At 39.9% G+C, this 232,177-nt stretch overlaps 3 protein-coding genes and 1 long non-coding RNA gene across 14 annotated transcripts; 3 read left to right on the top strand and 1 right to left on the bottom strand.

Annotated features, from left to right (window-relative positions):
- Window positions 1-35,886: 35,886 nt before the first annotated feature.
- LOC309693456 (contactin-associated protein-like 4) lies at window positions 35,887-198,348 on the bottom strand. Of its 9 annotated transcripts, XM_082512663.1 has the most exons (25): window positions 198,320-198,348; window positions 136,002-136,112; window positions 135,369-135,445; window positions 114,424-114,617; window positions 109,419-109,566; window positions 107,629-107,835; window positions 103,320-103,495; window positions 103,037-103,183; window positions 100,149-100,416; window positions 98,679-98,828; window positions 98,215-98,386; window positions 82,292-82,398; window positions 79,913-80,032; window positions 70,867-71,067; window positions 69,357-69,519; window positions 67,818-67,945; window positions 66,947-67,117; window positions 63,633-63,851; window positions 58,623-58,862; window positions 56,518-56,742; window positions 51,106-51,239; window positions 47,044-47,131; window positions 40,532-40,750; window positions 39,625-39,696; window positions 35,887-38,591 (listed from the first exon to the last, which is right to left on the bottom strand). In XM_082512663.1, exons 3-25 carry the CDS (start codon window positions 135,421-135,423, stop codon window positions 38,395-38,397), a joined length of 3,801 nt encoding a protein of 1,266 aa, XP_082368789.1. In that variant the 5' UTR covers window positions 135,424-135,445; window positions 136,002-136,112; window positions 198,320-198,348; the 3' UTR covers window positions 35,887-38,394. The 9 variants fall into 9 exon arrangements, with proteins under 9 accessions (XP_082368789.1, XP_082368785.1, XP_082368784.1 ...); XM_082512659.1 differs by lacking the exons at window positions 135,369-135,445; window positions 198,320-198,348 and adding an exon at window positions 189,271-189,383; XM_082512658.1 differs by lacking the exons at window positions 135,369-135,445; window positions 198,320-198,348 and adding an exon at window positions 174,108-174,317.
- Window positions 83,463-89,294, top strand: LOC309693465 (uncharacterized protein). 2 transcript variants are annotated; one of them, XM_082512687.1, is made up of 6 exons: window positions 83,463-83,710; window positions 84,611-84,671; window positions 84,783-84,827; window positions 86,415-86,570; window positions 86,774-86,866; window positions 87,793-89,294. In XM_082512687.1, the coding sequence occupies exons 4-6, from the start codon at window positions 86,499-86,501 to the stop codon at window positions 88,105-88,107; spliced, it is 480 nt and encodes a 159-aa protein (XP_082368813.1). In that variant the 5' UTR covers window positions 83,463-83,710; window positions 84,611-84,671; window positions 84,783-84,827; window positions 86,415-86,498; the 3' UTR covers window positions 88,108-89,294. The 2 variants fall into 2 exon arrangements, with proteins under 2 accessions (XP_082368813.1, XP_082368812.1); XM_082512686.1 differs by having other exon boundaries at window positions 84,783-84,831.
- LOC309693467 lies at window positions 116,707-119,336 on the top strand. The gene is made up of 2 exons (XR_014272654.1): window positions 116,707-116,767; window positions 118,920-119,336. It is a non-coding gene; the product is annotated as an uncharacterized lncRNA (long non-coding RNA).
- LOC309693463 (uncharacterized protein) lies at window positions 121,703-124,572 on the top strand. 2 transcript variants are annotated; one of them, XM_082512683.1, is made up of 4 exons: window positions 121,703-122,076; window positions 123,129-123,336; window positions 123,697-123,786; window positions 123,875-124,572. In XM_082512683.1, the coding sequence occupies exons 1-4, from the start codon at window positions 121,997-121,999 to the stop codon at window positions 124,094-124,096; spliced, it is 600 nt and encodes a 199-aa protein (XP_082368809.1). In that variant the 5' UTR covers window positions 121,703-121,996; the 3' UTR covers window positions 124,097-124,572. The 2 variants fall into 2 exon arrangements, 1 of the variants encoding a protein (XP_082368809.1); XR_014272653.1 differs by lacking the exons at window positions 123,697-123,786; window positions 123,875-124,572 and having other exon boundaries at window positions 121,703-122,085; window positions 123,129-123,690.
- Window positions 198,349-232,177: the final 33,829 nt, after the last annotated feature.

Genomic DNA, 232,177 nt, shown 5'->3' with positions numbered 1-232,177 from the left:
TATTCACATACCGCTGTAATCAATCACATGTAACTGGGATAATAAGTAAGCCACTTATACAAGTGTGGATGCTTTAAACGTCACTGTCATCTAACCTAAAAGTGGTAGTAGAAGACATCCTGTAACTTTTGAATCGAGCTATCTGCAAAGAGATGTTTTAATGTATAACGTATGTTAAAACAAAAAAAGTAATGTAATAGTTTTTGGCACCGATTCAAAACAGAGTAAAATACTAAAAATGAGAGAGTTTTTTCCGTTTTGTTTGGATATCCTAAATCTAAATGAAGACGTATCACCAGGTGGCGCTGTGAGACCAGGAAACATTTTTACAATGCCAGAAAGCCCACAGGGCTGCAGACCACAATATCTCCTGAGATCAGCCATTCATAAACTATTGAGTTATGAGCCATTATTATTAAAAATCATCATGTGTCCTTTGAGTGGTAAGAAGAATTGCAATCTATAAGTATGAATCCATGCAATCTAGCAATTATCTTACTCACCCATGAGCAAATGACAGATTATATGCATGGCTGGTTCCAGCTTTAATGTGCAATTAGAGGGGAAATATGCAGTGGGGATTATGAGGACGCAAAGCAACAAAAAGAGTTTTCTAACAGCATTTTGAAAGCTTGAAGAGGATGATTAGACAGCATATAAGCAGCTGTTATTAGACAAACCTCCCCCAGTATCCAGGTTATTATGAAAATAAACACTAATAATAGACTTTTACTCCAAGTGTGCACTTTTAGTTATAAATGGAGTTAATCAAGCTTTTATAAATATTCGTGACACAGCCGATTGTTGCTCTTACTGTTGTTCAGTTGCTGTGTGGATCATGAGGGGAGTCAAAACTAAGCAGCAGTTGTTCTATATTCAGAGTCCATTTTTTGTAGGAACTAGTGATTTCACATCAGACATGACATAACAACAGAGAGTGGGGGGTGCAAGATGGAAGTTGATGTGGTGAAGCAACCTTGTGATTAAATCTGATGCTTGCTTTTTGCTTTGTGGGGTTTTTTTTGTAAGCTTGTTTGCAAATGGAAACATAATCAGCCTGACATATAGACGAGTTTCCTGGGTTTGGGTTGTTGTCAGGATTTGGAAACACATACATTGTTTACATACACATACATACACATACCTTATTATTACCAAGGATTTCAGCAGTTTAGTGAACCAGAGGTTTGATTTGGTACCCTATGCCAGGGGTGTCTAATCCAGGCCTCAAAGGCCAGTGTCCTGCAGGTTTTAGACGTGTCCTCGATCCAACACAGCTGATTTAAATGGCTAAATTACCTCCTCAAAATGTTTTGCAGTTCTTCAGAGGCCTGGTAATGAACTAATTATTTGATTCAGGTGTGTTGACCCAGGGTGATATCTAACACCTGCAGGACACCGGCCCTTGAGGTAGACACCCCTGTCCTATTTCTCTTTCTTTGTGCTCATTAATGCATGTCTGATTTAGTTTAATTAATTTTTATTAAGACTTTGCCTTTTTTTTTGTTGTTGTTGTTGTTGTTGTTTCTTCTTCAATCATTTTGTATCTCTGGTTTTATTCATTTCCAACAGTTAGCATGAAGCATTTCAGATCTCTCTGAAGCCGTTTTTCATCCTTTTGTCGTTATTTTCCTCAGTTTTTTGTTGATTCACACCTTTTCTTTTTTAGGTTGTTTGTGCATTAGCATCACTTTTTTAGCGTGTCTGTGTGTGTTTCTCTCTTTGGTTAAGTCCATCACTTTTTGTCTTTGTAGTTTTGCATCTTGTTGTGGTTATTTTATGTCACTTTTGGTTGCTTTCTGCAATTTTATAAACATTTTGAAATGTCTTTACAAGCCCAAATTCAGATAAGCGGCACACATCCATCCACCAATCACAGAAGGCATTTTGTATTTGTCAGAGGTAACAGCTGCCGTTACATTAAATTACAACCAGTAGGTGGCAGTAGAGGACTTGCCTGCCGTGGTTGGTTTATAGTTCTGGTTTGTTAAAAATCAGTGAGGGCAATAGCGGAACAAAAGCTAAAATGTTTTTCATGTTAAGGGACAATTGCTGCCTTAGAGGTCAATGAGGTAAGCCTGATACTTGTATATGTTTAATCTCATGTCAGACTGAGCCTTTTAGCTCCTATTAGGATAGATGAGTATTAAATCTTGAGGGCTAAAAATTATTTAAATTTTTTGTGCAACAATCTTCTTCTTCTTCCTCACTCTACTTCCACCAGGCTGTTTATTTTAAAACCAAACAAAATGTTTACTGATATCTTTTTTTCATGTGTGCACACTTTTCTTTCTTCAGTGTTGCTTTGTCACATGCAGACAGATATTTTTTTCTTCCAATTTTTATCAACAAGCACTGAAAATAATGAGAATCCTATTTAAAACTCTTGAGTCACTCCTCATTTCTTTGGATTTTGCTCTAAAAACAGACTTTAAGTTATCATGGGCTATAGTTTAATTGAATGATGAATGTTTATTAAGCTGCTTAACAATTTTACTTTTAGCAAACCATAAAAGAGCCACTTAACATACAGCTTAGCAAAAAAAAACAAAAAACAATTCTAATTATGTCTTTAGGCGCTGCTACTTGCAGCCTGCCACCAAAACATCCAATATATTCCCATTTCTTTGGCTGAATCTGCAACAAATGCCAAAGATAACAGTTTGACAGGCATGAAATAATATATTTGCACAAACAAGGTGATTCCCACCCAGCTATTAGCTGAAAATGTGTCATCTCTCAGAATGTGCAGTGTATCCCTCTAAAAAAAAAAAAAAGAAGAAGAAACCAAACAAGTGAAGGAAAAAGGAAGAAATGGTGGCTCTAAAAACTCCCTACAATCGATGAAGATTACCTGAGAGTCATGTCCCAAAGTAACAAGACGAAATAAAAGCAAATTCCTGACAAATCCATCTCTAGTTTATCCATCTGCTGTTCACTGAAGCTTCTTCAGAAATGTCTCAGTGGAAGAGTGGCTGTCAAAAAGCCACTCTTCAGGAAGGGAAACTGGGGAGAAAAGGCTGAGGTATGCCAGATTACACAAGAACTGGACTGATTTTCAGTAATTAATCCAAATTTAAAATGTTTGATCAGATTCTCATCAATGTTTATGTAGGAGATCAGGAGAGAGGTACAACAGTGAGGGTCTACAGTCACTGGTAAAACACAGTGGAGTCTCAAAGTCATGGTTTGGAGCGGTGTTGCCTGTGATGTTGGGGAAAATGTATGTGATTCTGAAAGTAGAAAAGCTTTGTCAGATTTTGATCGACCATGCAATACCATCTGAAAAATGTCTGACTGATAACTGCTTTACTTTTAAGCATGCCAATGATCTCAGACACACTGTGAAAAGGCATAGTTAGATACAAAAACACACAATGGAACACTATCAGTCATGGATTGGCCTCCCCAAAGCCCAGATTTCGACATAATTGAAGCAGTGTGGGATCATTTTGACAGAGAACAGAACAAAAGAAGGCCAACATTCAAAGAAGAGCTTTGAATATCCTTCAACAAGCCTAATGCACTATTCTTGAAGACTACTTGGATAAATTGCAAGAAAGCTTGCCTAAGAGAGCTCAGGCTGAGTTGAAGAATAAAGGCGGTCATACCAAATACTCACTTTCATCCTTTTACAAATTGTTTTTGTCTTATATGTATTGTATTTCCATGAATGTTTCCATATGTTTTAAATAAATTGCTGCACATCTGCACATATTTTCCATTTTCTTAGCAAAATATTAGGTAATTAATGACTTTAGCGCAGTATTATATATATATATATATATATATATATATATATATATATATATATATATATATATATATATATATATATATATATATATTAGGGGTGCAACAATATTCGTATCGATATTGAACCGTTCGATACAGTGCTTTCGGTTCGGTACACATATGTATCGAACAATACAACATTTGTAATTTCTTTTATCAATTTTCCTTCTGACGATGCTGTCTGTGTTGAGCGCTCAGTGAATCTGTGTTCGACTACTCCGCCTAGGCTGCACTGTCCAGCGCAGATTCACTGAGCGCTCAACACAGACAGCATAGTCAGAAGGAAGAGCGCAGGGCACCTCCCCCACCCTCATTCAGATCTGGCGTTTGGAATTATTTTGGTTTTCATGTGACGTATGACCCTGAAGGTAAGCGAGTCATGGACTAAAGTAAAACAGTATGTTGGATGTGCCACGCAATGCTCAATTACATTGGTGTGAACTAGTGTGTTAGTGCAGTTAGCTCGTTAACGTGTTGGCCGTCTAGCCCCATGCACGGAGCGATCGGCAGTAGCTCGTTAACGGAGATTTGCCGTGTTGTGGCGTTAAGGTCATTTCAACGAGATTAACCTGAAAGCACTAGTGGGAACACAACGAATATGACTGCACATTTACGCCGACATCATCCTAGTGCAAAGACAAGTGGAAGCAGACAAAAAAAAGCAAGCATGCTACTAACTTTAGCCGAGTCATTTAGACAGCTGTTAGCACATGATTCTCCTTATGCTGCTGAGAATATAGCCCAGAAGAAGCGGATAGTATAGCTTTTATTTTGGAAAGAGCCATCTCTCTGTAATAAACTCTCTTTTCCAAAGATGAGTGATTCCTCAATCAGATACAGGGCTTGCAATATCGCTAGCCCAACGTCCCGGGGCTAGCGATTTTTTCAGTCGGGCTACCAAAATCTATCTCTGCCCTGCCCGTCGGGCTATTGTAGGAAAAATATATGTCAATGCTTTTGCATTCTTTCAGAAATGTAGCTGGGTAATTATGTCATTGGCATCGGTGAGCCACTGTCAATATGTGACATATTGAAGTCGCGTTTGAATTTGCGCTTGTTTTTTTGCTTTCACTTTGCAATCGTGTGAACTGTGTATAGAGAGCGACAGTACTGATCTGTGAGTGATGATAATTTGTGCACCAATTCCTCTGACATAGTCTTATTAATCGTTAGCTTACTATGCAAACATGACAAGTGAAATCTCCCGCAGCTTAAACATGTGAGAGGTTGATCGCGCAGAGAATCGCTGAGCTTATGTGAGTGCGTGTGTAAAAGCATTTCAGTTCTGCTGAGCCAAATAAGACAGGTCAGGGTGAAGAAGTGACAGCCAAAGAAAAGCTTACCACAAAACGGAGAAGTTATGACAAATCAGACTATAAGGCAAAAAGAAAGTGCAGCTTTATGGTTTCATGGACAAAAGAATTTCTGTGGCTGCGATATGACGAGCTAAATAACCAGGGCTGCACATAAGTGGTCCGCAGGTGCGCATTCGCTGTCAAAATAAAAAACACGCACAAGGGTTAGTGTTAAATTTAAAAACTGTACTTTTGAGTTAAAATATATATTTATAATTTTAATAAATGACAAATTAAAAAGGCATGAACATTTTTTTTGTATCGAAAAAATATCGAACCGTGACACCAAAGTATCGAACCGAACCGTGAATTTTGTGTATCGTTGCACCCCTAATAAATAAATATATGTGTGTGTGTGTGTGTGTGTGTGTGTGTGTGTGTGTGTGTGTGTGTGTGTGTGTGTGTGTGTGTGTGTGTGTGTGTGTGTGTTACCTCTTGAGATGCGTCTTTGCCATCACCTTCTTACTCAGGAGGTCTGACTTTAGGTCCCGAGTGATTAAATGCCAGCAGCTTTTATGCTGGCTTAATGTTAGAGAATACCAAATGAAGCCAGTTCTGGTTAATATCACATAAAGGTAAAACATTTGGGGTCGTTATTGTGGTATGTGTTGTTAGTAGCTTGTATGGTTACCATCAGCATAATGTTTACTTGTATGAAAACACACAACCACTGAACAAAGTATAAACACAGTTTTAGCATTTGTAACAAGCTGCTTGAAAGTCAAATGAAAATTCATAAAGTTTTGATGGTTTTGTGCACAGACCTCTGCTGCCAGAGACATGTTGCCCCTGAGCAATATGGTAGTGATATCATTGCAGTGACGAGCATCGACCAGTGTGCTATCTACGTGTTTATCACTGAGGGAAGAAGATCAAAATGCACTCACGGCCCAAAAACTAATGTTCCCTGCTGCACGTCTACACTGCAAATGAAATTTCTGAATGTCTTGACCCTGTAAGGTATTCTGTGAAATTTCAATTTTTATTCATAGAAAATGTGGTTGGCAGGCAAAAAGTAAAAGTAAAAGTTAAGTTTAGGAAAAAAAAAAAAGGGTGAGCTGAGAGTGCAGTGCTTCAGTACGCATGCGCGATCGCTAATAGTTTTTAATTAGCTCTCCTTCAACTTTGTGCTCTTAGAACTGAATTATGCTTGTGTATTGGACGCTGCTGTGCAGGTCCACCACATACTGTAATAAATAATCAGATATTTTAATGGGATAATGGTGACATACAACTGTAGGTTACTCAGCGCTTTAAGCGTCGTTGAATATCGATAATCTATGAAGTAAAAGAGATTAATTTGTCTTCGGGCATTTGTTGTGCAGTAAGTAACACATCTCTTCTCACACAGATGTTCAGCAGCAACAACATATTCAGCTCATCTACAAACCAAACGAGTCGGTGGCTGCCGGAGCGCAACAAAGCCCAAACAACGTCAGAGCTGTAATAACCGGTAGTAATTAAAGCTCATTTCACGCTGCTGCAGTTTGTGATGCTGTGCACACCGGGCTATTTGTCAAAATTAGCTCAAAAGCAGAGAAGCACATCACACCTGTCAATCAATGAGCAACCTTTCTGGCTGCCCTGATGCTGACGAAGGCTGTGGTGCTGAAATAAGTTGATGACTGATGGAGCTGTCTTTTAATGACAAACCTGACGCACTCCACTTTAAAAACACTCCACCTTGAGAATTAAATCCACGAAGAATACAGGAACTATTAAAAGATTAAAGGAAAAATACAAGTGCAGGCGCGTTTCCAGCATTTCCAACCTCTTCTTCAGTTACTTTCTCAAAAAAAGATCAGTAGCATGTGCTGAATACAGGAACTTCATTTAGCGGACTGCATGCTCAGTGCTTTCATGATTGAACAGCTGGGAACTTTAAGCTAAATTTTTTAGTCTTTGAGTTGGTCATGATCGGTACTCTAAACAACTGTTAAATGTGTAAAAATGAATGGGATCAAGCAATTTCCTGCACTGATGCGAATAAAACCAGAGCTTATAGCTGTTCTATAGAAATTAAAACTCTTATTTTGTCCTTGTGTTTTCATTTCAATACAAAACCATAATTGCTCCAACCAATCCATAAAAATGGAAAATTGGAATTTTAACAGAACGACAGTGAAGAGATCGTGCATTCCAGAGCAGCTGCTTTTCGTTTCAGTCATTCTTTTCATTTAACAAAAAAATGAAAAGGAAGATACTATATTTTTGTCACCATCAGAAATCCTGTTATTCAGCTTTTAACTCTTGTTATAATACAAACTGCAATAAAGACTTGATGGATGATTGATGAAGTGAAATATGACTAATTGCTGCATGGCTTTCAAATGAAAGTCTTTAAATTGGTGAAATTATTCACGGTGATGAATGCAGATGCGGTTTCAGTCTCGGGAGGTGACGGAAGACAGATGGAGGAGAATCCATCAGAAGTAAATGAAAGCTATTCATGCGGCAAGCTCATATGAGTGGGAGATCTGCAACCTTTATGTTTCTTACAATATAATACATAACGGGGGGAGGCTTAAAAAAAGGCGAAAGCTTGAAATTCGCGGAGTACATACTCTACATCTCATCATTTTGCGTTCATTTATGTTCAGAGCAGTCTCTCGCCCACAGCTCAGTGTTGGAAATGTGTCATTTTCTTTTCAGCTTTTGAGGGCGTCATTGGAACTGTGAAGATTTGCAGCCATTTGAATTGGATTAGATTATATGCAGCACAGAATAACAAAAATGTCCTTTTTTGCAGTGTATTGGCGCATCAATGGTGGTAACAGTGGTCATTTGTAGTTTGTTTTAAATTCACAAATAAATAAGTCTACATTTAACAACAATTTTTGAATATTAAGGTCAACCGGTCCATATTCACCCTGTGCTTGCGTGGGTTCTTTAGGTACAGTAGAAAAACCTCCTTGTTAGGTTAACTGGTGAGTCTAACTTGGTAGTAGGCGTGTTAGCCCTGTGACAGACTGGTAACAAATCAAGAACCCGCCTCTTGTCCTATTACAGCTTGGATGGGCTCCAGGATGAGTTTAGAATTTTTAAAGAAGCGGTTCTTGTGCCTTCTATCGTACATTTATCAGCGTTAACATCTAAAAAGGCAAGTTCAAAATGCAGTTTTGATCCAAATTTCCAATAAAACCAGAGGTTCGTTGCCTTTTAAACCTGCAATCTTTCAGCTTAACCCCACATGCTTCTTTTAACCAGCTGACATACCGGGGGTTTTGAAGCAATATCATCTCTCACCTAGCATAAATCATTAAATCAATCTCTGGTGGGTTTTTTCAGGCGCATAATTTATTTATTTGAGACTTCTTGACACCACAATAAAAAAAAAAAAAAGGGACAGAGTCTGTATGTGAGGACCCCATGTTATCAGTAGAGCTGACTATCATTCCTGATATGGAACTTTATTTTGATTTGCTGGTCAAAACCATATGCCGTTCAATAAACCATAAAAGCTGAATTTCATCACTGAGTGGGAAAACTGTAACAGCCACACAAAGTGGATGGACATTTGGCTTATCTTTATATTCTCTTGTGGCTTTGTCTTATAGTTTTTCTTTATGGGTTTTTATTAAAAACGTTTTCTGCACAAATGAACCACCCTGTGCAGTTTCATTTCTAATAAAGACCCCAGAAGAGTAACAGGTTTTCGAGCAGGGAACAGTGTTGGTAGTTGTTCGTGTGCGATGGCAGATGCCTGCAGAGCTCTGTCTTGCTGAATGACTTTGTTCCCGGCCATAAAAGCAACCAAGCAAGGAGAATCTGTGTCTGCCACGAGCCCCTTTGCAGCTGCACTGTGTCTAGCTTTTTCCCAGCTTGCTTTCTCTCCAATTGAATCTCTCTGTGCTGCAGACACCACCTCTACTTTTAACTGTAGGTGTCTAATCGATGCCCACGCAACACACTCAGGTGGGACGGTACAATAGAAGATCTTAAATCTTGAAAGCAACAAGCAGACAACGGTGCATGGAGAGCAAACAACAAATAGAAAAATATTATTCTCTATTCTGCAAGAACACAGGGTCAGAGGAAGACTTTGTGGTTTCTGTCTACAGTACAAACAAAATGTACTTCTCAGCAAGATTATAAGCATAAAAAATGTAGAGACTTACAATAAATGTTCCATAAGATTCATGAAAGTTTGTGACCACAGGTACTTCAGGTTGATTAAAAATAGCTGAGGAAGACTGGATTCATTCAAAACTGTACCACAAATCTGAAGTACAAGTACTCACAGAGCTGATATGGGAGACTAGGATCAGTAATCTTCACGGGCGAATGGTTCTAGAAATTGTTGTTGTTGTTGTTTTTTAACAATATCAATGTTTACAATTTGTGGGGAAAAACATGAGAAATATCAAAACTTATTTTGGTTTTTATAAAGTTTAATAATTAAAATGATTGAATTTCCATTCCATATCAATTGAAGACCTTATCACGAGGAATGACTCTGCATGGTGTTGTCAAGGGCTGTAGCTGATAATATCACAGGGTAAAATTGTCCCCAAATTAATGCTATGAGTGCCAGAGATGAAGAAATGCAACACAGGCAGGTCATTTCAGGTATTATTCCATATGAGACTCCAAAACATTGCACAGAGCTTTGGAAAATATGAAATTCTAATGTTCTTCTGTTCAAATATGTCGCTCATGAAAATAATCTGACAGGGTGTACCCCACCTCTCGCCCTATGACAGCTGGGATAGGCTCCAGCGCCCCCTGCAACCCTAAGGATAAGCAGAAGCAAATGGATGGAGAGATATATGTATGTATGTATGTAGAAATATAGCCTTTCTCTGAGCATCACAGCTCTTCAGGCATTTCTTTTACACTCTATATGGATCATAGACAGATTCGTCTACTTTAAATGTGTTTATTCCAGCCAGCTCTCTGAATAATCTCAGCTTCAGACGTGGATATCGGCTTTTCTTTGGTACATTTTTAAATGAATAAGATTAGATGTTAAAGTCAGTCTACTGAGGTATAAGGAAACCATAAATTTGCAACTAGATTGCATTTTGCCTCTTTTAGTTCACCATGTTGGTTTCGCATCATATTCTTTAATGGTCTGCTCTGTATTTAGTGTCTCCTCTGTCCCCATGTCTTTCCCCATGTTTCTTTTTAGTATCTTTGTTCTAGCTAATGTCTTGTGTTTGTTGTAGTCACACTTGTTTTAATTGGTAATCATTTTTCCTTATATGCAGTTTGTGTCATTGTATTTTGTCTTTGGGCATTTTTGAATTATCCCTTTTTCCAGGGACTCATTAATCCACTGTATAGTGTTTGTTACTGTGCCAAGACATAATTTGTGAACAGTCCCTTCATAATTTGTCTGTGTGTAGAACACAATAAATATTACATTATGGTTCAAACATGAAAGCCTTTCTTGAAATGTGAGGGTCTGGCAACAGATGTTAATTGATTGAGGATTAAAACAACCATGAGCTAATACTACAAATGAATGCTAATTGAAAGATGCACTGTCAAGAATTTAATGTTCTGCATGAAATTCTAGGTCACAAAAAAAAGTTAAGTCAGGAATCTGTCCATATGTAGTTGAAACAGGAAAGAACGATGAGGGGACGAACAGACTTGGCAGATATTTACTGTGACTTTCTGAGTGTCATCCTGTGTGTGATCCTTTGAAAGCAAATCGCTGCTTTTAGCACCAAGAGGAAAGTGAGCCACCAAAAGTCCAGTATCTGATAACGGCACACTTGTCAGCGATCAGAATAGGGAGAGAGAGACAGAAATACATGCTGATAAAGACTCAGCGGCTTCAACTAAGATACATTTAGCCAAATAAAAGGCAGGAGAATGAGACAGATATCCACATACACCTGAAAGTCAGCTGGATGACCTCCTCAACCTTTTATTTAATGTGCATTATGCACACAGAGTACAACCAAGAACAGAAAAATATAACCACTAAGAGAGACAAGTGTAGAAATCCAATTAAAGACTGTATTTTTCACATAGGCTTTTGTCCAGCTGAAACAGGACTGGGGCAGTTTAACATCTCAGGTCATTACACACAGTTACAGCATGTCCTCGGGGAAGAAGGTGCACACCGCCCTATTTCAGCTTCCTCTTATTCCACGATGGACATAGAACTCAGAGTTTACATTAAATTAAGACAAGCCGAGAACAGGTAATAAACATTGCTTTACGTCTAAAGTATACACAAATTTAAGTGTATAAAGACTATTAAAAAACATCCTGCACATAGGGATTCTACTCAGGTACAAAAACCAATTGCAATAAAGCATCTTGTCCTGTCCCTGTTGCTAATTAGCATAGGCTAATCATGGTTCATTTCCAAAAATAGTTTTTTAAAATAGTTGTCTTACTGCATTGTGTTTTATTAGCGCTCTCAACACTTAATCAGACACTTCTGAAATTTTATTTTTAATATGCAGTATATGCATGTTCATGTTCAAAGCAAAGTAATACCTCTATCATCAGTTATGACACTGTGCAGCCCCATGCAGCTCCACAGCCAATAACAATATGCAGAGTGTGAGGGCAGGGCTCCATGAAAACCTATCTGCCAGACTGCTTTATTGTCTTCATCTCTTTTCTCTGCTCTGCGTCATGAATGTATGAACAGCTGCAGATCTCTCTACCTCAAACAAACACACACAGTAAACAATATCTCCATTTGCACAAAATCCAGTGATGTGGCAACAATCTTTAAGATTCTGGAGGTGAGAGTCTGGGCATGTTTGTAATTTCTGCAAGTAACTGCGTTGAAACAGTCAGAAACAGTGTTTTGCATCTTTATTTTTTTGAATTTGTTCATGCTGAAGCTGATCCTTGTGAACATTAACTGCCTGGTTCATTCAAACATTACTGCTCTGGGGAAAAGGGGGAAAAAAAAAAAAAAAGGAGGTCCAGTTTTGTGTTTAGTAACCCCAGTAATTAAAGAGATTTTAATTTTAATTGCTAATGAAAACAGTGTTTTTGAAAAAAAAAAAAATCTATTCACCAACCACTTCCCTAGGTTTATATTTTCAGTTGCTCAGATATCTAATGAGCCGACCACATGGCAGCAAATGCTGAAGTTCAAACGGAGCGTCAGAATGAGGAATAAAGGTGATTTGAGTGATTTTGAACATTGCATGGTTGCTGGTGCCAGGCTGGTCTGAGTATTTCAGAAATTGCTGATCAACTTGGGCCCACACAACCATTTCCGGTTTACAGAGAATGGTCCAAAAAAGAGAAAATATCCAGTGAAAATGCTTTGTTGATGCCAGAGGCCATAGGAGAATGACCAAAATGCTTCAAGCTGATATGAGGCAACGGTAACTGAGGCTAAAATTCATATAATTGGGCAATAAAATGTTGGAAAAGCCTTGCCTGCTCTGATGAGTCTGCTGTGACATTTAGATGGTCGGGTCAGAATTTGGTGTAAACAACACGAAAACGTGTATCCATCTCACCTTTTGTCATAGTCCTGGACGGGTCAGGTTTTTACTGTTTAGTTCTTTTCTACTGACCTGTTGATTCCTGAAGTGATGGGTAGGTCCTGTTGGGCCCCACACATTAGTCCATTCATCTGTTACTCAATTGCATGTCAGCCTGACAGTGTTTCAGGAGCAGCTCGAGCCATTTCTCTACACTAGATTGTCATCACTGGTTGCAGAGCCAGTCTAGGTTATCTGAAGCTGTTGGTCCCTCCCTGTGGCAAATTTCCTTGTTGTCTCCAAGCTGGTCTGCATTTCTTCTGTTAAATTTACTTTCTTGTCAACTGTGATGGAATCAGCCACACATGAGTAAAATCAGTCTATTCATTCACTTCATTAGTTTGGTTTGCAGTTATTTCAGTAATGTAATTCATTAACGACTTTACTTAAACCTAACAGTGATGTTATGAATCTCACACACATAGTAGCATTGTGTGGTTTTCAAAAAAATGTTTTCTGTTATACTATTTATGTTTCTCTTTCTTTGAGTTACCTGGTTTTGGGAGGTGGATGTTTCCTGTCTGGGCAAAAGACGTGCCCAAGAGCTGAGGACTTTGCAAACACAGCAGGACCAACCAAGTGTGTTTTATGTTTACTTATGTTATGTTGTGCTTAGTTAGTATTGGTGTTTGTTTTTGTTCCCCCCTTTTGTGTGTAAATGGTTTGGCCAAACCACTATAAAGGTTACCCTCCTATGTCTTTGTTTTTAGGTCAGTTTGTGAGTTAATTTGTATCTGCTTTGTTTGGTTAAGTTTCTGGAAGTTACTGTTTGAGTAGAGTTATATTTAGTTGACCTCTTTTATGGGCCTGCTATCTAGAACAATTAAAATATATTTTTAACTTTGTCCTTTTGAACTTTTTAGGGGATTAAAATAAAAAATAAAAAAAGCTAATTTTTGAAGACATTTTTCCTGTGTCCTCTATGCCTTTGCTGCTTGGTCCCTCACATTCACCCCCCAGTTCAGTTTTATGTATATAGTGCCAGATCACACCAACAGTTCCCTCAAGGCACTTTATATTGTAAGGTACAACCTGATTGGTCTCCCTCCCATTCTACTTTTAAATATGGGAAGCACAAGTATGCCTGCAGTGTGACAGTAAAATGCTTTGTTGGATATGATACAATGAGGTCTTCAAGATAACATGGGTCCTTATTATGCAACACCTTTTGAGGAGAAGAATTTTTAATGTGATTCTGAATTTAAAAGGGTGCCACTAAAGAGAAGCCAGTACAGGAGAAATATGCTCTCTTTTTAGTCCCTGTCAGTATTCTTGTGGCAGGATTTTGGATCAATTGAAGGCTTTTCACTGAGTTTTTAGGACATCCTGATAATAATGAATTACAAAAGTCCAACCTAGCAGTATTAAATACATGAACTAATTTTTGCAGCATCACTCTGACACATGATGTTTCTCATTTTAAATATATTGCACGAATACAAGAAAGAAATATTTTATTATTATGTGCACTCAAGGCCTTAAATGACTCCAAGATTCCTCACAGTGTTATTGCAGTCCAAGGTGGTGCCATGCAGACTAAGCATCTGGTTAAATACCATATTTCTAAGATTTTGGGGGCCAAGCACAATAACCTCAGTTTTATCTAAATTTAGAGCTCTCTGCCCAAGGAGCCTTATTGGATCTCAACTGTCTGTCTCAAAGTGGTTTCTTGAACATGACAGTGAGTTCACTGTTCTCAAATGGCCTGCACAGTCATCAGATCTCAGTCCAGTAGAGCACCTTTGGAATGTGGTGGAATGTGGGATTGCCATCATGGATGTGCAGATGACAAATCTGCAGAAGCTGTGTGAGACTATCATACGAATAAGGAACAAAATCTCTGAGGAATCTTTGAATCTATGCCACAAATAAAGTTCAACCTTGTACTAGCAAGTTTTATCTAAAAGTGTCCAGTGAGTGTATATATCAGAGCTAAACAGCACTTTGCAGTTCTTTCAAACAATCATTAATATATGTGTGTGAGTCATTAATGGAAACCTTTTTGGAAGTTGTAGTCTTTAAAACATTTTAGTCTTTAAGTCATTAGAGTAGAATGTACAGGTCTTTTCCTGCTGACGCACCACCTCATTAGTCCTCACTTTTCTCCTTCAGTTCTTTCCTTTAATATTTTCATTTGACCACCAACTCTTTGCTTTAACCTGCATCCTCTGATCTCTTGTTTACTTCTTGTTGACTTAATGTCCAGTGTTATCTCCAAATTTTCTTCCACATCTGTAGTCGTCAGGTAGTCATAGTGGAAAGCAACTGGGCATCACAGTATAATCTCTGCTGACAGTGCTCGCTGTCACAGTTCATCTGATACTCAGAGGGAAAGTCCAGTCCTTGGAGGAAGGTGGAGTTAAGTGTTTTGTGTCTCAATCTGTCCTGTAAATGGAGTTAAGGTCAGGACAGGAAGTAATAAATTTCAGTTGTGAAAGTTGACAGAAATGCTGTCACTTGGGAAAAGTTTGAAATTAAACTGAAATCAATCCATAAACTAGTAATGAAGTGAAATGCATTTAAGTGAATAAATGCTTATGTCTGAAAGTCATTAAATAAATTTAACCTTGTGTGATGATTGTTTTTGAGCAGTTTTATCCATTTTTTAAGCACAGATTTGGTTTAGATTTTTCTCCTAAACAGAATTACAAACTGTATTAATAAGTATACTTAATGTTTCCAGCACCCTTTGCACAGTGAGCAACTTATGGATTGGATTAAAAAAAAAAAAAAAAAAAAAAAAAAAAACGGATAAGAGAAGCAGAAAAGTATGACTGAAATTTACAAAATAGATTCATCTTTTACTTTTCTTTTTCCTGTAGGACCCAGAACGAGTGAATGACAACATAAAATCACGAAAGCCTTCTTCCTGTAGACCTTTACAAAACCTTTTTGCAGCCACAGCGATTGTCATCATACAACCTTCTGATAGAATGCAGGTTTAACCTTTTAAAACCTGAACCATGAAATAACTGGCAGAAATCTTTAATATTTTGATAATTCAGTGTTTGTTGAACCTTTAGACAAAATATTTAAAAATATATCAAATTTTAATCTGCATATATGAGTTTGAGTCATTAAAAATGTGTCATGCAATTTATATCATTTTTTGAAGGGTAAAACAGTCCCACTGATGATGTAGAAGTCTCAAAAACTCACCAAATACATGTACAAAATACGATACGCTTATTTTTAAAGGGTTAAAGCACCTTCGCATTATTTCATTTTTCCAACCAAGAGAAGCTACGTCCATCTTTTATACCGATTTATTAATCTCACTGAAACACTACAGTCTTCAGAGGAGTGGACCACAGCACTAATTTCCCATTCAGTCTACTACCAATACCTTGACTGTGGGTTTGTGCTGATAATGCTGATACCAGCTTTAAATTAATAAGCTTTAATCCTCACTAAGAAGAAGAAAATTTTCATTATTTTCTGTGCAAGAAAACATCAGGCTCACTTTAAACAGTTTTTAGCTCCACGATAAATCCAATAAAAATCTGAGTCATTTATGTAATTTATTTGCACTAGTCTCATTTTGGTTAAAAGTAATAAACAGTTACTTTAGTTTTATTGCTTTACAATTTTTCTTCCTCACACACTTAAATGTTTGGAGGTGTTTGTAATTATGTTACTAAAAGTATAATAAAATCTTCCCAACATTCCTCTAACGTCTGCCTTATGTAACACCTCTGAGTGAGGGAGAAGGCGTCTTTTCACTTCTGTCAGTTCACTCTGTCCTTAGTTAAGTTAAAAAAAAATGTGAAAAAAAAACTTTTGCAAAACTCTGCCCAGAAGCTGATGTTGTAACAGACATGAAATATCTCTAAACTATCGCTGCTTTGCTTAGGCTAGCTTCCTTCGTGCTATCTAGGTCTGCTGTTGGCTGCTGCTGTCGCATGGCAAAGTAAACACAGCACAACAGAACTGAATGTATCGGACCGAGGTTCGATTCATATTCCTCGAGGTCCAGCGAACCTCTTTGGGTTCATATCAGGGCGTTATCGAATCCAAACATCGATCTATAATCCACAGACATCTGCATTTACACACACACACACACACACACACACACACACACACACACACACACGATGAAAATAAAGCTTCTTTGTCGTAGCTGCTAATAAGCCACTTCTGATGTAAAGTAATGGGGCTTGTGTGTCTGACTCCCTCTGTACATGTTATCAGCATGTCTGAATCCACCATGCTGCCTTTCTGAGATGCATAAACCCTTAAACCAGTGAGAAGAAATGAGCGAAGCCGCTGAAGCATGAAGTGCCCGCAGAGCTGACAGCACTGCAGACTCCTCTACATTTTAAACAGGAAGATGACAAAGTCCTTACGCAGGCTAAACATGCTGGAAAAGGTAAAGTTCTCATACCAGCTGAAAGTCATTCTAATATCTTATTGAGAGTCCCATCAAGTGGAGAGTGTTTCTTAAGGCTCTATCAAACAGCTCTCAACCTTGGGCTATATTTGTCTTCTGACCTTTCTGCCCAGCTCCAGGCTAGATTCTGTGTCCAGTCCCTCTTCACTGAATGTCATCATCCCAACTTCAGAGAGCAGCTCTCAGTGGGACAGAAAAATCTAGTGGAAAATGACCTTGAAGTTTTAGGATATTCAAAATATCTCAAATTATGAACATGACGTGGCCGTCTCTTTTCAGAGACTTCTCTTCTTTCTCTAAGAGCTCTTGTGTGTGATTTATGAGAGCCTGTGACAGAGACAATATTTTCTTTGCAATATAGGCATGAAAAATGGGAGACTGAGGTTTGTTGCTGCTTTAGGCTGCACATTTAACTGTTTTCACCAGACCATTTACTGTGATTTAAAAAAAAACAAAAACAAAGAAATAACCAAAAAGAGAAAAATGAAAATAACTTTGGTAGGGAAAATTGTGCTGTTGGGCCCACAAAAATTTTTCTATGTTGCCAATTAGTTACATTTAAAATACAACTTTACAACAGCCCATGTTAAAAATTAGTCATCTAGGTCCACCAATACTCCTTTTATGAGCTCATACTCACAGCTAATAAAGAGATCACAACCACCGTTTTCTGATGGGAATGCAGTGATCCTGGTCATCAAACCAACCTTACAGTCATTCCAGGTTTCTGCTTCAGTCTCATCACCATCTCTTACCCTGTAAAACTGTCAGTCAGCTTCATCTGCAAGCGTGGATAAAGCTCGTCAGTAGTTACGTTTTCCATCTCAGGGAACAAAACCAATTAGTGTGACAGTTGGGCGCAGAGCTATGCCTCAAGTTTCAAAACTCTTTGTTTTGCAGTCATGTTAAGAAAAATATAATCTCACCCACTGACCCATGTCAGCTCAGGTCAGACGGAGAGGAATCTTTACAGGACGCTACACAGTTGTTGAGATTAATTTCTCCCCAGGCTCTACAAATCAGAACGTGCACCGCCTTGATTGTGTTTCCAGAAGTGTTGTTTGCTGGTTTATCTCAGTGCATGAAGCATGAATTTTTTAGGTTTTACTGGCAATTTTCAAACAGAAAGAGTCCCAGAGAGAGAATGTAAAAATCACAGCAGAATGACCGGCAGAGAGACCAGACACAAATGACTCTTGTGAAACTGTTAATTTCCTTTAGCAGCATGTGTCTGCTATTTGAATATGAAATCAGTTGTATTGTTCTCTGATGAGGTATTTAGCTCTGTAGCATTTAGAAAGCACACGTTTCCACTTTTGATTCCATTTGGCAAATACATGCATGTTTGCAAAGCAGTGCAAACATGCAGATCAGAAAACTGAAGTATGGCAGTGTTACGGCCCTAGCTGGGCCTCCTGATACTGCCCTTGTGTGGGCGTGGTGTTTCTCTCCGCCTCCTCCTCTTTTGCTCCACCCCTCTGTCTCTCTCTTGCTCTCTCTCTCCCCAGGACACAGCTGCTGCTCATTGGACTCACTTACCACCTGGGCCCAGTCAGCAATCACCTCTCTGAGGTCATATAAGCTGGGGATGAGCTGTGAGCAGGGTGTGGGGTGTTCTCTGGTGTCTCTGCCTTGTGTGTGGTTAGCCTGCTTGAAGTATGGAGTTAGCATCGCTGCTTTACGTGATTAGTGTGGGCTTGTGGGCCTTGGCAGCAGTAAAGCCAGCTGCTGTTAGTGACAGGGTGAGTTTGTGGGCCCCTGGAAGTGCCTCCTCATGGTGTGGAGTTTTTGTTTGGTTGTTGTGTTCTTTGTTGTTGCAACCTTTTTTCTCTTTTTCTGAGTGTTATTGGTAAAACGGCGTTGCTGGCTCTTTATGTTAAGATGATCTATAATAAAGACTCTTTTATTTACTAAAAACACTGGTCTGTTTTCCTTTCATTCTGTTCTGGACTCATTTGTTACTGGTCCCCTCACTCGCATGCCTAGACCCCTTCGGGTGGGACGTAACAGGCAGCCACTGTCTTTGAATCATTTCATCAGTGCTTATTGTCAAACAAAAACAAAATCTCTCAAATTACAAAATTCCAAGAGCCCTCAAAGGATATCCAGCATTCGAAACAGCGGATGGTTAATGGAGCATGAAGCCTTTATGCGTTTACCGTTTAACACACAGCAACGTTTGAGATCAGCAACTTACCTAAGTTTAAACTACCTGAGAGATTTTTGCATTTCTGCTGTAGGTGCTATCGTTACATTGTAACATCACTGAATGAAAGGACAAGTGTCATGATTAGGCTGTGTGCAGGCAGGATGAGGACCCAAACGCAAACTCATGGGAAAACAGGACTGAACTCAAAATACAGCTTTATTGCTGACAGAAGATAAAGGCGATACAAAATAATATGAAACCAAACTGGGACGTTCTAAAGGAACTTACTCGCGAGGAAACACATGCAGGGGCATACGGTCATGAGGGAGACGCGGACATAAATACACAGAGGGTCAACGAGGGAAGTGGGAGCACACGGGGAACACAGCTGACACAGATAATCGTAACGAGACAGGGCAGGCGTGACGCATACTGACGACACACACACACGGGTAATTGTCTGTTAGAGGTTTGGCAAAGATCCCAAGCTGCACTGGGTCAATACATGCACACACACCCACCAAGCAAACTAGCTGCGGTTTTGTCACAGTGTGATGTTTTGCTCACACATCTTTCTTTAGTCTGGACTTTTTTAAAATGATTTTTTTTTTTTTCATTCATCCCCATTAGTACTTGCTCAGCTGGAGTCTTTAGTCTTTAGTCATGTGTTGACAATAATGAGTAATATATTAGTATTCAACTTAAATATATGCCAAGACACATTGATTCATTTGTTTAGCTACGGGAAGATCTAAAGACGGAGTGGGTCAGTCAGTTTATGACTGACCCACGGAGGGGAGACGAGGGGGTAAAAGTCACAAGGCCTAAATAAAGATGCTGGGCCAACATGGCCCAGGATCATGACAACAAGAGAACGAACAAAAAAAAGAAAAAAGAAAAAGTGGCCAGATGAAAAAGATAGCAGAACAAAAAGATAAATGCAGACACAAACTTCTGAAGAAATCCTTGGGTATAAAACAAAAGTTCACCAATTGAAGAAAAATTAAAGAAGAGACATAGCTGGAGAGAAGAGGGGGAAAAAAAAAAATAAAATCAAGATTATTTCACCTTGAGTGCCTTTCAAAGGCTTTCTCAGCACATAATGCTTTCTTCTCCTCATCCAGAAATTTTTCACCCATGTTTTCACTTTACTTTTGTCACTGTAGAAGGGCCATTAAATGGATGAGATTGCTTCTTGATTTATTGTCTCCATTGCTTACAAAATGACAGCGTTTCAAATTCTTCACTGTAACACTGCCATTTGGAGCACACTTTTGACAAAGCATATTTATTAAACAACAGTAAATTAATATATTGCCTATGCTTTTCAGGGTTAAAATAAATACTCATTGATCTCATGCATTTATTCACACCATCTTTGTCAGGCTAATTACTTTTATTGTAAAAACATAATGGCTTTATAAATGTCAAGGTTTGGCACAAGCAGGACACAAATGCAGTACTTTATGGACAAGACCGTGCATTTATTTACAGCAAGAATAACAACACAGATGACAATAACCCATAGTTCCCTCTTTGGTGTCTATGTACATTTCTGCCCAGCTCTCTCCACATGTTTCCACAATACTCCTGGAAACAAGAGACACTACAGTAAGTACATTCCTAAGACAATCGGCCGACAGAAACCCTTTCACTTCAGGAGCAGGGGAACCGAGTGTGTTCATCATACAATGTTCTCACACCAACAACCGCTCAGCTACTCTCTTAAGTAGTGCTTGTTTGATGAGGCTCACTTGATGAGGCTGATCAGCATCAGGTGACTGTGATTACTCCAGGTGTGGCTGGCTCCAAGGTGGGAAAATCTCCAGGCCTGGTGTAGCAGCCTCCCCGCCCACACACACACACACCAACATGTACAACCTGTACACAGGGAAACGAGGGACCAGGAGCAGACAACACCAAACAATCAACGCCAGAAAATCCCAAGAATCTAATTGAACTGAGAATATCCTCTAAACCGAAAACACATTCTAAAACCTAAACACCCAGGGCCCTGACAATAAATTAATCTAAGGACGGTTTCCTCATTGTTCAGATATGAGGTTTCTGAGTTTGTCTGTTAATAATAAATAAATAAATATATCACATGCCTGCTTCGGAGCTCCTTTGACAACATAACATTTGCAGACTGAAATGAAGACTGAACACACGTGTGTGTAGAGAACAGAAAAGCAGACTAACACTTAAATGCAGCCAGATGAGTGATTAGAGATCTTGGTTACTGAACTTACACATAAGCTTTGTTTTAATAATAAAAAAAAGATGTAGGCTTGTTTTCCCATAAAAAACACAACTGTGTTTTAATCTGATCCATTTCTTCTTGGAGGGACTGCCTGCACTTGCCTGTTTGTAACAATCACTGCACAGCCCTGCTGAAAAATTAGTCTGCAGTAGATTAAATAAGGAGGATAAAGTATGGTATGTTTTCAGGGCAGGCCTACCTCCATCCACGGGAGCATAAGCATTTTTCATGTTTGAATATCAATTTTTAATATCTGTAATAGCTGTTATCTTTATTGTGTACGCTGCAGTCTGGACAGTGTGAAACTTTATATTGACATGTGTTTTAAATGAGTTGATATTGGGAAACCAAAACAGGGTGTAGACCCCCTCCCCTCCAGTAGGAAAGACACTTTGTCTAACGATCGTGAACCAGCCTCTTCACATACCAGTGACATAGTAGGGATTGTTTTTTTTTTAAGCACATAATGCAAAGTCATGTGGCGCGTTGTTTGATGGGAGGATATCCCAGCTTAGGGACACTGCTGCACTGTTAATTATGTTGTCTTATTTGTATGTTAACAGTAGCTGCTCTTACTTTGGCTTCATCAGGGGAGTGGGCTACAGAGCTTTATTTTCTGATGTTACCATAAAGAACCAAAGCAGGAATATTAGCGTTTACTCTTTATAGAGCATGCTTCATCTTAATTTCCAGGAAGGGAAGGAAATTTGATTTGGCTCAAGAAAAAGGGCTCAAGATGGCTGAGGTCATGTGGTTCTTTGACTGAATGACATCATATTTGTTTGTTTTTGTTTGTTTTTAAAAATGTGCTATATAAATTAATTGAATTAGGATTTGCTTTATACATGCGCAAATTCTTGAAAGACAACCAACAGGCCTCAGGCTACCCGTTACATATCAGAGACTACAAGACTAACAAGTGATTTGATTAGACCCTCAAAAGATTAAATTACAAAGTTGCCAAGCTTTGTTTAAATAGTTTTTTGGGGAAGTTTGATCAGAGAAATAAACACAAAGCAAACTAGTCTGTGAGCCTGATGAAATTTGCAAGTTAATGTTTTCTGAGAAATATGAAGTCAAATATTTATCCTTATCAGATTTGGATGTGGTATGCAGAGCACCTCTGAATGAGAGCAGCTTGATCACTGACAGAGTGCGTTCATAGCTGCATTTACTGCATATGGCCATCTCAAATTATTAAGCAATCTAGATTAGGGTCAGGGTAGTGTTCTATATCTAGGGGACGTTACAAATGAGTTCACCATGACAGTATAATCGTGGATCCCACTCCAGAATCAGGCCTTCCCGGACCACAAGCCCCTGTTTATCCCAGACCCATAATGCCCAGTCAGCACAACTCTGATTGTTCTGAAGATAACAGCTGGCTCATGAGGGTGCCACAGGAACACTGATGGTATGGGGAGATGCTTGGGATCCAGCAGTTCAATATTTCATGCACTTCTCTGCGGACATAAGGCTGAGATAACAACGCTACCACATGGTTGGGCCCGTATGCTGAGAAAGAGGAGAAAATTATAAAACCCAATGCCAACGTGCCCGCAGGAGCCATGCAAATGAGCAGCGTGCCAACCACATCTTGAGGCAGAGTACCGCGTGGGAGCATGGCAAGAGAGTTGGGCAAAATGAAAGCCCTGAATCCCCGTCACTCAGAAATGCTGCTCTACTTTGTGAATTGGCTCAATTGCAAGACCAGGTGAAGGAGATTGACAGCAACAGAGATTTTGTTAGCCGCAAGGTTGCTGAAAACATGTCAACTAAGGGGACAAAAAGCTCAACTAAACGAGGTTCAGAGGCTCACTGCAGAGAATGTCAGGCTTAAAGTCAACGATGAGAATACAGGATTGGTTGAGAAAGTGGAAGCTGCTGCTGAGTGGCACCTGGACAAGCTGTAGTAACATGGTCTGCCTTACACCATTTTTAATTCACTTATATACTGTGTGGTTTTTACACACACGCACGCACACACACACTCTCATTTTTGATAACTATGAATAATGGAGGTCATGCTAGTGTGTGATTAAAAGGGCTAGTTTTGATGCTCATGAAATTTATGGTTGGTCTAAAATTGCATCTTGCACAGCAACTCCTTGTGAGCTTTATAGGCCATTAAGTGGTGTACAGAGCTTGTTGAGCATATGTTTGTGAAAAAAAAACAGCCTACAGATCAACTGAGGTTTTCACCATTTTTATCTATGGTAATTCTATTAATTCGATTTTCTATAACTAGTAAAAAAAATTGCTAAGAATATTCAAAACTACAACACAAAACTCAAAAACCTGTGATCAAGACTGACGATATTAGAAATGACATGTAATCTGTATTTAGTTTGTGGCTAAAAGCATCAAATCTCAATAAATCACTTTAAGGGGAGAGAGGAGAGCTGTTCAAACTGAAGTGATAGTGAGACCATCAATATAGAGCCTGGCAACTGATGTCACCGTGGCCTCACCATGCAATTTGGAGTGGAGGCCTCAAGCTAAAATGTCATTCTTTGCCACTTCATTTGATCGTGTGTGCTACTTGTGTCAGAATTATACTTGTAACTTTGATAATGGCCTGCACAATGATGGACTGCAGGCTGCAGCATCTATCGATATGCATTTCACACAGAAAAACACATTTACTTTAGGAGTGAAAACATTCATTTACCAGTTATCACTGCCTCCAATTTAAAGTTCATTAAGTCTCAGTGGAAGTAATTTGGGAACAAGGTTGTATCCAACGATAGATTAAGGAACATGTTTTAGACTGGTTCAGGGTTTATACCTGGGATGGACTCCTGTCCCCCTTGACCATGAAGTGAAGTGATGTTTATTTGAATACTGAGTGACAAATTATTTATGAGCTCCTGGGGCCAGGCCAAGGCACGCAGACAGCTGTGGGTGGTCACTGAGTGGACACGGTAACAAGCTGTAAGTCAATGGTTTTCTGGGAAGAGGCAGCGATGACCTAACAGCTGAATGCGAAACCAATTGCTTGAACATTTAAAGTCATGATTAATAGCTGCACTAAAAACACCAGTAATCAGGAAATGGTTCTCTATTTCTTATGCTGCCTTCTTGATTCTGATGAATCAAAGACTGTTATACAATAGAAAAACAGAACTATATAAATAAGAGGTACAAAACCATGTGTTGATCCATGTTTTGATATTGGGGCTGCAGACTAATGAGAAGGTCTGGGATTTGGAACAGAAATATACCAACAAACAGCAAACTTGATGTAAGGTTCCCGGGAAATGAGCAAATTATCACCTGAAAACAAACTACTGGCAAAGGTGGAGCAGATGGGAAAAAAGAAGTGGAAAAACAGAAGTGCCAGTGGTGTTGCAGTCTAAACTACTTCATTGCTTGACAGAGCAAACACATTTGGCCATATGTTGGGTGACGCAAAAAGCACAGTGAAGAGAGCAAACTTACAAGTAACATTCAGTGGAGCATGTAAGGGTCTGGCCATACACCGTCAGCAGCACACCGGCTGATCGAGCAACAAATTGTGCATGCAGTAATATTTAAGGATAAAAAAGTGTTTTAATAGTTGTTTTAAACACAAAAATCAGCTTCCAAAGAAAATAAAGTATTGATACTCAAACATTAGCCATTAACCAAAAGCAAAAGACTGAGTCACATGTTTACTTATTCCCAGGATCCTTTAATGATAACTGTATCTGCATTTGATGTGCGTTTTTGTAATGCTGGAGACTGAGATATTTTGGTTTTTTAAATTCAGTTACTCTAACATGGCAGTTAGTGGTCACATGAAGCTAGTTAAATGTGGTTACTTGGTAAATCAGGGTTTCACCAAACCCGCAGCCAAATGAAAGAGGGGGCAATGGTAGAATCTGACCAGTCAGACATGGGTAAAGGTCAGCACTGTGTTAAATCACTGCAAACTGCAAAAAATGCTTTAAAAAGCATTGTAGCTACAATCTGTATCTGTATTAGCCATATATGGAAGGAACAAGCGGTGCCTCATTTATTGATTGCTAATTGGAACCCACACCTGTAGTTGGTGTTCTGGTCTACAAAGTGTGTCATTTATGTGCCTTTCCAAAGTTAGTTGAAGCTTTAGTGCGGGTTGGCAAACTCATGTAATGAGTAGGTTGTGACAAATCACCGTGTTCAGACTGTTTAGCTGCCTGTACACAAAAAGGCTTGTGCAACAAGTTGTTTCTGTGAACGTATCAAACATTTGCTATTAAAGCACAACAGATACAGGCAGTGAACATTTTATTTTAAGTAAATAATGCAAAGAGGGGCATACAAAGTGTGTGCACTGTTTTACAACTGCTGACCTCATCTAATTGTATCACATGTCTGCAGGGGTGTGCAAATCCAAATATCAGTGATAATGATGCAAAGTAATTATCAAAACCATTATGGCTAACAAAGCTTTTATTTTCCGGTAACCTAGTACTCCAATAGTCTGTCAGTCCATTGCATTGTAAATACTCTTCAAAAGCCTCCACCCTGCTGCTTATTGCTTCTGCACTTGTTTACCATGGAAACATTGCACAAAGAATCTATGCTAAAATCTTTTTCTTTTTTGGGGGGAATGCAAGACACCTGATCTGACATGTCATTCACTTAGCTCAACATTTTAATGCATGCAATACTATCCTGCAGATATGGGTGTGTTTTCTAAAAACTAATTTCAACAGTTCCCAGTGGGGAAATTAAACTGTAGCCGTCAGCTCATTCTTACCTATGCGGCTTCCTATGTGAGCACACAAATGAGCAGGGAGGGGAGCCCTCAGTTTAAATGGTTCGGTTTGCAAATACATTATTCATGTTCATCCAGCAAACACTAATATATTTTACCTGTCGCTATTTTTTTATTTTTTATTTTTTTTTAAAATTCATTATATTGAGACTTTTTCCCCCACTTGCCTTAAACTTGGTGAACGAATTCTGGGATATGTTGTGATATTTCTTAGAGGCAGTTGTCTCCTCACACTACAAGCCCTGAATGTCACTAATGATTCCTCAAGAAATAAAATCACCCTCACTTTAGCAGAGAATATTCCCCGAGGGGTTACCAAACAGGGGAAAATTGCAAATGTCAGTTTGTGGCAAAACTGTTTGACAGGTGAAAAGGCATTCACAGTAATGAGCAGCTTACATCACCCACAGCGCACTCCGCCCCCCCCCCCCATTCAATTTCTGATGGCCAGTATGGTTGCTCTTATAAAATTTTAAGATGACTGAATTTTATAATTCAAAATGTTACTTGTTCTGAAAGGATTACTGAAGTCTCCAAACTTGAAGAGCTTCTTAACGATGTCTTGGCTGCCAACAAATTGGTGCTGTAACACTCATGAACTGGCATGTGAATTCTATCACTTCAACCAAATAGGTGAGGTGTCAAGATCAGTATCCAGCTTATTGGAAGTGATTAAGAACAACTAAAAATTTGTAAATGGGATGCTGCCAGAAAGCGTAAATTGCTGATGGAAAAGCAGAGGGAATGGGAGGGAGCCTGCTAAGCTGTGAATGGCCTTCTCATAGTGAGGTAACAACAAATTAGGATGTCAGGATGTAGGTGTAAACATCCAACACCTTCTGACATTGGTCCCAACACTTTGTGTCTAAAAAAAAAAAAGTGTTTTTAAACACTCTTAAAACAGTCTTCATTGTGTATTCTAAGTTGTTGGAGCATCAGATGTTGTTGTGTTTTCGTTTGGTTTTTTTTTGGGGGGGTCGTCTTGTCTCCAAGTAAGAGAAAGTGATTCACAGTGGATCATTTAAAGGGAGACAAATGTCACTAATGCAAATGATGTGACTCAGCGGGCAAAAAAAAAAAAAAAAAAAGAATAGTAAAAGCAACAAGCCCTCATTTTAATGTTTGAAACGTAGATTACGAACAAGGTATTTTACAGGTGTGATGGGGTTAAAAATTATGGCCCATGGGAACTGGGAGAGCTGGCTCCATGGCTGATCATTAAGTGGGAAGCTAGGGTGAACGCTAATACTGTTAATTCTCTACAGCCTGTCAGCACACATATTTACTTTAAACTATAAATAGCCTCTTTGATACTATTGAAAGTTTGAGACTGGGGGATCCATGACAGGGATGGACAAATATCTCTCACACGTTGAAAGGGATTGTTCAATGAAAATTTGTCCAGAGCTTAAATACATGAGCAACATGTTTTTAAAAAAAGAAAAAGGAAAAAAAATCAAATCAGTAATAACACTAGCTATTTGGCCAGATGGTCACATGCTAGCTTTGTTTTGCTCTTGCGATGAAATTTTTAACAGACAAGTGCAAATACATTCAGAGCACTGAGTTAGTATAGATGATTAACTAGCTAGCTAATTGACAAACAGGAAGAAAAAAAGCTTTGCTTTCAAAACATCCCTCAAAGTTCAAAGTGAGCTTTCTGCCAATTAGGAAAGTAACAGAAAGACGCCTGAAATCATAAAATACTCATTCTATCAGGGTTTCTAACAATTGGGACACAGACTTGAGGCCACGCCCTCCCTGCTGATATCCGGGGAGGGCGTGGCCAGAGAATGCTTCAAATAAATGGCGCCCATTTCTATGAATCACTCTCAATCCTTCCTGTTTGACCCACTCCTGCCGCTTGCCAGAATTTTATTTCTTTTTTTTTTTTTTTTGGGTAGGTACTAGTATCAAATTATGTCTTACACCTCACTTTGTAAACTGTCATTCTTTTATTATAATAAACATGCTACCTATGGCTTACCATTGGACCTCTAATGGTTGTGTGAAGTGAATGTAAAATTTCCAGGGGTGAAATGTAACAAATAATCTGGGGATCTGAGTACCACAGAATACAACAATCAGCCTTCTGAGCCTGCCTGGAACTAACAACTGATATGTCCACTCAGTAGAATATAAACATTGAAACTGGGTATCCCAAAGCTGCTTTTTTCGACTAGGACCCAGGAAATAAAGTACTCATTTAAATGCACATACACTAAATTGTCTAAATGATATAGAGCTATTCACACGAGGGTCCAAATTTTACAGATGCTAACAAGGAGGTGTTTGAATGAAATAAAGTTTCCCTTATTTGTTGGGTATGAGAAATCAGAGTGATGCTGCTTCATGCTCTGGGTGGGCTGATAATGAGAAGGACAAACTCTGCCATCTAATTGCTCACCTGATTGAATTCAAACTCCAGAGTGAGGAACTTTCACACAGAGTCTCAGATTATAAACTGTAGGTGGGCTGGATAATTAACTGTAGAGAGGAGCTCCTTTTCCTCCAGCAGAGCATTATGACAAAACACTAGGGGCTCTACTACTTCTGACTACTGTTTAATGAGACAGCCTCCTCTAAGGTAATGGTCCTGAAGTTTCTAGGGGGAAACATTTAACCAAATAACTAACTAGAGCTCCGCATACTATCTTTTTATGGAGTTTAAGTGGCTCTTACAGCTTTCATGCGTGGCTATAGTTTGCTCTGAGAAGACTCTGTAAAAATCAGCTAAGTGGATCATCATTGGATCCTCTTTCTTTCTGTCTGAACACAAAGAACTAAACTGTCCCAGGCCATCAAAAGGACTAAGTGTGCAAAGAAACTCCACAGACTGAAACCTAAAGCACATGTGGCAAGAAATGCAATGTATTACAGAGTACAAACCAGTACTCCAAGACTGCAGCAGTGATGCCTCATTAGAAGATGTGCTAACCAGCTTCTGCAACTGACAGCGGTGATATTAAGAACATTTTGAAGTTAGCTTAAGAAAACAGCTAGACCAGACAACATGCCTGGCCAGGTGCTCAGATGTTAACTGGCACATGTTTTGACATTTTCAAAACATCCCTGAGCACAATGGCTCGTGTTTGCCTCAGGATCATCCCAGTGTCCAAGAAACCAACTATGTCCTGTCTCAACAACATTGCCACCTGCCCAGGGCTGTGTGCTTGACCCATTGTTCACATCCTTAAGGCGATGAAAATGATTAACTTCAGGAAGAACTCTGCCACCCTACTTTACTCCATATCAACTGTTCTGCCGTCGAGATCGTCAGCAGTGCAAAATTTCTCGGAGTACACCTGATAGTGACACAGGGGGACATTACATTACATTACAATACATATGTGCACATAAAATTGAGGCCGTAAAGGGGTGTATGAGGCCACTTCACCAACCCCTACCCTCCAACCTCTGGATAACCCACATGCCCCATGGCCCTATGTGTATAGTGATGTATCATGAGCCATTAGGATTGTAGTGATAATAAAGAGGAAGGGTGGGTCACTGCACAGCAAGCAACAACCCTACCCACTGTTGCCTATGTGACCACCTGCTTGGCATACAGAGAGTCGAGAATACAGCCGACCACCTCCACTAAATAATTGAATTGATCACTGGGGAGCAGTGATACACTGATTGTACTAAGATAAATCTGAGTGCCTGTAATATCAATCATAATGGAGCTGCTAACTAAAAAGTAGTCTAATGTGAGTGGTGTACTGTTGAATAGGTGTGATCCCTGAGAGTAGAGTGATATGAACACCAATTATCACTGAGACAAACAATACAGCAGTACTTTTGAAGAATGTCTAGACTCACTGCTCACTCAGCCTGTCAATTTCTGGATTAAATACCAGGTTAAAGTCACCTGTTAGTGTTAGAGTGATCCCAAAATGAGGTAGTGAAAGCATGAAAGGAGGGAGGGTCATTTATATATATACAAGCAATATATAATTTATCTATTCAAAATATGAATTTAAGTATCATAAATCTTCTGTATCTGTTACATTGTTGCTACAGTGAAGTTTCTATTTCTGTGAATGTGGCTGCACCTGCTTTGTTTTGAGTTGTAGCAGGCTGAGTAAGAGGGACGTGTGGGGAGTTGAGTGTGCGTGCAAATGTTTTGGACAAACTAAGTTTCCTGTAGAAAGAAAATGTGCCTGTAAGTCATTTAACCCACTAACAAGTGTTAGCCTATTTTCTTGGAACCTGCCCCTCGTACATTCCGTGTGGCAAACCTCAATGCGTTCACTTTTCCTAAATTAACTTGAGTGTGAATGTTCACTAAAGGTGTGTGTGTGTGTGTGTGTGTGTGTGTGTGTGTGTGTGTGTGTGTGTGTGTGTGTCTTGTATAGCTGCGTATGTGTCTGTAAATCACAGCACAGAAGGCAAAGCAAACATAACGCTGAGTGCTGAAAGGTGAAAAGAGATGACAAGTGAAATGAAACCTAGGAACCCTTCCAGAGTGACCTAAAATAAAACAAGAAGAGGAAAAAAAACAACAAACTGTACTATTTAAACGGGACTAATTCATCCATGAGAAAATCAGGAAAAAAGGTACTAGTGTGGATACAGATCACCTGACTTGGGACAGCCATATTGTGTTGATGTAAAGCTTACTGATCGGGGTTACAGCTCAGGAGGCTCCTTGTGGGACAGTTTTGCAGATCAGGAACAGGATCTAGCATCTCTAAGGTTTCATTGGGAAACTGGTAGTTGGCATTAAAGTCTGTTTCTCTCAGCTTCTTCTTTTTTTTTTTTTTTTTTTTACCAGGTTTTTGTGGCCAAATTTTTAAACAATCGGTCTGGATCTGTCTTTGCCAGGTCAGTTTCCTACCAGACCATGGAAGGTGATGGTTTTTATAAACTGTCTCACTGTTGTTTCCAGGTCTTATGCATTTTCAGCAGTTCCTGAAAACACTCATGTTGCACCCCTCATTCCATTGTCTTAGCAGCTCCTCACACCTGGAATCTCTCCTGCTAGACAGCAGCAAAATGCAAAGAGTGCAGATGGAAAGAAATATGAAAAATAATGGTAATATCTGAGTCCTTAATCTTGCAGGGTTTAGATTTCCATTTGTACTATATTGTTGTCAGAATATGGATCATTTTACAATAAATAATACTTAGACAGCAATTTTCAGTTCATATTCAGACTAAGAGGGTTTGGGGTTGTTTTTTTTTTTTTAATAAAATGTTTAAGCTGTAGCCAGATGTTCCGTCTAGTCATGACTGACAATTTAAATTCATCTTATGGAAAGGGGAAAAATGTAACTGTAAGACTTGCAAGACATTTGATAGTTAAAACAATATTACGAAGAGTTATCTGGCCTGCTGTCTCAACTCCCCTTTCAACCTAGCAAGGAGGTTCTGTTCCTCAGCTTGCATTTCTGGGCCATTATCACAGGTGTGGATTTCAGCATGTGAAACTTGTCACAATCATCTAAATCCACCTCAGCCTTACAGTTGCCTTCTAGCGTTTGAATACATTTATGTGAAGTATAAAAAGATTATTTTCAGTTTCCTTGTGGCAGACTCCTGCTCCTAAACAAACCCTGCTCCGGGCCATGTTCAGTTATAGTCTAGTAAATGTCTTTACTATTCAATTCATCAGACATCTTTTTGGTGTCTGGTTTAGGTTCATTTCCCCCCGTTTCCACCATTGGTAACTCCCCAGCTACTTGTCAACTCAGCCCACTTGCCAACCACCAATAATACTTACAAGAAGAAAAGGAGAAGAAGAACTCAGCCCACTGGATCCTAGTCTTGCACGGTGATTTAGAGGCTTGTATATTAGCTGGCGCTTGTAGAAAGTTATCTGACTTTTGTTTAAGATCCTTGTGTTTGCAACATTCCTGGTTTCTTGTGTTCTGCATCTGTATCTTGTTCAGTTGTGATTTTAGGTTTAGCTTTCCTTAAAGGTTCAGAATTCAGAAAATAAGTGTATTTACCTGACATTCAATACCTGTTTTCCAGTGACCTATTGCTGTTGCAGAGCCAGTCCTGCTTTGATACCTTTTCAAGATACAGACTACAACTCAACCTGTGTCAAAATGTGGCCATTATATATACTGCACCACTAAAGATGAGAGAATATTTATCATTTAAATTCCAATTAGGTTTTTTTTATATACCTGTTGAATTTTATTTTCCTTCACTATATCTTTGATGTCAAAACTAGTGCTAAATATTTCAGTTATTAGCTTCACATCTGGTCTCTTATTACAACCACTGATGGTAGATAGAGATTACTGATCTGAGGCAGCAGAATCATCATGTAACTCCAGATGTCTGAGACCTTTAAACAGGCAGAAAGAAGATATGGCTCCTCACAGAGAATCACTTTGGCATGCTCTGCTCCTCGATTCTTCACAGCTTTACATATTTCCCTAAACTCTGGGCTCTAAAATTGCTCATGTTAACAGGAATCAGCCATCAGAGGGATTCTCAAACTACTGAAAGCTAGCCAATGGTTAAAGATTAAGTGCAGTTTAAATGTATTCAGTGCTAAAGAATAAAATAATCTCTGGAAACCGTCAAGGACTGTTTTTACAATGTAATTTTTAATTAACCTTATTAAATATATGTTAAATAAATTCTAATATCACACTCCTGCAATACTACATAAAATAAGATTTTGTTTTCAGGACTTACTTTGTATTTACCGTATTCCATATATTGCCTAATATAATTTTGGGAAATGCATGCAAAATAAATTTGTAATTCTAATTTACATGCTACATCCTAGGAAAACTAGTGAAAATAATTTTTTTGCATTCTCATTGTAGCCTCTTCACCCTCTGTAAACTGCCTAAGTGCTTGGAGGGCACTGCAGGACCCATATTATCTGCAAAAAGCAGAGATGTGATCCTGAGGCCACACTCCAGTACGCCACAATTTACCATGAACTACAGCACATAAATGTATTTCCTTGTTACACCGAATTCAATAAATCTTAAATTAACATTGTAACACCTTGTGCAACTTTAGGTATAATTAATGATAATAGTAATCATACCTATTGTCCAGAATAGTGCAAGAAAAAACAGTTTAAACTCAGAGGAAGTGTTAACCATACGATATCTTTTTGGCCAATATTTTGTTTTCGTTGAACCAAAGTCCTTCTTTTGTTCTGTGAATTTTTCTTTTAGACTTTGAAAAATTAAAAAAAATAAAAACCTGAAGAAAAATGTAATTCTCATAATATTAAATTTTCCTTTCTGTGTGCAGTTTGCATGTTCTGCCCGTTCTTCGTAGGTTATCTGCGGAAACTCCATCTTCCTCCCAGAGTTTAAAGACATGCAATTGGTGCAGTTAGGTTAATTGATGTTTCTAAATTGCCCATAGGTGTGAATGTGAGCGTGAATTGTTGTATGTCTCCCAGTGTTGGCTCTGCAACAGATTGGCAACCTTTCCAAAGTGATATTGATACATCTCCTGTGTAACCCTGATAAAATTTACAGCACTCAGAAAGACACGTTTCTTTGAATGCATTGTAGTTTCTCGTCTAATTTCCAGGCTTGGCCTGGAGGCATCACCTGCAGCTCGGTGTGCGTGAAGGTGTGGCGCAGAGGAAAATGACGGCAAGGAAAAACTCCATGCTGCCTGGAAGCACGGTTTTCCAGTTAAAAGGGGAAAAAGAATTCCATTAACATTTGTGAGAGAGCACATGTGTGTCGAGTGAGGAACTGGTATCGTGGATCTAAGACGCTGTCGCTGCTGTGGAGGCCTTCTGTGTGTCAGGAGGACGCAGGCCTCAGTGCAGGCCTGTGGTCTCCACTCCCTATAGTTTTTCGAACTGGAGGTAAACACAATGGTGTCTTTGATGCGTTCCATCAACCCAAAGTGTTCGGTTTTTGCTGTGTGTTTACTTGTGTAAACATTTGGTTTACTTTTATCAGCTTACACACCAGTTGATTGGAAATGGTCATTTAAGCTGCATCTGCATTAAAATGAAGCTTAGGAGTCACACATCTGCCTGCCTTCCAGGTGTTGGGGGATAAATTAAGCTTGACATCACTTCTACTTTCCCACGCTGTCAAGCTTATTGTGACATCACTGGTGTAGTCCAATTATCTTCTGCCGGTCCTCTTCTGGCCAACCAGCCTTCGCTCCTCTGACTTTAGATCTTACTGCATATCTGTCATTCTTTCTCCACCGTCAGCGTCTAGACTCAAGGATTTGTGCAGGACACCCCAATCACTGCTGGGATGGGCTATCGGAGTCTAACCACTTTACTAGGCTTTGTTGGCCTGAACACATCTCACTTGTACTCCTAAGTGTTAAAAGTGAGTGCAGCAGAAATGATCTGCAGCATGGGGACCACTTATCGACTCCAGCATAAAGTTCATAGTGAGAAGACTGCAATACAGGAGAACGCAGTGTCTGTCATTAGTGTTGACAAAAGTACATTTTAAGACAAAATACACAAGGAGAGTGAGTTTAAAGTTTGAGCAACTTCTCTCATTAAAATCTCATCTGAGGTTTTGGATCTCACAGAGACTGTGGTGTGTATTTGGGAAGCAGCTGCTGTTGAGCTTCCCTCTGTTTCTCATCCTTCTATCAGCAGTCCTCTTTCCACATGAGCTGGATTAACACATGGAAGGATTGGCTTCATTTTCAAGTGTTAATATCAGAATGAGTTTTCATTATAGCCATGAATGCTTGGCAGTGTCTCCCAGATTATCTTTGTCTGATTCTTTTCATCTCCCTCTGCTTTATATCGAATCACAATCCACCTGTCAGCTCAAAGCAGATTAGCATTTCCAAAACACATTAACTGCCTCTGCGTGTACGGAGCGAGGTGACAGACAGACACACTGTTAGAGAGTCGGTGTCGCTGTCGGTGTTAAAAGCTTCACTGTTCAAAGACATTAAGGGAGCTGAGTGAGGAAGCTCCCAGCAGGCAGTATGCAGCAGGGAGGAGAAAACTTTTAAGTGGAGGCAGCAAAGTGAGGAGGATGCAAAGACTTTTTAAGTAAACTGCACATGTGATAGGAGTCTAGCAATGATCAAGGTTTTTATTTGTGTTTCCTCTTAATGCTGTCTTTTTATGATTAAAGGGGCCCTATTATACAAATTTGCAGCTCCTTTTTTAAAATTCTTGGACCTACTAAAGCTTTGCATGATTAACAGTTTGAAATAATTTACCTTTATAAAGACATCCTGTCTGAAATGAGGTGTTTTAACTATTTTAAACCGACTTTCTTTTGATTTCCTCAATCCATCTTATACTACTCCTCCAATTCAAGATCCCAGAGCCTATTTCAGCTGCCATAGTGACCTCACCTCATGACTGTGGGAGGAAGCCAGAGTACCTGAAAAGAATATAAAAGCCTCACACAGAAAAGCCCCAGTCGGGACTCAAACCCAGAGCTTGTGAGGACACAGTGCTAACCACTACACCACCATGCTGCCCACATTTTTGGATTCCTGTTGCTCATAAACAAAAAATTTGATGAGCAGGGCATCTATGCTCATCACTACTGTATGTGATGACCATATAAGGGATTCCCCCCATCTTTGTTGTCACACAGAGCCCAGAGTAGGAAACTGACTCAAAGAGACTCTTTGCAGAAGTCTTAACTGTGAGTTTTTGTCTCTCAGAGACAGAGGTTTCAATCTTTGGCAGCCGTGTTTAATATGAGAATCCATCAAAATAACACCATGTATATGATCATATATGTGAAAATAACTATAAGCCTAAAAATGTTCTTTAAAGAATAAGCTGAAAGTTTAATTGTGGCTTACATCTGTCACACCTTTACTATAACAGATACAAACATATATAAAGGTTTGTATAAATCAATCCAGAAAATTTACAGGGATGAAGTCATAGTATCATGAAGTATCCAGTGAAGTTAGTAAGGCTTCTATTAATGATTTTTCTTTTTTTCATGAGGAATTTCTTGAGCTACACTGAACAAAAGAACTGATTTCCATCCCGTCGTAGAAGGTTAGCTGACTCAGCACATCCGTTTTAAAATTTCTGAATTAAAGTGTCAGACTGAAATTATATAAAAAAAATCATCTGACTTTGATAACTGTTCACATGACATGAACTTACATATCAATTAGAGAATGTATTTTTAGGGTCATAATATTAAGACTTGAAAAAAAACAACACATTTTGGATACCATTGTGCACAGCCTTTCCCAGAGAAAAATGTACTACTGTACTTTAGCTACTGTATTGAGAGTTCGTCATTCCAGCTCTGGTTATATAACCAACCACATCCCAGGACTGCAGCCCTGACACACGGCTGCTCCCCTATCTGTCTCTCTCTTTCGGTGAACAGCCTTATAAATAAACAAACGAGACAGCCAATAGATGACAGCCATACAAACCATGACTGTTTTGCTGAACAAAAGATTTAAAAAATATAATAAAATAAAAAGAGTGGCTGTGTTTTGGACCTTCATATTTCTCAGAATTAATTAGAACCATATTCTGTACCAAGATGTGAATACTGGAGTGGAAAAAATCAAAGCTACTGATCGTACAGTTGGAAAAACTCAGCAAACTACTCAGACACACTGCCATGTATAACATAGCAAATAGTCAGTGTCACAATGTAATTAAAGAAATCTTTAGACTAGCAAACTAGTCAATTTTTATCTCTTGCTTAAATGATAATTGCAAATTGGTGACCAGGCACGTCTGTAGTACACATCCTGTACCGACGGTGTAACAAGTTGGGAAATCTTTTTAGTTCTGGTTTGGTCTCATAAAAAGATATTTGGCTCTTTTGCTGCTCAATGCTCCATTACATTACACACGGAGCCTGATGTTTGAGCCGGTGTCCTGGCAAAACACCCTACCTATCAAGCTGTCCTACTTGTTGTTACTGCGCATGCGCACAACTCAAAACGGCCATATTTTAGGTGTTAATACTACACGCCTATTCTTTGATCCTACCCTTTCGTGCATGCGAAAAAAGGTTATTATTATATATTTTACTTCTTTATTACAGTGGATACTTGTTTTCCTTAAGCTGTTGTCAGTTTGTTAACTTTTCAAGCTAACATGCGTTTTGTTTCTTTGTGCAAAAATACTCCAATTTGGAGTCTCAATTAAAGTCATATTTCAAGTCTTGATTCAGTACTTCTAAACTTCTGTAAACTGGCGTACAGCTTAAACCTTGTCCTACCTAAATAAATAACAGCAGTGTGATTTGGCCATCAGAACGTCCTACCGTCCTATGTACGATGGAGGTATAAACCACGTAAGATAGCATATTCTGATAAGGTAGCACAGACTGATAGACATGACTATAATTTACGTTACAGTAGGATGTCTTGACAAAGTAGGACGTTTTGTCAGAACACCGGTACCACAGTGGGCCTTTTTTGTGAATACAGCTGTCTACTGACACCAAAGATGATGCTTTGAGTGGTGAGCTTGAACACAAAGCTTTGGGCCTAATGGCTGAACAGCGAGTGAAAAAACCTACAACGGACCATCACCTGAATCACTAAGACAATAACAACCTTTGTGGTAACATTGCTTTCTTATTGTCAGGATACACATTTTCCGTCAACAGTGATCAAACTCATAACTTTGGAATGTGTTTGTGTGATGAGGAATAATTTCTACGGATGTAATTCGCATATACTGTATATTTAGACCACTGACCTCACAAACGTTAATGAAAACTCGAGAAGGGGTTAAAAACAGCCAGTTACTGGGAAGAATAGCTGGAAACATGAAAAAGGTAAATATAAAATATCCATGGATGGCTTTTGTTGGATCATTTGAAATGCAGGCAAATGTCTCGCAGGCAGTTTGGAGTTTATCCCCATCTTTCTCCAGGTGAAATCCAAACAGAAGACAGCTTCACACTCTCCCTGCCCATGCACAATAAAAATACTGTTACCTCCATTATTTCCAACATTTCAACATTAGCCAGATTGTTACAAAGACATTATTCAGTGTTTCACATTGCTGAATATTTACAGTTGCTTGAACAAGTATATCAACACCCTTAAAGTCCAACGCTGTTGCATCAGTGTATTCACATTTTACATTAAGCAACAGAAAGACAACACTGTGAAAATTGTTCTTCTTTGTTTTTCACATGCTGCAGAGCCACTTCTGTCATAGAAGTGTCTGAGTGGCTCTCGAGTGCACTGCAAAGTCCCAAGGCGTGTCAAGATGCGTCTGTCTGCAGCTTCGGGTCCAAAAGCCCAGCAGTGCATCAGGTCATCGGGCCTCCAGTTAAATGAAATACTCCTTTGGGTTTTCAGTGGAGAGATTCTGGGAGTCAGCCTGGTTGTTAAAAGGAAAGTCTTGGCTGTCCTCCTGGTTGACTCCCTTCACTTCCTTGTTACGATATGTATCCTTCCTCCGGTAGAGGAATCTGGCCGTTATCGCCAGTGCAGTCACAATCACAAAGATGACTACTGCAATGACACCTGTAAGGTAAAAGGATTTTGTAGCATATCAGATATCACCTTTCAGAGTTCAATGTGGTTGAATGTTCTGACGTTATTGTAGCTGATGTATGGATTGGAAGAAAACTCTTCCCCTCGTAGTACCATCTCTAAATGTTTTGATTATCTTGCTAATCGCACTTTAGAGAACATTAAACACCAGTTTAAATCTTTTGAAGCCATCACGCTCTTCTGCTCTGTTGAGCACATTTGGGAATACGAGAGCCGGTTCCATTTAATTGGCATTCCAGAATCCATCTGAAATCAATTTCATACTACGTTACATTATAAAGTGACCAGAGGTTTTAAGATAAGAGCAGAAAAAGTTTTCCCATCAGCAAATCATCCCTACATTGGTTTAATTAGATGGGCTGCCCTTTGTGTACTGGATGGTTTAATGGACAGTTTTAAATGACTTTTCTCTGAGTCTCACCTTTTCTATCTGCACAATTATAGATTGAACCTTTTCAGTCTTCACTTTGAATCAATCCGTGCTGGCAGAGCAGCAAAGTTTTAAATGAGTTTTAAATGGACTCCTGCCTGGTAGACCACTTTACTCTTTCTTGGAGTTCAACCTCTCTCCACAACCTGATTCGCTTGAACTCATCACTTTTTTAAATAAAAAGGTACCAGAAAAGCACATGAAATTTCATTATTTTTAGTCAAGGGCAATACGATTGACATGATAAAACAACTATTTTCCACTGAAGCAGTGCTGGTGTCCAATTTTCCACCACAAATAACACGGACACCGATGTCAGGAGTTCTATCTTTAAGCCAAGCAATTTTGTTGTTGCTTAAAAAAAATCGCCAACAAATCACAGATGCAGGCCAATTTCTGTTTGCTGTCATTCTCCTCACACAAAAATAACCAAACCTCTGCTGAAAATGTTGCACAAATCTCTTGAAATGTAGGTAACGAGGTGTAACTGCCTGCACACCAGCACTGCACGGGTAGAAAATGGCTATAAGTAAAGTCCAGTGAAGAAGATACAAAGGTAAAGCAGTTTAGTACCTCCAATTAGGGCCGAGTCAATCCTGATGGAATTGACTAAGGGTACACCTGAACCCACTGAACCAGACTGGTCTACAGGAGAGAGAGAGGGAAAGAAAAAGGTGGAGAAAGCTAAGGACAAGAATGTGAAAAACCAAAGGACTCCAAGAATAAAAACAAGGAAGAACAGCCAAAATCATTCACACCAGAAGAAAGAAGCACAACAAGAGGCAAAATTAGAATAAAGAAAGAAATGAGATCAAATCAGAGTCAGAAAATGAAAAGCAGAGACTCAAAAAGAAAAAAAAAAGCCCAACCCATCAGATCAGGGAAGATTACTTGAGCTCTACAAGTGACTGCTGTAAAGCATTGCAAACTGGATTAGAAAGAACCCAAAGGATGGAAATCCCAAACAAATCTCCTGTGTCTCAAACTCATTAAATCATCAGTCATACTGTCGTTAGACTCCCAAAACAAGGAGCATACTTCACGTAATTAACAAGCCGTTTCTGAGCTGCAGCTTTCATTCAGTTTCAGTGCAAAAATGAAAGACAGCAGGAAATATATGCCACCCTAATCACAGAATCAACTCCAAACCCCATTGGCCAGATTGTTTTTTGCATTACGTGGCATCATAGTTTTTGTAATAAATTTGCCTGTGTACTGTTGTAGTGCAATCAATTACACTGGCCTTCAACGTTTGTCCTGAGAAATAAATATTTTGATATTATGATGATGAAATGCATTGTTGACGTAGCTCCTGTGGAGTTGAAGTGCTAGTATAAGCAAAAAAGATGGTAAGTTTTCATTTAAAGGCTTTATATTTGTACATGTAGATGTTCAGCCAAAACTTTTAATAAATGTTACATATTTATATTTTCAAAGATTATAACATAATAACAAGTCAGATGTCTCCTCCTTTTCTCACCTGACAAGTGGTGTGTGTTCTCAGCTGAATAGGAATTGGCAGAAGCTGCGGAGCCGCAGTTGGACTGAGCTAAAGGTCCAGTGATGATGACGGGGCTGGAGTTGGGGCGGAGCAGAGCTTCTTTCAGAGGGCTGATGGTGTTAAAGTGGACAACTGACAGGCAGCCTGTAAAACCGAGGGAAGCCAACCTGGATAGGTCTGCATCCAGGTCATCAGACTCTGGAGAGAGAAAATGAGCAAGATAGAAAATGTGTAGTGAGCAGTGAGGATCCAAAGGCAGGGCACAGGAGTTGGCCTCAAAGAGCAAATAACAAAATGGATAAAGTTAAAAAAAGTAAGTAAATAACCCCCTATTTGTGAAGGAAGAAACACTGTCAATATACACAGTGACTGAACAGAGGTTTGTAGATGGGTATGAAAACAGACTAATGACTTGCATGGGAGAAACAGGATGTAAATAAAACATAAACATAATAAATTACTGACAAGACACAAGAGGAGAAAAAAGGGAGGGGTAAAGAGTTCAGATGTAAAACAAAAGAAGAAAAACCGGAAGAAACTGAGACACAATAAAAATGAAGAGAAGGAAATAAGGAAGAAACAATACAACTTATCGAAGGCAAACAAAACATTATGTACAACAAAACACTGCATATATCAAAACGAACACCAACATTCATGCAAAAACTACAGTAGCTGAGTGGGCCATTAGTAATAATTATATTTATAAAGAAAAAGTAACATTCAGGATGCAGATTTTATAATGAAGTACATTATTTGCTGTATAATCTTCCAATTAAATATTATGAATGCATATACCATTGTTCATTAGTAATAGCGAAGCCAGTTTTCTGAGGGTTAACAGGGACACATTTATTAGTTAAATCTGTGTCTATGGAAACTGCCACACGCTGAATAATTTCAGCATGCAGAAGTGCAGATGCAATGTGATCTGATTATACGTCCAGGCTTGGCTTTTCCAGTCTGGGCAATCACGAGGTGACAGGCGGTGTACAACCTGGACAGGTTGCTAGTGTGTTGCTACGATCATCTGATTATCATCCACACACCATTTTAAAAGGTACAGAAATCTTCTATTTATATACTGGCAGCATGCAGACAGAAGGGCAGATTGCACTTTTCTCCCTGGTTCATTTTAGCAATATGTTAACTTGAACTCTGTTAAGCGAATCAGTTTTGTTGATTGCATTACTGATTATCTGTTGGTGAATTGTATGCTCACTTGGGTGATGGCACCAGCAAGACACAAATTGCTGCTCAATCCTGAAAGTCCCAATTTCCAGGGCTCAACATAAAGTTCCATTCATGTTATAGTGACCGCCTTGTAAAAATGCTCATATTTACATTAACATCTATTTAAAAGGCATGTCTACAACAACAATTTTGGTTGTTACAGCTAGTTGCTCCCTTAGTCAAACCATAGGATGGATCTTTTTGTTGCACTTTTGACAGGTGGATAAGTGGTTGCCTCCTGCATCACTTCCACTAATTAGGGTCACAAAACTGGACTTTTAAAAAACAAAACAAAAACCTTTTAGAGCATTTTTAATGCAAGTATCTGATGAATAATATGCTTTGCAATGTGGTTAGCTTAGCTATGGCCTATTTGCAAGTTCAACCTCTCCCAGTCTGTTGTGGCTCTGACAAAGATGGGGATAGTGTGACATGATCCATTGGATTGATCATGTTTTTAGGTCGGAATTCTTACTTTCCGTTATTCAGGTTTTTATGGTTTAGATTTTTGTATTAGTGTCTTCTTCTTGTGTTCCCTTTTGTATCAAGTTTCTAGTGAGTTTCCTTGTCGGTGTTAATTTGTATTCTTTTGTCATTTCCTGTCTTATTTGGATAATTTTCTTGCATCTTGTTTTGTGTTTCACTATCTCCTCTGACTCGCTGTCTTGACTGTCTTCACCTGTTGCTCGTTACCCTCCTGTATCAAATCCTTAGAATTAATCACAGGAAACTGACTATCTTTGTCGTTGTATTTATTGTGCCATTCTGCTTAGTGTAACTTTCTCTGTTAAAGTCCTGTCTAATCATTATGGCTTAATGGTTTGCTATCCCTTCCATCTTGCCCTGTTTGATTGGATATTTATTGTGGACCTGATCATCAGTATTAAAAGCCTGCTTTTTTTTGTTGTGTACGATGTACACAAACTGCAGTTTATGATGCTGTGAATCTGAAGTTAAAGCACCAAAACTGATTGCGACAAATCAATGGGTGGCATGTCCATCTTTCATATACAATCATATGATCATCAGCATACACCCAGTCACCTCTGTTATAGCAGTCAGTTATTCTGCTTTCAGTCTGCAACCATCACATTATGAGAGACTCTCCAGCATTATCTCTTGATTTTATTGACTTAGATCCCTCCATCATTCACCTCTGCTCCTTCACAGCAGTGTAAACAGCAGCTGTGGAAGCCCACATTAATGCTGGAAGCAGCTGCACCACTATCTGTTCAGATGACTGAGAGGTGACTGTGGTTTTTACCAGCATACATCTGCATGTTGATGAGAGCAGCAGGAGACACTGCCGCAGCCTGTAAGCTCCTCTCAGCTGATACACCCCCCCCCCCCTCTACTTCCAGGTCCATTAGTTAGGCTGATGGATGACAGGGTTGAAGGCGAGTGACAGAGAATCTACTTTCCTGATGTTTTCCTGATCTGACTTTCTGCCTCCTCTAGTTCGACTGCAGGGTAACATTCTGACATGACAGTTTGAAAACTTGGTGTGCTGTACTAAGGTCTATTGCAATATACAGTAGTGGTGCTTTACCTCTTGTTCTTAAATGTAGTTGCTGTAATTGACCGAGATTTTCCTATACACCAACATTAGCTAGATAAATGAAGAAATGAAGTTCACACTCACTACTTACATCCTACTAAAGTGGTTCCTTTGAAAACCAGTTTATTTATATTTTTAAAATTCCTTTTCTTTCATGACATATCTTAAGAGTACTTATGGAAATCTCTGATACATGGAAGGAAAATGTGTATTTTTCTATTTTTGTTCCACTGTTAGTTGTTCTTTTTATGAAAGAGCTGTGACTGCAGCCTGTGGTCTCCCAGACTCTTATTCACAGTTCATATCTTAGTCCATCTTTCATGGAGGCACCGAGGGAAAAAATTACTGGCTTTTTAAAAATTGTAAAAACTGTAATCACACCAACACTGTTTCAAGTCTCTGCCCATGACTGGAGTGGAAGTGGAAAAAGCAACACACTACAGAAATAGTTGATTCCCATTTAAAAGTTTAAAACTTATGTGGAAGAAGCACATTCAAGTAGTCAGAATGAGACCTCCAGGGATGAGCAGTGCTGGAGCAGTCCAAAGGTACACAAGATCTGCACTAGATAGAGATGATATAATTATTATAGTATATAATAATAACTATTATTTTTCTTTTTTTAGTTTATCTAGAAAAAACAGCTGGCTCATTTGGGAGGGACTCAGAGTAGAGCTGCTACTCCTCCACATTGAAAGAGGCCAGCTGTGGTGGTTCAGACATTTGATTAGGAGTCCTCTTGGGGGTGAGGTGTTCCGCTTATGTCCTACAGGAAGGAGGACATGCCAGAGGGATAACTTCTCTCAGCCTGGGAACACTTACGTAGGTCATTTTTATGCTCACTGCATCGCTTGTGTCGCGTGATGCGTATATGTAAGAGACATAAAGACACACAGAGGAAGATGTTGCATCTGTTTGAAAATGTGAGTTTGTGTAAAGAAATTTGCAAAAAAAATGCTGATGCCCCGGCAACATAGCCCCAGATACACAGCAGAAAACGGATGGATGGATGGATGGATTTATCAACACTAGGAACTTAAATCTTAAATTAAGGCAGAAATGTGCCGGTTCCATTTATGATACAGTTCAGATCAATCCAGCTCGATTAAATCCAGTCCTAATCACAGGAAGCTAAAAGCAAAAACTTGCAATTATTTCTTTGTTTCTGCTCTATACATCTGGAAAGACTGTTCCTCTTAGATGATAGCACAGTTTTAAGGAAAATGCATTTATGGGTTGAGCAGCTGAGTTGAGTACATGGTGATGGCACGATAAACTTGCCTTTACTGTTGTGAACAGCAAAGAAAGATTTTCATTGCACAGGCAAACGTCTCTTGCAGGGAAACATGTACTGTGTATAATACAACTTTGAAACTTGAAATGTATTGTGCCAAGCTTGTTTTTTTGTATATACAGCAGTATATTTGCAGATAAGTTTCTTTCTTCCTGTTAAAAATGAACTTTAAGGGTTCTACAGGTGGGGTGTCAAACGTATTTCATATTTTTCGATTATTAATGGCTCGTCAGTATGTGGGAGCCGAATCCTCAACCTGGCTGAGAATCCACACAGGCAGGGGTGGGGCTTTATTTTGATGGGCACACCATGCAGCCACTAACACGCAAAGATAGACTGGAACCATAGCATGGGGGGAAAGGAAGGGGGGCAGACGTTCCAAAGACAGCCAGTGTACAGGTCGGATTTAAACACGAGCATGTTGGGAAAAGTGAAGAAATGAGCGGAAACTTAAAATAAGAAGCATCTGGCTGCATTTCAATGATATTGAGTATCTGAGTGTCTAAATGAGTGTCACAGGCCTGAATGGGTGCTTGAAGCCATTTATAATTCTTGTATAATTCTAATTCTAGAAACACAACAAAAAAGAAATTTTGGACGTTTAACTGTATTTTCAGTTTTAAATTTTTTCAGTTTTTCCCAGTGATAAAAAACTCCCTTTTTCATACTACACAAAGTAATTAAGCAATAAACAATTAACTTGTTGAAACCCAATGCTCACGGTATTGGGGGACAAGAGGGAGAACATCTGGTTTAATGGGATGTACTGCCAGATCTGTTATTTAAATATAGACATGTGTGGGATCCACAGAAACATCAGAATCTCAGCTAAAAGCTCATGTATAGGAATTTCTTTTATTTATGTATTAATCACATTATTTTATTGTATAATGCCTTGGTGACACTGGATTTTAACAAGTCTCACACTCATACATTAAGACAAATGGTGGGGGTGTAGTAAGGAAGTTGGGGGAAGCAGACAGCTCCACAGGAAGAATCTTTTGTCTCTTCGAGGACTCTGGGAGGTAGCAAGGGAGTGTGAACCTTAAGGTGTGAAACAGCTGTGTACTGCCTTTTGTTCCTGGAGAAGGTATTTAACTGAGAGCCATGCTAGGCTCAGAGACTCTGCTGACCGTCTGCCCCGCAGTCATGTAGGCTCTCCACAAGCTTGGTTTTCTGTTCTTTGTGTGTTTGGATTAAAGAATGTTAGCTACCGCTCGTCTGCAGGCTTTATTTAAATGGAAAAACTTCCACAACATTCACAAAATGATTTGAGCGACCACCAAACAGCTAAAATAGCAAATGATTAAAAAGCAGGTAAACAGATTCCCCCCCAGCAAGCAAGCAAGCAAGCAAGCAAGCAAACAAACAAACAAACAAACACAAACAAAAAAAACCTGGACAATCCGAGCAATGAGTTACCAGAACATTTTCTGCCATTTTATACTTTTCTTTTTCAATTTAAGTCCAAAGAGTCATGCTAACAAGTTTCTTTCTTTGTCACAGCAGCGTTTTCTTTATCATGCACACTTCAGACGCAGACTACACCTTTCTTGGCTGCTGCCTCCAAGCACATTGTGCGCTGTCTATCTTGCGTGCTGCACAATAGCGTTTAATATTTAGTATCTACTGTTATCTACTGCTAGCTAGTTTATTGTGATGGTGCTGTATTTATTATGTTGTTGTTTTTTTCTCCGTACAGGTGATCCAGGTGTTTTGTTTGTTTTTCTTTCTTTCTTCTCCCTTTCTCACAGTCTCTTCTCCCCTCTGTTTTTCTTTCTCTCCCTGTCTTTCTTTCATTCTTTCTCCCTGTCCTATCTCCCAGTCATGTCTGTCCCGTTTGCAACCGAAAATAAAATAAATACATAATTATAATAAAGGTCAATCAAATGGACCAATATGGCAAGGCCATGATGCCGCTTGGCATCTTTCTTGGCCTTAAGACAACAATTCTGATGGCTAAAGATCCAAACGAGACAAAAAAAAAGAAAAAGAAAGGGGAGCTTCACTGGCCTGCTTAAGATCAAAGTGGGCTATATGTGGCCTGTGGTGTAAAATGAGTTTGACACCCCTGCTCTACAGTAATCGGCAACTCCGTCCGAATATCAGAAAAAAGTTGTTGCTGCGGTCCAAGATTGTAGAGTGCATCCCCAAAACCCAGAAACTACTTAAAATATCTTTTGTTTACTTCTTGACTCAACATTTCTGAGCACTCAGTACTAAGATGAAAATATCCCTTTGTCCAGCTAACAGCTCTGGCTCCATGTATTACAGTCAGTTTGTCTAAGAAAGCTCACGCTGAGAGTCAGGCACCAAACTTCTCAGAGCTGTTATCAAATAAATGTGAGTCTGAGTGCTCCCTAACTAAAAATACATTCTGTCTTCTTTTACTGTGTCCTCACTCACCGTGCACTCTGCCCAACACCAGCGACTTGATTGCATTAAATTCCCCGTCAGATGTCAGGTTGAAGTCTTCTCTGGCATTTTGGTCAATCTGAAAAAAAGAAATAAATAAATTGGCTTTTGTTCAACCTTTAATTTTTAAAGTAGAATCCAATACAGGATAATTTAAGACAAATAAAAGCACAGAAAATTAAAAGATCTGAATACAAATTAATGATTAAAAAAACAAAAGGAAAGTTTTTGAAATATTAGAACAATTAAGAAAAATGAAAACTGAAAGTTGAAAGTGCATCAACTAGGACATGAACAGCTGGAAGTGGAATAAGATCAAATTAAAATTTTAAAATGCCCTAGGCATAAAAACGAGCAAAGTATTACATTGTTCTGTGAGCTATTCTAGTTATTAGATGCAGTGAGTATTACTTTCGTGCCAGTCATTACTTTTCAGTCAGCGGTGACGTGAATCTGGCACTCCATCCTTTTTAAATTTGATTTTTTTTTTTTTTAATGTTCAGCTTTCCCTTTATCTCAACAGCTCAAAGGGAGGAATGAGCAACAGAGTCCAAACTTGCAGTTAAAAACATTCAGTCATCCAGAATGAAATTCACCACTGGAGATTATTTTAATTAGAGCAGCTCCACAGAGAGTATCTCACCATGTGGCCGTGAAGAAGAAAACCTAGTCAAAATCATAACTGAAGTTTCCATCAAAGGGGGAAAAAAAAGAAAAACTTTTGTAAGTCATTATAAATGCTGATTACTTCAACAAGACATCTACTGTTTGAAGTAACATTTACTTGAGGTCATAGCTACACTTCTTTATCGTAAAGCTGCAGAATGGTGTATTTACAAGACCTATTAGGAGAAATGGAAAAAGCATTCATAATGATCTTTGGTTCAGGCCCAGAACAGCTTCATGAGTGAGGGGAGGATTAACAGATGGCTGTTATTATGGTGAGGAGAGGTGAACGTGAAGCAAATCTGTAAGATTTACCGGTTGATCTACGTTGCTACCCAGACCACGGCCACAAGTTGTCACCAAAAGAATGAGGTCATGGATACAAGTGGTGGAAATGAGCTTTTTCTCATGGGTGACAAGGTTCTTCCTTAGAATGAGCTAAAGAGCTCAGTTATTGAGAAAGGGCTTAGATTAGAGCTGCTACTCCTGCACATCGACAAAGGAGCCAGCTGAGGTGGACCAGGGATTTCTTACTGGGAGGAGGCTCGAGGACAGACCCAAGACACCTACCCAGATGTTCCCCCAGAGAATGGGACGACAGGGCATCTTTGCTTAAACTGCAGACGACCCAGATGCAGACGTGGATAAGCGACTGAAAATAGAGCGCTGAACAGACCAAAAACAAATAAAATACTAGCTCTGACCTTTCACATTTTTATATTGAACTTAGGGCATATACAAGGCTAAAGAAGAGGGGTGATTTATTGCAATGAATCACATATCTTATGCATTTACACCATTCTGCTTGCTTCTTTCTGCTGCTCTCTTATCTGTAAGAGGTCACCACAGCAGGATATTATTTATTTATTTACTTTTACACTCAATGCCCTTCCTAATGCAACCCTCCAAGGGATTTGTGTTTTTTAAAGGTGTGTGAAAATATGATGAGCTGTAGGTGAAACTGTAATTGGGTACTTATGTTAAAGTGTACATAGAAGTTTTTGCCAATCCATTACACACATTGTATAAAAAAAACAAGTTGGTGTGAATGAAAGTGAGTGTACTAGGAATCCAAAATTGCCATTAAAAGATTAACTAGAAAAATAAGAACTGCATTTAACCTTGATATGAGGATAATTTACAAGGTCTAAAATACAACAGATGTGCAGTTCCCTCAAACCACATTTTTAATTCAGTAGATAGACATTCACACAGAATAAAGAAACATACTACGTCCCTGTAGTCGAACTTTAGTGAAAAATAGACACAAATAAACTTTACACTGACTCAAACACCATCTCTCCAACCCAACCTGAAAATTGCTTGCAATAATTGCTTACATTAAATTGTGGAGGCAAGTGAAAAAAATGGCTGAAGTTGCTATTAAACATGCTTAGAATTAAATAATGAAAACTCAAAGACAAGCAGGAAGTCAGAGTTTGTCCACTTTAACTACCTGCTTTGGATACTTATGCAGGGAGAGGCTGATAAAACAATTACTGGTTAAGAAAGGTCCCCCAATTGGGTTTGCAGTTTGCAGTTCTACTGATATGAAATAAGCTCTAGATACATTTTTATAGCCCTAAGCTGATATGATATCACTGAAATTACAGTAGGTTTCCACATATTATAACCTAGATTGGTTCTATTGAACAGGAAGTACCTTTTGCAGTTAGGTCCCTTGTGTTTACACACGGCACCCAAGTCCAGAACTTTATCTTGCTGTCTCTGACAAACTTTGATGTACTATTTTAAGGATCTAATGGAGTGTGTCAGTAAACCTAAAGGAAACGAAACACTGGGCCATCTGATAAGAGTGCAGAAAGAGAGGGCATGATGTATTAGCAGCCCAGGGTGATTTAGTTTTTCATTTTTCATTCGCTCAGGGGGAGAGGATATGACGGTGTCCAATTGTGAGACCACTTTAGAGAGTCTATGCTGCTGGCCATCAAGATGCAGCTGGGTGACAATCGATGAAGGTCACCTGATGTTCCCGAAGCATGTTGTAACAATATAATGACTCAAGGTGATGGAAACCGGTAAGATGAGATGCAACTCATATTTCACTGGAGTCTTGACAAACTGCATCAAGACGAGGTCACCTTATATTTCATCTCAGGGTGTTGATAATTATAGAGACGTCCAGGCTGCTGGCTCCCAGTGAGATTAAGTTTACCTCATATATCATCTGAGGCTGTTGTTAACAAGATGTTAACGCTGTTCATGAGATTTAGATATTTTGAAGTTGATCCATATTTCACCCAGAGCTGTTTTAATGTGTAGTTTATCCCTGCTATCCTTCCATAGCTCTGCAGTAATAACTGGAGCTTCCTCGAACTAAATTAACACAGGGATTATTGAGCCTTCCTGAAGCGACATGATGCGACTGGATCAAATGGAAAATAATTTCGGTTAAAAAGTAAAAAACTTTTTAACAAATGGCAACTCGTTTCAGACAAATCATTTTTAAACTGCCAAATCTGCCACATGTTTGTGGGAAACACCTGTGCTATACATTTTATGTCAGTGGTTTCAGGATTATTTTCCATGTTATGACTGATGGTGAAGGAAGTAAAGAAGGAGCCTATGCACAGCTGTGACGTTATCGTATCTGTGACAAATAGAATCTGTGTGCGTGGCATGTTTGAACAATAACATACAGATAGAAAATATTAAATACAGAAGATGACATTTACGTATTTATATTTTTTTATTTTGGGGTCTTTATCTTGAAACTGAACGGAAATGACTTAATTACAGGGGCTGGAAAAGGGAGCACATTAACTTTTCTGTGGAAGTCTATGGACCATAAACGAAACAACATCCAATGCTCTTTAGTGTATAAGTGTCGGGGTTAATAGACTCAGGTTAATAAAAGCAAAAATAAGTCAGGGTTGCCCGATACTGACGGGTAAGTTGTAATAGGACCTATTCACACTGGGCTAATGGAGTTTGTTTTAAAACAGTGAGAGCACAGTGGCATATCTGGGAATAAATGCTCAAGCAGGAACTGCAAAACATTCAATCATTCTTTAAAATAATTTGATTGATCAGAGCATAGTGCTTTTTGTCCCCATCTGGTGGTGAAAAAAACATTGTAACCTTTTATTTTAAAGTGGAAGTCAGTTGAAATGGCAGAAATTACACTCTTCTGTCACTTCAAAGCTGTTAAAATTGAACAGTGTTGTTATTTTGTGTGTAAGGTGAGATGCTCCTCCCTATTTTCTACTCACTCGTGCAGTCCCTGCTTTTGTAGTCTCTTGAAGATTTAAGGAAGCACATATCACCTTGTCGTATACTGTATGCATGTATAGTATAGTGTATATTGCACACAACCTAAGTAAAACCATAAATGTAATTATACAGTATTTGTGTTCTTTTCCTCACCTGTACAGACACAGAGTCTGTCAGCCTCCTGATGGAGACGGTGTGCAGCTGTCCGTTGGCGAGGCTCCTCACTTTGCTCCTCAGCACTTCGGTGTCTCTGCTGCTGTCCAGCTTGTATCTCACCTCCAGCTTATCTTAATCACACAAACACAAAGTTTTTCCACGTTAAACTTCTTTCTTTCTCTTGACGAAAACATCCGTGTGTTCTATAACCTTTACGAAAAAAACATCCTTAAGAAAAATAACCTTAGATTCGCATCTTTCGGATTCATCACTGAGTTAATAAAGCTTTCCATTTTAAGAGGATTAAGAGGTAATTCCCTATCAATAACAAAACTCTAAATCTAATTAATTTTCCTAATATACAGAGCATTAGGAGCGGATTAATATAAAGCAACGTTATTTCTTTGGGGCTTTTAAGATTAAAATCAAGGATATGAAATTATACATTGTCCTTCAAACGCATCCATGTTATCAGGATAATATTTTTCAATTATAAATAATCCCATAAGAAACACTTCATAATCATGATTCACTGTGTTCATCTTTTAATTAGGTGTATTTACCAAAAGGGAATAATTACTTGATGTATTAAAGCTCATTCCCGTAGCTGCCATCTCTGATAACGTGGTTTATGCATAAGTTCTTGAAAGCAAGACTTAAGTGATTAACAATGAATATCTCTCATTTTGGCTGAAGAATGTTCAAGTGCAGCAAAGGAAATAAGCAGAACAAGAGAGAGCTCTTAAGGATTTCACTGGACACGTTTAAGCACATTTACCTGTCAACTCCCCGGTCAGCATGAGGCCTTAATAACTCAGAGAAAGCCGACAGACAACAGGGCATTAACAGCAGAAAAAAAACAAACATTTATAGCTAACCAAGCAGCATAGTGCCAATTTTATTGCTGGATGCTGAAAATGCCATTCATCATCCAAACTCTTATTCCTGCAGCACTTTTTCAAAGACAAAACAGCTGGACGTGTTAAAAGGCAGGAGAGTAGACAGTAGTAGAGTAGACAGGGATCCAGAGAGAGGATAGATCTGACAGATTCTTATAGATCTTCTGAAGCTGCTAAGTAGAAGAGGAGGAGAAGACTGAGAGAAGCAGGAGAGGGCAGAGCCTGATATGTGGAAAAGATGACGGGAAAGGGGAAAGACTGAGAGGTGAGGAGAACTTTGATAAAAAAAACACCCAGCACGCCCCTGCGGGCGGTTTATCCTTCAAGCTCGGGTCCTCTACCAGAGGCCTGGGAGCTTGAGGGTCCTGCGCAGTATCTTAGCTGTTCCCAGGACTGCGCTCTTCTGGACAGAGATCTCCGATGTTATTCCCGGGATCTGCTGGAGCCACTCGCCTAGCTTGGGAGTCACCGCACCTAGTGCTCCGATTACCACGGGGACCACCGTTACCTTCACCCTCCACATCCTCTCGAGCTCTTCTCTGAGCCCTTGGTATTTCTCCAGCTTCTCGTGTTCCTTCTTCCTAATATTGCTGTCATTCGGAACCGCTACATCGATCACTACGGCCGTCTTCTTCTGTTTGTCTACCACCACTATGTCCGGTTGGTTAGCCACCACCATTTTGTCCGTCTGTATCTGGAAGTCCCACAGGATCTTAGCTCGGTCATTCTCCACCACCCTTGGGGGCATCTCCCATTTTGACCTCGGGACTTCCAGGTTATACTCGGCACAGATGTTCCTGTACACTATGCCGGCCACTTGGTTATGGCGTTCCATGTATGCCTTGCCTGCTAGCATCTTGCACCCTGCTGTTATGTGCTGGATTGTCTCTGGGGCATCTTTACACAGCCTGCACCTGGGGTCTTGCCTGGTGTGATAGACCCCAGCCTCTATGGATCTTGTACTCAGAGCTTGTTCTTGTGCTGCCATGATTAGTGCCTCTGTGCTGTCTTTCAGTCCAGCTTTGTCCAGCCACTGGTAGGATTTCTGGATATCAGCCACCTCCTCTATCTGCCGGTGGTACATACCGTGCAGGGCTCTGTCCTTCCATGATGGTTCCTCGTTTCCCTCCTCTTTCTTGGGTTTCTGCTGCCTGAGGTATTCACTGAGCACTCGGTCAGTTGGGGCCATCTTCCCAATGTATTCTTGGATGTTCCTTGTCTCATCCTGGACTGTGGTGCTGACACTCACCAGTCCCCGGCCCCCTTCCTTCCACTTAGCGTACAGCCTCAGGGTGCTGGACTTGGGGTGAAACCCTCCATGCATGGTAAGGAGCTTTCTTGTCTTTATGTCAGTGGCTTCTATCTCCTCCTTTGGCCAGCCTATTACCCCAGCAGGGTACCTGATCACGGGCAGGGCGTACGTGTTGATGGCCCGGATCTTGTTCTTACCATTCAGCTGACTCCTCAGGACTTGCCTGACCCTCTGCAGGTACTTGGTGGTTGCAGCCTTTCTAGCGGCCTCTTCATGGTTCCCATTTGCCTGCGGGATCCCCAGGTACTTGTAACTGTCCTCTATGTCTGCAATGTTGCCTTCTGGTAGTTCAATCCCCTCAGTTCTGACTACCTTCCCTCTCTTTGATACCATCCGACTACACTTCTCCAGTCCGAACGACATTCCAATGTCATTGCTGTTGTTAAGGTTCAGAAATAATCCCAACACTGTATAGCCTGGTAGTGTGGATCAGTGAATCGATGTCTCGTTCACTCTTGGCATACAGCTTGATGTCATCCATGTACAGGAGGTGGCTGACAACTGCTCCGTTCCGTAGTCGGTATCCGTAGCCAGTCTTGTTAATGATCTCACTGAGGGGGTTCAGGCCTATGCAGAACAGCAGTGGGGACAGAGCATCTCCTTGGTAGATCCCGCACTTGATGGTGACTTGTGCTATGGGCTTGGAGTTGGCCTCTAGTGTTGTACGCCACATCCCCATTGAGTTCCTGATGAAGGCTCTTAGGGTCCCATTGATCTTGTACAATTCTAGGCATTCCAGTATCCAGCTGTGGGGCATTGAGTCATAGGCCTTCTTGTAATCAATCCAGGCAGTGCACAGGTTGGTCAGTCTGGTCTTGCAGTCTCGGCTGATTGTTCTGTCTACCAGTAGCTGGTGTTTTGCGCCTCTGGTATTCTTGCCAATTCCTTTCTGTGTCCCGCTCATGTATTGACCCATGTGCCTGTTCATCTTAGCCGATATGATGCCTGACAGGAGCTTCCATGTAGTACTGAGGCAGGTTATTGGTTGGTAGTTGGAGGGGACCGGTCCCTCCTTGGGGTCCTTGGGGATCAGGACCGTCCGGCCTTCAGTTAGCCATTCCGGGTGTCTCTCGTTAACTAGCAGCTGGTTCATTTGTGCTGCCAGACGCTCGTGGACTGCAGTCAGCTTCTTCAGCCAGTAGGCGTGAACCATGTCGGGCCCTGGTGCTGTCCAACTCTTCATACTGGAGACCCTTTCTTGGATATCTGCCACTGTGATGGTTACTGGACCCTGTTCAGGGAGGTCGCTGTGGTCTGCCCTCAGATCCTCTAGCCACTGAGCATTGCCGTTATGGGTTGCGTCCTTCTCCCATATGCTCTTCCAGTATTGCTCCGTCTCCAGCCTTGGTGGTGCTGTTCTCTTATTATTGTTCCCTTGCCACTGAGAGTACACCTTTGCTGGTTCTGTGGAGAACAGCTGGTTTATTCTCCTGCCTTCTATCTCTCTGGTGTACCTCCTCAAGCGGCTGGCCAAGGCTGTGAGTCTTTGCTTGGCAGTTTCCAAGGCCTCAGGTATGGACAGCTTGCTGTATTTCTTAGGCACCTTATTTGTCGCACCTTGCTGCAACTCCGTTATATATATATATATATATATATATATATATATAAATTTGGATATCTGCCGATACCGATATGAATCCGATATAGTGTTTTTTAATCAACAAAACTGTTTTTTAAATATCTTGCTGCATTTTGTATAAGTTCATACTCAAGTTTAAAACAACAACTACACTAAAGCTATTCTGTTATACCTGTATGCAAAAAAAAATATTTCATATTTCAGCAATACTGATCAATCTAATAAACTTAAACCTACACCATCCTCCCTATTCTGGTATTTTAAAGAGTACTTAGCGTAAATATTAAGCAACCTAACTAATAGGGTTCCAACTCCCAGCAACAACAAAAATAAATAAATTAAAAATAGGGAACCACCCCTCACGCTCCACCTCATGATGCTTAATCAACGTAATCAACCTTAATTTGATGCAGTGTGAAAAAAAATGCACAGAAATCAATTATTTTTCAAGAAATATTAAATAGATTCAACATCTTTCTTCAACAGAATTGCAGACTGCACAGATGGTACCTTCCCAAAGGAAAAAGTACTATAGCTTACTAGGGTATATATATTAGACTTAATAGTCACTATATACAGTAATTGACTTCTATTCATTTTACATCAGATTAAAACTTTGGGTGTAAGATTCGGATAATTATTTATTAAAAGCTAGACATTTTAAATGAGAATAAGAAAGAAAAGTATGTCTTTGTGCCCCCTTTTCCTTGTTAATGCCCTATCGGCCCCCCTGGCTAAACTTTGCTAGATCCGCCCCTGCACAGTTACCAGCGTCAGCTACGTAGAAAAAGATCCTCGAGTAGAAAGTAATATTAAATACATTCTAACAACAGCTGATCAAGCTTAAACGTGCTGCTGTTGTTCAGCCGCTGGTTTCCTCTTTCTGGTGCAAAGTGGGCCAAAAACAAACCAGAGAGACGGACTCGCGACAGAAAAGCCGATCAGCTGATCATTAAGCAGTTTCATGATTGAAGTAGCAGCAAGAAGAGGCAGTCGCTCCATATATCGTTTGGTAAGCTTAAACGCAGGAATGCTTTACAAACATTCAGAGATGGACTTACACACTTGCTTTACTTCTCTCGGGGATAACTTTGTCGGAGATGAAATGCCGGGTTGCTAGCGAAGCTCCACATGCTATCCAGACCACCGACAGGTCCCGCATGCCACAGCCGCTCTATCACGTGATGCATACTGCTCCACGTGCTAACGTTCTGAGGTGAGTTACGGCGTGTTGCAAGTTTTGTGAGGTGCTTTCGTGATATTTAATGGATCGGATTACATTTTTTATTTTTCTCCGATATCCGATCCAGTAATTTAGGTCAGTATCGGACCGATACCGATACGTAATATCGGATCGGTCCATCTCTAATCCATACTGAAGGAAAAGATGGATCATTAACAGGAAAGAATTACAGAAAGATATTTAGAGGGTGAAACAGTTGGTTCATAAATAACAGAAGACATTCAACCTCAAGTATGAAGGACGAAGAGGAGAGAGACCAAACTGAACATGGAGAAGAAGAAATGCAAACAGAAGCCCTCTTAAATTTGTCATCAGGTATAAAAACTTTTGAAAAATTAAAAGTTTTGTCTTACTGTAAGACAGGTGTTCTCCTCACCATGTTTATTGATGAGCACAGCCAGGTATTCTCTGTAGTAGGAGCTGACGTAGAGCAGCAGAGCTGGACTCTGGTTCGTCCTGAAGCTCAGGGAGACGTTTTCTCCTCTGAGCGTCATGTCAGAGTAGATGGAGGATGGCAGAGCGCTGCTGTTCCTGCTCATCTCGTAGGGCTCCTTGAAGGTGTAGCTGACAGATGTTCCTGACTTGAAGCTGGCTGACACCTCTGGAAGAAAGCGGCCACAGAAAGGTTATAGCACCTACCTACCTCTATTATTATTATTGTTATTATCTTTTTTTTAGCCATGTTATCGCTGACATTTTTCATAGATTCAACTAAAAAAGTGGGAACAAATTATACAAGATACAATTTAAAATAGGTTCTCTGCTAAGCTGCTATGTTTAGACACAGCACTGATTAAGCTCTTGAGCTAGCTGCCTTTTATTTATGCCTGTATGATTCGTAGGTTAGTGTGAAGTACCAAAAGAAACAAACAAACAAAAAATTATATATATAAGGACTGGACTAAAAAAAAGTTAAAAAGCAGCCAATGTCCAAAGAAGAACTTTGAAAGATTTTTAGAAAGTCTGGAGAACCTCTGATCATGAACACTTAAAAAAAAACTACAAAAATGTCTGGCTCATTGCAAGCGAGAAGTGAGGGATGGCTCAAGACGTTTGCACACATTTGCATGTACATGAGCAGATCATTGGATTAAATAGATCCTGTGTTGTTTTTCCTCTGATAGAAATGACAAAATGTACAATTCACATATCTAAGGTTGCCTCTCAGTTTCAATATTCAGTTGCTACTGGTTATTCAAAAACTCTTTAAGTTAACAATTTCACATAGCCTAAATAGTTTTTAACACCACAAGAATGTTCTGAAAAAATACTGGAGCAGGAAGAAAAACAAATACTAATCACCTAAAGTTTGGCTTCAACTTTAAATACAGTTGTATCTGTTCTCTATTCAACTAATGAATCAAAGCAATTAAACACACTTGTGGGACATCAGCAGGCTGAAGAGAGTAGGTGCCAGCAGCGGGAATGAAAGAGGGGTGGAGAGTCCTCTTAACCAGCTGAACTCAGTGAAATGTTTGTGCCCAGACATAGAGTTCAATGTGAAGATGCATCATTAATGCAATGAATTTACATCAAACCAAAATACTTTGAGTACTTTTTAACGAGTGTCAACTGCAGAAAAACGATTCTGTGAAACAATATAGATGAATACCTTAACCTTAACATCCACTCTGAATATTCGTATTTATTTTTATTACCATATCCATTTATTTTGAGTTTCATTATTATGATAATTCGTCCTATTATAGTTCACTTTACAAAAATAGAAAACTTTGAATGTCAGTATGTTCTACCTGACTTCACAGGGATGTAAACACAGAGTTGATTCTCGGGCTCGAGGACTCCTCCAGCAGCAACCACAAGCTGACACATAACCACAGCTTTAACCTTGGCTTGTAGGATATAAGAGCTTATGAAATTAAATGTAAAGCCGAGGAAAGATGTCAGACACATTAAGTGGCTCTGTGCAGCATGTGTTTATAACAGGTCTCCTATAGCGACGTCAAGACAGGTGGAACCATTAATGTTGCTCAGTTCAGAAGAAAACACGACCTTTTAATGGCTTCAGCTTTTGAGAATTTTGTCAACAGAATGTAAACGCTTCCTGTCACTTCCTGTTGTCTGACTTGTTGATGTTACTTTTATTTATTTATTTATTTTGAAAACGTCCCTGTTGATGAACTTTTTAACAGAACTTCTGTAAAAAATTCCAAGATGTGCCAGTTTTCTAGTTTACACCATGTAACTCAGCAACCAATCGTTGGCAGATCTCCCTACAGTACTGCTTCTTTTGTATTTTTGCATCATCTGTGAGACATACTCGCTCTCTTCCACGCCACTACACTAAGAACTTCAAGGATTTCTACCACGTACTTCTTTATAGGTATTTGACAACGTTGCAAGTGAAATAATTTCAGGATATTTGTTGGCGCCTGTGACAATGAGCTCCTTCAGCTAAACGACATCTTTACAGCATCCAGACATTTTTAAAGTATGACTCTCGCTACACTGTGTGTGTACCTGTTTGGCAGAAGACTCCGGTGTACGCTGACAGGTTACAGTCACAGTGGAAGCCATTAGCTCTCTCCACACAGCGGCCATGGTTCTGGCAGAGCGAGCCGTAGCTGCTGCAGTGACCCGGGCAGCCGGGTTGAACGCCTGGTGTTATCTTCGCCCTCTCCTCCAGGTCCAGAGTGACGCCGTTCAGCTGCAGAGAGCGGATACAGCCGCGGAAGCCCTTCTGCCTGGATGCTGTGCCTCCTGAAATCACAAAAGTTAAGCGCCATTATCTTTACTTTCCACCCTTCTGTGTAGAGATCTTCCCGAGGGGTTGAAATGGTTATATTGCTGATATCACAAGCAATCAAGGCCAAAGCGTGCTCCCCAAGAACAATGATGCAACATCGATTTCTGTGTCTGTTTTCTTTCAGGCTCAGGCTTTGTTTTATTCTAAGTGTGCTGACAAGCCTGTATGTTTTTTATTTCTCCTCCTCCTGTCATCTGTAGCAGATCCACATGTCGCCTCTGCTTCCCCAGAGGCTTCAAACTGTCAACACTATTTCTATGAAATGACACAATGATGAAAACACAATGAGGCAACAAGCTGTAGGTGGAAGGCTGATTTAAAGGTATAACTTTCATCAGTCTGTCTCTATAACATCCTTCCAGCTGCTGACTGTGTGTTTGGCAGCCTTGATGAATTACTGTCTGAACCAGTGTCTGGTTGTATGTCTGAATTTGTAGGGGGGGAGCAGGAAGGCAGATTTTCTTCCCTATACTAGACTTTGCGTTGCTCATTCTTTCCACACTTACCTTACTTGCACACAAACAGTGGAGAAAAATCAAAAATGCATGTCCACTTTTGCAAACACGCATCCCATCCTTTCAAACGTGATGGCACAGCCAGAGTTCAAACCCGACAACCTCCCACTTCTGCAAAGATCGGGGCTCAATCGTTATTGTCCTCAGAGCACAGACGAGGCAAAGCTTTGCTCTGCGTGTTCAAAGCTGACAGCTTCCTATTGTTTAGCAGCAGGAGCTTTTCACACCAATAAATCAGAGCTCTGCTAGACTCCTCTCTCTCCTCTGATGTAAGCCAACAAACTGTATATGGTTGAAACAGGCAGTTTAGCCAAAGCAACACGAGTGCAGAGGTAAATATTCCCTGAAAGCTTTTCAAAATGACAGTTACTCTAAATGATTTACTAAAATACTTAATCTCTGTGTTGACAGTGATACATTATACTGATACTAGTATAAAGGGCTGAATATATTTCCTGGCGAACATCAGAGATAAAGCAATGATTTGGAGAGAAAATTTTACAGAATGAGAAACATATTTTTTTAATGAGAAATGTAAGAGCATGTAATTAAAATTATGAATGTTGTTTCAAGCATGTTTTGGGTAATTCAAAGGTAACAAGAAACTACACATGATAATGAAAACACGTGTCTGAAAAGCAAAACCATCAGAATTTGGACCCTAACAGAAACTGAAGGCGATGCTTGGTGAGATCATTCCTCAATGAATGATTAGTGAATGACTTGTGGAGCTAAAAAAGACAGATGGAGATAAACGCAAGCATCATCAGTAAGAATATAAAATAACGATTGTGCTCTTTTCACAAGATCATAGTGGCGAGTACATGCTGCAGCTGAAGCAAACAGTATGTGACCACTGGGGAGTAAGTGGGAAAGAATTAGTGGGATCAAAGCAATCATCAAAGGTTGTGTAGGTGGCTCAAACTACAAAGATCCCTCAAGCTGCTGGCTCAGGAATTGTAGTGAGGATGAATTCAAACGCTGTAGCACAGTAAGCTTTATGTGAATGATGTCAGGCTTATAAAATAAATACACTGATGCAATACAGACAAGGCCAGAGACACGCAATACATTTGCAAGGCTCTAAATATTTATTACAGTGCATTTTTTTTTTTACTTAATCATTGGACTTTGGCTTCATATCACATTAGCAGTGATGCTAAATGAATGTCAGTCTTCTACGCAGTTCAAACCCTTAACAAAGCTTTCATTTCTGCATCATATCAACTGGATCCATATAGAATGCATGACTTTTTTTGATTAATGTAATAACTGGATCTTTATTCCAACCCATATCAGCTGATACGATCCTTCATATTGTACTGGCAAATCTCATACTGTATGAAGCATCTTATTGAAGCTGCTTCAACTTGTATACACGTGTTGCTTTTCCACTGTTTTTGCTTCTGCACAAATTTGTGTTTAAGGGCAGGAAGGTCCCAAATTCATACTGTCAGGTTAACAAATATAAAGACGATTTAATTGTGGGGTAATATTTCAGCAAATCAAACTGAGATACACTAAATTTTCTATTAAGCAAAACAGATATACAGATCCTGGTCACGGCACCACTCGCAGCAAGCAAAACACAAATTTACGGACACAGCGCACCAATAAACTATAGCTTATCTATTCAAAGCAGGCAATACAACAAGTGATGTGAAATGTTCCTTGGAATGAATGGAAAAATCTTTCACTTGAAACTGCTGTGCGCAACTATTTTACACCAACAAACGGCAATAAAGAAAAATGGAAAAGCAATCCTATGGCTGACAGGAGGCAATAACATGGGCTATTAATCGAAACAATGTAATTTGCTGCCTTATAAAGCAGTGCAAGGAATAATTAAGGCTCATAAATACACTGTTCATGGAATTATGGGTATGAATTTAAAGAAGACAACTCTGTGTCTTATTAAATCATAGCTAAGTAGATGGGCTAATACATCTGTGCGGTGCACCTGATGAGACTTGATTTATTCAAAAGGCACAAAAGCATTATAAATCCAAACTATAGGGACCTGGCAGGATTATGATTTATTAAAAAGCTGTACACAGGAGTGAGTACAGCATCGTTGTGGCTAATGCTTACACAATTTCTGAGCTGATACGAATAGTTATTATACAGTCGTTTACAGATTTTGAAGAATATGGGTGGAAATTCTTCATGCCTGTTCATCAAATATAAAAAATAAATAAATAAAATCACCTTGTGAAATGACACCAACACGTTTTCATTCAAACACTCCTTCATACTTAGTGCAGTGTACTTTCCTGATAATTTGGAGGTAAACATACACGGCTTTAGGCTGCCGGTGGCGACCCGCTGGCTATTCAGAGTGGATTATCGGCTAAGCACACTGAGCAAATCAATATTCACCTCAATCTCCCTGCTGCTGCAGCTGCTGCCTTCATCCAATCTCATCAGTGTTTGGTAGTTTGTTTTCCTTCCAGTGCGCGTTTACTGATATGAAGTGACATGCATAATATTTACACAATGATAAAACCCGATAATACACAATGGATTTTCAGTTTTTTGTTGGATTTTTTGTCCCTGCAGAGCTACAAACAGACTCTGAGGTCAAACAAATAATTTCAATGGAATGAAGCGATGAAGTTGAGATAACGAGGGCTGAAGTATTGATAAAGTTTGAAGTTAAAGAATTTTAGTGAGCTGGTTGTTGATTTGCACAAACTTCTCACAAATAACTTCAGATTCATTTGTTTATTAAGAATTTGTGCACCACACTCTTTATTATGCCACTGCTCCCTGATGAATGCATATTCAGTGGTCAAAACCATCGCCTCAGCAGACTGATACTCGATAGAGCTGGCATTTAGTCAATAACAGTTTAGCACTTACATAGCTATAGAATATTTCTCTTCCTTTTCCAGCACGTTTCAGGAGTCAGGACCTCCTAATTGTATTGTCTTTTAGATGTCACTAGTTTATGCTGTAGCACTGTGAGTGACGATGTAGTAGAAGACCCAAAGAATAAATGTGCAGATGCTGCACCTTTTATATCCAATACAGCTGAACAAACACAGGGTTCAGCAGCAACAGCAGCAGATTAAGTTACTGCTGCACAATGTTTGACATCCTACATAAAACCACTTTAAGAAAACTGCTTTATACCATCTATAACATCTACACACAAATCAGACTCATGCATTGTGTCTGCAGATGCTGAAAATAAGCACCTGGATTGATTGCTGAGAAAATATTGTTTTGTTTATTTTTTATTCTGAGACGATACAGCAGTATGACTCCAATCTTTCCAGCAAGATTATCAGTGTCAAATCTAACACTACTCATGTTTCCCGACTTCTGTTAAGACACATGACTTCTCTTTCATAGTCAGATTTTTGTTGGTGTTGCTGAACAACTTCCTTCCCACATTTATGGGTTTCTAGACAAATAATATTTAAAGCATACTGTCCGGCATATTGATTTTGTTTAATATTGGTTGCTCTGCTCCCTTTTTTTTTTGTTTACCCTTCTCCCAGTTTCTGATCACTAGCAATATGAAGCTTTTTTTTAAGGATGGATCCAGCCCAAGCATTATGCGTCTTTAATAAAGACTTTTGCAGTAATGTGCTATGGCAGTGAAGTATAAAACTGCAAGGAAACAATGTTGACTTCAAGTTTTCACAAAAATGTAACACTTTTTGTAATTTCATTCAACATATTCAGGGTTTTCTGTGCATTTGAGTGAGAAATCACTGCAAACGTAGCAGTTTTCACCTTTTAATTAGGGTGCTCTTTAATTAATTTTCTTTTTCTTTTCTTTGACTCATCTGTGATACGTGGTAAATAAACATGACCTGAGACATCTGATAGCAGTCTACTCCCAAATGACTGAATCCAGATGGCTCCTGAATTTATTAACTGTTCAGTTCCAAAAGCCTCAATAAACAAGCACTGAACTTGTCAATGTTTCATAGAATCCTGTCTAATGGGAACCTTTTTCTTTAACCCCTGAAAGGCACAAAAAAGACTAATTTGACTAAAATTTCTATAATTATAAAGCTGACAGTTACAGAGAACACTGAGATCCTGGAAGAAATGGCCTTGAATCATCCAGAACTAAGACTAATGAGGTGAAAATTTACACAAAGAAAGAGTCATGTTTATACTTCAGACATAAATCTACAAGTTACATGAAATATTCTTACTTCTTGAGGATCTGAATATTGGATCGCTACTCACCTATGAACAGCTGGCTGTTGAGCTGCAGGTGGAAGTGTCCGTCAGCTGGCGCCTCCTGTGTGGCGACAGGAAGTTCATCCAGTCGAAGCGACGCTTCCTTGACGTTCCGCTCGGCTCGGACTCGATGCCACCGGTTGTCATTCAGTGGGAAGCTCGACTCGACACGAACCTCCAACGGGCCGTTACCAACATCAAAGGAGAAAACCACCTGAGTGGAGGCTTGACAAAGGAGAATGGATAGCATGTGAGGCAAAGGGGTAGTATAAAAATTTATATTGTTTCATAGGAAATGGTTTAATTAGACAACATATTAAGTTATTCTGCTCTCTGGCTAAGCACTGTCAATAAATTGATAATAATCATGACCAAAGTAATCATTAAGATCATGCAGTTTCTTAGCTGTAGCAGTGAAGCAATTTCTTATGCTTAAAATAACCCATTTCTAGTTTATAATCTTAAAAAAAAAAAAAAAAAAGTCTGAAAATAATGAGTTCAACTTTTGTTTCAGGCAATGTCTCTTCACTGCTGTTGCTGCTGTCGAGAAAAGACTGAAGATTTCAGTCATCGCTTCTTGTAAAGACACGACGTGGCAGACCCAACATCAGCATTTAATTTATGCAAACAATGAACATTCACTGCGACTCAATTAATGGGAATTCTACATCTCTGTTGAAACCTCTATTTATTTTGACAACACAGGTGTTCCCTTGCCAAGTGCAGCTATAATCAATCCTTACACGTAGCTGCATGTTTCCACAGAGCTCCAACAGTCAGTCTAAAACCTGCCAATGGCAAGAGTGGGAATAGAGATGGGAGTTTTAACAAGCAGGTTTGACTCGAGTGTCTGAAGACAAAACAAGAAGACATCAGGGAAGCAGAGCTCTACGGAATGAAGTTTAATTACTCCCCCACAACAAAAACAACAAACACCAAAGCCAACAAAGCTCCTAAAGAAGCAAACTGGGAACAGTTCTCACAGGATAACAAACAAGAGAAAGCTAATTCAGGTTGTGTACTGAATACCTGGAAGAAATAGACCACCATCTGATTGTTGAGAGCACCATGAAAAGAAAACAGAGTTAAACAACAGGATTGTTAGGGCAAGTCAGGCTCTTTCAGATTTCCTGCTGTGCTTCTTAGACTTAAGTTCAGCCAGTGATACTTTTAAATAATGATCTGAACAGGTGTCAAATACCAGGACATGGTGTCCCAGCAGGATGTCGTATTAATCACGCTGATCAGAAGTAATTCACTTCACCTGTCAATGGTTTGTGGCTGATTATGCAAGTAAGCTTTAAAACGTCTTTTATGTATTACGATTTATAGTCCTGCTGTATTTTCCACATCAGGCTCCTCATTATGTGTTACTGCTTTTTTTTGTTTTGTTTTAGGACTGACCAGAGGTGGGTGTCTTGCTGCAGCACACTCTGGAGTGCTTGTTACGGCAAAAGCACTGAAGCAAAGGACATTTTGGGGGGCAGAAACCTGAGGCATGCTGCAAGAAACTTGAGCTGTATAGCAAGACAACAACAATATTCACTTTGGGATTTAGGAGCTGCCATGAATAATGAATGAAGCCGTTTAAGGTGTTAAGACCTCCGTGATTATTGCAAATTACCAAAGTAAAAAAAAAAAAAAATCCTTCTATAAAATAAGTCCAGTAAATCAGTAAATCAGATTCATTGCATTCTACTGTGAATTACAAAATCCCAAACATAACACAGCACTTACAGCATGCAGAGAGATATTGTTCATTTTATACCAGAATTAAATGTAGAAAAATGAAACCTTCAAGTGCAAACGTTGTAGCATTTTGCAGGTGTTTTTTGTGATACTGCTGCTTTTAAGGAGGATCTGAGTTTTCCTCAGAGATCCGGAGTCATGACTCAGGACCAGAGCCAGCACCAGCACCAGCACCATGAGGTGCAGCCCTTCTTCAGCACCACAGACAGCGACTCTGTGCTCAACTGGCTGAATACAATTCTGCAGATACTCTGCTCTGTTCTTTTTGTCCTCTCTAACAAAGGGTAATGATTTAGGAGACCACAGATGAAGCAAGCTACCATTCTTCATGTTTTACTGGTGGAAGGTGAGGATGTATCACTATGGGAGCACAAGAGCAAGATGAAGCAGTGTCCCAGCATCCTGCAGTAACCTCATTTAGAAATTGTTCTCTATCTCCAGCTACAGTGTAACCAGGCGATCTGAGGCAGCTGGAAACAGAGCAGCAGTATTCAGAGCTGGAACAACCATGCTGACTATGATTTCCCCGAGGAGAGATGCTGTTGGTTAGCTACCCCGTATTAGATTTCTACGTGTGTCTCTTAAATCCCATTTCTTATACAACTTCCTTTAAAATGCATACACAACATGAGGTCGGCAACAAGCTCTACACGTGAGGTTAAAGAAACCCCAAAAGTACCTACAGATTAGTCTAACAGCTGATTCAAGCCTGTCCAAATGACACACGCATTGAAAGCCATAATCGTATAAAGAAAAGGAGACCTTGTTGAGTAATACAGCTATTCTAAACTGCACAATCTGTGGTAGGCGGTAAGCATACATCCAACACTAAGGAACAATTCCATGGCACCCATAAACTAAATCATACTGTGCTGGTTATTACTGTCATAATATAAATGGCCAACAGTGGTGACCATAAATGTGTGCATTGCATAAGAGACAAGAATTAATGGAGGGTGAGGGTGAAAATGCCCCCGAGAGTTCATAAAACAACTGTAAAATTAAAAGCAATGGTGCACAAAAAAAACAAAAAAGAATTGCAGGGGTAATTATGAGTTCCCTTTTACGGGTTTAGTCTTATTCACATTTATGTTGTGTGGTGAATGCAGTGCCGTGGGTCGGCATTTATCATCGGTGTAGGTGTACGACTGTGAAATGCATTCAACTGCGGCCTGTGGGGGAAGAAAATTTGATCATAAAATAACAAATAATGCAGCTTAAAGCATAATAAAATACTGGAAACACAAAAGCAGCACCGAAAGAAAATGCTAAAGAAATCAGTCTTTTGATGAAAAAACTAAACGAGAATGAAGAGTTCAATGTTGTCACCCTCTTCTGTAGGACCCACAGACTATTTCAAACACTTTGCTCCTAACACAGAAAAATAACGAGGACACGAGCATTTGGTAAGATCCACAAATAGAAATAAAAGATTTAGAACTATGGCACGCAAATATTTTGATACATAAAAATAAAAACTTGTGCTTTCATACTGTAAAAAAAAAAAAGAAAACTCCACTCCTTTTATCTGTTGATTTGGACTCTGTGTTTAGCCTCCAGCTCTTACTCACAGCTCAGTTCAATCCGGATGAAGTCTTTGATGCCCAAGTTTTCCAGAAATACACCGGAGGAGGCCATGGTTTTAAACAGGAAGGAGATATCTGCGCTCAGCTCTCCGTGGAAAGTAGGAAAGTGGAGGTACGATGTCTCCTTGTCGAAAAACGCAGCATTCCAAAAATTCCCTAAAACAATATATAAATAAACAAAAGTCACCTTCAGCATTCAGAAGTCACATCAAAAGAAACAAACCAACCTGTTAAACTATCTTAAGCTAATTGTAAATCTCACATTTGAACTGGAACATGTAATTTAAGAACACCAGAGAACATTTTAATAGTGCAAAGAGAGAATGATGTTCAATTTCACTGCACTGTTATTGAAACAATACTTAAACGGAGTTTGACATCATATAAAGGTAAAAGAATGTGAGTTAACACAGTTATCACTAAGCTTTTCTGTAACATGCTCCAGCTTAATCCTAAACCATGGACAGTATCTCCCATCTAGACTAGCTTTGCATGATCCATGATTAAAAATAAGCTCTGTAGAATGCAGCCCCTCAGTACATCCTCCTTATTTACCCGAAACAACCTGATTAGCTCCCTACCTTTAAGCCATCTTTCTTCAGACTGGCTGGCCCTCATAAAAAGACCTTATCTTTTGAAATGTTGGCCATGTTTAATTTTAGTATCCGCCAAGTAAGCGGTGCTTAACAAATTTATCAGATCACCTGATAAGGTTTATGGCACAGCTGCCCTAAATTAAACAATCTCTTCAATCGAAATGATTGATGATAAAATGAGAGAATAAAGACAAAGTAATATGAGTTTTCATAAATTAAATGTAGGTAAATGGGTAACCAAAACCCATAGGGGGTCTTACGATCGCCGTGACACTGCAGTGGTCCCACCCTGTACACAGCCTCTGATCCTGGCCTCTGTATGTCACCCAACACCAGAGACCTGACAGGTAGGCTCTCCTTATGGGTGAGCAGGCCTGAGTCTTCAGTCCTGGAGAAAAAAAATGCATATGAACAAAACATGAGGGGCAAAGTAGAAAAATCAGGATTAATGTAATAGAAAAGGTGTGAAGACAATAAACAAATACAGGATGACAAACCGTAATCTACATTCACTTAGTATTTATTTATAGATTTATTGGTTTGTGTGTTTTAATGTTACATCTCTCTTGCAATAAGATTACATGATGTGACGGTCTGACGCAAACATTGCAGAGTGTAGGTGCAATCTCTTGGGGACCTATTTATTTCAAAACCAATTTATAGCCCTCCTGCCAGTCAAAACTTTATCCTTGGCAGTTATCCTAACAGCTAGCCCCAAATGAAGAAATCCCCTGTCCATTTATGCTCACATTTTGCTTCCTGCACTTTGGATAATCTGCTGGTTATCCTGCTTCCTCTAGAAATTTGAGTAAAGAAATACATCTGGGACTCAGAGTGGAAAAGCAAAGACAGCACTTTGGGAATCTGATGAAATATTGAGGGGCAGAAGTAACAGCTCCGGTCGGTAAAAATAGAGTTAGATTTGCACAAACAGCTTGGACTGGGAAATGATGGAAGGAAGTGAAGCATGGCAGGATTGGTTACAACAGGAGGAAAGGTTAGAGCCGTTTTTGTTTCTTCCTCTGCTCCATTTATCCCAGCTGATTTAGTGTTTGCTAAACCACCAAAGTTACAAGTCAGGCGGGGCAAGTCAATCATGTTTCATATCCTGAATAAGAGGTTAAAGTTGGAGACATGCACTGTGTGTGTATTTCCTGTAATTACTTACTTCAGCCAAGCTGTCTTTGACTTTTTTCATTTTCACCACTCATCTTGTTGCAGACAGAATGCTTTATGGCTGCTTTTCAGTTGTCAATGGACCTTTTTTTCCTCCACTAATTTTTAACCACATATATTCACCAGGAGCAGAAACAGATGTTTCTTTTTGGCGAATAAAGAGTTGTTACTTTTTTAAATCAGTTTTCTATTTTCTAATAAAATAATTTCTGTAAAATTTTTACTGTCATTTAAAATAAATGAACAATTTTTGTTGCATTTGACAGATCTAAGCACACTCAACTGCTTTGCCCATTAAAAAGGAAGTAGACTGATATGAGCTATTGTCTGACGTAGAAGGGCACTCTAAGAGAAGAGGGTGGCCTCTGTATTTTTTGTAAACAAATGCATATACAGTATCATGGTCTTTTGTTATTCTCTTGGATTTATTTGTGTTTTTCATTTTTCCTGTGTAATTATTACACAGTGCTTACTGGACCGTGGAATAAGGCCTGGCATCACTGATATTCACTTCTTTTTTTTTTTTTTTTTTTTGATGATATTCACTTCACATTAGCTAAAAATGACGGCTCATAGTAGATGCATATGTAGAGAAAAATGTGTGTATTCATTAAGGTCAGTACCACTCCATGCGGTCAGCATCACAGTTGCAGTAGTGTTGTAGATCGACACAGTCGCCCTGCAGACCGCAGGCACACTGCTGGCTGCCCGGTTGAGCTCCACCCCAATAAGTCTGAACTCGACCTGCACCCGGTCCACCGAACCACCAGCTGAGTGGAGAGCCCTCTGAAACACAAATGTACACCAAAACCAACGTGAACAACTTCTGATAAGTCATCTTCATAAATCCGAGTTTTATCTTGAGGGGATATTGTGCTATGAAAAGCTGAAGCTGCAAATATTTAAATTTCCTAAATGTGTGCAACCTAAATTACAGTCAGACATGCAGTAACCTATACATTAGTAGTAGAAACCTGCCAAGTAAAGTCTAAAATGAGAAAAAAATACAGCAAAAGTAAAATCACCTAATCTAAATTGTGTGTTTTCTGTGTGCTTGAGGTCATTAAACTTGTCTAATATGCGTGTAATACAAAAAAACTGTATTCATTTATTTTTAAAAAAATACATCTTATTAAGACTTCTCTCCACTATACCGTGTACATAAATACTACCTAGATAAGCTTGCTCACTGTCGCTCTCACATCACGTACTGCTCTTATCTTGCGATGCTGATGTAGAGAGTGACCTTTTTATTGTAAGTCACTTACAACAAAACTTTTAACTAAATGCCAGAGGGACATAACACAACACCACCACTCACTTAATTCTTGCAGTTCTCTTTCCTCATTTCATGCCCCGTTTTCCCTGAACAGTGTTTTCTAGCTAGATGTCTTCCCTGCCCCCAGACAGGCGATGGACAGAGGATTATAAATGCATAATGAGTACCAAAGGAGCTAATACTAAGCACGCAGTGCTCCACTGCACTTTTTCTCTGTATGCTGCTTGGTTACCAAAAGGATTAAAGATAAATGTTGGCTGACAAACATGAATGGTTTCCAGTTAGATATAAAGGGTGTTCTTTGTAGTTTAGCTCAGTCTAAATGGCTGTGTTTGGGTCAATTAAAGAGTTGCAGGACCGTGAAAAAACATCGAAAAGAAAAACGCAGACAAAATAATTGGGCTTAATTCTCGAATCTAAAAGAAGGAGACATGTAAACACAATCCATTAGTCTGACTCACTGGTAAACAGGAAGAAAATCCTGATGCTGATTAAGTTTGCAGCAATGAGCATAGCAATCATTTTGTTTTCTCTAGTGGAGCGGGGAAGACGTGTGGAGCCGCTGGGTGTTTGATTGCTTTCTTGAGAGCTTTGTTTTTGTACAAAATGATATATGCCTCTTATAACTTAAAAAAAATGATTCAGTGAGTCACTGCTTGAATATTTTACTATCCTAAAGATGATTATTTACTTTGCTGTCATTTTTTGTGAGTAAATCATTTTTTGCTCTTGGTGGTAAACAAATCTAAAAAGGCAAAGTCAGCACACGTTCACATTTTTGTACTTCTTCTCGTTTCATCAGCTGAGCAGTTGCATTGCTTTTGGGTTTGTTTTCTTTTAAACAGGGGTCTCACCTGGGGTGTTGAGGAGACGGGACATTTTGCAGTGATAAGACAGTTCCTGTTCACAGTGCTCCGACTGCTTAATAACGGCCAACAGCTGCTCTTCCTCAGACGAGTAGTCAAAGTGGATTGAATACTGGTTTACGCCTGTAAATGGTCGGAGTCTGGTCAGTTCTGTGTTGTTGTGCTGGATCACCATCCATGTGTTCTCCTCTGCAGACAGAGATATGCAGGCATGATTGATGCCAATTACACCACAAGGTGAAAGAGAATTAAAATAAAGGAAACTTTTTCCTCCATTTCTTCTCCTCTTTTAGGTTCAAAGAGTGGCTTTTTTAAAACAAGCTTTATTTAACCAAGGTAATCCAAAAGACATAAACAACAGGGACACAGTATGAATCAAAAAAGAACAAGCTGAGGTCGGGCACAGTAGAAACACCAGGTTAACAAGGCGTAGCTTAAAATAATTAAGTTGATAACAAATAAGAAAAAATAAGGAAGTAACTAAATGGAGAATCACAGAGACGAGATGAAAAAAGGCACTAGACTAAAGCACAAATAAACTTTCTCACAAAGAAAGTAACAAAAGTCTAGAAACAGTACAAAAACCAAAACCATCCTTCATCCGCTTTGTCCGGGGCCGGGTCGCGGGGGCAGCAGCCTAAGCAGAGAAGCCCAGACCTCCCTCTCCCCAGCCACCTCCTCCAGCTTATCCGGGGGAACACCAAGGCGTTCCCAGGCCAGCCGAGAGATATAATCTCTCCAGCGTGTCCTGGGTCTGCCCCGGGGCCTCCTCCCAGTGGGACATGCCCGGAACACCTCACCCAATAGGTGCCCAGGAGGCATCCTTGTCAGATGCCCGAACCACCTCAGCTGGCTCCTTCTGATGTGGAGGAGCAGCGGCTCTACTCTGAGCCCCTCCCGGATGGCTAAACTTCTCACCCTATCTCTAAGGGAGAGGCCAGTCACCCTTCGGAGGAAGCTCATTTCCGCCGCTTGTATCTGCAATCTCGCTCTTTCAGTCACTACCCACAGCTCGTGGCCATAGGTGAGGGTAGGGACGTAGATCGACCGGTAAATTAAGAGCTTTGCTTTTACACTCAGCTCCCTCTTCACCATATATCTACAGGGAGTGCAGAATTATTAGGCAAATGAGTATTTTGTCCACATCATCCTCTTCATGCATGTTGTCTTACTCCAAGCTGTATAGGCTCGAAAGCTTACTACCAATTAAGCATATTAGGTGATGTGCATCTCTGTAATGAGAAGGGCTGTGGTCTAATGACATCAACACCCTATATCAGGTGTGCATAATTATTAGGCAACGTCCTTTCCTTTGGCAAAATGGGTCAAAAGAAGGACTTGACAGGCTCAGAAAAGTCAAAAATAGTGAGATATCTTGCAGAGGGATGCAGCAGTCTCAAAATTGCAAAGCTTCTGAAGCGTGATCATCGAACAATCAAGCGTTTCATTCAAAATAGTCAACAGGGTCGCAAGAAGCGTGTGGAAAAACCAAGGCGCAAAATAACTGCCCATGAACTGAGAAAAGTCAAGCGTGCAGCTGCCAAGATGCCACTTGCCACCAGTTTGGCCATATTTCAGAGCTGCAACATCACTGGAGTGCCCAAAAGCACAAGGTGTGCAATACTCAGAGACATGGCCAAGGTAAGAAAGGCTGAAAGACGACCACCACTGAACAAGACACACAAGCTGAAACGTCAAGACTGGGCCAAGAAATATCTCAAGACTGATTTTTCTAAGGTTTTATGGACTGATGAAATGAGAGGGAGTCTTGATGGGCCAGATGGATGGGCCCGTGGCTGGATTGGTCAAGGGCAGAGAGCTCCAGTCCGACTCAGACGCCAGCAAGGTGGAGGTGGAGTACTGGTTTGGGCTGGTATCATCAAAGATGAGCTTGTGGGGCCTTTTCGGGTTGAGGATGGAGTCAAGCTCAACTCCCAGTCCTACTGCCAGTTTCTGGAAGACACCTTCTTCAAGCAGTGGTACAGGAAGAAGTCTGCATCCTTCAAGAAAAACATGATTTTCATGCAGGACAATGCTCCATCACACGCGTCCACAGCGTGGCTGGCAGGAAAGGGTATAAAAGAAGAAAAACTAATGACATGGCCACCTTGTTCACCTGATCTGAACCCCATTGAGAACCTGTGGTCCATCATCAAATGTGAGATTTACAAGGAGGGAAAACAGTACACCTCTCTGAACAGTGTCTGGGAGGCTGTGGTTGCTGCTGCACGCAATGTTGATGGTGAACAGATCAAAACACTGACAGAATCCATGGATGGCAGGCTTTTGAGTGTCCTTGCAAAGAAAGGTGGCTATATTGGTCGCTGATTTGTTTTTGTTTTGTTTTTGAATGTCAGAGATGTGTATTTGTGAATGTGGAGATGTTATATTGGTTTCACTGGTAAAAATAAATAATTGAAATGGGTATATATTTGTTTTTTGTTAACCTCTGGGGGGTCCTAGAAAAATGCATACACTATTGGGCTTAGAGCCACAAATCGACCACGCCATGAAAAGTGCCATAAAATATCTATATATTAATATTTTTTTCCACTTTAAATTAGCCAATCTTTTAGACCTACTTCTCCTTGAAATATTCATATCAAGTTTTAATTACATTTCGCGGATTTTAACCCTTTATATCCCGGTTTCGTCACATGGCCGCACTGTTTTTTTAGCCCCAAAAAACAAAGAAATCAAATATTTCCCAAAAGATACAATTCCAAGGCCCGGACTCCCGAGTACCACCAACATTCGGAAGATGGCCCATTATTTGGTTGTAATGACCGTGGAATGGGAAATAGCGTTTATAATGGGTTTCAATGGGGCACAAATCGACCACTAGGACCAATAGTGTAAGTTTATCTGTAGCTCAGCCACTGAAGCTAATTTAAGGGAGTCAGACTGGAATTTTGAAATATATGTAACCAGACTTTTTTTTTGGAAAAGTTGGCTATATTCCGTTCAACACAGTGCAAATGGCGTGTATACGAACAATGAAAAATGGCACAAATCGACCCAAGACCACCCAGAGGTTAAGTTGCCTAATAATTATGCACAGTAATAGTCACCTGCACACACAGATATCCCCCTAAAATAGCTAAAACTAAAAACAAACTAAAAACTACTTCCAAACACATTCAGCTTTGATATTAATGCGTTTTTTGGGTTCATTGAGAACATGGTTGTTGTTCAATAATAAAATTATTCCTCAAAAATACAACTTGCCTAATAATTCTGCACTCCCTGTATATATCTCACACTAGGAACTGCAGTCAGTGTCTGTTACGAGGAATCCCAGCCCCACTGAAAGCCAAAACCCCACTCACGGCACTTGAGTCTGACTTCTCAAATGCTAATATAGATGAATGTGAACATCTATTCTAGCTTGGCTGTTTGCCGTATATGTTTGTAATGTTCAGTTTCCACCTTCTTCTACACTAAAAATCACTAAATAAGTTTTTCTGTAAAATAAAAAGCATGGAATTAAATTAAAGTTATTTAAACAATAGATGGATAGAGAAGAGTCTAGGAGTCTAGACAGAAAAAGTGCTGATAGAGACTGACTGGAATATCTATATTGTTAAGGGTTCCGAAAGAGACTCAGGCGCAGGCCAGGGTTTCCCTTTAAGCGAAGAACAGTGCGTTTATTCACAGTGAACACAATCACCAAGTGGCTATGTACAACGTGCAGGGGAAACGGGTCCGGGTCGCCAGGGTCCGTGGGAAACAGGGTTAGGGGAAAAGGTGCTCCACACTTTCTGTACAAAAGCTCCTCCTCAGTCACTCCTCTCAGAATCCGGTTCCAAAAACGATGCTGATAGTTCAACGATCCAGCGAAGACTAGTGCAGACTCGCCATCTAAGTAGTGCAGTAATCAGCTGGGATCAGCGGCCGGTGTGGTGATGAGCAGGTGTGTGGGCCAGCAGCGGGAGCCCGCAGTGAGCATCGCCGTGGCGAGAGAGAGAGAGAGTGTGAGAGAGAGAGGGCGAGAGAGCAAACAAACCACAAACATATTGCCCAATAGAGGATTGACCAGCAGGGCACAGGGACCATGACAGTACCCCCCCCTCAACGGGAGCCCCCCAGCGACCCACCAGGCTTACCAGGATGAGACAGATGGAAGGCCCGCAGCATACGCTTGTCCAGGACAGCGGCCCGCGGAACCCAGGACCGCTCCTCAATGCCATAGCCCTCCCAGTCCACAAGGTACTGGAAGCCACGCCCGCGGCGGCGAGAGTCCATAATCCGCGTGATGGAATAGGCGGGCAAGCCGTCCACAAGCCGGGCGGGCGGAGGGGGCCCGGAAGGAGGGCACAGGGGGCTATTCTGTACAGGTTTGATTTGGGAGACGTGGAACACATTGTGAATCCTCATGTTGCGCGGCAGCCGGAGTTTCAGAGAGACGGGGTTGATCAGTGCCGAAACCTCAAAGGGACCAATGAAGTTTGGGTTGAGCTTCTTGGACTCAGTCCTGAGAGGAACAAAGCGCGTGGACAGCCATACCTTTTGTCCCACGCTGTATGCTGGAGCTGGTGTGCGGCGGCGATCTGCGGTCTGTTTGGTTCGGTCCTTTGTGCGCAGCAACGCCGTCCGTGCGGCCCGCCAAGCTCATCGGCACCTCCGTAGATGGGCCTGGACAGATGGTACAGAATGCTCACCCTCGACAGAGGGGAAGAGAGGCGGCTGGAAACCCAGTGAGACCTCGAAGGGAGACAGACCAGTGGCGGAGGAAGTCAGACTGTTATGGGCGTACTCAATCCAGGGTAGTTCATCACTCCAGATGGACTGGTTGGAGGACGCTGTGCACCGCAACATTGCCTCGAGCTCCTGGTTAGCTCGCTCACACTGACCGTTGCTTTGGGGATGGTACCCGGAGGTCAGACTGACCTTTGCTCCTAATGAGGAGCAGAATTCCTTCCAGACGCCAGACGTGAACTGGGGGCCTCTGTCAGACACAATGTCTTCCGGGATCCCATGCAAACGAAACACATGACGGGTAAGCAGTCGTGCGGTCTCCATGGCCGTGGGAAGCTTGGGTAGAGCTATGAAGTGGGCAGCTTTAGAAAAACGGTCTACGATGGTAAGTATGACAGTGTTGCCTGCTGATTGCGGCAGTCCGGTTACAAAGTCCAAAGCTATATGGGACCACGGCCTGGACGGAGTCGGCAGGGGATTGAGCTGTCCAGCGGGCGGCTGATGAGATGGTTTATTCCGGGCACAGGTCGCGCAGGCGGAGACGTACTCCCGAGCGTCTTTAGTCAGAGAGGGCCACCAGAAGTAGCGCTGGAGGAAGTTGATAGTGCGGTGGACCCCTGGGTGGCACGTAAAGCGGGCAGTGTGGGCCCATTGAAGTACTTGAGAACGTACTGATTGAGGGACGTAGAGCCGTTGGGCTGGCCCACCTCCCGGATCCGGTTCCGACACCTGAGCCTCCCGAATGGCTGCTTCGATCCCCCAGGAGATGGCGCCCACGACACAGGTGGCGGGGAGAACGGGAGCGGGCTCAGTGGTGTCCTCCGAGACTGAGAACTGACGGGACAGGGCATCGGGTTTGACATTCCGGGAACCGGGTCTGTAAGAGATGGAGAAGTGGAAACGGGTGAAAAACAGGGCCCACCTGGCCTGTCGAGCGTTGAGCCTCTTAGCTGATTGTAGGTATGCCAGGTTCTTGTGGTCTGTCCAGACGAGGAAAGGCTGAGCCGTGCCCTCCAACCAGTGCCGCCACTCCTCCAGGGCTAGTTTTATCGCCAGCAGTTCCCGATCCCCGACGTCATAGTTTCTCTCTGCAGGGGACAGACGGCGGGAGAAGAAGGCACAAGGGTGGAGCTTACCGTCCTTCCGTTGCGACAGAACCGCTCCAACCCCTGAGTCGGACGCGTCGACCTCGACCACAAATGGCTGCGTGAGGTCGGGTTGGATCAGGATGGGGGCTGAGGCGAATCGTTTCTTCAGTTCTTGGAAAGCTGCCTGAGCTTCTTTGTTCAACTGAAAAGGAAGCTTGGGAGAGGTTAGCTGGGTCAGCGGCAAGGCAACTCGGCTGAAGTCCCGAATGAACCGCCGGTAAAAGTTGGCAAATCCAAGGAAACGTTGCAGTTGGTGCCTATTAGGAGGTTCCGGCCACTCAACAACGGCTTTTACCTTCACAGGGTCCGGGCGGAGGTTTCCTTGGTCGATTATGTACCCCAGGAATGCAACGGTGGAGACGTGGAACTCACACTTTTCTCCTTTGACGAACAATCGGTTTTCGAGGAGTCGTTGCAGGACCTGTCTGACATGGGTCTCGTGCTCGGATTGGTTTCTGGAAAAGATCAGGATGTCATCTAGATAGACAAAAACAAAACGGTTAATGAAGTCTCTGAGCACGTCGTTCACCAGGGCTTGGAACACCGCAGGGGCGTTAGTGAGACCAAAGGGCATGACAAGGTACTCGAAGTGGCCGAGGTGGGTGTTGAAGGCGGTCTTCCACTCATCGCCCTCACGGATGCGAACCAGATGGTATGCGTTTCGCAAATCCAGTTTGGTGAAAACAGTAACCCCCTGGAGGAGCTCGAAGGCAGAACTGAGGAGCGGCAGAGGGTATTTATTTTTTACTGTGATGTTGTTTAATCCGCGATAGTCAATGCATGGCCGGAGGGTTTTATCCTTCTTTTCGACAAAGAAGAAGCCTGCCGCGACTGGAGAGGTGGAGGCCCGAATGAGGCCGGCAGCCAGGGATTCCGTGATGTACTTGTCCATAGCCGACTGGTGGGTAAAGGAGCTCCCGGGAGCAGTTCGATAGCACAGTCATAGGGTCTATGCGGAGGGAGTGACTGGGCGCGGGCCTTTTGAAACACCTCAGCTAGGTCGTGATAAACAGAGGGCACATTAGTTAAATCAGCTGATTCCAATACCCCAGAAGAGGGCGTTTCAACGCTTGGAGGCGAGGCTGCTTTAAGGCAGGTCATGTGGCAGTCCTCCCCCCACCCAGTGACACGCCCCTTTAGCCAATCAATGTGAGGGTTGTGCTGTTGTAGCCAAGGATGGCCGAGAACTAGTGGAGTGCGAGTTGCTTTAAACACCAAAAAACAGATTTCTTCAGAATGATTGCCAGAGAGGGTGAGCTCGACAGGCTCCGTCACCAGAGTGATGTCTGGAAGGCGTTGACCTGACAATGCCGTAACACGTAATGCATGAGGCAGGGGCTCCAATAGTAACCCAAGTTGCCGGGCTAACTGACAGTCAATAAAGTTTTGTTCCGCCCCAGAGTCGATTAACACCGATAGGGAGCGGCTCTTAGAGTGAATGGAAAGCGTGGCCGGTAGTGTTAAACGGGGAGGAGCTTCTTCCTGGCTCAGCTCGCCCACCAGTACTCCTACCATCACTGGCGGGCGCGCCCTTTTGCCCGCGAAGGGCAGGTAGCCACAACATGTCCCCTGTGACCACAATAGAGGCACTCACCGGCGGTAATCCGGCGCTGACGCTCCGCCGCGGTGAGATGGGAGCCGCCCAGCTGCATGGGTTCCTCTCCGTCCCCGCTCTCGTGAGTCCGGGAGGGGCCGGCATCTGCCATGGCGCCGGTGCCAGAGACTCCCGCAGCCTCATGGAAGTTGTAGTTCCGCTGCGACCGGCGAGCCCGTAACCGCTCATCCACCTTAATGCACAGGGACATTAGCTCATTAAAGGAGGCAGGGAGATCACGCATGATTAGCTCGTCCCTTAATTCTTCTCTGACATTGTTCAGCAACGTGCTCCATGGCGCCTCCTGATTCCACCCTGCCTCTTCTGCCAGAATCCAGAAGTCGATAGCGTAATCAGACATGCTTCTCCTACCTTGTTTGAAGTTGAGGAGACGGAGAGCAGCGGCCTCTGCCCCGGTGCCTGGGTTAAACACATTCTTAAACTTGGAGAGAAAGTCAGCGTAGGTGATGACAGGATCAGAGTTTAACACAACCTGGGCCCACTTTAGTGCACGGCCCCTCAGAAGTTGAACTAAATAAGTGATCTTCGCCCCATCGTTGCTATGAAAACGCTGCAGCTCGCGAAACGTCAGAGACACCTGAGCCAAAAATCCGGCGCATTTGTCAGACTCACCCGAGAATGGTTCCGGTGTGGGTAAAGGTCCGTCAGACGGCGTACCGACCCGCGGTGAGCTACCTGACGCTACGGCGGGCGGTGCCGCCTGGGGAGCCGGGCTGGGCGGCTGGGGATTCCCTGGTTGCGCATTTCCCTCCAGCGGTATTAACTGCGCCACTGCCAGGGTCAATGCGGCGACATCCTGCCGTAGCTGCCCGAGCATTTGTTCATGGCGGACCAGCGCGGCTTCCTGGGCGGCCAGAGCCCGGCCCACGGGGTCCTGTCCTGCTGAGTCCATAATGGCTGGATCGTTCTGTTAAGGGTTCCGAAAGAGACTCAGGCGCAGGCCAGGGTTTCCCTTTAAGCGAAGAACAGTGCGTTTATTCACAGTGAACACAATCACCAAGTGGCTATGTACAACGTGCAGGGGAAACGGGTCCGGGTCGCCAGGGTCCGTGGGAAACAGGGTTAGGGGAAAAGGTGCTCCACACTTTCTGTACAAAAGCTCCTCCTCAGTCACTCCTCTCAGAATCCGGTTCCAAAAACGATGCTGATAGTTCAACGATCCAGCGAAGACTAGTGCAGACTCGCCATCTAAGTAGTGCAGTAATCAGCTGGGATCAGCGGCCGGTGTGGTGATGAGCAGGTGTGTGGGCCAGCAGCGGGAGCCCGCAGTGAGCATCGCCGTGGCGAGAGAGAGAGAGAGAGTGAGAGAGAGAGGGCGAGAGAGCAAACAAACCACAAACATATTGCCCAATAGAGGATTGACCAGCAGGGCACAGGGACCATGACATATATAATAATGAACAAGAAAAAGTTCTGTAGTATCATAACAGAAATAATACAAACATCAGAAAAAAGGCAAGGGGGTGCATAAGGTGCATTAAAAACAGTTGAGTGTCATTATTTATGTGCAATTATGTAAATGTTAATACAAGCAAATGTTGACTGATGATGGTAGTAAGTGTGGTTGTGTCACCTGTCATGTTGCAGTAGACCAGCTGCGGTTTGATTGGTCCGCTGCCGTCCACGTCGATATAAAAATGTCCCGATGTGTTGCCATTGTGTTTGTATGCCTCACAGGACTGTTCATACACAGCTGGAAGGAAAATAATGAGATCAACAACGTCAACATGCTGGCCCATGGGAGCTGCCAGGGGATGGAGATCAAAACTATGGAGGATTTGTTCTGGGGTTCTGCTTCATACGTACGTATTGCCACTGAATCAATGTCATATGATCAGAGTGAAGAAAATAATCAGAGGTTCTCATGAACTAAAGTTATATCCAGCCGGAGACGATGGTAATGACTAGTGGGAATACACAGTGAATAAATAAACTTCTGCTCCGTCTCCTTCTTTTTATGCTTGAGCCCATAAAGCAACACCCATATCTAAACACTTCACCTGTTTATCTCTTTTCCTCAACTCAAAGAAAATACTTTTATTTATCAGGATTAAAAAAGGCTTTCACAAAAATCTCTTTACAAGTCTTGAGGCTCTAACTTGAGATAACTGACACAGAACTAGAAGCAGGGACCACCTTATGTACATAAATGTATGTATTGATTCAGTATTTGGCAGTGTAGCATCATCGCCCTCTTTCCTTTTAATCATGCACCATGAAAAAGTGAGAAGTTTCCTGGACAGGCATCCCAGGAAGCTCTTAAATCTAAAACGCCGCTTAGTTGTCCAAAGAAAAACTCTTTGTTCTGTCACAAGTACCAATTTGCATCACCACCACCAACAAAAGGAAAAATCCATGTCACTGTAATTGTAGCACCCTCAGAATCACGAGTTTTGTAAACACTGGAGCTGGAGCTACCAGCTCGACAGGTCATTCGATGCTGCTTTAAAACCCCTCACGTGAACGATGGGGAGCAAGATGAGACTATTATGTAGATGAAAGCAGCACAACACACTATTAAGGGTGATCTGTCTTTCAATAAATAATACTGTCATAAAACAATAAAAAGGGAAGAAAAATGAACTGCCTGCAAGTTTTCAGTTATTATACTGTAAGTCATCCCGTTACATTATGTACAAGGTTTAATTATCGGAATTAAAGTTCTTTTTCTCTTACAATTTTTCTTCCAGCTTAATTTAATTAAAGCAAAGTTTCATCTGTCAAAACTATCGCACTGTCTTTTCATTAATATGAAAAATGCTTTTGGTTTTGACGAAATGGGAGTTTAATTATGCCACGTCAAGGCGGCGTTAACGGGGTTGTCACATTTGTGATTTGTGACAACTTGATTTTTTTTACTTTGTCTTCTGTTTGTTGTTTTTTTGTTTTATTTCAAACATGTAAATATATAATAATAAATCACCTTCCATATTTTACACAATCAAAGAGTCCAAAACATTAGGACATTTTGCTTAATAACTAGTTTAACACTAGCCTAAAAGGATGTGCGTCACGTCTCAGACTGAAAGTTTGGACCTTGTTTTTCACCTTTGGCCAAGACTCCCACAAATTGTATTACATGATAAGGTATAGGTAATGCAACAAGATGAAAGGAAACTAAAACAGTGTCGGATTAGGAACAGGTAAAAAAAAAAAGTGGTTATGATGGATAAAAGCATTAATCACATTTGTTCAGTCTCAAGGATGCACACACTCACGTCTTCTGATGAGTAACATGTATTTTTGAATAACTTTATTTAGAAAAGCAAAAGACTCATTTTAGAAGGTGAAAACTACGCATCAAGTCAGAAGTTCACAGTGCGATTAAAAACTAAAAGGATATGTACAGTAGCGAAGCATAAATATGATGACTAAATCCTGAAGCCATGTTTACTTTTAATAGGTTTATTGGTTTCTTATGGTTATTATCTGTTGAGGTGAATTAAACACAAAGAAAGCAGGGAAGCTAGTTAAATTCCTCAGCAGGGGAGTACTGTATGGCACCGGGTAGAGTGGTTACTATTGCCAAAGGTCCCACGTGTCCTTTTTCTTGTGTGTCCATGTTCTCCTTGTGCCTGTGAGTTCTCTGATTGTATTCCTTCCACAGCATACAAAACATGCTCATTAGGTTAACTGGTGATTCTAAGTTGACTGCAGGCATGAATGTATGCATTTTTATGTATTTTATTCATGCAACAGACTAGCAGCCTGTTGCTGGGACAGGATCCTGGATAGGTTTTCCCTATCCATCTATACATGGATGGCATACTGGAGTATGGTTTTCAGGACAAGCTATAAGTGAGACCTTTGTCTCATACATAGATTTACCCGAGATACAGTTTTGAATCAAAAATGAATGCTGTAAAATAAAGATTTATACAGCTATTCTTTTAAATTTTACAAATTCTATTTGTGGCTGTTATGACTTAAATCTGCTTGAAAGGTGACTCACAGCTGTGGCAGGTCGCTCCACTGTAGCCACTGTCAGAGCAGTTGCAGTGAAAGACAGTCCAGGACTGACTGCAGGGACCGCCGTGTTCACAAGGACTGGGAGAACACCTGAAACACACCGAGGGAGAGAAAAGTCGAGAAGATTATGAACTGGCACCCTGCTGGATGTTTGTGTGGGAGACAGTTGAACGTCTCTAAGGTCACAAAGCAAAAAAAAAAAAAAATGTATACATTGTTATATATACATACATACTGTGACAGCAGATTTGAAAACATCCATTTGTTTTTTGGCAGCTTGAACACTAGGAACCAATTTTAACTGCTAAAAACCTTTCAAATGGGACAAAAGCAGTTGATGCCAAAACATACCTTTCATCTGTTATTGTCAAGCGCATCCAACTTTGTTTTGTTTGAAACAGCTGCTGAAGCATCTTTTATGTTTTAGCCGAGTCACTTATCGTACAATGAGCGAGCAGACTCGAGCTATTTATGAACACTTTGACGGGAAAACCGACTGCCAGGATCAACTCTTTGACCTTTTGGAATTACTTAATGGTGCAGATGATACTAGATAATTATGATTGGCCAAAATGCTTTCAAACTCTCAGTATACTCAGTGTACTCTCAAAGCACTTGAAATTATTTTCACAATGACTCTGTTATATAAAGCTCTTTTGTTAAATGGACAGAAAGCATTTCAAATGTTTACTCATACATGTCACTCACTTCATGGTCAAATGTGTGTAGGAGGGTCAGGAAAAAAATGCAGAAAATATTTCACTTCGAATATTTGCAGGAGGTTCTATTTTCAATTTGGGTAACTTATTGTGGGAGGCTGATGAAGTGGGGGAAAAATAATCCGGTGTACAACATCTTTTGTAACATTGCGAAACAATTCAGCTGAAAGCTCATTTAGTAAAAGACAAAATATAATTTCTTTGCTTTTCACATACTTTCCTTCTGAGAGAAAGCATGCGCAACTGAGTTTAATATTTCTTTCCATAGGTTACAACTGGTTTTATAGGAACTGACAGTTATATAGACCTTTTCTAGTAACATATAACAATCAAAGCACTTTACCCTTCAAGCTATATTCACCAATTAACACACACTCAAAAAAGTCAACTAAGGCAGTTGTTTGATTAATTCAATAGACATTTGTCTATTTAACATGAACATATTGAGTTTAGGTTTTTAAATCATTATCAGTTGTTGGTTTAACATAAAATAACAAAAAGTTTAATGAACTAGATTTGCATTCTTCAGTTCAATTAAATGTAATTATTTTAAATCAACAACTCTAAAACCGATGCCTAGTGCGCATGCTCAAACTTCCCAAAAGTGAAGAGGCGGGAACGCGGAGAAGTTATATGTGTTCAGTGGACTGCCATTTCCCTCTGCAGAATCTTCCACAATACAGGTAAGTAATAAATAACTCAAAATATCTTAGTCAAACGAAGTTGTTTTGTCCATTAATTGTTTAACAATGTTTTTAATTCCAAATGTGTAAGTTGTCATTAGACAGCGGGAGTGGAGCAAATACAGTGAAAATCTGGTATTAGACGGTGCCAATCGGTACCGTCTAATACCTGATTTATAATCCGCTCTGGGTATATTTATACTATTATTAGCAAGTCCACTTCATTGTTTTTCTTTTTTTTTTTTTACCCGTTTTTGCAGTTAGTCTTATAGTGTTTTTAGCGGTTATTGATATGTTTAATTCAATATTTAACACGTTTGTAATTCACTTTCAAAGTAAATGAAGTTAGCTAAAGCTAGTATGGTTGTCTCATTGAACTTCTACCTAGCTCTGTTAGCATTCACTTTGGTTTTAAATGACGGTTATTGCAAGACATGGTCTTTGTTCACTTTTTTTATCATCATTTGCATTTTTTCTTTCTTTCTTTCTTTCTCTCTCCTTTTATTTTAAGCATTCGGCCTCTCACAGTAATGCAAGTTAAACTAGCATGCGCGATTTGCTAAATATTAGCTGTGTCCAAATTCAGGGGCTGCATCCTTCGAATTGACTTGATGCTAGTGCATGGGAAAAAGAGCATAAACACGAGGTCAGAGGAAAAGGCAATGGCGGATAGTTATGAAAATTGCCTGTCGGACCTATACCGCAACTACCAGCATCTTTATTGCATAGTGTGAAACACTGCTATTACATTTGGCAACAGATTGGATATTTATCTGTGAATTTTTTATTGCAAGAGGTATTTATATGTATTTGTATTTTTTTTATACATTTGCAACAAAGTAAAAAAAAATCCACTGTGGAATTTTTATAAAATAATTTTTTCTGTTTTCTTTACCATAGTAACACCACAAAGAAAGCTGACCCCTTTTTCTGATTGTTTGTGCCTCCTCTTTAATACATGGTAAGCCTTTTACCATCATATATTTTTTATGATAGTTTTATGATTTAATCAAAGTGAAAAAAAGGTGCCAATAAAACTATCCTTAAAACTGCTTTTCTTTTTTTCTTTCAGTGACTTGTATGTGGCAGTGCAAGCGTTGTTCCATCAGGGAGAGTAGTAGGTACAATTATTGAAACACTGTACAGGGCTCGCAAAATGGCTAGCCCGACGTCCCAGGGCTAGCGATTTTTCCAGTCGGGCTACCAAAATCTATCTCTGCCCTGCCCGTCGGGCTGTCATAAGAAGGAAAAATATATGTCAATGCTTCTGCATTCTTTCGGAAATGTAGCTGGGTAATTATGTCATTGGCATCGGTGAGCCACTGTCAATATGTGACATATTGAAATCGCGTTTGAATTTGCGCTTGTTTTTTTGCTTTCACTTTGCAATCGCGCGACCTGTGTATAGAGAGCGACAGCACTGATCTGTGAGTGATGATAATTTGTGCACCAATTCCTCTGACATCGTCTTATCAATCGTTAGCTTACTATGCAAACATGACAAGTGAAATCTCCCGCAGCAAGCTTAAACATGTGAGAGGTTGATCGCGCAGACAATCGCTGAGTGTTATGTGAGTGCGTGTGTAAAAGCAGCAGGATATTAATTGTAGTTCTGCTTAGCCAAATAAGACAGGTCAGGGTGAAGAAGTGACAGCCAAAGAAAAGCTTACCACAAAACGGAAAAGTTATGACAAATCAGACTATAAGGCAAAAAGAAAGTGCAGCTTTATGGTTTCATGGACAAAAGAATTTCTGTGGCTGCAACATGACGAGCTATATAACCGGGGCTGCACATAAGTGGTCCGCAAGTGCGTATTTGCTGTCAAAATAAAAAACGCGCACAAGATAAGAAGTTGCAACGCGTGTTTGCATACATAAGATTTTCTGGAGGAGGACATATTTGTTTAGAACTCTTAAATATGTCGAAGAAGCTCCTTTAAGCAATTACTTTGGTTTTCCTCCACCTCCAAAGAAATGTCAGAAGGAGTCCGAACCACAAAAGAAGCGCGTATTCTCGCAAAAGTGGTTGCAGGAGGTGAGCTGGCTTCAAACAAATGATGAACACACAGATGTGGTGCAGAATGTGCCGTGAAAATCCCACTCTAGCGGACAAAAACAGTGCCTTTTATATGGATGCAAACGTGCGTTGCAACTTCTTATCTGTTGCGCGTCTTTTATTTTGACAGCGAATGCGCACATGCGGATCACTTATGTGCACCCGTGTAAATAACATAATGTTCTGCCGGGTGTGTTGTTGGTTTTCCCTCGATTTCTGAGTCGACAAGCGCCTTTGTTACTGGGACCAGTCATTTTAAGAAAGGCCCCCATTAGAAATGGATTATTGCTCAGTCTGCAATATCTTTCCCAGAACAAACACCAATTGCAAATAATATACTAAAAATAAACCTGAAAAATCTGTTTAGAACAGCATACTGTGTTGCAAAGAGTGAACTACCACTGGTGCAATTTAGCAGTCTTTGCAAACTTCAAAAAGCAAATGGCCTAGATCTTGGTTCCACTTGCCTCTTACTTGTGACTTTAGTGGAAATTTCAAATTCAGTATCTGACACAGACTGATTCATGTCCTACACAGACAGCACTGATGTCTGCATGGTCTTCTAAAAGCAGCTTTAGTCAGCTTAGATGTGAAGTGAGTGAAATATACAGTTGCGTTTTTAATCAATGTATTTGTTCTCTATTGCAGATTGAGAAGGAGTTTCTGCGAATCACCACAAAGCCTCTGCTATCTACTTTCTTTGCCGAGCTTGACCAATACGCGCCACGCTTAATGGAAATCTTTCTGACCAAAGGAGGGACACGTGGAAAGAAAATAAGAGGTCTCATGCTTGCCATCTCCAAGGTTTGTATTAGGATTGAGTAGACTTTGTCATAGGCAGCAAAAATAACTTTTATTTGGAGATGAAGTTGTCAATTTTGTTTCAGCTTAACAAGTGGTACATGCCAGGTTCTAACCTAAAGAATAATTATGCAAGTTAACTGATTACCCTAGCTTTAAGAAAAACAGACTGGTTTTGGCTCATATTATCTCCTCCTCCTCTCCAGCATGACAACATCCATACCAGACGAGCATGCATCTTGAAGTCTTTGTGCATCCACCTAAACGAAGACTATGAGAAGTTAATAAAGGAGTACTTGGTGAGCCATTGTGACAGCATGTTGTCTGTAACATTCTCATACAAATTGTGACGTTGCCTCAAATGCAAATCATTAAAATTAAAATTTTGAGATTAGCAACAAGACACCTGGTATTGGGGAAAGGATGTCTTGAATACCAAACAGTATTAAGCGTTGCAATAAAGAATTTCTGGAATTTGGTATTGGAAGGAAAGAAATTTATGCCTACTTAAACTTGATACACAAACATACAATGCATTTAACATGCATCAAGACTATATTGCTTTTGAATCTGTACTTGGATTAAAACAAGTCCTGTTGTTTTTTCATTGTTATGGTCATCAGTATTTGTAAATAGAAATGTCTATGAACTTTGAGCTGTTTAGTACTAACACTTCTATACCTGTTTTATTTTAGCAGCTGAGTTAGCCTTTTCTCGAGTCCTGTCCCCCTAAGTTACTCTTGCTACGTCCGACAAACAAATGGTTTCCTCTGCGCACCAATGGGTACCCGAATGTGCGAGCAGACATGCTTCATAATGTTCGGTACATTTACCTGGGAATGGGGCCATACACACTGTTTAATCCATTCACGTTGTTTTTGACTTTGTGAATGGAAAGAACACAACTCCTCCAGACACAATCTCTCGGCGTATCGGTGGGCACACCGCTTCTCCATCTTGCTTGAGGTTAATGTTTGTCAGACACAGTAACGGTTGCTATAATGTGTAATTGGACAATGGCCCGGTGAGAGGTCAATTATGCCACCTCTTTTGACATGAGAGGTGTATTTTATAATTTATGTATTGGAGTAATTACTAACAACTACTTTAGTGGTGTAATTTTCTGTTTATTACTTTGACTACTTGGATTTTATGAACAGCATAGAAACAGTTGTTTAAACAATCTCTTAAATTTTACTTTGTTGTCTTATACTTTTTCATGTAGGATACGGACAGCGAGGCAAAAAGCTGCATGGAGCAAACTGTGATGGGGGTGTACGTCATCCAGAAGGAGGGTGCTGAACCTGAAGATGACCCAGAGGACGTTGGTGTCGTGATTGAGGGTGTGGAGGCTAACACTGATTTGGGTAACATTGCACAAGCATGTGCTCTGTTGTTTGGACTCATATACCGTTTGAACCTGAGCTACCCACCAGAACTTAAATGCACCTTTGAAGTCCTCCAGAAGATACTTTTAAATCTTGATGGACAAAAGCTGTCTTCAAAGGTACAGTTTCTGAAAAACAAGCTTATGGGGTGAGAGCACTTGAAAATGACTGATAGGTCTTGAATGGTTCATTGGTGCAATGGTGATTTCCAATATATAATGTTAATATTTGAGTTGTTTATATTTTTTTTCTTTCATTTAAAACATTTTTTTTTAAGTTTTTGGATTCTCTCTGTTGGGCAATTCACCTTTTATACAGCACTGCAGATGATTTTTGTTTGTCCTTATATAGATGGCTCAAAATGGATCAGAAGTACTGACAGAAGTACTATGTTGTGTTTATGTATCAAGGTCCTGTAAAGTTTAAGACCACTGCCACCTGTTAAGTTCACTGTATTATTGTTTCCATTTTGCTTGCTAGCATGTTTTAAAACACAGCAAAACTATATTGCTAGCTGTGGAGGACTGCAACCAAAATTAAAAAAATAAATACAGAAATATAAAAATTGGTCAAACTAATAATTATTTCAATGAGATACACCAAACAAATATAGATTTTCATCACCTATGGAATTTTTTGTTGTTGTTGTATTGCCCCCAAAATATTTCTAATTATTTTATTTTATTTTTCCAAATTCACACAATTCGATTTTGTCACATGTTTTAACTTGCCAAGTGGGAGATGTAGTTTTATCTTTTAGTTTAATTTTTTAAAATGCAGTCGATATATTGAGCAAATTTTGCATCTGTTTTTAGTTGTGGAAGCTTTGGTTCCAACATATTACCTATGTAAATAAGTATTCTAACATTTTACCTTTTGTAGTGGCATAATGCTTGCAGGTGTACAAAAATGGTAAGCTTTTATATTGTCCACTAAATCCAGTTAATAAAGATAATGTTATCATAATCTGATTGTGACTTTTTTTGTAAAGTAGTGGGTTTCTAAATGTGTAACAAATGTAAACAAATCTAATTGAAATAATTTGGTTGAAATGAGTGAAATCATTGCCTTGATTAACAAAGTAGTTGTTGAAACAACAAGATTTAATTCTGTTTTCCTAAACTTTTTAAATTGTGTAGAATGAATTAAAACAAATTTCACTCTACATACTTAAATAAATCACTTCAAATCAATGTAAGTATAGTATGTTGATCCAACGTAATCTGATTACATTAAACCACCAAATGCTAAATGTGTTGGTTTGACATGATCGAAAAGGGTTTATTGTACTTGGTTAAATTGTGTGCAAAAAGGGTGCCATGATTAAATTGTGTTCATCCAACAACAGATTTTTTTGAGTGCACCCTTGTATGCATCAGTGCAATTTGGGGTGCAGTGTTTTGACTGAGGATAGTATGCATGCAGGATGGATGAGCCAGGAGTCAACTCTCTCTCTGACCTTCCAATTAGAAGAAAACAAGCTCTATCTCTTGAGCCATAACTGCCAAAAATCCTTTAATTCAATCTGCATCCTTAATTTTGCAAAAATAAGTCAAGGCTGGGAAAACATTTCCTCCCAAAAAGTCAAAAAGCAGATACTTTTCTTTCAGACAGATTTTTGTGATTTGGTTACTAAACATGTGTTGACAAGACTATAGTAAGTCCAGCGATGCAGACACTATACTGCTATACTGTGGTAAAGAGGTAATCATTAAGGCATAGCTGGCCCATACACATTCCTTCCCTTACCTACAGTATGGCCACAACTTTGGGTGGAACAAATAAGCTCACAGTGTCAGGGGTTCATGTAGTCTGATCCTTAGGATCCGAATACATGCTGCATTACATTAAATGGAGCCAAATGAGGTGGTTTGAGCATTTAACTAGGATCCCTTTTGGATGCATCTTTGCTGAAGAGTTTCACAGCTGGCTTGAGAAACACCTTAGTGTTCTTCTGGAGGAAATGTAGGTGGTAGCTGGAGAGAGGTGAGTGCTGCCCACAGAAATGACTTTGGACAGAGGGTGATTGTACAAGTGTGTGCATACATACATGCATACACTTGCTATTTTTTTTTTTTTACACAAATAATAAAAGAAACCCCAAAATAAATATTGTAACTACATAAAATCTCAATTGTCCCAAGGGATTCAACTCCACCATCTTGAACTGCAGCTGTTAATGTGCATATGTGAGCTCAGCACCATCTGAGGCAGCTTCTGGTTGGAGGGGCCCTCCAGGTTGCAGCAGATCTACAGAGCAGAGCAAGCAAGCATACCTGTGTGAGGTGGGTGTGAGAAATGCTAACAAATTTTGTTTAAAAAAAATTTAAGCATAAAAACAACAAAATGAAAAAGAAAAAAAGTGTTCAGCCTTTAAAAGAAAGATAAATAACCAAGCCTGGTCAGGTCTTTAATGTTTTGCTTTATCGTGCTTTTGCTGTGGCTGCTCCAAAGTTGTGGAAAGATCTGCGCTTGCACGTTAGACAGGCCTCTTCTCTTTCTGAGTTTAAAACTCTTCTTAAAACATATTTAATCGCTGAAGCCTTTGTTTAAGGGGGTTGACTCAATTTTGTTTTAACATGTTTTATTTTAGTTTAGTTATTTATTTTTTATTTTATTTTTATTTTTACTTTGCTTATGCTATTTCCATATGTACAGCACTTGTGAACTCTGGTTTTATGTTAAAGTGCTTTATAAATAACGATGGTATGGTATGTGGATTTGCACAATTATAATAATTGCACAAATCACTCAAAAGGAAAAATATTCTCTCAGTTGTGTTAGTTTTTTCTTTTTTTCTAATAAACACTCAGCTCCACTCTGACTGGGATAATATATAAAGACATCACGTACACAACTTTGAGTAGAACAAATAAGCTCTCAGGGGTCAGGGGTCCATGTATGCAACAATATAGATAGAATGACAGAAATGTTGGAACAAGGGGCGGGTTTTTCATATAACTAAAGACATGTAGATGCAGATTTCTGCATACTGCCATTTTGTCTTGGAAATTTTTGTTAATGAAGTTTATTTTTGAAGATGTGGGATTAAACATGATGATCATGAAGGTGGTGACAGAGATGAAGACTTAGATGAAATGGAAAAAGTACAGGAAGAAAGAAAGCACAATTTAACTTCTACCCTTCCTAACTGAAATATCCCAAGCATCATTTGGCACTCTTCAAAGAACAGAAAAAGAATGCAGACACAAAACATCCTCTACTCCCCCAGTGCACACAGGCACATGCCTGCCCTGCACATATATTATGACATAACAGCCTCTGGCAAACACTTTCTACACTGAAATGCACTGTCACAGACAGATAATTGCAGATAGATGACCAACAAAGTTGTCTACAGACTGCAAACAACCTTATATAAAACACTTCCATCCTCTGCATTCATACTTAGCCCTAAGGCATTCAGGGATTGTCTTTACTCAGTAAATCAGGGTCCAGGAGCCCACTACCTCACAGAGCCTCGTGAGCCACATGACCATTTTAACATACCAAAACCAAACTCCACAGAGATTCCCATCTTTTCTCAGACTGTGTTTTTATTGGCGGTCAATAAAAACTTTAAAATGTGTTTCAACCAATTCTTGTTTTTAGTCTGGCCCAAAATATGTTTTGCCAGTACTCAGTAAAATGCCTATTTACTAAAGACAGGGATTATTTTTCACTCAATCCAAGTATTTTCACTTATAATGAGGAAAAGAAGAATTTACTGAAAACCCTTTGTCTTTTGTGGCCTCAGAATCTCATCTCTGCTTTTTGTGGATGATGTGATTCTGTTGGCTTCATCAGCTGGTGACCTCTAGTATGCACTGAAGCAGTTCACAGCTGAGTGTGAAGCGGCAGGTATAAGAGGTATCTCCAAGTATCTCTGAGTCTGAGGCCTTGGTTCTCAGCCTGAAAAGGGTGGAGTGCCCACTCTGGGACAGGGATGAGTTGCCCTCATTGAAGAAAGATATTGGGAGCAGGGCATTTACAGACAGATTGGGCTGCATATCCAGTGATGCCAATGCTGTACTGGTCTGTTGTGATGAACAGAAAGCTGAGCATAAAAGCAAAGCTGTCATTTTACCAGTCCATGTCCTTACCCTCACCTCACCTGGTCATGACGTCTGTGTAGTGACTGAAAAAATAAGACTGTGGAAACAAGAAATTAACTTTCTCTAAAGGCCTCTCCCTTAGAGATTGGGTGAGAACTTCAGTCACACATGAGGGACTTGGAGTAAAGCCACTACTCCTCCACATTCAAACGGAGCCAGCTGAGCTGATTCTGGCACCTGGCTAGAATGCCTCCTGGATGCCTCCTGGGTGAGGTGCTCCAGGCATGTCCCACCGGGAGGAGGCCCCAGGGTGGACCCAGGACACATGGCAGAGATTGCTTCTTCTGGCTGGCCTGAGAACGCTTTGGTGTTCTCCCGGATGAGCTGGAGAGGGAGGTTTGGGCTTCTCTGTTCAGGCTGCTGCCCCCAAGACCATGTAAGAAAACGATTAATGTATACACAGCAAATCGCTCTAATATACAATATTTTCCACAATATTAAAAATACTTAGAGGAGAAGTTTACAGTATATTGATCATTTCATTGCAAAGCTAACACTCCCTGGTTTCACTATAACTATCATCACTATGATAATGAAACACACAAGTGCCCTGAAGAAGCACACCATATCTCCTTTCTTATGTGTTAAGCTGAAATTAGCTGGCAGCTCTGGTTTAAAAAAGGTCTTCAGTTGATGTTGAGCTCTTTATGGGCTTTCGTTCCTTTGTACTATTAATAAAGCACTTCCTCACACCTTCCTTAAAATAGTATTATTAGCCACAGCAAACAGCTTTGCTGCTGGCAGAGCTGTTTGCTTTTGACACCAAAACGCACACACATACAATAACACAAAGAGTATACAGTAATAACCTGCTCTGAAGTATGACCACCACATTAAAGCCGTGTTGCCGAGTCCATTTTCCACCTGACTTTACAGTACGATATATCCCACGAGGCCAAAATTCAATCAGCAGGATTACAGTGAGGGAACATATGGTTGATTATTTTCTCCTGTCTTTATTGGAAAACAGATTTTGTTTATAGTTTTGTTCCAGTGAGCAGTCAGATCTGTGGAAGAACTGTATTCTACTGAATAATAATGATAATAATAATAACAATAATACAGGAACAGCACAACATTTAATTAAAATCATCCAAGCAGACGCTCCTTATCTGGCAAGGGTGTGTGGTTTGTACAATATTTGTGGGCAAGCTTTACATTCAGTTCACTGTATTTGCAGGAGGAGTGTTTGTGCTTCTGTGTGTGTGAGCGTGTGTGTGTTTGTTCCTGTTCCCTAGAGGCTTTTATAATTGTTGTAATTGTCTCATTAATTGTACTGCTATTTGGTGTGCCAACAAAACAATAAATGAGTGGTTCTGCTTTCCCTCCTTCCCTCCTTCATCTGAGTCTCTCCTCCTCCGAGGCCCCAACTCTGAATCTAAACTGTCACTGATGACATAAAGCACATGCTTGCACGTAATTGTATCATCTTTCCATCAATTATTGAAAATATGTATCATGAGGTGCAAAATAGCTCTCGGTTCAGTTCTTTTCAGTTTAACTCAAAGTTGCATTAGCCTCGTAATAGGTAATAAATATTCTGATTCTGGTAGTTCATCTCAGCGCTGCAGAAATTTATGGCATCTTTTAGCTCATTATTCTTCCTTAATGTTAGTTCATTCTCAGTGTTCTCATCAGCATTGTTTTAATTACAAGCAGCTTAAACTGAATGGAAATTATCTGTTTTTATTGCTCCCATTCATATTGAACTCAAAGGAAAATTTCAACATATCTTAGGAAATCAAAGGATATCTTATTGTTGTGTACCCACAATAAGATATCCTAGATAGCATGTGAAACTGGTTAACAGGTAATGTTAACATGCAAATTATTTGCTAATTTCAATTTTGGGGCCATTTTCTTGGAGTCAGTGTCAGAAGCTTTTACATCTTCCCTGAGATGATGCAAATGACATGTAGTTCATGTAACTCGACATTTTTACCCGCACTGCATTAATTGCATGGCTCAAGCAAGGATCAATAAACTAAAAGTGGGAAGAAAGCCAGAAACAACCTATTCTGGACAGAAGAACAATAATGCATTCCATAACCGATGGCGTTAACAGCATGCTAATTTCAAATGTAAAAATTCACTTATAGGTACACTACTGAATTTTAATCTCTAAACAGTTTTATATGTAATATAGTTCACTAAAAACAGCTTTAGGCGTGACCTTGATTAAAAAAGAACTTTTTCACATGAGGAGTTTCTGTAAAGTAGATATTATCGCTGGGGTGTCATAATTGACTGGTTAGATGGATCTAATAATGGATGTGTACTGGATGTGCTATCAGCAAGCTGTTGGTCATATATTGAACTTGATTGGTCCACTGCCTAAATTAGTTTAAAGCTCAAGAAAAAAAATTATATTGGCAAGGAAAAAAAATGTCACAGCACCTATTTTACATCACTGGTTTCCACCAATCATTTCCTCTTAATAACTGTGTGAGTGTGAGTGCTTGCTTGGGTTTGCTTGTATGACTTCTGAATGGAGAAATGTCTCTTTCTAAGCAATAAAAAAACAATAAAAATATTAAAAATATATCTAAAAAACAGTCTTCCACACCATTGTGTTTCTTATTTGACACAACATGACTGGAAACTTTTTTTTTTTAGCTTTCCGTCTACGTAATCTATAATTATAATATAAATATTAGGGGTGCAACGATATTCGTATCGATATTGAACCGTTCGATACAGTGCTTTCGGTTCGGTACGCATATGTATCGAACAATACAAAATTTGTAATTTATTTTATCAACTTTCCTTCTGACTATGCTGTCTGTGTTGAGCGCTCAGTGAATCTGCGTTTGACTACTCCGCCTAGGGTCGACAGTGCAGCCTAGGCGGAGTAGTCGAACGCAGATTCACTGAGCGCTCAACACAGACAGCATCGTCAGAAGGAAGAGCGCAGGGCAAGCTAGAGAAACAGAAGTTAAGCTCGCCTTACAACATGGACCTCCCCCACCCTCATTCAGATCTGGCGTTTGGAATTATTTTGGTTTTCATGTGACGTATGACCCTGAAGGTAAGCAGTCATGGACTAAAGTAAAACAGTATGTTGGATGTGCCATGCAATGCTTAATTACATGGGTGGGAACTAGTGTGTTAGCGCAGTTAGCTCGTTAACGTGTTGGCCGTCTAGCCCCATGCACGGGCGATCGGCGGTAGCTCGTTATTAATGGAGATTTGCCGTGTTGTGGCGTTAAGGTCATTTCAACGAGATTAACCTGAAAGCACTAGTGGGAACACAACGAATATGACTGCACATTTACGCCGACATCATCCTAGTGCAAAGACAAGTGGAAGCAGACAAAAAAAAGCACGCATGCTACTAACTTTAGCCGAGTCATTTAGACAGCTGTTTAATATGCTGCTGAGAATATAGCCCAGAAGAAGCGGATAGTATAGCTTTTATTTTGGAAAGAGACATCTCTCTGTAATAAACTCTCTTTTCCAAAGATGAGTGATTCCTCAATCAGATACAGGGCTTGCAATATCGCTAGCCCAACGTCCTGGAGCTAGCGATTTTTTTCAGTCGGGGTACCAAAATCTATCTCTGCCCTGCCCGTCGGGCTATTGTAGGAAGGAAAAATATATGTCAATGCTTTTGCATTCTTTCAGAAATGTAGCTGGGTAATTATGTCATTGGCATCGGTGAGCCACTGTCAATATGTGACATATTGAAATCGCGTTTGAATTTGCGCTTGTTTTTTTGCTTTCACTTTGCAATCGCGCGAACTGTGTATAGAGAGCGACAGCACTGATCTGTGAGTGATGATAATTTGTGCACCAATTCCTCTGACATCGTCTTATTAATTGTTAGCTTACTATGCAAACATGACAAGTGAAATCTCCCGCAGCTTAAACATGTGAGAGGTTGATCGCGCAGAGAATCGCTGAGCTTATGTGAGTACGTGTGTAAAAGCAGCAGGATTTATATTTGACTACGATGACCTGGATGACTGAGAACCTTCACAGACAGATATATATTTTAGTTCTGCTGAGCCAAATAAGACAGGTCAGGGTGAAGAAGTGACAGCCAAAGAAAAGCTTACCACAAAACGGAGAAGTTATGACAAATCAGACTATAAGGCAAAAAGAAAGTGCAGCTTTATGGTTTCATGGACAAAAGAATTTCTGTGGCTGCAATATGACGAGCTAAATAACCAGGGCTGCACATAAGTGGTCCGCAGGTGCGCATTCGCTGTCAAAATAAAAAACACGCACAAGGGTTAGGGTTAAATTTAAAAACTGTTCTTTTGAGTTAAAATATATATATTTATAATTTTAATAAATGACAAATTAAAAAGGCATGAACATTTTTTTTGTATCGAAAAAATATCGAACCGTGACACCAAAGTATCGAACCGAACCGAACCGTGAATTTTGTGTATCGTTGCACCCCTAATAAATATATGATTTTAGCAAGCCCCCTTTTTTTAATAAGAAATTGCTTATTATGTTTCGTGACAACAGCTGCAACCCTGCTAAATGCCATCACATTCTTATTATGCTGTATGAAGTAAATGCCTTAAATTGTTTGCCTTTTATATATTGCATTACTTGCACTAAACTATTATAACTGTTTGCGTTTTCAGCAGATGACACCTGTTGTCACTAGGATGGCCAAGTGATTTAGGTATCGCACTGTTATGAACGTTTCTTCTTGTGGCTCTCGGTCTCACGCCTGGTACAGTAAAGGCCATAAACTAAAGTTCCACTTGATAAATGGTCCTGTCACGTTACTGTAATAGAGAGTTCTGCTTGACAAAGCATGTATGAAGTTCAGTGGGGGCTTTTTTTCAATTAAATTATAAAGAGATGAAACAAGTGGTCTTACAACCTCTGGCAAAATTACAGAATCACCACATGTGGAAGATGTTCATTTAGATTTTTTACTTTGAAGGAAATAAACTAATGACATAGCTGATCATCTATGTATGTCTATGTATGTATGCCTATATATATATATATATATATATATATGCATGCATTAAATGCTATATTGGTATAGATGCTTTTTGGGTGCAGATATAAATCAAATCAACATGCAATCAATTAGGCCTTGTTTACATAGCACTTCTCAGACAAATCAGATGCTATTGAAAGAGCTTTTCAAGTGATTAGGATGCCCTCCTACAACAGTCATGTTTCTGATTCATGTTTTAGATTACATCAGGCTTATAACTGTCCACTTTTCTTCTTAGAGAAGTGAACATATCATGCATTAACAAAACACACAATTCTTTGTGCAATCTGTCTTGGCATTTATTTAATCTCAGTGTTGCTCAGTTGCTCCTACATTCCAACCAAACACTGGCCCAGTCCCATCTCCACCTAAAGTCTAATCACTAAGGCCTAATCACTTAATCCTCACAGACTTAACTGACTCAAGAAGCAATTGACATAAGACCTTGAGGGTTCAAATCACACCTCTGGTATAAGTACAAAATCTCATGCAGTTATACTTATATGTGGTATAGAAAACATAATGTGTTCCTAAGATTTAAATAGGCCAGTGGTACCCATATTATAGTAATACAGATTCCAATTCTTTGAGCCTATCTCAGCTAAACAAACTGCTAAGGAAAAGGTTTGAGTCAGTCTTAGTATTTTTTCTTCTAATCATGCAAGTATGTAAGTACATAATACTTTGAAGTGGAATTTAAAAGAACAATGTGTCATGCCACATTGGTTGTAAAAAAAAAAAAAAAGGGGAGACAGTATTATGTTTTTAAAATACATTTTTACCAAACTACTAAAACTTTCCATGGTTGGCTTTTACCTGATATTCTTGCCAGGAAAGTGGTTATGAAGGCAACACAGTTAAGATGCAATGGACAACAATCTTTGTGGGGTAAAATCAGACAGAATTATTTTGAAATAGAACATTTTGGTCCCTATTCCTACCAGAAAATGTCACTGTCAGCACTGCAATTTTGGACAGCTTGCAATTTGTACACCAAAGCTTCACGATGATTTATTCTATGAATAACTGCTGCACTTGTAACAGACTGCACTCTGACATAAATATTTCCAGATTATCATTTTTCATATCTCTGCTAAATATCAGAGGGCTGCGTCAGAGCTAAGAGAAAACACTAATGTGCCTTAACAAAAGCAGAGTTTTTGAAAACTGACCTGTCAATGATTCCACAAATGTCAATCTGCAGGTTGCTGTAGTTTCCAAGTTGCTTTTCCTGCACCTTAATCAGGTCCAGGTTTTGATTGTCCACAGTAAACAAACGCATGCAGCCCTGGAAGACACTAAACAGGTTTCTGCACTTCTGACTGCCATCTTCAACAGGACAACCTGAACAGAAGAGAATCACAGCAGATGGCAAGAGTTAATAAAATAAAAGTGCACCAAAAAACAAATACAACAGATTTGTAGAGATGAACTGAGATGTGTATTGTATGTGGAAAACCCCCCTAAAACATTGCTGTATTGTGATGCAAACTGTGACTGTAACTGACTAACTAATGCACTGTGGACAGAGAATTCTATATATTTTTTGGTTTATTACAAAGTTTCTACATTTTATGCTCACTGATGCTTGAGTGGGTATAATTGCATGGAATGACACAGCTGAACTGTGTCTTACCGCCGAAGAAGAGGTGACTTTCTACAGTGACAGGAAACGATGGGCTGGCTTGAGAGCTGTCTCTTTCCTCTTTATCCACTGTGATGGTTACACGACCTTGTCTGGAATTCAGCTCCACTGAATGCCACTGACCGTCATTCAGAGAAGCACCTGGAAAGCAAACATCCATTAACACACCGCTGAAAATAAAATCTTTCCCGTGTGCCATGGTTGCACATCGAGCCATTAAAACCTTCGACAGATGTTGGGAACACTTTTTTCCCCCACATGGAAACCAAGCGTGGGTAGCAATGACCAAATTATATATCCTATCATACACCGTCTACTACACAAATACACCTAATTTAGATATATACCACTTTTCTTCTTGGAAACAGCTTGTAAATCATTTCTTTTTATAAAACATAATGTTATAAACTGATTGTTTCCTTGCTCATCACTTCACATGTGCCACAGAGGGGAAGGGCCGTATCTAACACATTGATTGCAGCAAGTGAGCTTCCCACTTCCTACATCCTCTGAGTGATCGACTTGTATCAAGTACAGACGGCACTGTGCCAGCCCTGTGGATCTGTATGTTATTAGGAGTTAAGGGAATAAATCAATATCTCATTATCTCCACTGTTTTCCTTACTTGCACTTCTTTGCTCAAGAAGACATCCTAATCATCCTACAATGCCATTTGCTGTTTGTAACATTGCTGAGTGACCAGAGGTTTAAAAATTAGGACAATGCAGAGCATAAATATTACATCTAAACATTTCAAAGCATGAAATGCAAAAATATTTGTCAGAAAAAGATTGGCTTATGTTTCTACATGAACTGAGATGATCTTTTTTCTCCATGTGCCATTAATAGGTCAGGCTGTTGAAGGATACTTTTGTCTGTCTTAATTGCTTTTCCAAAACCTAAATTAAAACAGCAAACATTTGTATATCAACACTGACGTCTGATCAATGCGACTCACCTTCTGTTCACATTGTTTCCTTTTTCCCTGTAACTTGTTTTGTGTGACTAGTAATGAACAAGATAAATACAGCTAAGCAGTGTCTGGAGACGTTCTGCTACAGTTGTGTCCTTGTGTTGATCACACTGCACATTTGTCACTGTAACCCTAGAAACTACATGCCAGCCATGCATCGCCCACTGATCACAATTACCTACCATTGTTACAGGATATAACAAAATAAATAAATAAATCAGTGTGAAAAACAATGATTGTTATATTTATTGTGCTAGAACTGGGTAGGGATTATTATTCTTCAAGGTATCTGGTCATTTCATGTCTTTTTACTGATATGAAGTTTAAGTCTAAATACTTGAAATTAGATGGACAGAAGTCATAGCTCACTGCTCTTCAAAGTGCAGTGAGTGTGGAAAAATAATGATTTGACATTCGTGTGATCGGTTCTAGCAACTTTACAGTTGATCTGTGGATCTGAAGGTGCTTGGGATTTGCTTTAGACTGACCTGCACTGAGCTCCAGCAGCGCCCTGCCGCTTTTATGGATCTGTAGTTGGAGTCTGGCCTCACTCAGGTACAACCAGGCCACGCCTCCTTGTTGAGGGAGTTCAAAACTAAGCAGAAGCCCCTTCTTATTCCAAGTCCTGAACTGAAAGCCTATAGATACGCCCCCTGATGAAGACATTGTAGTCCCCGGTAACTGAAGGAAGCTCTCAGGCCCAGTGAACGTCACCGCAACAGAAACTGGCTCAGCACACGAAAAGGTGACATTGCCCTGAGAGGGAAACACGCAGAGTGGAGAGAAAGAGGAGGTGTGACAGAAAAAAAGATACTATAGAGATAAAACAACATAAAACATGAATATTAATCAGCTACAGAGGGTGTGCTGATCTGACCTCATGTCTCCGTGATCTCATCAGCAAGTCTCCTTAAAGAGGACATTGGTATTACCATAATGATAACAGCAGAGCTTAGGATAAGATTAGAAAAGCAAACTCTAAAATGCAAAAGTCACCTAGTGTGGAGGTAAAAGAGATTAAAAAAAAAATGGAAATAAAATGAAGAGAGCATAGAGCATGGCCAGTACTGCAATATCTGACATCTCTGTTACAGTCCATTGTTTTGAGTAGTGGTAATGACGCGGGGTTCACCGCTAAAGCTGCGGCAGTAATTTATTATAGTCCTGACTCTCTGCTGGGAATTTCAGTCTGCTATCTTTACAATGCTCTGGAAACACAGATGACATCTAAAAGCCCTTTGTGGTGCAGTTAAAGTGATGTACAATTATTCATGTTGGAGTGGGCTTTGCTGCTGCACAACACAAAGTAAAGTTACCTTAAAAACCCTCAAAAGCCTTCAGCATCGGCACACCATTCTTCCTCCATTTACACTCTTATTTTCTTCTTATTATTGTCTCCTCAAAGAGCTGTAAGAAGACCCATTTAGTGCCTGTAGCAGATTAGACCACAGCTTTGCAGTTAGTACCTTAAGAGCTGCAGGACCACTCAAATCTTCAGCCATGCGTGTAAATCTTTGAACCTGTTTACCAAGAATTCATGTTTCTTTCTGCTGTTTGGCCCTATACTGTAATGAGAGAGCACATATTACTTCATCACAAGCGCTTCACAGCTCCCAGATGAGCTTGATCCACTCATTGCAAATGCAAAAAACTCTAAAGGCCATAACTCCCACAATGACGAGGCATAAGTGAGTCTAACCACACAACACTGCTTTGTCTTGGCTTCATTAACCAGCTTAGTAGGTCCTTAAGAGCAGCACAAGCATATAGTTCAACCAGCACAGCTTACAAAGCTTGAAAATTTAAGGATAACCTAAATTTACAGTTATGGAAAAAAAAAATTCAAATTCAAATTCAATTCAAAAAGAAAGTAAACCCTTTTTAATTTTAAAGGTTTACATATCAGGACATAATTTTAAAAATCTGCTAAACTACTAATCCTTTGTAAGTCTCAAAATCACGTGAAGACAACCTCAGATGAAGAGTGCCCCGCATATTGCAACATGACAGTATTTATTTAACAAAAATGCAAAATGCAGGAATATGTCGTTAGAAGTTCCATAACCATAGATTGCAGCCTAATCAAATTAATGAATTAATTAATCATCATCGAAGGGGACCAAAGGGGAGATGTGTGGCCATAATGCACATTTTGCAAAGACACAACAAAGCATATTAGCACAAACACCTCATACCACCTGTCAAGCATGTTGGTGGAGGTGATGATTTGGGCTTGTTGGATCATAAAGTCAACCATGAACTCTGCTTTCTGGTCATGCACCAAGAAAATGAACCTGAGAACACAATGACCTCAACCTGACTAAAATGTTGTGGTACGACCTTAAGAGAGCTGTGTATAAAGCCTTTCATCATTTTAACAGCAGAAATGAATCTGCTGAACACACTTTGAAAATAAACAGTAAAATGGTATTTGGATGGTCATAATGACATGATAGCAGACACATCGCATAACTGACACTTTTCACCTTAGTTTCAATGAAATGTGATTATATCAATGTATTAAAAAGATAATAAAACGATTCTATTTCTTTAAACATTTCAGCAGGTTTAAATTATTCATAGTTTAAAGAAAGACAAAATTAGGTCAAAGGTAGCTTTTTTTCAGGTGTGCTCTAATTCTTACTTGGCTGGCAGAAGCAACACTGGTGGGCTGAACCTGTGAAAGCCACAGCTGCTGGGAAGGGAGCTGTCATGCAGGGTCCATAGTTCTATGCATAGCTCACTGTTAAAGACTTGGACTAATGTCAGCTGGTTATGGTGCAGACTGATGCAAATGCTCTTAACACTCTAAGTCTTCAGTTTGGTTGGTAGAACTGTTGACGTAATGTCCTTACTTTTATCTTTGATATTTGTCTCTACAGTTGAATAAAGCCACTAAAATGGCCTCAAAAACAGAAACCTGGTGTTCACTACATGATGTATAAACACAAACACTGCAGTGCCTTAAAGGATCATTTAACATACATGCAAATCTTGCAGGCCCCAGTCTGCAGTGTGCCTGTATGAAATTGGTGAAAAACAAGAGCCCGAAATGTTTTTTGGGGGACAACATTTTTTACATTTCCTTTTCTTTCATTACAGTTTTTCTGCAGGTGAGCACCTTTTTTGATTTACTACACAATGCACACTCTACCATGGGCTCTTCAAATGTTTTTATTATAAAAACCTATTCCTTGCTTTTATGGGGAGAAGCCAACATGCATGTTTTCAGTTTTTTCCCCCTTTCTTAAAGTCCTTTTCTTAAAAACAAAATACAGTTTTCACTGAACCATCTGATGAAGGAGAAAAAAACCCCCAAATCATTAAAAAAGTCAGGTTGTGTTTAAATTGTGTTACACAGGTTAAAATTACTTACCGAAATAGTAACTTGTTGTTTTTTGTTTTTAGCTAGTTCTATCAGGTTGTGGCCATTATACAGCAGATTTTCCAGGCACCCGTTGAAGTTCTTCTTGGAGGTTACTGGTTTCTGAGAGACTTCACTCTGAACTGCCCCCAAACTCAGCTGTATGAAAACAATGATACACAAATAAACTGATTATTTTAAAAGAAGGAAACATAATATCTGCAACTCATCTTCTGCACTTTTGTTTGCACAAAAGGTAGAAGCTAAATTTAACCCTTTCTGTATTTGAAAATACCTGTTCAATGCTCCAGTGGCTGAATTCTGCAGGGATTTGAACCCTCTCTGTGTGTTTATCCACAGTGAGGTTTAGGTGAGAGCCACGCCGCTCCACTGCTACATGATGCCAGTGCTGATCATCCAACAGGCTGCCAAGGGAAACAAGGCGCTGGGGTTCAGTGGATGAAGTCCTGCCTGTAAAAGGGGTCAAGGAAAACAAAACAGCACTTAGGAGGACAAGGATTATTTCTGATTTGACCGTTTTACTCAGGATCCCACTGAGAGGTTCATACAAAGGTCTGTATGAACCTCTATTCTCCATGATGTCTCCTGAATATATCTGCATACTAGCGTCTAATGCCAAACTCATAATAATGCCTAATCTAAAAAACCACAGTGGAAACATGGTGAGAAATAAATTAATCATAGAAGAGCACCACCAGGTCTTAATTAGTGGATAGATTTTTTGCATCCCCCAAAGAACTGCGAGAGAAACTTTCTGCTGAGAGGAGAAACATTAGAAAGAGCTGAACACGGTCAGTCATTAAAAATGTATAAGAAACAGTTTAGAGACAGACAATTCCAACTTCAGAGAGAGAAACACAAAGTTTGGAGAAAAAAAGAAGACAAGCTCTGATGCTTTGTCTGTCCTGTTAATGCAACTATTGGAATGAGTCTTTTTATTACAGTCTGGACAAATAGAAAGAGACAGCTCAATCAATATAAGAGGAAGGATGGCACGGCTTAAAGACAAATAGGTTCTCTTTATAGGCATTGATTAATGCAGCCCTTATTATGTTGTGAGCAGCAAGAAGGAGAGGAAGAGGACCTTATGATAGAGTGTGACAGATGATTTGATTGAAGCTTGAATAACAAGAGAAAACTGGCATCACTATGAAAGACGAAAGGGCAAACAAAGAGAAAATAAAGGAATTTTAATAAATACAGTCTTGCCCTCTCTTCCATTATTTGTTACTTTTTCTTCCCTTTTCACTGTGACTCCCATCCCATCCTTATCTCCTCTCCCTTTTTTAGCAGTACAGAGCTCATGAGGGGGAACAAAGTAAGATATATTTTTTCTAAAGCAGCAAAAAGAATGCACAAGTAGATGATGACTACCAATGCGTTGAATTTTTGAAGAAAGTAAGAAAAATCATGCTGCAAAATTCTATGCTATTCTTAAATGTTTTGAGCTCCATTTTTATTTAAACTGTGATGCAGGGGTCATCAGAAATCAATAGGTTACTTCCTGATGGGAGCAAGAATGCACACAGCAAATATTAACAAGGACCAGGTCACCAGATATAAAAAATTCAAAGGGTAGGGTGATGGAGGCAAAGAAGAAAGGTCATGGAGTCTTAAAAAAAAAGTAAACGTCACTATACGCATTATGTTTTATTGTGTGACATATCAACATGAAGCCCAGAAAATCAGGCTGTGGTGATGAATAAGAGCAAGGAAAATCTTTGGATAAATAACTGAAAAAAATGACTATGGCATATTTTATTAATGACTAAGAGGGTCAGACAGGATGTGTTTACCTCTTTTTCACAGCATTTGCTGAACACTTGCTGCAGACTAAGTCTATATGATGTGTTGTTGACTGTACCTTATTATGCAGGAAGATGTTTTTCTTCAGGAGCAGCTGTCAATGTATTTGACTCGAAACATATTTTGCAAACTTTGGGATACCAAATAGTTATCAGCCTGGTAAGGTATTAGGAAACTCTCATGGGGTTTAAAAGTGAGTCGAGAGGACTTGGCCAGTCATTACAGGGTGCAAATGGTCCATACATATTCTAACGTCATCTGCTGGCAGTATTTTGGAGTTTCTGTGAATCTGTCCTTCTGTGTTAAAGGGATTAACAAGTATCCAAACATGTTAAAAAGATGTCTTACAGCTCACATCATGTACTGGAGCTTGAAAAAAGAACAATCACTATGTTTGTTTTCCTAAACTGACAAAAGTAAGAGACAAAGACTGAACTGAGTTCAGTCAAAGCCACATCTTTATATGGTATTTACAGGTTTATAGTAGATAAATATAAAGCAGCAGTAATAATAAATCGTGAACAGCAGTCACAAATGTTAAAATAATCTTTCAAATGCCTGTAAACGGACTCCTAGACTGTATTTATAACTAGAGGCTGAAAACATCTCCGTATATCGGTATGGTATTTATAGATGAAAATTAAAACTGTGAAGAAGAGACAAGGGAAACACCGTTCAACCTTGTTATCAGTGTTGCAGTTGCATCGCTGGCCTGCCAGAGAGTACTTCCCATTTGGCAAATGTTTGGACTGTCACAAACACAACAACAAGCTGATCTGAGTAAAGTGGGAGAGAATCTGGGGAAATCTGTTTCTTTAGTATTTTTTAGGTAAATATGGCCTAATATCTAGAATATTAGTAGTATTTTGATTAAATGTTTTTAAGTCTGTTTAAGAGATAAAAAGTCTGTTTTTAAAAAACAGACTTTTTGATTAATTCAATTTTATCATCATATCATATCATTTTAAATCATGAAATATGCAGAAAAAATAGGATGGGGTGAAGGATCTATTGCTTTATTAAGTATTCAGGTTGTGTATCATGTTTTTAAAAAGTAACTAAGTCATAAAGTAATTACTTTTGAAAATAAGTAATCAGTAAAGTAACAGGATTACTTTCTTGGAGAAGTAATCAGTAATTAGTAACTAATTACTATTTTCAAGTAACTGACCAACACTGGTTATGACAGAAATTTCAATTCTGTTTTCCAGAACAGTGTTGCTGTTTCCTGTGTCGGCTGTTACTTAAGTATGCTGACAGCATACTTGGCTGTGATCTCAAGTAATGATGAATCTGCCTAGTGGGATGAGATCAACCACCTGCCTTTCTGGTGTAAGAAGAACAATCTTGAGCTGAACACCTGTAGGCCGAGGTGATCATTGTGAGAAATATCAGGAAACAGGAGAAACGCTTCCATCGTCATAGCAAAAATGGAGCCCAGGTGGAGGGGCTGGATAACTTTATATAGCTTGGTGTTCTCCCAGGACCTGTCATTAACACCCCAGTGAGGAAAGTCCATCACACGTCTACTTTATTACCTTAGATAATTAAAGGACTGCAAACACCCACCAGGCAGCATGGTGGTGCAGTGGTTAAAACTCTTGTCTCACAGCAAGTTTGAATCCACCTGGCTGGGGTGTTTCTCTCTGTGTTTGTGTGGTTTCTCTCTGAGTACTCTTGTTTGTTTTTAACTCATAGTCCAAAGACATGCACTTAGTAGGGTTAGGTTAACTGATGATTCTAAATTGCCAATAGGTGAGAGTGAGAATTACTGTCCTATCGCAATGGATTACACTTGTGTATGCAAGAAATTTGAGTACACGGTTTTGAAATTATGCTAGTTTTTAATTTAATTGGCTGCAAGGTTATTCCTTTTGTCTGTTAAAAAAAGCGCTGACATATTTAAGGATAAGCTCATGGACACAAAGGTGTATTTAGCTGCTAATGGAAAAGGGAAAGATGTTCAGAGGTTCGTGAAATGGAGCAAGAGACAGAAGACTGATAGATGGATAACGTACTTCAGCAACCAGATGGGCTTCCCGATGAGAGATGTGCCATATGGTGATGATTCAGCATGGCAGCCAGACAAACTCTGCTTTAACCCCATTTACACACACACACACACACACACACACACACACACACACACACACACACACACACACACACACACACGCCGTGCATCAACTCTCGCACAGTCCAGCCCTAACACATGCTACACTGAACGGGAGCCATCCATCATGGCTGTAACTAGACAGAGACGCAAAAGCAGAATTTGGAGCCAAGATTTAAACCAATCAGGTGCCAGTATACATGCCATCGATCTGATCCACCGAAAGCCAATCTTAGTAATTTTAGTGGTTTTTATATTGTCCTCAACCTTTAAACAGATGTTCTGCACTAACACAAACAAGTGACTTACAAATATAAAAATACTTTCTATCTTATTAAATCGTTGTTTAGACATAAGCTGTCAGATTGGAACATATTTTAAATTTAAAGAAATTTAAATGTGAAACATAACAATATAAGGCAGTAAACTTTTCATATAATAAAGGTGTTCTTGGTTTTGATACTTCCAATTCAGTTATATTTCTGTAGCTCTGGTTAACAACTTATCTCAACGTGCTTCTTATTTTAAAGACTTTACAGTATTATTTTCTATCAACTTTTCAGCTGATGAAAATAGCATTCATACTGAAATCTCAGCCATACCCAAGTATATTATTAACGGATGTAAATGTTCTTGATATCAGTTAATAGATCTGTGTGTTTACCTTGTCTCAGCAGCAGTAGTAGCTTTCCTCTCTCTAACTCCAGACTGAGGCTGAGTCCTTCCTGTCCCTCTGCCTGCAGCAGTGTCCCAGAATTCCTCAGGGCTTTAAACTTCAGAGTGACAACATCTCTGGATGTCCGCTTAAGCCCAGAAGTCAACCAGTACAACAGACCGCTGCTGCCACCATCAAAGCTAACCACATCAGAGGCTGAAAATGAACGAAAACATCAGTAGAGAACTCAGGACTTTATGTTCAGAAGTCAGTGCTGTAAAGGAAGGGAGCAATCAGATCGAGACATAAGCTCAACTATAATCATGCACCTGACTTGACCAGCTCAAACTGTGATTGTTCTTTCACTGTTAAGGAATATAGCCCTCACATTTTACTAGCCAATAAGAAATGATGTGTTTTAAATGTATGCATTACACACAATCTTACGAGGGTAACACAAAAATGCAAGTGTATCACTTGCTGACATGTAAAAAAGGCTGAATGCAACTACTTTGTAACAAGATAACTTACAAGAAAATTCACCACCTTGTATTTTTTTTTTAAAAACAGATGTATAAAACAGCCTTTTCCCCAAAAGGTTTGTATACTCTACACATTTAACTGTCAGCATGACTAAAGTAGTTAAGCTGTGAAAGCAGAAGTGACATGTGGTAATTTTTGTTTTCAATGCAAACAGCGGATATATCCACTAAAGAAACTGTGAGATACTTGACGTTTATTCAGAGAAAAAATCTGTGTTTTGAAATGTGAAGCTGCAAAAGTTACACGCATGGCTGAAAACTAAGTTGTGTGATGTGGGCTTGCTATCACTTTAATTCATTCAGTTAATCTGTGAAATCTGCAAAGCGAAAAGTAGAGCCAACTAAATTGTTATCACAGTATGTTTTCTGGCTTGAGGAACGCGTGAAATGGATGGTTGTCGAGGTTGATTACAGAGGTGAAAATTAAAAACATGAGCAAGGGAAACAATAGCTGGCAGGCTTTAGGCGCCATGGTGTATTTAAAAAACACACACACACAACAAAATGTTACAATATCAAGAAGGGTGATAATTGATGTGCTAACATCTTGGTTGTAAAAATAATAAAAACCAAGAACACGACGCGACATAATGAAGCGTGAAACTTAGAAAACAAGAAAAGTTGAAGTATTCAGAGGATACAGAACAACACATACTTAGAGTAATGGTGAAAAAACTTTTTGAAGCCAAATAGAATTTTTTTTCTGTAAACAAAGAATGTTTTTTATTGAAGATACATTATTAAAAATGCCACAATATTTCTTGTTAATTAGAGGCTAGAAAAAACTTTGCATTTCATTTCTTTTGAAAACCTTCTTTTCAGTCATTCCACTAATTTATCTTTGTTACTTTTACTTAAGTTTCTTTTAATAACTGTGATAAATTTATAGCCCTTGGATATGATTAAACATAGCTTTAACACACAGTGAATAAATAACTTAGAATATATCAATAATCTAATAATGCTAAGTGGCTCTGCTAGTGTTTTATAAATGATCCCTATTCTTACAATTCTAATTACATTAGTTTTATATTTCTGCTTTGTACACTTACTCATTTCACTTACTTGGTTATTTGAGTTAAAAACTTTGGACCTGTGTAGTTTTGTTATGTCGTCTTAGAAAGCTTCAATTCTTTAATACAATTAGGAGAGAAAGTATTAAAATGAATGAATAAAGTTATTTGATCTGAATCTGATTTGATCTCCTTACAAATCTGTAAAGATTTTCATTTGTCTAGTAAAGAATATACGACTTACTGTAAGGACATCCATAGGTCTCCAGCCGGAGTCCAATCCGACCGTTTGGATTCCAGTCCAGAGGAATGAGACGGATAAAGCGGGCGATCGCCGGCTGCTGCAGCTTGTAGTGGACCACACTGTCTGCGTTACTGTTACCTGGAAAAGACTAAAATCACAGACAAAAGATCATGTGCTGCACTATTCTTACATGAAAAAGCTGTAATTTACTTTTCAGCATATAGATTGATTGGTCTCTGTGGTTTCTGTTTACATCCCCTTCAGTTTGGCTTATCCTTTTTGTTCATTTTCACGGCAGATTTTTGTAGCATTAACTATTTACTTTCTGCACATATATATATATATATATATATATATATATATAAAAATTATACATATACATATTACTCAACTCCTAAATCTGAGTTACGTCTTTTATTGCATAGTTTTGGCTTTTGCTTTTCCATGCTTTAATGAAAGTTTCTTTTTGGAATTCTAGACTGCATCTTTGCTGCTTGGTTCGCCACAGGGACTCTCTTCTCTCTTCCTGTGTATCAATCTGCTGTGTAAACACTCTTACAATGGATTTTGAATTGCTTTGTGCGATTGGGAGTCAGCTCCCACTTTTACTTTGTTATACAGACCAGCGGTCCCCAACTTTTTTTGCGCCACGGACCGGTTTATGCCCGACATTATTTTCACGGACCGGCCTTTAAGGTGTCGCGGATAAATACAACAAAATAAAACTAGTACCGGTACCGAAAAAAAGAAGATTTATTCATAACACACGTGAAAAGACCCAGGAAAACAGAGTTAACGATAAAAACGATAACAAAATAACGCTGAAAACCGATAAAAACCCTGAAAACCATACATTTCACACCTGAGCCTCAACTCTCGCGGCCCGGTACCAAACGACTCACGGACCGGTACCGGTCCGAGGCCCAGGGGTTGGGGACCGCTGATATAGACCACTAGGTGACTACTTTTACTGTTTTAAATCTGGTATGCAACATTTGCAGTGCATCTCTGGGTATATCTGCATCCATCATCACCAAAGAGCATTAGCATATAATAATACAGGTGTGCAAATACAGTGAATATCAATCATTTTAACAAGACTAAGTCAACAGCCTCCTCTGCTGACACAATTGTGACCATGAACAAAAGGCTAACATCAGCATGCTAACATGCTTACAGTGACAAATGACATAATATCTATCATAATGACAAAACTTCTAGGTGCAACAGATGCATTGAACAAAGTAAGATTCAAACGAAGTATTTCTTTAAGATATGTTTTTGGCCTGAAGTTTTAATAGGTATAGTTAGAAATCAAGACACAAATCACCCACACAGTATGAATCCTAACCTCCAGTCCACCTGACAGCTCAGGCAAGATCACATTTGGTGGAATTTAGGGGGAAATTAAATCCAGGGTCTCTTCCCTGTACCCTGTCTCCCATTGACTTCAGAGCATTTCACCGAGTATAAAGGTTATAAAGGTGGGCTGTATGTAACTAAAAGACACACCGCATTAAGCATCAGGTATCTGATTTAAGTACAAAAATGCATAGTGTTGAAGAGATCCTTAGAACTGCAGTGAAAATATAAACTGTAAAAACTGTAGCCTGGTGCCAAGACCCAATAAATGTTTCTGGAACATCTGAGTCTGAGAACTTGCACCGTCTTTGTGCAATGATGACACTTGTCTCATCAAAATTTCCATAATAGTTCATCACTTCCATAACCACAACTGTCTGTATAAAATTTCATTTCAATCACTCAAATGATGATTGGATTTTTCACACAAAACTGAGGAAATGAACAAATAAAAAAAAAAAGTTAATGGTATTTTGCTCTGATGTTGCTTTGGATTAACAATAAACAGCCTGCCTTTAAAAATGTGAACAGAAAATTGTTTCCTTCTTACTCCGGGCTGGGTGACAAATGGCTTAATTTGGTTTATTTTATTTATTTTATTTTTTTACAGCCATTCCATCTGGCAATCTATCATAATTACATGCATCCTGTGAAGTTGACACGCAGGTTAACTGGCTCCCGCACTACTGAAAAAAAAGCTTATACACCTAATTAACTCATTAACTTAGGAGAGTTGGATCTGCTTATATGGTGAAAAGAAGAATGATGTGTAACTTTAGTAGTGTATATATCTGTATGGTTGTGCCTGGATACTGCTCATGTTTTTAAAATAAAAGCTTCCTCTGTTGTTTCCGCTAAAAGGAACAAATTGGCTGCAGTGCTACACACACACACACACACACACACACACACACACTGATACACGATTCCAGCAAGCACACCATCATATTATAGTATATAAAATTAGCAGCATATGTGAACTGACAGTACTGTTCAGTGGACCCTAGGAGCTGTGTATGCTTGGGTTATGAGGAGGCCTTATTTTTAGACCAAGCAGCTGAACGCAGTTTTTTCATCTCAGCTGATGAACCAGAAGAGCATTCAGCCCAGCAAAGCCCAGACTTCGTGGATTGAGCAGCATCTCATTTACTTTAACAGTCAGAGAAGAGAAAGCCCTGGAAGAGTCCTTGGACACAAACACTCAGTTTTCTGTCTTGCATTGTTCATTCACTTGACATGGACAGGTGCACTAAGACTGCCCCTATGTTAGGCAACTGTAAATATCTGTTAGGTGTACAATTATATATTATTATTATTATTATTATTATTAACTTATATGAATGGGCTTTCTATCATTTACTCAAGACAGCTTAAAACTCTTGATTCATATAATTTTATTTATACAAAAGAGCCAAGACAAGAGAGAAAGCTGCCAAAGGAAGGTGACTGTCATTGTCTCTCGAGTATCTAACACGTTCTCATCCCAACAGGTAAAATACAGAGGACTTGCCACAGTCGTCTGTATTTTACCTGTTGGGAATGAGAGCGAGTTGGAATGAATCTATAAATGTGTTTTACTTGTGAAATAGAAAATAATAAACGCATAAAAGCATTATGTACGTTAAATCTGTTCACTTTCAGATCCTGAATCAGTTTGGAAAACACTACGTGATGGCCCCAACACGAAGCTATTTTATTGTTGAATTATCAGAAATACTTTGATGCGTTTGTGTTGGAATGGACAGCTGGATCCTGTGCTCTAAGCATCTCTTACCGCCACGAGCGGGTTTATATTGGAGTCAATTGAGAACCCAGAATGTTTCAAACAGACGAGGAAGGGTACCTTTTGCATCACTATGAGATGCCTAGAGGTGTGACAATGATACGCGTTGGGAATGATAATGGGCTGTTTAGTTCTCATTTGGGTCCAAGTCTAATTTCTTCTCTTTGTCTTCTGGGTTTTTTCTGCTTTTTTCCTTGTCTCTCTTTTTGAGTACCCACTGTCTTACTTTGTAGAGTTACTTGCCGTGCTTACCCTATGTGCCTCCGGGAACAATGATACAATTTTAATATCTTCCCCTTAGTTTCCCTTTCTCATGGAAAGAAAGATACAACCCTGCCAGAAAAAGCAGCACCAAGAAGTGGTGTGGTTGATCCGGCTGCTTTGTCATCAACTTTTTCTCTGACAAGCTCTCTAAGCCTGGCTGACTAACTCACAAAAGTTCAGAAACACTTTGAAATGTGACTGGGATTGTGCAGAGTTTATGTAGAGCATCAGATCAACATGTTTTTAAGCTGTGAAGAGCTGTCCTCTGCTCTCTCTCACAGAAGATCCTCAGCACCGAGATTAACTCAATTCTTTTCACAGGAGGAAATTGCCACGGCTCGACTCCTAATCGAAAGCTTCTCTCTGCAGCACTGTAACAAATGCGGCTTCACCCCGGATAAATGGTCATGCTCACAGTGGAGCAGTATACCATATTTTGCATGTGTACTAGACTACTGGATTTGACATTAAAGCCACTGGAGACATATTTACAATGGGCTCACTGTTCTTACAGGATTTTTTCCTGTGTTTTTACAGATCACAAAAACTGAAAACTACTGAGTATCCCTCTGATACTGACCCATATTTTCAAGTGCAACTGCAAGTCTGACAAGACACTTGCAAAGGGAAAACATCGAAGCAATGTGCTATGAGGGAATGCCTCACTGCTTCTTCAGTCCTAAAGAAGCAACTGACTCATTGACAGTCAAGATTTAAACTAATATAAAATGTGTGATTTATGTAGCATTACCATTCCTATAGCTGGGATTTATTTATCCCAAAGACTGCAGTATTTTATTTAATGTTCAAAGCAGTCAGGCAAGAGACGCAGCTTCTGAACCTTGTAGAAAGAAGTTAAAAAGTAAAGTATAAAACTATAGCCAGTAGCTGTGTTACTTAGCTTATAATGGAGACTGAAGGAAGCTAAAAACTGTGTGATGTTTGTAGTGTGCAAGTATCACAAACATGTAATTTCTATTCAAAAATCGAATACAGAAAACAATCCAACTATTATAACATCCTTTAAAGTTTTTAAAGTCACCCTCATGTCCATACCGTACATCAAGTGAAAGGACAGGTGAGACTGAATATGTGCATATGTAAAGACGTCCTTGAATTGAATTTAAAACAAAGTTGTAGTTTTCTTCAGTTTAGCATTCAGAAAGCCTTTAGATTAAATTGCACAGCCTCGGTCTCCTTGTCTCACTTGTGTCCGTCAACAGCAGCTTAAGTGTTTTGGCAACAGGTCAGCATAGTCAGCAGAGCCCTTTCATTGGTTCATCCATTATTAATGAGGAGTCAAAGGGCTTCTGATGACTGTGATTATCTCTGCAGGACTGACTGATTCGTGCAAATCAGCTCTACGAAACACCAAATCGTCTCTAAGTATGACTGTAGTGGTCCAGGAAAATTAGCTGCAATCAATAGGATTATTTTTTCAGTGTAATGACGCTTGTACATTTCTACTTGTGTAGTTTTAAAGGTATTTTTGCCATATAAGCTTTCGTTATACCTGTTTAAATTATTAAAATCATTAAAACACTTCTATAGTCTTCAGTTTGTTGTTTTGGGACTACTATTGCTCTGTGGACTCACCCCAATACTGTCCTCCTGTCTGTACTGCCTCCAGTTGTGCCCCGTGTCACTGAACATCAGCAGGTAAGACGTTAGCCAATCAGAGCTGCCATACCGGCCCTGTGTGGCGACAGCTGTGATCTTGGTCCGCTCACCCAAGTCAACCTCGAGCCACTGATATCGGTCTGAAATAATAGGTGACCAACCTCCAGCTCCTGCAGAGACACAAAAATGATAAAAACAAAAGATTGAAAGAACTTTATTACATTTCAACCTTTGAGGTGTAGAAAGTAATAAACTTTCTTCTGTGTGTGTGTGTGTGTGTGTGTGTGTGTGTGTGTGTGTGTGTGTGTGTGTGTGTGTATACATCTGTGTCTGTGTACATACATCTGTGTTTGTGTGTCAGTGTGTGAGAACATGACAGATTAAAGAATAGCTTGACCTTTAAGTCATGTTTAGTTGTTCCAGACGCACAAATGCATTGTAAAAAATACTGTCAGCAGTTTAAAACTAATTTCTGTGCAGTGGCTGAACACACGGTTTCTAGGTTGTTCTTAACTTATTTTACTCAAACAGATAACTTGTTATTTTCAGTGCAGAAAATGTCATTTAAATGGGTTAAGGACCTCAGACTGCTGCTCCTTTATTACAGAGAATGTTTCTTAATAGCCATTTAAACTCAATACATGTTGGAATTTCATCACAAGTCTCTTTGGTCTTTATAAATCAAAAGAAGAGTAAAAACAAAGCCTTTTTTCAGAGTTACAAACTTTCACTTTCAGACTTTCATTTGTGTCTCTCGTTTGTCCTTGGGTGAGTTGTTTTGCAGATATCCTTACCTTCACACTTACTTTCTAACCGTACACACACACACACACACACACACACACACATGCATGCAAGTAAACCATAAATCACGACTCCCCATTTCTAATAATGTACGATAACAAATGGAGTGCAATGTGGTACTTTATTGTCATACACACAGTATAACTGTACCGGATATTAAATCTGAATAGATATAGAATGTTATCTTATAAAAAACCCATTAAATGTAATTACAATTAGGTTGCTTTATTGTCTCCCGTAGGAGGAAATTGTGATTGTGTCGTCTTGAACTGAAAAACTTGCTGCTTCAAACTAGAGATGGCACGATACCACTTTTTTATGTCCGATACCGATACCGATATCATAAATTTGGATATCTGCCGATACCGATATGAATCCGATATAGTGTTTTTTAATCAACAAAACTGGGTTTTTTTTAAATATCTTGCTGCATTTTGTATAAGTTCATACTCAAGTTTAAAACAACAACTACACTAAAGCTATTCTGTTATACCTATATGCAAAAAAAAAAAAAATTCATAGTTCAGCAATACTGATCAATCTAATAAACTTAAACCTACACCATCCTCCCTATTCTGGTATTTTAAAGAGTACTTAGCGTAAATATTAAGCAACCTAACTAATAGGGTTCCAACTCCCAGCAACAACAAAAATAAATAAATAAAAAATAGGGAACCACCCCTCACACTCCACCTCATGATGCTTAATCAACGTAATCAACCTTAATTTGATGCAGTGTAAAAAAAAAAAAGCACAGAAATCAATTATTTTTCAAGAAATATTAAATAGATTCAACATCTTTCTTCAACAAAATTGCAGACTGCACAGATGGTACCTTCCCAAAGGAAAAAGTACTATAGCTTACTAGGGTATATATATTAGACTTAATAGTCACTATATACAGTAATTGACTTCTATTCATTTTACATCAGATTAAAACTTTGGGTGTAAGATTCGGATAATTATTTATTAAAAGCTAGACATTTTAAATGAGAATAAGAAAGAAAAGTATGTCTTTGTGCCCCCTTTTCCTTGTTAATGCCCTATCGGCCCCCCTGGCTAAACTTTGCTAGATCCGCCCCTGCACAGTTACCAGCCATCAGCTAGAAAGTAATAATAAATAAATTCTAACAACAGCTGATCAAGCTTAAACGTGCTGCTGTTGTTCAGCCGCTGGTTTCCTCTTTCTGGTGCAAAGTGGGCCAAAAACAAACCAGAGAGACGGACTTGTGACAGAAAAGCCGATCAGCTGATCATTAAGCAGTTTCATGATTGAAGTAGCAGCCAGAAGAGGCAGTCGCTCCATATATCGTTTGGTAAGCTTAACGCAGGAATGCTTTACAAACATTCAGAGATGGACTTACACACTTGCTTTACTTCTCTCGGGGATAACTTTGTCGGAGATGAAATGCCGGGTTGCTAGCGAAGCTCCACATGCTATCCAGACCACAGGTCCCGCATGCCACAGCCGCTCTATCACGTGATGCATACTGCTCCGACGTGCTAACGTTCTGAGGTGAGTTACGGCGTGTTGCAAGTTTTGTGAGGTGCTTTCGTGATATTTAATGGATCGGATTACATTTTTTATTTTTCTCCGATATCCGATCCAGTAATTTAGGTCAGTATCGGACCGATACGATACGTAATATCGGATCGGTCCATCTCTACTTCAAACTAAACCAAAAATTTAAAAAAAAACAAACAAAGAAACACTTTAATGAACGCAAACCTGCAGGAGCTATGTTAGAAGCTTATATTAACCTTTGCAAATGTGAATGTAACACTAATTGTTACTTCTCATACCTTTACACATAGAAAATGACGACTAATGCAGCTGTTGTCATTGCTCCACCCTGACTTAATAAGAAAGGCATTAAGATTTGGGCAATAAACAATTCACAAAAAGCATTATGCAAATAACATAGTTTCAAATAATACTTGCAATTTAGTGCACCAGCTAAAAGGCCAGCATCCAAATCTACTTAAATAATTTAAGCTGATTACCTAATAATAACATTAGCAGGGTACTCAACAACCACCCTTAAATTTATATAAGTCATTATGCATGTAAACAAAATATGATGATAACATTTTTTTAAACTATGCCATGATTTCCAAATGAAGGTGTTTATCTTTAAATATTGTGATATTTATTTTGCTTGTTTAAATTGTCTGTCTAATCTGTCTAATGATGCTACTATTACCGTAGTTATTATCATTATTATTACAAAATTTTGTGACTGTGACGTCCCCACGAAGGAGGTCTAGGGGTGTGAGTGTGGGGACCGGTAACAAATGGGAACGGAACGGAATGAAAAGGAAACCAGACAGAGGTGTTCAGCACATAATATGGCTTTATTACAAATAATCTTAACCTAAAGAGCTGGCAAAGCCGTTTTACCAATAATGCCAAAGAAGCAAAGGAAGCAGTCGCAGCAACGAAGGAAAAAAACTACCAAACAAATAAAGGAGGCACTTCTCACTTAACTCCTCACCACGGGGAGACACTTCCGGGGCCCACAGGCCCGTCTACTCACTCAACATAAAACCACGGACAGGACAAATATGCAGTGGGACCTTTCCAACACCTAGAAAGACAGTGTAGAGCCACAAGGGAAAATCCCCCCACACACAGTTCATCCCCAGCCCATATTATCTCCGAGAGGTGATTGCTGGCTGGGTCCAGGTGCCAAACGAGGGTAATGAACAGCAGGTGTGTCGTGGAGAGAGGGCAGAGTGAAAGAGGGACAGAGGGGTGGGAGGAGAAAGAGAGGCGGAGACAGAGAGAGAACACCACACCCACACAAAGCCAATATCAAGAGGAGGCCCTGCTAGGGCTGTAACAGTGACGTTATCACTAAAGTTAATGCAGTTCATCTTGAGAGGCATGTGCATGTCTTAACAAAATCCAGCGGTAACCCATGCAGAGGTTGAGATATTTTGTCTGAATCAAATCAATCAAATCCAACAGGCTTATCATCCATTGCACTAGTCTTTGTGTAGCACTGTCTTTAAATGCCTTCTCGGCAGCTGCACACGCAATAGGGGGTACAATCCAAGCTTGAAAATGTCTTGCGTCTTTTTTAACCTCACTGCTACGATATTTTGCCCTTTACAAACAACCGCACATTGCTGTGAAGTCTCTATTATCATTTCTCAGAAAAAGCATCGCCAATAAGAGGATGCAGTTCTATACACTGAAGAGTTGCCAGACCATTTGTATCCTGTCCCCAAATATTGCAGTGCTAAGAAGCTGTGGTGTGAGCTATTGATTAGTTTTTAAGTTTGCCTGCAAGACTGCATCCGTTGCTATATAAAATATCATCAATAAAGGGTTGTGGTGCCAAGCATTGATTAGTTTTACAGCAGCTGTGCAGGTTCCTTTTCCGTATTACACATCACCAATAAAGAGCGGTGTGGTAGCATATTGATTAGATGTTTTCTAGATCAATAGGTTGAAAAAGGAAAAGCAAACCAAACAAAAGGCAGAGCTTTGAAAAAGTTATTTTATTCAAACATTATATACATATTTAGTTTTGTTCTTCATTTGGCTAGCAGCACTGTGTCTCACTCCAAAACACTGTCACTATAAGTGGTGGTGGTGTAAGCTATTGATTGGAAATACACCAGCTTATTGTAATTAAATGTATCTGTGTTTTCTGATGCAGTGACAACAGTTAGGAGAGAAAGAAGAAGCCAGAATCTGTGTTTGTGTGCGAGTGTGCAAAAGTGCTGTGTCAGGCCAAAGAGATGCCTCAGAGCTCAAACACCAGATGGTCAATTCTGAAAGTGGAGAGTGCTGACCCGAGCCCCACTGAGCACACATGCGCACACACTTTTCATCACTTCAGAGGTCTTTGTCATGATGCACATTTATTTCCTATGGAATTATTGTAACACTAATCACAGTTACCATAAACAGTATCTCACTTTAAATCTAATTGTTTCATTATTTACTTTTTTGATTCTGTGGACCAAATTTCTGCAGCCAAGCAGAAAAGATCCGCACAATGTGAGCAGGTAAACAGGTGTCCCACATGATGAGACGCTTTAAATGTACACAACTACTAATACTATAAAGAAAATCGAGGAGGAAATTCTGCACATTTGATGGTGTAGAGGTAGTAATCACAGTTGGATGCCATTTGTAACTCGAAACACCAGAAAGCTTTTCTCTGTCATGGACCCTGAGTTATTTTGCCCGAGTTTTGAGTTATTATATATTAATACTTGGACTTTGTTTTGTTTTTTTGCTGTTTTGACTTCTTTTTGAGTTTTGTTTTCTTTTTATGTAGCTGGTATTCCCTGGCTAGTTTCCTCATGATTACATTCTCTGTTTAGTCTTTAAATTGTAGTTTTTGTCATTAAATTTCTGTTTATGGTCAGATTTATAGTTTATATTTAATTCCTTGAGTTTCCCTGTTTCTTGTTAAATTTGCATCTCTGTGTCAGATGTTGTCCTGTTAAGTTACTTCCTGTTTTACTGGTACACAGTAGCTGTTATTTTCTGTGTCTTTTTCCTGGGTTTTTTTTTTTTTTGTCATCCATGATTAGTTTCAGTGGAGTCTAATTATCCTTCTGCATCCCATCTTCCTGATTACCTATTTTGTATTTAAGCCCTCAGTTTGCATCTATTCTTTGCTGTGTTGCATTGTGTAGTCTGCGCATTTGTTTCTCGTTTGTTCCTGTAGTGCATTCCTTGGACTCCTCTGGCTTCTAGTGACCCTTGTAATCTTTGTGTACTTTTTTTTTTGTTTCCCTTAGAATTTAATCATTCTTGATAAATATCTTTATTTGTATTCTGAACTCTGACCTTCTGCATTTGGGTGCACATTTACACCCACTTACACTTGCGTACAAAGGCAGCTGGCAGAAATCAATTAGAGAAACTGTCTTGTCCAAATAACATAAAGACCTGGATGAACTCCTTCTAAAATCAGACAAAACAGAGATTATTGTAATTGACCCTAAATATTTTTGGAAACATGTTTAACCATAGTTACTCATTACTTTGCATTACTTGAGTTCAAGAGACAGACAACTTCTTTATTTTGAAGATGATTGTGCGATTAAAAAGTTTGATTCTATTGACTGATGATAATTATGTGTAATTATGCATTTGGTACTCCAAATTGTCACGTTACTGTACTGAGCTTGTTCCGTGTACAAGCTGTTTCCATCGAACTGCTAGGCAGAGTCAGTGAGTTGGGATTTACAGTCTGGGCTGCCCAAATTCCCATAGTACCAGCAACAAGAAGGTCATAAGCCATCTTGACAGTCTACAAAGGATAGTTAGCTTGGGTGTGCAGACTTTCATGGCCCAACAGTTTGACTGAATTGTCAAGAATTTTCCCAGAACTGAGACAGAATTTGCATTCATCAGTCAACTGAAGCCTTTCTTCCAGCATGCAGGCATTGCTAAGCTTTTCCAGGACACTGAGCAGTGTCATTTCTAAATAAATGTGCTTTATAGACTCACCATACTTCCAGATCTCCACAAGACATGTCACATGTGATTCAAGCCCATGCCATTTTCAAAAGTAAATTAAAAATATACTAAATGTAAGAAAATAAATGAATACATGATAAATGAATAGTCAAGGGGGGAAACCTACAAGTGTACAACTGTAGACATGTGGCAGTTGTAAACATTAGTGCCACCATTCATCATTTTGGTTTTAATATGTTCAATAAGAACCAAATGTGTGTGGCACCAGGCCCAGCAGAAATCTAAAAGAACTAGTATTGTGGCTGCTGGAAGCTGATCTTAAAAGAGCTAAAAGGCCAAAGCTAATAAGCACTTGACTCAGACATGTCCAGTGACAGCAGAACTGTGAGGGGCAGACACTCCTGACCTTTACTCGTGTTGATAATGCTGTGGAGGCAAAGAGAAAGAGATCAGAGACAAAACTGAGACAAAGAGACGCTGCAAAGATTTACTATGTCCTGTCAGATAAAACAACCCTGTCTCCATAAAAGATGGAGCACTGTAAACTGTACAAACAGAATACAAACCATTGGTAAAACTAGCATAACAACACCAGGATATGTTTTTTAAATATGTACTTATTTTCAACTTGATTCAAACCAACAGAGATTCAAAGCACTGAAATGTTCTTCACTTCTATCTATGTAGTCATGAATTATAAATCAGTTCCAACACCTAAAGAAACAATGATACAAAGATACAGTTTGACATAAAGTGTAAAACCAGCTGAAGCACAACAGTTGCTGTCCTAGAAAATCAACACATTGAATTGAATTTTACATTTTTACATTTTGCACATTTATACACTTCACAACTACTTGTTAGGAATACTCATTTAATCAAATGGATACCAGAGAACTTGCACTTTGCACTTCCCCACAAAACAACAGCTCTGCCACAAGTTGATGGTCAGAAGATGCTATAAATCAGAAGACAAGAGTCTCAGTCATACACTCTAAAAAATATTCGTTGTGTTTGTCGGTAGAACTTAACAAAAAAGCATTTTTCTGCTAAAAAAAGTAAGTTGCCTACATGTACACGTTTTAGTGAGTTGAATAATCAATGTTAGAAGTCAGTGCAACACAAAAATTAAAAAACAGCTCCTTAACTTAAATGTTTGAGTATATTGAATAAAATACTTTTGTCATCAATCAACAACAGAAAATATTAAGTTTGTGTAACATGTAAAAATGAGTTTCAACATCCTTCCTGTTTGAATTGAGACCATTCAGACAGACAAGGGCAACCCCGTAGCATATGTTCGTATCGTGCGCAACAGTTTCTGGATTCTTGTGGCTTCGTGGGAGAAGAGGTGTGTTTGCCCTCGACTGTGTTCGGTGAGTTAAGTAAGTACTGAATTCTAAATAGATGAATTACAAGTTATATTTGTACACTCTAAAATGTCATATTTAAAAAAAAACTGAAATTTGATGGTTTTAATCGTAATTTAGCAGAGTATAGTTGTTGTTGTTTTTTTAAGTTTAGCTAGCCGTTTCTTTTAGCTAGCAAACGTTCCTCACAAATAAAAGAGTACAGATACAATTAAAACATGTCACTTGTCAGGGTACATTTGGTTAGCTGATAGACTATGTCGACAGCAGAGCATGTTCAATTTGAACCCGTATATGTTCAAATTAACCGGTCAGTAGCTGCCTGCATTTTTATCATGGTGTCAGAGTAAATTCGTGTTTCCACAAGATGGTCTCGGGTGAGGTAACTAATTACTGACAGAGTAAAATGTGGTGAATTTATCCCTGACTAAAAGTATTTCTATCAATTGTGTTGATGTTCTAAGCTCGACTGGGAATTCTGCCTGAGATTAAAGTTGGTTGACCTAGCAAAAAAACCCCAAAAAACAATATTGTGTGTGTGTGTGTGTGTGTGTGTGTGTGTGTGTGTGTGTGTGTGTGTGTGTGTGTGTGTGTGTGCATACGACTTGCATTTGCTTTCTGTAATTGTAAGCATAATGTAAAGTGTGGGATTGTGGCATGTCCACAGTGTTATTTAAATAGTTTAAAAGAAATTTCTCTTGCACATTTGGATTTGACACCTTATTACAAGTTTAAACTGCAGTCTGTAGATGTCAATTTTAAAATTCAATTTTGTTCAGTCTTTATGATTAATCTTTTTCAGTGTTGCATTGTAGTGTTTTAGAGAAGGTTTTATACTTAAAATAGCTTGTTAACTCAAAAGCTTCAATAATTCTTTGCATTACAAAAGGTTGCAGTAAATTTCAAAATGCATTGGACTTGCAAAATTTGCAAGTTTGAAACATCAAGAAGGAATGAGCTCTTAAAGCATTACAGGCTTAAACATAGCCATGGTGGACTGTTTATGCCTTGCCTGTACTGGGATTGTAACTGCTCATTTGAACATATGCTTCTCATAGGAACCGAAAACACACTCCTCACTCATTGGATGACTTCAAGCCTGAGCTGATACAGCGGTGTGTCAGTCGTTTGAATGCAGGAGATGATCCTCTTGAGGAACATAATGAAAATCCATTGTGTGAAGATGTAGCAAATGAAGAGGATGAAGAAATTGGGGAATTGCCTAATTTAATTGAGAAACATTTAGCCCACCTACTACTAAAACTGGAAAGTATATATAATGTACCTCGCAGGTGTATTGATGAATTAGTTGTTACAGTTACAGTTATAGTTCATGTCATTCTCTGATTCAGGTCCTATTCATCAAAAGCACAATTGTGCTGTTGATGAAATTTAGGTTACATTTACTTTTAGTCACTTTATCCTATTGCTAGCAAAGTGGGCATTTAAAGCAGGCCAGTGTGTAACAGTTTAAATTGAAGTTACAAAGATTAAATCTTTATTTCTTTTAAAAACATATTTAAAATCAATATTTGGCACAATGCAAGTCACATAAATGTAATAGTTTTGACTTTTCACCTAATAAACTGTAAGTTTAAGTTTTGTTTTGCTTTTTTTATTCTCCAGAGTTCGGTGGAAATGAAGAGAGAGGTCGCAATCCGTTGCCTGAAGGTGTATCTGAAAGAGAAGGAAGAGGATCTCTTCAGAGAACAGCTGGTAGGTGAATCTCGCATTCTTTTGTGTTTTATTTTTAAATGGCACATAAAATGCTGACATGTTTCCATTTAAACTACCTACTTGCCAGGATGGTGAACAACAGTTCCCAGAAGAAGTGGTAAAGATTGTAGTCACCAGACGTGCAGCAGTGTCTCTCAAAGCTGTCGCTAAAATTGTGATTGAAGGAACAGCAGACCTGGAAGACCTTGATGTGCCCAGAGTGTGTGCCTTAATGATGGGGCTTATATACACTCTCAATCTGAGCTACCCAAAACAAGTAAAGAACACTAGAGGTATTTCTGGAACTTGATGGGCTTAAACCAGTCCACGGGTAATGTCTGTTAAGTGCAAACTTCTGTCATGAAACGAATGTGAATTGGACTGTAGTATTCCGATGTGCCTCTTACGTTTTTGTATGCAGTCCCAGATGAGTGTAGTTTTGAGAAAAGTTTGTAATACATATAATCTTAGCTTTGGATTGTTCTGTTGTTGAACATTAAAATCTTTTGTCATTTCCTTGATTCTGCGACAAGTTGAACAAGTTGATACCAATTTATGTTAATGTTAACGTACATGAAGTACTTTTTTTTTAGTCATTTATAATTAAAGGGCTGCTGTAATGTTTCATTTATGTTGTATTGACACAGAAGTGTATTACTTTGAAAATGTTTTGTAATAAAATAATCAATTGGAATAAGTGAAATGGCTTTGTGTGATTTTTAGAAAAGCTACTATAGAAACCTAAACTAATTGGCATGGATAATTGTGAGTAGGATATATGTAAAAAAGTTCGTTGGTGTAACTCAACTAATGTAATTTCTCAACTTAATTTTACCAGAAATTTTAAATTAATATTAGGTTGAATAAACTTAATTATGCTTGTGGAGGTCAAGGTAAATCATGTTGGTTTGTTAAACAAGTTGAGTTAGCCAAACCTAAAAATTACTTGCTGAATTTACTTAATAATATGCAAAATTTGTAACTTAAAAAGCTGAGTGGAAATTGTTACCTTACTTTTTTAAGTTGAGGCAACAAAATATTTTTTAGAGTGTATGGGATTTTTATTTTTTGCTTACATTGTTCTTTTGTAACTTTTTGGTTAAGTTTAGGTGAAAAAAAAAACAGTTTACTACCCATTCAAACTGAAAAATCTTACTTTTTTATTATTATTTTATTATGTTTTAATAGACAAAAGGTACAGCTATTAAGTGATGTGTCTGTGGCTATCCTGCTTAATTGCCACATGCTTTGGTCTTCAAGGTGTACACTGAGGTGTTTCCAGGCTGTCCTGGGTGCATATAGAGATTGAAAATGTGACGTCATTCAGGGGTAAAACTGCAAAGGATTCTGGGAACTCGTGGCAAGAGGTACTAGCGCACGCAGGCTTTCAATTGAAATCAGTTACACAGCGATAAAAAGAAACCCAAAAAATGGCAAGAAGCTGTTGTATTATTAACTGCAATAGCCGGTCGCATGACAGCCACGGGAAGCCGACGGGTAAAGAGATCGGTTGTTATCGGATTACGTCGTTGAAGAGAAATTGTTCGAGCCATCTTTCCGAAGTAACAAACAGGCGACGGATGGCCTGGATTGCAGCCATTCAAAGACCAAATATAACGTCCCAGAACCCTCCAGCTCACATGTTAGTCTGCTCCAAGCATTCCCACAAAGGTCAGTGTTTTGTAGTAGTTAATACGTCATTTTTCATAACATAATTGGTGATATAGGTTACAAGCAAGTCTGGCGCTGAACAGAAATTGCCGCGCAATGCTCCTTTGTTTATTGTGCATAAATAGTGAATTGTCCTGACACAATATTGCGTTTCGCTTCTGTTATTACCATGGTACACTGACAAAAACATATACTTTTATTCACAGGGTAAAACAGGTTTTTTTTTGTATCACCAATTGCCCAGTACGATTACAGCATACAATATTATTGTCACTGCTACATTTCTGTAATGCGTACCAGAAATTATTTCCACTACTAATTAATTACCGTTGAGCTTAAAGGTCCTATTATGAAGACGATTTGTGAGACTGGTAAACTTATGATAGGTACGATGGTCTTTCGTTCTACGCGGTGCATTTCAAGGTCCTGTACCCAATCGTTGGTAAACTGTACCTGGGCTTGTTGCAGTGACCTGAAGTTACTAAACTTCATGAGTGTATGCACTCACTCCAAGAACCGTATAATTATAAATATGAGCGTGGTGAAAGTTGGGCAGCACGCTAACGTATTTTGTCCACTCTGTGTGCTCGTACGGGTCTAAACCTTTCACTCCTTTGATTTTTTCCTCGTATCTTTTCTTTGACTTTTCATCATGTCTGTCTTTGTACGGACCGGCATTGTTCTCATTCATTTTTTACATAACTTTTTTGGGGGACAAAGAACAAGCAAGAAGGTATTGGAACCGGAGAATGAACGTTTTGCGGTGCTGCAAATGCTTGCATTTGATGCAGTATTTGGATTGTTTTGCCACGAGTTCCTGGCATGCAATGCACGAAAGTCACGTGGTCTGTCAATCTCTATACTCAAAACTCCTCACCTAGATGATGTCCAAACCGAAACCGCTCCTTTTGACATGGAAGAGTAGCCACTCTATTTTGACCTCTTCTTAAATGACTAAACTCTCCTAATAAATCCCACCACAAGCGTCTGGCACAGTCTTCCACAAGCATCCTTTAGTCACTACCCACAGGTTGTCACCATAAGTTGGGATAGGAATGCAGATCAACTGGTAAATCAACAGCTACAGCTCACCAACATTAGTGCAGGCGCTACACTAGTCCATTTGTTAATAACCCTCTCCTAGCTTCACACCTCATAAACAATACGCCTAGACATGTAAAATTCTCCACATGGGGCTGTAACTCATTCCCAGTGGGCACTCCAGCCTTTCCCTATCTGAGGCCTCAGAGGCTGAGGCTTCACTCTTCTGGACAGAGATTTCTGATGCTGTGCCAAAAATGCCAATTACAGCTGGATAGTGTTGTGACAACAACACTGCCTTAGGAAGAAGACAATGAATGTTACCCAAGCCTACATTGGAACCTAAGCGAGAGATATATTGTCAGTTTCCACTCATCCACAGGATAAAAGACTTGCATGAAAGGCAGATGATTAAATTGTGCAGCTGTCAAAAGTCATTTACATGCTACGAACAACACCAGCTGAATATTTTTGCCCCCATTTCAGACGGTGAGAGACTCCTATTGAATAGAGTGCATTATAGCAGTGAAAAGAAATACAAACCACCACCCACTGCAAACTCGATTATAGAATTATCAGCTTTTGGACAATGTCAAAAAAGCCAAATATACAGGCTCCATTTATAGGTAGAATTCATGGCACTGTTGTAAGGGATTGTATTATAGTGCACAGGCAATCCCAATTAAATGCTTGGTGAATTAACTCATCTTTTGTGCTTTCTGTTAGCGTAATGTATATTGACTAAAAACTTTCTGGGTTATGCTACCAGTTAATTGGGGTTCATTAAAAGCAGCTGAACTAACTGACCATTATCTTTATTCTCCCTAATTAGCTGCAAATTAAATTGAAAATTGGTTTCCAGAAAACTTTATCCTAATTTTCCCCAGAAAGTCCCTGAATAATCATACATAGTATAAGACTTTGTTTTTTTCTGGAAAATTCTTCTCAACAAAGACTTAATACAACTAATGTGAGACAGGTTTGTCCCTGATACCAACTGAATCCAGTTAACCTGTAAGGACTGACACCTGAAACCAACTCAATTTGTCCCGTTACTAGAGCATTAAGGAGTGTATGTAATAGGTGAAGAGAAAAGCTGCTCAGGCTGCACAGTTGCCCTTCTGCTTTACTGCTGAAGGGAGACCAAGCTTGACATGAAGCCACTGCGGACAGAAGCACAGCTATAAGAAGCAGATAGATGGATAAGCAAAGAAAGGACCACTGAATCATTAATAATGCACCGAAATTCCACCTGACAGGTACAGAAGACAGACAGGAACATACAGAGATAGACATGAGCAAAATGAAAAGTCAAAAGTTGAAAGGAGAGACAGGCAGAGGAAGAGGCAAGCTGTTACCTTAAGAGACAGGCAGCACAGTGAACAGACAACACTACAGACAGACAGGGAGCTGAATGGGAAAGACAGACCTGGAATGAAGGTTAATCATTTACATGAGAATAGCAAGCCTGGATGGTAATTTCAGCAGCCTGATGACATGTCAGACGAACAGAAGGGCTAATGGGCTCGATGTAGCAGCAGCAGGCTGGGAAACATTGGATATCTCCTGCAGGGAAACTCCAGCCTATTTCCCCTCAAGCTTCAAGTGTAATACAGGAACTTTGAACAATGAACACACTCACACACAGAGACAGGCGTAAATCAGTACTTGATTAGTTGGCAATTCGTAAACACAACAGGTTTCCAATTAAAGTTAAATTCGCATTTTAAATCAAATTCACTGAGAAAGTGATTACAGTGGCACAATAAGTCTTAACGTCTATTCCAGCATAATTGCAGCAGCTTTACTGATAATTGTCAGCGCTGCCCCGAGAAAAGAACACGAACACTGCTATTAACATTTGGCAAGAAGATGTGGCTGACGAAATTAGTTTTTACTGATGAAAATGTGGCTGCAGACGGAGTGAAACTAATGACTACACCAGAAAACAGACTGCAAAGAAAAGGAGACAACTTCAAAGAAGCTCATTTAAAACACGGAAAGCAGATGGATGGGAAAGGGGGGTAAAAATTCTACAAGGATAAAAAAAGAGGCTTATGTGAGAAATGAGCGATAAACTGTAAGAACAGGAAATCAAAATGAAGGAAGATCTAAACAGAGAGGTGGGGAGCCCAGAATAGTGAGTGATTCATCCCACAGGTTTTGGTAAGACAGACATTTATCTTCAACGAGCCTCTTGCCAGAGCTTTTCAGGCTTTTCTGCACCCAGATGTAAAAATACAGTGACTGCAAAAAATATTGAGTGTGCCACCTTTCAAAAGAATCTGCCATCTATATAAAAACAAGAATGTGTATATCGCTCTGAAGCGATACACAACATATAAACACATTTATCACTGCTTAGCTGAGCTTTTTGTGTGATAAAACTATGTGGCAAACAATAACATCGTCATTTCAGACGTGGTTTTTATTTGTTCAGCAAGTCTGCCAAGCACACTTCACGTCTCAACTGAGTCCCACAAAGTGGCAAAAAATGGCTGACTGAATCCAGTAACGCATATGCTCGTCCTGCATTTGCACATTGATTTCATCACAAACTCAAACCTGCGCAGAGAGCGAGCATGTGCAAGAAGCCAAGAGTGCTTGAACACTACGTGTTTCACAAAGGGGACGTCATTTAAATTTATATCAGCTATTTTTTCAGTTGTTTTTTTTAATGAGCAGAGACAGAAATTTTAAATGTACCTATGTGTTCCCGTGTATTTCATATATCATATATTTCTGCCTGTTTGAACACAAAGGCCTGACATTGTTTGAAAATGGAAAGTTTGTGTAATCAGAATCAGAAAGGGTTTTATTGCCAAATGTTGAGCGGGTTTACAACATTAGGAAATTGCTGCGGTGCTTCAGTGCAAACATACTGTTATAAATTAAGCTTAAATAGACATGAAAATAAAAATGAGAGTAATAAGTTATACATTAGATCTTTATTCTCTGAAGAAACAGAAAAATGTAACAGTGCACTGAAATAGTTTCATAAACCACTGGCCACAAATAACTCTACACAGTACATTTTGGATATATGCTCAAGACTATCACCACCAGCAACAATGTCTCCAAGCTGTTTTACAATTTATGGCTAGGTTTTAAAGTTAAGCATTAGCAACCACTGTTGTCATTGCTGGAGTCAAGCAAGCCAAGCAAATCAATGATGTAGTCAAGCAGTAGAGCAAGTGTTCCTCTGACTGTGAGGTGTCCACACTTGAAAAAGACCAGACTTTGAATTTCACTCAACTTTATTTAGACCAACTAGTTTGATAGCTGGTAGGTAGCAGCAGGTAAAAAACCTTTCAACACAAAAATAAAGAACATTTCATTAACCATTCAGATAAATTACACAGAAGACAGATGAAATAACAAAATACACTTCAGTAAAGCCATTTACCATGTGGTTAACTGTGTTAATTTAACTGTAGTTCTTAAATAAATATACACAATGTGTCTTCTTTGCATTTAACACTTTTTTATAAACAATTGTATTTTAAAGTATACATTTTAGAGTTCACAAACATTTTAATAGACTTTAACTAAGGATTTTCTTTACAAAGAATTATTTTCTTTAAATCAAAACCAAACATTTATTCACTAGTTTTACGATCCACCCAAGGATTTGGGGTAACTATTTTTAATATTAATTAACATAAATATGTGGGAACACTAAATGCACAAACAATTTATTCAAACTTAAACATTCATTTTTGTCAATATAATTAAACTTAAATGCAGCAACTATTTCCCTAAGCGTAAAACATTTGCACAACTGAGCTTCCATAGTCCCAGATACATCTGCAAAAGCAAAATGTGAACTCAAGAGCTTACCGATAGCCTGTCTTGTTCAAAGTCTTCCTCACAGTGGAAAAGTGCTTTGTTTGCCGTCCTCTCAGTATGTTGCACCCGGGTCAAATGACTGCTGCATGCATTTAAAGGTTTACTAGGCACGCCCACCCTTGATTGCTCTAATGTGGCTCACCTGGCAGGGCGGCGCACACCAGGCCGTGCTTAGTTGTTGATTGCACCCAAGGTCTAATCAGCGGCCATGGGTAAGCAGCAGCACCGAACAGGTAGAGGGCAGGAGGAGGAAAAGAGGAATAACAGCCACACCTACTAGGTCAGCACGACAATGTAGTCAAGCAGTAGAGCACCTGCTCTATACCTGCTGAGCTACAGCCATCTCTAATAACAAAAAGTCTTTGAAGTTAAAGCCCAAATTTAATAATACATGCATTTATATGTAAAAGGTATTTCAGGGCTTTGATAATCTCTGTTCATTTAGTGAGTAAATGAACTGAAAGGGAAGCTGCTCCTCTGAGAACAGCTACAGCAGCCAGAGTTTTTGCAGCATCAGCAGCCGCAGAAGCAGCAGTAGGAGTTGAAAATGAGACGGAGGCGTTCATTAATTCATTGATTTCCTCAGCAAACAGCCGGGATCGTGTGGGCTTTGCACCGTTAATACAGCTGGGAAGGAAATGTGACACACACGGCTCTCCTGATCTGCCACTACAACTTGATTTGAAAAATGTAGTAGTAGAATGACAGCTGAACCTGATTTATGAAGCCATCAGCAGCACAGTGGCCATTCATTACCCTCCTACTCCTAATGTCTGTGTTTTTGCAACTTGACGTGATTTTTACTGATTATTTTTTACAGTTATGATCCACGAGTATCGTGTATGACCTGACATTCATGGCACTGAATTTGTCATTAATTATCATTTTTAATTAATCAAGAATCTGGCCGCTTGAGGGAGCAATACTGATAAATTATTAGCATGTAGAGTGGCTTTTCCTTGACTAAATTCTAAGCCGTGCTCAAAACAAGTTGTTAAGTTAGTCTGTCTGCATTTTGGCACTGCACGAGTAGAACACACTCATGTCCTGAAAGTACTTTAGCTTTGAATTCAAAAGTGAAGTTTTAAACATTAAAGAGTTAGTGTAAATATTAAATATATGTCTATTATAGATTAAAATTGATGACGTGGAGTTATTGGCATAATTACCAAGGCTGTGACCCTGGAGAAGGCGCCACATTGAATGAAAAAGGACAAATATGTAGAGTTCTTATTTGGTTAGGTTTGTGCAAAAAAAACTACTTGGTTACATTAAGGCACAGATCATATCAACTCTAATGTGTTTTACAGCATCATGGGCCACAGGTTCTAACTATGAATGATGCAGTGAATGACAGTGGGATTATGGTGGATTTTTCCCACACACAGAAATGTGGGTGCTTCTCTCTATTGGCTCATTACAGCTGCTGCTTCATCACTTGCCAAGCCAACAAACCATGTCCTTAACACTTCTTCAGAGATGCCCTTCATAAAAAGCAGGATGTTGCAAACAGCACCCTTACTGCTGTTAAATTGCACTGCAATTTAACAAGTTGAAATAAAAGGCGGTAGGGAAGCTGATGTAGTCTATAAAATCAAATATGCGGTTGGTTGTCGGTAGTCATTCAAGTTTTTATTTTGTGTTTTGGATTTCTTTTTTGTTGGGATAGGTTAATTGAACAATCTAAATTGCCCATAGGTGTGAATGCGGGAGTGAATGTGAGTGCAACTGGTTGTCTGTCTCTGTGTGTTGGCCCTGCGACAGACTGGTGACCTGTCCAGGGTGTACCCCGCCTCTCGCCCTATGACAGCTGGGATAGGCTCCAGCGCCCCCTGCGACCCTGAAAAGGATAAGCGGAAGCGAATGGATGGATGGATTTTTTTTTGTGAGTCTGTTGTAAAATCTGATATACAAAATTCTTTTTTTCTTTTATTTAGTTAGTGATAGTTTTCACATTGAAACAGCAGTGGTATAATGGTGGCATAATCAAAGATGAATGGAATAGGAAACAGATCATCCTCCCAACAGTGTCCTGTTTGCAGTCACAGGATCACAAGTTCTGGAAGTGAAAGTCAATGTCTTTGTACTGCAGAGTGTTTCAGGGTGTTAAAATCAGAGGGGGATACATTTTTATCCCCACCGGGCTTAAAAAAAATCCTTTAGAAGAAGCAGGGACGTGTAGACCCGGTCAAATTACACCCTAATTTCATCCCAGAATAAACTCACAAATAGCTCCGGCCACAAAGACTGAAAAAAAGTCCTTTGATTGCTGTTTACCTCCTGCAGTCTTTATTTCACAAATCAGTCAAAAGTCAGTGACATCACTTCCACTACCACCAATAAGGACAACATAGTGGGGAAAAAAGGCCTTTTTCAGAACATGCCAATAACAGGAAAAGCACAGGCAGTTCATTAACCAAAATTATGCTCTATGTAAGGATGCCAGTAAGTCGTAGCAGTGTGACAGTGTGCCAGAAAGAACAATAGCAGACTTGGGAAACTGTAGCAAGTAAATGGTATCCATTACTAATTTAAGTTTGGTCTTTTTATGGTAATGGTAAACTGATATACTTAATCACATTGAGGAAAATAAAAAATATAAGGCGGTAGATCTTTTTTCCCCCATTCTAGATTGTCTTTCATCTTGAGAGTCACTGTTTCTAGTTCCTATTTTACTTTTTCTGCCTGTGATCTTGAACACTGCAGTGTATACCCTGGACATTTCGCCAATCCGACGCAGGGCTAATACGGAGAGATAGACCATTCACACTCACATTCACACCTATCGCCAGTTTAGATCCAACAGTTACTGAGTGGATGTCTTTGGACTGAGGGGACCTGGACAGAACCCACACAAAGACGGGGAGAACATGCAAACTCAGAACACAGAAAGGAGTGGTGGTGGTGGTGTCAAACTTAGGACCTTCTTGCTGTGAGGCAACAGTGCTAACCGTACTAATTTTTATTAGGAATTTTATTTTGAAAGTAATTCACACCTGTGATATCCTAATTGCTTCTATCCTTCCTTTATTTCTCAGTCAGCCCTACATCATCTTGTCTCCCTCCCCGTCTCTGTGAGCCTTACTGTCCACCTGCTCACCCATCTTTGGTTGCCTTTATGTTTCTTCTTTTGAGTTGTGTTACCATTTGGATTTGATTTTAAACCCGTTAAGTTTTTCACTTTGTTCTCCAGTAAATTTTATTAACACTATCTCCAGCTGATTTTCCAAACTGTCGGGGTGTCTGCATTTATTACCTCATTTTAACTTCTTGTCACCTTTGCTCTATGACTTGCCAAAATCTCTACACTTTTCAAACCATCATTTATGCAATACAATGAAAAGAGAACTTGATTTGTCATTAACCTAAAGTTAAGCAACATTTCAGAGCAAAGTCATTGACTTGTAAGACAGGAAAACAAATTGGCAACAGCCTCGGCTGTAGCACAATTTTTCCATGCTCGGATTCTTTGTTTCCCAGGTGGTGGAAATCATTCAGATCCAGATTAAACCCATCTCACCCTCCCAGCTGATTTAGAGCTTTGATGTCAGGATAAAACACTGAAGCCTGCTCCCTGCAGAACGCTCCACAACAAACCACAATCTTCATTTTGTCGAAGCTTCACATCAGCATCCAACACAAGATTCCCTGCTGGGTTTTCATGCTGGACAAACAAACACCACACAGCTATCCTTCTAGTATCAGCATCCAATACAAATGGCATCAACAGAGAATAAAGACAAAGCAACTGGTGCGTATTCTTCTGTTTTGTCTCGTCTTATAAATTATTCTGATCCTCTGTCTACCTCTAAACTAGTCACCAGTGGGCTGTCTGTTTGTCTGAGTAAATCAAGTAAGGAAAAAAATCCTGTTTGGTGTTTTGTGCTTTGAGGCCAGAGCTTCACAAAAGTATTTCTTCAGCTGATCTCCACAGCTGCAGAGCAACGCCTCTGTTTTAAAATGCTATTCCCCACTCAAGAAGCATCATACCAACAAACAGATCCACAAGATCATTTGCATTATTGCATCTACATTTAAGAAATGTTATGTTTTTAAAGCACATTTAACTCTCTGTCTGCCAAGTAAGTTTCTACTACTGTGTGTATATAAAAAATATTATTGTACACACTATATTTAAACATTGAATAAAATAAATAATAAGGATTAGAAAAACCTGGCCAGTATTCATCTGTAGTGAGATTATCAGTAGGGCTGGGTATCATTTCTACAACTGATTCAATCCTGATTCACAAGGTCCTGATTTAATTCAATTCAATTTAATTTTGACTCAGAAATATTATAATTATGATCATTTGTCTTTGTATATGTAGTGTCAAAATAAGCCTTCACACCTTGTATATTAAAAATATTTAATTCAAACGTATTTGAATATTTCTCTGCAATTACATACTCAGTGTAAACTTGGTATAAAAACAAAGCTGACACTTGTGAGACTTCATCAGAGTTGCAAGCGTCACAGCAGATGCCTTTGTGTCAATGTGACTGAGGATAAAACACTGAAAAATATGAAGGAGATTTTCCTGGCCAGGAAATTTGCTTTCTTGTTGGAGGTCATCAAAAAAACAAAACAAAAACAGCACCCAACAACACTGTACAAACATTTGACTGGTGCACAATAAGCAAGCAAATAATGCAGAATAGGGATTTTTGATGGGAAACTGTTCTTGAAGTACACAGAGAGAGCTGTGCAGGAAGTGGGATTTTATTGTGTTGGAAGCAAAATAGCCAAAGTAACAGGAAATTCATGACAATGTTTTTCAAACGTGAAGCATAGTTTTGATCTTATGCTGCTGGTTCAGTGAATTTTGGTTGGAGAGTAACGAAACCTGCAGTTTTAGAATCTGTGAGATGTCGGCTTTCAGTATCTGCCGGCATGTAGGTGTTATCGTGTGAATCTGTTTACCTGCTCTTTAATCCTTTGCTGTTTTAACTGTTTGGTTGTTGTGGTTGAAATGAGCCCCAACAAATTCAGCATCCTGGATGAACAGGACTCCACTCACCATCGCACCATTCCAGGAAATTCAACTGAGCCAGGCTCCCAAAAGAAACCTGCATCTCCACTGGCCGGTTCCACAACCTTACAAAGAAACCAAACTTCTTGAGCTTCTCCATGGCCTCCTGCACTGCCTTGCACTACACAGCCAGGCTGTTCCACAGCCGATCCTGCCTTTCTCAGTTCAGGTATATTAACTATAGTGGGGGTGATTTAAACAGACATGTAGAAGTTGAAAAGAACAACTTCAGTGTATTTACTTTATTTATTAATAGACTCGATTAGCTTTTCTCAAAATGTAAATGAGCCCTTTCATCATTTTTCATGCATCTCCTGACTGCATAGAAGATTTAACAGATTTAATCTCTAATCTGACCACTCTCCCCCAACACAAAATCTTGAATAATCGGGCCCCATCATATCTTCAAGACAGCAAAGAAAAACATCAAGGTTCATTTACCATTTATCTATACATAAGGAAACGTTTTTTGACAAAGCATGTGAAATACAAGAATTAGGTCATGAAACACAATTATTTTGAACCTCCAGCACTTTAAACAAATCCACAGCCAAAGTCCTACTCATTAAGCACAACAGGTATCTGTGAATGACCCACTCCCCAACAACAGTAAAACCTCACCGTCTCTTCTGTTGAGTTTGGCAAAGCCAGGTGCATGGCTGGTGGACAGCTGTGAAGAGCTCCTGAAGGATGATGGAGGCAGGCTGGAGACCAGTGGTCTGTCACACACCTCTGTCACCGATAAAAAAAGAGCAGAAAAAACATGCAAGGTTAGAACTTCATACAAAATATTGTGAAAAGTTTGTTGTTCAAAATAGTCAAAAAGATTCATAAGAGGTTGTATGTTTGTGCTTTCAATATCTTCTGCACTACAGACGAAATGGAAATGAAGGAAACTATGAAGAGGTGTGCATCATGACCGATATGTGACCCATCACGTATCTTTAAATTGTATTTCTAAATCATGTATCAAATGAATGATTACTCTCAGTTCACTGCACTTTTGTTGGCATATGCGTTGTTAGTCCTAGATGAAATAAATATTAATTTAACATTAATGTTTGTATTCCTTTACATTTACATGTGTTTCCTCAAAATGATCTAATACTGTGTAGCTGTTGTAATCATCTTTGTAACACATGAGGAAAATCCACTGATTGGGTAATGCAAACAGGTCTGATTCTGGACCAACTGTAAAACGTGGAGTATCATCGGCTTTTCTAAATACACTGATGGGTGATGAAATGCTTCTCCCACTAAAAATGTTAGGTCCAGATGAACAGAATCAACTTTTTGGGACTGACACTAATGTTATGCTCTTCTTTTCAGCCTCTTGGGAGTTTTTCTGGTTTCCTATGGTTTAAATTTGCCCTGAGAGAATCTCGCATTAACTACTGATTATTTTTCTGATTTAACTTCTGATAATTGGACATCAGAATGGATTTTGACCAGTCTCTCAGAAACTCTAAATCTTTTGGGTTTCTTGGCTGCTGCTTGGCAACTTGAAGCTCCAGCTCACTCAGCAGATTTTCTATAGGATTGTGAGCTAGAGAGGTGCTAGGCCACTTCATGAGCTTAATGTGCGTCTTCCTTAGCCACTCCTTCATTGACTTGGAAGTATTTTTTTGGATCATGATTATGCTGGAAGTCCTATTAAAGACACATCTTAAGTGATCTGGCTGCGGGAAGATTTTACAATGCAAGTTGTCCCCTCAATGCAGTGAAGTCATTCTGTACGCTTGGAAACATTATGCTTTCTGTTTTCTGGTGTGCTTGCATGTAAGAATAGCAATTTTTAGGTCATACTCAGCATTTCTCTTCCTCCAAGTACAGCGGGTTGAGTCGATGCTAAAGGGCTCAATTTTGGTTTCATCAGAGCACATCACTTTCTTACAAGACTTTCCTGAGTCATTTAGACGTTCATCTGTAGGAATCTGTAGGTCAGAATTCAGAGTCGGTTCCAGGAGATCAAATATTTATTTATGCAAGTCAATGTATAACTTTTTGCTGGATTTTTGGTTGATATTCTGTCCCTCTCGGTTAAAATTAAACTACCATAAATACTGCTGACTCTTCATTTTTCTGTAAGAGAGCAAACTCACAAACAGGGGATAAACTAATAATCATTTCCCCCATTGAATTATAAACTAACATACTATACAATAAAAAACAATGTGTGTAATGAATGTTTGTTTTGAGATTGCCTTTAGTCTGAACAGTGCATCATGCTGCCCAGACATGAGCTCCACAAATTGTGTAACTATTCGCTAAAGCAAACTTTTTTTTAATTTGTCTCATTAAGATACCACAGAGTGCTTGGAGGTGTTATCAGTTGTAAGTTTAATGTCAGAACATGCCTGTCACATTCATCTCCAGTCTCTCACTGAACCAATCAAAATCTTAAAAGATAAGATAAGATAAGATAACTCTTTATTGTCATTGCACAGTCATACATAGTACAGTAGTACAATGAAATTGGAAAAACTGTCCTACGTCGGCACTACATATAACACAACACGACACGATATGACACATCACAACGTAACAAACAACACAACACAGTATATTAACTTAGTATAAAAAAGAAGAATAAGTGTATGTGTATTGCACACTGTTATTATTGCACATTAATTATTATTGCACCTTGTTATAAATATAAATATTATTGTTATCGTTTTAAACATTGTTACCTCCCCCTAAAAAGTCCAGGGAGGTATCCAGTCAGGTCAGCTATTTACATTGATCAGGGCTATTGCCCTGTTGTAAAAGCTGTCCTTGAGTCTATTTGTTCGGGACCTCAGCAGCCTGAACCTCCTGCCAGACGGCAGCAGCTTAAACACCCGGTGTCCTGGGTGTGTGCAGTCCCGTAGGATGCTGCGTGCCCTCTTGAGACAGCGAGTGCTGTACAGGTCCTTCAGGGAGGGAAGAGGATGTCCAATGATTTTTTGGGCCATGTTGATGACCCTCTGGAGTGCCTTTCTGTGTGCTGTGGTGCAGCTGGAGAACCACACACCGATGCAATATGTCAGCACACTTTCAATGGAGCAGCGGTAGAAGACGGTCAGCAGCTCCTTCTTCAGGTCCATTTTTCTGAGGATTCTCAGAAAGTGGAGACGCTGTTGGGCCTTCTTTAAGACCGCAGAGGTGTTAGAGCTCCATTGGAGGTCTGTGTCTATGTGCACACCCAGAAACTTGAAACTGGAGACCCTTTCCACGCACTCCCCGTTGATGCTGACAGGCTGCAGCTCGGACTTCCTCCTTCTGAAGTCAACTACCAGTTCTTTTGTTTTGGTGGTATTGAGGTCCAGGTTGTTGTCTGCACACCAATCTGACAGCCTCTGAACTTCAGCTCTGTATGCAGATTACAGTCTCTAAGCTCATCTTCGGAGTCGAAGACGCGTCTGAGTGATTCATATAACAGAGATAAACAACAGAAACCATGCTGAGGAAATCACAGTATCAGATGCAATTGGAAATGGATCAGCCTACATCTCTTAGCATGTGTAAAAACCACTGAATTGTTATAAACAGCAGGAGAGGAGCTTCAAATGATCGCCTTTTCAGGATCAAAGACATGCTGTGTTGCTCTCAACTTGATCGCTGTGCATTTTGATTTATCCGGTATGGCTGAGGGGCTTTTAATGCCTTCAGACAACACTTGGAGAAGCAAACAGTCCTTAAAATTGAAAAGCTAACATCTAATGAGTGTTTCATACGACAGCTATTCATCAATCCTATCGACTCTGAGTATAACAACATGAGTGGCAGAGTGGCAGAGTGGAGTCTAATCATTGAGAAGCAGGTTTAATGTTTAATGTTCCCTGGGTTGAAACAGGTCTTTCAGCTGTAATGGCCTCATATTAGATGAATGAACAGTCTAATAATGTCCAGTTGGATGAGTAAATGGTGTAATTCTGCCTCGATAGATAAATGAATGTTGCAATCATGTCGCCTTGTGGAGATGAATGGCATCCTGAGTGACTCATTACAGGCTGGATACTGATGTGGATGAATCGGTGTTGTCAAAAGAAACCTTGGTTTACAGATGATGTCCTGCAATCAAAACATCACATCACTAATGATGAAGAAGATCATTTGATTGTTTGCTTGTTTATTTATATATTATTTCATCTCATTATTTGTAGATAATGATTTTTTTACAGACTTAATTCTGACAGTTAATTGAACCTGAGGTGAGCAGAAAACAACAAAACAAACAAACAAAAAAAAAAAGCCAGAATTTGGAAAACAGACAGCTTTCCATCTCCTGCAGCTCTCCTTCTGTTCTCAGTCTCTCCCACCAGACAAGTAGGAGGCTTTGTGCTAAAATTAAGCTAGTCCCGATGTTGGTTTCACCCTGAATTTAAACCCTGCTGGCCCAAGTAAAATCTACTTAACTCTTTGCAACACCCAATACTTTCTTACTCTTTATGCTGGTCATCTCATCTGGTCTGGAGAAAACAGTGGAAACCAGTGTGTCTAAAGCCTGAAAACAGCCCAGAGCCTACCCCAGATTAAAGGCAGTAAAACTGAATATATGGAGTAACAATTTACTAACCAAGAAATCAACACACAATACAAATTAAATTTTAGTTTTACGAGATTGTCGTTGGTCTGCACGGCGTAATCGTATCTCACAGATATACACACAGATTCAGCCCCATAAATATTCATCGTTTTCCTCTCAAGCTGCAAACATAAGCTAAAGCCAAACTAACACCTCCTCCCTCTAAATCCTCTCTGTTAATGGATGTTGTTCTCCACCACTGAGACAAGAGCCAATTACTATGATTCACGCAGCAGTCCAATCTGGCCCCACAACTCTGACAACAAGGCTTTAGTTTCGATTACTCTGTCAACATCAGTGCACTTCATCTCAACAACACAAGGTCTTCATCCGCTCTCCCAATATTCACCAAGACCCAGTGCTTTTACTTGTTGATGAGAAATACCACACCATTTAAATGAGTGAGTGACACAGATTTCATAATATCCATATTCAACACACTCTATATGGACAAAAAAAATGGGTAAAGTATGCGTTTACAAATATTCGTGAAAGAATGGGCTATTTGAAAGAGCTCACCGAGTTCAAGTATGGTACTGTGATAGGATCCCATCGTTACAACTACTCAATCTGTAAAATTTCTTCCCCCCTAGATATTCCATGATTAACCGTACGAGACATTATTGCAAACTGGTGTGTTTAGGAACCACCACTAAACAGCAGAAAGTTGTGCTGTCTGCCGACTCAATAACTGAAGAGGTGCAAGCCTGCTCTGGCATTAACATCAAAACAACAAGTGTCCATACAATATATGTCAGGGTACTGGGTCTCCTGACCCAGCATGTTTAGTTCTTTGTGATTTTTGTATTATTGTACTTGTGTGAGTTATTCTATGGTTTCTAGTTTCGATCCCTTGCCCTTCATGTTTCTCTGTGTCCCCTCTGTTCTGTGTAAGTCTGTGTCTGCATGTTTGAGTTTCCCTCTGTGTCTTTTGGTTCTTAGAGTCCTCTGCCTTATGGTTTATGTCTCTGTGTTTCTTAGTTGCTGTCTCCACCGTGTCAAGTTTGCGTCTCTGTGTGATACTTCCTGTTTTACTTTGATGGGGCGTGTCTTATGTGAATGCGTCCTGCTTTGCTTGTCTCATCAGTCCTGATTTCTCCCAGCTGTGCCCTCCTTTGTCTCATTCCCCTCGTTACTTCCCAGTGTATCTAAACCCTGTGTTTCTCTGAGTCAGTGTCGCGTCGTCCCTCTTGCTGTGTGGATCTCCCTGTGAGTTTTAGTTTGTTGTTTCCCAGTTTAGTTTTTTTTGTATGCCCATTTTTCTGTGACCAGCAAATAAAGCTGTGGTTTCGAGTTCATCCCTTGAGTCTGTGAGTCCTGCACTTTGAGTCCTCATCTCGTGCCTGCCACACGGCATTTCATGACAATATATTTCACTTTGTAGGTAGCAATGTCAATTTAATAAACCAGTTAATTTTTATCATAGTTTTCATCAGCGGCCTTTTCTAAAGAAAACAAGTTGATAATTGAATGAAAACTAAAAAAGAAGGACAAAGACTATGACAAAATGTATTGAGATTTTTGTCACGAATAAAAAGGAAAATGAAATTTATTCTGCAAGTTTAAATCAGAACTAGTTATGTAGAAAGGTGGGACGAGTTTGGAAAGTAGCCAATTACAAGTAATTTCCTTGTGCAGTAAGGTTAGACACACAAATCTGATCTGCTGCAGACAAACAGGGTGGGACGGGGAGTACAGCTAACTCCCATGCTCCCTGTTTCTCAGGAAAATGTGACAGAAGGGAAATGTGTTTCATTTGATGTCAATGAAAATAAGATACCCCAAAAGTTGATTCTGTTCATCTGGATGTAGCGATTTCAGTGGGAGAAACGTTTCATCACTCATCCAAGTGACTTCTTCAGTCTCAGCTGACTGCAGGTTTCCCCAGTCTTATAAATAGTACATTTGCATAATGACTGAAACCAGCCCACTGAATTGACAATGGGCTGGGAGGTCAGTTCCTTAATCTTAATTATGCAAAGTCTCATGACCATTGATCAACAGCCACTGATCAAAACCCACTGGTCATTGGCCATGAGTACCTGTCACAGAGAGTTGGGGGATGGCTGCAATCACAGCATTGTAAGATGGTGAAAGATGTACCCTTAGGCCTCCTCCTCGATTCAGAGATGGTCTTTCCCTTTTCATGTGTTCATAAGATTGGGGGAAACCTGGACTCAGCTGAGACTGAAGAAGTCACTTGGATGAGTGACGAAACATTTCTCCCACAAAACGCTACGTCCAGATGAACAGAATCAACTTTTGGAGATTTACTTACAGTGGGGCAAAAAAGTATTTAGTCAGCCACCGATTGTGCAAGTTCCCCCACCTAAAATGATGACAGAGGTCAGTAATTTGCACCAGAGGTACACTTCAACTGTGAGAGACAGAATGTGGAAAAAAAAATCCATGAATCCACATGGTAGGATTTGTAAAGAATTTATTCGTAAATTAGGGTGGGAAATAAGTATTTGGTCACCTCAAACAAGGAAAATCTCTGGCTCTCACAGACCTGTAACGTCTTCTGTAAGAAGCTTTTCTGTCCCCCACTTGTTACCTGTATGAATGGCACCTGTTTGAACTCATCATCTGTATAAAAGACACCTGTCCACAGCCTCAAACAGTCAGACTCCAAACTCCGCCATGGCCAAGACCAAAGAGCTTTCGAAGGACACCAGGAAAAGTATTGTAGACCTGCACCAGACTGGGAAGAGTGAATCTACAATAGGCAAGCAGCTTGGTGTGAAAAAATCAACTGTGGGAGCAATCATCAGAAAATGGAAGACATACAAGACCACTGATAATCTCCCTCGATCTGGGGCTCCACGCAAGATCTCATCCCGTGGGGTCAAAATGATCATGAGAACGGTGAGCAAAGATCCCAGAACCACACGGGGGGACCTGGTGAATGACCTGCAGAGAGCTGGGACCAAAGTAACAAAGGTCACCATCAGTAACACACTACAACGGCAGGGAATCAAATCCCGCAGTGCCAGACGTGTTCCGCTGCTGAAGCCAGTGCATGTCCAGGCCCGTCTGAAGTTTGCCAGAGAGCACATGGATGATACAGCAGAGGATTGGGAGAATGTCATGTGGTCAGATGAAACCAAAGTAGAACTTTTTGGTATAAACTCAACTCGTCGTGTTTGGAGGAAGAAGAATACTAAGTTGCATCCCAAGAACACCATACCTACTGTGAAGCATGGGGGTGGAAACATCATGCTATGGGGCTGTTTTTCTGCCAAGGGGACAGGACGACTGATCCGTGTTAAGGACAGAATGAATGGGGCCATGTATCGTGAGATGTTGAGCCAAAACCTCCTTCCATCAGTGAGAACTTTGAAGATGAAACGAGGCTGGGTCTTCCAACATGACAATGATCCAAAACACACCGCCCGGGCAACAAAGGAGTGGCTCCGTAAGAAGCATTTGAAAGTCCTGGAGTGGCCTAGCCAGTCTCCAGACCTCAACCCCATAGAAAATCTGTGGCGGGAGTTGAAAGTCCGTGTTGCTCGGCGACAGCCCCAAAACATCACTGCTCTCGAGAAGATCTGCATGGAGGAATGTGCCAAAATACCAGCTACTGTGTGTGCAAACCTGGTAAAGACCTATAGTAAACGTTTGACCTCTGTTATTGCCAACAAAGGTTATGTTACAAAGTATTGAGTTGTATTTTTGTTATTGACCAAATACTTATTTTCCACCCTGATTTACGAATCAATTCTTTACAAATCCTACCATGTGGATTCATGGATTTTTTTTTTTTTTCACATTCTGTCTCTCACAGTTGAAGTGTACCTCTGGTGCAAATTACTGACCTCTGTCATCATTTTAGGTGGGGGAACTTGCACAATCGGTGGCTGACTAAATACTTTTTTGCCCCACTGTACCTGGATGATTGAGCATGCATCAAGATGAAAATAAGATACCTTGTAAACCGTGTTGAACGGATAAAAACGTTATTAAAAAAAACTTCTAAACTTCTACACTTCATATATTAGTCAACTGAATCAACTTTAGATTTAGTCTTCTACAATCTTGGGATTTAGTTGACTAAAACTAGAATAAAAGCCTATGACTCAAACTAAATCAATATTTGCTGTCAAAATGAACACTGGCAGGTAGATTTAGTAAATGACATATTGTAGAAAAATTTTAAAAAGGCACATGTCTTAACTTATTGAATGGCTGTTTTGAAAGTAAGAGGTCATTACAATAAGTGGACCAAATTAATAACAAAATATAGGACTTCGGTGCTTGAAACATAATATGGCTGATAGTACTTTTAACAACACTCAATTATCTGGGGGTAGCTTTTAAAATTAATGTGTCATTTGACCCTGACTGCTCCTGTAGCTGGTGTCTGAGTGAACTGTTTTTCTCAGTGAAATTTTGGTTTGAGAAAAACTTCACAAACAAGCTCTTTTGCCAAATTAGCAGGGATCTGCTTTCATTGTAGAAACGAGTCTAAGTATGCCTGAAGCTAGTTGGACTGACATTTTCTGAATGTTTTCTGCTGCTTTCTCAGTCAGTCATGGTAACGAGTATAATAATAATTACAGTGCTGTGAAAAAACTATATTCTGCTCATTTCGAATTCTATATTTTTATCTTTGAACTATATTAGGCCAGCTTTGTAAAATGTTTTTTTTATGTTAGTCTTGGGTTCATCCACTGTTTGACAAAGATCACCTCGTTTTAAAAGCCACCTTTTCCCTTAATGGCTGCTACTCATAAACAGAAGGTCTGAGCAGCTTGTTGGGCTGCTGAGCTCACAGATGGATATCACCTGAGATGACCAGAATAAGCACATCACCTCTCTTTGTCAACATACAGATCAAAGATTTAATATAAAAAAAAAAAAAGAATAACAACTGGGTTTAACATGCAGCCTTGAGCTCATAAGACATGAATTGCAAAGTACTGACCTCAGAGTTTGCAATTTCCTGTTTTACACACAGTTATTTTCATAATTCTGTGGACAGTATCTGATTTGATTGAACATTCATACATATTTATACCACCCAGCTATTCAACAATCATTAGAAGATGTCTCTTTTGTCCTCTGAAGTTTTCCCTTTTTGTCTCACTCATCCAGATCTGGCACTGGCACACACTTGTGGGTGTTGGGAGAGCTCTCAGTATGAAAAGTAGGTGAATTACAGTAGTCTGAAGAGGTGAGATAAGAGGGACGGCTCTACAACGCGGAGTGCTGCGATCCCTGAGGAGATAATGTGTGGTGAGAGCACAGCCTCGCTGAAGTAACACTCAAGAGGGAGACTCACAAGAGGGAGTTTAAAAACACTTGGCCAGTTTTCTTCAGCGGCGCTGTGGCATTTAAGAGCCGACATCCTTGACAGTGTGACCAGTAGAGCACAAACAAAGACAGCTCAGAAGAAAATGAAGCTAAATGTTGAATACCTGCTGGCCTCTGCAGCCAACGAACCTCAACACTGACCCTGGCTGTGTTGGACAGAGAGCCTTTCTGAATATTAAACTGCTGCACCTTCCTGAAAACAAGCACACCTCCTGTCTTGGTGTTAGCCTCAACATTTAATTGAGGGTAGACTCGCATAATAACACATCTCCCCTGACATTTACATTTTAGACTTCCAGGAGTGTGGAGTTAAAGGTGTGTGAGCCATAAAACACTCAACAGCAAATAGCTGAACACATTTTTATGACATTAGATGGCCTATTATGGCGAACGACACCAGGGAAACGAGACCTGTTTTGCTTCAAGATAAGAATACGCCACCGAGAGTAGAATAGGATGTTGAAAAGAGAGTGATCCAGGTTGCAGATATTTGCCTTTTTAGCCTATAAAAATGTATAGGAATTATAGGAGAAAATATCAAGGTGGAAAATAACACAATTCACTTATCTAACACAGATGAGAAAAGCAGCTCTTTTTGCCTGAGGTGACAATAATAAAAGAAGGAAAGCTCCCACTGTAATGCAGAACTCCACTGACAAAAAAAACTATTATGTTGACACTTGAGTGATGGGACAATACGTTTCATCTCAATAAAATATCCTTCCATCATCCGAAAATTTAATCATTTCTGGTACCTGAGTTAGATTTAGGAGTATGAGAGTTAAACTTCGCCTGTCCATTCATCCACAGTGTCAGTTTTATTATTCAGGGTGAATAAACTGTGAATCTGACAGCAGTAAAAAGTCTCAAAAGATTAAAAAATTTCTCTGGAGTGCCAAGGCCTCGGCGTTGCCAAGTACAATTAACCACCACTGACTGACAGGCACACTAATACTTGGCACTGAAGAGACAAGGAGGGAGATCACGGCTCATTCACCTGCATTGTCCACTTCTTTACTGTTTTACTGAATAGAAAGTGCCCACAGAGTGCGTGACAAAGCTGAGGACCTTGAATACCGATGAGCTCCATCCATCACCTCAGCAAACAGAAGGTGCTGCACTTCAGAGCTCTATAAGCCCCACAAACCCAAAGTTCAGTGCCTGTCAGTATGAGCGGAGCCAACTTATTTAGCCGTTCAAAGCACGTAGCAGTAAGCAGGATAATGAGGCTCCAGCGATGGTTGTTTTTGCTCCAGAGCGCTAACAATCATCCTCAAGCAGAAAACGTCAATGTTTATTTTACTAATCTGCACTACTTCTGCCTCGAGCTTGACCCAAAGAGGCTGAACCTGGGTGTAGCGGTGAAATAAAAAATGATGCGTATTCAAGTTTACCTTTTTCCTTTTGACTCAACACTACTTTATGGGAAACTAATAAAACAAGAAGAGACAATAAAATCACAGAACTGACCTGAGAAAAGAGCAAAAACACTACTAGAAGGGCCAGAGTTCCAGTTTAGCTGCACTATTCTACACAGCAGAACACATCCATGCATTTGCTTTCATTGCCCAATAAACAGTTAACATCCCAAAGACAAACCATTTACTACAATGTAACAGAAATCAGCCCCAAATTTGCTTTCTTGTGAAATCACTACCTCTGATTATGGCTTGACAAATTCATTGACTATACTACTGGCACCACCTTTGACTAATTGCTATTGTTTCTGCTATTTTACCCCTTCCCTTCTGTCTCTTGTTGTTGCTCTCCTGTTTTCCCTGCCAGCCTCACCAGCTCCATGCCATCCCTCCCTCTGTTCAGTTCACCCAGTCTGCCATAGCCTGCCAGCCTTTTCTCCAGCCTCTCCAGCTCTTCTTCCTCAATCTTTAACAAAGCCTCGCTCAACTATTTGCCTGTCTAGTTCCCAGTTCACCCTGTGGGTCCACAAAGTTGTTTCTTAACCAGTTATTTTTACAGCTAGCTTTACAGCTTTTTGCATCACTGAAATAAAATGTATATATATGCATGTCTTCCAAATAACAGAGTATTTGGAATCATCACTGAATTTATTTCATGTCTGTGCACTTGTGAGTTAGGCTGCACATGAGCTTTTATGATTTTTTTTTTCTCACCAAAACAGCTGTAGGACATTGTTTTGTTGGGGTTATACATTTCTTCACAGATCTGGACCAGAGCATCACTGAGCTCCTGGACAGTTTGAGGTGCAATCTGGAAGTTTTGAAAAACATGAGGTGTCAGGATCAGTCTGTAGTATCACTTCCTTAATCCTCCAGGATCTGCCTGCATACTCTTGCCACATGAGGCTGGGCACTGTGCTGTACCAGGAGGAACCCAGGCCCCACTGCACCAGCATAGAATCTGACAATGGGTCCAAGGACTTCATTGTGATACGTAAGGGCCGTCAGGGTGCCATTGTCTAATCTGTAGATGTCTATATGTTCCTCCATCGATATGCCTCCAAATAGCATGACTGACCTCACCACCAAAACAGTTGCTTGATGTTCCAGGCACCAAAACATTCTCCATGGCATCTCTAGAACTTTTCCTATCTGTCCCGTGGGCTCAGGGTGAACCTGCTCTCATCTGTGAAAAAGTGGTGGACCTGCCACTTCTGGTATTCTATGGCAAATGTCACTCAGGTTCCAAGGTGCCGGGCAGTGAGCACAGGACCCAGTAGACATCGGGCCCTGAGACCACCCTCATAAAGTCTGATTCTGATTGCGTGGTCAGAGATATTCACACCAGTGGCCTGCTGGAGATCATTTTGTAGGACTTCAACATTGGTCATCCTGTCTGTCTTTGCACAAAGGACCAGACACTGGTCCTTTTGATGGGTTAAGGATCTTCTGCAACCCTGTCCAGCCCTTCGAGAGTAACCACCTGCCACTTGGAATCTCCTCCATGCTCTTGAGACTGTGCTGAGAGACTCAACAAACATTCCTCATTGTTGTCTCTCTAGTCCACCTATTGTTAATGTTAACAAATAAAAACCACAGCTCAAAAATCCAAGTAAAATGAAAGTGAATCCAAATTAAAATGAAGTAAAAACTCAAATGTCCGTTTGATAGTTTAGAATTATGTTATGTTTAGATTCAAAAGGTTTCCGATTTAAATGTATAAATTCAGGTCTCTTCACACGGTTCTCAGTCTCCTCAGTGTACACTTTATTGTTTCCCTGTCACTCGCCAGGCTGTCTTGATACTTTCCACAGTTAAGTGTTCCAGCTGTTCAAAGTTGCATTTCCCATTTCATCTTCCTAGCTAAGGTTGCTCAATTTCTTATCTCTGCCTCAGTTTCTTCTCTCGCTTGTATTCCTACTTCCTAGTCTAGTTCTTGTTGTGTATTGCATTGCTTTTTTGCACCATTTCCCTCATTTGTTTGCCTTGCTGAGTGACCTCCCAACATGATAAATAAGGGCCTTTTAATGAGCTAATAGAATGACATTTGAAGCAGGCAAATGATACTTCTCTATATTGTTGACTCTACAGCTCCTCAGTTTCTTTGAATCTCATGAATGTCCAATCTTTTTACTAAATCCACTGATGTCAGTTTACCGAAACAAACTGAATTGTGCATGTTTTCTGGGGGTAAATAAGTCTTCAAAATGTTTTCTTCTATGTTTGCTTGTAAAAAGAAAAAAAACAATTTAAAAAAATTCCAAATGCAAATTTAATCATGTTAAATAGGAGCATCTCTTTTTTTTTGTTTCAATTGATTCCATATTCTTAAAATAAAGAGATAATGTTCACTTAAATAAATGAAAGGCAGACATGGCTACTGTAGCAAGTTGACTGGAAAATGGAGAAAAACAAAATAATGATCTCATTAAAAAAATCAGTGACAGCTTACATATGCCCTAAAGATGAACAGTAAACAAAAAATACACTAACAGTTCTCTTTTTTTTTTTTTTCATTTACACATTATGTAAGATTTATATTCCGGCCTTGATAGACAGAACAAGCTGATTAAAACTGTTGAATTATTCAACAGCAGCCAATATCTGTTTTAAAGCTGCCTGTGGCCCGACTTGTTAATTGATTAATTGAAATGCAGAGCAGTGTAGTGTGCTAACTAATACCCTGAAGGTAAGGACATGGCAGGAGCGCTCCTCTCCTGGTTTAATTAGCATTGCTTTGACACATAATTAATAGCACAAGATGAGAGAAGCTGATCAGGCTTTAGAGCAGCATATGGCACCTACCGTGCCATCTACAGAACAACCGCACTGTAGCTACAAATGCCCAAAATAAGTAATTCAATGCAGTTTTACATAATTTGGGGTACTGCATTCTACCATAGCCTTCTACAAATTACAGTATTATATTTATGCTGGCAGACACACCAGGAACCAGAATTTTTTATGCAGATTATAGTAAAAAAAAAAAAAAATGACAGTACAGCACAGTGGATGGGAAAGCAGACTTTGATAACCTGCCCTGCACCACAAGGGAACCAAACACAGTCTTTTTTTACTTATTCTGCAATTTGAGCAGGAAAGACAAAGAAATAACACAAAATACTGATAAGATGGAAATGGACTCTATTCTCTGCAGCAAGAATGAAGCAGAATCAGTAGAAATGCTGAACACACTCATTCTCAACACAAAGCTCTCTTTCATGGTATGGTTCTCATTTTTGTCCAGCTACTTAAAATGTTCGTCCCATGATGTCCACAGTCTGAATTACAGACGTAAATGTTAAAAATAAATGACAACAAATTTTAACGATGACAGGAAGTTGGTATTTGTATCATATGACCGAAAATAAAACCTATTAGGTCAAAAACATTTCGTATAGCATTGCATAATCTAGAGGCAGTTCTTGTAAACAAGATTGCTTTTGGCTAAGAGAAGATCAATACCATCTCTGTACTGTATATGAGGCTGGCAGCGGATTAGTGGTGTACTCACAATGGCTTCTGTTGCCTTGTACTACTCCTGAGCATGAATGACCCCCTCCCCACTCCTCGTCTGGTCCACTCTCACACTGTGCTTAATGATTTGGGCCAAAGTGTGCTTCAGTTTGTCTCGGAGTTTCAGCTCCTCACTCGTGCTTCCTCTCTCTATTGTTCACCTTTTAAAAGTGCTCTTATTTGCAGAGCTGAATGAGTTTATAATATGTATTTTGTTGCTTAACTGTGGTAATTTTTGAAAATGGTGATGCACTGTATTAATTTATTAACTGACACAGTGATGGAGAGTCATGCTTAGGCACCATTACCAATCATTCGGGATGGGAATCGAGAATCGAGTAGTCCAATTCCTTGGAATCGTTAGTCTGCCTGCCTATCGATCCCGATTATCGGTTCTTGCACTCTCGCTATGATCAGCTGATTTCAGTTCATGTGTCAGAGTAGGGAAATAGTGGCGCAGTTTACAGCATGGATATGGGCATTTCTTTTATTTTTATTGCACAAAAGGATGAGGGCGGGATGGTAAAATGGAGATTGCTCCAGGACAAAAACAACTGAATCATACTGTTAACACAACTTCGGCTCTTCGCAAGCCAGCCATAAAACACAGAGTAATGTTAAGCCTGAGTGAATGCTGATCCCAGGATGAATGTCTTTATTCTGGGTGTAATTAAGTAATGTACTGCGTTACTACTAAGAAAAGTGAAAACTTTTTTACATTATAACCCCAGCACTGATCACAACAAAGACGTTAAATACCTCCAAACATTCAACCATGCAGCATGTAATTAATTTCCATGAATGTAATGTCTTTGATACGCTGCTTAGAGATGGTGGTGACTCTGAAAGTGGAGCCAATGGGAATCACTAAGGAATCGAAACGATAAGCGATATGACAGTATCGATAATGGAATCGGAATCACTTATTTCTTATCAATTCCCATCCCTAACCCATCACACTACAGTTACGGTACATAGTAAATATAGTAACATTTTATTTATGTAGCACTTTTCAAGACAAAGATCACAAAGTGCTTCACAACAAAATGCCAGATCGCAGCAGTCAAAAAAGGTAGCCTTGGGGGTCAAACGTGCTTTCGTACAGTAGAGGTTACCCAGTATAAGGATGCACTAGCTTAGCTTAGCATGAAAACTTCAAGGAAATGGCTAGGCTAGCTCTGTCCAAGAGCAACAAAATATACCTGCGAACAACTCTAGAGTGAGTTTTACAGGTGTTTTGCAGGCTGTGTTGGCCAGTTCTGGATAAAGCTGGTAGCTGATTTCAGTCAAATCATATTCCCAGATGACATACCATTCCTTTGCATAACAACATGTACACCAGTCAACAAGCCCTCCATATAAACAACCACTTCAGCCATCCCTCTGTACTATCTGAAACAGCATATGGAAGCCTTATTGAAACTTTACATATTGAATATTTTTCTTGTTTTGGATACAGTTGAAATTCCACCCTTCGGACTTCCTTAAAAGTACCAGGTAACATCACGGTGAACACTCCAGAGTCTTGTTAAAGTAGTGGTTAGATACTGAAAAGTGGCATAAGGTGATAATTTGTCTTTGAATGTATTTATTCATATGCATGCAAGGGGTGCATTCAGGCTAAAACTGCTAAGCTTCTCATTAACCAATAAACACGCTATGCTAATTTTAGATCTTTTTCCTGGTCTGATCAGCTTAAATCATAAGTATAATCAGCCCCGTAATGGCCTTCTCGTTTGGTGTCAACAGACGCGTCAACATCATAATACAGCCCACACAAACTCCATCCTAATGCACAGGCAGTCTGCATTATAACATATCACTGCCTTTCAAAGAAGAGAACAATCGTCCTCCTTTTTGAGACATGCCACAATGAATAATGACATGAGAGTCATTGTGGGATACAGGATTCAACCAAATGAAGCGGCCACAATGACAAAGCAACATTTAAAATCTATTCATCTTTAAATAGCAGGGTTTATCGTACTTGAACTACTGCACAGAAGAGTTGAAAGACACTGCTGAGAAACAGGATTTTCTCGAGGGTTCAGATCAACCGCAGCTGAAACCCAAAGCATTCACTCACTGTGAATCATAATGCCAGAATTATGCAGATTTAGAGGGAATGCTGCAGGCAAAATCACTCGTACTGATGGCTCCGGGGGGAAATGTGTATAATAAAAAATCTACTAATCCGTCAGCTGCAGTAAGTAAATGATTTGAATATATTTGACTCTTAATTGAAAACATCAACACATCTTCAGAGAAAGAAAAATTTAATTTGTCTCTAGCATTCAGTCAAAAGGATCCCAGATATTTGTATCACCGAGGCATCTTATTTTAAAAGTGAGACATTAAACTGAATGACACACTCTGGGTTTAAAAGGAAAAATGAAAAAGCAATTTTCTCATTAGAGTTAATGATGCTTAAAGAACATACTCAGCACAGGCCACTGATCTATAGTGTTGTCCATTATGCTAAAACTCTAACCACATAAGAAACAGTTAATCCACCAACTGTACTCAAGATTAAAACAACCTGATGACAGACAGGATGCAAACTCCTGGACTGTACTAGGAACTGAGGAAAAAGACCTTTAGGATTCACTTTTATACAATAGATATAATTTCCCTTTTAACCCTTACCACAAAGGGTGTAGTTTCACTTAATATTGTAAAAAGTATTTCTGCTGTATCACTCAACTTAACTCTCTAAACTGGTCAACAAGTACTGACAGTTTTCCACAAATTGCATCACCAGTGTTCCACATATCTAAGAGGAGAAAAAATCGATTTGCCAGTTTAAACTTCTCTCTCAAATTTTGAAAGTTCAGCATCTCAAGTTTCCCTCCCTGCAGGCCTACTAGGTTGTTGTTGTGGCTGTCCTCTAGGTCATTCGGTGGTCTCTTCTGTGGTTGGACACACTAACATCGTCTTGGACTGCAGCTTGGATGACATTCCTTTTCCTGCATTGGACTTCGATAGGACGGGCAGTTTAACAAAATAAGGACCAGAATGGCTGTGAAGGTTCTCAGTCATCCAGGTCATCGTAGTCAAAGGAGCTTGCAAAGAAAAGCGTCTGGACTTCTTTAAGTTGCTTGATGGCGTTTCACCTCTCATCCGAGAAGCTTCTTCAGTTCTAAGGTCAAATGGTGGAGAGTCCCAGATATAAACCTAGTGGGAGTGACCCCCCACAGAGGGACAAAAGGACCCCCTGATGATCCTCTAATCGCCTGAGCCAATGTGTGAAATTGGGTGTGGGAATTCCTGAGGTCAGATGGCCCAGGATGTGGCAGAGAGTTGGTGTCGACAACCTGATGACAGGTTGTCAGGTTGTCAACTCTCTGCCATCTATAATCCAGTTTTGAGATCCCTTCCCAGACGCCTTAACGCCCACTCACATCCTGGGCCATCTGACCTCCGGAATTCGCATGATAAGGTGGGGCCAGGTTTCACAATGAACACACCCGAAACTCTGGCTGATTGGGTCCCACACCCAATTTCACACCTTGGCTCAGGCGATTAGAGGATCATCAGGGGGTCCTTTTGTCCCTCTGTGGGGGGTCACTCCCACTAGGTTTATATCTGGGACTCTCCACCATTTGACCTTAGAACTGAAGAAGCTTCTCGGATGAGAGGTGAAACGTCTTCAAGCAACTTAAAGAAGTCCAGACGCTTTTCTTTGCAAGCTCCTTTGACAAGGACCAGAATGGGGATTACAGTCCTCAGCTACAATCCAAGACAGTGAAGTCGTCCATCAGCACTTCAGCAGGAAACTCACTGTAGAGGCAGTTGATTACTGTATATGTTGGAAAGTACTTGGCCATGTACCGAAGCTCCTCAGCCATGGAGTCAATGCCACAAAACTTCCTGCATACAGATTTTGTTATTAGGTGGTATGCCACTTCAAGGCCGAGTTGCTATGGTTCCTAAATGCTTCCACTTTACAATAAAGCCCCTCTATGGCATGATTTTTTTAATGCTATGAGGGTACCAAAATGTCACAGTTTTCTGTATATACAGTGGTCCCTCGTTTATCGCGGTTTATTGTGGGTTTTAAAAATAACCCACAATAGGTGAAATCCGCGAAGTACCCAGATTTATAGAATGAAACCAAAGATCAAACCCTGTTTTCAGGTCCATAATATGGGAATAGAGGAGATGCAAGACAATTTAACATTAATGAATCAATGGTACTGAAGTACAGAAAGCAAGAAGAAGGAGTTCAGTAACGTTTGACTCTGACTGTTTTGTTTCGCCTAATGCGTCTTATAATCCGGTGTGCCTTATGGTCCGAAAAATACGGTAACTTCTAACTTCCTTTAGCATGTCCAGAAGTCCAACTTTTTGTGTGATGGTTAGCATCTTCCTTTGCCCTTTGGGTGCTACCACAGGTGTCTTTGAGGGTGCAAAACGTTTCGTCGACAGTGTTGTGTTTGTTGGGGAGAAAACTTACAAACATACAGTCACACTGCTAGCGATCGAAGAGTTATGTAAATTTCACAAGCTGAACGCATTCTGTACTATACAGGAGACACGGCACGAGATTGACTGACAGTGGTCTGCAGCCGATCAGGACGCAGAACAAAATGCACTGTAAAAAAATAAAAAATAAAAAAGCATACATAATTGCGCACACAAACACAAAAAAAAATCAGCAAAGCAGCGAGACCGCGAAAGGTGAACTGCATTATAGTAAGGGACCACTGTATTTATGTTTAGCACCAACACCGGTACAGTGTCTTAAAAGCACTGATATTGGGATTTGGTGCTATATAAATAAAAACTAAATTGAATTGAATAAAATTAAGCAAACATCAAGTTATTTTTCTTATAAGCACTTAATCCAATAACTTTATAACTGTGTTTGTGTGTCAATGATACACATGCATCATCATTATGTTCCTCGAACCTGTTTCTGGGTTCCACTCTTACCTACTGTCACTCACATAAAGTTCACTGTCCTCACTGAGGGGATGACCCTAACTGTACAAGAGTGCACATTCTCACACACACACACACACACACACACACACACACACAGCACTTTTCTACTCTACTGAAGCACTCAAAGCACTTTATACAACATGCGTCATTCTCCAATTCATACAATTACTTTTTTCTATTTTCTAAATCATACTCATTTTCTTATCTATTTTCTAGCATACACATTTCCTAGTTATTTGCACATGCTAGTGCTTTCTATTTAACATTCACACTCCAGTGCAATTAGTATCTTGCCCCTAGGATAAGTGGCATACAGACTGGAGCAGCCAGGACTTGAACTACCACAATTACAATTAGTAGGTGACCTGCTCTACCTCCTACACAACAGCCACCCCCAAACACAGAGGTTGTCCTGAAGATCCTGATCCCTGCTCAAATGCACCTGATTCAAAAGATCAACTGGGTAGTAAATGTCCCAGCTTCTTGATAACAAGATGATCATTTGAATAAGTGTCCTTTTGCAGGGAAGTGTTAATGTTACTTTTCCCTGTTGGGTCATGATGTTAATTTGTGTCAGCTGTTTCCCCATGTGTTTCCACTTCCCCTGATTGCCACCTGTGTGTATTTAGTCTTTGTGTTTTAGTCAGCCTTTGTCAGGTCGTCCGTTTTCCCACCCTCCACGTCACTCCAGATTTTTAAGGTTTTCATGATTCTGTTCACGGCATGGCCATGTTTTTAATTCATGTTTGTATTCTGTAGTTTCTTTCATGCTTGTGATGGACCAAGTTGAAAAACAGGAGGAGTCCCAGGAATCACTAGAAAAATATGGTTTTCATTTATTTAACCCACAAAAATTATATTTACAAAAGTAATAAATGTTGAGCTCATAAAAGAGGTCAAAGAAACAAAACTGAACTCAGGCAAAGACTGCAAACTTAACAAACCAAATGACTGCACGCACAAACATAACTGACCTCCACGAAATGACATACAAGGGTTTATATAATGGCTGATCAGACCATTGTGACACATGAGGGGTATCTAAACAAAACACAATCATAAATCACAGAACAATGCAGCACAATCTAGTTTGTTAATAAACTAAACACTAAAGAAGAAAATCAAAACCCATTAAACCCTGAACTCAAATACTTTGTTCTTAAATGAAAGAAAACACGCATTCTCCCCTTCAGTAGGAAGTGGTGGTGTGGTCCAGTTATCCCTCTTTGCATTTAATGGTTTCAAACCCTGGCTGCCATCTTTTGTCCACCAACTCCCAAGGATGATGGCAGGTAAGAAATAAAAAGACAAAGTTTAGTCAAAAATCAAAGTAATGAAGTGGTATGAATACATTGTGCACGTTTACAAATAGAACAAATGTATCCAAACCAATCAATACATTTAGTAACACACTTTAGTTTTCAATATGTTCAAATGAAGAAATGAAGAGTTACTGATTTTAGAGTGTGGCCCCAGGTTTGGCCATCACAATGCTCCTGCGCAAAATCGTGTTCATAGTCGTCATAGTTATTTCTAGTATTTCCTTGCCACTGTTAATGTTTTGTTCTGCACTCTTCTCATCAGCCCAAATAAAGGCTCGCTTTTCACACACACACACACACACACACACACACACACACACACACACACACACACACACACACAGAGGACTTTACTGTTTTATAGGTCTATGTTTTTTTGTTTTATATCTGATCCTGACAAAACAGCAAGAGGAAGAATCCTCAGGTGGGGAAAAAAGTGATCTAATCAAAAATCAAACAGGGCAAAGAATGCATTCTCCAAGCTGAGAAACTTGATATTTACTACACAGCCACCCTGCCTGTCTGTGCACACTTTGCCACGAGTCAGAACAAGACTCTTATCTCTTCGTGACCAAAACTCCAGCGGCCAGTGCAACACAAAAAAGAAAAAAAAATGACCTCGGACAAACAATTTTCTACTTATTGCTAATGTCAGAGTTTTATATAAGGTGCATAACAGCTACGTTTTCTCTGCCTGTGCACAGCCTCTTCATACCTCAACTAAAACACAGAAAGAGCTGCAGTCACAGCATCTCTTCAGTTTTACTTTACAGCCATCCCCCCCGGGGAGTCATTAGAACAGCAAGTGCTCTTCAAAAAAAACTTCTTTGCAGATAATTTGATGTTCTCAAATGTCCTCTGCCTCACTCAGCTTTTTCGAGGGCTTGGGGAAAAAGAGAATAGTTTGATTTCTTTGACTAGCGAAGAGATTTGGTCCAAAGTTGTGACCAGTGTGGCAGAGCTTTCAGACTTAGCCTTTATAGGACAATGTAAGTGTGGGCAGCAGAGGATCCAAATGCAGACAGACTCAAGTTCACCACTGCTCAGAAATAATAAATAACTGAGAGACCACGGTTGCTTTTTGACTCTATAGCAAGCTGAAAAATCCAAAACTCAGAGAAGCACACACATAAAATGTTAAACCACCCATTTGACACCAAATAAGCACTCCAGTTCCTCCTCAGAAAAATGCTCATCCAGGTGATGATGATTGTAATTACAGAGCAGAGGGCTGTAGATGACATCACTCAAGAGCAGTACTGCGCACATTTGTTCTGTGCCTGCCTTAGATTTAATCTTTCACTCCAGCTTGAAGTATTTTATCTTTGTGTTGATAATGTGTTTCACCGAAATTGAATTTTTTGTTTCCTGGTATGTCTGAATGAAATTTATCACACAGCTGCAATATGAGCGATCAAGACTTGAAAACTTCCTGCAGCTACTCTCAACTCCCTGACGACTGAGAGAAATAACAGACTCCGCTGTCAGTCCAAAAATCTGCTCGTATAAAAGTTCTAATTCTTTTCAGGAAACCATAAAATACTGCAGAAATACTGAGGCACAAAATGTAGCCGTTATGTTTAGTGACACAATGGTTGTCCACTCTAAATAATGACGTCTAATCACTTATTGCTCACTTATGGCTTTGTCACGTTAGAGTAAAAATAGGACTGAAAACTCTTCGCAAACAGTAAAAATTGGTGGTCGCATGGTGATTGCACTGAATAGGCAACCTCCAAACAATCATGGCCTGACTTCTGTACATCTGTGTATTTTGACAGCAAAAAAATTGTGATTTCTGACAATTTACCACAGTTATTATCACAATTTAACAGCCAACTTGACCCTATTTAAATGCAAAGTGTTAGCAGCTTTATCGCTGTCTTAATGCACCAATGTTACTTTGAAGACAACAGCAGACATCTTCTCCATCTTCAAATAAAAAACATTTCAAAGGCAACAAGACTGCAAGTTCATTGCACATGTTTGCAGTAATTTTGTTAATGTCACAGGCTCTAACCACTGTTTTCTCTTGTGTGACTATCACATTTGTGAATGTTATGGCTATAGTCAAAAAACATCTGTCAGTGAGTCTGGCTTAATCGTAGGCAGTTTTGTAAGTCACGAGGAAGCCTACCTGATATCTGACGTCAATGTGGCCAAGCTACTTTTAAAATTGGCTTAACATGCTGCAAGTTTGAGGCATTTCGGTATTTCAAAATGTTACAAAGCGCTTCACACTACATTCAGTCATTCACCCATTCACACACAGGCGATGGCAAGCTACATTGTAGCCACAGCTGCCCTGGGGCGCACTGACAGAGGTGAGGCTGCCGGACACTGGCGCCACCGGGCCCTCTGACCACCACCACTAGGCAAACATGGGGTTAGTATCTTGCCCAAGGATATTTGGCATGCAGTCAGGAGGCAGCCTGGGATCGAACCATCGACCTTCTGATTAGTGGCTGACCTGCTCTGCCACCTGAGCTACAGCCACCCCTGTAATAGGTTGTCTACAGACCTACTTCACAAGGCTGTGTTAATAGAAAACAACCCTCATTAACAGCCTGGTGGTCCTAGGGTTTGTAATACACTTGCAGAAACTCTGGATTCATCCATCATTCACCTCTTCTGTTGGTTATATTTAGAAATAAATTGTATTATAAATATCATATTCTATTAAAGTTATATTTATTAAGATCAGGTAAGCTGTCCAGAAGCACTTGAAGGTGGTCGCCCCAAAAGTGTTACTTGACATGTGTTGAATAGGTTGCTAACGCTAAGCTTGGGGTATTATAATACTTTGAGTAGACTAGCCCAGAATGTGAAGCTAACTAGATCCCGAAGAGGCAGTGAAGGGAGAAACCATTAACTACCTTCTACTGAAGCACAACCTGGTCTTTACTTGAAATGCAGTATTCTTTGGTGACTTAATTAGAAAGAAGATACAGAAAGAAACAGTAATATTCTCAGTCTGAAATCGGTTCAGTCTTCAGATTTCTTATATGGCTGGATCTATTTTTTTATGCCCAGGCATTAATATTTATACCAGTGCAGTCTTGGCAAACGCACACAAAGTTGCAGGGGTCTGCAAAAACAAAGAGCTGAACATGAAAACCCAGGCACACTCTACTAAAAGCCAGCAGGGGATTAAATTATAGAGCCATTTGACAATATGACTACAGAGAGACAGGAATGTACTAAGGTCTGAACAAAGCTATCCTCTCATTCTACCAATGTCTTCTTTTTCACCTCTGTGTTCTTTACTTCACCTCTCTTGACCCTCCTACTTCCCAACTGACGTTATACTTATTTTTTCCCCTTTTTCCTTGCTCTTCTCCCCTTTTCTACATATCTTGACCCTCATTCCTTAGTTTCTGTCATAACTGCTGCTATCCTCCCTGTCATTGTCCTCCTCCTTCGTCTCCTGAAGTCAAGTCAGCTCATCTTATTGAAGTGAGGGGGTGCATCCAGAGAGCAGATGGTGACACATACACACATACAGCAAAATCAGTGAGGGATAAAATGGGAAAGGCAGAGGAAAATGTCACTGCAGTTGTGAGAAACACAGAGGGAATACTCCAGCCAGACAGCCTGCAGACTCTGACCCCTAAAGTTTATCCTTCCACACTTTATACAGCTCTCCCCACTTCTCATTCCTCCTCTTTCTCACTACCCATCTCTTCATTTTGTCCTCTTCTGTTTCACCTCAAAGTGCTTAGTTCTAATTTACCGCTGTCTTATTGTGTTGAAATTCAGCCTCACCCTTCTGTCTTTAATGGCCACTGACTCAGCTCTGTCCTCCTCTCTAATACAAACTGACTGGCCGTGCTTCTTCTCATCAGCAGTCGCTGCAGAATATCAGAGGAGCAGGCTGCAGAGCTGTGGTCATGCAGTACTGACTTCATAAAAAATACACAGCAGTGGCAGCATTAAGCTGTGATCAGCATCTATTTTTGTAACGAGGGCGAATTAGGAGCGTGAGGCATGAAGTTACTATATGTAATGACGCTGAACACACATTCGCTAATTAGCCTTGCAAAAGTGGAGAATAATGCAGAAGTCATAAGTACCATTTTAACAGACCAATACGCTGGAATTCAAGGTGAAACCTGTTCTGCAAAGGGAAAGACATGAAAATGTGACATTAATAATTCTCATAGCGGTCTGTGTCTCCAGAGCTCAGTGACACCACCTGTCTCCTTCTGCGACTCGATGTTGAGCCAGTTTTTCATCATTTTTCTACTGGGCTCAAGTAAGGGTAAAGGCAATGACACAACTGTCACAGAGTAGTTGTTCATTTTCCAGCTTGCTAGTAGTGGAGGGTTAACATAAATGATGACAATAACTAATCAGAAAACAATACTTTGAAATGTCTAGAGAAGCTTCTGTATATGTTGTTACTCTAGTACACGAGACAAATTTATTTTATGCATTCTTATTATTGGGCCCATAAGGACATTTATAGTTTTCAAGTTTTGTAAGTATTAATTTCTAGGAATATAACAATAATTAATTCACACTGAGTCACATTTGGCCTTAAAAGCCTTTTCACACTGTTTCCATTCCTTGGCTTTTTAATAGCAAACCTTCCACCGAGACCATTTTTATTGAGGCTTTGGCAAATAGTAGATGGATCAACTGAAGGACCACATACATCTAAGGTCCTGTGTCCAGTCTTTGCTGACACAGGACCTGAGCTGGGTTCAGCTGCTGTTCATCTGCTGCAGGTAGTTTTGTACGCCGGCTACTTCTTCTTTTGTTCTCATCTTGTCCAGTTTCCCCAAATTTTTCAAGGACACACTGAACACAGTGCTGACATATGCAAAAGCTCTTTGGGAATCACCTTTTTTGTGCAAAAATACAAATATTGTGCTCTTGCAACAAAGTTCCTAAAGATATCTAAAACTGGTTCTTTGCCAAGATGTCTGTTTTGTGTATACAGTGGTTCTCTGCTTCATCCCTGGCCTTTCTGATTCTTGAATGTTTCATAGGTCAGTGTTAAGTGGCTTAACAAGAAAAACAATTCCTCTGAAAACAAAAAATAAAAATAAAAATTAGTGTAAAAGCACAAAAAAAATTCCTGGATAATGTGGGAGAAGTATTGCTTAAGGCCACTTAATAAAATGACGAGAAAGTCTGGCTCCTTGGGAGCAAAATATAAAAAAAATGAAGAGTGGCACAAGATTTTGGAAATAACTGTAGATGTAAGCTATTATTTAATAGCATGGTTGTATTGTTGTTACTCTAAGCATCACCAATGCACGTTGGTTATACTGTTGGTCATGCTTGCATTTAGGTCTGTGTTTTTACATGCATATTTACATGCTTTTTTTAAACGTATGCAAACATTTTCAAAGCTTTATGAAAAGTTACCTGACAGCGAAAACCAAAGCGAAAGAATGAAGAGAAAACGTCTGCACCGCCGTGGCAGAAGGACAGACCTCAGTAGAAGTAGCACTTCCAGAAGACTATTAAAGTGACAACAAGTTCTCTGGGATGATGATTACCTCACAAGATAAATGGTTTCATTGTTTTTGGGAGCCAGGTTTCTTCTTATGGGTGGCCTTGGAATAAAAAATAAACCCATCCACCATGTCCTAATGTCAAATGACTGCACTTTAATCCTCTGTCAGGTCCTCACTTACTGGTTCTTATGATATTAAATCCAGATTCATGGCTGGTGGTTTCTCGCTTCCTCTGTAACCTTGACTCCATCATACCCCATTCATGACTCTATATTGCACAAATTTACATAAATGACCATTAAGAATCCATGACAAGGTTTTATTCTCAGCCACTTTTTTCAATATTCCTATGTTTATGTTCTTCTCTGTGCAAACAAGCAGCTCATTGAGAAGCAGTAAATTCCCTTGAGTCAAGACTGCGACACACCTGAAATATGCTGCTGAGTCAGCACCATCCTCTGCATTTTCATTATCGTATTAATACTGAAAGCGATACGGTATACTTTTACATTTACAACTCCCTAATATTCCCCTAGAGCCTCCACAGCCTAAATGACCCCCCCTTTTTTTTGAAAAACTTTAATTTAATCTACCAATCAGCATTCAATATCTGAGTACTTATCTGCATAAATTACCACACCATGCTGTCTTTAATTTGATGTAATTAGCAAAAACTACTGCCAAGATAACTAAAGCATAATAGACTCTTTTTGGTGTCTACCTCAGTTTAGCATGATCAATGCACAGAATGGCAGCAGGTGGTAAGAAGAAAAAAAAGATTCACGACCAGATTGAATATGAATGAACATTACCTCCACTTTCCCAGGAGTCTGCTTCACATGACAAAACGTCTGACTCCCAAATAGCTTTTCAAACTGACTTTGAAGCTACGACAGGAGAGGACACCTTTCCTTCTCTCAGCAGGCAGAAAGTAAACTGACAAATAATAACAGCTTCAGGTTGAAAACTTCTCTCCTTGAGGACACAGAGAAACCAGTGAGTCACCATCGCTGAAACGCCAAGGAAAAATGCAAATGAGCGTGCGCACACACACACGTAAAGTAGGAGTGTGGTGGTATTATCTGTCATTAGGCTAGGATTAAAGTCATTTAGTGTTCTTGAGATTATCTGTCATTAGGCTATGATTATAGAGCACACTCCAGTGGCTCTAAATCAGCTCTGCGGGGAGATAAATACCTCAAGAAAGACTGATGAGACTGAGAAGTAGAAGGCAAGCACAAGACTGGGAACATACCTGAAGATGATAGCTGGGAAAGTGAGAGCAATCATCAGTCTTTCATGTGTGGATGATGAGTAATATGATTAATGACTGACTAGATAAGAAAAAACTATTTCAGAGGCGGCTAAGAAAGATAGTGTCACGTTAATAAATAATAGGGTGTGTGTTATCATAGCTGACCCATCTATTGATCGAAAGCTGACTCCATATTTCTTCCCACTGTTCCCACACCACCTACATGATCCAGAGCTGAAAGTCCAGAGATGAGAAAGAGTGCAATTATGTTTACAACTCCCAGCTGTGACTACAAGCTACAATATGTTTCCATTCATAATGTTACACTGCCTAAAATGATAAGACCCACAGTCAAATGGGACCAACTTGTCCATGAGTATTTGGACAGTGACCCGACTTTCATTATTTTGCCTCTACACACCACCACAGCAAATTAATGCGTAGAATCCAACAGCCAGAATGTGACTAAATGAAGACCTTTGGATTTAATTCTAGTGTTTTAACAAAAGTATCATGTTGAATGTTTTGGAGTTACAGTTACATTTTAGTTCCCTATTTATAAAGAAATTAATTTAGCACAGAAAGGCACATACTTTGTTTAATCCAACTCATTTTTCGAAAGTTTGTACAATGTTATGTCCTCAGTCACTATTTGAAAGCCTTATTTAATAAAATGTGACCAAACGTGACACATTTACCCCACATGTCTTTTGTCCTGCCATCCTTCTCTCACCCCAACGGTCGGGGTCCCTGAGCCTGGTTCTGCCGGAGGTTTCTTCCTGTAAAAAAGGAGTTTGTCTTTCCCACTGTTGCCAAAGTGCTTGTTCATAGCGGGTCATATGATTGTTGGGATTTTCTCTGTATGTTTTATTGTGGGGTCTATCTTATAATATAAAGCGCCTTGAGGTGACTGTTGTTGTGATTTGGCGCTGTGTAAATAAAATTGAATTGAATTACAAGTGACCAATCTGCAGCAAGTCTAAGATGTAGTACCAGATAAATTATCTAACGCTCAGTAAATAAGCACATATTAAGATTTTGTTTATTATCAATAATCATGCTATTTTTTTAAAAAAAAATTTACATTAACTGAAAGATGGTAGCTATAGTGAAGAAAGAACAAAACATCAGAAACCCTCAGTAAATACGATATTGCCTTTCAATTTACTGTGATAAACAGATTCAGCCAGACCTTGCCCATGGCACTGAAACGAATGACTTGTGGAGTGAAGTCATGGACAATTATTAGATGAATGATGAACAATAGGGGGGACTCTCTAGGGAATAAAAGGCTGAAGGACAACTTGGGCTACTGGACTGAGAAAGCCATGGGCTGTTTTTTTCCCCCTCTGGTTGTGGCTCTTAGATGGCAGTCCAAATCCATTTACAGGGAATCAACTTTGACAGTAGATTTAGATAGCCTTTAAAATCATTACTTATATTTTTAGCTGTTCTCTTCCTTCTTGGAAAGCTGTTTGCTTTCTTTCATTTGTTCACCTTGCTCATTCAATCATTTTGTACGAGTTTGAGTCTGTTGTATAATATTCCAAACAGCCCAGCTCGCATCTACATATTCACCCTCTAATCCGGTTGTATAAATACATATTGAAGAATTTTAAGGTTTATTATATACTCTGCTTTCTAACTAATTCTGCACTTAAGCAGCCATTTAGCAAGCATTTAGACCGTGAATACACCGTAATCTTAAGCCTCGGCTCGAGGAAGCAAAGGCAGGGAGTGTCCTCTTTTCCTAGGAGAAACATTAGTGCATTTAGCAGGAGGTCAGAAGTGTCTCCTTCACTTCAGGCAGCTACATCTTCATATTAATGTGCTTACATAAACCTTAACCTTATGTTTGCTTAAAACACCTCGGGCCAATATAATTAATTTAAACCTACCCCGAGAAGAGAAACATGCATAAATTATTATATGCACCTACTCACTGAAACACTCATCAACCAGATGGACTACACCATGGTCATCACAGGAAATAGCAGATTGAAACTGTCTTTAAAGGGCACACCAGCGACTTTACTCAAGATGTTTAGTTTGGTTGTGGAAGGTAAACTTTATGTCTTCTATAGTTGTATAATTTCTGAAATGAGCCAAAGCAAGAATTAAAATCTGAATATCTTGGTTGCTTTATTTCAGTCGTAGTTTGGATGAAGAAGAATTTCCAGGAAGTGCAACGGATAAATTGATCTCTTTTTCAGAATGGAAACATGCAAAAGTGTTACAATCCCTGGGTGTTTTGAGTTTTGTTTAAACTTTGCATTTCTTAGTTTCTCTGTTTATTGATAGTCTAAAGGTTTGTTTCACACCTAGTTTACTTCTGGGCTTTAGTTTATTTTGTGTTCCTTGAATTCCTTTTGTTCCCATGTCTGGTCTAGCTCCATTTGTGTTTTTGTCTTGCAATCCCTTGTGCCGAGTTAGGTGTTATTCCTCAGTGTCTTGTTCTTGTTTTCTCTATGTTGCTTAGTTTTCTCATTTGTGTTTTTTTTTTTTTTTTTATCAGTTAAGATTGTTTCGTATTCCTTCTTTGACCTGTCATTCTTCCCTTGTGTTCTCATGCCTTGTCTAATTTTCGCCTGTCTTTGATTCTGTGTTTAGTAATTTCCTGATTAATTTTGATGGTCTTGTGCTTGGTATTGAGTTTTGCCTCCCCTGTCTCATTAATCCTGATTTACTTCCTTATGTGTTCCTTTGCGTCCCCATCTTATCTTTGTCCTATTGTCTTTCCATGTTCCCCTATCTAGTCTTCCTGTTCTGCTCTATGTTAGCTCGTGTTTCCTGTTCAGTTGTGTCTTCCAGCTTTCCTGTGCTTCCTATGACTCATGTCATTTACTTCCTCGCCTCACCTAGTGGTCCCTTTAATTTATATTATGTGTTTTTGAAGCTGCAGCATTAAAGCTATTATGTGAGTTCACACCTGGCTTCTCAAACTTTCCATTTGGGTCTGCAACCTGTTCAGCGCACAGCACTAGATGATAAAAAGGTTGTTATGAGTGTGTTTGTGTAGAAATGTCTCAGACTCTAAAATTATGCTTTTGTAACTGTTGTAGTAGACTCAAAGCAGTTTGCAAACTGATCAAAACTTTCATATAATGAGTCATGTTTATTGAACTGGGTTATAGTTCTTCCATGTGGCTGTTTGTTAGATTTAGGTAACAAGGCACTTCATTAGGTATAAGACAAAAAGTCAAGTTGTATAGATGTCTAAAGGGAAAACGCCCTTCAGCCCCCTTAGTCTTACACATCACTTTCCAGGTAAGTTAAATATCACAAATTTCATGCTTCTACATTATAGTTCTGTTACAGTGCTATGCAGTCAAACCGTGTCAGAGACACATTCACACTACAGCTAATTTAGATAGACCAATTAATCCAACATCAGCCATGTCTTTGGGGTAGATGGAAACCAGAGTACCCAGGGAGAACACCACACAGAACCACCAAGCTCCTTGTTAAGGTTAAATATCCGTGCTTGAATTGAAATATGTTTACCAGATGTTTGAAAACCAACTTTTTTTTCGATTTTTATGAGTAATGAATCCCATCAGAAAATAAACTACTTAAGTAGTTTGCCTGGGTTTGCAGAGCAACATGGACATAAACATCAGGGGGGAGTAAACACAGACAGAAGAGGGGAAATGAATTTTGAACCTGATCCTTATAATAACTGCTTTTGGTTGACTGGACATTAGACACTGAACAGTGTCCAGTGGAATTTATTCACTAATTAGAGATGGCTTGTACTGCATCTGCTGAAACCACACCCAGCTTTGAATAATACAGGCTTTTGTGTTTCATTATTAGTACACAACAGCCATGGGGAAATCAAGGCCAGCGAATCAATAACAGAGTTTAATACAGTTGTATACATTCCTCAGTTGGTTTGTCCTTTGGCAAGCTGCTAATAAATCTTTGGATATGGGTACAACACTGTTTAGTTGTGTCGTTCACAGCTGCTAACAGTAACAGACGCACCATGTAATTAAATAACCAAACCGGATATATCTCACATGTACCAAAGCTTTGCTCTGATAAAAAACTGTTATCCACAAAAAGCAATATTCCAGGAAATCTGAGGGTTTTTTCAAACACTGGCAAGTTATTATGTCCCAATAAAACATCAAAATTAATTAAACAAGCCTCTAATTAATCTAGAAATATATTCAGGGCTGTGCCATACTTCCTACATTGTGCTTAAGGACACACAAAATAAAACTGAACAAAGTGAAACATGAAAACTTTCTAAGGGTACAATTAGATCAAAGAGATAAACAGAGTGGTCCGTGCCAGAGTACCTACTCTGTTATCGATAATGTTATTCAAGGACATGTATAATTGTGGGATTGGGAATCTCTTTTTTACAGCGTTTTTCAGCCACTTTGGTCAAAATAGCTGACAGTAGTTTGCAGCAAATTCAAGGGCCACTCTAACTCCAACCTGCAGGAGGTGGAGTTCATTCATGGGCCACTACAGTATGTTGACCCAAACAAGGCTGCAAAATAGAGCAAGGGCAATTGTGCCAACTGCAGTTCAAGTTCACTCACAGAATGAGAAACTCTCTTGATAACAAACTCACATTATTGCTTGGCTCGATATTTGTTATAAATAAAATATTTGCAAGGAAAGACGAAAACTCAAACAGTGACTAATAAACAACAATTTTGCTGTTTTGTTTCAATTTTACCACTCTGATAAACCTGCTGTCTACTGCTTTGACATAAACAAGTGCCAAAAATAGCATTAATTGTCACCTGGCCATTGATGGAAACTAAACTGAAGAGAACGATTCCAAAAACATGATGACATTTTTTTAGTATTGTGAGTTTCTCAAAAGTCACTGGCACTGGAGATAACAGATGGTAAAAATTTGGGTTTAGGAAACTGGGAAGAAAAAACGACTGCCTTGCGTGGAGAATTGAAAAGTGTCTGGAGCACCGCAAAGAGGAGAGGTACACAAAAATTACACAAACAGAAAAATGCATTAATCGTACTAACACAAACACACATGCAATGAAGCTCATGAAGATCAAACAGTATTTTAAGCATGCGTTTCTGTGACCATCATCTTGTCCGGTTCACTCAGTAGGTTAAGTGATACATAGACTAGTGAACTAGTATTATTTTTGGGGAAGGATGATTGAATCATAGCAGGGGTCAAACAGAATGATGCAGGAGGGTCAGATGAGTGGAGACTAATAGATTCTTGAGTTTCTTGTTTCTGATGTGTGAGGGAGGTCTTATCGTGACACACATCTGGGTACATGGGGGAAAACAAAACTCATTATCTAATAGAATATTGCTGTTGTGTGAGGTGTGACTGGTGGATGAATGTTTTGGGGATTTACTGATGCATTTTTTTTTTTGGTACCACTTTGAACCTGCCAGTTTTGATCTATCATTCTAAGAGAGTATGCTTAGACAACTTCTAAAAAGAGGCCTTCATATTTTTTGATTTTTAACAGTGCACTGAGATTTTTTGTTTGGCAATTTTCTCTTTTTCAAGCAGGCCTGCAATATCGGGATCGAAAGCGCTACACAACATGTTGAACAATCGCAAGTGAGCTTCTCCAAAATTAAAATGGGCTCGGGAGAAAGCCACTTATTTGGGACAATCAAAAAAACAAGTCCCTGTCAAAAAGGATTCAGCGAGGTAATCCAGTCTAAATTCTTTTTTTTCTTTTTTGAAATGACGTCATTGCTGGCAGTAGAAACTTATTGCGTCACGAGAGGTTCTACTGTCAGCAAATAAAAAACGGGGACTGACTGGACTGACAAATGCTTGACTGACTTGACATCAGTATGCAAGCTTGCACCTCCACCCCGAGTGACCAAAGGGTGGATGTATGTATGTTTCTTTTTACAGGAGCAGAAAGATGACAGCAACAGGTTGCATGAGCTTTTGGGCCGTGCTGACTTAACCTTTTAATTGCCACTTTCTGTGTCTTTGTGAATTTACCAGCAGTGTGTTATTCATGACCTTGTATTGTTTACAGTGCAGAGGTCACTGTGAGAAAGTGTGCATACAGATGTGTTGCGCTAACATCTACATCACTTTTTCCACCGCAGAGGGTTAATCGTGGGATCTAATCACATGATTTACAGCAGGACACACCGCTGGCTAATGTTTTTTCTTACGACAGGGCTTGAAGTGAAACTACTCCAGGGGAGAAGCCCTGGGAATTTTTAAGAGACAGTGCACAACTTTATTGTGCATGTCTAATTGTGATAACCTGACATAGGGCAAAAGAGGGTTTTCTGGGGAAGTTTTCATTTTTAAATTGCAGAGACCGTGACATGAGGGATATGGAAGGATTGACTGAGGTGCAAATGTAGACCATGACCAGGAGAGAAGGCTTCAAGAGGACCAGTGAGAAGCAGGGACCATCTCCAGGACAGCTGACAAACGACAGTGGGCTGCACAACTGGGCTGCACCACTGGGCTTCCAAAGGATTGTCACGAGGAGATTTTGAACAGCAAAATCTTAAAATAAAATGAAAGAGTTTCGATGTTGACGTTGAGGAAGACAACTAAGGTGTACGACGTGCTCTGCCTTAAATCGTCCGTGGCGTTGGAACAGAAATCAAAGGATGGAGAGAGCGTGCCAAGCTCCAAAAGTGAGAGCGCAGAGGGAGATCAGTGTTGGAATTATGACTCTGTAAATGGCACAGACACCAGGAGCCATGACCGTGACTGAGAATGAGAATGACCACCTAATGCGGTTTCACTTTGCCATGCAAAGTACTTTGACACTCTGGAGAAGACCTTTCCTCTGGATCATTGTTGTTTCCATTTGCATGTGAGAGCTTAGATTGTGGGGAAGATTAAAGATGAACAAAGGGTGGTGGGAGAACAGTGAAGTGAGGATACACAGTGTGAAACTCCTTTAAGTGTACAATAATGTTGATATGATATACAGAATGTCAGGAAAGAAATTCTGGTATTAATGTGATTCTTGATTTAAGAATCAAAGGGTGGGATTGTATAGGAATTTCTTTTACTTCTGTATTAATCACATTATTTTATTGTATAACGCCTTGGTGCCACTGGATTTAAACAAGTCTCATACTCATACATTAAGACAAATGGTGGGGGTGTAGTAAGGAAGTTGGGGGAAGCAGACAGCTCCACAGGAAGAGTCTTTTGTCTCTTTGAGGACTCTGGTAGGTAGCAAGGGAGTGTGAAACAGCCTTTTGTTCCTGAAGAAGGTATTTAACTGAGAGCCATGCTAGGCTCAGAGAGACTCTGCTGAACGTCTGCCCCGCAGTCATGCAGGCTCTCCACAAGCTTGGTTTTCTGTGCTTTGTGTGTTTGGATTAAAGAATGTTAGCTACCGCTCACTGCTCGTCTGCAGGCTTTATTTAAATGGAAAACTTCCACAACAATATGCAGAAGGCTGATGTGACAGAGAAAAATGTAAGGGACCGGGTGAGGTGGAGGCAGATGATCTGCTGTGGCAAGTTCTAAAGGAAGAAGGTAAAAGAAGAAAAACTGTCAAATGACAGAATAAAAGACAGCTGTAGAAACAGCTGTGGAAATTGTTTGCAGTTATTGTGTCAGTTAATCAGGGACTACAGCTCAAATTTATCTAAGTACCTCACAGACTCATCCAGATATGATTAAAAAGTAATCGTGTTTCAGTTGTTTACCTTCGAGATTTGATTCAATTCAATTTAATCTAATTTTATTTATATAGCATCAAATAACAACAGTCACCTCAAGGCACTTAATATTGTAAGCTCAAGACCCTACAACAATACAGAGAACCCCCAACAACCAGACGACCCCATTTGAGCAAGCACTATGGCGATAGTGAGAAGGAAAAACTCCCTTTTAACAGGAAGAAACTTCTGACAGAACAGGGCTCAGGGAGCGGCGGCCATCTGCCGTGACCGGCTGGGGGTGAGGGGAGGGAGACAGGACAAAAGACATGCTGCGGTAGAGAGCCAGAGATGAATAATTACTCATAATTAAGTGCAGAGCGATGTATAAACACATGGTGAGTGAAAAGAGGTCAGAAAAGGAGAAATGCTCAGTGCACCATCGGAAGCCCCAAGCAGCCTAGGTCTATTGCAGCATAACTTAGGGTAGATTCAGGGTCACCTGATCCAGCCATAACTATAAGCTTTGTCGCAAAGGAAAGTTTGAAGCCTAATCTTAAAAGTAGAGAGGGTGCCTATCTTCCGAATCCAAGCTGGGAGCTGGTTTCACAAAAGAGGCCTGAAAGCTGACTTCCATGCTACTTTTAAATATCCTGGGAAGCACAAGTAACCCTGCAGTCTGAGAGCGAAGTGCTCTGTTGGGATGATATGGTAGTATGAGTTCTTTAAGATAAGATGGGGCCTGATTATTCGAGACCTTAAATGTAAGGAGCAGAATTCTCAATTCAATTCTAGATTTGACAGCAAGTGAATGAAGAGAAGCCAATATAGGGAAAATATAAAAAATATTTTTAAAAACAATTTTGGTACCAAGAATCAATTTATTGGTTTGGAATCATAAGAAATCAAAAGTAATGAAGAAGTTTCAGCGCCTGATGTTGTTATGCGAGACAGATTTTGTGGTTTGAATGAAACCTTTTAGTAATACGTTTGGTCTCTGCTGAGACTGCACGACCTGCCCTTCACTGCTCTACTTTCACAAACAAGGTTTTTCAAAATACACAGAACTCTGTCACGCTGTTGATATCAAAAGGTGATTAAATGCGCAGTGACTTTGCGGCCCTGCTGTTTCACTCACACACTCACTTTCTTGAATCTCATCACACAAAACCCAGCGCTCCACTCCTCCGGCTAACAAGTCATTGGAGCACCATCTGTGGCTGTTAAAATATGTATTTCTACTTTGTTGTCATTTAGTACCTCAGCCATAATGAACAGTGAACCATCTCCAGGGGTGGTGGAGATGTAGATATAAGGCTAAGTCTAAAACCTGCAGCTGGTGTTCTCTCTCCCCCCTCCGCCCCTGCAGTCTTAACTTATTACGCTGCTGTGGTTTATGGTCCATGCATGATGAGTGTGCTGCTGGGTCAGGCTGTGCGACACAAACAGAGAGAGAGACAGGCAGAGAAAGAGGGGCCAAAACAATTTAAAGCTGGACCAACAGAAAATTGATATATTTCTATCTACTGATAAGTGAAATGCTGTAAAAAGGCTTTTTTTTTTTTTTACAACATGAGAGAAATGGTAGTGGGAGGAACAAAAGCACACGGAATGAGTTTTCAGAAATGACCCAAAAAAGGAGTGTGTCAGGAGAAAGAGTACAAATAGTGAGCAAAATAAAGTGATGTGGCCATGACACTGACAAAATAAGCAGGTGGGGAAATCAAAAGAGGAAGGAAGTGACACGATACAAGCAGCCGTTCTATTCAGATGCAGCTGCAGAGCAAAGACCCAGGTAATGGGGAGCACAACAAGATGGCATTATAGAGAGAAGCGGAGCGAAAAGACGAAAAAAGGAAATCTGCTGTATAGAGACGAAGCTGACAGCAAACAGGAGGACAAAGAGAGAGAGAGAACAGAAATGAGCAGAGACATGAGTGCATTTAAGCAAGAGAAGAGAGGCGCAGCGGGAGGAAAAGGAGCAGAAAGGATATGATACGGCGGAACAGCTGAGGAAATTAAGCTATTTTGGTGAAGCTGTAGTGTATAGTGGATCTGATAACTTGACATCACCTGCGCCCCCTCATCCATCCAGCTACAGAAGAAAGAAAGAATCTGTCTGCAACTCACTCTCTTTACTGTCTTTCACCTGACCATCTTTCCATCAAACTGCAGCAGAACCACAAATAATGGTGCAGATTGCTTCCTTTGTCACTTTTATGGTAATGTGCCACATTATCATAAAGATGTGTCACAAAGTGTCACAGAGAGGGCTACAAGGATGCAGACTGCAAGAATGAAATACTGAAAATGGACAAAGACGATGGTGTTGGTTCTTCAGCTAAGAAAAGTCAAGGAAGAGAATGAAGAAGAAGACATGAAAAGAATGAACAAATAGAGCATCTGGTCTCATATCAGGGAGGTGTGGAAAAGGAGAATAAAACCACGGAGAGAACTTTTACATCTGTTTCAGTTAAAAATTGCAATGGCTTATTACACATAAAGATTCACATCAATTCGTCTCCATTTTCCTCTTTTTTCGTTAACTCCAGCGAAATGTGGACGATCTCAGACCTGCCTCCACGTTTACAGATGACCTGAGCTATAAAATAACTGCTCAGTTAGATAAAGAAGTTGCGGAATCAAATTGTCTCTCCGATCTGCGTTCCACATTTTTCTCTCTCCCACACCTGACTCCTGTCAGATGTGCGTGTGTGTACGAACAGACGTGGCTCAGTTCCAGGATGATCGTCACGGTGTACTGAACACCAAATTAACTATGAAGTAACAATGTGCTTTTAGAGCATGCAAAGCAAATTAACTGCCGTCTTCAGCTTAGATTAAAATACATATGTTGATACCTCTCCAGAGCAACACCGTCCTCGTTTTCGTGGCCAAGCTCCCTAAGAGGAAATATTTTACCATGAATAAAATGTGAGGATTAAATATTTAAAAGTCGGAAAGGTGAAAATCTGCATTGTAAATAAGGTCGACTTCACTTTATGTGTGTAATTTTGATGCTGATAGAGTTTTAGTAAACAAGAGGAGATCTGATCACTCTTACTACAGCGAACCACTTCGGTACAGTGATGCGCAACAGAGGCGCGCCAATTCTCAGAGCAGCACCACATTTTCCTCATCATCACAACAAGTTCACCAAACAACAGACTCAACACATTTGCACACAGTACAGAGACAAGAAACTCTGATTTTCCAAAAAGAAATTAAACACTGCTCTGTGCGGTCTGCGCTGCCCGCACTCCCCGCATATCCTCCGGGAAAAGTAAGAAGCGCACAGCCGGCTCACCTTCTCCGGTTGTCCCGTAAGAGATGGAGAGAAGCAGGGCGACGTGAGCGATAATCCAAGCGACTCTTTTAGTCCCCAGATCCATGATGAAGCGGCAGGAGGCTGCAGAGAAGCCCGGCGGCTGCTGGAGGAGAGACGGTCGACCTCTCCTCTCCAGCTACAAGAGAGATCTCCTCAAGCGCGAGGCAAGCGAGGAGGAGGAGGAGGAGGAGGGGGCAGAGAGAAAATAAGAGAGGGAGAGAGGTGGCTGAAGTGTGTTGTGCAGTCCCGTCCAGTTTATCAGAACTTAAATATTTCTGGATGTTTCAGTCAAAGATAATTGTTCTCAGGTTTTGTTTTGTTTTTTTTAGCTATATGCTAATATCACCATGCTAAAATAGTCATTGTCATTTATGTTTAGCTACCCACTGTAAGAGTGACTTTTCTTGACTATGGCTCAGGAGGTAGAGCAGATTGTTAACCAATCAGATCTTTGGTGGTCAGCTTCTCCAGTCTGCATGTTTAAGTATCCTTTATCAACACAATGAACTTCTGTATCCTGAGTCCAATTTGAATCCACACACACACACAAAAAAAAAACCCCACACTCCTGTGGTTTCTGAAGACATTTAGAAAATCTGGAGAACTATTGCCCAGCACCAATTTTAAAGATTACAAGAAAATCTGTCCCCTTAAATTCAAAATATAAAGAAATGAGAGATGGCTAAACCCTTTTGAATGTTACTGTATATGAACCAGTTAGCCCAAAACAGCTAAAATAAATTATATAAAGAACATGTGTTCATACAGAGTTGTGTAGCAGTTTGGTGTCATATGAAAGTGAATAATATCCACAAGCAATAACCGATGATGCATTTAGTGCAAACTAGATACAATGGGAGCAGCAGTGACACTGAGGACTGTGTTTCGGAAGAGATAACAGAGGAAGTACATGACTGTATAACCCCAGGGTGAGTGTAACATGTACAGCATGTACAGCAGTGTGAAAGACAATAGCAGGCAGTGAGCATGACAGTGAGTGGGAGGCTGATCATACCGACTTCTCGGGAAATAACCAACCTAGAATCGAAATGAGAAGATTTGTATGGTCATATTCAGGTCGTGAGAGATTCCAGTTCTCTGATCAGAAACAGCAGAAACAAAGGAAGATGGGTTCAATATAAAACCAACTGTGCTAAATAAATCGAGCAGTTATATGTCATTCCTGAAGGGAAGGGTTGGATTTTGCTGGCAGATGAAATCAAGTGTCAATCTGTATCATTTGTCACGGCCTGATAGCGGCAACTTTATGCAGATATTATTCTCTTCTGCAAGAATCAGATTCCTTACAGATTAAGAACATAAATTAAATGAATGCCAATGAAGACTTTTGACCTTATTGTGGGTCATAATTATTCACCACTGCCTGCTGAGTAACACTGAAAGAGTGAAGTGGTTTTGCTCAATTTAAATTCAGTTGGGTTCTGTATATTTAAAGATCATCACAAAAGAACCACAGAAACCTTTCACACCACTTGATTCCAAACCACGAGGGCTGAATATGCAGACATATTAGGATAATTTATGGATCATTGCAGATTCCTTTTTCTAATGTTTTTGGACAATAAGAACTTTGGATGATTAGCATCCCCAGCCCTAGAGTTCACCTGCAATCTGAAACAAGATCATTGAACTCCTCTTCCATTAAGTTCCCTTTAAGAAAATGTTCTTTTGCCTGGCTGCACGTTGTAAACAGAAAGTTTTAACAGCAGGTGGGTGGTGCTGCTGTGCTGACAGCCAGAGCCAAGTGCCTGAGATGACAAAATTATCAATAGCTGCTCCCAGTGACATCATACACAGCCAAGATAATTAAAAAAAAAATGATTGAAACTAAATGTTTAGAACAATCTAAAGCCTGCGCTTATGGATCACAGCCTTTGGCTCACTATTGAAAACTTAGGCTATGTTTGTGAGGACATTATTGACAATAAGCATAGAAAATGTGGATTAGATACTCTCTGCAAAGGCTGAAGTCAGCAAGTAGTCTGCAAATTACTAGCTTTATCCAGCCTGCAGGAGATGACTGTTGAATTGTTGGTAGCAACGTAGCCACAATCGTACTGCAAGCTTAAAAATAGTTGCAGCTCAAACTCCAGAATACATTGTATATAACTCTAAAGGCTTCTGTTATGAAATATAACAACTGGCTGGGGGGTAAACACTATTCTTCTTTACTCCTCTGAGCCCATTATTTTCTTCATGTCATTTTGAAAGTAATTATGTTAAAATTGTATGTATCTGGACCAACATCTCACAGAATTGCACATGTATTCCAGCAAAATAAGAGCAGCGTGTAGCAGCATTAGGAATAATGCAAATGGAGTGATAGTCCTGTGTAAAAAAATGCACCCCAATTTTCATGCAGCTCACGGAGTTGGCCGTGAAAACCTTGAATAAAACAGCTCTGTGTTAGCTCAGATGCACACCCCTTTCAGTGGACAAGAGGGGTAACTGAGAACCTACACGGGAGAGGAGCTCTTGGTTGCATTCACCGGGATTTGTACATTAAAAGAAAGAGCCCTGAAAACAAAGACGAGAGGGGAAGGCGTGCAGAGATTGTCGGCAGGGGAATCTGATAATGAAAACCTACTGAGAGCGTAGACAGCAGGGGAGTCAGACGATAAAAAACCTGTTGAGAGAAAACAGCAAGACATCAGGGGAATCAAATAACACTGAAGTCAGTTTCTGAGGGAGGGAGAAAGAGACAGAGAGAGATGACCACACCTTGCATGTGGACAACACTCAACATGAGTGTCTGACCCCTGGTTGGCCTGTGGACACGTCTCATACGGAGAAACCATCTGGCTTTTTAATGCTCACATCAGGCGAATAAGAGATTTTTAAATGATTTGAATGTGAGCTATGCCACAAGCCATTTAATGGTTCTGTCACTTTTGTCTGAAGCTGATGTCTGTAGCGGAACAAGGCGATGTCAGTTTTTGTTTACTTCTTCTCGTCTTTAAGTGTTGAAAAATCATTTCACAATCTTTAGCTTAGAAAAACCCCCAGAATGAGCCGTTTCTGTTTTGTTAGGGAAAGATTAGTTGTTGCTGTATCTCAAAGGTTTGATAAAAATCATTTGGCGGTCCTGTGTGTGACTGAGCCACAATGGGGAATGTGGGAAAAGCAATTTGTTTCATTTCAAAGAGAAACGTCCTTTACATCGTAGCCGCCTGAGCTGTGGTTTCATGGAAATGCGTGCAAAATGACATCAGGACCAAAAGACTTTAGGATTTTTGTCACCATTAAGCCTTGGGTAATGACTTTGTTAATGGCTTCTCAGAAATTTGTCATTCGAGGAGAAGTTTATTTGTAACTCCAAAACTGTGAGGCTGTGACTCTCTGCAGAAAAAAAAGGGGTTGGATTAGTAAGTTAAGGAGTTTAATTTTCTTGCAAGCCTATTCACAAAGTAGAAGCTTGATAGATGGATCAAGAATGTCAGTCTTGTTGGTGCACTAAGGTCGATAGGGAGCAAAGCCTGATTTACAAAGTGCCAGTTAAGGTTTTGAATATACTAACAGATAAGGGCTCCACAAGATGTAAGAGCCTGGTGAAGTCAAGCATTGAGCCGGCTGCCTCACGAACACCAAACCTACTTTTTATTTTATTTTTATTTTATGTGATAAAGTTCACTTGTGCCTTGGGATTTTATGCCACACATACATCATTACTGGAATATATACAACTGCAGAAAAAATAATAAAAATAATCCTACACTTGTATGTTGTTGACGCTCAGTTAGAAAACAGAAGCAAATTGCAGAAAATTGGTTTAAAAACCTTTGATAAAAGAGATATTTGTCTTATTGCCACATGATGAGAGTTACTGCAGCATGACATGTCATAGACCCTGACCGTTATGAAAGAGGATATCTATATATCCATGTGGTGGAACCTCTGTTTTTAGTAAACCGTAACCCACAGCTAAATACAAGTATGACCCAAAACCTAAAGAACAGAAAAAAATCAGTAGAAACTATTGTGAAGAGCTGCCAATCTTCCTAGACACCATCTGTGCCTAATCTGGGAATATTTACAATTTATGACTCAGTTGCAGGGCTGGCCAAAAGATTGGCCATGACTAAATATCATAACACAACTGACGATGTATGTTAGACCTTTGGCTGACTTGTAGCAGCCACATTCAGACTGTTAGCAGAATCAGTCAAAGCTGAATGAGGCCAAATGGGTCACAGAATGACAATGAAGATTGTAAGTTTCTTATTGTTGGGTATCTTATGAAGGAAGTGTGTATACTTGTGGAACTTGTAGCAAAGCAAAAAAGTTGTAGTTGCCACTCTAGGTCTAGATGATTAAAAGTGCCTTCGTCTGACAACACACTCAAAAGAGCTGACAGCCTTTCCATAGATGCTGTTTTGCACAGATATGAATGCAGGTGTGCTTTGCTCTATGGTTTGTCTTGGGAACACAATACTTGAAAACCACTGGTGGATCCTATAATAGCGGGATTTTTACTTCAGACTTCAACTGCTATGTTATGTCCAGTGTTACACTAGTAGTTAGTTACGTTGTATTCTATGTCTCTTTCCCATTTTCACATATAGTAGTCTGTCTTTGGAGCTTATGGTTCTAGTCTGACAGCCACAGGTCAGAGGCCAACATCCTCCAGTTCCTGTGGATTCCTTTCACTCAACTATCATTTACTAAAGTCAGCATGCACTTTTTGTGTAACGCTTTAAATAGACTCAAACAAGTCCAGGTGAAGATTCTTTATTTCTCTTTATTACCAGCTGGTTGTGTTTTCGTCAGAATCATCTGAATCTCTTTATCTCTCTCTCTGTCTGTCTCTGTCTTGTGCGCGTACATGCGTGCGTGTGTTTTTCACTTACTGGAACAGCAACTACCACAAAGGTGGTTTTGTGTGCTTTGGAAGAAATTTATATGTCTGAAGATGGATGTGACTCATGAGTACTTCACACAGTAAATGGGACTGAAGTCAGAGGGCCAAGAGACTATTAGCCCCATGCTTCATCCCCCTATTCTACTTTCTTTCAAACTTTTACTGCAACTCTCCATATGAAGAAGTAATCGCAGTAGCATCAATATAAATGTTATCACCATCTGAGTGCATGCACATTTATTTTTTCTGCCATCATGGCAAAATATGGTCCTGGAGACACATAATGTGATTGGAACAAGCACAAAGGCAGTTTTGAGTATTTTGGCAGGTGTTTATGTGTGTGTAGACAGATTTTGTCACATCCTTGCAACCTGCAGTTGCAAAACTTGACAGGTGTGTAGCTGACATCAAAATGAAGGCTCATCGGCTTCACAGCTGGTGTCATCCCCTCGCAAGATGGTTTCTGGCTCATTTAGTTTTAGTTTGTTATTTTTCTGTTAGCACAGCATAAAAGCCAAATTGCAGAAATGAATGCTTTGAGGACTCAAATCACTCTCGTTGGGGGCTTCTTTTTTAACTTGAAGGAGGAAATCACATTTTCATGTTGAAGCCTTGTTTGTCAGGAAACAGCTGGATAATATAAAATATTTTAGTGACAAATGTGGGCATAACATTACATTATCTTTCCTTTGCTAAAGTGATAAGCTAGTTATATCATATATACTCATATGCTTGTAATATGAATGAATTTAACAGGACATATCAACAAGAATCATTTAAGACAGTTGTTTTAAAACTGGATGAAAAATGTAAAGTGTGACTAAGGTGAATAACACAAAAGTTTACATGTTCACATGCACCACGTCAATGTGGTGCCTTTTTTTCTGTTAATAAATGATTAAAAAACAACATTAAATTGAAGGAAAACATTTGTTTAACAACTATGATTTTTATCAAGTTCACCATCTTAATTTATCTTGTCACCATGACTGAGTAATTGTGTGAATTTAATGGGTAAGTTTAGAGTTTCTGTTGGTTATATGACCTGCTCTCGATGTTCTTTTTTTCTCTCAGTCACATCAGTTCTCCCTGTCAAAATAACACCACTCTTGTCTACATATGCTTATTGATTAAAATATTACTTACTGTTCTTTATATTTATTGTAGTCTTTACTGGAACTTTCAGACCATCTATTGTCCCTCCGCCATCTCATTTGGCTCATCCTTAGTTTCCATCATTCTTCTTATTCTGCATCACCACCGCAACATCTGTGCTCCAGGGTTCCACTCTCTGTCGCTTACTTTGATTTGTAACTCAAATCTATAATGTTGCTTCATTTACGAGCTTAGCTGCTTAAAGTTCATTTCCTCACGCTTTTGCAATAACGTTTTATCACGCATAACCTGTCTGAATTAAACTAGTACAGCTGAAAATCTTTAAAGACCTAAAACCTAGTATAAGATAAATTTAAAAAAAAAATCAAGAGGATAAAAAATCCCAAACAATTAGAATGTATCCTAACATTATGTTACATGCATGTGTGTGCCAAATGTTATGGTTACATTAAGCTTCTTGGTTAACATGCTGGCCATTGTTTGTGGGAGCTGTGATGTCAACACAACCTCAAAACTATTAATGTTGACACTTAAGGCTTGCTGCAGTCTTTGTTTAAGATGAAAAAAAAGACAGCGTTAGCATCAATGCTAGTATATGAAGAAAATGAAATAGATGAAATGGCAGTGATTCCAGAGTTTCAGAGTTTATTGTAGAACATCTCATCCTTTCAGCTGTTGCAACAATCTCCCTTTCTGTCATCTGGAAATCTCTCAGTAGCTGCCTGGATATATTGGAAATGGTAGTATAGACTGACTCGAATGCTTATGTCTCCAAGCAGGACTTGTCAAATCATATATCCACTTAGGACAGTGTGTCTATTAGTCCTGACTCTACAAATTTACTCTGCGATTTAGCCAACAGTTCGAATACACCAATGAGATCCCAGTAAACGTGGTAAACTCCTAGTGAGATTTCTAAGCTTGCTAGCTGTAAAATATCATTACCTGTCTCTTTAGTTCTCATGTTTGTCAAACTACACAGCAATTCTCTTAAAAGGGGAAATTAAATTGAATTTGCAGGTGTATCTGTTAATTGCTGCCCCTGCAGTAAAACGACTTCACTCTCACTTTGCCAAATGAACCAAACTAAACGAGTAAAAGACTCCTAGATTAAATAAAGTATTCCCACCATTTATCTCATTTAACACTTAATCAGCAACTGACCCAGCAAACATGTCCATGCAGGCCCACAGCAGATAGGTGTGGGTGAACTGTGGGGCTGTATGAGGTGGGCAATCTATCCCATATATGCTCAAGTAGATGTGCCTCCACAGGGGCCACATCAGTTTTATTCTTTGGGACTCCTATATAGAAAACCCACAAAGGATGGGTATCTGTTGTAAAAAAAAATAAAAAAAATTAGCTAAATCAAATAGGTGGTGCTACCTGCTATGGTAACCCCTTGCAAGTAAGGGAGCAGCTAAAAGTACTTCTTTTTTCTTTTCCACCATGGGCTCACTGAGGGCTATCTGCTTCTACCCACTGTGTCCCCATGCAGACCCCAAGGGGCCATGTTAGCTTGGGACTTCTTAGAGCTCAAAACATGCTGAACTGAGCAGAGTGGCAAATGGAAATATGGGGAGCAACAAAGTTTGACTGAGTGATGTAATGATGGTTTTGATCTGTGTGATTTGGGAATACTTTTGATTGATAGTGAGAAAGCTGACTATTCATGAAGTGTAAATGCTTGAGAAAATCCTTACTTAGAATTTATTAGGCTATTAGAAATTCCTTGTCATTTGCTGAATTAATATTAATAACAAACAGAAGGCTTTAATTTTGCTACAGTATCCTGATTGATCTCAAACAGAGAAAAGCTATTAGTTTTAGACTCAAAAGTCACTCTGACATGAGTCAGTTTACTGCTGAATGATATAAGTTATTGCTGAACTCCTGCTTCATTGTTCTTCCCACACTTGTATTTATGTTGAGAACCAGATGGAACAAGCTGGTGATCAATGCACTCTGACTTTGCTTTATATTCACAGCAGCAGCTGCAGCCTGTTGGAGGCCTGCTGCCTGACCGGCCGGCCAGTTGGCTGGAACAACAACAACAAAAAGAGACACTCAGAGTTCCTTTCAGACTGAGGCTAAGATCGAGCTACTGTGCACTAGAAAAGAGGAGCAAGCTTCAGAGAAAATTCAAGTCTTTACTATAAACTTTTGCATTTTATGAATGGATATTTGCCTTATCTCTAAGTCTACTTAGAAGTAAGTAATGAATGGATCTCCCAGGGTGAGACTAAATGGATGATTCTGATGAAATTTCCCAAGGAGAATATTTGGTGGAAATGGCTTGTGCTGTATTTGAGTATTTTTACACAAACAGAAAATGTATTTCTGATTTGATGGGTCACTGTTTCGACATATTGGAGGAAAGTGTAAGGGAACAGACTTCTACAGACCTCAAAATATTAACCATGCAAATGTTTGAGAGTGGCATAAGATGATGATCCTGAATTGTTGATCATCTTTAGAAGATCTTCATAGGCCAATCCCATCCCTGCAATCTTTTGATCACATTTTGTAAAGTCAGCTGTCTCATATTCAAATATTGGATATTTTGTGTTATAGTATGCAAATCACTGCATTCTGTTTGTATTTACATTTTAACATCCCAACACTTGTATGAATAAATACGCCATGTCCCATATTGTTATAGAACACTTAAATCCACAACAACTCAAGCCACAGTTATTGTGACCAGTGTTCCTTTGTACACTGACACCCTTTAAGGCTTTTCTACTTGTGTTGGAAGCTTAGACCTGTAATTACGCAATGGCCTGCCAGAGTCGATTTCATGACAGATTTCCTAAATGCAGGAGGTACAAAGTGATGCTAACTGCAGGCTATCAAACATATAGCAGTGTCAGGGCAGCAGTGACATGTTAAACCTCCTAGGAAAACAATACAAGGCTGCCTTAAAAGTACCAGATAGATGCATGTCAGGCACTGGGAGGTGGTTTTAGCCATGACAGTGAAGTGACAAATACAGCTAAACACACTTTGAATTGTTGGCGATACAAAAGCGCAGTCAGATGTAAAACAGGTTTGGTCATTTTCCAAACAACTCAGTACATGTGCATGGGGTCATTAAAGCAAGTCCAGAAATCCCTGTCATTTGCATTTGACACAAACACAACAAAGGAGGACGTTGAGTTCTGGCGTTGTGGTATACCTGCTGTTCGGTGTGTTCGGCCACTGACTGGCCAATCGGTACCATGCAGTCTGTTCACATCACATTTTTCGATCTCTTCAGATCACTTGAACCCAGACCAAGTAGTCCCAAAAAGTTGATTCTGGTCATCTGGATGTAGCCTTACTATGTCATTACTAAGTAAACCGTAAAAACTGAGTCGAGCTGAGCCGAGCCATAAAAGGTACTAGCGGAAAGGGGCTGAAAGTTTTCCGTCACACGAAGGTCACGTCATAGTACTGCTGCCTCACCAATAATGCATATGCTACATAATGCTGGAAATTTAGTGCATATTTATGCTTCACTCTTTTGTGTTGGTTCTTTCTTTTTGTCTAGTTCCATCGAGGCAACCTATAATTTTAAGGTTTTAATTAGTCTATTTCCCACTGTCTCCTTGCAGTAAGAACATAGTTCTTTGTTTGAGCCTGCAATACACTCACAGCTATATGATTAAATATACTATATATATTCACAGAGGGTTAATAGGGATTAGACACAGCAAGGAGCAAACAAGACACAGGTGCACATAATCAACATAATCACAGAGGAGGAAGACACAGACAACAAACTGGCAGCAAAACAGGAAGTAAGTAACAATAACTTCACTGGGAAACTCACAGACAAAAGGAAACTTAACATGGGGAAAAGGCATGTTAAGTGCCTTTTCCCCATGTTAAGTTTACTCTCCAATAGTTAACTATTGGAGAGTAAACTCCAATGCAAACCATAAGTGAAACTAAGAACTAGAAAATGCTAAGGGACATGAAGATGTAAATAAACATGGAGTCAAATAACGGGAGACCAAGATTCCACCTGAAACAGAGCTGAAAACAACTCCAAACCATCCTAGACTTAAAAAGAGAGAAAGACATGATCTACACATGACATAAAAGTCATCTCAACGTTGATTTTGTGTGTAATTTGGTTCTAAGTGAAGCCTGATTCATCATTTTGTTCTCAACAAATTGTGTAGTTTATGTTAGTGAAGAACTTGAATATTTCATTCACAAAAGTCCAAAGTGTGATTTAAATGCCCCCCCCCCCTTTTTTTTTTAAATTATTATTATTATTTTCACAACTCATTCAGTTTCCATGCATTACAGTGCATTTGTGAATCCTCAGGCAGCCTTGTTCCAGTTTTACCAAGAGATAATTAATTTATTCATGTTACAGATTTTACTTTGGCAGAACAGTACAAAAAGTTTCCAACTGGCATTCAATAGCCCAAGAGTCACAGTGTTGGCTGCCAACACACTTTGATGTAATAATTTCTGTCTTTTTTTTTCCTGGCTAGAAATTCAGTACTATGCAAAACTTTTAGTTATTGAAAGCAAACTAAGGATTCTTTCAGAAATATATTCCATGAATGGTGAATTATATACAAAGTGCAGTAAATCAAAATAATGATTAAAATAAAAAAAGCACTTGTCTGTAAAACTGTACTTTACGCAGCAGGGGACTTTAAAGTAGATTAGTTTAACAGGTTCATAGATCAGAAACTTGACCTCCCAGTACAGGTTGCAAGCTCATTAATGTGAACTCAATAAGTTCCCACAATTTAATGAAGCAGAATTCAGGCACAGGGGGGTAAAATGTCATGTGGGTCATATATTTAAAAAAAATGGTGTGAAAGGCAACATATGGCAGGCCTTATTAACACTAACTGATTAATGATAACTTGTGATTTGTAGTGCTTCAAAGCACTTTATAACCTGTGATTAGCTTCAGTGTCATGATTGAACACTCATGTTCATTTTGCTGTTTCACACAGTGTAGGATGAACAACTGTTTCTTGCCTCTGCACACTGCTAACACAATGAACCCTCCTATAGGAAAACAAGAAAAGTAGATTCTGACAGAAAAATCCACATTTTATTGAATCTTTTGGTGTGGACAATGTTTTTTAGTGGTTGATGTAGAAATGTAATGTGGACACTACAGCAATGGCTATTTGGACACTGTTTAAGTGTGTATGCATTGTTACTTCTGCAGTGGCAGCCTAACATTTACTTTTCATACTGTGTGTTTATACAGTATAGTCTGGCATACTGGTTGATAATGCCCCAGCAAATCTGCAGCTAATCCAATCACCAAAAGATTTCACCGCACCTATGACTTTTGGGGCACCTGGCTGCCTCGAGCTTGAGTGGGAGGTTGAATGTGATGCCCAGTCACTTTAAAAAAATGAAGGTGAACCGGGAAGGAGTCTGGGGAAAATCTAATCTCTTTAGAAAGTCATATGTGAAATCTTTGCAAGCCTGCAGAGTGAACACCGTCTTTAAGGGGATGTATTACTAACCCAAACAACAAGCCAGCAATCATTATTCCAGTTTGTCTGGGGAACTTGATGCTTCATCTACAGACACAAACAAAACAATTGTGATTTTTTTATTTCTATTCTGCTCACATCTTTTTATGTGACGGTGTAGGTGTAGGTAGAGAGCACCAGGAGCACATACTGAGTTTAATACTTTATAACAAATATATTAATAATGTTTCAAATGAAAGATTTTTAATGTTTACATTTTTAACAACTTTCTAAAATGTATTATTTAATTATAATGCCAAGGAAATGTGGTTTCTGAGTTTTTTAGTGGCATATAAGGATATAAGAGGGGTATAACTGTAACTCCTGGTATTATGCACAACCCTAATCTTATGATAACAATTATTATTACAATAATTGTAAAGATGATACTTTATTTTTGCCTTTTAAGTTCTCCCAAACCTCCCACATAACAATGAAACCATTTTTCTTTTCTTGGTACCAACAATATTTTCCTATGAATAGTGCATCTAGATTTGATGGTCTTTTAACACTATATTCCAAAATACAAAGAGGCATATCAACAATGTATGATGAAAAGTGGCTCCCTGTCCCCAACCAATTTCTGAAAGAAAATATGGTGCAAAGCTCCGGTCTGCTCCAGACTTTGCTTTTAAATGTCAGATGCTTGCTGAGCATGAAATTTGAGTTTATTTACTTTGCAGAGTAAATAGCAGAGCAATAATGACAAGGATCCTGACACATGATATTACTCATTTATGCTCACCAAACAAGAAGATTAAGTTCAATACATCCAACCTAAATGTCAGCAGTGAACAGCTTTAATACGGGTTTCCAAAGAATAATCATCTTCCAGTTTGTGCCTTTCATGTCTTTTGTGAATTTTATCATAAATAAGAACCTAAAGCTTTGTTAAAGACCCAAACAGCTTTAATTACTTGCCATGGAATGATTTTATGGATGTTTTCAGGATGGCTTCTGCAAATCCAGGTGGCTGAAGAAATTCAATGCATGTAATACACAGCGAAAACACTCAGGCAAACAAACAGGATGACACAACAAATAACTAAGGAAAACTGAGCAAGAGGGGAGCTGAGTAATTAATGAGTAAGAAGGGAAGCAAAATAGACGAGGCGAGAGACTATCAAAATAAAAGAGGAAGCTTAAACACTGGGACACTACGGCACAAACCCGACAGACCAAACTGACAAAAAACGTGGGAGACCTAATGACAGGCAGCCTAGGAAAAACACAACCTAAGCAAAGGTAATACTCAACTGAAAAAAAAAAACAATAAATATTTTACAAACAAAACGTTTCCTCATATATGAAACTGAAGTAGCTCTGTGATTGTTGGAGGTGAGGCTGACCATATCACTAAACATGACTGCATTATCTTCCCTGACCTTCCCTCACCTTGTACAACTGCTCCTGGCTGCTGCTATAAATATGTATATTGCTTTAACATGATATTGTTAAAAACAGCCTGAAGGTGATTTGTAAGCCCGGACTTACGAAACCAGGCCACAAAAGACAGGAGATCCAAAAGGCTTTAGAAGTGATCTTGGTATAACTTTCCTCTGTTTTATCCTCGAAACACTGATATTAGCCAGCTGCAGACGGCAGCTTCGCTAATCCTGTTGGTTTGTCTTTCCGAGCGTTTGAGGTGGATTTTGTTGTTTTCGAACAAAGCTGATGTGATTGGCAGCAACCTCCGAGAAACATCTGACAGTTGAGGTTTTGGTTGGTTCACCGCAGTTCATCTCTTCCAGGAATTAACATTGCTTACTGATGGATTACACAGCAACAGACAGCAGCTCTTACACACCACAGAGTAAAAACTTCTCACATTGTAAAGCCAACATGTCACAGTCTAATCCATGCATTTGTAATCCTAAACAAACAAATATCAAAATTACAAAGCAGAAAGACTGAGCAAAGCAGAATTAATTCTTTGTGATGCTGGAATTTAATAGAATAATTTGTTGATAGTTTTCTCTTAGTTAATACAATAATGTTAATCCAGTTGGTTTGTTTATTTATTGTTTCCATAAATAAATAAACAAAATGTCATCCTTTGTTTCTGACAGTGACAAAAGGGAACTAAATGACCAAAAGTATGATTTAACGTCAGAATATTGTGTGTTTTTTCTCTCTGTCTCCCACACAAACATTTTATCATTGTGTGTCTTTGCTTGTATTTCCTGCTCCTGCAGTTCTTTCTACCCCAGCTTTTCCAGCCACTTTTTGCCAGACTCTTATGTTACCCATAGTGGTTGTCTATTGCTCTCAGGCCATCTTCAGAATTTTCTATTTCTTCTGTGTATTCTAGCACCTGCCTGTGCTTTTATTGTGTGTAGCTCATTCCCACAAGCAATTCTGAGATACATTTACGTCTTTGCTCATCCCTTTCTCCACTAAACTCTCTGGTGTGCTCACTCACCCTGTATGCATTGTCAGCTGGCTTGCTATGTTGTATATAAAAACATATATATGTACTTGAATATTACTTAAAATTAAGGTTCTTTTTACAAATATGTGTTGCCATCAACATTGAAGGAAAAATATATGGCATTTGAAGAATCCTCAACTGAAATATGAGAGCTGGTGACAGAAGTATAACTTAAGTTAGTAAAATTTAAAAAAGGTTTTGTTCAGTCATGGTCAAGGGAAAGATGAATGCAACAATATACAAAGACATCCTTGATGATAACCTGCTCCAGAGGACTCCAGAGGACCTGGAAATGGGTGAAGGTTCATTTACCAACCGGACAACAGCCCCTGAGAACACAGTCAGGATAACAAAGGAGTGGCTTTTAAGCCACCCTGTGAATTTCCTCGAGTGATCCAACCACAGCCCAGACTTGAACCCGACTAAACCTCTCTGGAGAGATTTGAACATGTCTATGACACCAACACTCTCCGCCCAACCTGGAGTTTAAAGATTGGGAGGAACTTCTCAAAAATAAGCGTGCCAAGCTTGTAGATTGTACTCAAAAAGACTTGAATCTGCAATTACTACCAAAGGAGCTGAACACATTATTGAGCAGAGGCAGAGAATACTTATGTACATGTTATATTTTATTGCATGTTTTAATAAATTTGCAAGAATTTCAAGCAAACATGTTTGACTTTGGTGGGGTATTGTTTATATTTTTAAAGGGGGAAATGTATTTAATTTATTTTAGAATAAGCCTGTGACATGACAAAATGTGAAAGACTGAATACTTTGCGAATGCACTGTATGAACACAAAGTGACACAGTTTCTCTTCAGGAGAATTACATAAAAAATATAACTGTTATCATCTTATGATTTTTCAGGAAGCTCTGCATCATTATAAATATTGAATATTACAATTTCTCATAACCTGATATACGTACTTTTCTCCTTTCCTATAAATACCTTCACAGCAACATGCAGTTAATGTAATATATTCTAATACAGGAGATATAAATCATTAGGTTGTAGCCTACTTTGATTTCACCTGCGTCTCGCTATTTTAATTCATTAATGAGCTCATTTGAGAAAAGGAGGGAAATAGGTTTTCACTAACCCCAAAATAGCATTTCAATTTACCATCTTCATTAAAAATCTGAGAACAAATCATCCATTATTGAGAGCAACAGCTTAACATTGGTAAGGAATTACCCATGCAGACCCACCTGAATGTTGGCTGTAATCTCCCTCTCTGTGTCTCAACATTCAATGCAGAGAAAGAAGTGAGTGTGTCTAATGTTGCATACATTAAATGTGGATTAACTTTTAATTGCACGATGCTTTTTAAACTGTTGATGTTGTTCCTCGTTACAGTCACTGCTGCTACTTTACAGTTCCCCCTCACTATCAGTACAGCTATGCCATATTGCAGAGAAGAAAAAACATTTATCCAAAATAGCTCAATTACCCAGAATATTGGCTGGTTAACATGGGGAGCAGACATGCAGGAGGACTGAAAAGAAGCCAGATAGACTGAGAGCTGTATGGGTGGGCAGCCAGCAGAGCCAGGAATGGATGAAATTATTCTGGAGGAATTCAATTCATTTCTGCCACAATCTTATCATCAGTCGACATGTACAGTGGATTATTGCAAGGAAAAAAATACTGTTACCAGACAGAATAGGAGACAGAAGCACAGCAAACCAGACACACAGTATGCCAACACACGCATGCATGGGCTTAGGAATTCATGCGTGTTTGTCCCACAGTTGCTCCTACAGGAGGCTTTCTTCTTCAAGTCATGTCTCCAATATACCACACAGCTGAAACAGCGTTTGTCCATGTTTACGGGTCCAGGTGCTGTTAAGGTGAGTACTGAGCATAATTTGTACTTCTGTGCTGAATCTATGTAGAGCCTGATGTACCCATCTGAAGTAACTGAGGCCGTTACCAACATTCATATTTGTTTGTTGCTCTGAAATTTTGCTTTGTTTTTTTGTTGCACTCAATTTGAAAAATGATTGCAGAAGAAGAAGTAACCGGAAATACAGGGAAAGAAAGGTACTGAAGGGGCCACAGTCATTGTAATTTCAGTATTTCTAGGGAAGTTCACCTCAGGTTACCCAGAAAGGTAAGGCGTAGATTTCAGAAGAATTTGTGGTTAAGTTATACCTATGGTGTAAGTTTAACACAGCAGCATAAATCCCGCTTTAATCACTTTAACCTCTTAAGCCTCAACGCCCCCTGATACGGGGGCAAAAGGCAGGAGGAGATCAGTTAGGCTTGGGGCTTAAGAGGTTAAAGTCAAGTCAATCCCTGCTTTTTACAACCCCAGTGAACATAACACTGCTTCTTATGAGCCAAAGTGAACAAAATTTTAAAGATTTATTTGTGGTAGTTTGCTTAAGCTAGCCATATAGCGCTTACCTTTGCTTTAATCATGAACAATTTGTTGTTCTTCACCTCTCACACGGCAGCATTATTTACCCATCCAAATAGGAAATACATGTAGCTGTCTGTACTTTCCTTTTGGATGCAGTATAAGAAGAGAGATTCTCTACAAGACGAAAATACATAGTAACTACTTTAAGGGATTTAAATAAAGCTTTTGTGGCAGAATATAGAGCATAACTCCACAAAATTTGTCGTTTCTCTTCATGTATTTGTTTTTCCTCCACGGATAGATGATTCAAGTAGTCTCGGCTCCACAGGTGAGAAGAACAGTACTACCAAATGTCCACTACTGGCCATCATGATGGAGTGATGATTTGCCTGCCAAGGTAGTGAGTCGCTATGTGACTGAAAATTGTGCATTGCATGTAGTTATTTAATTTGTATCTCAACCCTTTAAATTGTCCTAAAGCATTAAGTTATTAGTTTTTAAGGCTTTGGCTGCTTAAAGGATTCAGTAGAGTAGTTTTTAAGTATGTCTGTAGCTCTTTAAAATTAGCATCCCTGTTAATATCTGAATGAATTACCAATGCAGCTTGTAAACCATTCATTAGCTTATTAGCGCATTACCCAAACAGGATGTAATCCAGCTGACTCAGGGAAGGTGAAAAGGACTATTTAAGTATTTCTAATTTATTTATTTTTGCCGCTGAGATGACCTCTGTTATATCGATACTAGACGTGTTTTCCTGTTTGTCTAAAAAGTTATCATTCCTTTTGTATACTATTAAAAACTATTTTCTGAAGACTATTAGTATCTATTGAATTTATTCAAACAGTCTAAACAGGGAAATGTCTAAAATTGGCTGCAGGTCTACAAACGTATCTGATTTAATCTGAAAGGCTTCAGACATGGAAATGCTCTTTTATTTGTTAAAGCTGTGGTTCAGATCTTCAATCATATCAGATTTAATCATCCACTGTCCAGAGGTGCAAAAATATACATGAGAATGGTGTGCATTGACTTCACTTACAGTAAGAAGCAGCGTTTGGTTTATCTTGCATGACACACTAACAGCTCTTTCAAGATAAGAGACAGCAAAGCTCTCTAAGCTTTCTCAACTATATGAAGGATATACAATTACTTTTCTTGTTGTCTGAGATCAGGTAATGTGACAGAGTTTCTGGTGCTTGGCTGAAATGTCATGTTGATTCAAAGCTTATCTCACAGTGTGCAAAATACTTTCATTTCTCTTGATGTAAAGGGGACTGGCATCCTGAATTGAGGTTTAAAGGAGTCAGCATTAACATGTGTATCTGCAGCCACAACAGCGTCATCTATTTTTTCCATTTTTATTATCCATGTACTTTTATATTTAGCTGTTTGGATTAAACTCTCTTTTAAGCTGAATGCTTTTTGCCTGAGACATTCAGGGCAGAAAAAGATAAAAACAGATATGGAGTTGGTAAGGTGCTTCAGCATTTTGATGTTTTCCACAGGGAAAATAAGATGTTGCAATAGTTTTACAGAATTTCTCATGAGTGTGTTGGTGGTGGGAGAGTGAGTGGTAGAGATTTAACCGCTGATAAGCTGTTTCTAGCTAGGCAGAGAAGAGGCATGATGATCAGCATGAAATCTTCTATCAGCTACTTCCTTTATGGGCACCACAGTAGATCATATTCCTCCATCTTACCTTTCCTTTTCACTCCATCTTTGCCCAACATCTCAAGCTCTGCCAACTCCACCTCCTGTCTTTTTGTTAGTGCTATTGTCTTCAAAACCAGGTATTATTGCAGGTCTCACTACCTTCTAGCAAATTTCCCCTTTCACTCTTGCTGCTTTTCATCACAAATCACCCCTGACAACCATCTCCATCCACTCCACCCTGACTGAACGCTCTCTACTTCTTGCATCTTCACTGTGACACCTTCATCTCATTCACACACACATTTTTTTTCTTTCTTTTCTTATACTTCAGCATACCTCCACCTCTCCAGGCTCTCTCCCATCTGATCCCTACTCACACTTTCAATACACGGAGACTCCTGCCTGACCTTATCTGTCAGCCTGTCCATCAACTCTTCAAACACGGGGCTCAGAGCTGATCCCGGATTTAAGCCCACCCCCACCTTGAACCCATCTTTCACTCCTACCGCACACCTCACCACTGTCTCACTCTCCTCATACAGTACATGTCCTGCACCACCTTCACATGCTTCTCTGCCACGCTTCACTTCTTCATACAGTACCACAGCAAACTATCATATGCTTTCCATGAGCATCATGAGATAGTAAACAAAAGTACATCACTGCTCTTACAGTTTCAGTATGCGTTCTCTTTGAATAACTAAGCTGCATGAACAAGTCAGGTTAAGCTTGTTTGTGCAAGTATGCTTGAAATACTAAACACATTCTTTACCTTCTTAAGCATTCAGGAATTGATTACAAGCAGGGGCACATGGGCATATAGGTGCTTTTTTTTTTTACATGCAGATTTAGTCTGAACCTATTAGGACTAAAAATTTATTTTCATAAACAGCAAGTCCTGCAAAGACTAATTGTTGCTTGAGAAACTAACTGATCTATATTCAGCAGGCGGATGGTCTGTTATAGCTCAAGGTTGGAGGTTCGATCGCGAGTTCCTTTCATCCACTTGTCAAAGTGTCCTTGGGCAAGACACTGCACCCAATAGTCATTTAAGCATATTGAGCTGCGTGAGTGTGAGTGAATACGAAGCAAATTGTAAAGCATTTTGGATAAAAGCACTAGATAAATCCAATCATTTACCATTAACTAGGCCTGTCTATTTAAAGAGCTTGTGGGGACAATGGACGTATGGATTTCTAGTGTGGTTCCCCAGCTGCACCAAGGCCGATCAGCAAGCACTCCAGCGGGTGGTGAAAGAAGCTGGCAGAATTATTGGAACAAGTCTGCCAGAGATCAGTAATATCTTCCCCACTCGCTGTCTGAGGAGGGTGCACAGTATCCTGCGGGACCAACATCACCCTGCGCGCCACCTTTTCCATCTGCTGCCCTCAGGGAGAAGGTACAGGTCTATACAGGCCAGAACATCCAGACTGGCCAACAGCCTGTATCCACAGGCTGTGAGGCTCCTGAACTCTCTGCCCCCCTCTCACGGACAATAACCATATCCAACTTCTTAATAGCAATGAACTGGTCTGCATTGGTGCATCATATCTTTATTCTCTTCCCCCTCCTGCCCCCCCCCTTTCTTAAATAGATAACTATCATATCTGATATCATATCTCACAGTACAATAATATTGAATGGGTTGCATTGTTGTATTTTGTCATGTTTCTCAGGTCTTTGTCTGAATTTCTACGAACATTATTGCTAAGGATTGTCTTATTGCATTGGAGTCACACTGGGTTAAATATGTACACTTGGGTTTTAAGGGGTATTTATTATTTTCTTCTTTTTTGGGGGGTTGTATGGAAGCCCCAAACGCAATTTCATTGTTCTTGACAATGACAATAAATAAATAAATACTAAATACTAATACTAAATACTAAATGAGATCAGATAAATTAAAATGTCTATTGAGGACAGACAAATGTATTTCCACTTATCTTTTCTCTGGAATGAAGCCAAAGTTTTCTGAATTTATACTCTCACTAGCCATTTGGTTAGGCACAGCTTGATAGTCCTGGCTTGGACCCCATTTAGCCTTCAGAGCTGGCTTATTTATATCGCTGTTGCAGTTTCTGCAGATTTGTCAGCTGAATCTCTGATTCCTCCACACCCCGAATGTGCTCTATTGAACTCAGATCTGGTAACGGTGGATTATTTGAGCTTTGTGTCATGGCGTCCTATCCATCACAAGATTGGTAGACTGTTGTCATAAAGGATTGAACAGCAATAATTATCAGTAAAGATGTGGCATTTAAATAATGCTTGTTTGGACTAAGGGGTCCTGAGTGTGCTAAGACACCAGTACACCACCACCATTAGCCAAAACTGGTAATACAAGCAGGATGGGTCCTACTTTCATGTTTTTATGCCAAATTCGGACCAGATCATCCAAATGTTACAACAGAAATAGAGACTTAGAGCAGGCAATGGTTTCAGTCTTATCTTATTCTTATTTTTTAATGAGCCTATGTGAGTTATAGCCTCTGTTTTCCATTCTTATCTGTCCAGACTGGCATCCGTATGGTCTTTTGATGGTGTAACCCATCTGCTACAAGGCTCTACCACATTTCTTAGTTGTAATGAGAGGTTATTAGAGTTATTGTTGCCTTTCTATTAGCTCAAAGAACTCTGACCTCTGACAACAAGGCAATTTCACCCAAAGAACTGCTGCTCACTGGACATTTTCTCTTTTTTTTTGAGAAAGTTGTGGGAAAACCACCGTAGATCAGCAGTTTCTAAAAGATTCAGAGCAGCCTATTTGGTACTAACAAACATTTCACATTTAAAACAGGAAACAGGTCTTCTTGACCTCAAATTGTAGTTAAGATGGATTCGTGCTGAGATGGATTCATGGAGCAGTAGGTAAGAAAACAAGTGTAGTTTAGAAACTCTTTCATGTGTTGAAAGATCTCTATCTGTGAAATATATATACAATTATAAACTATCCTATATAAAGAAGTTATTTTATCTTTATCTTCTATGGAAATAAATGGTCTTTTCCCTGTGTAAATTACAGTCCATATTTTGCTTTTTGAATTGGGAAAAGCTGTTTTCAGTGCTTTAGGATGATAGTTCACCAGCTTGACTTAATATCATTGTTTTACTGACTGATGAATGAAATAACTGGCTATTTTCATGGCAGCGGGATGCTGAGAGTGTTGTGGAGCATGACATTAGCCCTGAGCTTCACTGCAGGGCTGAGTGAATGACTGAGCGGGTGACTGCCTGTTTGACTGACTGATTTTTGAGGTTTGTATCCAGCTGGGGCGCCTGTTGAGTGTTGTGAAGCGTGATATTAGACCCTGAGGTTCGCAGCAGGAGGCTTCAGAGTCCTAACAACCTCTGAGCATCTCCAGCCTGTCAGCTGTGACTGGCGGTTGCTCTCATCTGAAACAAAACTCTGCTAAAAGAGAGAAGCTGCCCAGAAAGTGTGAAAGGACAAGAAGTTGGTGAGTGGACCAAACCTGCTATTAGGAAAGTGATTGTCCACAGGTTACTGAGCACCCTGAAAAGACTGGTGGATTTGGACAAGACCAGGTTATAAACCCGCTAAGAGGACAGTGTCCACAGAACGACAGAAGTGGAAGTGGAACAGTGGTTTTTGATGTAGCAAATACTTTCAAGTCAAGTTATGGCTACAAAAAGATTTGCTCCCACAAGCTGATAAGAGAGAAAACTTCAGTTGTCACTGGATGGGGTAAGGACAAGAAACTGGCTTGTGGGACACAACTAATGTCACAGGTTTCTTCAACACAGGCCTTACTGTTTTTTTCTGAATGGTTGAAAGGGTGTGTAACTGCCTTTAAACAACAGCTGAAGCAATATTGTGACAGCATTCATCTTTTAAAGAGCAATAAAATCTGTATTTGGAGACTGAACGTCTGTTGGTGGAGTAAATCTCAAGGTTGTCTATCAGGAGGCCATGGTTAGTTTTCCATTTGGGAAATAATTTGAATTTATTATCCTTTGCTTTCCTATTTTATTCTGATATATAAACACAAGGTACATATGCACTAAGTTAGAAATATATTTATATTACTAATCTTGTGTCTTTGTTCTTGCTCCCTCCCTTTGTCTTGTTTCCTACCTTTTTAACTGTCTGCCCCACTGTAATTTTTTCCACCTGGTTCCAGTCAGCCCCCATATGTATAAATAGCTCCGGCTTTCCAATTATCTTTTCCATGTTATTGACCACCAGTTCTTTTTTGCTCTTTCGTTGGTCTCCTCTTTGCCTTGGTAGATTTTGTTTTCCTCTTTCCTGAAACCTTCCTATAGTGCTCTTTACTGAATCTTTATTGTGTCCATGGTGTCCTACTTCTGCATCCTTTTTTTTCTTCCTTTTCTATAGTAAAAAGCACCTGAAAGTAGCTATTTTTACATTACTACTTTCATTAAGTTTAGGGCACCAAAATCTACTTAGTTAGGTTTAGGAAAAACTTGTGGCTTGGGTCAAAATATGCCTTAACATCATTAATCCTGCACATGAATAAATAACGCGCGTCCTGTCTTGCTATTTATCTAAACCACCTGAAATGTCAACACTGGACCACAGTACTAAGGTTCTTTGTCTGTGCAAAGTAAATTGCTGGCTCCACTCAAATTAAGTAAGTGACATTCAAACCTCTAGTTTCTAGTAGTCAGATAGAAATTCTCCCAGCTCTGCCAAGTGAGCAAGAAAAAAATCCCCATATCACTTGGCTTATTTAGTGTAGCAATAGGTCTGTAGAGTCTCAGCCTTAGCCTCTGTTCACCAACAAAACTCATGCACTTAATATCACAGAGAGGAAGGGAATCATTTCATTCTGAAGGTATGGATTGATGATTGTTCAATGCATTCTTAGTAATAACTGCATATATTGCTGCTGGGCCATTAGTGACAGCAAGGGTGAGGTGAAGAGTTATAGTATTTGATTAAAATATGGTTGAACGTGTGAAGAAGACTACAGATAAACAGAATAGTGCTGGATTCATTGAAATGGTCTCACTGATGTGTTAAAAATAGCTAAAAGAGAATAAACACAAGCACGGCACACAAAGGTTTTATATCACTGACTTCTATAGAGGTCCATTGTAATAGTGTTCACCTAAGGCATGCGTGCCACCTCTGCCAAGAGGGCTATATGATTGGTTTGGTTTGTCACTTACCTAGCAGTGTTACTTAGATTATTGTGGATTCGCAGACCAGATCCCGGCACTTTCCATTCATGATGTGAAGTCACAAACTGCTCTTGACTGCTGTTGTAGTTTAACCATGCTACAAATTATAATTAGAAAAGCTGTTTCGAATGTTAAGTGTTGGCTGGAAGAGTCCTGTAGTCAAACTGTTCAGAAGGTGTTGCATGACAGGGTGGTTGGAGTTATTTTATAAAGCTGGAGTACTGGCAGACTGGTTTCAGGCCTCAAACCCATGAAAGGGAAATTGCCCACATACACACTTTGACAGCTACTCATTCTAATAACCTGCTTCAGACTCCTTGGTATTAACATGATGTCCAGCTCTTCACTAACTCTTAATGCATTTTGCACTGCCTTAGGCTACATTATCCATTCAGATTAAATTTCTGCTTTGCATATGTAATTTCCTCTTGTGCCTCTCCTCCTGTTACACCATCTACACTGTCTCTTTACTGTCTTTCTGTCTCTCTCACATCAGCTCATTTTTCTTCTTTCCCTCACTCCTCCTTTTCCTGTCTTCCTGTCTGTCATTTTTCTCGGTCGGGCTTCTTGCTGTCACAGCAGACACTTGTCTCACCTTCACCAATCTTCTCTACTGACAGTAATAGAGATGATCTGAGCAAACCATTCCTTCTCCCGTGTAAACATCCATTACTGACCACCGAGAAAGGGAGGGGTTGGGGTGAACTGGGGGATGTACGATGTCAAAAGGTGTCCATGCACTGCTGATGTGATTTCAGGTGTACTCCACAAAACACATCTCATGAAATCTTGAAAGCTTTGACCTCAATTCCACAGCAGGTGAGAAGGTTTCTGCTTCCATTATCAAAATTCTTAGCATTAGTCATTCCCTACAGAGGCAACACACACAGCAGCAGCAAAAGAAAAGGCAAGAGATGACAAGATAACTAGAAAATACTGTATAACAACCGAAACAATAAAGTTATTAGAGCAACAGAGACACATCTGCTGGTCTGTCATTTATATTAGGATAGATTGAGTATTATGCGTGGTGTATCCTGGGGCAGGATGTTGATGTGGTGGAGTACAAGTACCTGGTTGTCTGCGTTATGCAGGACATGAAAACCAACAGCGAGGGAAGAGATGAGCAGGCTCTATTTCCTAAAGACTTCCCATCTCTGCATACAAAATGAAATCAGCTGATTCTCCTGATGGCATGAAGAAAAAGGGACACTTGATGTTTTTGTTCTTCCATCTGGCCATCATGCAGATAATTTTACATTACTACATTTAAAAACAAATAAACAAAGAAATCTGTACACTAGGGCTGCCACGATTCGTCAACTAGTCACAATTATGTTGACTATCAAAATCGTCAACAACAAATTTAATAGCGACACGTCGTTTGAAGCTTTGAAAGATCCCGAAAGCCGCAGGAATAAGCAGTAGGATTTAAGAGTGTAATAACGGACTGAAACAGAAGATGGCAGCACTGCATGTACAAGGATGCCAGCTGCCGTTAAACCCTGCAGAAGAAGCAGCAGTCTCCGGTATCGTAGCTGTTTCCAAATTAGGGGGCCGCATCCTTCGGAGGCTGCATTTGTAGGCCGATTACATCACAGCGGCGGGACGAAGGCTGTCCAAATTAGAAGACGCCTCCAAATGCGGTCGACAAATGCGTCCTTCATTTCCCCAGCGTGGCCCAACCTATCCCAGGATTCATAGCGCAGCCCAGCCAATTTCCAGTTTCCAACAATGGCGGCCGCTACTAAGTTTTAATATTATTCTTATTACTCTTTCTGGGTCACAAAATAAACTTTTAACAGATTTTCAGGCGAGAATGTAACTGTGTAAACTTCAAATATCTGCTTGGTTTATCAGGACATCACATATTTGCAAAAGCACTCCGACGTTTTTGGAGACGTCTGTTACCCACCAGCTCGATAGCTAGCCGGGGTTCAAGGCTCACTAGATCCGGCGAGAACAGCGAACTCCCGGCAAAAAGTATTTCAAACCCCCCACAATCTTTCGCTGCTCAGGTTAAACATGATATACAAGTCACTTGGATAACTTAAAAATGTTATTGTTTGGCTATTATTAATGTTTTATTTGTTCCTGAGTAAATCGGTTTGGCTGAGATTAAAGTTATAGTTTTTCACAGCTGAATAAACGTCAAATAGAAAACTGATTACAGTTTTTTCTGATGGCTTGAGCACATTTTTTGTAACTATTGGCTATTTTTGCAAAACTCTACACACAAATAAGAAAACCCTTCACCCAATCAGCAAAACATTGTAGTTTCCTTGTAAAAGCGAATAACCCTTGCTTAACTCTCCACACCTTTGTAAAAATGGTATTTTCGTATCCAACAGTTAACACAAGCCATCATATTAATAAGCACACAATGCACCAACTAAACACTGATGGTATGAATAAAAAACACATCTGGCTTTTGCTTTCTCTGTGCACAAAGTAGGCTATGGCTACGTCCACACGTACCCGGGTATTTTTGAAAACGCAGATTTTTCTATGCGTTTGCACCTTTCGTCCACACGTAAACGGCGTTTTTGGTCACTGAAAACTGAGATTTTTAAAAACTCCGGCCAGGGTGGATATTTTTGAAAACTCCGTTTTTGCATTTAGGTGTGGACGAGAAAAATGCAGAAAACGCAGCGTCAAAGGTGTGCGCATTTTTTGACGTCACACTGTGCGCCACATTATTGTTTCGGTGAAATGAATTTCTACAATATTGTTTCTGTTAATTGTACTCTCTGCAGTGTTTAAATGCTTACATATACACACAGTTACTGTCCCTCCACACATACGACTCGGTTCTGCTTCTATGCTCCAGCTTTGTTTACTTTTTCCCACCGAGGCTTCTAGACTTCTGATTGGCCAACATTTCTGCACGGTTAGGAATATATCGCCACCTGTTGCTTTGGCATGTTCCTAGCAGCGTTTTCCTTCATTTCTGCCTTTACGTGTGGACGGGATTAATTTTTAAAACGAAAACGGAAAATCTCCGTTTTCAAAAATACCCGTGGACGTAGCCTATGTCAGTTTGAGCTCATACTTTTGTCATAGGTCTGTAAACATGGAGGGATCCAAACTTCAAGTACTGGTGTTTATTTACACACATCAAAACAAACACAAGTGTTTATTTCCAAGTATAGGATTATTTGCAATCGCCATATTGACTATATGGGTTTCTTGGTCTGCAGTGAACATGCTTCCTCTGCCCCCAGCATCTGGTCGTCTAGCAATTCTGTAAAGTAACAACTTCAGTATTTTTACATTACAGTATTGTAGTGTTTCTCATTGGCATATGGGAGTGCTACAAATCTTAGTGCAAAGTGACTATACTAACCGATTCTCATTTCAAAATGTCCTTATGATGCTTGCTACAGTGTAGCGGCTCAAGTTAGGTTGAACCCGTTGGCCAGCTTCCCTCAGGGTCATTCCACGGTTGATTACATGGTCGCCTATTGTAGCTCTGATGTCATCAGCAATTCTATTTCTTACTCTTCTTACCCTTCCTCTCCCCCCTCCTTGTCCTCTCCCCCCTCCTCGTCCTCCTCTTGTTCCTCCTTGTCCTTGTCGTCCTCTACATCCTACTACTTCACCTCCACGTCCTCTTGCTTGGCCTCCTCTACTTCTCACTCTTCCTGCTTCCTCCATTGTACTCCACACACAGAGCTTACCTGCATTATAGTGCTTAGGCTGATTGCAAAGTGAACTAATTATCTAAAAAAGTTTTCACATGTGACAGTGTGCCAGACAGTTGGCAAAATAGCATAAATAATGGCCGTAAATGTATACAGTTTTGCTAGGAGTGCGTTGATCATTTGGGAATTGAGTGTAAAGCATTGAGTTGTGTTTACAGTTCTGCAAAAAGAGTGCTGTGCAGTGGATTGTAACTACAGGTTTGCAAAGTGTGTGTTACAAAATGGCAAACTGAGTGCAAAGCAGTGTTTGTGCTTTTAGTTTTGCAAACTCAGTGAGTGGTTTTGCTATAAGTATTAATAGTTTTAGAAATTGTGCTATAAGAATCACAGTTAAAAACTGTAAACAGAGACGTGAGATGGTAGAGATTTTACTCCAATGTCCTGTTAAATTTAGGGAAAAAGAGCAGACGGCTGAGTTTATTAAACTCTACCGAGACAATCGGCAAATTTCATTAAAAGTTTAATAAACTATCATCTTGTCTTTATTTTTAGTTAGCACGTACCTTAAACACTTCAAGCTGTAAGCTAATGATAGTTATATAAGAGCAGATGTATGCTGGTGCAATAAGCTGTACTTTTTACGTCCAATGGATGCATGATCTGATTAGTCGACTAATCGCAAAAATAATCAGTGACTAGTCGACTATCAAAATAATCATTTGTGGCAGCCCTACTGTAGACTGAACCACAGCTGGTCAGCTGTAGTGAGCACAATGCACTATGCTGTGGTATCCTGGAAGAACAGCATGGGAGCTGGTGACACCAGAAGACTGAAAAACTGAGGTAAGTTGTGTGTTTGGCTACAAACTGGATGTTTTGGAAAACTACTTAGACATTACAGTTACCCAGCGCATTTAAATATACATTTCAGGGGGACTTTTACAAGAATCACATGTAAAGAGATAGGAGTGAGAGAAACCCACTTCACCGTTGCCGTAAACGGAGAAGCACACCTTATGAGTATCTATGAGAAATCAGTGTGTATTGAACGTAATGTTATTATTTGCTGCTTTCCAGTTAAATAGTGCGATGATAAATGCTAGAAAAATCCATAGATGTGTTGTTTCACTATGAAATTAACAAGTAACACAATTGACATGGGAAACTTAACTCTTTTTGAATATCAAATATTGATTAGAGTAACTTTAAAAGTACTTTGATGCCAAACTACACATGTTTTTATAGCCAAAAGACTCAAGTTTGCTGCTAGAAATAAGATTAAGACTGTGAGAAAAATATCTGTAGCTTTACTGATGGCATCAAATTCTGAAAACTGTTGTGATTATCTGCTCCTCCTTATTCTATGCTGTCATTGCCAGTTCATCTAAAACATTTACATCTTTGTTGTACGTAGGATCTCACTAAGCCCAAGGTTTTACTCAAGCCTTGGGTAATGACACCTTGCACTGCAGTTTCTTTGAAGAAGAATGTGATGCTTTTAAAATGATAACACTGTAAAACTGTCAGGTCTCTGTCATTTTGCAGCTCAGGCCCGCCAAAGGTCAGACTCAATCTATGCTGACACTAATGTTCAGACTGACAGAGAATAAGTTAAACACCTCATTTTCCATCAGCACTTTCCTACAAAAGGTCAAACAATCATAGAGAAATTCAGCAGTTTTATGGGCAATCTGCACCATTTCTCAGCCCTCTGATCTGTCCCAGGCCACAGCATCAAAATGTCACCATTCCTCTGTTGATTCAGCATCATGATATTTTACCTGCACTGCTGTATTTGAATTGTGACTTTCCTTCCAAGCCCAACGCTCGGAAGAAGTAAATTATTTTGCTGTAATGATCCTTGGCAGTAACTGCCGACCTGCTTGTTTAGTCCACAGGTCGTATGAATTGTGGTGTGCAGCAACTGAACTAATTAATGCTGATTTAATAGAGACACTAAGGACTATATTGAATTAGAGCGAAGCTGTTAGTGCTTCAGTAGCTACAGGTTCAGTGTTAAAGGATTGTTTCTTCTATGGATCCAGGGAGGAAAATCATGTGCTGAAGACCAAGGAAATGAGAGAGTTCACAGACAAAACCATGAGAAAGTCTTATATCTTGTCTACATCTTCTCTTTAAAATATCATCTTAAGTTTCCTCCGTCTCAGTCTCCTCTAAGGTGTTGAATAACATCTGAGATTCAGCAAGTCGTTTAATCACAGCTACACTCTGCAAAGACTAATTAGCTGCTTAATATTCACTTTTTGTCACGGTAGAATTAATTGCTGCCCTGACCCAACCGAAGAGGAAACAAATCCTTCACCACGTCATCTGTTTCTTTCGGTAATGAATAAATATTGAAATGAAAGCTGGGACCATTATGTTGACGTTGAGCAGATCAGAATCTAATTGTGATTGAATGACTGCTGTGTACAACAATTAAGAACCCATTTAAGTGATTTTGGAATGAACTCTTGCGAGCTCAAGGCTTTATGGAGCAAGCTTAAAGAAATATTAAAGGGTCAGTTCACCCAGACTACAGTCCTTAAACCCTAAAATACATGTACAATGTACAGCACTGCTAGGTGGAGCTAAGTGAAGGAAACTCAGGATCTCATCACTGCTTTTCGTGGAGGACATTGCTCTGGTGGCTTCATTGGAGTTGTTTTCTGCCAAGTACGAACCAGCAGTAACTCAGCACCTCCTAGGCTGAGGCCATATTTCTCATCCAGAAAAGGATGGAGTGCTCAATCCGGTTGAGGAAGTTGCTGCCCAAAGTGGAGGAGTTTAGGAATCTTGTTCACGAGTGAGGGGTGAGCGGAGAAGGAGACTGAGAGATTGATTGGTGCTGAATCTGCAAGTGAAGCTGTCCAATTTTCCCTCCCTCTTAGAGATGAGAAGAGGTGAGAAGTTCAGTCGTTCAGAGGGCCTCAGAGTTGAGACGCTGCTCCTTTACATCTAAAGAAGCTGTTTGAAGTTGCTCTAATCTCATTATGATGCCTCTTGGGTGAGACTAATAGACATGTCCACAAGGAAGAGGCCTGGGGTAGCCCCAAGAGATGCTGGAGGTAGGGCTGGGCCATATTATACCGTTCACGGTAATACCGGTATAATGTTAGGCAACGATAGGAAAATGAAATATCGCGATAGAATGGGAGTAAAACGCGCATGCGCAGTGCCTTTGTTTTCATACGCACATGGCCGATTGTTGAGTGAAACTGATGAACCAGAATTGGTTTGTAAAAATGGTGCAACTTCCGTGATGTGGAACTGGTTTGGTGTTTGTCCGTCAGATACACGACAAAGCACATTTTTTTTGCAGAACATGCAAGCGGCCGTTGTTATTGTCATATTTGTCGGACTAAGATGCTCTTAAATCTGGGAGTAATCTGGGTCCTAAACTCCGTATGCTTCAGGTCAAACAACGCTGCAGCATCACTTAGAGTTAAAAACTGTCTAAATTCTTTCATCTTTAATAAAACGATCAGCATTGCTGCTTTACCAGGTGTAACTATAAAGTTTAACTTCCAGGCATCCATGAAAACAAAAGTTATTACATTTAACGGAGTTAGAAGTTAGCAGGAAGCTAGCGGAAGTTAGCTCGCTAGTTTCGCTAGTTACCTAAGCATGATATTGCATGTTCTGACTGAGAGATTTCTGAAAAAAATCTAACGTACAGCTCTGCTATCACTTCCAACATAAATGAAGACAGGAAACTAAACAGCAGTGACGTTTGTAGGGTTACTGAAGTTGGGCTAGCTAGTATATAATGATGTGCTACGTGATCGCTAGTGACACAGCTATGTTAGCATAACATAAACAGTGAAGCTGGAGGACGAACACTAACACTTTTCCACTTATAAAAGTTAACGTGAAGGTTCTTCATGGTTAGAGACAAATGCAATCGCATGGCAGGATGCTGTAAACGGACCAAACTTCAGTCAGGAGAACAACTGAGATAATCCATCCACAATACGAGGTTAGTCATTAATATACTGCAACAACATGGGAATAGAGCAGCTGCCAGAGAATTCAACATTAATGAAACAATGGTACAGAAGTGGAGGAAGCAAGAAGAATGAGTTTAATAAAGTTTGATTTATCTGACTGCTTTGTTTCGCTTAATGTGCCTTATAATCCCGTGCACCTTACGGTCCAAAAAATGCGTACTGCACACTGCAGTTTAATGTTGCAAAGCACCTCTTTTTAACTTCAGTGGATATTATACATGGTTATGCTCAGGATATGTCAGCCCATTTCTACTGGAAATGCCTTTTGGTTAAACTTTCAGCAAGGAATTTGCATTTGCACTGTTACATTTTTATAAAGCTTTAATGTACATAAAAACCAGCTTCTTGTTTAAGTGAAAATAAATGGAAGGTTGTCTTTTTGCGCTAGTAATGTTGTGGAGTTGTATTTTGTCTCGCATCAATTATATCGTCGGTTATATCATTATCGCAAATTTTCAAATATATATCGTGATAAATATTTTTGGCCATATCGCCCTGCTCTAGCTGGAGGGACCATGCTAGCCTTGAGACACCTTGTTGTTCTCCTGAATGAGCTGGAGGAGGTGGCTGGGGAAAGGTCCTTATGCTACTGCCTAGTAACACAGCTCCAGAAAATGGAAAATATTTCCCAATGTGTGTGTGTTAAAAGTGAGAAACTTTTCTATCTCAAACCCCAACCTGCTTCCTAATGTAGATTTTATTAGTGCTTTTTAAATGAAAATGTTTGAAAAGTTATTTACAGAAAAGCTTGGGCACGTACATGTTGTTGTTGTCTAGTTTAGGCAACAAAAACACTAGTACTGCCACATAGATACTTCTAGTTTTATCAGAGCTCTTTCTTCTACAGTAAATCAGCTTACTGCCTTAACCTCAGAGAATATTCAAGTTTCTCCCTGTTGCAGATGTGGCAATGACTTATGCTGCAGTGCTGCAGTGTGTTTTTGTATGCCCCACTCCAAGACTTTATCATCCCAGAACCTTGCATGATAGTACTACTTACAGATGTATGTTGAATTTAAGGGACTGCTAGCAGCTGCATGAATGATAATAATTGGAAACTGCACTGATGTTATCACTTGTAAATTGAGTGGAAAGATCATGGTATTCATGGTATGGTAATTCAAATACATTATGGAGATTTTGAAGTTTATTTAAAAGTACACAGGGGTGCCATTTATTTAACTATTTTCTTTAATTTTCTGCATCTTTTTTACCTCACCTTTTTTGGCTTTGTTGACCTGGAGTGCTGTGGATGTGGTGCGTCCAGCCTTAATTAAAAGTTTATAATGTTTAAATTAATGATACAAAACACACTATATTTGGTGGAACTAGAAAAAGGTTGTCGCATTTTTGAACATCATGCATTAAACTCCCATTTTCTATGAGTATTTCTAAAATAACATGTCTCAAATATAACTCAGCAGCTCTTTGAAGTTCAGCGGAAAGCTTTTGGCATATTTGAACTCATTACTTTGCTTTATCTACTCACAAATGTACCGTTTTGGTTTACTCTGACCTCGCTCATCAGGGTCAATTCCAGGCACCTGCGTTGAGCAAAACAGGTTCAGATAAATCCTCCACCTCATCAGTACCAAAAGGCAGACAGACAAAGTTGGAGACAAGTTAGCTGAGCATTTAACAGCCAAAGAGCAAAATGTTTTGCCCAGGAATTAATGGAGTCCACACACTTGGGTAAAAGGAAAAGAGTTTCAGTACAAGCATCATAAACAAGTACTACCAGTAGATCCCACTGCTGTGCTGGATGTGCAAATCACAGACCTTTTTCAAAATGACTAACTGTGGCATTTGCTTTGCTTACAGAAATATATTTTTCTTTGCTGCTACCAGTAGTGCAAAAATAAATTGCTGCCAGTTTATACTGAACTTTAGACCAGAAATGAGCTCATACTGTAATTAAAAGCTATTGTTTTTTCCCCACAATCAGTAGCTTTTGACTGGCTGTGTATTTTTTCATAAATGTTAAGCTACACAGAAAATATCGCAAAACATGAGTCTCAGCTTCATCTGAAATCACCCAATGGCAATCTGTTGCTGCAATGAAACATAGCTATGGTTTGCATACTGTTGGTATTCTACTACTCCTCCCATCCTTAGTGCTGGACAGGGCTCAGTCACATCACATTGGCTGTGGGACTCTCTCCGCTCTGTGCAATTATTACCCATTTGACACAGTCTGAGCATCTCGTCTGGAATGTGAATGAGGAAGATAAAAATACAGAGATCACAGTGAACTGGAGCCTTATACCTGAAAGAATTATCAACGCCTCGACTCCCATCATTGTCCTCACCGAGCGTTCTCTAACGCACAACAATTATCTCATTTGTGGCCACTTTGCTTCCGTCCATCTTCAAGCTGGTCATTTACTTCCTTTGAGAGTTGAATCCCTGCTGTAAATCCTAAATATCAGCCAGACTTGCATGTTTGGAGAGGCTGTATGGCACAAAGCCCAGACCTGCTATTGATGTGAAAAGCTTTTAGTGATGCAGCTAATAAGAGCTTAATGATTTGTGTGTGTGTTGTGACTCACGGGAATCTGTTTCCCACATATCAGAGGTCAGCTACAAGCACTTTGTCATCATATGCTGACCTTTGACAAGCCAAAGTAGAAATCAGGCCTTTCAAACATCCTCTTTAGCCTTGACCTTCGTAAAATATGCTAATCCAAAACCCACAAAGACAGCCTTGTAAAAGAAATCCTTTGGTTTCAGCTTCTTCTAAATGCTCATACCAGACAAAAGAAACCAAATCGCTTTTGAAGTAGCTGAAGGGAAGCGTGTTAATTGCTGAGGCTGTTTTGGCGGTAAAGGTTGAAAGACGTATCAGAATAATGTGTACCATTGGTATTTTCAGAAAGATGAATAACCATCGCCGTCTAAAACCGTGTCCTAAATTAGTCTTTTTTATTTTTTATTTGTCAGCTCTGACTGTAGTTTTAAGAAATAATGTATTTCCAAGATCAGCTGATTCTGACAAGCATCATTAGGCCCTGCAGTGAAAAACAGCGGAAGGCCCCCGCTGCCTCGTCAAGGCCGGACTGGCAAGCTAATGGCCCTGCTGGCTAATTGGACCTCAGAAGCTTCTATTTCAGAGAATGAAAATTAGAAGGATGCCATGTCTCAAGTTCATTTGGCCGGCAATCAAAATAACACAGAAAAAAAAAGCACACGCATGGTGGAAGAATCAACATGCTGCTGTGTGCTGTGGTTTGTGTGATGAAGAGTAACCACTCCTAACAAACAAAACAAAACAAAAAAACTTGTATTGGGAACCTGCTGAAAAACAAAGATTTATTTGCTTTGATTAAGCAGATGCTGAATGATAGATTCCAGTAACAAATTTCATATGCAAGTTTTCTCATTAGTTAATGACACATGCATCACTGCAAAAACTCCCAATGTAATGACTGTTATGTAACATAATAACTGCAACACTGCAAAACCCAGGACATCATTCTTCACTAGCCTCCCACCCACCAACAGGACCAGCTGCGTTATTATAATGCCAAGCTAGGCCACATGGCACTTCAGTTTTAGGTTACAGACTCATGGCTGTGGATTTGTTTTTGCTGTGGTACAAACAGTCAAAGCTGTTTCACACAAACTTTATCTATCACGCTTAGAAAGTAGTTGCTCATTCCTGACTAATGATTAGTAAGAATAGCTGAGAATTATAAAACAGGTTATTATTATAGCAGAAAATCAAAAAACTGAAATTGCTGGGAAGTACAAACTCTCAGAGATTGCAGAGGACACACACAGCTATGAGGGATAACACAACAATAAAGAATGGAAGAGTGAAACAAATAATGAACGGATGAGGAAATGAGTGGGATGGGACATAAACAATGAAAACAACCAAAGTTAGTAAAACTACCCACATCAAGAACTGAAGTGCACAAATAAAATATAGGAACTAACTAAAGATGGCAAACACAGACAAGACCAATAACAAAGCAAGGCAGCAAATCACAAGGAACCCATACAAAGCACAATATAGATAGATCTTATAAACAGAAGGGAATAAAACAACAACCACCTAAATAATAGGAAGCTAAGTACTAAACACACAAACCCGTAGAACTTAAATAATAAGCTTAAGCTAAACTGCACTAGCAGGCCAGAAAAACTGATGGGCCGACTTTTCTCAATCTGTCAGCACTTAAGAATCGTAGACAGTCTTCTATAGATTTGCATTTAAGGTTCGCAGGTCGACGACTCTCTACCCAGACAACCCAGAGCAAACTGTAAAATATAATGTTCAGTATCACAGGGCTGCCAGGAAGCCTGCCATGACTGCCCTTCACCATCAGTCCTGTTTGCACTTGAGTCAGCAATATGTGCCCTGGAATCTGAACATCTGGAGGAACATTATCAGTGATGAGTCCAAATTCTATCCTTGGCAGTTGGACTGTAGGATCAAAGTGTGCTGATTGCTTCACTAATATAGTAACAGCCTTTGGTGGAGACAGTGTGATGGTGTGGGTGGGCATCTCCCTAATTGGAAAAACAAGGCTTGTCATCATTAGCCTGGGCCCAAACTATGAGTCTACCTCCATAATTTGTGAATGGAGAGGATAAAATGGCCTGCATCCATTCCTGACCTCGACCCAAAATAACACTTGTGGGATCAGCTTGAGTGTGATTTTTGTGCCAGAGTCACCAACACAACCACAATGGCTGACTGATGACAAATGCTGTTTGAAGAATGGGATGCCATTCAATAATGGTGTGTGACCAAGCTGGCGACCAGCATGAGGACTTGGTTCCATGCATATGGTTCTTCCACATGCCACCGAGGCCCCTGTTTGTTAAATAAATAAACGGCTAAATGTCTTGTTTCTTTTTATTCCAAACATCCAATCCAATAAACAACACCGAACAAGAGTCAGTAGTAGAATAAGCGGTTTGACTTAGGTTTTATTTGAACTGTTATGATTAGGGATGGGTACCTGTATCCGGTGCCATGATGGCGCCGGTTCTGACATAAACGGTAGTAAACAGACCGAAAAGCAGCGCACATTTTGGTGCTTTATTTTGGTGCTTTATTTTGGTGCTTTTTTTTTTTCCTGAGATGTCATACACTTTGGATTCTAGCCAATCATTTGTTTTTTCCAAGCATAGTAGACGGGCCCAGGTACGTACGGTATTTTAGAGCAGAGCTACAGATTAAAAATGTCCAAGGCGAAGCGGTCAAAGTCTGGCTGTACTTCACAGCAAAAGATGCAAACTCAGCAGCCTGCAACAAGTGCTTTAAGGTGATACTGTGCAAAGGAGGTAACACCTCAAATCTGATGAAACACCTGGCGACGCATAGCATTTTTTTAAAAGCCGAGAAATGCGCCGTATTTGATAGCTTGCTGCGAGACCTCACACCGAGCACATCTACTGCACGTAGGTTGCCTGTTATCGGACCCGGAGTTAGCAACATCCCCCAAGAACCCGAAGAGGAGAATCCTGGCCCCTAGCCCTGCCAGTGTAGCAGAAATGATGACGGATGATGATGGCAGCAGCAGCCGTTCTTCTCTGCGTGAGTAGCTTAATGTTGTTCGTGTGTAATTTACGTTGAGTAGGCTAACCACGTTATTACATTAATGCATGTAAGGTGAACTAGCAAACACCGTCGTAGTTACATGTGACTGTCTTCTTGTTTGATGGCAGATACTCCCTTCACCCTGGCCAAAAAAGCTAAAATGACCAAAGAAAAAGTGGAAAACAGCTTAACATGAGAGGTTTTTGGACAAAGTTTGTGTTTTCCCATTGTTTAAGCACTGCTTCCTGCCAAGAGTGATACCATATATGCCCTATAGCTGCAGAAAAGGCTAACATTGTTATCATTTTACAAAAAAACAGCTAAACATGCACTAACACACATCAAACTGTGAAACTAGCTGCTGCTATCAGCCGTCTGAGCTGCATTGGCACAGAAGGCAAGCCGGAAACATTTTAATGCTAACAAGCAGCTTGTCGCAATACTTCATACAATACTTAAAGTATCATATCTTGTTATTTTATGTTATACAGCTGTAGTATAGAACCATTCACATAATTTCTAAATTTAAAATGAGTGAGATAATTTAATTTTAGTTGTATTATTAATGCTTTCAGCACTTCAGTTATCAGTTAAATGCCTCAGGAGGGTTGAAAGTTTATTAGGTTATTCCTGTCTCTAAAATCAGATATTACTCCTGAGAAGAAAAGACATATTTCAAGTTTCATAACTAATTACTTTCATGATTCATTTTGTAACATATGAAAAAAATGCCATAGGTGGGAATTGGGGGAGCTGATAAGAAGAACCAGATGCACAGACGGGAGGTGTTGTCACGGTCCGGGGCAGCGGCCGTGTGGAGAGTGGAAGGAGGACTCAAAGCGCAGCACTTATTCAGGTGTGAGGGTGATTTATTGATAATAACAAACATAAAGAGGAGATGGCAAAACAGAACTACGGATGAACTAAACTGGGTGAAACTACACAAAGGAGTGGCAAACCTGAACACGAAGGGAGAACAGCAGGGAGAGCACGCAGAGGATTTCACAGGGTAGATGCAGAGTACGCAGGGTAACACAGAGGATGAACACAGGTAGGAACACAGACGACGCGACGAGGAGCAGAGGAAATCACACGCTATAAATACACAAAGAGACACTGGGAAATCACACACAGATGGGGGAAACAGCTGGACCTGATTAACCTGACGAGACAGGGGAACACTAACACCAGGGACCAACAGAGGGAGCACAAACCCAGAACCCAGTGTCTAAAATCCCAAACACAAACCATCCCAAAACAGCCATGAATAATAATGAAAGTAATAACAATAAGTACATAAACATAAAGTCACTGAGTCATGGTCGCAGGACCATGACAGGTGTACTCCTTAAAACTTGCTGACACCAAAATCAATGAACAATAAATATGCATAGCTGCAGAGAACAGTCCATGAAAGCAGCCAGCAAGCCATTAACATGCTGTACATGTACTAATCAATCATGTTATAGGCATCATCGACTGCAGAGTCATGCACTGACTGAAACAGAGCCACATCAAAAGTCAAGCAACAGGCCCCAAAGCTTATGAGTGACAAAAACTACAGTTCACAGAGTGGGCGCGTGAGGTTGGCTCCAAAAGTCACTCAATCCCAATAAATTCTGTTTTAAAAACTCAACTTTACATGCTTGAAGCCTAACACAAAAAAGGAGGATGGAAAAAAGGAGCTAAAGTTACATATGTTTAAGGTGTATCCACTTTCACTGAGATAGGTGTTGTTTCACCTTGTCTAGCATTCATTTGTACTAAAAATGCTAAGGATGTGATTCATAAACTCATGGGCCTTGAAGGTACCACCACATTTTGTTTGCAATAACGCAGAAAAAAAATCAGAGATTGTTAAATTTTGTACCTTAGCGTAAATTTGCTATCAAATATTTAAAAACAAAAGAATTAGAACTAGACTAAAGGTTTTAACCCATAGGGATACTGTTGTTATTGTCCTTCATTTTCTGACCTGTTTTTGATACTAAGCTGGTCCCACATCTATTCATTAGTTTGAAAAAATAGGACTGTCTATTATGTGGTAAATGCAAACTTGTTACTGAAGAGAAAGCCTGTTCCAACAGGTTTAAAGAGACAAGCACAACAGGTCAATATTTTACAATATATTTTCAGCGAATGAATTGATCAGTGAGGTTCTTGTTTGTTTCTTTTTTTCTTCATTTTGATTCCACAGACCCAAAGGTGGGCAAATTTCCAAAATCACTACACAGATTTGTTTCCAGCAAGTGTGCTCTTCGGCAGGGAGCAAAGGTAAGTCGGGCAAGGCGGAAGGCAGAAAGGCAGACAGACTGGTGTGGCATGTAGGTTTCCTATGGCACACTAACAAGCAAAGGTAAGAAATGGTAACAAAGCGAGGTGAAGTTTACATAGCAAGTCAAGATGGTGTGAGTAACTCTACCACATTGAGCAGGATAACAATCTGGAAATGCGCGCAGAGGTGAGCCAAATTTATAAACTCCAGATGAGCACTTAATGTGACACAGGTGTTGCAGCAGGAGTCTGAGGAGGTAAGCGCATCATGCGCATATGATAACGAGAACGATGTCATGCTTAATGATGAATGAGAACCCCAAAGCAGACTCTTGAGCAATGAAGGATCAAAATAAAGATGAACCTTTATTGTAAGTGTAGCATATAATAAGTCCAAATAATAATAATAATAACAACAAATAATAAGTCCATGGTTAATCAGAGGAAACACTAGGGAAAATACTAGAAACTCTATGAAGCTACAACAAGCAGAGGCAAACGAAGGGTACTATACATCCAGAGACACTCAGAGAAGGTGATGCAGGAAACACAAGTGTAAATAATTGGGCAAATTTGGCATGATTAGAGGAAAGTAACTGAATACTAACACCTGAGACAAAAACATAACACCTAACACAGGGAGGAGGCCAGACAAGGCACACGGGTAACTGTAACAGGGGATAAATGCAAAGGAAATACACAAATGTGGAAAAACTAAACAGTAGGCAAACTAAGAATTGAATTGCACATAATGATAAGAAGAACTTAGGAGTCCAAACAGGAGGAATGCTCCGAGGATCTCATCTGGACGACCAACTGCTCCAAGCTGGTCAAGAAGGCTCACCAGCGCCTCCTCTTCTTGAGGACTCTGAGGAAGAACCACCTGTCCTCAGACATCCTGGTGAACTTCTATCGCTGCACCATCGAGAGCATCCTGACCAACTGTATAACAGTCTGGTACGGGAACTGCTCTGCCTCAGACCGGAAGGCGTTGCAGAGGGTTGTGAAAACTGCCCAACGCATCGCCGGAGCACCACTTCCTGCCATAAAAGACATCTACAGGAAGCGGTGTCTGAAAAGGGCTGGGAAAATCATCAGAGACCCCAGTCACCCATCACATGGACTCTTCACCCTCCTGCCCTCTGGGAGGCGCTACAGGAGCCTCCGGACTGAGACCACCAGAACAGCTTCTTCCCCACAGCTGTCAGACTCCTGCCTCCTGACATCTTAACACATGGACTGGACATACACACACAAACAACCACCTACACACACAATTGACAACTGTACCCTCATACACACAATAATAACATGGACTGAACCACCACTCACAACCACTAGCACTTTATATAGCCTCTGTAGAAATTATCCACATATCTCACTTACCTTAAGTGCACTACTGTATAGTTCTGTGTAAATAATCATTCTGTACAATACGATAGTTTTTAATTCTAAAACTGTTTATAACCTGCATAGTTCACATTTCTGTATAACTGTATATCTCATATTCTGTATAGTTTTTCATATTTATATCCTGTTCATAGCCTGTGCATAGCTTGTACTCACTACAGCCTGTACATACATATAGTTATAGAATATTCATTAACTATAAATGTACATATTACATACCATAATGGACCCATTTCTGTAATATACTCACATATCTATATTATTGCTAATATATATTGTAATATATCTATATCATGGCTAAAGCACTTCTGGATGGATGCAAACTGCATTTCGTTGCCTTGTATCTGTGACATGTGCAATGACAATAAAGTTGAATTCTATTCTATTCTAAAAGTACACAAAACGCTGGGTCAAGGATCCAGCAAAACGAGGACAGAGTGATGGCAGGCAAGCACCAGGAGGTGGAGGAATCATGACAAAATCCCCAACAAGAAACAGAATAAATGAAAACACAGAGAAGGAAACTGTTCATCCTGGATGTGATGGTAAGAGTTGTGATTTTCATTTTACTATGGTAGTCTTAAGTGCAGGAGTGGCTATGCCATTCACACAGGGACCAAAAAGGGCTTTCTAGGGGAGCTCAGGTCTATATTTCCTGTCATATAATTCAAACACTTTTGAGGCTGGAAACACAGACTTCTTGTTTCACACACAGCCCACACTGTTTATTATGTTTTAATGTTTATGGAAAATAAATGACATTCATCCCGGGCCATATTGGCAGAGCTGTTAGAGTTGCTGACACTTTGGCTGCTTATTGTTGTTTACACTGTCAGTTGTGTGGTTTCAGACTGATCTGTGCTCAGAACAGCCTCACAGAGAGGTGTTAAGTGTGCGCTGAAATAAATTCTACAGGATTCAGTATACAGTAAGCATATCCAACCGATGGACATAAATACACCCCAGTTTTGACATAAACACATTCACCTGCCTTGAACATCAGCACTGAGCTGACAAGAATAAACAAGTGATTATGCAACACTTCAGATGCTGAGGGACTAAACTTAAAGGGGAAAAAAACAAATTAATTTTAGTAAAGTCCAAAAACCTAACTGACAAATTAAATTTAATGCAAACAGATGATGTAGACACACACACTGAAGCACAATTAAAATTATAAGAAGAGATTATGCCAGGATTGAACAGACTTTAAGCCAGACAAATGTCTGTCTCTTTCCAATTAAAGCGCAGAAGAGTTTGCAGCAGTGCTGAAAAGACAGACAACTAATACTGTGTGAGGAATTAAAATAAATCCCAGACAAGCAGAATGTGGTACAGAAGCAAAACAAAATCATTACATCTTCATCTCAACCATGACCTTTATCCACCAAGCTCCAGCCTACACAGCACTGTCTCTCTGTCCAACCATCTGTCTGAAGGCAGAAGCGATTAAATCTGACACCAGAAGTTTTCCACACGTGAAGAGGGGCAGGAAACAGACCGGGCAAAGAGTGGAGAATCAAATTGAAGCCATTGTAAAGGTGGCTTTCTTTCTTTTTCTATCTCCTGTGCAGAGTTTAATAGTTGTGGATAAGTACAGGATAAGGGAATGTACATTTGATGCTGGTGCTTTTGCTGTACTTTCTTACAAAACTCAGCCCCTTCTTTGACAGCAAAACAAAGTGTTTATGATTTTTTACTTGCAAATTGAGATTTAGCTTCTTAAAGAGGACCTATTGTGCTCATTGTAGAGCCATATATTTATTTTGGAACTCTACTGGATTAGCTTTGCATCATACACTGCTTCATATTTATCTTAAGAGTATTTTCACACCTGTAGTGTTTAGTCCGTTTAAATCAAATTCTGGTTTGTTTTCCCCCTTTGTGGGCTTTTGTTGCTCCCACCAAAGACTCATCTGGCCAATAAGCAAACTGAATATTCTTTGAATTTTCTCTGTGTGAAAAGAAACCAAATGAGAGGGGAAAACAACAAGATTAAAAACTCATCATCTGATTTGGGCCAGAGTAGAAAAACTCTTATTGCAAACGCCATTACACTAGGTGTTGGTGTAGTCCCTCAGATCATCTTAAATGAGCGATTGTAGCACTTCTTCCTTTACAGCCACCCTTAAAACAACTTTCATCTGACTGGCTACCCCTCAAAACATAAGTTTTAAAACAGAAGCCATCAAATCTGGAAGTAGTGCACAACATTTCACTACATTTTTCTGTGTAGAACGTTTGAGCATTGTCCAGCAGTTTGGGCCATAAAAAAGGAGAACAAAACACAACACTGAGCCCATGGCAAGTATCTTTTCTCAGTGACATCACACACATCTAAGAGTAGACAAACAAGCTGCAGACAGAGCATTTAGAGCAGCTTCGATTCCGAGCTTTTAGTACATAAAAAGATCTCATTGTTTGAAACACTGGGACATGCTGAATATATGTATAACAGAAACTTAGAAAAATGGAAATACATCTTAAATGACATTATTTGGTTGTTTTTGTTAAGACTGAGATGAGGAGCTTCATTTAACTCTAGAGTGAAACAGTTCTGGCGTAAAAACATATGGAACTTGTTGGAAATTGCTTTGGTAAAAAAACATAATACTGCATAAACAACAATACTAGATTTAATCCCCCTAAAATACCAAAATCATCTTCAAAATTGAATCATCTTACAATTGTATTATTTATAAGCTGAAGTATGGGATGTTTGATCTTAAATGTAAATAAACAGCTATAAAATATTTACCCACAAATGCAACATCAGAGGGTCAAAACAGATGATTTGCAATTAAGAATGAATGCACGAGCAAGGCTATAAAAAAACTTAATGTTGCTTTTAAAGGAACGTAATTCATCATGTTAAGGAACTTCCTGAACAAGATTTAAACCAGAGTGAGATACTTGATAAAGATGGGACAGTCTGTCTGAGAATGACAGGGCTTTCAAACATAAGCTAAAACAGAGCTGCAGCAGTGGTTCTGCAAGAAGAGCCATATCTCCAAGATTAGAATTTAGATTTACCACTCTGAAAACATTGTGCCGTCTATGAACCTTTGGGATTTAAAAAACCTGTAAATGCTCTTCGTTGCCACAAATACTGTCAGTGGAAACTTGGGTTTTATTGGTTGGTCATTGTGAATGACAAGCTACAAGGACAAGGTCTGCAGATAATGTCAAAGAAGAAAAACACTGGTCACAAAAGTGCAATATGAACTGGAAAACATGAAAAGAAGCCTGATGAATACTGACAGCACTATGTTTGGACAGAGGAAACAAAAATCTAGCATGAAATGGGGTTCAGTGATGGCACGGACCTGGCCGTGACCACCGCAGTGGCATCATCTTGAAGCAGGAGTGTGTGCACATGCGAGCCTGTCTGAATAAATGGGGTGTTGGTGAGATGACATTAATAAATAGGAGAGAACAGGCTTCCAGTCTGAAGACGCTTGGCATGTGAAAGACTCCAAACACACTGCAACAATCACAGAAAAGCAGCGATGCTGTTTTAAAATCTACACTTACTTCGTCATCGCATAGATCAGCGATCCCCAACCTTTTTTGCACATTTTTTCATGTCCATTTTCACGGACCAGCCATTAAGGTGTCGCGGATAAATACAACGAAATAAAATGATACGACCAAGACAAAAACTGTGGTATTTTGTAAATATAATAATAAACACGAATTCACTGTGTTATTGTGTAACTTTATTAGCAGTGTCTTCCTGAAATGCGCCAACAACATCCTCCTCTCTGGCCCTTAATGCTCTCTGGTTGCTATGGTAACCTGTGAATATTTCTTTCAAAATAAGACAAACAACTACAACACGAGTTGGAAAAGACCCAGGGAAACAGAGTTAACGATAAAATCCCTAAAACCCAGCCTCAACTCTCCCAGTCCGGTACCAAACAACTCACGGACCAGTACCGGTCCATGGCCGGGGGTTGGCAACTGCTGGCATAGATTCAACAAGGTGATGGAAATATTCCTCTTTACACAGTTGCTGCAGATTTGTCAGCTGCACATTCATCATATGAATCTCCCGCTCCACCACATCACAGAGGGGCCTTTAGATCTGCTGACTGTGAAGGCCATTTGATTTGAGGTGATTTGAGCTTTGAGCGTATTCTTCTGGAAGCAGCCATCAGAAGGTGACCACAGTGTGGTCACAAAAGGATGGAAGTGGTCAGCAACAATACTCAGTTCCAACTGAGCATCATTTAAATGCCACAACCTACCTACGGGGTCAGAAATATCCTTCACAGCATTACACCACCAGCAGCATGGACAGCTGATACAGTGAGAGGGATCAATGCTCCCTTGTTCTTTACACCAAAATGCTGAACCTGCCCTCCGAATGCAGCACAAATTGAAACTCATCAGACCAGGCAATGTTTTATTCTTTAATTTTAGTGAGCCTGTTCTTACCGGTCCAGATTGGCATTCCAAGTTCATCTTCTGTATGCCTCCATTGGAGTAAGTAGTTATTTGAGTTGTTATTGTTATCTTCCTATCAGCTTTATATAGTCTGGAAGTTATTCCTCTGATCTTTGGTATCAACAACTTATTCTCTCTCACAAAAATGCTGCTCAGTGGATATTTTCTCGTTTTTAGGACCGTTCTCTGTAAACCCTAGAGGTGGATTAGAGTTAACAGAGAAACTGCTTGTAACCTGGACGTGTGTCCCTCTATCTATAAAGAGATGATCTATACTGCTCGCCCAAGTGCAATGTCTACAATATCCGAATCTAGGTTTGGGAAGGAGATTGGCGGTAGCAACTCTGTAAGAGCAATGAGACTTCCAACCCACATAACACGCACGACCACAGGTTTATGAAACAAAGTTTGCTTTATATATTTCCTTTTGGATCAGTTCCCTTTGCTCATCCTCAATGTAGGGATATCTTCAAATGCAGTAACCATCTCAAATGCATCACAAAAATAATTGAAACAATCAAAATAGATGTAAGACAAGAAACACAATATTTCAACACCCCAAAGAAAAGGAAAAAGAAAAGAAAATAGCATGTGAGTGTCCAGTTCCTTATGGTGTCAGTTTATTCAGTTACCCACTGTCCTGGGTTAAGAACTGAAAATGACCTGAATCTCAGGCGGAGAAAAAGTAGCAAAGAAAATGATAAGGTATCTCTCAGGTGGGCTTCCTTTTGTTTTTTTCCCTACCGCCCTCCTGGTACGGCAGGCATCAACGTGTCGGCGTCCTGACACAGAGAAGGCCTCCACAGCAGCAACAGTGTCTTAGACCCACGATACCAGCTCCTCACTTGGCACCCATGGAACTGTACCTCAAAAAAAAAACCAGTCTGCACACAAATACGCAGAATGTTAGATGTCCACATTCCTTAAATGTCCTTGTTCCTAATGTCCTTGGTTCTTTTGAAATATTAAAATAAATTTGCATCTTGTGACACATTAAAAGTAAACACACCGGTATTACTGTGCATCACCCGCAGTTACAGTAACAGCACAGCTATTGCACGTGAACTGCGCATAACCACTTAGCTGGCCGCGGCTGAACTAGCAGGCCCAAGAAAGTAAAAACATTAGACACTCATAATAAACAAAACTGTCACAACATTGCAATACTATGAAAACACATCTTAAACATCATTAAACACATTTACTACTATTCTGACTGGTTAGTTATTTTTTCCAGTGCATTGAACTGCAATAGCGGTGCTAAGTGAGCTAGGCTAACTCACCAGAATAGTTCAAAAAAGTTCGAAGAAATACTCCGGCTCCTTTCAGGTAGGTACCCGTCTGTGGTTCACCGCTAACGACAGCTCTCTCACAAATGTTAATTAAACCTCTTTCCTCTCTTTCAACGGGAAAAAACCGTGCTCCGCGGCAGCATGGAGTTTTTCCTTGCCGTCCTTTTTCCTCTACACCACACCTTCACGCCCACGGAGCTGCAGACGGTGCCTTCAGGGCAAGCCCGGAAATTAAACTATCAGACAAGGACTACGATGCATTCAAAGAACCCTGTACTTCTGATTGCTGTAAATCTTACCAGGGTTACATTCTCCCCCTCTAGACTGCATGAGTCCCAGCATGCATACCTGCCCCTACCGGTACAGACACATGTGAAATAGCAGCCCCTAAAGCCTGAAAGAATGAACTAATGGCCAAGGTTAAAGGCTCCCCCAGCTCATCGTAGGTGAGTTTCCGAGGCGGACGTCTCTCCCTAGTAGAACGCCGGACACTTGCGTTCTCGGACTCTTGACTCTCAGATACTACATTGTCAGTGTCTGCAACTACAGGGTCTGTGGTGATGAGATCTGTGTTCTCTTCATCAGGTGAGATTTGTGTCACATCAGGTTCAGGAATATCAATGACAATATGGTCCGGAGTCCTACAGTGTGAAGTAGGATGTGTAACTGAACCACTATTCTCAGAGCTAACATAAGGAGTTCCTGGTTGAAGCTCGTGAGTAGGTCTTTCAGGTAAGTGTGCGGAACTTTGGGGCACAAAAGAAGGGGTGTCTGGGTTTAATACCCTGGAAACTGGCTGAGGCTCATTGAAGCCTCCTTCCCTCTGCAGGAAAGGACCCTTTGTGATGATTTCTGGCATCCATGTATTAGGATACAGTTCATCTTCATCACTGTACGACTCGTCCTCCTGACAATCAGTGTCCCCTTGCACGCCTTTTGTTGTTTTGCCCCTCAGTCTCATTTTCCTCGATGCGTCAGTGGAAGAACTTTGCTCTCTGATCTCAGTTACAGGTAGGAACCCGCACGGCAAAAGAAGGTCTCTATGCAACGTACGGTGTGGCCCCTCCCCTGTCTCAGGTTTGACTACATAAACAGGACTGTCGCTAATTCGTCTGACAACAACATGGATTTTCTGTTCCCACCGATCTGCCAGTTTGTGTTTCCCCCTGATATTCACGTTTCTCACTAAGACCCTATCCCCTTCTAAGAGTTCAGCTGCCCTGACCTCCCTGTCAAACCTAGCCTTGTTCTTCTCTCCCATCTTCTTGGCATTTTTAGCAGCTAATGAGTAGCTCTCCTGTAGGCGTTGACGAAGGCCCTTGACATACTCTGAGTGGGTCTTGTGACTTGCCATATCAGGTTGGATTCCCAGGACAAGATCAATCGGCAGTCTGGGCTGCCTACCAATCATTAGTTCGTAAGGCGAATAGCCTGTTGTACTGTTTCTCGTGCAATTGTATGCGTGGACCAGAGGTTTGACAAAATCTCTCCAATGATATTTGTCTCTTTCTTCCAGGGTCCCTAGCATACCAAGGAGGGTCCGGTTAAATCGTTCCACTGGGTTTCCCCGGGGATGGTACGGGGTGGTACGAACTTTGTCTGCTCCAATCAGTGTGCAGAGTTCTCTGATCGTCTTAGACTCAAAGTCCCTGCCCTGGTCGCTGAGCAGACGACTGGGGAACCCGTAGTGAACAATAAAGTTCTCCCATAAAGCCTTCGCAACAGTTCTGGCTTTCTGATCCCTAGTCGGCACCGCCATAGCAAATTTTGTAAAGTGGTCGGTGATGACTAAAATGTTTCTCGTGTCTCTATCATCCGGCTCAAGGGATAGATAATCCATACAAAGAAGTTCAAGTGGATAAGTAGCAGAAATGTTTTCCAAAGGCGCGGCCCTCTGAGGCACAGCCTTCCGCCTGAAACAGCGTTCGCACTTTTTGCACTTCTCCTCGATGTCTCTGGCCATTCTCGGCCAGTAGAACCTGGCACGAGCAAGCTGAAGTGCACGCTCAGAACCGAGATGGCCAACATCATCATGCACTCCTTGCAGTGCCCTCTCTCTGAACTGTTCGGGTAAGACCAACTGATACACCAGTTCGCCTCGCTCAGACCACTTCCTGTACAGGACACCATCCCTGAGTTCAAGTTTTTTCCACTCCCTAAAAAGAAGTTTGACATCGGGATGTTCAAGGTTTGTCTCTCTGAAACTGGGTTTTACAGCTCTCCTCACAAAGGTGATGACACGTGAGAGAGACGGATCATTATTTTGAGCATTACACCAGTCAGAGTTAGCCATGGATGGTAAAGTGCCCTCATCGAAAACATCAGGCACTACAGAAGGGTCGACAACAAGAGACTCCGCAATGACAGGCTGCTCTGAATGAGGGTGACGTTCATCTTTAACCATCACAAGATGACGTTGACATAATGCAGAGAACACCTCATGATCCATGTCATCTCCTGCTTCCATGAACCGTTTTTTCATGTCCTCTATTCTCTCTCTTTCTTTAGTGAAAGCTTCATCCTCAAGAGGCGGACCTTGAGGCCGCCGGGATAACCCATCTGCATCGCGGTTGGCCTGCCCTGCTCTGTACTTGATGGTAAACTGGTAAGTAGAAAGAGCGGCTAACCAGCGATGACCAGCAGCATCTAACTTCGCAGATGTCAAGACGTATGTGAGGGGGTTGTTGTCGGTAAGCACAGTGAAACTTGACCCATAAAGGAAATCACTGAACTTTTCACAAACGGCCCACTTTAAGGCCAAGAATTCGAGTTTGTGCGTAGGGTAGTTTCTCTCGCTCTTGGAAAGACCTCGACTGGCATACGCGACAACTCTGAGCTTCCCCTCCTGCTCTTGATAGAGCGCTGCCCCCAATCCATCGCGACAAGCGTCAGTATGTACAACATATGGTAGTTGTGGATTCGCAAAAGCAAGGATGGGCGCAGACGTCAGTTTCTTGATCAGGGTTCTGAATGCACTCTCACACTCCGAAGTCCACTCCTCACCGAGCGGTGCATTAGGGCTCACAAGAGTCGTGAAGCGTTCCCTCTTGTACACTTTGCCCCTTTTCTTTGGTGGATAGTAGCCTGCTGTCAGGCTATTAAGAGGTTTGGCTATCTGGGAATATCCTTCGACAAACCGCCGATAATACCCAGCGAAGCCTAAGAAACATTTAAGCTCTTTCCTATTTGAAGGACGAGGCCAGTCCCTCAAGGCGGATATCTTGTCAGGGTCAGTATGAACTCCTCGTGCATCCACGACATGACCAAGATACTTTACTGACGTCTTAAAGAAGTGACATTTCTCCGGAGAAAGCTTTAGACCGAAATCTTTAAGACGGTTCAGCACCTTCATGAGTCGTGCTTCATGTTCTTCCAATGTGTCTGAAAAGACAATCAAGTCGTCCAGAAACACCAATACCTCATTGAGATGCAAGTCACCGACACACCTTTCCATAAGGCGCTGAAAAGTGCTTGGTGCGTTCGTGACACCCTGAGGCATGCGATTGAATTCAAAGAAGCCGAGGGGACACGTGAAAGCGGTTTTAGGCTTGTCTTCTTTGGCCATTTCAACCTGGTAATAACCAGATTTAAGGTCCATGACGGAGAACCATTTAGCACCGCTAAGGGCAGCAAAGGTCTCCTCAATGTTCGGAAGAGCGTATGCATCTCTGATGGTTCGAGCATTTAGCTTCCTGTAGTCGATGCATAACCTGATAGAACCATTCTTTTTCCGGACCAAGACCACTGGGGATGCAAAAGGGCTCTGTGACTCTTTAATGATTCCTGCATCAAGCAGTTCTTTAAGATGCTCCTTGACTGCCTCCCTGTCACTGGGATGAATAGGCCTTGGCCTCTCCTTAAAAGGAGTCTCGTCATGTAGCCTGATGTGATGTTTCACTGCAGTGGTGTGACCATATGACAGGTCATCCACAGCAAAGACTTCTGGAATAGATCTAAGCTTGGTGATGATACGATCTTTCCATTGTTCAGATATTGGTGAATCATCAAGATTGAACTCGAGGTTGTCACTGTCAGGCTTATTGTGATGAGAGTCACCTTTCACTGGTCCAAGTGATGTGACCTGCTGAGCTGCACATATTTGAGCAATGATGCATTTTGGCTGCAGCGTAACATCATGGTCACTAAGATTGCGCAGGACGACCGGGACCTTGCAGCTAGACTTAAATGGAATGTCCATCAGAGCAGCTTCAAGGAACACGCCACCTGGCAACCTGTGATGTTCATTGGGTTCAAGCACAAATGTGGTCTGACTGTTCCTTTTCAACCTGACATCACCTGTGATGCAGCACTTTTGTTTTGCAGGGATGGTGATGGGGTTTCCACCATGTAACCTGACAGGATGAGCATGGTTGTTGAGGTCATGGATCTGGGCAATATGCTGGAAGATCACTGCAAAATCTCTAGAGAAGAGTTTGCAAACAACCTCTGGACCATCCTGTTCAAGTACTTGTTCATAAAGTCGTAATAACACATTGGTACCAATCAACAGGGGGGTCCTGCTGTTGAACTGACACTCTGGCACCACAAGTGCTAACACGACTAGCTCCTCTTTCCTGCCAGGAACAGACAGCGGGAAAGTGACACGCGCTTCTATGTAACCAAGATAGGGGACCTGCTGTCCACCTGCTCCTTCGATTTCAAGAAGGGCATGAATTGGATGTATAGGTAAGTGAGACAGATGGTTCTTATGGAAACACTCGGACACTGTTGTAACTTGTGAGCCGGTGTCCATTATGGACTCACACTGCACACCCTCAAGAAAGACAGAAGCCGCACAACGAGGACCTACAAGCCCTGCAGGTATAGATCGCTCTGTGCAACGGTAGGTTTCAGTCATTGTGTGGGTTATGACTTTCTTCTGTGTTCCAGCACCATCAACTGATCTGTTGGGACAGGGGTTATCATCAACTGCAGCTCCTGGACGTCCCACTACAGGAGCTGCTACTAGTTTAAAGTGAATGGGGAAGCAGCCTGCTGAGCTAAAAACTTATCCTGCCTCTCCCGGAGTTCTGCATTTTTCTTGCGAACCAGTGCGGGGTTGGGTTCATTCGAGCAATGAGCAGCAATGTGGTTGTCTTCCCCACACTTAAAACAAAACCACGGCCTCGGCATTCCAGGCACCTTAAGGCCCCTCTTCATGTTACTACTACTGATTGCAAAGCAGTCGGTCTTTTCAGTACTCTCTCTCTGATTTTGTGCTAGTTTTTCAACTTGCTTTGTCAGTTCAGCTATCTTGTTCTCAATATCAGAGGTTTCATCTCGCTTTGCTTTTACCACTAGGGGAGGATTACTATCATGAGTGAGGCTCGGTGGCTTTTTGTTTAGCTTTTCCAACTGTTTAGTTAGCTCGTTTACTTTCTTTTCAAGCTTTGATGTCTCATTCGGCTTTGAGTTAGTCAGTGGGACAGGCTCACAGTCATAAGAGGGCATATCAAAAACATGGTGGGCATACATGTTAGCTTTCGAAGCACCTAAATGCTTTTTCATCCTATCTAGCTTTGTGGAACGGCGGTCTTCCTCAGTTCTCAGCATGAGGAGGAATTCAGGAAATGTTGGTGGATTTCCCTTTTTGCACTCTAACTGTAAGCCGATGATGATGCTCTGATCCCAACAGCCCCTACAAAACTGTCTGAGCAAATGATCATTGGAATTTCCAGCTGAGGCTCCCCCTCTAGAAATTGCTCTTGTGAGGAGGCTATGGAGCCTGTTCAAGTATGCTGATGGCTTCTCTCCACTATCTTGGTTAGAGCCGAGAAATGCCGCAAACAACTCCTCTCCATCCTCCACAACACCAAAAGCAGAGTCAAGTTGAGTGATGTAGACACTTGGTGGTGAAGAGATGCCAAGAGGCTTCACAACATCAGCTGCTGGACTCAGCAAGCTCTCAAGAATCCTTCTCACCTTGTGAGCATCATTCAAGGAAGGATCGTTAAGGAGAAGATCAACTTGGGTGTGCCATGTTTCGTAGTCCACCTCACCGTTTGGCCTTGGCATCCGCCCAGAGAAGGTGCGCAACCTTATTTGTGGGGATGGTGAAGTGGTGGACTCACTTCGGATGACATGCTCCACAATCACTCTCTGGATCTGGGGGGGGTTAAAAACATCCTCACTGATGTGGACTGGGCTCGTTGGTAAACTAGCAGATGCACTATAAACATGTGTGGGCTCTGCAGGCTCATTTTGATCATTATTAGGTGTGTTAGCATTTTGAGCTGCATAGGGCTGTGTAGCATTACTGTGTACGTCATGTGATGTGCCCTGGTTCCCATGCAGTTCCTCCTGAAGCACATTCAAGAAACCTTTCCTGCCACTGCCTGCGACAGACTTTAGTTCGTCCAGGTATCTGCAAGCTATCTCCCTCCCCACCACTTCCTGACAAACATCTCTAATGGTCCTCGCAAACCACATCACAGCTGGGTCCTTTGGACATGGTACGGTACCCAAAGTAATGGGGTCGATTCTAGAGATAGACCTGTCAGATGCATACTGGACCAGGGCTCTACCCTCTGGTTGTCCTGATTCGTCAGGGATCCTCACTAATTTAGAAATATCTCCATTAACTTTGAACACAGCAGTTATTTCCTCATCTGTGTATTCTGGTCCTATACCTGTTACATACAGGGAGTTTTGACCATTAACCTCAAAACGATTGCAAATATCCATACCTGACTCAGTGGAACAAATCTCAAAAATCTCAAACGTGCGTAGTGTGGGGTGGAAGATCAGAAAGCTACTATTAACCAATCTCCTGGCTGGCTCGCCACTTTTTATGTAACCTGGACGTGTGTCCCTCTATCTATAAAGAGATGATCTATACTGCTCGCCCAAGTGCAATGTCTACAATATCCGAATCTAGGTTTGGGAAGGAGATTGGCGGTAGCAACTCTGTAAGAGCAATGAGACTTCCAACCCACATAACACGCACGACCACAGGTTTATGAAACAAAGTTTGCTTTATATATTTCCTTTTGGATCAGTTCCCTTTGCTCATCCTCAATGTAGGGATATCTTCAAATGCAGTAACCATCTCAAATGCATCACAAAAATAATTGAAACAATCAAAATAGATGTAAGACAAGAAACACAATATTTCAACACCCCAAAGAAAAGGAAAAAGAAAAGAAAATAGCATGTGAGTGTCCAGTTCCTTATGGTGTCAGTTTATTCAGTTACCCACTGTCCTGGGTTAAGAACTGAAAATGACCTGAATCTCAGGCGGAGAAAAAGTAGCAAAGAAAATGATAAGGTATCTCTCAGGTGGGCTTCCTTTTGTTTTTTTCCCTACCGCCCTCCTGGTACGGCAGGCATCAACGTGTCGGCGTCCTGACACAGAGAAGGCCTCCACAGCAGCAACAGTGTCTTAGACCCACGATACCAGCTCCTCACTTGGCACCCATGGAACTGTACCTCAAAAAAAAAACCAGTCTGCACACAAATACGCAGAATGTTAGATGTCCACATTCCTTAAATGTCCTTGTTCCTAATGTCCTTGGTTCTTTTGAAATATTAAAATAAATTTGCATCTTGTGACACATTAAAAGTAAACACACCGGTATTACTGTGCATCACCCGCAGTTACAGTAACAGCACAGCTATTGCACGTGAACTGCGCATAACCACTTAGCTGGCCGCGGCTGAACTAGCAGGCCCAAGAAAGTAAAAACATTAGACACTCATAATAAACAAAACTGTCACAACATTGCAATACTATGAAAACACATCTTAAACATCATTAAACACATTTACTACTATTCTGACTGGTTAGTTATTTTTTCCAGTGCATTGAACTGCAATAGCGGTGCTAAGTGAGCTAGGCTAACTCACCAGAATAGTTCAAAAAAGTTCGAAGAAATACTCCGGCTCCTTTCAGGTAGGTACCCGTCTGTGGTTCACCGCTAACGACAGCTCTCTCACAAATGTTAATTAAACCTCTTTCCTCTCTTTCAACGGGAAAAAACCGTGCTCCGCGGCAGCATGGAGTTTTTCCTTGCCGTCCTTTTTCCTCTACACCACACCTTCACGCCCACGGAGCTGCAGACGGTGCCTTCAGGGCAAGCCCGGAAATTAAACTATCAGACAAGGACTACGATGCATTCAAAGAACCCTGTACTTCTGATTGCTGTAAATCTTACCAGGGTTACATGCTCATCAGCAGTTATGAAATACTCAGATCAACCTTTGTGGCACCAACAATCAGGCCACTCGCAAAGTTTCTAAAATCAACTTTCTTTATCAGCCTGTTTCCCTGTTTCAGCTTCAGCAGGTTGCCTTGAGCATGTCTACATCCATGAATGCACCGAGCTGCTGCAATACGTCTGATTAGCTGCTTAGAATTTTGTGTTAACAAATAGCAAATGACAGGTGTACTTAGGTGTTTTTGTTGAGGCTGTATTTTGGAGCCGGTATTTATTTGGCATTTTATCAAACAACTTTGTTTTTTCACTGGAAAGAAGATCAACTATACCCTACACTTCTGGTCATTATATTATTCAGTCACTGCAGTGTGATATCATTTTAAATAACTTAATACTGGTGTCAAATTAAGATGTAGTACTCCATGTTGCAGTATATATGTGTCATTTTCCTTTTCATTGTTCAAGAATACAAAAGAAGTTAATTCATCATTAAAAATCAAATCAAATCTGCCGATAAGTGGCTAATTTGAGTGGGACATGTAACATTGTTGCCAAACTCTAGTGAGGTATAATTTAAGACATTTTAGCAGATTCACAAATATGTTTTTTTAACATGTGTGTCTAATGTGAGTTATAACAGCCGTGGCCCCACAACTCTATCACACTCCTACTGCTTTCAGGTATAATAATGGATTTGCAACCAGAGGAAATGATAAAGGTAGAGAAAGAAAGAGATGAAGCACAGATTTCAGGTAATAAGAGAAAGAAATAGACACCAAAAGGACAACATTCAGCCAACTTTCCTTTAATATATTACAACATGAACAGGATGAAAGAGTCACAGAAACAGAGAAGAGACAGAAGGAGAGGAATAAAGGTTGTTTTTGTGCGACACATCAGCCTTCAAGGTGCCTGTTTGGAAATAAAAGACTGAGCAGATTTCATCTGTTGGCAGGAGGTCAATGAAGTGAGACAGGACACTGGAGCTGTGTGTTCAGCTGGTGAATGGAGTTCCACGGGGAGATCACACACACATTTATTCTCTTTCTCTCTCACGTTTATCAAGGTCACATCTCAGTCACCCAATCCTCTGATGAGCTCCCCGTGAACCTAGAAGCAAGGCAGTGATTGTGTTGGAGTGAAAAGACCTGAGATCTCACCGAGTCTAGACAGTCTGCTGCTATAAACACTTTTACTGTAAACACATTACCGACTGCAGTTACATGAGATAGCCTTTCAGTGAAATCTGACTCACCATTAACACGAAAGAATCTACAAGAGCTTTAAAAAAAGAGGATCGGATGATGTGTCTGATTTATTTACATAAATGTGCAGCAATGTCCATCTTTCAGTTTTGTTAATTACTTATCCGTTTAAAGGTCCCAGTGAGGCTGGAGTCTATCTTAGCAAGAGACGGGGGATGCTCTGGACAGGTAAGCAGGCTATCTCCGAGCTAGCACGTAGAGACAGACAGTGTGTAAGAATGACAAGGACAGTGACAACTCGCAACCAACATCGTCTGATACCTGACAACTTCTATAGTCCTATTTGTTTTAATCAAATGCCTTCTCTGGGACACATAATAGCTTCAAAATTCAAGATTGCTCCTTAATGAAATGCAAATAAATTGAATAAAATAAGCATGCTCTATTGAGATACAGAATCCAAGTAAAAGCTTGTTGGGATTAGACTCAAGGGAACCACCACAGAAGGGCTCACTCCAACAATAACAGGAATTTAGACAGGACCCCCCGGAGTCTAGATGCTGGTGATTGTGAAGATAAAGATGGAGACTTAGATGAGGCTCTGAGAGAGCAAGGTGAGGTGGAAATGGGTAGGAGGTGGGCTGAAAGGCAGAATGGTAGAAGAGCACTGAGAGTTAAAGAACACAAAAGAGAAGATGAGTAGCTCACAGAAGGCAAGCAAAAAAAAGAAGATTGGACTAGACTAATCATGTGACTACTAAGTCTGACAGTGTGGCAAACTAAAAGTCATGTAAAGAATAAACCAGCAGCCTGAACGCTCAAGAAAGCAACGAAATGAGTAAATACAGATCTTTGTTATTGAACTTGCTTCTTCATTATTATGAATAATTAATTTTACAACAAAATGTGAGAATTTCAAAAGCTCATATACAGCACAAACATCTTACTTAAAAACTGATTCTAAGGAACTGAAAAAAAACAAAATGCTAAGTCTGGGGTTTAGAGTCATACACAGCAGTGTTTTTTGGCCCTGGCTGTCTGGGCCAACTGGCTCTGTGGCGTAATGGATGTCGCATTGGCCTTCTAGTTGACAACCTGAGATGTCACTTAAAGGTTGTGGGATCAAGCCCCACCAGTGTCTAATTTTATAGAGGAAAGCCTCTTTCAAGGGCTCTCTGTTGACTAGGAATCCTTATGATGGCTTCATTCAGGGTGAACCTGGAGAAACACGCAAATGCTTTCTACACTTTTCACTCTTCATTCACTGTGAAATGGCCAAAGCTTCCACAAAAAGCTCCCACTGGACCATTTGTGTCCATTTCCTCACTTTGGGATGTGATGACAGAGTCCTAACAGATTTTCTCCGATCTTGTTTAATGCATAAAAATATTTTCAGATGCAAAAAAAATCTTTTTCCACCTGTTCCTGACATCATTCCCTTCTTTGTCCTTGCCCCTTTGTGTTGAATGGTTGCTGGCATCCTTTTGTTTGGCAGTTTAACATTCAGTTTCTGTCCTCTGAGACAGAAGAGGCTCTGTGTCAGTTTAGAGGTTTGGCTCAATCAAAGAGCTCTGATTACATTTTAGAAAAAAAAGTTGTGCTTGTGATTTTATTGTAGATTTAAGTATTTTTAGATTCTCTGATTGCTAAAACTTTCTTTCATCATTTTCGTCATCTCTTGTTAGATTCTTAGGACCCTCCACCGATTATAGACAAGCAGTTCGGTTAACCCGTGATTGGGATCGCCACTCAGCCTGAAAAATAACCTTGATGTTGTCATCAAGATTCTCTCAGGTTTAATTTTAAAGTCTTCAAATCTGTGCAAATTGAGTTTTAATGGCATGGGTATTCGCCATCCAGGCAAAGTTTCAGAAATGCTGATTTGCATTATTGGAAAGCAAAGATAATCAGCATAATCCTAAGCTTGATGAAAACTTTTAGTCAGTCTGGTCTTATTTCGTTCAAAGCAACACCTTTTGAGCTTTCCTTCTTTAAGGCAGAGTGTTATCATATTGCCGCGTATCAACAGTAAAATGTGTCACTTTGATATGTAGATGGTAGTAATATTGAAAGAAGGGTTTCACTGCCCTCTTGGGCTGAAGGTTTAAATTATTACACAACTAACACAATTAATTATTAATGGGAACAGGTCCACCACAGTCGACCATTCTTACACTTTTACAATAAATGTGCATGCAAGGCTGTGGTAATGTGGTCACTATGGTTATGGTTGAGAAAAGGGATATTGTGATGGGATCGAATATTAAACTACAAGACCAGTTCAGATAGATTTTACATTAATAAGTTATAACTAAGCCAACTTGAGTTTGATTCTTAATTAAATGTTTTTGAAAGATAAAAATAGCTTGAATCTAATATGAATTTAACTGTTCTGCAAATTGTTATTATCCAATGAAACGACCACCACAATTTTGCATGTGGTTCAAAGACAGATTTATCTGCACCATATAAAAATTTTGAATTCTAGTGTCTGTGAAGGTTCTCAGTCATCCAGGTCATTGTAGTCAAAGGAGCTTGCAAAGAAAAGCGTCTGCACTTCTTTAAGTTGCTTGAAAAGCAAGCAACTTAAAGAAGTCCAGACGCTTTGACTTTGAATTCTAGTGTTAAATTCTGACACCTGCACCAGCTTTACCACCCTGTTTGACATTAAGCCTTCCCCACACACAGATTTTACTTACTGTTACATGCAAAATACATGATATTACAGGTTATACACGGCTGTTTTGACTTCGAGCTACTGCATCACTTTACTTTATAATGAAGACATCTTGTGTCCTTAAGTTAAACTGAAAGAGAGTTTACTTGTAAAAAAGTGTAAAAATGAAATGGATTTTATTGAAAAATAAAACAATATCATACAAAAAATAAGTTCAGCCTCCTTTATTTTAATAAAACATGGCGAATCTGAGGGCAATCTGC

The sequence above is a fragment of the Aulonocara stuartgranti genome, assembly GCF_965226115.1.
Source record: "Aulonocara stuartgranti genome assembly, chromosome: 18".
Lineage (NCBI taxonomy): Eukaryota > Metazoa > Chordata > Actinopteri > Cichliformes > Cichlidae > Aulonocara > Aulonocara stuartgranti.
This window is presented reverse-complemented; position numbering and strand designations above follow the sequence as displayed.

Excerpts from the sequence above, each read along its gene's own strand:
- LOC309693465 (XM_082512687.1), top strand. The coding sequence starts at position 86,499 with ATGGAAATCTTTCTGACCAAAGGAGGGACACGTGGAAAGAAAATAAGA. Across the intron at positions 86,571-86,773 it reads TCATGCTTGCCATCTCCAAG|CATGACAACATCCATACCAG; the intron begins GTTTGTATTAGG and ends CCTCCTCTCCAG. Across the intron at positions 86,867-87,792 it reads AGTTAATAAAGGAGTACTTG|GATACGGACAGCGAGGCAAA; the intron begins GTGAGCCATTGT and ends TTTTTCATGTAG.
- LOC309693463 (XM_082512683.1), top strand. The coding sequence starts at position 121,997 with ATGTTCGTATCGTGCGCAACAGTTTCTGGATTCTTGTGGCTTCGTGGG. Across the intron at positions 122,077-123,128 it reads TTTGCCCTCGACTGTGTTCG|GAACCGAAAACACACTCCTC; the intron begins GTGAGTTAAGTA and ends TGCTTCTCATAG. Across the intron at positions 123,787-123,874 it reads ATCTCTTCAGAGAACAGCTG|GATGGTGAACAACAGTTCCC; the intron begins GTAGGTGAATCT and ends CCTACTTGCCAG.
- LOC309693456 (XM_082512658.1), bottom strand. The coding sequence starts at position 174,192 with ATGGATCTGGGGACTAAAAGAGTCGCTTGGATTATCGCTCACGTCGCC. Across the intron at positions 98,829-100,148 it reads GCTGCTGGAGCTCAGTGCAG|GTGCTTCTCTGAATGACGGT; the intron begins GTCAGTCTAAAG and ends TTTGCTTTCCAG. Across the intron at positions 82,399-98,214 it reads ATTTGTGGAATCATTGACAG|GTGTTCTCCCAGTCCTTGTG; the intron begins GTCAGTTTTCAA and ends GGTGTGTTTCAG.